At 36.8% G+C, this 288,358-nt stretch overlaps 15 protein-coding genes, 3 long non-coding RNA genes and 1 pseudogene across 50 annotated transcripts in view; 12 read left to right on the forward strand and 7 right to left on the reverse strand.

Moving 5' to 3' along the window:
* Positions 1-3,245, reverse strand: part of dpt (dermatopontin) — a 6,577-nt gene extending 3,332 nt beyond the window's left edge. Inside the window, exon 1 of the mRNA XM_043241276.1 lies at positions 2,813-3,245. Coding sequence (XP_043097211.1) covers positions 2,813-3,102 — 290 coding nt within the window. The 5' untranslated portion in view covers positions 3,103-3,245. The remainder of the gene's footprint in view (positions 1-2,812) is intronic.
* Positions 3,246-7,761: 4,516 nt separating this feature from the next.
* Positions 7,762-12,414, forward strand: LOC122346508. The gene is made up of 3 exons (XR_006251135.1): positions 7,762-8,086; positions 10,051-12,137; positions 12,254-12,414. It is a non-coding gene; the product is annotated as an uncharacterized LOC122346508 (long non-coding RNA).
* Positions 12,415-16,415: 4,001 nt separating this feature from the next.
* atp1b1a (ATPase Na+/K+ transporting subunit beta 1a) lies at positions 16,416-25,391 on the forward strand. The gene is made up of 6 exons (XM_043241553.1): positions 16,416-16,631; positions 20,684-20,812; positions 22,438-22,590; positions 22,866-23,056; positions 23,208-23,288; positions 23,949-25,391. The coding sequence occupies exons 1-6, from the start codon at positions 16,538-16,540 to the stop codon at positions 24,204-24,206; spliced, it is 906 nt and encodes a 301-aa protein (XP_043097488.1). The 5' UTR covers positions 16,416-16,537; the 3' UTR covers positions 24,207-25,391.
* Position 25,392: 1 nt separating this feature from the next.
* nme7 (NME/NM23 family member 7) lies at positions 25,393-56,822 on the reverse strand. Of its 2 annotated transcripts, XM_043241546.1 has the most exons (12): positions 56,557-56,820; positions 53,287-53,388; positions 53,035-53,201; positions 51,297-51,407; positions 48,120-48,170; positions 47,722-47,929; positions 47,494-47,599; positions 42,714-42,778; positions 41,597-41,665; positions 39,399-39,500; positions 27,041-27,148; positions 25,393-25,483 (listed from the first exon to the last, which is right to left on the reverse strand). In XM_043241546.1, exons 1-12 carry the CDS (start codon positions 56,557-56,559, stop codon positions 25,451-25,453), a joined length of 1,125 nt encoding a protein of 374 aa, XP_043097481.1. In that variant the 5' UTR covers positions 56,560-56,820; the 3' UTR covers positions 25,393-25,450. The 2 variants fall into 2 exon arrangements, with proteins under 2 accessions (XP_043097481.1, XP_043097480.1); XM_043241545.1 differs by lacking the exon at positions 25,393-25,483 and having other exon boundaries at positions 25,490-27,148; positions 56,557-56,822.
* A 48-nt stretch (positions 56,823-56,870) lies between these two features.
* On the forward strand, positions 56,871-62,150 carry zgc:172121 (uncharacterized protein LOC337599 homolog). 4 transcript variants are annotated; one of them, XM_043241551.1, is made up of 8 exons: positions 56,876-57,163; positions 57,238-57,305; positions 59,904-60,076; positions 60,183-60,286; positions 60,368-60,529; positions 60,649-60,854; positions 61,544-61,617; positions 61,719-62,150. In XM_043241551.1, exons 1-8 carry the CDS (start codon positions 57,092-57,094, stop codon positions 61,778-61,780), a joined length of 921 nt encoding a protein of 306 aa, XP_043097486.1. In that variant the 5' UTR covers positions 56,876-57,091; the 3' UTR covers positions 61,781-62,150. The 4 variants fall into 4 exon arrangements, with proteins under 4 accessions (XP_043097484.1, XP_043097486.1, XP_043097482.1 ...); XM_043241550.1 differs by having other exon boundaries at positions 56,888-57,163; positions 60,180-60,286; XM_043241549.1 differs by having other exon boundaries at positions 56,871-57,163; positions 61,544-62,150.
* On the reverse strand, positions 61,841-70,169 carry LOC122346710 (annotated as a pseudogene).
* A 103-nt stretch (positions 70,170-70,272) lies between these two features.
* On the forward strand, positions 70,273-73,033 carry si:ch211-201h21.5 (uncharacterized protein LOC555526 homolog). The gene is made up of 6 exons (XM_043241552.1): positions 70,273-70,397; positions 70,832-71,026; positions 71,128-71,307; positions 71,870-71,981; positions 72,170-72,306; positions 72,392-73,033. Exons 2-6 carry the CDS (start codon positions 70,844-70,846, stop codon positions 72,746-72,748), a joined length of 969 nt encoding a protein of 322 aa, XP_043097487.1. The 5' UTR covers positions 70,273-70,397; positions 70,832-70,843; the 3' UTR covers positions 72,749-73,033.
* Positions 73,034-73,136: 103 nt separating this feature from the next.
* On the reverse strand, positions 73,137-99,171 carry tmem131 (transmembrane protein 131). Of its 2 annotated transcripts, none has more exons than XM_043241544.1 (41): positions 99,014-99,171; positions 94,084-94,145; positions 92,619-92,659; positions 89,433-89,501; positions 88,135-88,255; positions 86,934-87,050; positions 86,720-86,842; positions 86,522-86,602; positions 86,273-86,423; positions 86,134-86,190; positions 85,958-86,019; positions 85,615-85,723; positions 85,165-85,273; positions 84,931-85,084; positions 84,650-84,820; positions 84,432-84,542; positions 84,113-84,247; positions 83,430-83,534; positions 83,086-83,172; positions 82,525-82,677; positions 82,267-82,342; positions 82,053-82,167; positions 81,824-81,962; positions 81,632-81,741; positions 81,263-81,335; positions 80,928-81,079; positions 80,700-80,842; positions 80,407-80,590; positions 79,789-79,974; positions 78,888-79,043; positions 78,316-78,770; positions 78,004-78,188; positions 77,755-77,891; positions 76,921-77,042; positions 76,675-76,824; positions 76,411-76,564; positions 76,143-76,258; positions 75,889-75,976; positions 75,701-75,804; positions 75,468-75,610; positions 73,137-74,178 (listed from the first exon to the last, which is right to left on the reverse strand). In XM_043241544.1, the coding sequence occupies exons 1-41, from the start codon at positions 99,132-99,134 to the stop codon at positions 73,918-73,920; spliced, it is 5,388 nt and encodes a 1,795-aa protein (XP_043097479.1). In that variant the 5' UTR covers positions 99,135-99,171; the 3' UTR covers positions 73,137-73,917. The 2 variants fall into 2 exon arrangements, with proteins under 2 accessions (XP_043097479.1, XP_043097478.1); XM_043241543.1 differs by having other exon boundaries at positions 76,411-76,567.
* Positions 74,069-75,643, forward strand: LOC122346715. Its single transcript, XR_006251162.1, has 2 exons — positions 74,069-74,202; positions 75,418-75,643. It is a non-coding gene; the product is annotated as an uncharacterized LOC122346715 (long non-coding RNA).
* A 3,134-nt stretch (positions 99,172-102,305) lies between the features above and the next one.
* On the forward strand, positions 102,306-108,827 carry actl6a (actin-like 6A). The gene is made up of 14 exons (XM_043242699.1): positions 102,306-102,487; positions 102,842-102,918; positions 103,006-103,180; positions 103,768-103,868; positions 103,976-104,073; positions 104,228-104,322; positions 104,535-104,641; positions 104,760-104,849; positions 104,947-105,008; positions 106,811-106,925; positions 107,020-107,100; positions 107,194-107,289; positions 107,375-107,461; positions 108,152-108,827. Exons 1-14 carry the CDS (start codon positions 102,463-102,465, stop codon positions 108,230-108,232), a joined length of 1,290 nt encoding a protein of 429 aa, XP_043098634.1. The 5' UTR covers positions 102,306-102,462; the 3' UTR covers positions 108,233-108,827.
* A 75-nt stretch (positions 108,828-108,902) lies between these two features.
* Positions 108,903-110,703, reverse strand: mrpl47 (mitochondrial ribosomal protein L47). The gene is made up of 7 exons (XM_043242700.1): positions 110,528-110,703; positions 110,263-110,393; positions 109,972-110,032; positions 109,792-109,888; positions 109,538-109,668; positions 109,362-109,457; positions 108,903-109,141 (listed from the first exon to the last, which is right to left on the reverse strand). Exons 1-7 carry the CDS (start codon positions 110,659-110,661, stop codon positions 109,033-109,035), a joined length of 759 nt encoding a protein of 252 aa, XP_043098635.1. The 5' UTR covers positions 110,662-110,703; the 3' UTR covers positions 108,903-109,032.
* A 550-nt stretch (positions 110,704-111,253) lies between these two features.
* Positions 111,254-114,666, forward strand: ndufb5 (NADH:ubiquinone oxidoreductase subunit B5). The gene is made up of 6 exons (XM_043241043.1): positions 111,254-111,411; positions 111,956-112,041; positions 112,155-112,221; positions 112,299-112,360; positions 112,465-112,571; positions 114,406-114,666. Exons 1-6 carry the CDS (start codon positions 111,294-111,296, stop codon positions 114,524-114,526), a joined length of 561 nt encoding a protein of 186 aa, XP_043096978.1. The 5' UTR covers positions 111,254-111,293; the 3' UTR covers positions 114,527-114,666.
* Positions 114,667-115,668: 1,002 nt separating this feature from the next.
* usp13 (ubiquitin specific peptidase 13) lies at positions 115,669-140,311 on the forward strand. Of its 4 annotated transcripts, none has more exons than XM_043241818.1 (21): positions 115,669-115,894; positions 117,318-117,443; positions 119,800-119,860; positions 120,761-120,882; positions 122,071-122,213; positions 123,167-123,351; positions 123,475-123,569; positions 123,690-123,880; positions 124,857-124,928; positions 125,151-125,244; positions 125,935-126,060; positions 128,400-128,553; positions 128,773-128,947; positions 129,480-129,568; positions 130,106-130,228; positions 130,722-130,748; positions 130,937-131,080; positions 135,058-135,224; positions 136,838-137,030; positions 137,136-137,220; positions 137,972-140,311. In XM_043241818.1, the coding sequence occupies exons 1-21, from the start codon at positions 115,784-115,786 to the stop codon at positions 138,066-138,068; spliced, it is 2,580 nt and encodes an 859-aa protein (XP_043097753.1). In that variant the 5' UTR covers positions 115,669-115,783; the 3' UTR covers positions 138,069-140,311. The 4 variants fall into 4 exon arrangements, with proteins under 4 accessions (XP_043097753.1, XP_043097754.1, XP_043097756.1 ...); XM_043241819.1 differs by having other exon boundaries at positions 125,938-126,060; XM_043241821.1 differs by having other exon boundaries at positions 125,151-125,223.
* Positions 140,186-203,780, reverse strand: pex5la (peroxisomal biogenesis factor 5-like a). 5 transcript variants are annotated; one of them, XM_043241824.1, is made up of 15 exons: positions 203,174-203,780; positions 171,268-171,372; positions 164,525-164,636; positions 159,717-159,911; positions 159,318-159,435; positions 159,119-159,212; positions 158,865-158,894; positions 156,255-156,350; positions 150,006-150,122; positions 149,721-149,864; positions 148,717-148,787; positions 146,374-146,580; positions 145,246-145,411; positions 144,485-144,642; positions 140,186-143,701 (listed from the first exon to the last, which is right to left on the reverse strand). In XM_043241824.1, the coding sequence occupies exons 1-15, from the start codon at positions 203,192-203,194 to the stop codon at positions 143,500-143,502; spliced, it is 1,836 nt and encodes a 611-aa protein (XP_043097759.1). In that variant the 5' UTR covers positions 203,195-203,780; the 3' UTR covers positions 140,186-143,499. The 5 variants fall into 5 exon arrangements, with proteins under 5 accessions (XP_043097759.1, XP_043097758.1, XP_043097761.1 ...); XM_043241823.1 differs by having other exon boundaries at positions 159,318-159,438; positions 203,174-203,778; XM_043241826.1 differs by lacking the exon at positions 171,268-171,372 and having other exon boundaries at positions 159,318-159,438; positions 203,174-203,778.
* Positions 203,781-231,792: 28,012 nt separating this feature from the next.
* On the forward strand, positions 231,793-237,796 carry pde6d (phosphodiesterase 6D, cGMP-specific, rod, delta). Its single transcript, XM_043242544.1, has 5 exons — positions 231,793-232,039; positions 235,632-235,720; positions 235,920-236,045; positions 236,908-237,013; positions 237,096-237,796. Exons 1-5 carry the CDS (start codon positions 231,990-231,992, stop codon positions 237,175-237,177), a joined length of 453 nt encoding a protein of 150 aa, XP_043098479.1. The 5' UTR covers positions 231,793-231,989; the 3' UTR covers positions 237,178-237,796.
* Positions 237,797-237,995: 199 nt separating this feature from the next.
* Positions 237,996-241,669, forward strand: phb2b (prohibitin 2b). The gene is made up of 10 exons (XM_043242542.1): positions 237,996-238,094; positions 238,855-238,984; positions 239,489-239,573; positions 239,717-239,796; positions 239,935-240,119; positions 240,197-240,326; positions 240,414-240,517; positions 240,755-240,832; positions 241,081-241,157; positions 241,283-241,669. The coding sequence occupies exons 1-10, from the start codon at positions 238,074-238,076 to the stop codon at positions 241,302-241,304; spliced, it is 912 nt and encodes a 303-aa protein (XP_043098477.1). The 5' UTR covers positions 237,996-238,073; the 3' UTR covers positions 241,305-241,669.
* LOC122347350 lies at positions 241,549-253,468 on the reverse strand. 3 transcript variants are annotated; one of them, XR_006251213.1, is made up of 6 exons: positions 252,867-253,468; positions 252,718-252,724; positions 249,478-249,564; positions 245,751-245,918; positions 245,561-245,678; positions 241,549-241,684 (listed from the first exon to the last, which is right to left on the reverse strand). It is a non-coding gene; the product is annotated as an uncharacterized LOC122347350 (long non-coding RNA). The 3 variants fall into 3 exon arrangements; XR_006251212.1 differs by lacking the exon at positions 245,751-245,918; XR_006251214.1 differs by having other exon boundaries at positions 245,561-245,918.
* Positions 253,469-272,118: 18,650 nt separating this feature from the next.
* On the forward strand, positions 272,119-275,777 carry ptmaa (prothymosin alpha a). The gene is made up of 5 exons (XM_043242643.1): positions 272,119-272,280; positions 274,617-274,685; positions 274,780-274,864; positions 274,949-275,022; positions 275,111-275,777. The coding sequence occupies exons 1-5, from the start codon at positions 272,236-272,238 to the stop codon at positions 275,147-275,149; spliced, it is 312 nt and encodes a 103-aa protein (XP_043098578.1). The 5' UTR covers positions 272,119-272,235; the 3' UTR covers positions 275,150-275,777.
* A 9,976-nt stretch (positions 275,778-285,753) lies between these two features.
* The window catches only part of dlg1a (discs large MAGUK scaffold protein 1a), a 104,027-nt gene continuing 101,422 nt past the window's right edge, over positions 285,754-288,358 (forward strand). For 11 of the 19 annotated variants that reach the window (XM_043242793.1, XM_043242794.1, XM_043242804.1 and 8 more), the window contains exons 1-2: positions 285,754-286,312; positions 286,482-286,613. In XM_043242793.1, coding sequence (XP_043098728.1) covers positions 286,294-286,312; positions 286,482-286,613 — 151 coding nt within the window. In that variant the 5' untranslated portion in view covers positions 285,754-286,293. The remainder of the gene's footprint in view (positions 286,313-286,481; positions 286,614-288,358) is intronic. The other 8 variants (XM_043242798.1, XM_043242806.1, XM_043242808.1 and 5 more) reach the window with 2 other exon arrangements.

The following is a 288,358-nucleotide window of genomic DNA, read 5'->3' on the forward strand; positions in this document are numbered from 1 at the left end:
TTTACAGCAAGGCCGCAGCAACTGATTATCGTAATATCCATTCATATAAGTATAGAATGAGCTTGTTATTCCAGGAAAAGTTTAATCCTGAATGTGTTCAAAACAACAAAGCTCATTCTGTTCAGCGCAGTTCAAGCAAGTCTCATAAGCCTTTAATTGGTCGGATTTCAGTCTGAGGAGTTAGTCCTCGGACTCTGTGTAAACCTGGCAAAAGCGAGAATAGTGCATGCAATCATTTCATTCATTTAGTTGCGATCGACAGACAGAGCTGGATGAGAGACGATGATGTCATTTTTGTGTTTTCAGTATCCGTAATATTATTGTAGTACAAATGTGAAAATAAGCTTTAATATGCAGTTCTGTTTAAACAACAGAATACTACGATCTTTGTTCATTATTGCAATAAATTTTAATAATGGCTGCATTCTGTGCACTGAGTAATTGAGTCTCCTTTGAGCTCACTATGAATTTAAATGGTACATTGCCATTGAATTTCACATTCAGATTCTTACACAATGTTTTTGTGTGTGTTTGGGAGTGCATATCCTTCACTCACAATAAGAGCATTGTAGACGCTATTCAACACAATAAATATACAAAGAGTTCAATTTTAACTCAAATTCCTTTTGCATTTTTTTTTGTTTTTATTTACTTGCTGTTATTGTTGTTTACATCAGTAAACCAAATCGGCCCTTGCACTTGTTGGGAGTCCTTCATAAAACTAATTTCTATACTTTTTAATCAAAAAACAATGGAGGTGCAGTTAGAAGATAACGGTAGTTCCGGAAGTAAATAAATAAACGTTTTGCAGAAAAATTATATACAATTATATTCAGTGTATACTAGACTTTATTGTGACTAGAAAGACAGCTTTAAAACTTTTAATAGCAGATAAAAAAAAAGCATCAGTTGTTATTTTTCACTGGAAAAGACTGGCTGGCGGCCATCGGAGGGTGGGCCGTTCCTGGTACTGAACACCATTCTTAAACTGAGGTGACTCATTATTGTTGGACAGATTTTTTGCACACTTGTGAAGTGATCTGTCTGTGTCTTTTTTTGAAATGCATTTTGAAATGTATTGAAGCGTTTATGCGCTTGGCCGTGACAAGTATCAGTGGGTGAGAAGCAGCAATGTCAAATGTTATCAATAACCCAATTTTTGTGTTTGCGTGTATGCCAAGGGTTTTTCTTGGTATTTTGAATGCAGAAATACATACATTGATTAGCTAATAACTATTATAACAACTACAGATAATCTCTAGATGATATAACAATAATAACAATATTTTGGCTATTTTAGCTGCACTGAGCGTGTATTCAGGATCACATGACAGTTCAATAGAGGAGAAGAAATAATAACACGTCAGAACGATGGGTTCAAGAGGTTCTGCTGCATGTGAAATGAACTTCAGACCTTCAACAAGAAACCTTTTAACAACGCCAAAGTACAGTCAGTAGAACAGTAGAACACAACTCCAATTTAAAATGTCATAGCGCTGTTCGTAATAGGATGTTACAGAACTACAGTGATTCACAAATGTGCAATCAAACATGTCTGAGGTACATTTGGCAGCTTGTTAAAGTTTCATTTTGGCAGTAAACAAGGCTCTTAAACTTAAGTGTTGCCATTATATCTATTGTGTGGCTTGTGGCATACAGGGAACAGCTGAGACCTGAGGCAAGGATTAAATGACACTACTGCCCAAACATCTGCTTGCGTTTCTCCAGTCCTATTTAAGAAACGTTCATTGTTTTCCTTCAGACAAATGATCGTGATGTTGTCAAAGCAAGCACTCAACTCTGAAAGCTAGCATTAGCTAGTGCTTTCAGTAAACGTTCACATCTGAGTCTAATCACACAGGAGAGCTCTCCATTTTAGTTAGTCTAAACCAAGCATTCAAACACCAAACACCAACGGTCAGCATAAAAAGAAATGCTGGCAACACAAGGGATGTCTGTGTAACATCAAAAAATGATCTCCAAATATTTGTAAAAAGCTGACATCCCTAAAGCGTGTCTTTCATTCATGTGTTCATTTGTAAACTGAAACTGAGCAGCAAAATTAGTTAATTAAACATTTTTTCTGTTAGTTTCCTTCTATGTACTGTGTGTATGTGTTAAACATACTTGTAAAAAAATAATATTGATTGATCAGGGTGTAATTTTATGGGTTTTTTTCTGCTACGCTGAATATTATCATTAAAAAAACACATTTTCTGCAATACAAGGGATATCAGTATCACGTATGTAAAGTTGTTTGCTGTATTAAACATTATTTCCAAGTTTTTTCTCTAAATTACTTTTTATAAAAAATATTAGGATTGATCATCCTTATAAAACTCACTTCATTATAATGTATACTAGACTTATTTGAGACTAAAAAAAACATTTTAAAACTTTGAATAGCAGATTCAGAGCATTAATAAACTATAAAATTGTGTATTAAACACTATTTCCAAATAACTGTCTAAAAAGGAGAAATTCCTTATCTTTCATTCATTTATGTGCATTCGCCAGACACTTGACACCTTAAACATTAATTATAAAAGCGTGAATTCTTGCAACGTTTGTCAAACATGAAAAACATCCAGTTTATTCCATCTGCTGTATATTTTCTGTGTAACACTTCTTTATAAAGCTCTGTTGACTGGAACATCAGGGTATGTGGGCATGTTATGGTCCTTTCTACTACCCGTGAATGTTATTATATTAAACACGCTCTCAAATCTGTTTTGCATTATAGCGAGACATACAAAAACTGCATATACCTCTGTGAACCTGCACACTGTTACCCGCACGCATACAGACATACCATTCCAGCCCGGCTCTGTTGATATCGTCCCACCAGCATTCGTTGGGCTCTCCCCAGTCATAAGGAGTCCTCTGGCATTCAAAGTTCCACAGGCGGTCCGAGCCTTCCTTTTCACTGAAGTAACTCCTGATCGCCACTAAGACTTCACCATGGGGACACTGAAAGTTGAAGCCTTGGCGCCAGGTATTCACCCACTCCTCACCGGTATCATACATGTAGCCGTTCTGAGCGTTGGCTGTGCAGAAAACCATCAGCAGGCACAGAGCCTGCAGAACATGTGCTGAGCTCATCCTGAAGTCAAACTCTGTGAAACTTCTCAATGCTTCCTTCGTCTTAAAGGCTTTCTGGGATGTGCTGTCCAGATGTTCTGTGTCCGGATCCAGGGGTGATAATTTTCACCATAACCAGATGGTTATGGTCAGGAATTGGGCTTTTTGTATTGTTAAGGAGGATGTTTCCAGCCTCCTCCCAAACTGTGCTGTAGACCCTGAGTTGGATTTTTTTAAAGAGAAATCTCACTTTTTAGGCCGGACATTTATGTTAACAGAATGGGTTTATTTTCAATCCATCATTCATTGTGTTAAACAACGTGATGGACTGAGGAGCTTTTACAAGAAATAACAATGAATTAATGAGTTATTTGTAATGAAACATTCTCCAAACATGGTGCTAAATAGCATTAAATGTGGTCTGAAACATTAGCATGTAATCATAGGGGAACCACTTTAACTGCTATTTAGACTCTATGTTTAAAGAAACTCTACAGCACCTTTATCAAATGGTGCAATGTAGAACCATAAAAGTAACCTTAGATATGTTACTCACCTCTCATACTTTTTCCATTAATGGGAATTTACTACAATGGAAAAAGATGTTTTGAAGAACCTTTAATTATTTGGGGGCAAAAAAGTTGAGAATCACATTATCTTTGAGGAAATACACTGTATTTTAATGTTGTTTTAATTCTTTCCCCAACTAAACTAAGAGACTAAAAGACAGTTAGAACCTGTAAGGAATTATATAATGGATAATATAATAAAATAATATTTGAGTGGTGCTATAGCTTCTAAACCACACCAAAGAACCGCTGAAGAACACTTTGTCTGTGTTTGTACATTTTAAAATATGGTTATGTGCTACCTTAAAATATATATATTTTTTTTTCATTTGTAGGTTACAGCCAAATTTATTTAGATTAACATGTACTCATGTCGCACAAGTTCACCTAAAAATTAAAAATTGCTCAAATATTTTCCGGCCATCCAAGATGCAGATGCTTTATTTCCTCACCAGGACAGATGTTGGAGGTGCTATATAGCACTGCTACCATAAAGAAACGTAAAAGTACTTCATGAAAAGAGTGAAAAAGCGTTTCTTCAGTGGTTCTTTGGGGTGGTTGAGATGCTATGTCTTTCTGTCTCGTGTGCTCCCCATGACCTAGTTTTCCCTGTGTATGCCCATATTTGTTTATGTTAGCGTTCCTGTCTTCGTCCTATCATTAGTTAATTCAGTTCCACCTGCGTTCGATTAATTACGTCATTTAGTGCCCTGTGTTTTCCATTGTCCAGCATCTGGTATTGTACATCGATGTTGTGCTTTTTGTGTGTCTCTGTTTTAAAAGATTCAACACTTGTTCCTCATTTTGCAACAGTTGGCATGAGGCTGAGACCTTGAAGGCAACAATTGCAATTTTTGGGTTCCCTATAAGAAAAGTACTTTAATATTAAATAACAATAACTATTCAGAAAGAGGAATACTTGTAGTGACTTCTGATTCACAAGTTAGTCAAGGTCACTAATGTCAAAGGAACTGTGTTATTCATGTGTCTCTACAGGTTATAGTATTTTCTTCTGCTTAATCAGCTGCTGGATCACCTTGTTTTATATAGTAACTGGTTCCATTTAATCCTTCCCCTTACTTTAAAATCCAAATGTATTACTACGAGATATTTAGTAACAATAAAAACGGATCATTTAGTATGTCAGGCCACATCAGATGCTGTAAGCCTTTGATCCTCTAACCTTATCTCTGAGATAAGTCTAGAGACAATCTTGTAAAATACAAACATTTATCTGTGGAGCGCAGATTACAATCAGTGTTTAGGACTTCTGCAGGGCTCTTAAAGTTATCATAGTGTTCTGTTTAAACATTAACTTGTCCTTATCAATGATTGGATGCAAAGCAAACTTTGTACCAGCATAGCGACTAACAGAGCAACAAAGCCATAATGTGGCAAGTTGAGTCATTAAATATTGAAGACCTAAGTCAAAGTCGTTTTATTTACATTGAACAGGAGCAAACTGAATGGAGCTTTTTCATATAAACCACTGTGCAAACATGTAAGACCTCACCTAAAACAGACATGTAACATAAAACAGTCCAGGAGAATGGCACGAGTTATTACAACAAATATTGACAGTATAAATGTACTGTTGCAATATTGCTTTTTAGAGCACAATATAAAGATGGTGGAAATGGGATGTTGTGCAGAGAACCGACTTTTATATTATGTAGTTTACATTTTGTAATTGTATAAACAACTTCATTTCAAACGTGCACACATTCGTATACAGCACATTGCTTTATATAGAGAGCTGCGCAATAAAAATAGTTTACATTTTACAACAATATAAAAAATCTATCTGGTTCAAGTTATTGCAATAAATATTGATAGTATAAATAGATGTGAAATGGGACATGGTGCAGAGAACCTATTTTATATTATATTGTTTTATTAATAAGGTTTTATGCTAATATTGCCCGAATCGCAAGATTTTTAAATTGCTTTAAATGTTCCACGTTTTGGCTATTTTCATATTTACGTCTCTACAGTCATTTTACATTGTATGTATACATCTTTGCATTGCTTTAACCATTCTCTGTAAATCCCGCACACCTTCTCATCCATTATGAATGCAATGAATGGTCAAACTACTTTTCAGTCCTCACTTTCAGCAAGTATGAAAACAATATAAAAAAAAAGCCAAAACCTGGACAATTTATAAATCCCAGCCAAGAAAAAGTGGTCACTCAAGTGTTGAGGAAAGCTTGTCACTCATATACTAAGGCAACTAACATGCAAAAGCATTTTTACATTTTGTTTCTTTTCAAATAATTGAAACTTTTTACAGTGATATGTGGAGACATCTTGTTTGCAAACATGAATATTAATAAGCATTTTGGACTAATACAGTTTGGACTAAGTTTTGCTTCAAATCTGCGTTGCAGAGATTAATTCTGTCTGTCCTCATCTGGCACGGTGACTTTGATCTGTTTGGAGAAGCGCCACTCTCATAGAGTGCAAAAATAAATAACTGCACATGTTCAGAAATAGTGTGTGGGTCGTATCTCGTAGAGTTTCTTATCAGGTTAAATGGAGCAGATCACAGTGATGTTTATTTTTAGATTGATCACTCCATAAAAAGCACTTTTATTTGGGACAGTGTGAACTTGTGAGTGTTCATCCATTGATTCTCTCCTGCTCTTCTTTCTTGTAGTTTTGATGTGCACTCGTCTCGTGTAACATTTACATACTTCAATGCAAACTGAAAGGTAAAAAAAGTAAAAACCAGAATCCAAAATCAGCAATAACAACACCAACCACAATTTTTCAGCTACACTAACGTAATGGAAAGGAAGCCAGACACTTCGCAGCTGCTTTTTATCTGGACATCACTTGTTGGACAGCAACATGGCTGTGAACTAGTTAGCCCTTGTTTATATATAGACACAAAAACCCCCAGAAAATTCTGAAGTCTATTAATTATTACAAAATTTAAATAAAGTGTATCCTTCCACCACCGTCTATAAACACAAGCTCTAGCAGATGGTTTGCACAAAATGCAGTTTAGAACTGATCTGGTTTTGTACAAACGTTTGATTTCATTTTGTATAAAATAGGAATTGTGTAATGAAGAAAAACTGATGAGTCAATATAGGCTGCACAATATAAAATACAAGTATATTGCAGGGTGGCAAAAAGGCCCTGAATTGGACATTCGACTAAAAATCTGCTAATGGTCCAAAGATTTAGTTTCCCTAATTACCCTCACAACTGAGTCATTTCATTTACAAACCAAAGGACCAAGGGATGCTCTACATTTTAGTGAATGATTTAGTGAGCAATAAGAGAATAATAAGAAAACAGGAGAAAGAAAGGGTCATCCTCAGTTACATTAAAACATTTGCAATCCTCCCTCTTTTATATCTTCTCGCTATTCTATAAATGAAATAAATAAAACTAAACATGTAATAAACCAAATCCTTTCAGTGTGGCAGTAATGAATTTGTTAAGAGCTTGCAGTGTGCAAAAAAAAACCCATTTCTTTTTGTTTTCATTTAAATATCATTATTTACTCACGGCAAACATGCATTGTCACTTTGAGATGCACAATCTGTGTCATAACAGAAATTAATAATTCCAATTGACAGCATTTGAAACCTGGCAGGTCAAATTTTAAGTCACAACATAGTTGTAAGTAGTGTGCAACATGTGGCGGCAGACAGCCATTTTGTACGAGTGTTTGTGGTTATCATACGTTACACGGCTGTCTCTTAAGTGGCACATTTTCAGGAAGAGAAAGTCTGTTTTCCCTCATGTGTGGTTGCACACAATCATCCCCACCCCTTTGCCCCAAATACAGCACCACACTTCTGCTTACATGCTGCCTCTCTCTCCCTCCCCCTCTCTCTACATCTTTGGTTGTGTGTGTTTATACATAAAAAATAAAAAAACTGATGAAATGTGACTTACAAAAAACAATATTAAATAAACACTGAACTTTATATTTACCAAAAAACAAAACAAAACAACACTACTGAAAAAAAAAAAAAAAAAAAAAAGCTGGTGCTCAGTTGGTCATCAGCTGGTTTAAAGTCCGCGTGAACCGGACGTTTGAAACCGACTTTACTTCCGTATTGTGACATACTTCAGAGAGAAACAGAATAGAGGTGTTACATCAAAGTACCGCGAGAGTGTATATACGAGCATATGGAACCATCAGCTGTCGAACGCTCTCGCGGTACTTTGATGTCACACACCGATCGGTCGCTGCAGCGCCGCTTCAAGTCGAACTTAATGTCGAGTAAACAATAGAGGGTGCGGTTAGTTTTTTCTACTGCAAACATATTGGATGTAGTAAAATACGCGTTTCATTCAGAAATGAACACTGGCAGTTTGAGGGGCGTGGTTAAGGAAGTCAAGCTCATGCTCAAACCGTCAAACTGATGTCATCAGAGAAGCGTCGTTGTTCTGGAGGGGAGGAGCATTTTCAGGTTTGGATTAAAGATTATGAAGATTTTTGCGGATTGACTAATTGTTCACCAGAAAAGTAGCAATGTGAGCTAACAAAATAAATAGTCAGTTCAGATTTACACAGACTTTAAACTGACCCTTAATTGGTCATGAGCTGGTCTTGAGCAATTAGTTGCTTAAGACCAGTTTAGGATCAGTACACGACCATCTTAAACCTACTCATAACCAGTTTATAACCAGCTCATGACCAACTAAGACCATCTTAAACCAGCTCATATAAGCTGTCTTGTATCAAAACATACAACCAGCAAAACTGTATATGAGCAGGGCAATAATAATGTTTCTTGAGGACCTAATCATCATATCTGGATCACGTGACACTGAAGACTGAAGTTGTGGCTGCCTTGTGGTGAGCATAAGAGACTCTTCCCATCTAGTTAAATTCAACAGGAATTTAATTTGTTTAGCACAAACTGAATTGTGACCTTATATAATGCTCCCACAATCCAGCTTCGTAAATCAAATACATAATCTGATATCTGCCTGGCACATTCAAGTTTTTTGGCCACTCCATAGTCTTGTGTTCCTGAATACTTAACTCCATTGCATAAGACAGGAAATGACATGTGAGTGTCATGTGATACAATGTCATGCCTCGGACATGCATTGAATAGCATGTGATGATGGTAAATGTTAGAAATGAAATCTTCAATGTGTTAATTTTAATCATTTTTAATGATTATACAATTATATATGTAATATGTAATGTTTATTTGTATCAAATCATATTTTAATTTAAGGATATTTCAGGTATAAAAAGTTTGTACAGTTAAAAAAAAAAAGTTTTCTAGAACAAGGGCTTGTTTTTCTTCAGGACCCGTCTTGATTAATGGAGCTTCACTGATGAATTTAAAGAGTCAAAAGGCCAATGTGCATTAACGGGTTCTTCAAAAAAGCACTTGCCTGACTCCAGGGCAGCCACCTCATTAGAGCAATGGATCATGGTTTCTTGGAAGAAGTGTCGAGAGCCTTTGTGAAGGCTGTGGGCATTTTAGTGTAAACTGCCTTGACAAGGGAATAATGGAAGAAAAGAGTATGATGGGTAAAAAAACTAATCATGCCTCAGAAGACTTTAAGAAGGCACTCACTGTTTTTGATGCTCTTACCCACATCCTTCTTTCATTAAAATAAAAACAATTTGCAAATCACGAGTCATCAACAACCTCATAAATCGGCAGAAGACATGCATCTTCCGAATAACATTTTAACTACTCAAAAACTGTGTAAAAACCAAGGTATTTACTGGAAAAAACGAATATTGGCTCTGTGAAAATTACTTTTTGAAGTTCCTCATTTGTAAACCGCTCTGGATAAACAGGTCTGCTAAATAAATAAATATAAATGTAGCTCACAGTTAACCCTGATTGTTTTAGTTTTTATAAGTGGTAGGCTGAATCTTGAATGGCATACTATTTTGGCAATATTATATGTTAGACATTCTACCTGTCAGAGTCTGATAACAGGGGTCTGAAAAAAGTATATGGACCCCATGGTATACATGTGTCCCCAACATGGCTGCCATCATGCAGCTACCCTATAGTAGTGTGGTTTATTTTAAATAATTGATTCAAACCTGAATTATATATTTTTTTCTGTTGAGCACAAAAAATACAATATTATTTTAAAGATGCTGGTAAATGAACGTCTCGGTTACGTATGTAACCCTTGTTCCCTGATGGAGGGAACAGAGACGTTATGTTAGGACTACAGGCTGGGGTCTTTCTTATAGCCCTTATTAGCTTTTATAAGAGAAAGCGCCAATAAAGTTTGGCAAGTGATCCTGAGCCCTTCCTCATCACGGGGGTATAAATAGGCTACAGGTGTAACCACTCATCAGATTGCTGGGGGGGTGGGTGACATGGGGAAACTAGTATGTACTGACCTCAGGATGGGGCAGTAAGCATACAACTTATCTCTGTGGCAGGTCCTATCCCAGGATGGTCAGGAACGACTGGCAGCAGAGACAGACAGAAGACTGTGTCAAGGGAAGACACGGGTTCACAAGAGGAAACCTACCGTGGAAGATACACTTATAGGATCTCCATGGAGAATCAGCTATATGGAGCACCTAAGACAGTACAGGGGATGACTGGAACCGGGAAAGCTTCAGCTTCTGGCTTCAGACTGCTCCACAAAGTCTGACTGCTGAGGGTGTCGGAGGAAGCCCCACCAGGGTTCACTGACCGGAGAACTTTACTGGAGGAGAAAAATAGTGCTTGTGTCCCCGGATGAGGGGGAATGGCGCAGCATGCGTGACACTGGCCAGTTCTTCACGGCAATTACCTGTTACCCAACACACGGGAAGCGACTGGCTCCAGGGGAAGACTGTAGTACCTTGTGAAGGTGTTCGGTGTCAGATCTGCAGATGTCTGCCAGTGAAGCACCGTGTGCCAATGCAAAGGAGGAGGCAACACTTACCCCTAGGGGGCACGGAGCACCTAGGGCCTGTTAAGCCAAGGTGATGGTATCCGCTATCCAGTGGGCCAACCTCTGCTTGGAGACAACCTTCCCTTTCTGCTGACCTTCGTGACAGACAAAAAGCTGCTCAGAGCTTCTGAAGCTCTGGGTGCCCTCCACATCTATGCATAGAGCTCTGACGGGACACATCAACGTATATTTAATACTGTTTTTTATTTGAAAACACAATAGTGTTATCACACTTTATAATTTTTTTCTATTATATCATTTGTAAATAATTAATTCATTCCTTTTTCATAGTTAATGCTCCTTTAAATGCTCCTGCGATTAATTATGTTTTTGAAACCTAACAGATTGTAGAATTAGTATGGTATGTACCAATCACCAACATTTAAGTTTAGTGCTGAAAGATATGACAGTGGTCTTTCAGATGCACTGTCATTCTCCATCGATTACTATGACCTTGTGATATCCTCTGTCTCGCTAACATTCAGCGAGCATGTCACTACTAGGGATCTCACATGGCTGGGTGGCTAGAGCTCTACATTAAAACAGCCACCATTCAAGGGCGGAGTCTATTGTGGTCTCCATCTATTGGTGGCTTACACCACAGAGGGGTGTGGGTTACCTCCACGTCAAGACCAATCGTTTTACTAGCTTTTTTGAAAGCACAATATTGACTTTTGTTTCTCTCACATGTCACTGTGGAGCAGCCTGTGAGCTTGTTAAGTTAAGTGAGCCTATCTGCCAAGGGAGAAGATTTTTTTGTTTAACTTTCAGTGTTTTATAGTGACATGGTTTGTGCTAATTTTCTGATTCAGTGTGACTAAATATGTGTAACCTGCTCACAAAATCTGCCCACCCTTAATGTGACATTAGCTGTGTGTCACTCTCCTCACTGACACAAAGTTTATCAGGCACTCTCAGGAATAAAGGTACAAAAGTTGTCACCGGGGTGGTACCTTTTTAACAGGTACATGCTTGTCTCTCCATTTTAGTAACTAAAAGGTACATATTAATACTTAAAGTGGACCTAATAGGTCAATATATACATTTATAATAATAAATAAAACATTTGAACCTAATAGGTTACCTTTTGAAAAGGTACCATCACAGTGTCCCAAAGTGCATGGTGGATAATCTTGCTTATCTCTGACAAGTGTGCTTATATGCTTTCAGTTTCTTATAACGTCATGCTCAGATACATAGATAACAACAAAAACAGGTTAATTTGCAACATTAGCCTTTGCACACTTTTACAGTATTTACCTCGCACAATGTATTCACATAGCATAAGGTTAATCGCATCAGCATAAATGCACACATTATTTTAAAAAAATATATATAGCATAGCTGAGTGCATACAGCAAATAGCGTGCCATTTTTGGAGCAGGAGGGTTATTGATTATGCAGCCAGTCTGGCCCACACTTCCCTCAGGCTGTGTCCCTCATTGGGAGCTAGGTTGACTGTCTCTTCATCACTTCCTAGATCTCTCCTCTAATTGTGTGTGTGGAGATGAGCTCAGGCACCCCGCTAACCTGCTGGCTCCAGGACGACCTGGCAGAAACATGAGGCGAGCGAGCAGAAGAAATGTACGTGACAGAAGCTACACCTAAACGCTTCCTGCTATGATCAGTTGTATTCGTTGTCACATCACAGTGAATATACTGATATTCATATATTTTAACATTTTGTCTTCATTAAATAGGATTGGAAGCCAGATATGGGAGGCTCTTTTCGCAGTTATGAGAAGAAAGTCAAGATTGCAAGATATATGGAAGTACAAGAGTTTATATGAGTTTACATTTTGCAATTCAGCTTTTTTTTTTTTTCACAGAAAAAAATTTCAAATTGTGAAATATAAAAAAGTAGTGCTGGGCAATGATTAATCCTTATTATGTGTGTGTATACTATATACATATACATATACATATATATATATATATATATATATATATATATATATATATATATATATATATATATATATATATATATATATATATTTCAATTATATATTATTTGAAAATAATTGCATGTATGTACATATATTTATATTCATAGAATTTATAGCACACATATATTATGTACATAAAACTGTTTATTTTGGAAAACTGTTTATTTTTCATCCCAATTAATTATTACCAGCACTAGAAAAAAGACAGTGTTACCTTTTTATATATTTTTTTTACTTTTTGATCCTGTATTGGAAACAAGCTTCCAGATTAAACTAGCATATTAATATACATTTATTTTTACATTTATAACCCATAAGGATTGTTTATTTATTTATATGAAATCCTAACAATACATTTTTTTTTCCATTTTGAATCCCAGTCTTTCAGATGGAAATCTCTGTATATGCAGTATCAACTTTGGTGCAGCCCGTGCATTAAGCAATTAGGCATAATTTGTTTTTAGAAGATTTAGTATACAGAGAGACTAGTAAGCGCACATTATAGGGTACTTCTCTCTATACGTCTCATTACAAAGGCCATCCTGACTGCAGGGCTGCACTCATACTGTGTCCTAATGTGGCTGCAGATGAAACACACAGCAGTAAACAAAGCAGCCCAGAATAAATTAGTTCTGAATAAATAAATAAATAAATGACTTTATTAGCCGGTGCTTTAAGACCTTTGACTGAATTCAAATATCAGGGATCAGAAAGAGTTTTTACAGTTAAATGTATACTTTTTTTTTTAGCAAGGATTAATTCAGTTAATCAAAAGTTACAATACAGTGTGTTCTGTCTATTCATCAAGTAATCCATGCTTCGTGAATATGATTGCTTTACTAAATAAGTGCATTTTTAACGTGCACAATACATGTTTTATATTTTTTTAGTCAATAATAAATAATTGTGAATAAAAAATCAGTTCAGAGATTATAACCAGCTTTATTCGTTCATCATGCGTACAGAAAATAATAATAAGATATAATATTCCCTTCGCTGTTTTACACTGGACAAAACCAGTTTCAGCTCACCTACATAAACCCTACTCATTGGTGAAGCACCTAGTGATTTAAATGTTCCAGATGTGCTAAATGTGGTCGTTTCATTATTCTCAATCATTAGAATATACAAAATGTTAACCTTTTGCAGTCTGGAGTTGCATTCCAGAGCAAAGGCTCTATGTAAATATGACATAGAGGTGGTACGACACATCTACAGCTCTACCAAAACACAATATTTTAGCTCTATAGTATATTTCAGAAGCATGCTACATTTAGAAATCCTTCTGAGTCATCTGAAAACTAATGGTGTGCTGTAAGCACAAATAACAACATCACAATGCTCTGTCACCTTCCATTTTGTCATTTACTGTAACTCTTACATCTATGCGACTGAATTTTGACACGGCTGTCAGCTGAGGCTGAGAGATATCCATCCCAGGCGCATTAGAGGCCAGGGGAAAAACCCTTATCATCCATACCCTCTACTGCCAATGTGAACCCGTGTCATTAAGATAAACGCTAAAGAGGCCACAAACTTCATGCTTTTTAAAACGTCAGGAGCTCCAGGCAGCCTATGAAACTATCAGGCTAGATATGTTTAATTGGATCACAACTAAGAAAACACTCCTGGTGCTCTATGATGCGCTGGCTTTGAGAGAAAGGGCACTGAAAAAAAGCTACTACTAAGAATAGGCATCAAAGGGCTCGGTGCACTATCTACACCTCAGCTTGTCAGCTTGTAAGAGTTGTTTTGAAGTTGAAAGTAATGGCAGAGTTTACTTAGTGTCAAAGGGACGGGGAACAGACGAGCACGTCTGCTTTCTGTTCAAGAAGCATGCCATCCTTCCATGCCGCTGCACAGGTATGACATTGTTGATGAACTGGGGTCTGGCAGTTCATGCGCATGCCACATTCAATCAGCAACCTATACTGGAATGCAGCACCTCCCAGAGGACTTGCCAATAGCCTGATCTATGTAAATACAGAGCCTTTCCCTTCTTACTAGCCGGAAGGCATCAACAGAACTTCAGAAATGTGGTTTTTAAGTCGAGTAAACTTTTGCATAATTTTTGCATCCAAAATAAAAATTTTTCTACGGAACACACACAAACTGGGTCTTTTTAGCCATGCAATGAAAGTTAGTGGGGTTCATTTTTGTTTTGGACACCACCCGTGTTATTTTAGTATAAGTGAAGTACTTAGCTTACATGTTATCATTTTTATTTATCATTTATTTATTTATTTTATCAATATACTTATTAAGTATTTTTTTATAACATTTTTATAACTGAAAAAAGCAGCTAAAATTAAAGTTTTTTATTATTTTACTTCAGTTAACGCATATTTATTATTTGATTGATTGTGTTTTTTTTTTTATTATTTATCTATAATAATCCTAGACCCCACTGACTATCGTGGACAAAACCAGTCGAAACATTCTTTAAATATCTTTCTTTATGTTCTGCAGAACTAAAAAAATCCATAAAATGTAGACATACCACTCAACTACCACTCTTTTAAAAATTACAAATGGAAATGTACGGGGATAAGGTTGTTATACTAACCTAACAATTAGTTTAGCTTATTCACAACTTTTACACAGTTTATAAGTTCACAACAGATAAGTTCAGTGACGGCGCACTTATTCTTTTCTCAATTAAAGTGCTTTGGGCTATGCTTCAAAAGGTACAATATACGGCAGTGAAAGGCATTATATGGATTACAGGAGGCCCGGCTGAAGCACCTGTGTGCACATATTTGAAGCTCCACACCCAAAACAACAATACAATGATCATTTATTAAAAATCTGCAATTTAAGCATACACTGTTTAAACATAACATTCTTGTATTATTTACACATCTGTATTTATTTGCCTCCGCCTAATTAATTCAATGTAATAGTAATGTATCCATGTTTTGTGGTTAAACATATCCTCACATCCGCAGAAAGAACATGGTAGCAGTGTGCAGAAATTAATACCTGACATTTGTTGGAGCTTGTCTATGATTTGTAAGAAAAATCAGTGCCATGACATATATTCTCAAACACCGTACTGAGAGACTGAAACTGTGGCTCAGTGCATGTGTGCCGGCTCTGCTTCTGTTGCCTCCCACAAATGCCCTTGAAAAGGGCACAGATCACATACTTAAACTTAAATCTTCCACAGGTCGCCAGGGAAAATGTTTCCTCCCCTTCACAACATACACGCACAGCGCGCACATTTATGCCCATACACTTTTGATCTCTATCACCGACTTAGTGAAGAAAAAAACTTACAAAGTGAAGAAAATGTGTTTTGTATCATAGCGCCATCTGTACTTTCATGAATGCTACATGAGAAAATGATATGATTTTATACAAGCACTTTTAAACTGTTTTATGATTTGGCCTTCAACAAAAAAACGTATCTCCTCACAGAAAGTATGTTGGAGGTACCGTGGTGCAGTGACGGTATCAGATAGCACTACCATAGTATTTTCATATGAAATTCATACATCGTGGTGTTTATATGCTGCTAAGGTACTTCCAAGAATAACACGGTACTGTGCCGTGGGACATGTTCAGAAACCCAACTTTAGTCTAGGCCTACAAGTCAACAATAAACAAACAAATAATCATTGTAGCACCTTTTCTACTTGTCCTTCAAGCAGTCAGATATACAGCTGGATTTACACATGGCACTGTTTTACGGCATAAAGTCAAGATAATGCGTGATTTTGAGGTAAAGAACACAGTTTGAAACACACAGCGCTGAACTGCTCAGGCGAGCATGAAGTCCACCCCCGTTTACGAGTCGTTACGCAAAAGCAAGACGGCCTGTGATTGGTCCGAATCTGCCCTCCTTCTTTTGAAGGTAACTTATTAAAAGAGCCGATGGGCGGAGCCAAGCCCGGACTATATATTGAGTGAGTACAAGCAAAGGTACCGGGTACGACTTTGTCCTTTTTTACAACATTTGGGAAGGGGACGACATCGCTGTGAAGTCCGTAAGGCCCGCTCAAACACCACCAAAAAGGGAACTAAATACCGAAAATGTCTGCAAATAAAGACGGCGACGGTGGATGGAAGAGCTTTATCTGGAATTCTGAGAAGAAGGAATTTTTAGGACGCTCCGGCTGCAGTTGGTGTAAGTGTTTTTAAGATTGCTTCATCAGCGCCCCTTCTCTTGGATTAAACTAGCCTTTCTCCTTTATTCGATGCTAATAATGTTACGTCTCAAATATGACTGGAGCGTGTTTCCCGACTTTGGAGAAAAAAAAAAGAAAAGCTCAACACCTGTTTGATCGGACCGAGTCGTGACTTTCGTTTTTGAAGAGAAAAAAAACGCCTCTCGGTGGCGGCTTGCTATTATAATCAGATTATCGTGTTAAGAGATTCTCGTAAAAAAAATAAAATAATAATAATAATAAGCAAAGGGATACGCGGGGTTCTGGTGCATAGAGTGTGCCGATAGAAATGAGTAATAGTCACGTAATAGATGAGCTGATACGCGAAATGAACCACAAGGTGGTGAGATGGAAGCTGAATGGAAAAAGCGTTAGGCTGTTTTTATATTTGATCGACTGTTCGGTTAAATGTTAAAGTTTGGTTCCGTGCTGGAGGTGTTTAGAAACGAAAAGGTCGTTCTGAAGGTCGTGATACGGATGTTATTTCTGTTTAGGAAAGAGACTGTCACTCATCTCAGACGCTCAGGGTAGCAGTGAGTTAGTCGAAGGACGACTCGATAATTTTTTCCAGCCTCTAAAGTAAAAATGTAAGTTTAGTGGCTGCTTGGCACGAATCTAAATTGCTTAAAAGTTACAGCATCCGGCGATCGTGGCTTTTCACGTCCGTCAATCAATAAAGTACATCGAGTTCTCGTTCATAATTATTCAGACATGGATGGAAACAGTATTTTTTTTACGGGGAAGTCGAGTTACATAAAAGCTGCAGATGTCAGCGTGTGAACGAATAAGTATTGACTGTCCTCAAGACGACTCGATGAAGTAATTCGGTCTGTTTTAGTTTATGGCCTACAGTTAGTGATAATGTAATAGTAATAATCGGTTTTACTCCTGCTTTGCTGCTTGTTTCGTAAATGTCCATTAGGCGAGTTAAATGGATGCTTTTGAAGCGGGAAAACCATCTGTAGCTGAGAGTTTTATCAGTTTTTAACGTTTGCGTTTATCGCCGCTCTCCTGACGCGAGATCGACTCGTGTTTACACTCACTCCACTCGCAAATGCCGGTCACTGAAAAGTTGTGTTATCCGGTAACCAACCGTACGTCACCATAAAACCAATGCACACTTATTAAGACTCGCTAAGTTGTTTAAAGCAGCGCGCGGCGAAACGGAGGGAAACATCAAGGTTGAGGTTTTGGTCGAGTGACATGTGGAGTTATCATGAGGGAGCCAGTCACATGTAGCCTAGCCAGCTAACTTTAGGCACCGCGCTCGGAGTTTCGCTTTGAAATGTACAGAAACGTCTGCGGCAAGCCTGGTGAAGTTTCGTTAAAATCGCAGATTTGACGTTTTGTGAGTATTAACAGCTCGTGTGGATCGGAAAACCCGGCGAACGCTATCCAAACAAAACTCATAAAGAGTCGAGAAAGCGGAGGCTAGCGATAGAGGAAGCGCTTTCGCTGACGCCTTTGATTCCATTAAAACTCTTTATTATTCTTTCAGAGAGGAGCTTTTAACTTCGTGGCATCTATTTCACATCTTTCTGTTGTCATATTGTTCGGGGAACGTGTTATTATGTCAAGGTGCAGCCCGCAAATACTTTGAATGAAAACTGCATGACTCACGTACATGAGGGTGATTTCCACTATCTTGTATATAATATATATAATTTAATAGTCATATATCAAAAAAAAAAATTTTTTTGTTGTTTTTTTAACAATTGTAACATATACAATTTGAATAACCAAGTGCTTGCCAAATTACTTCTTGTTTTACTTTTAATAAATGGTATCGTCAACTCTGTTACAGAACGAAACAACAATAAATCAAAAAGACCTTTTTTTTTTCTTTGGACAAAATGTCCTTACATTCCAACACATTGGAAACTGAGATAATATGTCATCTGTGCATATCTTTAAAAAAAACCGTCTTCACAGAACTGTCCACTTGGAGCAAGGGTTTTTAATCTGAAAATTTATTATATACAATATCCAGTAAAAAAAGAAATGTTGAAATATTTTAAAGGTTCAACAATATCTTAGTAATGATTATGATATTTGTCAGCATTGTTACTCTACCATAGTAGCAGAATTGACTTTTTTTATATTTCCTTTTTTTTTTGGTCAAAAACACTTGCTGACATAAATGCTAGGAGCACATTATGAAATAATGGAAGCATGATTAAAAGACCTCTAAATAGTGAGATATGTAATAAATTCTGTTTTCCTTTTGATATTGTGGTAACAGATTTGACATTCTACAAAATAACCCTTGGTATAAGACGTTTTTAGATTAAAGTGTTTTCTCACAAAGAGCACATATACTTTTCTGTGCTTCAGATCTTATTAATGAGTGAAAGTGACATCATTTCCTGTAACTTACACAGTTCTAAGAGATAATGGGAAAATATGGTTGATGCAAGATTAATGGACACAAAAATGTATTTTAAATAATTGAAGGGTGTAGAATTAAGTGACTATTTAGGGCTTTTATAAATGAAATGAATAAAATGCTGCCAAAAGAAAAGCTATATAAAATATTTTGATTGCACATTGGAAAAAATGGTACTCATTTTGACAAGAAGAAATCATAATTTTCAGGTATTTAAGTAGATTATTATATTGTTATAGGCTGCAACACCTTAGAATTTATTTAAAAATAACAGTTTGAATAAAAAGCTGAAAATTATGAATGTACCCGTAATTACAGAATCACCCATCTATTGTTTTTACTTATTTTAGTGAAACCGATGAGGAGACTGATGGCTTTTGTATTGTTATTGTTTGCTGTTGGCATCCTTACTCTCACTCTTCCATGATCAGGGATTAATGTGAATGTGCTTTTAAAGCGTCATAGGACTTTACAACACACGTATTATTAATACCTTCAGGGACAAGCTTCTTTCTCTGCCCACGCTGAGACTGCAACACGTGAAACCGTTGTGGGACTGTATTCAAACTTGAATGTGTTTCCTGTAGATTTAAGTGGCGGCAAAGGTTTTTATTGCCAGGACAGAAGGAAAGGAAGTATAACCCCGTCATGCACACACGCACAAACTGACCTTTGTGTTCAGCGGGGACTAGTTTGAAGTGGTCTTCGGGGGCCGCTTTCAATGAAGCCCACCGACTGGCACAGTAACTGACAGACAGGAATGTTATTCTGTAGGTCGCATGCTGTTGTTGCGTCACACAGGGACGTTTAGGGAGCTAGTGTTATGAGTAATCTGGGAGTTTGACCGAAGCTTTGGCTTGTTTCACAATTACTAGCAACTTTGCATGAAACAGCTGCGCTTTTTCATCTTAGAAAATCAAAGAGGGCCTAAGATGCATGTTGATCATGATCAATAAAATGATCAATAAGGCTGAATTAAAGACACGATCTGCGAGTATCAGAGAAATGATCTGCAAAAATAGAAGGAGTTATGAAAGCTTGTTTAATGGGAATTTGTCTAATGATGTTTTACTTTAGATTTTCATGAGTATCTGGAAAGACTCTTCATTCTTAGTAGTTTAGACTTTGTTCAGTCCGTGGTGCTCTTGTCAGTTTAAAGTCGCTGTGAAACTAAAGTAGCCAAAGATCTTTTCTTCTAAATGTACATCTGAAATGTATTATCGAATAAATACATTTAAAAAAATGGGGTTGAGAATTGGTTCTATCCATTTGCTGATTGGACAGAAGTAGTTGGTTGCAAGAAAAAAGAGGTGGAGTTTAACCACACCAATAACTAAGTTCTGCATTTCACTGGAAGATCATTTCGATTAAAATGATCAGATATTAAATTGTCTGTAGATTACTAAACCATCCAAGTGATGAAGGCGTCTTTTTATATTCCAGTTATGTTCGAAAAAAGCTTTTGGTAGGTATAAAAATTAAACTTAAGTTTTATTTCATGCAGTTTTTGCATCATTGTACATGCTCTTCAAAACAAGAGTGAATGTGGATACATTTAAGCGCCATTTGTTCACTCAGTGCTCTGAAACCACCCATTGATTTCATGCTGTATATTTTTCTTTCCAGTGAAAATCTTCATCTTCTACGTAATCTTCTATGGCTGCTTGGCTGGAATTTTCATTGGCACCATCCAGGCCATGCTCCTGACTCTCAGCAACTACAAGCCCAAATACCAGGACAGGGTTGCACCCCCAGGTAATGAACCAAACACACTGATGTCAAAGATAACACATGCCCAAAAGTGTTGGGTACTATTTGTACGCAAACGCTGTGAGTCAGCAGACTGAAGAGATACAGAATGAACTACATGTACTTTACAAGTTGTTTTGACTGGCAGGAGTTTTGATAAGTATGCGACAGTTGTTATGAGAGTGTTGATGTGTAGTTGATTATTTGGACTTACATGGAAGCCGTGGCAAACACAATATGAACAATGTTTTTGTGTCTTGTTCTGCATTATGCGGTAAACCTCCTTTTAAGGTGCGCTCGGAGATTTGTTTATTACCTGGTTGACAAGATCCGCAAGAGGCCTTGCTGCCACAGGACGACGATACGGAAAAAAAACCGGAAAGAACAAACTGTTTCGGGGACGTTATCGTTTACGAGCGCTCGAACTGTTCCGTAACGCTGGAAGTTAATTTTGTTTCTGCAAACCCTGTGACATTTCGGCAGCTCTAAAGGTCTGTCTGACCTCAGAGAGAGAGAGAGAGAGAGAGAGGGGTGGAGGTGGTAGGAGTGTGAGGGAGGAGAAGGAGAGACACAGAAAGCCATTTTGACCTTCACACTCCCGGCTACTCTGACACAGCTTCCCGTTTGGGTTCTTACAGCACAGTTGTTCTTCATCTGCACACGTCTCGTGCCTTTGAACCCGTACGCCTTGTAGTATTTCAGTCGGGGATGGTGGTATCACCACTCATACCTTTGAAGTAGTTTACAACAGGATCAGGGTTTACGGCTAAGCTTGTTTTGCACAAACAAGAATGTTTAGCAATTAAAAATCAGGGGTGGGGGGGGGGAGAAACAGTGGAGGGCATTGTACACTGCAGTTTCCATAATCCCTGTTAGGTTGCCCGTTGCTCCCCTGCCAGCCATTCGCCACACCAGCCATGCCAGTGAATGTTTGCACAGTGCACACTCCCGCCTTGGCATTACATTTATCTGTCTTCGAACATAAACGCCTCTGCCAAGAAGAACCGTTTCCCCTTTAAGAGAGGCGGCCCTTGAAGTCTAAAAAGAATGAACATGAGTAGGAATGAAGTGGAGATCACCATGGTGTGCAGCTATTCGCTGCAAAGAAGGCCGGACGTAGAAAAGACACGATGCCTGCGTTCAGGTCCCGCCTCCCTCTCGCAGAGGCTAAAAGTTTCCATTGTGTGACAGAAGCACGTGAGGTTGTGGAGAGGAGGAGGGGGAGCTGGGAGACTCTCACAGGCTCTAACCGGAATGCGTTAAACAATGTCCGCGTACGTTTCCCATGCTCCTCTTTTGGACCAGCCGCTGCAAACGCGCAGGAAGGCCGCTGCCAAATCCGTTGAAACATTAAACATTAAAATTGGCATTAAACTTAGGTCTTAGGTTTCCATTGGCTTGCTCTCCTCCGCTGGCTCTGCTCACACCACGCCCTGCTTTGGCCGTACGTTGGGAGCTGGTGGAAAATTACTGCCAAGCTGGGAATCTGAATAGCAAACTTCCATGACAATGAATAGACCAGGCACTCTCCACTCTCGTAGCCGGGGGGGGAAATGAACTCTTCTGAATGTTCGATTGTACGGTTGATGCTAGTTATTGGGCCACATTTGACTTTTGCGCTTTCCTTACAGGCTTATCACACACCCCGCGCCCGGAAAAGGCCGAGATCACCTACTCCATCACGGAAGGGAATTACCAGAAACATGTGGACGAGATCAAGGCCTTTCTGATGCAATACAACAATGAAAAACAGGGTGATAACAACAATTTCGAAGACTGCGGAGGTACAAGTTATAAGATTACGTTAATAAACCGAGGCTTTTTTTCTAGCTGTATTGTTAAGTAGGTCAGCTAAAAAGGGTACAGTTCGGCAAGCGATCTCCTACGTCACTCCACAGCTCCGCCATAAAACCTTCATTCATAAGCCACTGCTTAGGTAGACAGTTAGGGCTTTATTTGACTTATTTCGCTGTCTTGCATGCCTGCGCGCTGTTGTAGTAATGACAAGCAAATACTGTTGTATTAGTCAGTAATAAGGTTTAACTCGTTTCATGTTCAGACAAACCTAAAAACTATATGGACCGCGGAGAAGTGGAGAGCAATGACGGCGTGAGGAAGGCCTGCCGCTTCCACAGAACCTTGCTGAAGGAGTGCTCAGGATTAGAACCCAACAATGAGGATTTCGGCTTCAAAGAAGGCAAACCCTGCATTATCATTAAACTAAATAGGATCGTGAACTTCAGGCCACAGGTGAGCTATGCAGCATTCCACGATCACGCCGTCAATATTAACCTACTTATTTGCCATGAACGCCAGGCGCTTGTGAACAGTTTTTGTTAGCCCCGAGGCAAAAATCATCGTAATGTTTGGATTATAACTCATCGCCATTCCCTTTCCGCAGCCTCCAGCGAATGAGAGCATCCCTGAGTTGATCCGCCCTAACTTTCAAGACCATCTGATCCCAATCCACTGCACAAACAAGGTAAAATCCCGTGTACAGATATATTGGTTAGTCTCCTGTGTGTGTTTTTTTTTTATATACGCCATTTAATGTAATCCCATATGTTTGTGTACTGTGTATATTTAGAAAATATTCACATGTAAATATTTTAAATCATATCATTTATATGGTATAAAAAATTGTGCTGTCAAATGATTAATCGCATCCAAAATATATGTGTGCGTGTACTGTTTTTATGATGCATATATAAATACAAAACACGTCAGGCACGTATATATTTAAGTAAATGATATAATGTTTATATATTAAATATATTTATATATAAATGTATGTATATTTCCCAAATATATACGGTATGTGTGCGTATTTATATATACATAATAAATGTGCACGATACACATGCATATATTATGTAAACAAAAACTTTTATTTTGGATGATAAATCGTGATTAATCGTTTGACAGCAGTGATAAAAATAAATTTAATATGCCACGTTTTTCTTAAATATATACACATGTACATAATAAATATACATAGCACATATATTATGTAAACAAAAGCTTATTTTGGATTCGATTAAACGTTAGGACACCAATCAAAATGAATATCCATTTTTTCATACAATTTGGATTTATGCATGGGGCAGATGCTTACAATCAATCAATTTCTGGCTGTCAACAGAGAGAAGAGGACGCAGAACATCTTGGACCGATCGAGTACTTCGGGTTGGGGGCTGGCTTCCCCCTCCAGTATTACCCTTACTACGGAAAGCTGCTACAGCCCCAGTACCTCCAGCCTCTGGTGGCCGTCAAGTTCCACAACATCACTAAAGATTTCGAAATGCGCATCGAGTGTAAAGTATTCGGACAGAACATCGATTACAGCGAGAAGGACCGTTCTCAGGGACGTTTTGACATCAAAATCACCATCAACTCATGACCTTAGCTATGAAAATAGCACTTTTATTCTGCCCATTTCAAAACAGTAATTTCAGATGAATAAACAAAGACAAGTACAAATTCAATTGGAAAAACAACTACGACAACTAGTCTTGAACAAAGTTTCATAACATACGGGACCTACACTTAATCTGAACGCTTTACACTAGCTTTTCTCTGCATGTCTAGGGTTAGAATGTAAATTACAGGAAGAGTAGCAATAGAGAAGTATTTATTCTACTGTAAATGCGAATATTCCGTGAGCCATGGGACGTTCATTTATTACTGTAAATTAAAATTCCACTACTGATGTAGCGAGCAGTGTTTCTGTCCCCTAAGTATTTCTGCCTAGTGTGGTCTCTTTATATTTTATGGAGTGTGCAGTGCAGTAGTCACATATGATGGTCCTTTCCAAGCCATGTGGTTATTTCTGTTGTCTTATGTGAGAAAGCCTTAGCGGTCCAAGGTGTGTGTGTGTGTGTGTGTGTGAGAGAGAGAGAGTTTGAGTGTGAATGTGCATATTCGTCTACTTAAAAACTGAAAATACTGGCATGGTACGCTCTGAACTCCCCAGGTCTGTGTGTGTGTGTAAGTGACTGCACTCCGTTCAAATCTTCTTTCTTTCCTTTTCTTTCCATCTTTTCCATTGATTGCGGGGAATATGTTTTTACATCACCTTTTGACTTTTTATTTGATCGTCTTGCAATTTGGGAAACTGGGGCTAATGACAATTCTGTGTAAGGCTTTTATTTTCCTTTACTATTAAGTGTAGAACTGTGTGTCTAGTCTGGAGGACTGAAGTGGCCAGTGGTCACCATGGCAACTCAGTGCATTTCTTTTTTTCTTTTTTTTTGTTCTGGAGACATCACATGATGTGGTGTTACTTTCTAATGAATGTTTTAGCCATTTTCATGGTGGAAGAATTTTATATTTATGCAGTTGTACAATTTTTTTCAGCAGGAGAAAGTGTAATGTATGAATCCAAAAACCAAAGTCACTGGTCAAAGGTTAGAAACCTATCAGATGCAAAGCAGTACCCCATGTAATAGGATATTTTGTTTTGTTGTTTAAAGTTCTTAAAAGTCATTGTTGGACATCAGAACACTTGTCAAGAGTTGCATTTGCTCTTGTAATGTTATTTAAATCTGGGTAAGACCTAAGAAGAAATAAATGGACAGACAACTGAGTTATTGTCTTTCAAGTGGTCTTTATTTAAACAACTGCCCGATGTTTCTCACAGTTGCTTCACCCATCTAAAATCTTAAAGAAATACTGGACCTGAAACACAGAAATAGCCACAATTAATTCCAAGCTTCTATAATAACACTGACAAAAGGTCAATACATAGACAAAAATGCACACTATACATGCAGAATATATATACATCTGTTATCTAATCATCCAATATGTCTTATAAGGATGAAAAAACCACACAAAGTTTCGAACAGAATTTGATTTGTAATTTGTATAGACACTAGTTCTTAAAAGTCAGAGCTAGTCTGTCAAAATTGATAGATTTCAGACAAAATCCTGGTGTATAACGGACGATTTCAAAGCTTCACATTGTGATTCCCTCCAGTCGCATGATATTGAACATCATTTCTTATTTTGAACTTAGAAAACAGATCCAGAAACATAGTAAGGACATCGTGTATTACAAGTACTTCTGTAATTTTACAAAGCAACAAGAATCATTTTTGTGCGATAAGAAAAGAAAAACAAATTTATTTGACAATTATTTTCAAAATGTCCGTATTCCGCCATTATTGAGAGCACCGCGACACACAGCATGCGTCCCTCTGCTCTATACGAGACTCAGCCCATATATAACATTTGTTACATTGCGGTCTCGATAAAGGAACGAGAAGAAGGCTTGAATAAACTTGTTACTTTTGATTTCTGTGCGCGCAAGAAGTATTTACGTAGCTTTGTAAAATTACAGATGAACCACTGATGACACATGGACCATTTTGAGGATGTCTTTACTACCTTTTTGGACCTGAAAACGTTCAGAAGAGTAAGAAAGCTCTAAACGAGAAAAAACTAAACGTAATTTGTGTTCTTAAGACAAATGAGGGTTTGATGGGTTTGGAACGACACGAGGGTGAGTAATTAGTACAAATTTTATAAAAAGTACAAATTTTGTGGTGAACTAACATTATAAGCGAATTAAGTGTTTTTTCTGCTCACGCTATTTATACTAAAAAATGCCACAGTGCAGAAGTACGTCAACTGGGACATGCCTTATGAGAGCGTTTCAAAAATTTCAATTCCTTACATTAAAAAAAACAAACCTGTGTGTTAATCTGAGAAGCACTTTTAGCACTTCATCAGGCCTCAGCGTCAGCTCACCAGCTTGTTTTACTTTCAAACAATTGACTTTCCCTGAATTGTGCCTGTTACGGCAGCCGGCGTCTGTGCTGGGCCTCTGTGAGGCCTGAGCTCTTGGAATGTCATGGCTGAGTCGGTCAGCAGGCAAATGATTAACAAGGGGCCATTTGTGCTAGGAGGCCGGACAGATCAGGAGTTGTGCACAACAATGACGTCCACCGGGCCAAACCCACTCCTTGGCATAACAATGGCTTTTTTTTTTCCCCCTTCTACCAAACCGACTCTACCCGCCTGCTTTCCTTCCTGTGATCCGGGCTGTGGGTCTGCCTCGGCCCACTGCGGACAGTCATGAGACCTGGATGCCATTTTGTTCTGAGTTTCATAAACATTTGTGGGATCCAGAAATATTTCGAAGGCGAACGAACTTCCTCAAAAGGACACCGAATACAAAATGTGACTGTGTGGCTCTTGCGTAACATTTGAATGAGATTTGCTTGAGCTCACCTCCAGAATCCCATCTTCCGGTAGGTCCGTGCAGTGGACGGCATTCTGCACTTTGTTTTTCCCGTAGAGCGCTCGTAAAGAGGAGGGCCGAAGGTGGCGTGCAATTTCCTGTGTGGGAACAGAACACATAACACGGTGAAAGCTCTGTGATGGCTTATAGTAAGAACAATGGAGCATGTGCTATGGACAGGGTTTCCTGGGTAGAGCAATTGGATGAAAGCACGGGTGATGATGCATGTGCTGTGATGGTTACTCATGCTCAACGCTGCTGTGAGATCACATAACGTCACATTCTATCCAGGGAATTGGGTTACACCACACGTGCTCGTTCACATTACTGCACACATCAGCTTCCTAAACAGTCCTCTTTGGAGTCACAAAAATTGAAAAAGCTTAAACTCCAACTTAGGTATAACTGCAGCCAAAAATAAAAGTTTAGGTGTCATTCACTCACCTCCTTGTTAGTCCAAGCTATATGAGTTTCGTTACTATGTTGAACATAAGATATTTTGATGAATTCTGGTAGCCAAACAGCTCATGGTCCCCACTGACTTCCATTGTATTTCTTTCCCTACTACGGAAGTCAATGGGGTCCATCAAAATGTTTGGAAATATATTCTAAGTTCAACATAAGAAGGTTACACAGGTTTGGATAAACATCAAGGTGAGTAAACGACGTCAAAATTTCGAACTTTATCTTTAAATGGACAGTTTACCCCATAAGTTACAACTTTTATCACCTTTTGAATCCAAAATGTAATGTTTTTAAGAATGTTGGTAAGGGAACATCTCATGGTGACCACTGACTTCCACGGTTTGGAAAAAACTGGAAATCATTGGCTAGTGGCTACTGTCAGATGTACAGACATTGTAACTAAGTATTTTAAGAACAAACTCTAGTTTATAACAACAGGCTGACAATACAAAATTCCAACATCACAATGAAAGCAACAATTTTAGTTTGTAATATTTAAGGGGCGGTCTCATTCACAGTTTCTCAGCAAAATTTTAGAAGCAAAATCCAGTAATTCCAACAAGCGGGAAACCAAAACGTTTAAGTCAGCCACACAAATGTATTGCATTAACAGAAAGCTGCCAGAATTCAGAGCAACTTCTGTGTGAGATATTCCGTTTTCTTTCTTTTCTAGACAAGATACTGTAGAATATTTATTATTTATTGGTAAAATGCTTCTTTTTTTTCCCAGAGAGCGAGTGTATTTGTTGGACAGAATCGAAATCTAATGATGCCAAATAAAAGTAAATTCATTCAGAACTGATGAACAGACATTATTTGTGTGAAACCAAACCTTCTGTGTTATTTTCTCTGGTCAAACTCATCTCATCCAGACATTAACACCAGGCTGGCAGAGAACAGGCTGCTCAGCATTCTGGGCATGCTGTCATCTCGCAAAAAACAGTGAAACGGTAGCAGAGGAATACAAGACATGAAAGTCTCACGGTCAGGACTTCAGACGCAAGCAACTAACTGGACTGATGTAGCCGAGCGTTACGGTGTAAGCCATTTTAAAAATACATGATCATCTTTACAAAGGTGCACAAATGTTAAATAAATACTCCTCCCCTGCCACTACAGCGTGACAGAAGTTCAAGGGGTCTTGGCTGAGTTTACTTTGAGTTTATGTTTCACTGCCCTTTCAGCAGAATGTTGGACTAATACCAGGTCTTGACTTTAATTCGAGCTCACATGTGCTTCTCATTCAGAGCTCAGCTGGCCAGCTGGCGAACTCAAAAATGGAACGTGATGAAATGAAATGTTCCCGAGGACACAAGCCCCAGCGGCTCTACTGTCCTTTGCTAATCTCTACCAGTAGGAAATTTAATTCCCAATCACCGCCCATGAGGGACGGGTTATCTACATGTAAATAAATTGGGTTTCCTTAGCCACACCCATCTTGTCACCTCCATTTTGATCTCTGCATTTCCATTTCGGTGGACTGGAACTTGCTGAAGACCACACAGTTCAAACAAAGAGAGAGTATTAAGCGACCACACATAGTCATGAGAGAAAGTCTGAGGGAAAATTAGTGTTTTGGTTTCAATAAAGAGCACTGTGTGTAACCTATGATTTCCTTTCTTAAGCTCGGGCATATTTAGAGAATCTTGCTGGATAGTCATTATCTTGTTGACTTAGAAAAGTAACATTAAGACAATAAAGTCTTTGCCTTCTTTAGTTTTATTTATCTGCTGTTGATTACTTTAAAACAAGTCTGAACCTGATGTCATGAAGACAAGTATAAAGACATTGGAAAGCTCTGTTCGTTTCTTGGTAATGAGTCAGTTGAAAGAGATGATACAGGCACATCCTTATTGCATCTAACACATATGGCTTACACACATCTAAGGATTTTTGAAAATTATGAACAGTTTGTGCAGGCATTACTGCCAGAGACTAAATGACAAAAAAAAAGATTAAAAATGTTTTTGGAACAAAGGGCACTAGGATAGCAATAAGAAAAAAGGGTAACACTTTATTTAAATGTCTTTGTTACATGTTAAATTTAGTAATAAATTCTGCATAATCACATGCAATGACCCTACGCCAAACCCCAATCCTAACAATCTATAGTAATGTATTTCATTAATATTTCTCAGTACTTAAATGTAAGGACACCTTAAAATAAAGTGTAACCAAAAGGTGCTTCATAACATAATACTTAGTACTATAATAAATATCAAGGTACCATGCTATTGCCATATTGCCACCGCCATATTTTTTGTCTAAAAGCTTGATTTCAATATGATTTTTTTAATGTTGACTTCTCTTATGTATTTATTTGATCACAAATAAAATAAATCGGTAATATGATTTTATTTCCATATATTTTAAAATGTATTTTCATTATAAATGTCTTATTAAAATGCTAAATTTTCTGCAGTTTTAGGGTCACACGATTCTTCAGAAATAATTCTAATATGCAGATTTGATACGCAAAAATATTAACAGTCGCAATGCTTAATATTTTTGCGAAAATATATTAATTGATGAATCCAAATGTTTTCGAGTGAAATCATATGTAATATTATAAATGCATTTACTGACTTTAATCGGTGTGAAGCATCCTTGCTTTAAAAATAACTTACTGACCAAATCAAATTTGGAACTGTATATTTCATCCAAACATTTATCTTAACAAGGCTTAATCGGTCAACTAAACAGCTAAAGCATCTACTTTGTTTTAAATAGCCAAATATTTGTTTTAGCCAGACTGGAACCGGACTTTTAAAACACATGCAAACACACACACACACACACACACACACACTTGCCCACAGTGAGCTTGATTTTCAGCGCTGAGAGAATTCCTGGCAAAGCTGGCTCACTATAATAGCGTTAGCTACCTGTAAGTGACCTGCAGCCACTGAGCTTAATGTCACTGTAATGAGTCCCAAACACTGATGGTCACACACAAACTACAGACGACGGTGAGAAACAAAAAAACTAAGGGAGTTTATGTGGCCTCTCACTGCTTCTGTGTCTCATGGAACTCCTTTGAGAACGGTGCTTAAATCAACACGTTTATATGACTATGATATCCACACTGGAGATTGCTGTTTGACGTCAACATTCATAGTGTGTGTGTGTGTGTGTGTGTGTGTGTGTGTGTGTGTGTGTGTTCGTTTTCTAAACAGGGCTGTTGCCAAACACACTTCAAATGCACACTAAACCTCTCTCACTCCACCACACAGAACATAAAGTAAATGTCAATAGAGACTCACTGACGTAACACTACTGTCTATTTAGACTGAGGAAAAAACGGTTACCTCACAAACCCTCCTCTCGCTGCTCACTGATAAAACGGGACCCGTTTTCAGAGAGACACGTCCCAGGGGATATCTGTTCCCTCGCACTAAAAGGACTCTCAGTGCCATTTAAAAGTATTTGTCAATCATCACAAATTATTGAAAACTAAAATAACTGTAATTTAGAAAGACAAGTTTACACTAGATGGGTAAACTAGCCTTAATTGGTCAAATGGGTGAAAGACAATCTGGGTGTCAGATCAAGTTAGCGGAGTGTACTGTTCCAGACTTAAACTCCTCGTATTTAACCCTGTATCTGCCTGATCAGAATATTAGCTGGTCCCACTGCATCCGAATAGTTTCAGTTAAGGCATTAACAGCACATTTCTATTCTAAAAATAAAAAAAATATTCTTGAGCACCAAATCAGCACATCATTTCTGAAGAATCATGTAACACTGAAGACTGGAATAATGGCTACTAAAAATTCAGCTTTGTCACCACAGAAATTTAAAAAGGCTATATTTGTATACTTTTTTTTACTGACTGTACTTTTGATAAAAACAAATGCAGTCTTTGTTAACATAAAAATATTTCCCTCCAAAAACTGAACTGATGTGTAAATTAGACTGTAAATGTAAAATTTTTAGTATAGTCATTAAAAAGTTGGATCTGAAACAGTACGTCAATGCCTCCGCTTACCTGTAAAAACATCCATGTTTATTAAATGAGGCTGCAGTGTCTCCTTCACAGAAGGCACTCACTTCACGGCTATTAAAATAGTAAACGTGCTAATCTGCTTTGTGTATATGTTAATTAATGAGCAACAGATTCCTTTCATTTAAGAGTTCCTTTTGTACTCCTGACCATGCCAAGATGGGCCTTCCTAAACCAATCACCAACAGTTCAAACGGCCCCACTTTATATTAGGTGGCCTTAAGTACTGTGTGCTTACATTTAAATAAATCATTAGGTACAATGCTCTTATTGTGTAAACGTTTATACATTGTACTTATATTTTTAAAAGTACCTACCTATACCACCAAACCTGTCCCTAACATTACCCGTATCCCACCTCAGTAGCAGCAGTGTTTTGCAATACAACACTGTACACTGTACTCATTTTTGAAATCAAGTACATAGTACTTATGGCCGCAAAATATAAAGTGTGACCGTTCAAACATTTTAAACCAAGCCTTATCTCTTTACAGTCATTCAGCGCACAACACTGCCTAGTTTAAAATAACAAATTGCATAAAAATAGATTTGGTTTTGGCATATAAGTGGTTTTGGAGATATCAAGTTTCAGTTTAAGCGAAAAAATGATGGCAACCATTAGTCCCAAATAAGTGATGTAGAACCTTGAGAATTAATGGCGTCACAACTGTGGCTCCACCAAAGTATCCTCGAACAAATCACTTCTCCCCAGGTGGTGGCAAGTGAATTGTCTTTGTCATTAGAATACTTGAAGTCATTTGAATAGGAAAGCTTCAGGTAAATGGCAAAGAAAAAAGTCACCATTTGTTTAAAGGTGCAGTCACGTTTACTATTCATCTGGTGACGTCCTGGCATTTCAATAAGGAGCATGTAACTGGGCCACTCAAATTCTCCACACTGACCAATGAAAAGCCCCATGGTTTGTTAGTGACTTTTGTGTCAATAAACCTTTTTGCCCCTCGGAATTGTGAGAGCACTTTAAGGTGCAAAGCTAGAGTGAATGATATGTAAACAATTTTTTTCCAGTGATGGCATTTTAACAGGCAAAATGATCAACAACAAATCAAAACAGACTTTCCTAACGTTAGGAAATACAGGGAGGTAGCTGTGAGGTAATTTGGTAGCAGATGATGGGCAGACTGTGCAAGGCAGTTCCAGTTCAGTTCCAGTCACATGGCTCGCTCGCTCACTCCCTGTTCCGCTCTGATGTAAGAGGGCCTTAATTAAGCAGCAATCGATGCTGTGGGACGACACTGGAGCCTCCTAGGAGAGCACCGCCATGGTAACTACAGGTCTCCACGGTCCTGCCTTTATGACCACATGCTTACAGCACTGGCACATGCTAGCCTTCAGCGCCAACTGTCATCACAATTAAACCCTGACTGATTGAATAACTTAGTTTGCGGATCAACAATTTGGTTTACAACAGGAAACGCACATGGGCTGATGCTGTTTGAGAGCTATCTATTCTTCCATGCTTACAAATCAAGTCATCTGTTCAATATAGAGTTTGTGAAAGAAAATATCAAGCATATAATTGTTAAAATTACAATTGCTATTCCAATTAAAATATACATTACAACAGGAATACATTTGTAAACATTGGGTAGAACTTACTTTATATATTCTTTGGTCAATTTAAAACACTACTGTTCAAAAATGTGGAATAATATATATATATTTTTATTGAGCTAAGAAACATTAAAATGATAATATAAAAAAAAGAATAACATATATCAAGATTTCCACAAAAATATTAAGCAGCAAAACTATTTTCAACATTGATAATACAAATGTTTCTTGAGCACCAAATCTGCATCTTATAACAATTTCTAAAGGATCATGCAACACTGAAGACTAGTAATAACTGGTAAAAAATTATTTATTTTGCCTGAACATAAGAGAAACATCTACAGCACATTTGGTTATTTGTACTTGAGTGACTCCAATACCCTAATACAGGAAAACCTCATTGTTACTAACTGCCATTGCCCTTTATTCACAGGATTTAAAAAGTTGGCCTGTCAAATTTCTCACAGTCAGATCTAACAAGACTGTACAGAAGACGTGAGACAACAGTGCCAATTGTGCTTTGTTTCTCTTCGTAAAAGGCATCACAGGCCTTGACTGACAGAGCCGCGAACAAGCACACTAGACTAACATCCTACTAAACTCAGTTCAGGGCACTCAAATGATTCACAAACACGTTGTTACGCCTTAGTGCTGTATTAAAGACATGAATGGACACACAAATTGTTCTAGGAGCCCACGCTCTCATCTAAAGTAGCCGAACACTGTCCCCAAACATCTAATCCATTATTTTATAACCATTGTTTGTGACAAAACAGACACGGTTACATTCCCACTATATAGGTTTACCATGTTACAAGTAAGTTATCTTCGTTTCCAGGTGGAGGTTCTGTTACGGTATTTTGGCACCTGGAGCTGAAAGCCAGTCAGTCATTGACAGGCATTCAGTTGAACTTTGTCAGTTGATACGATCTGTCGGCACAATACATTATTCATGAAGTCCAACACCATATGAGACTTAAGCACAACTAAGAGAACAGGACCTTGGTGTGTTCTCACACAGAAAACAAATGGCTAATTTCTTCTGTACAACCTTGGACAAAAGTCAGCCTTGGAGCTTATCAAGTTCAAACAGACACATACAAAATGGAAATGAATGCATAAAGGCAGACAATAACAGCAGGTATTTACACAGGAACCAGTAAATTAAATCTTTTGTGAGGTTTGTCTGATCTAACACAATAGTAGAATACAATCTCACACATTTAGAAACAACCTTGTCAAGGAAGTTTTGTCTAGAAAAACACTGTTTCCTTGTGTACACAGACACATGAGATGGAGAGTCTGTTTAAACTGAACAATCATAACAAGCAGGAATAAGAAAGGTAAAAAGTCTTAACACTTGACTTGAGTGGAGATCTTAAAGCCGACAGGATCTACCATTATGAATTTTTCAATACTGTCACACATATCCTCTTCTTCACTTCCATCAACATGATAAAGCGATCTGTAACACTGGAGAGAAGCACAGTGTTCCACAGCTGATAGCATTCCTTAAAAATATTTTATATAAAAGAAGAAAGTGTTCAGAAAACACATCCTTGAAAAAAATTGGCAAAATACCTTAACATAGAAGCGAGGCTGCCCTCAAAACCAAATGGTGTCAATGAAAATGATGGAAACTAAAGGGGAAGGTCTGATTTAGGGCTAGTGTATACCCCATAGTGTGTACTATTGAGGAAAGGATGCCTCTTTAAAATTGTCTGATTTATCCAAATTATCTCATTAATTACATGGCCAATAAATGGCAACCGGCATTAACCTTAAAATAGTAACAACTTTATGTTTAAATAAATTAATGGCCAATAATACAATTCTACACTATTAGGAATATATAGGAAAAATAGATATCCACTTTGAGATTTGCCAAACATTACATTCAATAGTGTTGATAAATTAATTATTAGTAAATCTGAATGCTTTTCATAAACATTTTTGTTATACTGGTTGAAGATATCTTCATATCTTGATAGCAAATAGGTGAAGGGATATGGTGGCCTATCTGCCTGTCTACCATCTGGCATACCTCTAAACAAACCAAAAGGTTTGTATTTTATTATAGAAGTATAAGTGCAAGCCTGTGTATAATGTGTATTTGGCAAAAAGACTTGGAAAAAAGAGACAGACAGTGAGTTAAAACAAGGCTAAACATTGGTATAGTTTTTATAAGATTGAGGAAGTTTTTAATTGAGCCAATAAACATGCAGAGAACCTTATTGACAGGTAAGCCAAACTTAAAGTTAAAAAGCATTCCTAATGTGTTGGATCATTTATTAAACATAGCTTACTTTTACCATGCCTTCATTTTATAGATCCTTAAGAGATGTGTTTGTTATGTTTGAATTGGGAGTGTCCTACAAATAGTTGTTCAAAAATATTCATTATACTGCTAAGACACTAAGAATTGAGAAATTAACAATTACATATTAATGCCAATAAATTTAAATATCTCTACTATCGGCTGATAACCAATATGGTACCGATATGTTTTATATTACTACTATTCATTGTAGTTTTTAATGAGTTTTCATTTTGTTTTTGTTGAAAAAAGTAAAACACATTTATAATATTGTCCATTAATCAGTTATTGGCCATAACATTAAAATAATTATCAGTTGTGGTCATAATTTCATTATTAGTAATTTCATTATTATTTATTCATTTGTTTATTATTAAATAATGTCTAACTTACAGAGACTGGTGGTATACTGGAACAAAAAAACTCTGATCAATTCTGTAAATAAAGCATGTATCTTCAGGTATGAAGTTAATCTTCATTGTTGGTGGCATAATGGCACATGGGGCATCTTTTTTGAGCAATTTTGCTCTGGCAACTTTTTTGATGGTTACGGGGACTATGTCTCACCTGGTTTCCCAAAGTTGCCTAGCAACACTGTTCAAAAGGTTGCCTCGTGTATCATCAGCCTAAAGCTTTGCATGACATTAAAGTGTGTCCAGCAGTATAGAAACCCACTGGAGGTCACTAGGCAAAAGAGTGGTTAGTGAAGCATGCCGAATCTAGGCTGACTAACCACATTATTAAATTTAGACCTCGCCCCCCCCAATATCTATCATACACATCTTCCACCTTTGCAGAAGATGCCATAAACGCAGATGATGCTCTGTTAAGGTCTCACAAAACTTTACACATTCCAACCCGAATTAATGTAATCTTTGTGTTTGTACAAGATTTTGAAACTTTCGGCTGAAATGAAAGAAAAACACGCCTGCCTTCAGACTCAAACAGCGATGAAGAGTATTATCCTCTCTTTATGAAGCACAAATAATCCTTCACAAACAATGCTGAAAATATTTCTCCCTTTCTTTTGTTCACACAATCCTGCAGTCTCAAAGTGTTAATGGTTTATCCTAATATCCGTGTTGCCAATCATTTCTGACTTTTTGTATTTTAGTTCGGCCTTTAATCAATCCTGCAATATTATCTTAAGGACTGTTAACCCGATACATTTTTTCCGCTAGGCTTATTATAGACCGAAAGCATGACTGCAAACATGTCACTGTAGTCTAGGTGACAACAACAAACAAAACTGCACGCAACCTTTTCTTTAAAAAATGTAGTTGTGTCTGTCGACAATAGATGAATGAATCATACCAAGTTTGGTTCCATTAAAATTAATAGAGCTGTCTACCCTGGGAACCTGTGATAATGCACTTACAGTAGACAAACTTTCTATATCTACTCTGGCTACTTTATTTTTGACAACAATTTGAAATTAACTGGTCATCAAAAATACATGGCAAGACAATTTTTGTAGCAAAAATGTATTGCATTCACTGATTTAAGAATGAATGACTATTCAGATTGGGGCAGTTCAGTATAAAGCCTTGCAGTTACTGTGCTATCTCAAAAGTAGAACTGTATACACAGCTTGAGTCATAGCATGATGACACCTTTCTTCATTTCCTGCACCACTTTTAAAGCTAAAAATAAAATGGTTAAATGAAATTAAACAGACATTTTAAATCATTTTCTTTAATAGAAATAAGGCTGAAAAAACAAATTCTAGATGATAAACTTCAACAACAACAAAAAAACAAAAACAAAAATCTCCCATGACAAACAAAATAAGCTGAAGCTGCACTACGATTTAAGACAAACGACTGAATCCAGTCCAAACACTACTACAAAGTTCTTACAAGTTTATAAATGGATGTAAAAAAATGGCTCAGCACATATATGTTTAGTGTGATTTGGTGAATGGAAAGGAATGGATGGAAACCCCTCGTTTATACATAGCACCAATGAAATAGTGTTTACGGTACAATATACAGAGCAGGTTATCTCACCAAAACACACATAATAACTATGTTTTAAGCATCATACTGGCAGTGTTTATAAACCACAGACATGCAGCCACAGATCCAGCACAAAAGGAGGGGGGAAAGCAGAAGAACTTGTCAAAATTAAGAGCTTAAGTTAAAAGAACTTGTGAGGTATAATACTGTTGCTGTTGTGCCCAGACAATGTTGAAATACAGGCTGTCAGAGTGTTTAAAAAAACCAACCACACACTCTCACGCTCTCTCTCTCTCTTTCCCTCTGTGCCATGTGAGTGTTTGAGTGTGTAGAAGAGAGGGTGGGGAGGTCCCAGGGCGGGGTTTTCAATTCAGAAGCGTGGAGCTCTTTCCGGAACCCATGATTGAGCAATCCAGTTTGACCTTGTAAAGGTCAACACTGCAGCCATGCTTTGCATATCAAAGCCGTTTGTGTCAAAGAACACAAATATCTAGTGGGTGAGAATCAGCTTGTGTTAAGCATTTAGCATTTAGTCAATAGAAACATTTCACGTCATATCACGCATAGATCCATCTTTTGAATAATAAAGCGCTAACGGTGACAGTTTGCTACTGAATGTCCAAACCGATCTCAAAAGAAAACCACTATTTTACAAAGTGGCAAATTTGCATTGAATGTGTAGGATTTGTTCAAAAACATAACATTTACAACATAACATTTTACAACAGTGTAAACTCCTAAACTTCTGTAGACGTAAGACCATACACAAATCCACAAATAACGTCAAACGAATTAGCCACAAAGTTTGATATATCTTCAAATTGCCAAGAAAGTGTGTTGGGAGTTTTAAGTGGATGATTTCTCCCACTGACACGATTAAAAAAAAACCATCCATATATCACCCACTGGATTTTCTTCTATTATACCATGGTCTGTTGGAATAATTCTTACTGGTTGGAAGCCATTTAATGCACAGTTCCAATCAGTTTAATCATTGTTCCAAATGAATGCAATGCCTTTTGATAATTGATCATTTGATAAAGACAAAAACCATGATTTGCTTTCAATTGCTAATCAGAAGCAGCAATTCTCATTTAATCTGACAAAAATGTTAAAATACTCCTTTATTCTGGAAGATACATTTTTATTATTACTTGTATATTTTATTTGTATTACATATGCAATATGCATTATTATATTAATCAATTTGCAATTGAATGACAAAAGTGTTATTTTTATTATTAATAATAATAATAATAATGATACTTTGTTTAATTTTATATCTGCTAAAAAAATATTTTGGTAAATTTTAAACTTGATAGGCATATACGAAAATTCACAATACTCTAATTTGATTTAATTGGGTCCTTGACCAGATGATTAAACTCTAGAGCCCACATTTTTACCATCACAGGAAACAAACTGGACTATGAGCAAGCACCACAATGAAAATGACAAAGTCCACATTATTATCAAATCTTTTAGTACCGTGCATAAGGCTGATAAACCCCAGTCCAAGGACTTCAAGGAGCAAAGGATTGTAATTCTTATCTTATGGTACATCATGGCTGGTACCTGCAATTTACAAGCTATCTCTGGCAGTAGTAGAAAAAGGTTGGCAGACTGGTGGCCACCTAGAGCGGAAACAGTCGTCATGCAACATGAGTGGGCAGACTAATCTTCCATACAAGATGAAACCTTCATGATGGTGTACATTTCGACTGGCTGATGCAGACACAAAGCAGGTTTTTTAACCGGGGAGTACAGATGATATGCCTTCAGAGTGCTACAGATTACATGATACATAAAGTAAAAGAGGTCACTGAGTCCAAAAGACCGAAGGACCATTAAGTCTCTGTTATAACTTTCATAAGACTTGAGTTTAAAACAAGGTTATATGTTCCTATACTGTACATACAGTATATAAAAAGAAAGATGCAATGCTTGTGGGTAAACACATAATTTAAGATTTTGGGGGGGACCTAAGGAAATAAATACACATTACAGCAAGACTGAACCATCTTGTTACTCACAGGGTCTGCGGGTCCACAGAACTCCCGAAAGGTTCTGGGTGCGTCAGTAGCATGGATCTCAAGGGCCATGCAAGGTCCGGAACAAAGTTCATCCACCATATTCTGCAACACAAGCAGTCAAGAGTTAACGATTCCCCTCGGTCTACCTGCCTGTACCAATGAAAGAGCTTATTATCTGAATAGACCTTGGGAAGACATTGGAGCAGCTGGAGGACTCAAGTTACCAGCGTGCCTCTTAATAAATATATAAATTAAAGGATGTCAAAGCAAACAATTGTTGCTATTGTTCTTGGTACAGGTCATTTGCAACAAGACTAGTTCTCATTCTCTGTTAAGCTGGTTTGATGAGTTGGCCTCTGTATTTGGCGTGCATTATGGGGTGAATGTGAAGTGCCCAGACCAAATAAACAGCCTACGAGCCACAGTGGCAACTTTTTCATTTTAGATTTAAACAAATAAAAAAATAAGTTTTTTTTTTTTAATAGCAACTTTACCCATGTTAGATCTCAAATTCATTAAGCCTTTAAGATAAACAATATATGAGTTAATTCAAAATCTAATATTTAAAAAATTAAACATACACATATACAAAACCAAAATCTCAAATGCTATATACATTAAATTACCATTATAAACTATTAGTAGTCTGCCCAACTGGTAAAAACAGCAAAACCACGGAAGAAAAGAACAAAAGAACAAAATTTTCTTAGTGTGAAGATCATTGTAATAATCTAAAGAATCTCGTTCCACAAAAAAATGTGTGCAATAAAATGTTTTTTTACTGAAACCATAAATGCAAAGCTTTAAATTTAAGAGTTTATGTTATGGTTAAACAATGAATTTAAAGAGGAATTAAAGAGCTTCCCCATTTTACTCAAAATCTGCACTTCGCTATCAGTGTGCATGTAAACAAATAAGCAGTTACAATGACAAGATGCGTTATGTGAAAGCAACTCATTAAAAATGTTTCTGCTAATAGTGGCAATTATATTTTTGCTTATAAAATTATTACCAAATGCTTTGCCATATCTTACATAATAAGAGGAGGAGTCATTGATTGATGACATGGAAACATGTTGCAAAATACATCATACAATATTGGGAAGGTCACGGCGTTCACTATATTATAACTCCACGGAAACCTCACAAGTTTTAAAAGTCATCACTGAAGAGAGAAAAGGGAACTGGAGAAAGAAAAAAGGCCTGTGGAACTGTTCTTTGTACTGAGCTGTGCTAAAGTATCACGATAAGATCTGCTTGGCACTGGTGCACTTTGTTCCAGCAGCCAGAGTAAGACAATTAAATGACTTTACTAATGTATTTTAGCAGAACACTATTATCAGTTCCCACTTTCTTAATGCGTTAAGAAACCTTTTGCACTGTTAAAGTAGCGGCAAACTCTGAGCAAAATGTTTTGTGGGCACTTTGTACCTGCACTGTGCAGACTTGTGTTTTGGTGATTGTGAAGCAATCAATATGTTGATGAGACAGTTTTCATGGCAACAGACTCCAAAATAGCCTCTGGCTTCAATGACCCAGAACAGAAATTGGCTTATATTTGGTCTAAAATACTTGTGCAGACGTTATCAGAAGAAAAATTGCCATTCAGCTTAAATTCGAAAGACAAGAGCAATTTATTGATGCTTAATAGCCAACAGGATTGTGAAGGTTGTTCCTGTGAAACAAAACTTCATGTACTGTGACATAACACTGTGAGAACAGAACCCAGAACAGGGAATCTGCTATGAGGTAAGTACTCATATATTTTAAATAGGTTTGCAGGAGACAAGTGCACTCTCAATTACAACATGCTTTGGAGACTACGCCTTCTTTTAATGAATAATTAAACACAACTGAAATCACACGTGAGCTTCTTTTTATTTTCTTTTTATTGATTTTAGCATTATACTAGCTATAACAAATAAGGGGGTCATTAATGCTTCTGGATCATTTTATTTTATGCACTTACATTAAAAATATATCTTGTTAGGTACAATGTACTTACTGTATTCACTATGATAGGGTTAAGGTCAGGGACAGATTTAGTTGTACTATCAGCAAGTATCTAAGCGCACTGTATGAAAAGATTCATTTAAATGTTGGTGCATAGCACTAAAATGACACAGAATAATGTGTGTCCGTGTTTTCTTTTAATGGACCAATTCAAATCATAAAAGAGTGCTGCAACATATACTTACAGTGTACTCGGCTACAACACCTTTATAAACCTCCAAAAACTCCTCAGCATTTACTCTATCCATGTTGAACTGTAATAAAACCAAACCAATTTGATTACTAAACAAAAACAAATTGAACAGTTACAGGGACACTGTAAAAAAAGAGTGAATATAGCAAAAATCAAGATATATCATTATATATTACTATATAATATGTATACAATCATTCCATCATTCAGGATGAAAGAGCAACAGAATTATTTTCACAAATAAATGTATTAATCGACTGGAATATGACCCATTTGAGTGTGTTACCCAACACACTAGAGAAAATCTCTAAGCCAACTATTTGAAAGCACTATTATCACTGTCTGATATTCTTTTTATAGACCACCAACTCAGCCCTGGATATACATGCTTTCTAATAGTAACAAAACCTTCATTGATCCTCTCTAGCCCAGGGGCATCCTCTGTACACTATTTTCAGCAGGGTCAGGTGACAAAGTTGCAGTGCTGTTATTGGTCAGCAGAAGACTCATTCGGAGACGTGGGAGGCTACTGATCTGGTCACAGATTGCATGGTCGATGACGGGGTCAGGTTACACCAAAGAGGAACATAATTGTGTTTGCCCTTGGTTCACAGAGAGACTCTATTGTCGCTTCTCACAGTTTGGTCATTTGTTCTGCTAAAGAGAACTGGTCTAATATCTAAAAATATCAAATATGTTTTGTACAATTATGTCATCTTTATTATTTGAACATACTGTTTGTATAGTTAAAAAAAGTATTTTTATTATATCTAAGCTTCATTGATAACACTTTAGTATAGGGACCAATTTTCACTATTAGCTAGTTGCTTAGTAGCATGCATATTATTAACAGATTGGCTATTTATTAGTAAAGTACATATTCTGCGTGACAATATTCTACATCCCTAATCCTACCCAATACCTAAACTAAGCTGTTAATAAGCAGAAATAGGAATTTAGAGGACAAAGTTTCAGTTAATTGTTTGTTAAAGGTAAGCATTGGACCTTAAAGTAAAGTGTGACCACTCCATCTAATTGAATGTGTTTCTTTACTTGGTAAAATTATTGGCTAAAAATAGATAGGATTTAAATTGAACTAAAATACATACCATTTGTAGGGCAGATATCTCGAATCCATTTTCTATAATCGTCGTAAGGATCTTTCCCGTCAGTGCTGAAAAATAAAAATGTAAAAAATATATACAGAACTGTAAAGGGAAAAATGAACTACACAACAAGACAAGTATTTGAAACAATTCTTTACATATAAAACTGCATTCTCCACATATCACATATCAGTCTATTATAGAGAATATAAAATAAATAAATAATACAATTATTCATTAAATGTATGTAATAAACTAATTGTTTAATTTATAAATAATAAATCATTTAAATAATAATAAAAAAACATTACACGAAGACTGAATCTCAAATAAAAATAAATGTGATATAAATGTGATAGTTTAACACTAGTAAGTATTCATTTTAAGAATGCAAAAATTATGTTTTGACTCTAAGGACATTGTATATTTATGTTTTTGAAAATAACTTGCACTTCTAAGAGCAGACTAATCATTAGATAGGAGTCTAATGATTAAAGATTTGAGATGCTAACACAAAGGTTTCAAGTTCAATACCAAGTAGCAGTGACCTAGGAACTCACGTGATCCTGCTCTTGCTCTGACTGTCCCTGCAGTTAAACAACTATATGTAAGACTTATATGCAAGACTTTTGACCTTCCGTTTAACCGATATGATCATGCAAAGTTAAAGGCCAACAAACATGAAGGAGTGACTTCAAAGGACAGACTTTGATCTCAATAACACGAGAGTGAATTTCTAAGCCTGCTCCTTTGGAGTGCTGAGATTGTATTAATAAAGGGCAAGGTGCTAAATGCACTGAGTAACACTGAATTAGAGGTTTGTGGTTTCAATTTCAGCATGTAGTACAAAAAAAAAAAACTATAAATCACATTTACAAAGCACATATTTAATCAGATCATATTTCATTCAATTCAATTTGCAGCGTTTTTTCTCTCATATCTTTAAGAGAAAGGGCAAATACTACATAGCACAAAACGTGATTTCATTTATATTTCAATAGCTGGAAAGGGCAAGGACAGACAATCTGTTTAACATTTCCATATTTAAAAATTCACCTTTAACATTAAAAAATTTTTTTTTAAGAAAAATGTGATATGGTGTGAACGCCATATGACAGATAATTTCCCCATGCACCGTAATAACTGCTCTAGAGAATTTTCTTTTGTCACATAAATGACGTCTTCACACATCTCTAACCCTCCCTTGGCATCACCAGTGACCCTAAGGGTTCCAATTCTGACAGCAGCTTCCAGACACAATCTGCCCTGTTGCTAGGCAATGGTATCAGGACTGCCTGGCTACACATTTTTCTATTCCAGTCATGAGAGTTCAAAACAAAATAAACTGCTTTTCTATTAGCCAAGACGTTTCAATGAAAAAAAAGGATTCACTGCAGGACATTTATGCTTAAAACTTCAAATTGTTAAAGTGACTCTGGCCAGTAGTTTAAGGAATAAAAGAAAGTCAAATCTGCTTTGAATGTCTAATATCAGAAGGCTAGACTTGTACAGATACGTCCAGCTACAGCTAACTTTAGTGTTAGACTTTGAACCATATGGCGTGAATCTCAGAATACATTAATGAATGGTACTCAAAGTTTAAGCCATTTCACACTGACCTTGATGACAACATTAAACATCTAGAAGAAACTCACTTCACACCACATACTAGGTTAATCATTGCATTGCATTAAAAGAACAGAAAATGTGCCACAACTTAGTGATATGACCCTAACACTGGACAATAGGTTTGAGTAAATCATTATCCATTTATTATGGCATGCTGCTTGCTGGAGTATATATCAGGCGCAGACAATTCACAGAAATATGACCTTTAGCTTACCTAGAGCTACAGTATGCACAGTCACTATGCATGGAATATGATTAAAAAAACTAAGCCATGCGGTATATTATTTTCCACAGTATACACTGCAGTCCAAAAGTTTTTTTTCCCCTTTTTTGTGGGGGCCATGCTATCACTTCCAGTACTTCTTGTTCTTCTTTACCTTGAAGACAGTGTTTAATGACTTTGGCTGTATGTTTGGGGTCATTGTCCTGCTGCAGAACAAATTTGGGGCCAATCATACGCCTCCCTTATGGTATTGCATGGTGGATAAATATCTACCTGTATTCCTCAGCATTGAGAATACCATTAATCCTGACCAAATCTACAACTCCATTTGCAGAATTGTAGCCCCAAACGTTCAAGGAACCTCCACCATGCTTCACTGTTACCTGCAGAAACTCATTGTTGTACTGCTCTCCAGACCGTCGACGAACAAACTGCCTTCTGCTACAGCCAAATATTTCAAATTTTGACTCATCAGTCCAGAGCACTTGTTGCCATTTTTCTGCACCCCAGGTCCTATGTTTTCGTGCATACTTTAGTTGCTTGGTCCCACGTCGATGGTATGGCTTTTTGGCTGCAACTCTTCCATGAAGACCACTTCTGGCCAGTAGGTGTACTTGGGTCCCACTGGTTTCTGCAAGTTCTGAGCTGATGGCTCTGCTAGACATCTTCAGATTTCGAAGAGTAATAAGCTTGATGTGTCTTTAATCTGCTCCACTAAGGTTCCTTGGCAGACCACTGTGTCTAAGATCATCAAAGTTGCCCGTTTCTTGGTACTTCTTCAAAAGAGCTTGAAAGCACATCTTGAAACTCCAGTCTGTTTTGAAATCTTTGTCTGGGAGAGACCTTATTGATGCAGTATAACTACCTTGTGTCTTGTTGCTGTGCTCAATCTTGCCATGACATGAAGCTGTTTTTCACAACCTCACCTTGGTAGCAGAGCCTCCTACACAGCTGTTTCTGTTTCAGTTCCTGACTGGGTTTCAACCTACGTGTGACATTGATGATAATTAACACTTGTTTGATATAACTAGTTGATATATAATCCTACAAAATCCCCGACTTTGTGCAAGTGTACCTACAAGAATTGATGTTTAATATTTGAAGGCAAAAGGTAGTAATATTGATTTGATTTAGATTTTTCATTTATTCACCCACTTTGCATTTTGTAAATTGACAAAAATAAACAATCATTATTTATATTTCGGAAAGCATTCTTTGTTTACAGCATTTTTTCACACCTGCCTAAAACTTTTGCACTATACCACATATAAACCCCCAAAACATTATAGACCCCATATTTCTGAAATTTAAAGTAGACAAGAAAATGCACAATGCTAAAATTCTTAAGGTTTCAGAGCAAAATTAACATAGGTGATGACAGACTTGTGATCACTCTTACGCAATGTGACATTTCACAGAGTTTCAAGTGAAAATATAGTTGAGGGATGCGAACAACATGCTATTGTAGTCTATAATCCAAAAGTAATGTTACAACACAAGGTGAACCAAGCCACATGACTATCCAGAACAACTGAACAGAGCGGTTGCCAAATAATCAGTATTATATTACAATCATGTAGGCCCTCTAACAGCAGGGAATTTCATTATTGGCTATTTTTATTTACTCCTTTTGCAAAGCTGGTGGGCTCTAGACCTCCAATCAAAAGGTAATAAGAACTGCAATCCTCTTTAAATCACTGGTTGCCAGCACTTTTGATGGAGGCCTAGAGAGCAAACACAATGCAGGAGGTTGGTAGCCGAAATATGAGTGTGGGTGTGCGATTGAATGGAAAATGGGGTGCGTAATAGAGTGTAGATAAAAGTGTAGGCAAAATGATATTAGGTAGAAGCTAAAAGAGTGCCCATAAGACTTCAGTGTTCTTATTTCAACACAAACTTACATTTCTGAATATTCTTCAACTATTTTGATGAACATAATGTGTGTTTATGTTTAACATTCCCTCCAGGTTAATCAGCCCACAGCAATGTACAAAACCAACTTGGGGCCTGTTTAGTCAACGACCACTATGTGAAATATCTACCTCAGCCCTATCGAGAGGATTTGAGATTTCACAGGTCAGTGCTCTGGCGGCATGCTCCATGAACAGGGATCAGGAGACGGATTTGGACAAATCCGGAGCGAAGGCTTGGTTAAGAGTACACACTGGCTTTGGGGGTTTTATATTCGTCAACATATAACAAGCAAAACAGCACTAGGCCAGGAGGGAATGAAGACAGTTACATATGGAGAAGACAATCACAAAAGGACTAAATGACTCTGAAGTTGCACCTTCGCTAACTAAACTGCTCCTTTCATTCACAAGAACTGGGTTTCTACACTTCCAGTACTAGTGTTTGGCTTAAGGTTACCTTCATGTTATATACTTTATTGTTATAAATAGCAATTAAATGTAACAAGGACAGCTTAAAATCAAATTATTTAAAATATACATGCCAGAATATAGTACAAACATATTTTTGAGCCATAACCTGGGAATTGTATAATTATTTTAGAAATTTTCATGATTTTTTTTCAGGCCTGGTTTTAAATTTCTCTGATATTTCCAGAATATTGGAACCCTGGCACTTGCACCTTGACTTCTTCAATGTGTCAGATATGTGCTGCTTTCATGTAGAGATTGATATGATCCAATGGCACTCACACATACTGTGTGGAAAGGTTTTGAGTAACAATTGATGGGCTATGACATACTAGGAGTGTCATAGTCCTTCTAATGATAAAGCAAACTTATAAACTGTGATGGGTTAATAATACACTACTAACAGTACATTACAAATAGCAAATAATTAACTGTGTTATATCTCATCTATAATAGGTTATTTCAAAGACACCTGATTAGACATGACGATTATATCATCAGTGTATGTGTGTGTGTGTGTGTGTGTGTGTGTGTGTGTGTGTGGGTTTACCTTCTGAGATGGCATGAGGTTTAATGATACAGCAGGTGCAGTCTGAGTACTTGGCTGTGTTGGAGGGACCGTGTCCAGTAGTGGAAGGGAAGAAGAACTCAAGTTCCTATATAGTTATAATTGAAACACATAACCCGATCATGAGCATATTAGCATATTACTGAACAAATATGTCCAAAACATGATTCTGGGCTTGAATAATTCCTATTTTAGATGCTTTTTTGTTACCCGTGCAGCAGATGCCAATGAGTCTGACCCATGTCCTGCATTCTTAGTGCCATCAGTACCAAACTGGCCTCTGAGACTATTCGCTGCATCTTTTTGTGCCACGCCAGAATCAGTTGGGCCCAGAACTTTTCTCCAGGTTGACACCGCCTCATCCCCCATTAGCTCCATAGCAATCATAGGACCAGAGCTCACAAACTGCACCAAATTACTGTTGTTGAAGAAGACAACTGGCTTTAGCAACTTTTGCTGTAGTGTTTACGATTGAATTTGCGGTTAAAAACATGCAGTGTAATGCAAAGTCATGCCAAAGTCACTGTGACAATCTGGTTCAGGTGTCAGAGTCTCCTTCAAAAGCAGCCCTTAAATATAAGTCAATCATTGACTCAGGAAAGACTCACTTGAAAAAAGACTTTGACTGATGTTCCGTGTAAAAGTCCGCTGCCTGCTTCCTGTAAGAAAGCCATAAAAGAACACAGGGTTAATAAGTGATCTCCAAACCCCATCGTCACTCTTATAGTGAAAACGAATACAAAATTAAGGAACTAAATGTTTAATCTTCATACCATTTTGTTGTAATTCTCTAATCTATTAGTTTAATGACATCAATCAACTAGTCCAAGAAATGAGATAATATGGTTGATACAACTTCCACATCTTCTGACAAGGACTGTCTCTGTCAATGAACAGCTGCTTGCTACTTTGAGAAAAGGTTAAAGCAGCACAACCTGACCAGGCTAAAACAACAGTCTATCAGAGGAACTCTCCATGTCAGCATATTTCTAGAGGAAAAGGAAAGATTAACCCTCAGCATTTTCCATTCTCTAAAAAATGTGTCACTAAGCCACATGTATAGTGACATACAGAGAAAAACGTATACTTCGAATTCACTTCAGCCATTTTGGATCACATTTTCTGCCAAATGGTCACAATTTACATTACTTACTATATACTTGCATCCAAAAATAAGTACAATATATTTATTTTACAGCACTTTTACAGCTACTGAAGTGGAATACGGGTAAAGTTAGGGACAGGTTTGGTGGTATGGCTAGGTTAAATGTGGGTTAAGGTATAAGGGTTGGGTCAACATTGCAATTATTAATGTAATTACAGAAAATAATTACAGATGCAATTACATATAGGTATTTTTAAGTGATTGAAAAATAAAACAAGTAAAAATGTAGCATTATACAGATAATAATAAAATAACACTGTTATGGGCTTTCTTTTTCATATATTTGTTATGATGTTTATACAGCACATGCACTAAAATAGTCAAGAGTTTATTACTATTTTATAATTTCACCTTAGTTTGAAGAAATTTGTTGAAGAAACAAAAATACACTAAGCACTTTTTAGCCTTGTCGAAGTTAACTTTATATTGTATTTTAAAGTTCTCTTATCTGCTTGTCTCATCCTGAATGGCGCTTTTTATTACCCACATGTGTAGTTACAGACGTGGACAAAATTGTTGGTACCCTTTGGTCAATGAAAGAAAAACTCACAATGGTCACAGAAATAACTTTAATCTGACAAAAGTAATAATAAATAAAATTCTATAAATGTTAACCAATGAAAGTCAGACATTGTTTTTCAACCATGCTTCAACAGAATTATTAAAAAAATAAACTCATGAAACAGACCTGGACAAAAATGATGGTACCCTAACTTAATATTTTGTTGCGCAACCTTTTGAGGCAATCACTGCAATCAAACGCTTCCTGTAACTGTCAATGAGACTTCTGCACCTCTCAGCAGGTATTTTGGCCCACTCCTCATGAGCAAACTGCTCCAGTTGTGTCCGGTTTGAAGGGTGCCTTTTCCAGACTGCATGTTTCAGCTCCTTCCAAAGATGCTCAATAGGATTGAGGTCAGGGCTCATAGAAGGCCACTTTACAATAGTCCAATTTTTTTCCTCTTAGCCATTCTTGGGTGTTTTTAGCGGTGTGTTTTGGGTCATTGTCCTGTTGCAAGACCCATGACCTGCGACTGAGACCAAGCTTTCTGACACTGGCTAGTACATTTCTCTCTAGAATTCCTTGATAGTCTTGAGATTTCATTGTACCCTGCACAGATTCAAGACACCCTGTGCCAGACGCAGCAAAGCAGCCCCAGAACATAACAGAGCCTCCTCCATGTTTCACAGTAGGGACAGTGTTCTTTTCTTGATATGCTTCATTTTTTCGTCTGTGAACATACAGCTGATGTGCCTTGGCAAAAACTTCGATTTTTGTCTCATCTGTCCACAGGACATTCTCCCAGAAGCTTTGTGGCTTGTCAACATGTAGTTTGGCATATTCCAGTCTTGCTTTTTATGATTCGTTTTCAACAATGGTGTCCTCCTTGGTCGTCTCCCATGTAGTCCACTTTGGCTCAAACAACGACGGATGGTGCGATCTGACACTGATGTTCCTTGAGCATGAAGTTCACCTTGAATCTCTTTAGAAGTCTTTCTAGGCTCTTTTGTTACCATTCGGATTACCCGTCTCTTAGATTTGTCATCAATTTTCCTCCTGCGGCCACGTCCAGGAGGTTGGCTACAGTCCCATGGATCTTAAACTTCTGAATAATATGTGCAACTGTAGTCACAGGAACATCTAGTTGCTTGGAGATGGTCTTATAGCCTTTACCTTTAACATGCTTGTCTATAATTTTCTTTCTGATCTCTTGAGACAACTCTTTCCTTTGCTTCCTCTGGTCCATGTCGAGTGTGGTACACACCATATCACCAAACAACACAGTGATTACCTGGAGCCATATATATAGGCCCAATGGCTGATTACAAGGTTGTAGACACCTGTGATGCTAATTAGTGGACACACCTTGAATTAACATGTCCCTTTGGTCACATTATTTTCAGTGTTTTCTAGGGGTACCATCATTTTTGTCCATGCCTGTTTCGTGAGTTTATTTTTTTAAATAATTCTGTTGAAGCATGGTTGAAAAACAATGTCTGACTTTCATTGGTTAACATTTATAGAATTTTTATTTATTATTACTTTTGTCAGATAACAGTTATTTCTGTGACCATTGTGACTTTTTCTTTCATTGACCAAAGGGTACCAACAATTTTGTCCACGTCTGTATGAACACACAAGGTTACTAAGCCCTTTAAAGCCATTTCACTCTGAAATCACCTGAAAATGTCTTCAGATTTACTCCTAACATCTCCTGTAATCTCAAGGTCAACTCCATTGGTCTGATTTGCTGAAGGGCACGGTTTAACTTTGTGAAAATTGTGACTATCATAACTCTCCAGTTCTTGTTCCCTTCTTTCTGTGACTGAACACATAATCTTTGTGATAGATGATAGAGCTAGACTTTTAGTCTGCCAGCACCCATACTGACTCAATTTTTGCAAACCATATAGTGACCTTTACAAAACAGGCCAGCAACTTTAAACACAGCCTCTTTTCTCTAACACTCTCCCTTCTCACTACTTCAGTTAATAATTGCTGTGATATAGGTCTACGTTTTTTCTTGAAGAAGTGACTTTGTCAAATCCACAAGGTAAGACTGTAACTAGTGCTGAAGTACTGCAACAAATTATGTATATTAAAACATAAACGACTTACCATGTAAGTTTGGTCATTCTGGCTTTTGTGACTATAAGGTTGGCATCATAAATCATTTGAATAATGTTGCCAACTTTTGTGACAGCATCCGGCTTAATCATAGCCAAAGTCCTAAAGAAGACACAAGACAGGAGTTTAAAAATTGAATCAGAAAGTAATAAGGAATCCCAGACATAAACCAAAGCATCAACAAATTGGATATAAACTATATTGGATATAACTATAATCTATAATGGTATTTCTTCTGTAATTTTGTTTTAATGAGTGAACGAGTGTGTATGTGTGGATGCATTGGATTTTGAAACCCTAGATTTAATATTTTATAAGATTTTATAACATGTTTATAGATTTATTAGGAAGATTTTTTTAAAGATATATAGTATGCAAGATAAAGATGCCACAGAAACACATACAGACCTGTCTAAAGCAAAGACACCACATTCATAGCGCAGCTATTCAGCACCGTGAATACTTTATACTATACTTATTATTTACATTTTAGAGCTCAAAGGAAACACACAGCAAATGTCAATTACTTAATGCACAAATAAACAACTGTTGCTGTCAGACTTGAGAAAGGCTGGTTGATAAACATATAAGTCGCTAAAAATTTAGCAATAATTTAGTTATCATTTTAATCTGAAAGTCTAGTTACATTTTATAAAAAAGGAATACTTTGATCTTTGAAAATATATTTAAAATTTACCTTAAGCATTAGATAACATTGCTGTTACAGCAATACATATGATGCCCTGACTACACAACAGCAGTCATTTGAGTAGGCAGCTCAATTTACTTTGAAGAGTGCATATCGCCTTGAGTCTGTCCCTCTGTAATCTTTTCCAAATTTATATTCAAGGCACGCCACTAGGAATCTCAAAGGAGAGAAAGAGCAGTGGGAAACAGTGTGAATGTAATTAATATAAGAGATGAAAAGGAAGTGTTGACTCATTAAATCAGTAATCACTGATCAGTGGTTTTCATTAGTAGGGGAAACAGCAGCTCATCATCGCTTTATAAAAATTATATTAGCAGGTGTTTAAGGAGGAGGGACAACAGGGGAAAAAACTGAAAAAGGTTGCTAATGGCTTTTTCTTGTGATATACAATACGCTATTCATCACACTAAATGAAGATGATTAAACATTTCTACTGGTGTTCTGGAAATAGTTCATCCAAAAAGGTATGCTGTTTCAAACCTATATTATTTTCATTATTCATAATGAATTTGACTTATCTGCTTCATTTCAACTTAATTTTCAACACCATGGGTGCTGGCAACTGTTTAGTTAACAGCGGTTTTCAAAATAAGAACAACGTGAGGGTGAGTAAATGATGACATAATTTTCATTATTGGATGAAAATGACTTACTGGAAGGGAGGATTAACTGTAAATGATGACTTAATGTAGGTTTTCTGTTACACAAAACTATTGCATGGCTCGCATACAGTACCTACAGTAAGTCATATTGATGACTTTTACTATTTTACTTTAACGTCATTAAGTTTGTGTGTGTGTATACTTTATACTATTCAGTCATCATTTACTCCACCTCGTGATGATACAAACCTGTATGGCTTTCTTATAAGAGGATGTTTGGAGATATGCCTCACTTCTTGGGCCATTAAACAGAAATTCATTTTTCAAGTATCATTTTTATGTTCTGCAGAAGGGTTATACAGGTTTGGAAAGGCGAGTTTTGTCTCAGCAGTGGTATTCCTCAGCAGGAATCAAGTACCTCTCCTTCTTGCTGCCGAGTTTGTTGGCTGTGTACTGATCCCCGTAACCTGTGAGATTCAGTTGACGGGAAAAGATGTTTACTCGGTTGCCAACAAACAGATCTTCTGGATGAAGCTCATCAAACTTGGTCCTGCGCAGGAAGGTGCGCTGGTTCTTCACATCAAACTATATAAGTAAAGCGTACATGTGAATGGACAAATCTTAACCATAGCTAGAAGTCAGAGTCTGAAATCGGAGTATAGGAACGCACCATCTCAACGGAGCCATCTTTAGGGTAGTAGAGCAGCTGGTATCGTCGCAGGAGAGCAGCACTGGGGTCGTACCACTCAGCCAGAAAGGCAAAGCGCTCATCCTGTGCATAACACAACACACACAACAAAACACACAGTCAAGCCAGGCACGGCAGGGGAATGTCACTGATCTGACCCTCATGCTTGGACAGGGAGTCACAACAGCCGCACTCTGACCCTCAACACAGACGGGCAGCTGGGCCTGCTAACATGCTGAGTCAGAGGTTCAGAGCCTTTTGATCCTCTGGGGAGACTCTCTGCAAATGAGGAGCCATTATCCAGCTGCTGGAGCTACTTGTCTTGAAACTGTGCACTACACACTTGTGCAAACATTAGGGCTGCACAAATATAGAAACTACCAATAGATCAATAGACTAGAGATATTTTTTTATTAGAGCGGCAACCCAGAAATGTTGTGTGGGGCCCTGTGATGAGGATGGGCCTGGAAAATTTTTAGAATGGCCCTTTATGTTTACAAAAAAGAACTAAAACAAAACAAAAAAACATATTAATGTATTTTTTCCATGTCCAACCATGTTTACCAACAAAACAAAACAAGAAAACAAGAAAACCTTTTAATTGCACGTCATATTGTTTGCACCATTTATACTACAAAATGGCGCAGAATAGTATGCAAATTAGGAAAACAGCTACGGTGACTAAACCTATATTTACAACCTAATTTAATAATGTAGGATACTGTGTGGACAACTGCTTGCGTAGGAGCAGGAGCCTCAAGACATTACCATTTTCATGACAATGAGTTTTAGTCATAGCCAAGATTTCATGAAAACAAAGTATGCAGTAAGTTATTAAAATGACAGCATCTACATCTCTGTGAGTGTGAATGTTGTTTTACTATTAAGTGGCTGATTTCACCTTGACACCAACTCAGAAGGTGCCCTTGAACAAAACATGGAGAGCAAGCACTTTGGTGTGATCTTTGTTCCCCACAGAGCACCACCTTGTGGGTGAAATTCATAGCACAGACTGTGATTCAGGGCGACAGAGCTGAGGCCGTGATGAAATGATCTGTTAATCTACTGTTGAGCACTGGACATCAAAACTCAAGCAAATAACAGCGGGCCTACAACAGTGAAGATCCATTAATATTCATAATAACTGACATAATAACTGGCAGATAATCATCAGTGTATATCAGAATGGCAGTGCTTTAATGTTGCATTTCTAGGCACTATGCCATCCATCCTCCAGGCCACATGCTTGCTAATTCATAGCGGCAACGTGTCAACACTGAGCCCAAACACGGCAACACATTACCCTAACTAATTTAACAACAGATCATTAGTGTGTCTGCAACATAACGCGAATGCTTTCTCATTCATCAAACCATAGAGACTCAGAGAGATTCCCTTTAACGTAATTGAGCTATCTCGAATCTAACAGGGCCTCTTCCCCCAAACAAGAGCTATTTTTACCCCTCAGTCAGCTGGGACAGAGATAATATTGAACAGCCTTCTTTGTACAAATACGCTGAGGCACAGGTCTGAAAAGCCATAAATCACATCTGGAGGCTGTATTAGTGTCACATTAAGATTTTCACAGTGAGGTTTTGTGCCAAAGCTAAAAGTGCCGTAATGAAACTGATGCTTATTATCACCTCTCATATAAAGCCATATACCAGTCAGCAATATGTAAATGTTAGGACTGTTGAAATAATTCACATTAAATAATGTACATACTGAAAATATTGTGTTACATAAGATTTTTTTAATTAAAGATACATTTACATTTACTACATTTACTAATGTGACTTGACTTTTTCCAGTAATGATTGAATAAATATTAAAACTTGTTTTCTGAAAAAGTATCCAAACTAATGTTTAAAACTTTGTGAATAGAATATGACAGAAACAAGTTATATATTAAAACACTAACCTACATTTTCGAGATCAAGACGACTGCAGTGTTTGGTGACATTTTTCCAGTCTGAAAGAGTTTATTTCAGCAGGCAGTCACCCCCTACAGCACATAAGGGCTCTGTTTCCACATTCTGCCTGCGGCCAAAGTTACCTGAGGACATCTCTGAGCCTAAGACGAAATATCCTATGGAAAGCTTTTTCTCTGATATTAGTATAGCTGTTTTTGTTCTTAAGTGAAAGCGTAACGAAAAGCCTTTTTTTTTTTCCTGAATGGAACGAAAGCAGGAATCAAGGCATTTTGAGGGGGTGCACAGCACTTAATGAACATTCCAGCACAACAAAAATCACAGACTCCTGGTTAATGATCCTGGCCAGATCGAACTGGAAATAGCTAGGCTTATCTGCCACCTCTGAAACTCTGAAAAATAGGGCTTTCCTCTCAGAGCCCTTCTTGGAAGCTGAGACTTTCTCAGACACCTGCTGCTGCCCTATGCTATCACTGCAAACATTTCATGCTGTCTGCATGGAGATGGATCAATGTACACTACTTAAGGAGACAGAATGTGAATTGGAAAATAAACATAGCGTAGAAGCACAACAGAGCAAGTAGATGATGGTGAAAGTATCCTGTTACCTAAAGAATAACAAGGTTTAGATTTTTGAGCAAATGACACTAAAAAAGCATATCATTCCACTTAATGACATTAAAGCTTCTGACTGAACCGTATCTGTAATTTCAGTGGAAAATGGCATCCTCTATCTTCAGTGTGATGTTGTAGAGCCTCAGCTAAGACAGCTTGTTTTCAAATACAGTGGGGAAACAGTTAAGCAGCTTTACCAAAAACTACGTTCAGTAAGAGCTTTCTTTTGAAAACTTTTCTCGAAGAATCTCAAGGAGGCCAATCCTGACATCTAGTGGCAGATCAAATTAGAGCATTCAGTACGTCGAGAGCTTTTAGTTTACAAATGATGGCGTTGCAAAACTGTTTTGCTTTGTAAATGATTACGAATTATCTTCATTTAACTATGTTTAACTATTTAAATAGCCATGGTGCGTGTTTACCAGCATATTCACTTGCTATGACTTAACGCATAGCTTGCCTTTATTATGGTTTACATTAGACGTTTAAATGAGAATGTACTTATGGTATTTTATATTTAGTGCAGACAACACATTTAATCTCAGCGGTTCATGTGACTTGAGTTTCTTTCACTGGGGAAAAACTTAACATACTGTTAAAAAGCTAACGACTTCCGCCAAAACCACAACAAACATTCATGATCATATTGCGTCAAGTCCTTTATTACTCATATCTAAAGAATGAAAAAGTATACCCTTCCGCTTACCATGTCTTAATTCTTTAAAATGAGTGATATTTGTTGATTGTTGTTTAGCAGGCGGTTGATTGTCTTCCTTTAGCCTCGCTGTTCAGTCCCATCACCATAGCAACAACATCAAACGGCCTTCAGACAAATACAGCAATAAACCACACCTCCCGTGAACTCGTAACAATACCGCGTGGTGTTTTAATATTCAGCTAATTCAGATTTTAAAGTCAGGTGAATAATAGACGTTTAAGGGGTCAGTAATTTGCCTATACGAGTCTTAAAGTAACCCGGAAGTAGTAGTTCCAGACCTTAACCGCCAACTGCCGCTCGCACATGGGTTTGTTATGATGTGGACTTTGACAGTAGTTCGCTTCGTTATCATTCAGGGACTATTAAGCTACACTTTAACATCCTTTCCAGGTTTAGGTTTGGTTTAAAACGTTGCTAATCTTTGAAAGCGTAAGACAAAGGTCTTTTGCTGTGCTTCAAGCGGGATTTATTAGTTAGCTGAAGTTTAAAATTTAAAGGTTTTCCACGAACCACAGCAGTCAGAATGGATCCCAGTCCATTCATTTTAGATGGAGGTTTAGCAACAGAGCTTGAAGCAAGTGGATTTCAATTACAGGTGGGTAACTTAAGTATTACACAGACTTGCTGTCAACAATCACAGGTTTAATCTGGCATGTATTGTGTTTGCAGGGTGATCCACTATGGAGTGCAAGAATTTTGCATACAAATCCACAGGCAGTTAAGGACGTACATTACAGGTAATTACAGGCTTTATTATGTTCTGTACCAGAGTTGTCAACCAATGCAAAATAGTTTTGCCTTATATTAATTATACATACAGCAATTTAATTATATATCTCTCTATATATATATATATATATCATATATATAACTTGTTTTAAAATGTTCAAATATAAGTGTTATATTTATATTTTAACAGCATTTCACTATATTAGTGTTTTTACTTTATGTGTAATAAAATACATTAAATACATGCAGACTTGGTAAGAAACTAAATGCAAAAACATAATGACCCCAGACTTTGTTTTGAATACGCTTATATTTTTTCTTCACACGTGTATTTAAATTTAATCATTTCTAACCTAAAATCTCTCCACCGTATCATTCATTTGTATGCTTCTATTATTTGACAAGGACAGTTCAATATTCGATGAGCGATTGATTTATCTCGTTTTAATAGATATCTTCAAAGCGGTTCTGATGTTATAACAACAGCCACATATCAGGCCAGCGTCGAGGATTTGTGAAATATCTCGATCTGCGGCCTGAGGAAGCTCAGCGGACGATAATGTCAGGGGTTCAACTGGCAAAAGAGACGGTCCAGCGTTCATGTTCATCCTCACTCACCCGTATCAGGTGTGTGAAAGTCTACTTCTGCTAAATCATCAGTTCTGATTTCTGAAAAAAATGTAGAGACACCAGCTACGATTTAATCCAAAAATTAATAATTGCCACAGAAGACAGAAGAGAGCCGGTGGTTGCAGGTTCATTGGGTCCATATGGGTCGTTTTACATGACGGGTCAGAGTACACAGGAGCCTATGAGGACGAGATGACAGTGGAGGTAATGCAGGATGAAGCTCTCTGTCCACCCAAGCTGCCACCACGCAAGAATTTCAAGTGCATGGTTTCTCTTTTGTCCTAGGAGTTGAAAAACTGGCATCGTCCACAGATCCAGTGCTTAGTAAAAGCAGGCGCTGATCTTGTTGCCATGGAGACCATTCCAGGTCTCAAAGAGGCTGAGGCTTTGGTGGAAGTACTCAAAGAATTTCCAGAAGCTAAAGCCTGGCTTTCCTTTTCTTGTAAGGTGACTGATTCTTATATGTTATGTTATGAAATCGAATGATACATTTAATTCATAAAAAACTTGCATCTGTTTATGCTCACGAATTAGACATTGCTTTTAATGCAGTTTATGTGTTTCAGGACATTCATAGTATTGCAAGCGGCAGGAGATTTTCTGAGGCGGTTCAGGTGGCTTGTAGGTCCTCACAACTGGTGGCCATAGGGGTGAACTGTTGTCCCGCTTCTTTAGTGAAACCACTTCTAGAGTCAGCCAAGTCACACAAGAAAGCAGATTTGAGCTGGGTGGTCTATCCTAACAGTGGAGAAGAATGGGACTCCAAAACAGGGTAAGATTAATCAGTAAATAACAAAGGAAAGTTATAATTGCCATAGATTTTTGTCTCTATTTGAAAAAAATATAAAAATTTTAAAACGATAATTTCCATACTTGGGGAAAAAAACATGGAATATATATGTCTCATCTCAGAAATATTCCCTATCTTAAATGGTATTTTCTACATCTTTTATTTTATTTTATTTTTCATTTTAAGTAAATACAGTTTTAAATCAAGTTTGTTTCAATAAAGAAAAATAAAACATTTCAGAAAGCCCTAAAAATATATTTATTGATAAACCTTTAATACACTGCTGTTAAATTGTGTACATTTCAAAACCAAAAAAATTGTATAACCATTAAGACTTTTTCATGAAATGGGGAAAAAAAAAAAAATTTCAATGGGAAAAAAATAAACATTGATAAAAAATCTTTCTTGAGCACCAAATCAGCCTATTAAATTATTTCTGAAAGACAACTAACACTGGAATTCTGATTTCTAACGGTTGTTTTAAATTTGAATAATATTTTCATTTTTTAATATATATTTCCATAAATAAATTCAGCCCCAGCAAGCATAAGATCCTCAAAAATGTTAATATAAACCAATAATCACAAATATAAAAAAATATGAGAATCCTGAAGCTATTTACTGATTTGTCTCAGTAGTTTGATTGTGTGAGTGGCTGTTTTGTGGCTATTTCAGGTGGAAAGCTAAAAACAGACGTCATTTGCCAAACTAAGTCTCGACTGGAAAGAACAAGGGGCTTTGTGGATTGGTTGGTGTTTTCAGTACCGCAAATAAGATCTGGCTGTAAACTTATACGTGTGATTTTGTTCTTTCCATTCTGCGCTGCCTGCCTACCTGATATTCTTGTTTATTTCATGCTGCCGTGTTTAAAGCTGATGTTTGAGCTAATGTTCAAATAAAGTGTTATTTTATAATTTAATAGCATTTCACAATATTAGTGTTTTTACTATATGTGTAATAAAATACATTAAATACATGCAGACTTGGTAAGAAACTAAATGCAAAAACATAATGACCCCAGACTTTGTTTTGAATACGCGCTTATATTTTTTTCTTCACACGTGTATTTAAATTTTATCATTTCTAACCTAAAATCTCTCCACCGTATCATTCATTTGTATGCTTCTATTATTTGACAAGGACAGTTCAATATTCGATGAACGATTGATTTATCTCGTTTTAATAGATATCTTCAAAGCGGTTCTGATGTTATAACAACAGCCACATATCAGGCCAGCGTCGAGGGATTTGTGAAATATCTCGATCTGCGGCCTGAGGAAGCTCAGCGGACGATAATGTCAGGGGTTCAACTGGCAAAAGAGACGGTCCGCGAGTTCATGTCTCACTCACCCGTATCAGGTGTGTGAAAGTCTACTTCTGCTAAATCATCAGTTCTGATTTCTGAAAAAAAATGTAGAGACACCAGCTACGATTTAATCCAAAAAATTAATAATTGCCACAGAAGACAGAAGAGAGCCGGTGGTTGCAGGTTCATTGGGTCCATATGGGGCGTTTTTACATGACGGGTCAGAGTACACAGGAGCCTATGAGGACGAGATGACAGTGGAGGTAATGCAGGATGAAGCTCTCTGTCCACCCAAGCTGCCACCACGCAAGAATTTCAAGTGCATGGTTTCTCTTTTGTCCTAGGAGTTGAAAAACTGGCATCGTCCACAGATCCAGTGCTTAGTAAAAGCAGGCGCTGATCTTGTTGCCATGGAGACCATTCCAGGTCTCAAAGAGGCTGAGGCTTTGGTGGAAGTACTCAAAGAATTTCCAGAAGCTAAAGCCTGGCTTTCCTTTTCTTGTAAGGTGACTGATTCTTATATGTTATGTTATGAAATCGAATGATACATTTAATTCATAAAACACTTGCATCTGTTTATGCTCACGAATTAGACATTGCTTTTAATGCAGTTTATGTGTTTCAGGACATTCATAGTATTGCAAGCGGCAGGAGATTTTCTGAGGCGGTTCAGGTGGCTTGTAGGTCCTCACAACTGGTGGCCATAGGGGTGAACTGTTGTCCCGCTTCTTTAGTGAAACCACTTCTAGAGTCAGCCAAGTCACACAAGAAAGCAGATTTGAGCTGGGTGGTCTATCCTAACAGTGGAGAAGAATGGGACTCCAAAACAGGGTAAGATTAATCAGTAAATAACAAAGGAAAGTTATAATTGCCATAGATTTTTGTCTCTATTTGAAAAAAATATAAAAATTTTAAAACGATAATTTCCATACTTGGGGAAAAAAACATGGAATATATATGTCTCATCTCAGAAATATTCCCTATCTTAAATGGTATTTTCTACATCTTTTTATTTTATTTTATTTTTCATTTTTAAGTAAATACAGTTTTAAATCAAGTTTGTTTCAATAAAGAAAAATAAAACATTTCAGAAAGCCCTAAAAATATATTTATTGATAAACCTTTAATACACTGCTGTTAAATTGTGTACATTTCAAAACCAAAAAAAAATTGTATAACCATCAAGACTTTTTTCATGAAAAAAAAAATTTCAATGGGGAAAAAAAAATAAACATTGATAAAAAATCTTTCTTGAGCACCAAATCAGCCTATTAAATTATTTCTGAAAGACAACGAACACTGGAATTCTGATTTCTAACGGTTGTTTTAAATTTGAATAATATTTTCATTTTTTAATATATATTTCCATAAATAAATTCAGCCCCAGCAAGCATAAGATCCTCAAAAATGTTAATATAAACCAATAATCACAAATATAAAAAATATGAGAATCCTGAAGCTATTTACTGATTTGTCTCAGTAGTTTGATTGTGTGAGTGGCTGTTTTGTGGCTATTTCAGGTGGAAAGCTAAAAAACAGACGTCATTTGCCAAACTAAGTCTCGACTGGAAAGAACAAGGGGCTTTGTGGATTGGTTGGTATTATTTGTACCAGCAAATAAGCTTGGCTGTAAACTTATACTATGACTTGTTCTTTCCAGTTGCGCTGACTCAGAGAGCTGATTTCTGTCAACAGGTGGCTGCTGCCGTGTTGGTCCAGCTGATATAACTGAGCTGAAACAACATCTACATGTATAGCCGTGACTCACTAAACGCCATGACATCATTTGGTTTATTCTGAAATAATGCAGTGATGTGTAAGAAGGTGTATAAATATTTTATTTATAAATAAAAATAATACCAACACACTAAATTCACATGAGTATGAGCTTTGTGGTGACTAAAACATTATACATAATATGCGGCTGTGTTAAAAGAAAAACCAATCACAATTCACATGACATGAAAGCGATCATGCAATCTTAGCTCACAGCGTTTCACAAAGGCCGGAATTGTAATCCTTCAAGTTGCTATTTACAATAAGATGGCACCATCTTATTGGACTATGTCACAATCAGATCCATTGAAATATCAAATGGTCACATTATTAAACAGTCTGATGTCTTTATGATGACCTCGACTTAGTTTGTGTTTTTTAGACTTACATTAATAAAGCCATTTTTTGTTTATACAATAGTAGAACCAGTCTCCACACTGTCCTCCAATGATCAACAATCAGTAGCGTATAAATCCACCAAATAGTACACAACTGTAATGGAATGATGCTATTGATCAGAAAATCAAATATTCACTTCATGTTCTTGGTACATTTAAGGTGCGTTCAGAAATTCTGTGGGCAAAAATTGTCCACCGTGTATAGTGTAGCAATCTATGAAGCGTAGTCACTTTCAAACCAAGCGGTTTTTTTGTTGGCCAACGCGACGTGACCAACTTTAACCAACTGCAAAAACTAGGGAAATCTTTTTTCCCTGATGTGAAATTCCTGATTGTGAGGATTCCCGTTGAAATTGCTGGATTTCACCTGTGAAAATGTGCAAAATAATAAATGGCCGCACCTTTAGTGCAGTTAATTGCACATTTACTTAATGATTGGTTTATATCTTTAAAGAAAGCAGCATTTTGACTTACAGGACGTGACTCAGAGGGCCATTGTGAAGTATTTCTAATCTTAATTTAATGCCACATTACTGGAATTTGCTGTAAAATTGTGGCATACTGCATGAATGGCTTCTTCCTTATGGGCATCAAACCAGCATCCTTATAGTTACCAGAGCATTTGGCTTACAACCTCAACTATGATATGCAATTCTAACTTTCCACTGTTGCTAACAACCTGGGAAGGTAAATATTCTTGTTTAAATCTGTCGAAAACTCAATTGGCTCTTCGGGAGGAGGGTTGGACCCAGTTAGTCAGTTATGTCTTCATCCAGGTCACTGTCTGGAGAGCTTCTGTGCCTGTACTCTGCAGTGTTGGACATACGCTTCCAGGCATTCTCAGACTTGTTCCCCATGCTGAGGGATCTGCCCAAGTGTTTCACGGCTCGCTCCTCAGAACCATCCTCTGGCGCTGCTTGACCTCTGTGTTCTGGTGCCTGATGGTGGAGATCATGCCTCAGATTTTCCAGATTCAGTGCCCATGGTCCCAACTTTTGCCAGTTGACTCTCTGGAAGGCCATGATGCAATGCAGATTGCCTCCGACCTATGAAGAAATCAGGTTGCGGGACTTCTACACTTCGTGGCATACATTCAGACGCTTTCTTACATAATTCCTTTTAATATTCAGGTTACAGTAGAAGTACCACCACTATAGTCTTGACGTTCCTTACCTTTTTGGTTTTGCGATACTGAATGCCTCTCTCTATGTGGCGAATGTCTAAGTATTCTGGGTTTTGGGTGTTCAGATCCGTCACAATATCTGCCCATCTGATTATAAACAAAGTCAGAAATTAGGAATCATAATTTCATTATTTGACCAAGGAGTACAATGCCTTTAAATCAGGGGTGTCAAACTCAATTCCAGGAGGGCCGGAGCCCTGCAGAGTTTAGATTCAACCCTGCTAAAACACATATACTATGCATGTCTGAAGTACTCGATTAGCTGGATCAGGTGTGTTTAATTAGGGTTGCATCTAAACTCTGCAGGGCTCCGGCCCACCAGGAATTGAGTTTGACACCCCTGCTTTAAATGAACCATACTTTTTACAGTGGATTGCAGGGTGTTTCCTGCTTGGTTCACCAATGAGAATCCAATGCTCCATCTCATTAAGTGGCAGTGGCCCCCTGTAAAAATAAAGAAAAAGTTTCATTCTCGAATTCAAGTCGATGTAGTTTACATTTTCATGACTTTTTATAATATGATAATGGTGCTCCACAATAATAATGGCCATTTTGGGGATGATAAGACTTCTTGTGGAAAGGTTCCTAGGCTGCATTAATCTGATCAATTGTGAAAAATAATATAAATAATATATAATATTGTGAAAAAACAATTTAAATACATATATTTTTTATTTGAATACATTTGACAGTGTAATTTCCTGTAATTCAAAGTCTTTGTTTTTTCCTTCAGAAATAATTCTACCATGCTTTGAATATGAAAGCCCAATATATATTCAGGATTCTTTGATGAAGATATATAAGATGAAGACTTCCAAATAGAAACATTTTGCAACATTATAAATATATTTACTTTCATTTTTGATCAATTTAATGCATCCCTTCAAAAATATTTCTTTAAAAAGAAAAAGAAAAGCTAAAAAGAAAAATCTGTATGCGTGTTTGCCTGAAATATATTTTTCATTCTGTGATGTAAAAAGCTTTACATTTAATGACAATTTGTTTTTTTTATTAAAACACTATATACAGATTTTCTGGCACACAAAAAATTGCTTAAAATAAAATGTTTGGTAGTGCAAGTGAAGTCAATAACACATTTAAAATTTCTTACACTAAATAATTAAAATTCTTGCTGTATGTTATACCTGTATGCTTTGGCTGCTTTTAGTGGTGTGGCTTCATATCCCACAGGACAGAAGTAGTGATTCTGACAGTGGTAAATGTAGGCCATGGATTCGTCTTTCAGTCCCTGCGTCAGCTTTAACAGCGCCCCCTCAGCTACAATGAAGAAACACGCCGTTAAAATACTTCCTGATGATATGATATATAAACCACATCTGAAAGAAAGGAAGTAATTATAGTAAAAAAGTTCAATTTAAAATAAGTTTTTGTAGAACAGTATGCTGCTGTAGCCTCTGTTCTCATGAAAAATGTTTGAGGATTCACACACCCGTTTCTCCCGCTGTCTTGTGCTTCCCATGAGGTTTGTACAGAATGTAAGAGCATCCCCGGACGCGAAAATTATCGTTGATTTGTCTGAACCATCTACATGTAAACAAAGCAAACCTTTGGGGTCAGTACGTTTTTTGTTGTTGTTGTTTTTACTAAATATTTTATTCAGCAAGCATGCATTAAATTAGTCAAATGTGACACAATGAGTGACGTACTAATATTTCCCAGTATTTTTGGCAGATTTTTACTGTTTCACAATACATGATGAACATAAGAGACATTAAAGACCCTAAACCTTTTAGCAGTAATGTATTTATTAATGAATTTTAGCACATTTTGAGAAACGGTTGAAAAGCAGTAGGCTAAATACAGTAATCTTACCGCATTAAAGTGGCATTGCCAGTGAATGGTCCAAACTTGATATCTTCAAACGGAGGCTGGAAACCAAGTATGTGCAGGGCTTCTTCTTGAGAAATAGGTGGGAGACTGAAAAAAATCTTAAAGGTTACTCTTTGCAATGTCTACCAGACCAGATTAGAAACCTTAAAATACATCAAATGAATGTTCCGTTTTTTGCTCCTAAAAAACCCATTCCTTGGTATAATTTGAAAAAATTGAGCTTAATTAAATCAGAGCCCTATTTACGATTTCTAGAATTCACCATCTGAAGTATTTTCTCAAATGAAAAATGCCATACATCTCAGCTAAGTGCACACAGACCTGCCTGCTCCTAAAGTACTGTAGAGAAAGTTCCAGCAAGAGACAAGTGAGGAGATCCCACACGACGTCTTATATTGAGGGCGGCTGATGCAGTACCTACAACATCAGAGGCAACAAATGTTAATGCAAAAAATATTTCAACTTGCTTTTTTTGTTTTTTTTTTAATTGCATTTCTCTTTCCGACGAGTGCATCACCATCTACGGAGGTCCAAGACTTTTCTCTGTTTGATCTCCTCCAGAGAAGCTTGTGGTGGGAGATCCTGCAGGTTTCTGCTTGGCCTGTCCGATGATTTCATTTTCTTAGAGTTGAATTTCTTGAAATTACCTGAGAAACAACGCAGGCTTAATCTTTTAATTAACAATCTTAACTAATATGTTAGACTCACGCTGGTTGAAATCTGCGACCGCATTATCTGCTAGGATCAAGTACATTCTTAAAGCGCAATGAAGAATGGCTTAGCTGGAGTTTGGATAAAAGTAGGCTCAATGTTAAGCTTTATTAAACTTGTAAAGAGCCAAATTTTCCCTCTGCTCTTTGTCTCGGCAACGATTCCTCAGATCAGCGATCTTGGAGTTATCCCTAGACTTCTTTTGATCAAGTAAATGAGGGATGGCACACTTCCAATACATTCTGTCTATAAACTCTAAATCTGGGATTAATTACAATTTAATACATAGTCTGTTCCCCATGAGGTGAAAACCATGTGACACAGTCACTAGTGTCAGTGAGGCCATTTCTGGAGTTACATAAACCACAGCAGATGGTCAGTATGAGCTCATTTTCTTGGCATATTTCTATAACAGCTTGTAGATTGAAAATGACCCTGATATTTTCATAATTATTTTACTGAAAAGAAGATTATCGTCATAGTTTATAAGCCTCGATATATAAAGGGTGTTAAAAGGTGATATGAGGTCTACAGCAGGGGTTTTAGTATTTTTGATCACAAAGACCCCCAAAAAAGATGATGCTAATCCTGAAATACATACCTGACCAGTCAAAGGTTTATGAACAGTAGGATTTTTAATGCTTTTTAAAGAATACTCCTCTGCTCACCAAGCCTGCTTTATTTGATCTGAAACCCAGCAAAAGCAGTAATATTGTGAAATATTTTTAATATTTAAAACAACTGCTTGCTATTGGAATATATTTTAAAATGTTATTCATTCCTATGATTTCAGCATTATTATTAATAATTAGCATTATTACTTCGGTTACGTGATCTTTGATTTGCTGCAAAAAAAATTATTTTAATGTTGAAAACAGTAGAATTTGTTCAGGAATCTTTGGTGAATAGAAAGTTCAGAAGAACAGCATCTGAAAATGATCTGAAATAGAAATATGTGGCATTATAAATGCCTTTGTCATCATTCACTGTGGGCTATGAAGCTTAGGCTATCAATTTAATGCAGAAAATGCTGAAAAAAACCTGTTTTAAATATTAATAATCATAATAATAAAAAAATTTCTTGTTCAGCATAATAGAATGATTTCTGAAGGATCACTGAGGACTGGAGTAATGATACTAAAATTTAGCTTTGATCACATGATTAAATTTCATTTTAAAATATATTCAAATAGAAAGCAGTTATTTTAAGCAATAAAATATTTCACAAAATTACAACTTTTTGTTGTGTTTAGGATCTAATAAATGCAAAGTTGGTGAGTAGAACACAATTCATTAAACATTAAATATCTTACCGTTCAAAAACGTTTGACTGGTAGTGTAGGCAGCTATATATTTTCATGTTTTAAAATCCACTTATATTGTGTGAGAAAGATAGAAAGTGTAATATTAAATACAACAAAATTAAACCCTCCCAAAATTTTATTTTATGTTGTCAAATATAATATAATATAATATATATATATATATATATATATATATATATATATATAGACGTGGACAAAATTGTTGGTACCCTTTGGTCAATGAAAGAAAAACTCACAATGGTCACAGAAATAACTTTAATCTGACATATAATGATAGTCATACATACACCTGTATATATTAGTGTGTTTAATTGTAACTGTCACTTCTGCAGCTCTAAAAAAAAGTTGTGTCCGGTTTGAAGGGTGCCTTTTCCATATTTAACATTTTTGATTATTTATTATTTAACATTTTAAGTTTTTTTCTGACACTGGCTAGTACATTTCTCTCTAGAATTCCTTGAGTCTCAAATTCAGTTCCAGACTGTCCCAAAGATGCTCAATAGGATTGAGGTCAGGGCTCATAGAAGGCCACTCTTACAAATAGTCCAATTTTTTTCTCTCTTAGCCATTCTTGGGTGTTTTTAGCGGTGTGTTTTGGGTCATTGTCCTGTTGCAAGACCATGACCTGCGACTGAGACCAAGCTTTCTGACCCTCTCTGAATTCCTTGATAGTCTTGAGATTTCATTGTACCCTGCACAGATTCAAGACACCCTGTGCCAGGCGCAGCAAAGCAGCCCCAGAACATAACAGAGCCTCCTCCATGTTTCACAGTAGGGACAGTGTTCTTTTCTTGATATGCTCATTTTTTCGTCTGTTGATGTGCCTTGGCTGCAGTTTGAAACCTCAGCATGCAGATGTCTTTAATCTTTTTTTGGAAAGACACCTACTTGTTCTGGCTTTCCGTGTTAAAACGCATCAAAATCAGAGGTGTCGATCTCCCAGGCGAGCACAGGCTTGTTGCCGGATGACACAACCTCCATTTCACAGTTCCCATCTAAGGACACACTTTTCCCCCCCGAGTGACTCTGGGAGGGGGTGGCAGCGCTGCTCTTGACTAGTGTTGTGGTGTCTGGATTGGTCTGTTGAAGCGTTGAAAAACATCTTCAGAGGTGATGATTGGTCAGAGCTCAGTTATTTCTGTGAGCAGCGTGACTTTTCTTTCAGTCCGAGCAGACGGTGTAGAACTTCTCTCTGGAGTGTGTTACAGGGCAGGTCCATGGAAGCTGGAGCTCTGCGCTGGAGGCCCGTCGTACCCGCAGCGCATCACGCGTCATCGGACTCAGGAAGCTGCGCTCACGCTCATCCTCTCTGGTCGGGGCCCGTGCTGGGGCCTCCTGATCAGTACTAGCAGATACCTTGGCGCCTTCACTTTCCACAGTGTTAGGCATTGAACGGAGAACTGGGATGATGGTTACGAGAATAACGTACAGATGTTCTCCAGCTGTGACGTTCTTGATCCAAGAAGAGAGCTCAAGAAGGAATCTCATCCACGGACTACAATTAAGGACAAGACAGAAAGACAGATACTAAGAAGCTGTACATGATGGGAAAAAAATGCATAATATATAAAATGAATAAACAATAAATTAAAAAAACTTTTATATGAAAAAAAGCTTTTATATGAAATAGAAATCGTTTGTCTGTACTGTCATTTTTTATTGTTTTAACGTATCCTTGCTCAATAAGAGTGATTAAAAAAATGTACTGAACAAAAATGTTTACACTTTTTTTAAAATCCATTTATTTATTTGAATTTAAAGATATTTTAATTAATTTCTGAGACATGTGCATCAGTAATTTTCTTAGGATTATGCCAAGTGCAGAAATACACCTGTCACAGTCATGAAGGTTTCTGATTCATGGTTTTCATGGTTTGTTATGCAACACGGATCCCTAAATATGAATAATATTTTAAGGTTGCTTTGGATTTTAGCCTTTTTTTTTTAACCAGTTCTGGGTAGTAACCTGTAACATGTAATCTGGTCTATGTACTCAGATTCCAAAAATTCCAAAATATTTGCAAATAGAGTACATTACATTTTAAAATAATGTAAAATAATAATAATAATAATAATAATACATAATCTAGGTTATTCGTTTTAGCTCATGTTATTAACTACAGTTTTCACCATGTAATCTGTAATAGCAACAGACTACAATCTGAAGCTAATCTGTGCAGCTCTGAAAAAATAATAATAATGCAAGCAAAAACAAATACCTGCAATAATAAAAGTTTGCTGGAAGGTGTGGTGGTGTGACACTGGTAACCATCACCATGATTATTTATGATTATATAGTCCTAAACTAGGCCAGAGACTGCTATAGATGAATTCTGGGATAAAAAACAATGGGCCAGTCAGAAATGACACTGACAGCAGCTTTCAACTGTGTTTTATCGTTTAAACAGATGAAAGCGTCGTACCACATGGTTTATTTTCCACCTTCATCATCCCCATCATCGTCGTCGTCAACACTATCATTGTTTAGGTCATTCTTAATCGACGACGGTCGGCAAGGCAACAATACAATTCAGGACTAAGTTAGATTACAAGATAAAACCCCACAATATAAATTTAAACCGCCGAAGACACGTATAAATAATGCAGACATATGAATACAGTGATAGCGAAGCAGCATCAGTTAGCCATCAATAGGCTCTTCGAAAGAACGCCAAACGCCATTCGGGACGCTAATACGCATCCAGATTTACTTAACCATCTTTAAAATAATGCAAAAAGGGCAAATCCCCACCTACCTGGACAAATCTGCAGGAATATATTAATTACACTGCGCTGCTCGACCTCTCTGTTGGATCGCCTAGCCGTGTTTCTATGGGCTAAACCAATCTCAAACACAGGGGTGTCCGTGCACGTAAAGATTAGACATGTTTATTAACATCGGGTTGGAACGACCTAAATAACAGCCTAACATAACAACGTGGGCATCGTAAGAATGCCCGTGTAAAACATTTCATGATAGGATAGACAGTTTTGCGAATGCTGATAGTCTTCAGGGTAGTCCCACCTCCCTCGGTGAAATGTTTCGGAGGAAGTAGAGCGTGGTTGTCTTAAAAGTGGACTGAACTGCTCGTCAATGAACTGAACCGAAGCAGGTGCCAGACCGGGGAAGGTGAGCGCTACTAAACACGGTTACTAAAGTGTTAAAACTGAAGCTGAAATTATTTATTAAAAGTGTTTTCCCCTTACAAAGGCGTATGCGCTTTTGCAGTGTAAGATTTGTGACCCGATTAAAACTTCGTATAGTTTATTCTTGCAGCTGTAATAATAAAGAAAATATATATTAGGGAATAATTTCGGGGGCATTCATTTTTTTAACACATCACGCAAATCTCTTATTTTATCACTTCAGACTTCTTGTTAGCTTGGTTACACATAGCTTTAAATAAAACTTTGCTATATCCCACTTTAAGAACAAATGGTGCAACCAAGTACTGGGTTGGTTACAAATTAACTATTAGTTACTAATCTCTCCATAGTTAACCTCTCAACCCTGTATTCCTTCTTGTATGAGATTAAGTGTCCTTACCAGACTGATGTTTCCAGAATCTAAGCAGCATGGCTGAGAAGCTGCTGATAATCGACACAGACTGTGGCATAGATGATGCTCTGGCTATCGTAGTGGCTCTAGCAGCTCCTGGTGTAAAGGTGTTGGGCATCACCTGCTGCTTCGGGAACACTGATGTTGATCATGTGTGTCAGAATGTGACGCGGGTTCTCACAGTCTGTCAGCAAACCAAGGTGAGTGCACTTATAGCTGTACCAAGAACTTATATGCAGTTATACCTACTGTCAAGAACTAATATGGTATGAATTCATCGTATCGCATTGTTTGACCTCAGATTCCAGTTTTTAAAGGGTCTGCTGGTCCTCTACTCGGACCCGTGGCCGGATTTAAAGATCACTTTGGCACAGATGGACTTGGAGATGTTCTGGAGAGCTCTGAGACTTGGAAAGGGCAGATTCAGAAAGAGCACGCCGTTCATGCTTTGATAAGACTGGTGAATGAAAACCAGGGAGAGGTAAGCAATAACTAATTAATAATTCCGACTATATATCAAATATATATTTTTAATTTAGTAAAGAAGAAAATTGCATAAAGACATCCTAGGTCATCCTCATAGACTACAAGATGAAGCTGAAAACCGAACAACGGCTAAAAACGTCTATCAGCTGCTTTTATTGATTATTTTAATTCATTCCCTTAATAACTTCCATTTTTGTTTAAGAATTAGGGTTGTAAAATCTGATAGAAATGAATAAACTGAATGAAAAAACCCTGTAATCACAAACAAGTAGGACATATAGTCCAGTAATATGTTAGAAACCATTGAGAATGTTTCGTTTTTGAAACTTCTGGAATTCTGAAACATTTGAATATTATTGACACCCCTAGTTTAATTTAAAATAATAATAATAAAAAGGTTTAAATTAAGCAGCATTGACAATCCTGCAAAAGTGTGAGAAATATCTTAAAGGGCACTCAAATATTAGACAAGGGTGGGTTAGAGTGCTGTTTCTGGTTAATTTTGTGCTGCCATCTTCTGGTCCACAATGGAATGCACTTTGTTTACTTTCACGCAGGTATCTCTCATAGCTCTCGGTCCATTGACTAACTTGGCTTTGGCCGTGAGATTAGATCCCACCTTCCCTCAGAAACTCAAGGATCTGTACATTATGGGCGGTAACATGGAAGGTAAGAAAAGTAGCTGCAGTACAAAAACTGGCCACCTTAAACGGATGGCAACACATTGTACTTTTCATATCAGTGATTATGTCTTACATGAAAACCAAGGCAGTGGCAAAGAACAGCACTGGTCGGGACACATACCCCAATCAGGGTGCTTCCTACAGAGCTTCATCTGACCACTCTTCATTTTCTAGGCAAGGGAAATCTAACACCATCTGCAGAGTTTAATTTTAGTATGGACGCTGAATCAGCTTATGTAGTTTTGGAGGAATATACCTGCTCAACACACATCGCAACCTGGGAGTTCACTTGCAGAAACAAACTATCTTGGGTAAGATATGCGTATTGTGAGCAAAATCCAATTGAACCTGAATTTATTCTAAGCCTGATTAATTTATGCGCTTAATTTTTTCCAGGAGAGTTTTGATGAGCTGGTCAATCAGGATACATCAGCTGCTCGGTTCATGAAGAAGATAACCTCCAAGTGCTGGGCCTACTCCAAAGAACCTCGCACCATCAACAAGGATTTGCTCTTTGGGCACGGGTTTGTACCCTACGACGCCTTCGCTGTGGCAGCTTGCGTGGACAGCAGCGTGATCACAGAGAGCTTACAGTGTGCCGTACGTGTGGAGGTACAAGGTCAGCTGGGACGAGGCATGATGGTTGTGGACCCAGCCAATACGCTGAAGAAAGACCATCTCGCCTGTGTGATGAGGACATGTGATCTTAAAAAGTTCAGCTCGATGCTGAAAGCAGCTTTACAAATAGCATAGAAGTGCTTCTTTGCAATAGCTTTGTCTTACAAGACTTCCATTTTCAAATGTAGCGTCTTTTGCACTTTAATGGTGCAACTAAGCTGTTGTTTCTGGTATCAATAAAAACCTTAAGGGTTTGGACTTAATTTTCAAAACACAAAAGAAAAAAAAAAAAAACTAAACGTATAAATCCTTTTTATGGCGGTCCAGGAATGCATAACACGAAATCTCTACAACGGAAATTGTTTACAATATTTAAACTTTTGATTGCATTAATGGAAATATCCTTATTGATGTTTTTTATGTAAATCTGGGTTTAAAATGAGATGGGATGAGTGAATTAAAGTTTAATTTTTTTTTGGTGAACTATTCCCTTCAGTTTAGACAAAAAAAATAAAATGAGAAATTGAACATTCCAGCCTGATATGTTTATTTCAACCAATGTGACCAAAACATTCACTCTTGAAGTGACAAATGAATGATGCACAGAACACATTTCAAGTTATTTAAGCTCCCTCAAATTAAAAGCCAATTTCAGCAAATGAAGCTTTTCACTTTAAGCAGAGGGCAATTAAAATAAAAATAAAATCTGAATCCTGAATGCATTTACAATTTGGCTTCGACTCAGAGGGGTTCAAATCATTGCGGTAACTGTAGTCTTAGCAACCATTTGTATCTTTCAAAACGTTAAATCAAACAACAAATATGGCCAGAAAATGCTCTAAAATTAATGAAAACATCTTAAACCAAAATGACAGCATTGTAGGAGTGGGGTTTTACACAAAGTGCTTATTTTAAGGTTGAGTAACACTGCATCTTGCATTTTAATACCATAATACTGGAACATATACTTTAATTCCAATGCAGTATTACTCAAAACAGGGAGTCTCTAAAATCGTAAAAGAAAAACACCCTTACCAGGGCAATAGCATTAAGCCAATGTCTTCAATCTTTCTTTCGCTTTGTCAGCTAAAACTGAACTTAAGGCATTTTTATACCCCACTAAAATAAATAGGATTGTATTTTGAGGGGGGACTTGTAAATGCAACACTGGGTTTCCAGCGGACATTTGTACCATTGCAATTCAAGATTTCTTCCAATCATTAAAATGATCTTGGTGTAACAACATAATGTTCAACCAGGAAAAATAAAATAAGATTAGAAACCACTGCATTTTCTGTTGCTTCTCAGATGCCGTTGTTTTTGTCGGGGCTGTTAGGCCAGGGCTCCGAGTTCCAGCGATTGAGTGAGGGAGACCACCCCATGCTCCAGGGGTTGTAGGTGCGGCCTATGTCATTGGGGGCAGGTGTGGGCGGTGCAGTGTGGCTGACCAGGTCCGGGAGAGCGGAGGAGGTAGGAGGACTGAAGGAGTGCAGGGTGGAGTCAGTGCCAGTGGACCAGATGGACCTGCTGAAGGACCAAGGACTGCGCGCACTCCCCAAAATGGACTGAAGACAGGCAGAAATAGAAAGGTGATCATCTCATAACCGGCAGAGCTACTTTTACACACAGTCAGAGGTAATACTGAACGTGTTAAAAGGAACACTCCGCTATTTTTGAAAACTCCCCTACAGTTCAACAGTTGACTTTTACCGTCTTTGAATGTATTCAGCCGCTGTATTCAGAGTCTGGCGATAGCACTTTTAGCTTTAGCTTAGCGTAGATCACTGAATCAGATGAGTCCGGAAGCATCACGCTCAAAAATGACCATAGAGTTTAGATCATTTTTCTCTACTTAAAACTTGACTCTTTTGTAGTTACATTATATAGTAAGACCAACAGAAAATGCTAATAAACTATGATGGAAACACATTTACAGAATAAATTCCTCCATGCACACTGAAAAAGTCATGTGAACTTGAGCTATGAGATGGGATAACTTGAACAATATCGCTCACACAGTAACTATATGTTGTTATTTTCATTCTGAAATGGATGAGCAATTCTGTTGTCTAAGTGTTTCTGTATAGTAAATTTCTATGTTAACAAACAGCAGCATTCACCTTCAAAAGCACTGGCTGTATTTGTTGTGCTTCGTCTGCTTGCTCTGGGGTGCAGGTAGGCAAATTTGCCTATATCATATATGAAAATGTCCTTCCTTCTTATTGATATTTAGTGCCACACATAGTGACTCGTTGGATGGAAATGGTGCTTTATTCTCATTTGTTTTACGTAATATTCCAATTTTATTATGTTTAATTTGAACCTTTTGATGGAAACAGCTATTAATCTATGCTAAGCTACGGAAAAAAGCTTTATGACCAGACGCTAAATGGTAAAACTCAACTGTTAGGGGAGTTGGAAAAATATTACTTTAACAGAAAATTAGTAACAAAATAGTAATATTTTAAAGTAATATTTTTTGCAGTTTGCAAGCCAAACAGAAAGAGCAATACTGATGTGATGAATTTCCGTAAGTGTTTGTAGAGAAAGTAAAAAAAAGGAGCATTTATTTAGAATAGAAATAATTGTCTTTGCTGACACTTTTGATCAATTTGATGCATCCATGCTGAATAAGTACAGTAAAAAAAAAAACCTTGCTGATCCAAATACGTACAGTAGTGTTTAATGGTTCAAGATCTCAAAATAATACTAAAATAACCTTAATAGCAAAAAAGTGATACATAAATCACTGTTATTTTTGTGATACTCTATGATCTTAGTGTTTATGTTCTCTTTGGTTGCAGGTGTCCATCTGAGTGAGACATGAGAATGTGACAAGGAAACGATATCTTACAGTTGTTGGAGTTGCTGGAGATCCAGTGCTGGTAGCCCAGGAATTATTAGGCTCATTCTCCCAAATGGACGGGGACACTGGAGTGTAGTCTGGCCAACTCTGCTGGGGCTCAGAACTCTTGGGAACAGTCATGCCTCTGAAAACTAATACAGAGAATAAACTAAATATTGGATACACCGAATGCAATATTGATTTATTTTAAAATGTTGCATTTTACTTCACATTTTGCATACCTCCAGAAAGATTAAGTGGGTTGTTGGGTCCGAAAGCAGAAAAAGCGTTAACCGGTCCAAAACTGGGGCTGCTGGTGGTGTCTATCGGGCTCCACAGTCCAGAGCTAAAAAGATGTACAATTATAAATATACTTGCAAAACAGATGAGAAAGAAGGTTAAGTGAAGTTTCATTATGAAGCCACTGCACCTGTCAGATCCATCGCTCTCCACTGATGTCATGTGAGATAGTGTCACCTTCCCCAGACTGTCAGCTTTACTAGCTGAGCCACTGCCACCTGTAAAAACAACAGCACACCACTCGTATAACATTTACGTGTAAATCTGTGACGAGGGGCACTTTAAAAATAAATATCAATTTTAAAATAATTATGATCAGTAGTCCTGTTCACGCTCCACAGTTGATCCATGTTCATCATCTTTATATTTAAGATGCAAACTCACCAGGGCTTTTGTCGTAGCCAGCAGCTACAGCTGCAAAAGTTGGATTTCCATTTTGACCAGGCAGAGAGGCAGACTTGGTGAGCTTATTCCCTGGAGCCTTCTTCAAATTGGCCTCACTATAACGAACATAGGTAACACTTTAGGTGTTAACATCAATTAAGAAATAGACAAAAAAATACCACTAATATAATACTGAATTTTAAAGAACTTTGTGATACAACTACTACTACTTTATGTGCGCTTTAAAGCACATGCCCCTTAAGGTTACCTGCTGGTTTGCGGCGCACTGCCATAGGTTCCACGAGGCACCAAGCTAGGGGAGGTCGGGGGTGGGGAACAGGTTCTGGACATGACTGAACTGGGGCCTTTCAGAAAGGAGTCTGCATGCATAGTCTGCATAGATATCTGCTGAAGACTGTCCGCTGCTAATAAAATGTATGATACAAATATTTAGAAACTAAGATAAGAGTACATAAAGTAACAAACTGACTCATAATGGAGTCTGGGTTATGCTTCCAGAGTCATTGCTTACGGTTGACAGTTTTGAGAGGAACATCCCATTCTGGTGGGGGGGACTCTTTCTCTCCTTCTGATCCGCTGCTATGACCCAGTTCCTGCATGGAGCCATTGACCGCAAACTTCCCAAGCGGAGATGGCCGATCATCGCTCATCTTCCCACTGACTACTCGGGCAGACGCAATAAAAGTGGTTTCAAAATGGTTTCTAGAGTTAATGGACGTTTAAAGGTTGGGTGGAGAAGCTGAAATCTGACACTTACTTTTGCTCAGAGCTCGTGGTTTGGGGACATTGTGAATTCCTGTATTGGCGAGGGTTTTGGTGAAGGTCTTGCGCTGCTTATCCTGTTTTTCCAGGGGAGTGACGTAAGGGAGTTCTAGAGAGCTGTACAGCAAAAAAAATTTAGATATTCAAGAGTGAAAGTAATAATAGAGATGGTGAAGATCATCTACACATGTCTGATGCTAAGTGATGATTAATCACTCTAGAATGGTTCACTGAAAATGGATCACATTTCTGGGTCAATACCTCGGCTCGCTCACATAAAACTTGAAGAATGAACAGGTGTGAACAGTATGAACAGTGAACAGAACAGTTTTGAACAAAACCTGTCCAAAGTTCTTTTGGAGTCAAATTTGGCACAGCACAAGAAAGTGAATTTCACATCTCTTATTAACTGTTGAACTGTTGATATTAAAATGTATTCTTTACAGTAAAGATATGAATGCACTGGAAAGATGCTGTATAGTTAAAACTGTAGATGAATTGCGATATGGGCTTTTTTTGTACTGTATACTGTAAAGCAGTTTAAGCCATTTTTATTAAAGCACTATACAAGTAAACATATCCACATGCATATGACCAGATGCTTTACTAACTGCTATTTTCTCACTACTGTCATTATTGTGGTGTGTTTGTTGCAGCACTGAGAGGATTGCGTGCAGCACATTCAAATATTTAAAATATTAAACTAAGCACAGCTTTCAGCAGAATGGCACATGGGAATGCAGATATATCCCACCTCTTCAACGTCAGTATCAGGGCCTAGAGACACAGAAATCATACGCCACCTTCAGTGACAGAGCTTTGAACAAACCTGGATTTTTCCACTGGATTCTCCTTCTTTGTGGATGGTTGTTTCTTTGTTTTTGGTTTAGTTGGGGAGGGAGTAATTTCTTCTCTTTCTTTTCCAATGTCCACTGACACAGATTTTCCTTTCACCTTCACTGGCTCCTGGTAAAGAAGAAGAGTTTTAGTCAAAGAATGCATTTAGAATGTACACTTTAGAACAAGTTTGTTTTTCGCTGCTGTGCCTAAAGTTATTTCATATTTCATGTGTTTGTACCTCTTTTATATTGGCCTCCACGTCTGGGTTAGAGGTCTCTGTGGTAGTAGAAGAGCTGTCATCGTTGTCTGCGAGGGGCTCTTTTAAATCTTCTCCTTGAGTCTTTCCCTTTGTTTTCCTCTCTTTCTCCTCTTTCTTTTTGAGAGCTTTTGTTTTATTCTTCACTTTCCCTTTTGATTCAAGCACTGAAAAAGAGAAAAACAAGCAAATAAACTAATTATAATGTGCATTTCACAATTTACACTGACCTCTGGGACACCTGGCATGATAATTTAATCTATATTGTTATGCTTTTACATTGTTATATATTACCTTTGTTTTGTGAAGACTGTTGTGAATTGTGTTCTGAAGACGCATTAACGGCTGGGGACTCTGGCCTGTCGAGGTCTTTATCCATGGCTGCCAGGAGTCTGTTGAAATCTTGTTCCTCTGTACTGTTGGCCCTTGTTCTGTTGGACTGTGAAGGTCCTGAGCTCGGGAGGTCCTCCAGGAGGCCTGAGCCCTGCTGCTGCTGTTTGGAACTCCGGGCCTTTCGGTTAGTCAGCTGGCTGAGTCCTTGGCCACTATCTTTATTTAGCGGAAAGCTGGAGGAGGGTTGCATAGATCCAGAGCGGCCTGAACCAGATCTGGGCTTGCTGTCTGGCAGAACGCCGTTGCTGTTGGAACTGGAGTGCGGACCACCCTGCCGACCCCCAGCCCGGCCGCCACCGCTTGACCCGTACATTCCTCTTGTCGAGTTCTGGTTTGAGTCGGCAAAATCATTCAAGCTGCAACAGATCAAATGCATTTTGTAAAGCATCTTTAAAAAAAAATAAAATATTTAACCAAGAATTACTGTTTCTTTATAAATTCAGGGCATGACAAAAAATGATCACTTCACTTACTTAGCATCACTTTGAATTCGTACAATTTCCCTGAGATCAAATGGTTTTCCAGTCTCCACGGGAGAGTTGGATTCCACAGACAGCCGTCGCTTAAAAGGCTCCCATATTCCCTGGGCCTCGAGATAGGCAGTAGCGATGACAAGCAGAAACATGGAGCTAGACAAAAATCATACTGTTAATCATCACAGAAAGAAAGACATACTTTATTAATCTCATACATTTAAAACATAGCAATATTATACACTAAAAGTAGTTAGATTACTTATATAAATAAAATGTAAATTATGCATTTTTTATTTTTATTTTATAACATTTCTTTAAAGGGGTAATGAACTTTTAGACACGCACAGATTGCAATTTTCTTGGCTGATTGCGATACTGTTTTTTTCTCTAAGAACTATAATTAACAGCATATACAAAGAACTATGCAAAAAAAACTATGCTATAAATATTTACATAATAAAAGAAAATCTTAATCATTACAATTCCCCCAAGCTAGACCATATTACAGATGTTATCTCACTTAAACAACTCTCAAAATAAAGTAGTCTGGGACTGGAAAGAGGTAGAAATATTAATAAACTTATAACGGTTTATAACTGGTCCTTTGTTCCTCTAACCTTATTGAAGTTGTCGTCTTTCACATCAAATTCTTACATTGATTAAATTAAGTTAGAATAAGTCAGTTTATGACCCCTTTAACAAGACTTTTTTTAGTTTAGGTTTTTTTACAGAAAACTGTAAACTACAAAAAGTAATTTGGACAGTCAATTCTTAACATCAGTTTCAAAAAACACATCATTGTGTGCCATGTCAAAGGCATTTTAAGTTGTGTAATGTTTATAAGACAGGGTTTAGACTTTCTTAGCCATCAGATGTGTTCATAAATAAGAAATCAGACCTCATAATGAGGGAGACAATGATGTAGAGCTCAAGCTCCCAGTTGGGTCGGGGAAGGGTCTCAGCACACACTGCCAGCATGTGATATGGCAATGACGCATTCAGCACAAACGCAAACACTGAACCCCCCGCAGTCACCAACTTCAGCTCCCGGATCACTCTGGATGATGTGAAATCTGGTGTAAACCTGCATGAAAATGTTGATTTGGTGCTCAATAATTGCTAATAATTAAAGTTGAAAACAGCTTAATATTTTTTCTAAATAACAGCACTTAGTGATACCTTCAATCAACTTGAGGTATTATCACTGAATTATAGTATAAATATTATCCAAATGGTGCATGATTGAACATTCATAATAATCAAAATATTCCAAATAATCAATTACATGTTAAAATGTATTCAAATAAAAAAAACTGTATTAAGAAATCGTACTATTGTTGGCTTTATTAACTTTTTATTCTTTATTAATTTCAAATTAATGCATAACATAATTATTAAAATAATAATAGCTATTTCAAAGATTTGGCCAACAGAAATCAGAAAACCTCACAGTGCTTCACTGGTACTTTTATGAAAAGAGGAGAAAAAAAAAAATAGTAGCCATGAAATCACTTACAGTATGACGAGGTCTTTTGAAGTGTTTGGTTTGAGTGCAAATTCTTCACAGTTGAGAACTTTGAAGCCATAACCCTCACAAGCATTGCCACTGATCTCCATAGATCGAATGTGTATTGGAAGAAGCCCTGTGTTCTCCAACCTGAAAGTCCTTCGAAGAGTGAAGTTTGGTTCCTTGGCTTTAGCTTAAAAAAAATGAGTAAGCATTTGTAGTAAGCAAACAGAAGGAACTGAATCTCAAACTAGTTTAAAACAATAAAAGCATCTTAAATTTGATTTCTTTTTGACACTTACCTTCTGAACAGTCTTTGAGAAATGCCTCGGTGAGCTTAAACCTCAGAGAGCTGCCGAGACCTGGGGTTTTACCAGCCAGTCTCAGACTCTCTGTGGTGCCTTGACCATGAACCATGATCAAGTCTACCACCGTCAAGTTGTTCCTGCACAAACATAACAAGGGTAAACGTGCAACAGTACCCTCACACCATTCTATTTTCAACGTTCATTTTGGCAAACGTATCTCACCTGACGACTAGCAGAGAAGAGACACTATGATTGGTGATGGGTCTAAACCTCACGTTGAAGGACTTTACCTCCCCAGGCATAAGAAGCACGTTGTATACATAGGGCCGACTTAAACCTTCAACGAATCCTGTGGAACTCTTCATGACTGAAGACTGACAGATATACAGAAATTATTAGCAGCGCAACCACTGTACGGCAATTTTTAATTTTGTTGGATATCACGAAAAGAAATTTTGGAAAGTAGAAGAACGAAGTTACATGGATTCGACTAAACAACAAAATGTCACTACACTGTTACAAAACATGGTACCGTATTTTAAGTCCTTGCTACTCACGTGATTTTTATAAACCTGGAATTCTAGTGTATTCGTGTCAATGTTGATGTTAGACAACTTTCCTAAAGGAAACCTTTAAGAACAACAGCAAAAAGACATCAGATGAAATCGGTATTAGTGCTACACAATAATGCAAAAAAACCTGAGACTTTCTGTGATACACATTGTTGTGTGAAAAAAAACAGGATTTTCTCAAGATAGCTACATTTGTCTCAAATAAATTATCTAGCTATATTTTGTATTTATAATAATCACACTTGCTATTTCTCACAGACAATATAAATAGGTCTTCATACATGAAAACACATCACATCATTTACAGGGATCTATAACATCTAGAACATGTTTATTGCATAGGAAGTGTCTTACTTGTCAGCAAGTCTGCCTGTGAACACTGAGGGATTCGGGTAAAGCGCCACAGGAAGAACCTGAACGTAGACTGGGACGTCAGCCGAGTTTTCTAGAATAACTTCCTCTTCCTACAAAGATGCACGTTCAGGTCAATATATCTGACTTTAGACAAATGCTAAAATGTGTTAAAGTGAGCCTGTATACACTCACCGATGAGCTGTTGGTGTTTGTGAGAGGAAAATGAATCTGTTGTGATGAGTTGACCAGCAAGGGCCATGTGAGCTGCGCTAAGATCTTGGCCTGCACATTCTTCTGCAGATCTGTGTTCACTTCAAAGAAAGCTTCAACCCTAATCAAACAAGAGAATCACATCAAAGACACAATACATTCACTGTATGGTAATCTAAAATAGCTTTAAAGCAAGATGTATTGGACTTACTCGAGGCCTGATTGCTCTTTGAGCTCTCGCCATCTTTTAAGGAGCCGCTGATGTAGATCTACATCAGCATCCCATATGTCCTCCTGCATAACTAAACCATGGGGCCTGGATTCAGCTGCAGGGAAGACGCGCACAAAAGGAGTATTTAATAAAAACACTTGCATAAAAACCAAGCAAATTAAGAGAAAAAGACTTTGAGATACAGAAAGCATACATTTTAATACAAACGGTAATCCCACATAACAGTGATCACCACACTGCAAGCTGGCATCAAAATAAATGTTTGCTATCTGGAAAAGGAAGAAAAAAAAACAAACAAGTTAATAAATCGATTGTTTTAAATTTTCTAAATTAATTATTTTACATTGTAATACTGTTATAGCATCAAATAAACTAAGCAAACTGTGGGCAGATGCATTTAAGGGAGGGCAGATTTAGTATAGCATTATAGTGTTGTAATTGGGCCTGGCACCTTGGACTTTCGTCTGGGTTCCAACTCCACTTTGTTATTGCGAAGTCGCTTGAAGTAAAACCGGACGTCTTCTGTGAGAGAGCGAATTTGCTGAAGCCTTACTTTCTGTGAGAATGAACTCTGTATGCTGAATCCTTGGTGAACAATTTTTCCCTACATAAAAAGAAAGAAAAAAAGTTAAAAAAAAAAAAAAAAAAAAAAAAAAACCTAAAACAAAAAAAACCCTCTAAAATGGTCCTAAACCTAATGAATGGTCTGTTGTCGTTTAAAAATAACAGTGGTTTGCAAAACAGGTCATGTTAGCACATGGTACTGGACACAGGGAGTGGTGTTCAAACAGAGCCTGGGGGTAAAAGCAGGGATGAATCACACACGCTCACATTACATGTCTCTTCATCCCTTTGAAATCTCATCGAGCAGGTCATTTTCAATGATTATTTAATAAAAATAAATCAATCAAGAAAGAGAGAGAAAAGTAAGTACTTTTGAAAAGGACAATGAGAACTAAAAAAGAAAAAAAGTAAATAAAAAGAGAGACTGATTTTAGCTGATTTTACTTACCGGGAATGAAGGAGGAAGAATGATTTGTTTAGGTGAACAGCTTAATGTTCCTACTGCTATGAGAGCCTTTACAGGGATGGTCAGAATCTGAAAACAGACAGATAAACAGTTAAAAATATGAGACTTTCATACTTGTGTAAATGGGTCTGTGTGACAACTGATTTAAAAACGAAAACATTGATTATTTTACAAAAAAATAAATAAATAAATAAAAAACCATACACATTTATCCATTTATCAATGGTGTTGTAGATTTCCAATATTCCAGGTTCACAGATTCCTCTTTTCGACCACCACCACCACCACCACAAGAGGAAAAAGTGTTTTCTGGATGAAACACATACCTCATAGTCTGTTGTAATATGTACGGCTCCATCATAAATTCCCTCTAGAGCTTTTGCTACCAAGGTGACTTTAAATGCTGCATAGTAGCCTGAGGCTAAAATGACCTGCGAGGAAACAGACATGCAGTATGGAGTTATAAAAGCCTGTATGTTCTGTAGTTGCTTATCCTAAACAAATGCACATACAAACACCAGTGCAAGTTTATTGTTAAGTACACAAAAGACTAACTGGTCTGACTGAAACAATTCTATGTCAACTGGCCCACTCGGTTTACACTGCCTTACTATGGGTCTTTCAAAACTTAAAAATGTCTAAAATAATGTCTTTGCTTGCAATTACCCAAAACCACAAATCTTGCAATACTTCTGCAATTTTACCACAAGTACAGACATACAAAGATTCCACCGGAAGTCCAATGACTGCCTGCAGATATTACATTATATTTCGTACAATTTAAGAGAGCCATGTATGGGGTCATGTTTTCAATCTATAAAATCTGCAACAATTTTACATAAATAAAGGTTATAAAATGCAATGTGTAGTATAGATTTGTTTTTGGTTTTTTTTATTATCATTCTTAGTTAATGCATAAAGACAAGTTAATCACTGTGTAATGCTGTCCAAATGGCCCTGATATGCTAGATGTTTAGGTAGTAAGGAATAAAGGTAAAGATGCTCTTACGGTTTTGTATTGGGCGGCTGTTGTGTTCTGCAGCTCTTGTGTTCTGCTCAGTGCCGTACTTCTGTTCCCTCTTTCTGTATTAAGCAACTCCATTGACAGACTGTCTCCTGTCACCAACCACGATTTTATCTCCAACTGTTAGGACAGAGAAGACTCTATAAAATGTATATAATCTATATAATTCTCTTTCAATTGTTTATAGAGGGGAAAAAAACAAGCTAACGTCATTGTTCAGTAATGTTTCAAAAGCTTTAACAGAATTGTTATTATTTTCCAAATGACAAAATGTCACACTGTACTGAACATGATGACCTTGTACCTCAATTGGATTGCTGTTAACCACCACAAATACTAAACTGCTGGCATCTGTAGCACTAAGAACACCAAAGTCTAGGATGTGCTCTCGAAGACAGGGAGGAAGCACAACAGGCTGTTGAGTAAGAAAGCAAAGTCATGGTCACTAAATTATACAAATAAGAAATTCGTAATTGGGTTACATTAGTGACACACGTCTCATGTAGGCTGATTCTAGCATACCTCTAAGAAGCCTGTGTAGGCTCTTACTGGCAGGTGGAATTTAGAGGCATTAGTGATGAGGAGAATGTTGCTGTCGATGTGGATGGAGGGCCGCACTGGTCGAAATAGAAGGGAGAAAATATAGCGGGACTCATGGGGTGGGATAAGAACTGGTGTGCTGAAATTACGCACCTGTTAAAAAGCGAACAATATTTTAATTCAACAGTATAAAGAGGTTTTCTGCTGACAGAAAAGTAATTACCCGCATCAAGAGGCTAGAAAGAAAATAAAGAACTGCTTACATTGAACATAGTCTTTGCTTCTTCTGGAAGTGACACGTTGTGGATGCGTATGGCAAAGTTGAAAGTATTGGTGAGGTAGATGGGCCTGTCCACTGGATCTACGGGACTGTCTCGTATGTGAAACAGAGTGGCTGTGTGGTCGAGGCCCAGATACCTGGAAACAGTGAGCATAAATGCATTTTGTGCTGCTTACAAAACTGTATTTCGGTAACCTGGTGAAACTGGAAATCTTACCCTTCTAAAACCTCAGCTTGATAAGGGATTTCAAGTTTTGAGTAGCTTTTCTCTTTCGCCTTCACTGTTATTTTTCCAGAAAACTGGTCTGATCTTCTAGCTTTTGAAGCTGGAACATACAACAACAACAACAACATTTCTGTAGTTATATCTGTAAATAAACATTTCATTCCATGTAAAACAATAACTACTGGTGTCTTAAAATAAATCAAGAATCAAAGAGCTTTGACATCAAAGCAAGAATCGATTGCGTTGATGTCATCAGACCAAGTTATTACTAGGCCTACATTGAATATTGGCTTTGCACTAATCAACATGCACATGGTCATTACAAAAACTTTATGAACTTTTGACTTATTGATAAAAACCCGATTTACTAATTGTCAAATCACAACAGAGAGGTGTGTGATGGAATAATCTATATAAGAGTTCAAAGGTGACAGTACTTACCATCAAAACTAATACTTGCAACTTTGGTATATCGGCTCTCTCCAGCTTTTAGCGTAATTTGTTTGAACTCAACTGTGACCGCTTCATTTGACGGAGTTGGCCTAACACTCTATACAACACAAAACACAAAAAGCATTACAAGTGTTATTTTATTGCATGGTTAAATAAAAAACCATTAAAGTTTGAAAAAAGTTCAACATTTTTTGGGGGAAATAAAGTAATTTCACAATATTAATATTTATACTGTATTTTTCACATTTTAGCAAACACAGCCTCCATAATCAGAAAAAAAACCTTTGAATGATAGTGTATAAAGCAGCCATGTAAATAAAACATAAATTACCATGATCGACACATCTTTTGATCCTGAATTTAACAGATGCAAATTCAGTTGTTTTGGTCGATCTGTAAAGTTGAAAAGACACAGAGATTTGTTTTGCAGAGGATTAGCATCATGCAAACAATTTTATTGTTCCTACAAAACTACCATCAGATGAAGTGGGTGGAAAAAAAACACACCTTGCGATCGAAGCGTACCAAAGTCCAGCATCTCTGTGGAGGAGTATATACCAGGTGCTGGGAAAAAAAGAGAACAAATCATGAGTCGGTGCTACAGAATATTGATCAAATGTTATCAAGAAAGGTTATTTTAACTGACCTGTGGTGACTTCAACCTCTACAGGGAGGATGATAAACTCATCCTCATTGGATGCATTTGTTTTAATTCTGATGAACGCCGTGAGATTGTCCGCGTCTCGAGAAGAGAAGCTGGCTCTCATCACACCCTTCGTCTCAAATGGAGCGATCTCCTATGGAACACAGAAACGTGCAACATATGAGAATAATAAATTCTACCACGCCAGTGATTTACAATAACAACCACACTGAAGTGTGAATAAATGCTAACCCATAATTTTTTGGTGCCACCCTGCTGTCCAGTAGGCAGCTCTAAATGTAGATCTCCTCCACTGGTGTACATCTCTACAACCTAAAACCATAAAAACGTGTGAAGATAATGCAGACATATTGTAAAGATAATGCAGGCTACCAAAGTGGTTAAAAAAAACATGACACAGGTTCACTATTCTGAAGGAGTTTTGTGTACCTGCAGTGGTTCACTGTGAGGGTTGAAGATGCTTATGAGTGGAGAGAAGCTGCTATTTACTGGCACTCTGGCCCCTACAAAGGGCCGGAGTCTGTAGGGATTGGGGATGCCCACACCGAACACCTAAAAACCAAACAAGCATTTAAAAGCCTTTTAGGATCATTGCATTAATCGTTGTACACCAAACTAGGAACAACATTTGTATGAAATGTACCTGGTATGTAAACACTCCATGATGCGATGTGTTAATAAATAAGGTATTTTCTACGTTCCCTACTACTCGAGCTAGAAACACCACATCAAATGAGGTGTTGCCTCCAGGTGGAATTATCTGTAAATAAATGATGTTAGATTTATGTAATATTACATACAGTACTCCATACATATCACTCACTTTGTCACAAGGGCATAAACAATGTAAATATAATGTAAACATTTAGTGTATAAAAATAGGCACATCATTTTTTTGTTTATATACCTGTTATATGTATCTAAAATATAAACGAGATGTTTTTAGCTTGCCACAAATGCGTTTTTAACCAGCTGTGAATGTGGCTGATGCTAAAAAAATGCTTTGGACACAGTTTACGCTGTTTTTAACATCGTCGTGTTAAAATGGGTTGTAACCTTGGGTACCCAAGATTACACCAAGTTTACGATGGCTGATGTCGAGTCTGGTCTTAGCTGGGGCAGAGAGAAGCTGATTTATGCAGGTGTCAGGAACAGGTGGGATGCGTTTAATTTATAACTGCCTAGAGTGTGAGCACACACACACACTAAAAGCTTTAATTAGAAGTTTCAGTCAGGCCAACTTCCTGCTGTTTCACTGACGTGAATGTGTGCAAGGGTGATGGTCAGTGACTCCCTCCACACATCAAACACACACAAAGCAAGGAGGGGCCTTCACTGAGGTCTTCATTAGATGAGGTGAGCTCAGATAATTATTTACTTATTATCTCCCATGCCAAACAAGATGAAGTTTTACCACACACATCCAGCAGCTGGCACACAAGCTAAACGAACATTTCTTCTGTTCCTTTGTGTTAGGTTTAAACAGGAAGTCACAACAGGTTCAGTACTTCTAGGATTAAATGTTGAGTCTTTTCTGTGATGAACTACCATCGAAAGTTTGGGGTCAGGATATTTTTTAAATGTTTATGAAACTCTCTTATGCTCACCTTATTTGATCAAAAACACTGCGAAAATAATTCTGTGAAATATTAAATAATGTACAGCAGCCAGTCCTCCAATCTTCAGTGTTTTATTAAGCTTCATAAATCATTACAATATGCTAATTTAGTTACATCTCTCTCGTATATATATTTTTTTTAATTACATCTTGACTGCTAATTTACAAAATCTAAATGTACATAATAAATGTCAATTGTTTAGACACTTTTAAAAATCATACTTACCCTATTCTGAAAAAAGGATGCATGAAAATGTGATGTTGTTGCTGATATTGATATTAAACTTATTTCTTCTGAACTTGGATTGTGCAAGTAAACTTTTTCCATTTTTGGCATTCCAACTGGCCTATGGATAGAGACAAAGGAATATTTAGCAACCGGTAACATCAAGCTTGAGTCGAAAAAAAGTTTTGTCTGTTAAATTGAAACAGAATCAGGTTAACTAAAAATAAATTAAATTAATCTATTCAGCATCTAAGGAGGCTCATTCCCATTTAAATCACCCTATATGCAAATATAAATAAAAGCACATACGAGTATAATCAGAGCTTTTACGAAATCAATATTTGTTAAAACCTTAATTCTCTCTGAATCAAAAATATAGAAAACACTTGTGCTAAACAGTCAGAAACGTTTTACTGAACATGCTATCAGTACGAGATAAAAGTACAAGATATGAATGAGCTCATTTATCTGAGGTTCTACTGCTTGCTGCTAGTGAGAATGAGATTGGCCTGATCAAGGCTGAGCACAGACTCCATAGGAAGTTAAAGGAGACTGAATAAAGCGTTATCTGGTAGAAAAAAAAAAAATCTCATACGCCCATAGTTGAGAGGGCAATATAGAAAGCTTGTTTTACAACTCCACACACACTGACAGCGCACTCCAAAATGCATAAATGAAAATGACACATAGAAAGGAAAACAAATCTCTCAAATAACTTTTTCCAAACTCACAATGGATTCACCCTTGTTTATAGGTGACTGCCTTCATTTATATTTTAGACCAAAATCTTCAAGTAATTTAAACCACAAGCCTCGTTTTATTTGTAAATCGAACACTGCTATTATACAAACCCATTAGAAATTCCCAAGTGAACCCTTGTGTAAAAAAAAAAAGGCTAATTCTCGTCCAGACTACATATTAAAAGGCTTCACAGGAATGATCACTTGTGAAAGCAATGCTTATTAAGTCAGAAGCTGTTGAGATGACCTGACCTGCTTGCTGCACAGGGACTGAGCTAATACAACGACTGCATAGAATCAAGCAGGGGTGGGTGGTAGCATTCAGCTTCTTTACATTTTTTTTTATTGCATTATTTTTATTTATATTTGAATGCTTTGAAAGTGTTGTGACTAGTATTTTTAATTTCCGAATCACAGCTGATATACATAATAATTAGAAGAATTATGTAATAATTAGGTGCACACATAGTCTTTTAGATGTTTCAACTATATTTGAAACTGTGGGATGGTGCCATTACTGCTTTAAATGTCAAACCTACCCGGTGAGAGATGACTTACTGTTCATGAAAGTCCAGCATTGGAGGCTCAAAGCGTATGGGTCTGCTGTTCCCCCGCTGAGAGGACGCACTGCAAGAGAAAGAGGATACACTGTAAATGAAGGGGAGACAGTGAGAGACACTATTCCTTGAAAGCCAATGTGCTTTTTCTCTCTTCCCCCAAAAACCCACCACAACATGGCCTGTTGAGGATCAAATGATGCCTCTCTATTTTTCTTCAGGCAAAAAGAAAGATACACCCACACTTACACATACACCGTAACAAATAGGCTTTGTCTGGCAGGGAAGCATCAGGTTTACACCAAACATTAAAAGTGCAGGTGAAACATGCTTCCACTTTGATTTAGAGTTGGATCAAACACCAAACCACATTCACACATACATTTTCTGAGAGTTTGAAGTCTATAATACCAGTCCCCTCCCATTGTACCAGATTTCATTTAATGCTACTCTCCTCATATATTGGCAAGATTTTGGAGCTGGCAGACTAAATAATGAAATGAACCTATGATAAATGATATGGTCCCTCAGGTCAGATATCAGTGATTTTAGGGTGTAACCAACTAATGTGGCCTAAGGTATTGTCATTGTTTTGAACAGATAACAGGCATAAATTGCTGTTCTAGGAAATGTTTTTTTTTAATATGGAGTTAAAAACCAGCTCTAAAAATTGCTTAAGTATTAATTGTTGTTTATTTTGTCATTTCAAAGATCATAGCACAATAAAAAAATATACAAATTAAATAACACAGAGACACAGGGTTTTAGGATGTATTCCCACCTATGTTGTTTTGTTGAACTAAATCTAAAATAAGGTGTTTTAGGTCCTATGATTTTCAATGTGGATAATGCAGACAGAATCGTGGAATCCAGTCATAACTGAATTGTGTATAATGACTGCAGCATATAAAATAATGCCATCCATGGGTACATCCAAATATTACCACATACAAGACACTTCACATACATACTGCGTACAAACACAAACTTCAAGAGGTCTTCACAGAAACTCGTCATTTTAAAAGTTTGGTTTAACTTGAAAAAAGCATGACAGACTATTATTATCCTACTTAATGCAATAATAGTACTATATTACTACTAATGATACATTTTTTATTACATTTTTTTTATTGTTTTTAAAAAGAATATTTACTAGAAAAATTATTTACCATAATTTATTTAGCAAAAAAAATGTATATACCTAACACAGTGTTTCTGTTCTGATTGAGATATATATATATATATAAAACATTAAAATTAAATCAAGGAAATTCATGGAAAACATAATTTGGCAACAAAAAAACCAAACACTTAATAAAATGCTGTTTAATACTCTCCAAGTTTAATAATTTCAATTAATTAGACATGATTTAGACAAATTTTGATGATGAATATTATCACTTATATAATTATTGATTGAAACATTTTAAATAAATGGACAATTAAATAGTTAATGGATTGTATATTGTAATATACAACATTATAATACTACTATATTATTTGTTTTGACCAATGGAATCATTTATTCCACTTTCTCTACTGGCAGCATAAGTAATGTTTTTCATAGAAGGGTAACATTTTAAAACATTTTGACTCATATACATTGACCCAAACATCTGCACGAGGCGAAGATTATGTTAAACCACTAAAATGAAGTCATAACGGCTCTCAAACACTGAGAGTGTCAGAGTGACAGGCAAATTAGTCATGCCACTCGACTAAACGCATCGTCTCACAGGAGCAGGACTCGCGGCATATTTGTGGATTAACAAAGAAAGTGGCACATCAAGTTGCACAGCAATGTTTTCGAGGAAAAAAGAAAAAAAAAGAAAAACTTATGTACTAATGTGAATATTGTAAAGACTGATTCAAACAGTGTAAGCATTACCACTGGCTACACAGTTTAGCCAAAATGAACTTAAAAAGAGCTGTCAGTGTGTCATGCAATGTTTTTGTGGGGTGTGATCAGATATAGTTAATGCCATGTGATCAAAAGTGTCAAGGCATTAACTAGGCTAACTGGTCTGGTGGCACAAACCACAGAAAAGAAAGCTGCAAAAAGTACCTAACACAGCTAAAACAGTGTCAACCACTTCCCAACTGCAGTAAATGTGTGTGTGTGTGTGTGTGTGTGTGTGTGTGTGTGTGTGTGGAGGCTTGCCTTAAGAAAAAAAAAACTGAAGAGTTGCAATAAAAACACCACTATCAGTAGACAAAGTTCAATACTAAGTTTTAAAATCTGTCTATCCGTTAGAAAACGAGGAAATACTCAAAGTCTATTAGCCCTAGTTCGCAAAGCTATACATGTTCGTAATAAAAAAAATACTCTAAACGGTGGTTGCTTTGGTTCCTCATTTTCTCACAGGCCCTACACTTGAGGATGCACGCTCAACTGTATGCAGCATTCAGATGGTGTTGTCTAAAGGGTGTGTCCTCCTGCAGCTAACATGACGAGTCACAATGCAGGCATTCGGCCAATTAAATCCAGCCACCGCTAACATATACACATAAGTAGGCTGGCCAAACCTCGAGCTGGAGAGCTTTTGACTGGTTAAGCAAATGAACAGGCCACCTAGTACACAAAAAGATGATACCCTGGAAATAGTTCAAAACAAGTCTGATAAAACTTCTAACTTATAAAAAAAAAAATTTCTCTGGTCTCTTAAGAAAATAATAACTTTGCTGTGTCTGACTCATTGCTCTTTTGTATCAGTTCGTCGGTTTACAAACTCAAAAGACAGTGCTGTGTAACTTCATTAACTCCCTATGAAACGTGTTTATTAGGACGGAGGATAATTACCTAATTTACCTCTCATTCAAAGAGTAAAATCACTTCTGAAGTACTTAAAATACCACAGCAAAGACACACTGCTCATGCATTCATGCACTGATTCATTCATTCTATTCACTCCACTTTGCGTCAATTTACTGAATGCCAGTGACTGCCAGGAGTATCAGAGTCTGATTAAATCGTTTGAAATCCGAAATGACAAACTGTGACGCTCGTATTTTTTGCCCGTTTGTTGTTCCTCGAGCACAGAACGTCTCATAGGAATATTTAGTTCACATGTCTTGTTAAGTACTGAACAAATGTTTCTTGGACAATCTAATATAAACCACATGCTGACCCTGGCCAAGCACGTACAAAACAATGCATGCAGAAAATCTCTAAAAGTTTGAGCCTTACCTTTTTTGACGATATGAGCTAAGATCAATATCAGACTCTGTCTGTAAGAAGAAAAGAAATTAAATTTATTCTTTAAAAGTTAGTGGTAATAAGATGCAGAACATCTAAAGCAGAAAGAGCAGATTATAATGACAGATGGTTTAGGTCAAACACGTAACACCAAACTGTTAAAGTCTATCCTTTGGACAAGGATCTTGCCATTTCTATGGGCTTCTGTTTAAATACAGAAAAGTATTTAAAAGACGGTCTTAAGAGATGTTCTCACTGAGGTTCACTTCTGTAAGGCTAAAATAAGATGGAAACAGCCGGATGGGGAGTACGGTCTAGTCTATTTATAAAGCTCTACATTTCCACAAAAGTCCAAACTGACATGTACACGAAACCACTAAGATCATAGAGTTCATAGTCCCATTTAAGGGACTATTACAGCTATGCTTTAAAATGGTTTAGATATTTTCTATTATTTGAGAATATTTTATTGGCCAATTAAATGCACTGATAACCTCATTTAGGCTGCCACACCCTTTAAAGCCTAATAAACCATGAAGAGTACGGCAGAGAATAACACGTGAAGTACTAGGGGAAAAAATAAATAAATAAAAAGGAGCCATTGCAGAGACTCAAATATATAAAATGGAAATTCTAAAAAACGGAAGAACAAAAGTTACGCCTTTAAAATACCTGCCTATACTCAAAATTATACTATTATAATAACTAGTTTATTTTTAAAAGATAAATTATACTGATTATGCTGAATTTTCAGATCAGTAAGCTACCCAGGTGCTTAACCAATAACTGCTCAGCAGATTTAACAAGGTCGTTTAAAGGGATACCCAGGTGTTAAGACATTCATAGCTTAATATAATGGAAATTATTTCTCTTGTTGAAACTTGTAATAAACACTCATGAAACATGACGGTAAATGGTTGCACTCGGTGGGCTATTAGCGCTTTTTACCTCAACAATTACAATGTTACGTCTTTAGAATAATGGCAGTTTTTTTAATAACATAAATCATTCATGGGTTTTCTACATAAGAGACATAATTTACGCTATATTAAGCCATACAAGTTTTAATATCCAGGGTTCCATTTAAGATCTCCCTTAAGATCATCAGATATCTACATATCCAGATGAAGCAAAAAGAGGACCTGCTGCTCTCATCAGCATCTCATCAAACTCTCAATTTCGTTAGCAGTGCATGTACTATATAAATCAGGGTAATTAACAGTAATATTACTATAAATATGCTTTTGAATAAATAATACCATACGTATGTTTTTAAGATTTAACTTTTTTTTTCTGTGGATTGTCTCAATATTTCATTATTTTTTGACAACATCTTTGTGGCATTCGGTGTAGTCACAGCTCAACCAAAAATTGTGTTTGAGGAATTTCCAATGGCCTTAACACTGCACAATGCAATCTTCATTCTATCAGCCATCAGAGTCACAAAAAAACATACCTGCAAGAGGCCTCCTTCCCCAAAGTGTAGTACCTCCAGGATGTTGTCTGACTGTATGAAAGCTGTAGACAGAAACAGAAAATTCCCATGAGGTTTGGATATCATCAAACAATGCCATGCAGGTTGATGATTTGAGTTCCCAGTGTGTGCAAGAGGCTCTCTGGGAGTGTATCAGATTTGGACACAATTACTCATCAGACAACACAAAGGACTGAAGAGACAGGGAATCATTACAGTCATTTTACGATCATTCACTGTCTGGATTTGTCTCGAGTGAGCTCTTAATTGAGGACTTTGAAGAACTGTATAGTTTCACTGTCTGATGCATTACTGTGTAAGAGAAGCTACAGTTGCCACAGCTTACTGGAGGCTGCTTTTGAGGCCAGGAAACAGCAAAAAAGCAGGCAAAACAGCAATAGAAATGACAAAAATGGATGCAATGAACATGAAGTTTACCTCAATCTGATTTCAAATGTTTTATGTTAGTAGCTTCATCGCGTAATCAATGTAATATCAATATCAGGAAACCACTGATGACACCAATGCACGAGTATGGGCACAAAATATAGAAAAGTTAACTATAAAAGCGTGAAGAGACATCCATACTGTGAGCTAATCAATTTTGTCTTGCACCTATACTAAAACATAACATCAGAGGCCCTTTGAGTAGAAGCAGATTTTTTACAGATTAACAGATGGCTAATAGCAAGTCCTCCCAGAGCTGCTGAGTTCTCATATTCGGCTTCATGTCAGTATACTTGCAGTGCTATTATTAGTCTGCAGATCTGTAACTCTAGTGAAGTTTATAGTGATAGAGGCCAGTCACGCTCCCTCGTATACACTTTCAGAGGTACACAAAACAAGCATTACTTTCCACACCACATCATGTTACATCATATAATTAACGGAGAGGTGAAGAGTCCATTTCATCAACAAACATTAATTAAATCTTGAGTTGAGTGTCAACTGGACCGATTCCAATCATTTTCATATTTGGGCAAGAAGGAATCAACCAATAACCATGGCCTGCATAATAGCACTACCCCTGTTTTGAGTTTTGAGACATATCGCCATTACGATAACTATATATTGCTGGAACAGTGTTTTATCAGTAAAACGTTCACGTTTGTGGCCAAGTACAGGTCTCTGCAAACCAAAGAGAGACAATTTCCAACTTTTTTGGCGTTTTCAAACTGGTATAAGCGTTCTTTAACTATACAGCCAAAAAAAGTACATAAATCCTAAGAGGACATGAATTATTTCCTTTATTCCTTTCTTGCTTTTCTCATGACTGCAACTGTCTTGTTCTGTCTAGATCACAGAACAATTGGTTGTACCAAGATCACAAGGGGAAAAAAAATAATGCTGCAAGATTTGAATTTGAAGCCCAATCTGACCTCAAATCAGCACTACCTAATGTTGCGATTGTTAGCTTGCCTGTGTGGGAGTTTTTTGTAGTTTGTTAAAAGATAAGGTGTTATGCACCCAATTCTGCAATTTAACGGGATATTATATTTGAGCACTTTTGCAAAGTCATGGTCACAAACTCTCTCTTGAATACTTGAATTTTGAACGTGAACCAAAAAATAAAAAAAATAAAATCACATTATTTTTCAACATTTCTAATCGAAACAATAATATTGTTTTTAATAGTATGTTTTTGTATTGTGTCTGGACGTGTATTATTTCTGAAAACCATTGCTGTGCAGTTTTCAGTCAAATTTGTGGCACAATATTGCTATAGCAAGAGGATCTTAAAAAGCCACAGATACAAGCTGATTCATTTAAAGTAAAACACAAAACCACCTGCAAAGAGGTTCAAGATTTGACCAACGGGGCGTCTATATTACAAATCCCTACACTTGAAGAGGTTGTAGAGTGGAATTTCATGGAAGTTCTTAAACTTACACCTAGTCAAACAATACCAATAGAATATTAAACAAAGGCAGCAAATCGTCGTGTTGCTTTCAACAAAGGCGGTTTCTACAAACACGTTTTTAATGCCACGAAAAAAGACAATAATGGACGTTGTATTGTGAGCAATGCATTTCAGACCCTTCAATGGCTTGTAGAGAACCAGTGGGAGGGAGCCATATGCTGCTGAGTAAAAACAATGCGTTACTCTGGAAACTAACTCTTACTCATGTACACACACCTTGATGGATTCCTTTAAGCCAAACACACACATACCACTAGTCAGCTGTAGTTGAGGCACAGAATACTGATCACAGAAGCACTGGAATGAAACCATTTGTACGTTTAAACATAATGCTCGACTATAGACTTTAACGCTGAGTGAGATCAAGGCCTTGAAAAATTAGAACACTGTGTGCTCTTGCACACATGAACAGAATTATGCAACAGCAATTGAGCATCTCTCGATCAAGCACCAGCCAGTTCCATTCTCATCTCCGAGGCATCTGTTGAGCAGACAGACCTTAGAAAAGAGAAATACATATCTTGCATTTTGAATTTCAACACGTGCTGACCTCTGAACACAAAGTCTGCTACTACAACTGCTGTAAATGCAGAACCGCGTGTCACAATAACATATAAACACAACCAAAAAGGAAAAATGAGTAACTACTGAGTAAGAAAAAATGGAAAAAAATGAAAACTCTTTTTTTTTTTACATAGTCAATAATTTGAAGTTGAAAGTTTTCAATCAGCAAGGTTGTATTTAATTGATTAAACTGGTGGGGGAAAAAAATTATTGGGCCCCAAACTAGTATATTAGAATTATTTCTTACATAAAAACTAAATTATTGCTACTGTTGAACTTTTGGGCAGTAGTGTAAAAGTATAAACATATATTGTAATATAATACTACATAATATAATATTGCGTCTACATGTATACTTTATATTATTAATATTTTTACATAATGCTATAGAATGCATTTGGGATATTCATTGTAGCAATCACAGCAACTTAACTTCTAAAACACACAACACACGCTTGTCATTTCAAACTTTCCAGTAAGTGCTTGACTGGCACATATCAAGCGTGACGTCATTGATAACTGAGAACCGAGGAGCTAAAAACATTCCTGCTTGACTTGAAAGAAGGAAAAAAAATAAAAAATACTCACTCCATGTGCTCAGGGAGTCCCTCCAGTCAATAACTGGGTTGACACCGTTAATGAAATAGTGGTGCATTCATTTTGAGGGAGTAGTGAGAACACTTAACATCTCACATGTGCTTCCCAAAGAGCACTAAACCATCTGCTCAAGCCTCTGTGTGGTCTCTGTAGCTATTAGCTCTATTTAGTACTTTCTGAGAAAAAGAAGTGAAGACAGAATTCATACAGAACTGCATGAGGAAATGCATCATTTAACTGACAACAAACATTACTATGTGGCAAACACAGATCTAAGCCCTAAAAGCACCATTGGATTGCCCCACTCTCCAGGCGAAGGAGAAGAGTAATCCAGGGATTATGGAAAAGAGAAACATGCTGTCCCTGAAGAGCAAAGATCACACACCTTCACTTCTCCACAGCTCCCCAGCATTTAAAGCTCGGTGTGACTAACTACACATGACACAAGCAGTGATAAAACATCATCTTCAGGCTTGATTGATTGTTGCCTCCTTGTGATTCATCCCAGTTTTACAAAACCTCGTCAATAGATAAATCTTCCTTATGAAGCTCATGTTACCCTGCATACCTTTTTTTTTCTGGAAAGGTCTTGATATATTTTTCCCTAATATAATCTAATTTAACGGTCACCGATATCCTTCAAAATATCTTCTTTTCTGTTCCACAGAAAACCGACTGAAAGAGGTCTACAGACAACACGAGGGCGAGTAAATGATGACAGCTATTCATTTTTGGGTGAAGTAGCCCTGTTGTCTGTTGACGTTCACAGTCATTTCAATACAGGCAAAAAAAAAAAAAAAAAAAGAGTCAGGAAATAGTGAAAAATAAACAAGCGCCGTTATTAGGTCATCTGCCCTGTCAAGCGGTTGATATCTGGATGATGCCAGAGCGCCCTGACTATTTCATTTGCAAACACAACCAAGCGCTCTGCACTTTGATAAGACTTTTACAGTGTCATGTGTGAGAACCTCTAAATCTCATTCAATAAGCCAAACCCCTCAAATGCACTCACACTGACAGATTTCTATGCAACACACTGCTAAGAGCTTAACAACGAATTACTCCCAGCGACATACAACACCGCGGTATTTAACTATGCTTGAGCAACATGAAGAAATATAGTTAAAAAACTTGCATGAACTTGCAGTATGCAGTCACCACCTCCTTCTCCTTCCTCTGCAACTTGACATGTCACTGACAGACTGGGCCTCAGAAACAAAACTCTCACATTGACACTTTACTTTCTACCTTCCGCTCTTTTACCCACTTGACATTGCTTTAATATGATGTGTTGACGTCCGAAACGTTATGAACGTTATTTTATAGGGTGAAACTCGGTGCTAAACCGGCATTTATTAGCCAAAACAATCCTAAGACATAAACTAGCCACCGGTGGAGAGTGAACGTAATCATTAAAGGAGGTAAAAAAAAAACATCCTGAACGGGTTTGAGCTTCGTTACATATCATTCATTGTTTAGTTTTTGACAGCAAAACTAACTTAGTCAGGTTTAAGGTGTTCGCCGATGTAATATGACTAAGCCTGTTAGCTTCGATACTCAAAGCTAAACTAATGTCTCTGAGCAATATTAGCCGGCAGCTTAACGTCAAGAAAATAAAAACAGCAAGAACGGCCAGTCACATGCCATCTAACCTAACTAGACATGCGATTTCAGCATTATGGATAAGGCTTGACTAAATATTTATTTAGTTCTGACGCGCTAGGGCTCGAAGCTAACAGTCATTAGCTTGCAGTGAAGCCGCGGTGTGTGTACAGCCGCACAGACTCGCGAAACCCAGATAAAACGCACAACACGCCAAAAGGGGCTTACCTTGTTTGTTCGCCTGTGCCACGTGAATAAATGCAATAAATAAAAGGCGCAGAAGTCCAACGCATGATGATTTTGTTCGCGTTGGATGTGGGGAACTCTGTGTTGTGTCCTTGCTCGCCATCCTGCCGCTGCTGTTTCTCTTAACGCTAGCAGCGCGAGCTCATATAAACAGCGCTCGAGAGTCACCGAGGAGAGACACACAGCGGATTTGACTGACACTGCAATTCATTACACTAAAATAAAGGCACTTCTGACAAGAATCCCATAATCACGCACGCTTACATGAAATAAAGACTTCTTTTACACGCAGAGCTAATAATAACAATAAGCGTTTTAACTGCAATTTATTTCAACCTAAATTATTATTACGATTAGGTCTATTATTATTAAAAGCACCATTTATTTAATGCTTTCAATTATTGTTGTTGCAATACTCCCATAAAAACTGTATTTTACCAACAATAATATGCATACCTTATAGTTAAATAAATGAAATGTATAGCCTACGTTACACATATAAATACACCATTGTTAATTTTCATTTTATTGATGTGATTTTGTTATGGTTTGTGCTAATGTATGGCTATTTGGTTGTGAGTATTTGCTGCACGTTTTTTAATTGTTTGTGTGTAATGAATTGCAGCTTGTTTTGTGTTTGGTTGTGCTGTATTTGTATTCTGTTTTTGACAATGATGGAGATGTTTTCTTAATTTGCTGGTTCTGTTTCTGTTCGCATGTGCTTTCTGAAATTGCAATGCATTGAACTCTACCATAATTAATATTATTATTAAGAAATAAGAACAAGCATTAAAGGTCCAAAGCAACAGTAGAAATATACGCACCAATATTACAGATACAGGGCAACAACAGAGCCAGCGTTAACAACATCTACTGTAATGATAAATACTGTATGACTCTAACTATTTAATGGTGTGTGGATGAGGTGTTGTTAATGTACATTTCAGCATCCTCCGTTTAGGTATTATTTTAAAGAGCTTTCACTTTTTAACTGGACTTTAGCAAACCAAGAGATCTGAAATGATCACAGTCAAGAATTGTCTTTCCACTTTTATACCTTGGCTGCGTACACAGCCTCCTGGATCGTCATGCAAATAAGGCACGAATGAGAGCGCAATGCATGCAAACAAGCAGACACAAACCAGGTGCACCTCTTCAGTTCTTTTCCAAACACGATTACATATCAAGCATTCATCTACTGGTGTTGCAATAAACTGCATTCAAATATCAAAAACACTCTTAGAAACGCAGTGTCAACTTTTACGCAAGGACAGGAAACTGCAAGTTAGCTACTTGTACTTGTGAAATAGTCCTATATGTGCAGCCTGCTTGCGGCTAGTCGTCAAGCCCGTGTGAAATCAGGACACCAGCTTGAAAATGTGATAGCAATTGGTTTATTGAAACGTCTTCTACGTTTGATTACGTTCAATACAGCATTAGTTTCCTGCCTAAAATGTAAAAAAAATCTAAAATGACCACTATTTCCTCCTCCTACAAGTGTGAGAAAGTTTTCATGTAGCCACTGAGTTTGCATTGACGGAAGAATTATGTGAGCCCTAGACTTATTTATGCAGATCGTTATTTTTCCCTGTTTAAATAATTATTGTTGGCTTAAGACGTTTTCTCCACACACTGATGCTGCCCATGTGATTGAGGACACAGGCATCTCAGTTCGTGATAGGCCCGTGTGCAGGGTTGTAAAAAACAAAGGATAAATGTAGCACATGCATTCAGAGAGCTGTTTTTGTGGCCTGCCCTGTTTATTAACTTATTAAATATAGATACCATTTACTTTTCATTCAGCATTTAGAGTGGCTTTAACTGTATAATGCAATGCAATAAAGGTTCATGTACAAAGGTTCAATACAATCTTTAGGTGCTGTATGCAAAATGTTTTTATTATTCTACAGTTAAACGTCATCGAATTTCTCTATAAACTGATGACGCAGAAAAACAAAAAAATATTTGCAGAATTGAGCTCTTGCAAGTCATGCAAATGAATACTTCTCTAAACTATTTCCTTAAAGCATTTAGTCTAACAGATTCATTTAGTGATTTTCTGTACACTTGTAACGCCTTTTTTATGTATGCGGTGGAAAGATAATTAACAAATAGTGAAACTGTAAATAATAACAGCCCCGCAAAACTAGGAACGGAGGGGAAAGAAAGCTGAGTCTTAAGATCTGCCTCACTGAGATCTGAATCTGGGAGCAGAACGAAGCCTGGAAAACATGACTAACAAGCTTTATTTTGCTCGTAAATCAATAACAGCTGTTCTGCAAATCCATTTAAAATGTCCACTTTCACAGGGTGGAAATTTGTAACTTTGTGTTCATTTTTCCTAAAAATTATATGAATTATTGTCTTGAGTACAAATATTTGAAATGACAATAGGCCAGCAATATGAAGCTTGAGAAATGTTTATTATTCATTACCCATCAACCACAAGGATTCTAGACATACTAGTCGGTCGACATGTATGTCTACATTTTTTGGACCGAAATAGGCGATGAACAATAGTGGCATGATGAATGGGAGTGGTTCTTAGAATTTCAACAATGAAGGAACATTAAAGGTTTTTTCCCCCATATGTATATGGAAGTTAACACTTCCTGTTACTATACAATAAATGAAATAAAAGGTGTATTGGTAGATACAATTAAGTATATATATATGTTAAAGCAAAGTTTTTGATTTATTAACTATAGAATAACTATAGAGTGCTTATATTCCAAGGAACTAGACTATATAAACAACTGAAAAAAACAACAACTGAACAATTACAAAGAACTAAAATAAGCAACCATGCAAACAAACAATAAATAAATATATAAGTAATATTTTTGATTGTTTTGTACTTTACCCCACTAAAACAATATCATATTTCTGGTAAAACTCATTTTTAATCGATGTAGTTTCATTGAACAGTTTGATAAGCTCAGGTAAGCTAGCAAAAGAGAAAATATTTATTATGATGATGAACAGTTAATAATGTTTCAGGATGAAATTTGCCAATGACATCAATTTCAGTTTAATCTGTATTTGGTCAGTCTTCATTCTTCTACAGAGAATTTTCTTAAGCGACCACAACTCAGTAATGCATTTTAATTTGTTCTTTGCTGAATAAACTTAATTCAAGACAACGCATGGCATAATAGACTATAAGCACAAAGCTTAACAATTTCAGGCAGCCGAATACAAACCATTACGTTTTACGCCTACTCGTTCATTTCGTCCTCCATGCCGCCGGGTGGCGCTGCTGAAAGCACTTCCACCAAAAACCACCATAATCCCCTCAAGACAAAGATGTCTGATTCGTTTCCTTTGTTGTGATAGTGAAAATACAAATCGTACGGTTCTTATTTTGTATGCTCCCTTTTAAGATAAGAAATCGAACAGTTTTCTTCTGTCAGTATTGACCAGCCGCAAAAATGAGTGGCGGAGTGTATGGCGGAGGTAAGTGCTATTTTGGAGGGAGAATCAAATGAATGAGTGCGCCACGTTTATGAGCTCGCTAGCCATCAAACTAGCACGACGTGATTATGTCTACTTTAGTGAGAATTGACTCAAAGTCCGGGCGAAAGATGCTTTGTAGAATGCAGCACACAGCGGAATATTGAACCCGCGGTTAATAAAAATGAATATATAGTGCGTAGTTATTTTAGATTGCTGAACGATTTGCGTATTTTAACGGACTCATGTTTTTTTAACCATAAGCTAATAGTGTGTGTGTGTGTGTGTGTGTGTGTGTGTGTGTGTGTGTGTTTTAGTTGTGTCCTCACCTGTTTCTTTAAAATTTTTGCTTTACAGATGAAGTTGGAGCTCTCGTCTTTGACATGGGCTCATATTCAGTGAGAGCTGGATATGCAGGAGAGGACTGCCCCAAGGTGTGGACTGTTATATCAATCCATATTTTGGTGATTAAGCTAAGAAAAAAAAAACTTTTAAGCATAAAGTTGTTTTGTGGATTCTAGGCTGACTTTCCTACTGTGATTGGTGTAACTCTGGACCGGGAGGATGGCAGTACGCCGATGGAGACAGATGGAGAGAAGGGAAAGCAGAGCGGCACCACCTACTACATCGACACCAACCAGCTCAGGGTCCCTAGAGAAAGCATGGAGGTCATGTCACCTCTCAAAAATGGAATGAGTAAGTTATTTCAAACGGGTCGAATGCAGTCTTCAAGCATCAAAACATTAGAATGTGTCCTGTTTCATTTCACTTGATTTATTTCAGCTAAAATGACTATCGTAGATTTTTTACCATGCTTTGCAGAAGATGCCCACTAAAATGTCATTCAGTGCAACTGAAGCTCATCTAGTAAAACCAGAGATATTATTGTCAGTAAAAATCTTAACCAATCTTTGCCACTATCCTTCAAACTACTAGGTTTTTGTCAGCAAGATGTTTTGAATAAGTAAAAATATAATATTTAGAATTATGATTACTTTTTCTATAATTTACTAATAAACTAAATGTATCAGAGTATATTGGCTTATTTTTACATAAATATTTGTTATGCTCTGTAGAGTGAAACATTATTTCACCCATTGTGACATTTCATTTTTTTAAACATTAAAGTAGACACTTGTTAACATAATTATGTACACTGTTTTCTGTGTGTATTAAATCACTTTTGTAAGTATAATTTCATGCAGACTTCAAAATGGTAGTCATCTCTGTGTGTGTGTGTGTGTGAGATTAACACACATTTTCCTGCTTCTTTCCTGCTGAAGTTGAGGACTGGGACAGTTTCCAAGCCATTTTAGATCACACCTACAAAATGCACTTCAAATCAGAGCCCAGTCTGCATCCAGTCCTGATGTCAGAGGCCTCGGTGTGTGGTTTTTAGACATTGATCCAATCTGCAGATTGAATAATACACTTCCGTCTGCCGGGATGCTTCAGCTGACTCCATGTGATCTTGTTTTCTTTATCTTGCAGTGGAACACACGAGCAAAGCGAGAGAAGCTGACTGAACTAATGTTCGAGCATTACAACATTCCTGCTTTCTTCTTGTGTAAATCAGCCGTCCTGTCTGCGTATCCTTTATTTTAATTGACTGCCTGAAGATTTGAAAATCCACATGGGGACACAGGAAAAAATCTAAATCTATAACAGGATTTATTGGCGGGTCGCATATGTATATTATTTAAAAAATAAATGAAATGTTAAATCCTTAACTCAGCGTTTCAGGTTTGCCAATGGACGGTCCACTGGTTTAGTGTTAGATAGCGGATCCACACACACCACGGCTATTCCTGTGCATGATGGTTATGTCCTACAACAAGGTAATTCAAAACACTTTTTTTATTTTATGTGTGTCAAATATATAACTGAATGATGTTATATACTAAGTTGAATTGGCCACATTTAATAAAATACATTAACCTTAATGTGCTTTATGTATATTTAGGTATTTATTTTATCTATAATTGATGAAGGTCATTTCAAATATATACATTTTTGATATTTCTATAACGTATGTTTTGTGGTCTTCCAGGCATCGTAAAGTCTCCTCTCGCTGGTGACTTCATGAGTATGCAATGTAGAGAGCTGTTTCAGGAGTTAGGTGTTGAAATAGTGCCTCCGTATATGATTGCATCCAAGGTGAGAAGTCATATTATCATCTGTGTTTGGAGGTCGGGCTGCTCGCTATGTTCTTGAGGTGGTGGGGAGGAGATGAAATGTTCAATGAAAAATTAACGTCAGAGTTTTATCTCAAAAGGATTCAGTTCGTGAAGGCTCTCCAGCCAGTTGGAAGAAGAAAGAGAAACTACCTCAAGTTACCCGTTCATGGCATAACTATATGTGTAATGTAAGTGATCAAAATAGAAATAGAAATCGTAGAGTAACTGACCATACAGAATACTTATCCTGTGTTATGTTTTGAATGTTACTCCCTGTGTTTTCAGACCGTCATACAGGATTTCCAGGCCTCTGTGCTGCAGGTGTCAGATTCGCCCTATGATGAACAGTAAGTTCAATTATTTTCATACAGTACCCTTCAAACGTTTTGGGTCAGTGAGATTTTAAATAAATTAAATCAACAATTAGCAAACACAGTAAATTAATCAAAAGTTACAGTGAAAGAAATTTTTTCAACATGGGGTAAACATTTAAATTGCAAATTTTGTGTGTGTCATACATTCATGTTTACCATAAACATGAGATTAGTATTCATTAGCACAAACAAAAAATAGGTAGTTACTTACACATAATAAACATTAGTTTGAGAAAGTAAAGTCAATCCTTTGGGGTGGTAAATAGTTAACCATTTTTAATGTGACTTGTTTAGGGATGTACCAGTTGGCAAATGGCTGTTTTTTTTTTTTTTTTTTTCCTGTGTGCACAATACGTTTGTAATCATTTCACGAACATGTCATTTGTGCATAACAAACATAGCAAAACAGATAACAAGAAGCAAACAGCGGTTGATTTACTGGCGCATAAATACAGGCCACTTTCTCGCACTTGCTGAAGTTGCACGAGCGTATCTGTCCGGGCCCTACACAGGCACAGCGTAGACTTTAAACAGTTGTGTAGCACAGCTTATCACATGTTGAATGAGAAATGAAACAGTCTAGCCTGACAGAGCTGAAATGCTTCATTTTTTTTCAAGAACTTGCATGCACTTTTGAAAAGCCAGAAGTAAACATTAGATCTGTACAGGATGATTTTTATTTTACCTTACAATTACAAATTGACTTCATTTGGTTTAAAAAAAAAAAAAAAAACACCTGCTGTAGCATTTTTTTTTTTTAACTCATTTTTTTTTTAACTGCAATAAATCATTATTTTATTTAACATTTTGGAATTTCATTATAACATACTTTGTTTTTATTTAGTTTTACTGTTTTTTTTCTATACACCAAATTTAAAAACTAAAACTAATGCTGGTTAACTAATATCTTTGTTTGCACTTGAATGTGTGGATTTTAACTATGCAGTTGTTGCCTTTTAATTTCACAAGGTTACAGTTAAGATTTTAATTTAAGGCCATTTTATGTAGTTTCAATCCAAATGCTGATATCAGTACCATTCATGTCTTTTTTGAATGTACTTTCTGCACAGTTGCTGCTGTTAATTTCAAATGGTTAGTTATTGTTTTCAATCCTCAAAAGCCAGTTTGTTCTGTTCAATATCATATAAACCTTCTTTATGTATACTATTTATAAAAGTCTGTTGTAATTTCCTTCCTTATATTTATAGTTGGAACTTTCCTAAACCATTTCCTGGTGAGAGTTTTTTAAGTAGCCACCAACAGTATATAAAAATATAACAGTATATTTATCTATCACAGCTCAGTCTTGAGCCTCTTTTTTTCCAGCATGTTCATCACTATTGCTTGAATTTATTTTCTTTGCTTTATTTAGGCTCCAATGTTATGTAAATAGTTTAATTGACCATGTGCCATGATTTACTCAAAAACATAAAGCAGCATAACTGTTTTTGAGAACCATATCCATGTATTAGATGCACGTTTTTTAAAACATGTATTAGGACAGAAAAAACATCATTCTGAATTTTAACAGTATTTCACAATATTACTGGTTTTACTGTATTTTTGGTAAAATAAATGAAGGCTTAGTGAGAAGAAGAGACTTCTCTGAAGACCATCAAAGTTGTACTGACCCTGAACGTTTGAACGTTAGTTATATAACATTTTAAGTTTAAATATCATAATTATCTTTATCCATTGAGCTTTTAGGTACGTGCATTGCATATGATCTCAGTGGAAAAGAAAACTGCCACATTGTCATAATTTGTCTCACACAGAGTAGCTGCCCAGATGCCCACTGTTCATTATGAGCTGCCTAATGGTTACAACTGCGATTTCGGAGCTGAAAGACTTAAGATCCCAGAGGGGCTTTTTGACCCTTCAAATGCTAAGGCAAGGAACGCCCATTCGTTTGTTAACTTATTTTTCCCTTTAGTGTTAGATATTTGTTTTATTTTTTTCTTACGGCATCTTAACATTTTGACAGGGCCTGTCAGGGAACACCATGCTTGGAGTCGGCCATGTTGTGACCACCAGCGTTGGCATGTGTGACATAGACATTCGACCAGTAAGATTTTAAAACTCTGCCCTACATGTCCTGTATCTTTGATGCCAAAACAGGTGACGAAATGCTTCCCATATGTATATTTCTTTTAAACAGGGTCTGTATGGTAGTGTGGTAGTTACAGGAGGAAACACTCTCATCCAAGGCTTTACAGACAGACTTAACAGAGAACTCTCGCAGAAGACACCACCAGTAAGTGGCACATTTTTGTTTATTATTATTTTTTTAATTATTACTATTTTTTTTTATAATATATTGTTTTGTGTTTTTTGTGCAGAGCATGCGTTTGAAATTGATAGCCAACAACACAACTGTGGAGCGCAGGTTTAGCGCCTGGATTGGAGGCTCCATCCTCGCGTCGCTGGTGAGTAGTGTTTACTAGGGCTCTCACGGAGTCAGATATTATATTAGTAACCTTTAGTATCAGTATTTAAGTTTTTAAAATCACTGTCAATATGTTCACCTCTTGATTTAAAGGGTTACTCCACCCCCAAACTGAACATTTTCTCATTAATCACCCCCATGTCGTTCCAAAGCTGTAAAAGCTATGTTTGTCTTCGGAACACATTTTAAGACGTTTGGAGGAAAACCAGGAGGCTTCTGACTATTCCATTGATTGCCATGTGACGTGTGCCAATGAACACCGTCAAGGTCCAGAAAAGTATGAAAGACATCATCAGAATAGTCCATCTTCCACCAGTGGTTCCAATGTAACACTATAAAGCTACGGGAATACTTTTGCGTACACTAAGAAAATAAATATAAAAACATTTATTCAACAAATTGGATGAATTGAGTAAATCTTTATTTTCTTCCCATACAAAAAGTATTCTCATTAATGTTACGGTTCAATCACTGACGGCAGATGGGCTTTCATACTTTTGACTTTATTTACTTGGCAGTGAATGGGACAGTCTAAATCCAAAATATCTTAAATTCTGATGACGAACAAAGCTTTTTCGGGTTTGGAACGACCAAGGGAGTAAGTGATCAATGACTAAATGAAGTCTAACTACACTGTGTATTAATTACGACTCTGTTGTGTTGCTTTTAGGGAACTTTCCAGCAGATGTGGATTTCAAAGCAGGAGTATGAGGAAGGTGGTAAACAGTGTGTTGACAGGAAGTGCCCTTAACCAGTTCCATCAACACCTGGTTGCCTTCAGAGGGAGACGAAGAAGAAGAAAAAAAAGACAACACCCCACCATCTAGTAGAAAAAGCCTTCTTAGTGGACTCAGGAACTAACAAGGACAGTTACTGTTATTTTTAGTGCAAACAGACCATATTTTAAACAGTTTGACATGGTTGCACTCTTTTCTACTCTTCAACACAATATTTTCATAGATCCAGTTTGACCACCTGAATAATTTTAAATACCAGTGACAAGGTTGTCTTTTGGAACACTGGAGTTATATCCCTCAATTGTATCAGTGCTTAGAACACTTCAAAGTGTTCTTTTCTTTTCTTTTTTACACCACTTTGCCACTTGCTAGAAAACGCACCCAGGAAACCAAATGTTTATGCTTTTAACAATTGATCGGCTGTTTTGGGAATAAATTTTTTTTTTGTTTTGTTTTGTTAAACTGGTCTAAATTTCTCTCATATTACATAAAGACATAGAATCATCAGTGTAGTGATTGTGCACATTTGTATTTAAGCGTTTGTTCTAATAATTAGTACATTTCAGCTTGTCTATTCGGACAGTTATTAAAGTTATTCAAAAGAGAGAATGATTTGCAGGCCTAATAATTTTACACACACAATGAAAGATGTAAAAAAAAAAAAAAAAAAAAACTGAAACTGTCTCAGTTACAGGTTTGAATTTATTATTTGACTGTACATTTTTATTGAATCTCTAAAACTTCTAGAGAACTGAAAAAAAAAAATGACATGATGAAAAGACAATATTAAACGTAAAAAGTCTTGTCAGTGGTTTCATGCAAGTGCAGTCTTTTTTGGAAACATTTCTGCAAGCCTTTTTTGGTTTTTCTTCTCTCTTTTTTCTTTCCGTATCTTAGTCCTCAGGTATTTTTCAAGGCTCAACCTAAAATACAGAACAGCAGAGTTAAACATTATTGCGTATCAATACATAATTCACATAATGTATACATTTATTAGTGTCAATAAGGAAACGCATGATTGGGGGAAATCAAAGCTTAAATTTTCACGTGAGAATTCCACCCGAAACTTTGCATTTCAAATAAATTTCCATAAGAGACACTTTTTAAGTCACATTTGTTGTTCCTCTGATGGGGAAAACTTGCCTTGTGTAAGGGGCCACATGTGATGGCTCATAGAATCGGCGTCTTTTGTATCTAGTATTTAGGTACCAGGGGATTGGATGTTCCTTGAAACGGTACCTGATGAAAAAAAACAAGCTTGTAATAAGTTACATAAATAGATGCGATCCGCAAAATATTTACTTGTTTTATGTGCTCACCAGATGTTTTTGCCAAAGACATTTCTGCGCCACTCGCCCGGTCTGCCCCTCTCTTGTCCCGTCTGCAGTAAGCGCAGAGCACTCTCACGTTCTGTCACGATTGTGTCCAGGCGCAACATTGACCTTTCAACCTATTGAAAGAATTCAGAGGGGAATATTTGTTCATCCATGAACTTGACAAAGATTCAGCCTGTGTTTAAACATCAGGACTCAAAGCACAGGATCTTTATAGTACCGTAGTAATTGTTTGCTACCTTTCTGAGGCGCTCTGGGCTAGGCATCGGAAGCCGCTGTCGTTTCGCCTCCTGTTCTAAAGTAAGTAACATGTTTTTTTCCTTCAAAAGAACATACCTGCAAAATAAAAAGTTTTTTTTTTTAATATGTATTGCTGTTTTTATTTGGAAGACTTTAAACTGTAAAAACTACCGAATTACCAAAGTTTGTGTAAGTCTTCATTACTTTTCACTCTAAGTTGTTTGGCTGTCCATGGAGCACCTTTGAGGTTACAAAAAAATAAATAAAAACATTAACACATCAAGTAATGAGATGGTGGATTAATATGACTGTATCCCAAAACCTAGTAGGCTTCTTATCTTGACAGAATATTTAGGCACTGAAATGCTGTCCAGAGAGGGAGCTCACTTGTTTGAGTCCAAGACTACAGCTTATAGTAAACGAAAAAAACAAACAAGCAAGCAAGCAGATTACAGGATAAATGCTGGCACCTGATTTAACGGTTTCTTCACCCCAGTTCTCTGGCAGGTCAAAAAACTCTTCCAGTCCGTTTCTGACACAGGATGTGTGGAGAGCTCGGTTATTCGTGGAGCTTCTGAACCACCACGAGCCGTGCGGTTGACTAAATTCAGACAGATATGAAACAAGTTCATGTTAATTGGTGATATATTAAAGCATGCATCGTTCATTCTTGTTAAGACACTATCGTGCTGCGCTGATATTTAAGCCCGACATATAATCAGCAAGAAAAAATACCTTCGTTGACAGAAAGGAAGTTTGGAGAATGCTTGAGTCGCATATTGAGGCTGTGTGTGTGAAGAGACTGTAACAACACGCTGAAATTGTCTGCAGACAGCGGCAGTCAGGCGGCTCGCTACGGCCGCAGCCATCTTGACAATGTCAAACCAAACGATGAACGGAAGCGTGCAGCGCCACCTGCCGGACAGAACTATATATTTACTAACACTTTCCTTCATGTTAAAAGTTTTTTTTTTTGTCCATGGTCAACGTACACAAAATATAAATAAACGATAAAACATTATCCTACGAAATAGGTTATTTAAATAGCATTAAATTATATTTGTAGCTCTGCCAATTTTTTAATAATTAACATTTCTAGAGCAAGGTATAAAACATAAGACTAGTTCGGCAAGCTGAAGTGTAAATTACTCATTGTGAATAATATACTGCCAAAATCCTCTGTTTTTCTTTTAATATATTTTCTCAATTTAAATAGTCTATTTTCTTATATTGTCTTCTATTATAATCTATTCTATAAATTATATTGCTTTCTGTTCAATTTGTTGAGAAAACAGTTCCACTTATTTAACATATTTTTTATTTAATGTCCAAAATCAACAGCTGTTATTATAATTGTAACGTAATTATTTATTTTATTTTATAGGGCCATCTTTGAAGACCGTCTACGAACCTTTATTTTGCCCTAAGCGTGAATGGAGAACGCGTCTTTGCTGTGAGCCAATCAGTGAAGGCTTTTGCTCACGCGCTTCCCACAACAGTCATGGCCGGCATGAGCCTTCTGCGGACGGCGGCTGCTCTTACAGCCCGATTAAACCCGCTGAAACGATCGTGCCAGTCCGCCAATCTGCTCTCCAGGACCGTTGCACGTTCAGGACAAGGTAAATAAAATGCGTTGTCAGTAAGCGCAACGACGCGACCGTTTATAATGATTATTTTAAGCAGTGACCTTGCTTTGCTTGGTTAGCATGTCAAGTGTAAACTGGCCTCTGCAATAATCCTCTCTGTAACCTTCCTATAGCGATCACGTACAGCTCTTAAGTTATGTATATATAAGTAAATATACTGTTTGTACATAGTCATATAGTTAACAGAGTCTGATTTCAAACCGTTGCTTGTAAGCGTTGATGTGCAATCGGTTCATTTAACGTTACCAAGTTAGTCAAACACAGTATTTTGGCCCTCATTGTGTATGCTACAGTTTTACTTGCACATCAGATTATGAGTTGGATTTGCAGCTGTAACTGTTTTATTTTTTTATTTTTTGCTTCAGATTAGTTTTGTATTATGTTCGACTTCCTGTTGAATAAAAACAGTGTTTTGCAGAAAGCAGTGCTTTTACTTGCTGACCTTGTTTTTGATATTTTAAAGAAACCCTATATTAACCATGTCGGTTTATTTATTTATTTATTGTTGTTTTTACAGTTGTTGTCCGTCATGGGAGCCATGGGAAAAGGATGTTTATCATCAGGTCCACTGACTTCTATGACAAAAGATTTCTTTCCTTGCTGGTAAAACATGTTACAAATGTACCAAAAACCAGTTGCATTTTTTTTTTTTTTTTATCATTTCGCATTCTTATATGTTTCCAATCTTTCTCTCCTCTCTCGCTTGGTTACCCCAGAGATTTTACGTTCTTCTCACAGCCATCCCCGTGGCGGCTCTTGTGACGTTTGTTAATATTTTCATAGGTAATGTTTTTACATTTCTAAAATTTCCTGCCATAATAAGTTAAATAATGTCAGTAACTCAGCAATTCACCAAACAGGAGAATGTGAGCTGACCGAGATTCCCGAAGGATACGAACCAGAGCATTGGGAGTACTACAAGGTATGTTAAAAAATTAAGCAAATAAACCTTATATGCCGGTAAAAAGTTGTATTTCTTATTGTGTGAATGCTTTTCTTTCATTGGTTGTCTTCATTAAATCTTAGCATCCCATCACCCGTTGGATTGCTCGTACCTTATATGACAGCCCAGTAAAGGACTATGAGAAAATGATGGCACTTATCCAAATAGAGACTGAGAAATCTGAAATGAGGTAAACTGTCTTTATATGATTCAGCTAATTCATTTAACATGAACTATTTACAGTATAGAATGTTTCCAAAATAATTGCTGGAAATGTCCAAGATGTACACGTGTTTCTTCATCGTAACGCATTTGGAAACATTTAGCATTACGGGCCTCAATGGTGGATCCTCTAAAGTGAATGGGTGCCGTCACAATGAGAGTCCAAACAGCTGCTAAAAAACATCTAAATAATCTACAAGTAATTACCATGACTTAATAAATGTTTTGAGGTGTGAAAAATCAATCAGATGTTATTTTTTTCTTATTTACTTTTGTAAAAACAAAATAAAAACCATAATATTGCTTTCTCTACTAAAAATGTAATTTGATCTCAATCGTATGAGATGTATGCACAGGTTAAGTTTTAAAACCGTTCTAAAACGTGCTGGTGGATGCTGACTTGAGAGGCTTTTTCTCTGTAGGAAACATTATGGAACATGGACTGAAGTAACAGGTTATAGTAAAATTGCATTAATGTTGGAGTTGTTTATTACAAATACACAGTTTTCCACTTCACAAGATATTAATTGACAGACTGTAGTTATGTTAATTACTTGTAGATTATTGGCGTTTATCAGTTTTTATCAGCTGTCTTATAGGTGAACTATTCTTTTAACAACATTAACATGAAATACTTTAATAATTGGTTATTTCATTTATTAAAATCAAATGTTGCATCTGTTAATACGACAATGAATGTTTTTTTTACTGTACCTAAGGGTAATAGTGTGTAACAAATGTATTTGCCATTGTTAGTGAACTTTATTGAATGCGTTAAGAATTGTTAAAGGGAACATTTGTTAATTTCCCCTAAACCTGTATGAATTTTGCTGCTGAACATATTGAAGAATATTGGTAAACAAGGTTTTGATGGAACCCACTGACTTCCGTATTATAAAAAATATGAAAACGGTTTAGATACACAAAAGTTTATTTTGTTTTCAGAAGAAGAAAGAAATTCATACAGGTTTGGAACAACTTTTATTTAATGTAAATTTCTTTTATTTTATGTTAAGTAAAACATACAAACTTAATTTTGGAACTGTCCCTTTAACTAATGGATCTTATTTATTACCAAATATTTTACTTAGTAAAATAAGAATTGGGGTAACTCATATGTGTCCTTAATTTTTTAGCTTTTATTGCTGACTGCTAACAGTGTTTTTGGCAGATCAAGTGCAAATCAATACCTGGCACTTATCACAATGACACTTGGCATAATGGCTCATAACGCTCATAATGGCTCAGTCACTACCTCTTCTTGAGCACATTGCAGGTTCTGCTATTGAAGAGTTTGAAAAGTATAAGTATTGTCTTAAGTGGAAATTTTGTTAGCCTTTGAGACAAAAAGGATGAGAACCACAGTGTTTTTTTATTTTTTATTTTTATTGTGTAAGACAAAACAGTTGCAATTATATTGCAAGATTTACTATTTAATGAAAGGAGAAAGTCTCAAAGCTTTTTCATGGATTATGAATTTAATTTAATGCTAGAACAAGATTTAAGCTATTTTGATTAGGCTAGAATCGAAGTATGATGTTCTAGAGATTTAGATGATCTTGTTCAGTAGTCTTTATCATGCCTTCAAGTAAAGAAATGTCACAATGTCATTAATAAACTATGACCTAAAAGATTAGAAGAAACGAGAGAAAAAAACAAAAAAAACATCTGTAGGGTAAAAATAATGAAGGAATCGTCAAACCTGCAAACTTTGTTGTGTAGACTGCCCACAGATATGCATCTTGTTTTGATGTAGCCTGATTGATTTATCGCTCATTTATTATGCTCTATTTTTCTTGTAGACAACTAGAAAATGAAGTCCGCCGACAAATGAGAACAAAAGGAGATGGACCCTGGTTCCATATTAAGACACCTGATAGCCGTCTTATCAACAACGGCATCAAGGCAACCCCTGATAACTAGGAGTGGTCATGCGTACCTGTCCAAAATATTCAGTCATTATACAATGTATAATGTATAATGTATTGTTATAAATTAAAAAAAAACATGTTTCTTTTTCTTTTTTTTGCCTCTCGCACCAATAAACTAAGGATTATAACTAGGTTGCAGCTCTTGTGTATTTAATTAAGCGTTGCTGCAAGAATTTAACCGTCATTTATTGAGCTCACATTGTTCATTGCACAAATATATCTTGTATGGCTTTGGAACATTTGGAATATAGCACATATTGACATGTTGCCTTTATGTTTCTAGAAGCTTACAACTTCCTGTCTCCCTTCTTTATATTTTCATATAAAAAAAAAAAAAGCTCTAAAAAATTATTTAGAATTTCCAATTTTGTGTTCCATAAGAGTAGGAAATCCATCCAGGCTTTCAGGTTAACAAATGCCAAAAAATAACTATTGGAATCAATACCTAAATATTACAAAAATATTGTTTTTGCAGTCACGCTAAAAACTGAATTTTCCAGTAAACCTAAAGTTGAATAAAATTAAATTTCAGTTTGTAAATTTTTCTCAGAGCAAACAACCCCGACTACTATTGCGTTCTGTGTAATATATCATTGTAAAACTATAAAAAGATTTATTTTTGAATTTATCAAAAGAGCAAAGTTAGTCTAGGTTATATATCACACTGCATGTTAGGTTTTATTTGCTGTTATCTTTGAGTTTATAACACCAATAATAACAACAACAATAATAATAACACCAGTAACAAATACATTTTTTAGTCTACAGCACATTTTAAGCACCAAGCACATGAAAACATAACAATACTGTATTTATAATGATATTAAAAGAGGATAAAATGAGTAGGCCTACACATAGAATACTTACTAATAAATTAAAACGTAATAAACATAATATTTGACCAATCGCTTGCTAAAAGGTAAAAAAGACAAGTTATTCAGTATGAAGTACGCTAAGCCGCATACTGTAGTCCCACTGCCGTTATAAACACAGCGTCGATCTGAAAACGCCACCACTTGGCGTCAGGGAGAATAATGTGAAATATTGCCCGTTTCTCCACAGGGACACCCATTGTTTCCCACCCCTAACCCCCCCTCCATCCCTCTATTTCCCAATGTTTTCGTCGTCACATCCCTCGGTCCACGAGGAATGTCGGGTCCGTGTGATTTAAAAATAGCCCGATCTGATCTTCAGCCTGACACGCTGCTCCGGCGAGGCTCATAGTGGTGCGAGCAGCAGGAATGTGAAGATGGCCACAGATCTGGGAGAGCTACTGGTCCCGTACATGCCCACCATTAGAGTGCCGAGGACGGGAGACAGGGTTTTCAAGAGCGAATGCGCGTTTTCCTACGACTCTCCCGTGAGTATTGTGTCAAATACCTCGTTGCATGACCGTTAAGCAGCGACTGGCGTCCCCTGGACACGTGAAAGGCTGCGTGTGGCGCGTGAGAGAGATGGGAGCTCCTCGGCCACCATTCTCCAGCTCAACTTGTGTGACAGCCTTCACAAATAAATAAATAAATAACACATGGGTGTTTACGTCTTACAACGGGACCGGGTTTCCCTGCTTTAAATGGCGCTACGCGGACTACAGATGCTTAATGGTAGCATAAATAACACTGAGTCTGTATTACAGAGAATTTCTGTCCTCTGTTTTTAAAGGCGTGTCAAAGCAATAATAATATCTTCCCGTTCTTATGCATTCTACATGCTCCCACCAAACACTGGCAATTTAGTAGTATCATACTTGTTGAAATCAGACTGTGTTGCCTGCTTGACACCAGTAGACACTTTTGTCTAGCTTGATAACTGTGATAACTGTGATTTCCTAAATGTACACTAATAAGCAGCAAGCAGCCGCGACCTATAAAAAGAATCCAGGTCAACCTGGGCCGTTATACATGTTCAAGCGTGCAAGCTCTGACCACAGATAATATATGATAACCCTATATTTTGGAGAGCGGTGATGAGAACTTTTACAGAAATGTGGGTAAAGTGCACAGCTAGCTCCCAGCTGTAAAGTTTTAAAGGTGACTCAGCTGTTTGGAGTTCGTCATGTCAGACTAAAAGACAGGTTATTTTTACACACTATCTGTTCAAGCTCGTGTGTCACCAGAAGCTAGTGACAGGTTTTTCAGTCTGGTGGGCCCACAACACCCTAAACAACACCCTAACTTATTGTTTTATAGGAATTTTTCCAAAGTGAAAAAAAAAGCCACCACTGAAAACAACATGAACTGACATAAACAAGGATTATGACAAAAGCGAAAAAACAAAAGTGCATGTACCATGTCACAGTGATGATATCAGACTGTTTACGTCAATATGTATCATGTCGCATGTCTAAAAAGTCATGTTATTGCAGTATGTGCTTGTAAACATTTTATTTACATGTGCAGCAAAAGAAATAAGTAATTTTAGTAGTAATTTTAAGTAAAAGGCACTGTCTTATCTTTATGTATAATTCTACTCTTATGTTTGAGACTATTATTTCTAATAATAAAGAGCAGATACTCTGCATTAAAATGTGAAGCTGTAGATTGTAAAAAGAATTCGGTTGTTTTGGATTATATCCAGTTATGTTAAAATGTTTTATCTTTTCAAGAAGATGTTTGTATTTTAATGATGTTCATGATTTAAGCGGTTTAAACTCTAACAGTAGTTTTGTTCACATTCATATTCGAAATGTAGATGTGTACAGTTGGTTTTAATTATTTATGTTTAATATATAAAATAATTTGGCCACATTTGACTCAGCTTAAATGACGTTTCATCATTTTTAGGAATCGGAGGGAGGTCTGTATGTGTGTATGAACTCATTCCTGGGTTTCGGAAGAGAACATGTGGAGAGACATTACCGTAAGACTGGACAGAGTGTGTACATGCACTTAAAACGACATGTGAAAGAGGTGAGAAGAGCGACAAGACTTATTTCAAGCTTTTTCATTGTTGGATTCTTTGCAAACTTCACAGAGAATTTAAACATGTTTCAGTCTATACAAAAAGAACCTGTGCATAACATGTTAAACGTACTGAGCTGTACCCGACGACACAAAGAAAGCTGTTCATTTGTGTAACGTAGTGCAGCACTTGTTTAAGATGCTCGATTGTCATGCAGTTGTTGTCTGCTCACTGGAAATGGCCTAATTTGCAATTGACACTGTTAATGTTTTTTTTGTACAGATTTTGTGCATCCAGTAACATAAGACAAGCATTGCTATAAACTTAAGATACCTGTGAATAATATCATTAATGAGTAAACTTTTCCAAGGCCAGTATTTTATTAGGTCAAGTTAGAATTAGATTTTAAGAGGAAATCTGTGTAGTATATTTAAATATAAGTCGCGCTAGATGAGGCCAACGATACTAAACATGTATTGTAAAGCGTTTTCAAATGTGTAGCTGTAGATTGTGTGAGGATGTGTGGATCGTGAATGGCGTGTGTTGAGATTCTGCAGAAACGGTCACTCGTTTTACACGTGGAATTTAATTTTAGTATATGTTATCTTGTCATAGTGAACAGACGCAATTCAGATTAGTCACTAATCAAATTAGTTGTCAATTATTATTATAATTATAATCATTTTATAATTAAGTTGTTGCAGAGTATGTGCAGCTTGTGGAGGTCGCTTTCTTTTGAGTTCTCGTTTAGTCTTGCTTTACTTTATTATCAGTTAGTTTCCAAAAATGTGGAAAAATTCAATTTAGCAGAAAATGATGACCGTTGGATTTAGAAAGCAGCTAAGAGTACTAAGACGATTGCTGAAGTAATCTCCTGCGAGAGATATTTTTTACTCTGCATTGTGAGTTCGGTTTCTTGCAGATGGATTTGCCCGCCTCTTCTTCGGATTTTAGAGACCTGCTGTAATCATATACCTACATTTACACAGTTCAAGAATACAGCATAGTAAGGAGGTCTGTTTGTATTTAGAAAATGTGTGTCCGTGTTCAGAACTACACGGGGCGTTTTCATCATGTGGCGGTTCTTCAGCACAGATTTAGAAAGAAACAGGCAGTTCAGAGGGTGGTTTTGACATTTTGTCTTGATGATCCCAGCATGGGTCCGCTGTGCTAACCCTCTTGGGAAATGTCAGCAAGAAAAAGCACAGTAACAGAACATTTGGATATTTATAATAAGTACAGTAAACTCTGAGCTTTTTCACAAACTGAGAGAATTGTTATCTGTGATAACTAGACAGCATATAACTAGACCATGGCGGTCTTTCCTTATAACAGATCTATTGAAATCCATGCTGCTCCTATACACTGGCCCAATGATGACTGATTTGTTGGTCATTTAGGAACAGGAACCTAATTATGTAATGGTTTCTCGTTCTTTCCAAGTGACTGTGGATATGCTGGTTAAACGCTGCTATTTTCATGTCTGGATCTGTCCAGAAACAGCTGGCCCTGTTCCTGTAGCTTTTGTGTTTTCTGTTTGTACTTGGGATTACATGAGAAGCCTATCAGCATTACCCATTCAGTCGGTACTCTGCAATCTCTTTACTCTACAATCGATTTTACCATTATGTGCTTTGTACAAAACAACCATTACACAACTGTCAAGCTTTCATATGCATATCAAGTGGATTTTATGCCGTTGTTCAGAATTTGTTGGTCAGTACAGACACATGTGGCATTATTACCCATGTTGTTTCCTTTTATGGATTTCTTTTATTAATTGGAACTAAAATAAACCACAGCAAACATACAAACATGGAAGAGATAGTGAGCGCTGCTTATAAATATGGAGAATATACACAACACATCGTACGTGGCTCTGGAACACAAAAACAATCAAATCAGTCGTATTTGTAGCAATAACCAAACACACACTGTGTGGGTCAAAATGATTGATTTTTCTTTTACGGCAAAAATCATGTTAAATAAAGATCATGCAACACGTATTTTGCGCCATGCTCCAAATATTTTGTACATTTTCTACCATAAATATATCATAGCTTAAATTTTGATTAGTCATACGCATTGCTAAGAACTTCATTTGGACAACTTCAAAGGCGATTTTGTGAATATGTAAATTTTTTGGCATTCTCAGATTCTGAATATTCGAATAGTTGTATGCCAGACAAATATTGTCCCATCCTAACAAGTCAATGGAAAAATGGAAAGTCAATAAAACAATTTATTTATTCGGCTTTCAGATGATGCACAAATCTAAAAAAAAAACCCCTTTTTTCCTTTTCCTTTGAGTTCAAAGCACTTTATAGTTTTATGAGCCATGTTGTTTTCTGATGTTAATTACAGAAAGCCACAGGTGCTGCCGGGGGTGCCATACCAAGAAGAAGGAATGGAAAAGTCTTTTTAGGTAAGTCTTTTTTAAAGTGAAAAAAAAATATCATACACTAAAACTTCTACCTCAAACCCTTTTTAATAAGCCATGTATTTTTAGTTTAGCAGTCTCAGTCATTACTGGCTGGGGCTAAATTTAGCTAATTTATTTGTATATGCAGTTAGTAACCGTTCTAAATCTAAAGTGCCACATGCTTGCCCTGGCCTAATCTTCTGCTATGGAGGGTTGGTTTACAGTGGCCGGCTATGCCTGTCAGCTGCTGTGCCCTGTCATTCCCCCAGGCTGACACACTTCTGCCATTGGAGGTGTGACGTAGCAGGTGGGGGACCGGCGGCCGCTTTCTCTCAGGCATCCAATCAATAGAAAACGCCTCCTTCTCTGGTTGAGGACGATACGTCAGAAAGGATGCTAGTCATTTTGTAAACCCACAATGCTTTACCAAATATGTCATTTAGACAACTCACACTGGATAAGGCTAATTGCTTGGAGCACAAACATATGCGATCATATTTCCTCGAGTCCGTCCGTTTTCATAGCCATGTTGTCATGCAGAAAAGAAATGGAAATGTGGCAATACTCAAACTAATTAAGTTGGTGCATTTTTCTTCTGTAGTGATCAAACTTGCAATTTTTATGGCATAATTTTAGGCGAAAGACTTAAATTTGCATTGCAGGATAATTTAAGTGTAAAAAAAAGCCAAAATACGACTTACTTCCCTTAAAATGTACCCTTTTTTTTCCCAACATTGATATACATTCTGCTCTCAGATTTGGATGTTTGTGGTTTAATTAAGAGAGCTCAAGAAAGCGTGTTTATTAATTGTTTTTGGGGGGACATTTTAAGCACTTCTTTTGAGTGCAGTCATCTCATCAGCTCTCGGTTCAAAATCTCTCTCTTTGCTTCCTTTCCTAAAGATTTAGAGCTTAACCGTGATTTTAACGGAGATGATTATGAGTATGAAGATGAAGCCAAGCTTGTCATATTTCCAGACCACTTTGAGATCCCTTTACCAAATATTGAGGAGTTGCCCGCACTGGTTAGTGAGAGTGTGTGCTCTTGCTCTGTGTGTCCTGCATGCCAAAGGCCTGATCTGCCTTTCAGTTTCAGTGCTTGCTTGTCACATTTTATTCTGCCTGCAGATGACCTTATTCTTTATAAACTCACTGTTCATGCTTCTCATTGTGTGCGGTGATGTCATGTGGTGTAGTGGTAATATGAGTTTTGATTTTGTACTCATATTTAGTTTTCATATTTAGTTTTTGTTTTTTATTAGATATGAATTCTTATCATTATTTTTTGCGTTAAAGCGCAGTTATTAGTCATTGCCGCCTGAATGCACAGCATGTCTTATATTTTTTAAGATATTTTAAAATATATTTAGATATTACTCAAAATATATTAAATAAACAATATGTATTTTCCAGAGTGCTGAATCTCTCGAAATACACACTACTGTTTTTTTCAGAAGAAATTTTTTTTTTTCAGCAAGAATGCATTCGGCTAACAATACTTTTAAATTGTTTATAAATTCAAATTTTATTTCAAATAAATTCTCTTCTTTTAAAATTCTTAAATTTCCCTACAATTTTAAGCAGCACAACACTGATAATAATAATAAAAAATGAGTTTCTTGATGAGCAAACCAGCGCATTAAAGCGACAGTAAAGACTATAAAAATTACTGTTGAATATTCAGCTTTGCCATCCAGAAATAAATTATATCTGAAAATGTTTTTAAAGAAAAATGGTTATTTTTCGGTATTCAAATTGGTACAATATTTCTCTTTTTACTAGGTAAGCATAAGAAACCTTTATTTAAATGCCCATTCTTTTTAACAATAGTCTACAAGCAGAGATATTTAAAAAATGTGAGATATTACCTGTCGATATATTGTTCTTTTAGCACACATGATGCAAAAATATGACTAATTTGTTACAGTGTACGTTGGATTTCTGTTGCATTTATACAACACATATAGCATCACATAATCAAAAACACATATTTGTGTACATAACAACTGCATGGTGTGCTTACTGCTGTTGCGCTTATATTTATTACCTAGAAAATAGTTGCGTACTCTAACCGATTTGCCCAGGAGTTTCAAGGCTAGTAGTCATAATCAGCATCACTTTCCAGCTTGCTGAGGTTTTTTAAGAGCTCATTAGGAGCATTATAAAGCAGTGTAAAAACTATAACATAATGTTCATACGTCTCTAACTTTCAGGTGACAATAGCCTGTGATGCCGTCCTCAATGCTTTATCTCCATACAAAAAGCAGGAGTCTGACTCGTGGGAAGAGGAGATTCAAGTATCTAGACATGCCAGAAGTCTCAGACAGCAGGAGAATGGGGTTCGAATTCCTCCCAGGTTGGTCACACGGCAGCCCACAATCATATGGACTAGCATTCTAGAGACTGTCGATGCTAGCTTCAGGTCACCCGTGTATCTGATATGTCTGCTTTCTCTGCCAATTGGAATAATATCAAAACAAGCTATTATGTTTGATGTAGGGCTTATGTTTAGGATAACTTGCACTCTGTAGAATGTCTTGACATCTGCGAGGCAACACATATTAAGCAATGCGGCCGTTATCTTGATGCAAAATATTCCTAAAACTGCATGAGGTGCATGGCATTTTCAACCTAAAGAGCCAGAGGGATTCTATTTGAATTCAAATTAAATCCCAGCAGATAAACTGGAATCTATTTGGGATTGGTATTGTGTAATCATTTACATCAATTATGATTCATGTTACTGAACTTATAAAGGTAGCTTTTAGGCAATTAAAAATGGGTGCAACACTTTTTACTATATTTACTTTAAAATGATCTCTCTCTCTTACGAACTTTGAAAAGGATGATTTACATTTTCCTTTAATAAGGTTGTTGCTAGATTTAATAACAGACACAGTAGAAATCAGTGTTATTTTTACAGTTTTGATGTACTATTATTATATTTTCTATTTTCCGTTTTCTTCTAAATTTCAGTTGTATTGTTTTTATTTGTATTTTTATTGTAGTTTTGGTCATTTTAGTGCTTTAACTTAATTTTATTTCAAATTAATTTCTTTTTATTTACATATTTGTATGTTTGTTTTTTATCAAGCATTTATATTTTATTATATCTCTGGTTTATTTAAAAATTTTATTTTGTTGGAAATGTCCTCTGTCTTGGTCTGCAAAATAAGATTACAGCATACAGTCAGTTTATTATAGTAGCATAGCCTCCTCTCTTTTAAGACACCTGTATTACCTGAACTGAAATATGAGGACTTCCTCTCCTGCTTGTTTGTGTCTTCAATATGGTTTATGTCCTATTAGTGGCTGGAAGTGCACCAAGTGTGAAATGCGAGAGAACCTGTGGCTAAACCTGACGGATGGCTCTGTCCTCTGTGGGAAGTGGTTCTTTGATGGGAGCGGAGGGAACGGACATGCCCTTGAGCACTACAAAGAAACCAACTTCCCTCTGGCAGTTAAACTCGACACAATCACCCCAGATGGAGCAGGTAAGGACTTTCAGGGAATATGTTGGCAAACTTGTATAACACACACCGCTCAAGCATAACTTTGACACAAAACTGATTATGGGAGGTTTTACAGATGTTTCAGCTTCTGTCTTTCTTTTGCAGACGTTTACTCTTTTGATGAAGAAGAAGCAGTGCTTGATCCTCACATATCAGAACATTTGTTACACTTTGGAATAGATATGTTGCAAATGCAAAGGGTATGTTTTTCTGAACACATATTGAAAATCCCCGTTTTAAACAACTTGTTAAATACTTGCAAAAACAAGCAACACCGCCTGTTTCCAACCTTATCAAATGTGTATGTCCATCCCTCACAGACAGAGAATGGCCATCATACAGACAACCACGTCCAGCCACGTGTGAGTGACTGGGAAGTGATTCAGGAGGCGGGTCTAAAACTAAAGCCTGTCTATGGCTCAGGATATACAGGCATTAAAAACTTGGGCAACAGCTGCTACCTGAGCACCACTATGCAAGTGCTTTTTAGTATTCCAGAGTTCCAGAGAGCGTAAGTACCTTTAAGCCCTTAATGGTCCGATACATGGTGCATACTTGTCCACATTCTTCTACCATTGTTTTTGAGTCTGTTCACAAAGTAAAAAGCTGGGTTTGAATGCTGTCAAGCTGAAGAAGTGTCCTTTTTGGCCATCCAAGATGAGTTTGTTTCTTCATCGCAATAAATTTTGCATTACATTATTTGCTCACTAATAGATCTTTTGCAGTAAATGAGTGCTATCAAAATGAGTACAAACTGCTAATAAAACATTGCAATAATCCACAAGTAGTCCACACGACTAAAGTCCATCAAGTAACGTCTTGGGAAGTGAAAGTCTTGTTTGTAATAAACATGAATTTTAACATCAAACCGACTGCTTTCAGCTGAAATATGAGTCTCTGTAATATTAGATATTATGAAATTGGTTTCAGTAATATTACTTTTTTCATTGAAAAAGTCATCTTGTCTAAATCAGGCGATAAAATTTTGCACAGATAAAACACAATTTACAAGCAAAAGCAGTCCAAAGCTGCTCTAAACGAATATCTTATTTAAGGATAAAACGTCTTAATGTTAGATTTGTTTTTTTTTAATAGCGTGTAGCTTTTCACTTCACAAGATGTAAATTGAATGACTGGAGTCGTGTTTTTATCAGCTGTTTGGACTCCCATTTACTGTAGAGGAAAAAGGGGTGAGCAAATGATGTAATGCTAAATTTCTCCAAGCCTATTCCAATACAGAAATAAAATATTCAACATCTTGGATGGCCTGAGAGTGAAATACATTTTCAGATTTACGTTTTCAATTTTGGTATAACTAATCCTTTAATCTGTGCCTTCTACCGGTCTGATTGCTTTTTTGTGTATGTTAATGATTTTATTTCAGTGTGAGATATAAAGCGTCTAGCCAGGGTCTTTGCACAATGAAGTCAATATGCAGGAGCGACAGTGAGAAATGATTGCTTTTCTTTCCGATATTTATAATGCAGGTATGTTGGGAACTTACAGAGAATATTTGACTACTCGCCCCTTGATCCAACTCAGGATTTCAACACACAGATGTAGGTGATTTTGTCACATTTATATTACGTTTATCTTCTTTTTATTTCTGAAATGCAAGTTACATCTAATTCTTGTATAATATATTTTCATTGCAGTGCTGTACCAGTTGTATGAGTTTCACACGAGTTTACACCGATTGATAACTAATGGAAAGTTTAAAATCGAAGCACTTACACGCGTTCCTAAATTGAATCTTTTCGTCTGTTTTCCTACCTTTTAAGAGCGAAACTCGGTCATGGACTTCTCTCAGGCCAGTACTCAAAACCTCCAATGAAATCAGAACTTATTGAACAGGTGATGAAAGAAGAATACAAGGTATTTGACTTGGTCTGTCTTGTTGATATTTGGCTCGATTAGGTCCACATAACGCTGTTTATACCTTTAAAAGATGCTTGTCAGACCAACACCCATTGTGCCTCATTACTTTTTTGAGACTTATTTGAAACAACCTTAAGGTACATTCACATTGACAGTTTTTTGTGATAACGGGAGGTCATTTATCTGCAAACTGATATAACAGTAGAGTTTAATTTAATGCAAACGAAGGAGGAACACAATACCAATGGGATCGCAGACATGAATGTACCTCTGGTGTGCTCGTTCGGTTTGTATAATTGTTTGTTTGAGAGGAGCCACAATATCAGATATTAACTGATCTGTTGTTTTCTGAAACGTATCTAATATTCTTAAGCTAAATTCATGTTTTAGTTGTCCTGCATTGTGTTGTGTTTGACTAAAATATAGCCATTTGGAAGTCCACTAAATTTCTACAAGATTGTTAACTTGCTTCCATAATAATATAAATAATTTCTTGTTCTAAGAATGCATGTGGGTAATTTTATGCATATTTTATGAAACAAAAAACGCTGCTTGTCATTTTCCTAAAGTTCACGTTTGTGCCCTTTTAAGAGTGTTTAAGAATGTCAACTGCAATCCAACTTTCTTAATAGGTTTTCTGAAGGCATTTTAAAGTGCATTTGGTGACCCTGTTGTTTTCTTCTGCAGCAGCAGCAAAGAGGGATTTCACCTAAGATGTTCAAAGCTCTGGTCAGTAAAGGACATCTAGAGTTCTCCTCGAACCGGCAACAAGATGCTCACGAATTCTTGCTGCACTTAATTAACCTGGTAGAGGTATGAACGTGTTTTTCTATCGTGTGCTTCTTTTTTCAGAAATCGTTTACACAAAAATGAAAATCCTAAATGATCGCCATCATGTTACTTAAAACCTATGTGACTACTCTTTAGCTGAAAGCTGGTTATAAATTACTTTAATTTTACGGAAATAGATCAGCTTGGCATTAGACATTTTTCTTGATTGCTCCTTTTGTGCCTTTGGGTTTGATACAGGGTGAACATATCCTCTCAGAGTTTAGATTTTTAGGTAAACTAGCCCATTTGCAATCCTCTTTTATTTAAAAAAACGATTTCAGAGAACCAAGGGTTTCTAGGGTTTGGCTGGAATTTCCCCAGACGTGTTTGTAGACTTTGAGTCTTGTCAGCAGGCTCTGGTTTCAGGAGACGCATTCGACTGCACTCTCTACCCCTCTGCTGGCAGACACACACTTCAAGTGACTTTCTCAACTGAGTTAAAATTAGATACCCCTATCGGTTACACAGGGCAGATAATGCTTCCTGTTACCCTCCCCACTTGGTCTATGTCCAGAATGAAAGCCGTTGCCTTCCCTCACACTTTTCCGTGACTTAAAAACAAACAACAGTATGAGCCGCGCTGTTAGAGACATTTCAACTAGATACACTATGTCAACGAGAAATAGAATTCACTGGCTGTTTTAGTACTACTTTTCTTCTACAATGTGACATCATTTTGAATAGACTGGATCGTGAAAAATGGCTTCTACGTGACAGGTGGCTGGAGGGAGGGTTTGGAAAATATAAGTGTTTGGTGACATCAGCTGAAAAGAAAAACAAGATCAGAGGTCATCAAGGAGCATTCGCACTGATGATAGTAATTAGCTTTTTGTATTAGACTTGCCAGTTTCCTGTGACGTAGGCAACATTGAACATTGGTGATGTGATGAAGTGGAGCGGAATTTAACTTTATGTAAGGTTTTTAAAGAAGTCTCTTTATATATTATGTCTTTTTATATTGTTGAATGTTTGCAGGTTAAAAGAACTGTTATGTCATTTTATAAAATGTAATTCATTTTTGTGATGCAAAGCTGAATTTCTGGCTGCGTCACATTTGGAAGTCATTATAATATGCTAATTTGCTTCTCAATAAACATTTCTTATTATTATCAATGCTGAAAACAGTTGAGCTGCTTGATATTTTGGTGGTAACTAACTTTTTTTAAGTAGACAAAGCATTTGTTTGAAATGCTTACTGTCCATTACAATTGTTTTTACTGTAATATCTGATCATTTTAATGCAGTGGTATTGGTTAGAAACCATAGTATTGGTTTCTTAAAAATATCTTACACCAAATATTTGAATGAGACAGTAAGTAGTGATGAAGAAGCTACCAGTGGGAGTGCAAGCAATGATTGCCCACCTAATATAGTTAGATGTAGAGGTCAAGTAGAACCGCCTACGTTGTAGTGACCAAGAGTACAGAGGCTTTAAACCTGCATTCACAGGTGAATCATTCACAATACAACAAATCGTTTTCAGTAGCATCATCTGTTCACAAAAGCATTCACAATAGAGATAGAATTCTGAAGTGAACTTATCAAGACCGAATCTTTGCTGACATTTGCTTGTTCCCGACAGTGAGCATAAACCAAGCCTCATAAAACCAAGACAGAGCTATAGTCTCTTGAAATGTTTAGTACTCAGAAATGTTGACTGGTTTATTTGTAGCTGCCCTCAGCTGTGCCTTGTGTGAAATAGCAAGGCCTGTGAACAGTGAGGGGACCTTGCGGTGCGTTTCTACATCCTCAGCAGGTTTGTTCTCTGCTCAGTGGTCTTTGGTATTTCAGACTTGATAGAGGACGGCTGGTATATTTCTGTATGGCCTCAGAATAGCGTAACTGCCATAGGACGACCTCGTTGATTTTAATTATAGACTAATTTTGAACTCTCCCTAAAGATGCCTAAATTTAAATCAAAAGTTGATTTGTTTGCCATTTGTTTCGTAGAACTATGAATTATGCATATATGTAAGATATTTTGAAGTATGTTCATAAGAAAACAGTTTCAATTCCTAATTAATTCCATTATATAAACAAATGGCATGTAACTGGCAACCAGAACTGTTTAGTTGCCATCATTCTTCAAAATGTCTTTTTTTGTTCTGCTGAAGATAATAGGCTGCTGCATATAGGGTGAATAAATTGCGGTATAATTGTAATTAAGGTTCTTAGTGCTGTAACAAAACATTTGAAAGGTTTTTGCCGAAAGTTAAGGGGAAAAGGCAAATGGGTTCCCACTGTTTTTCCACTGCCCACTGTGCCATGGCTTCAACAGAAAAGAACTTTCTGTAGGTAATATTGTGTTTTGTCATTTCCAGAGGAACAGTTCAGGCTCAGAGAACCCCAGCGATGTGTTCCGCTTCTTAGTTGAGGAACGAGTGCAGTGCTGTCAGACACAGAAGGTGCGCTACACACAGCGGGTGGACTACCTTATGCAGCTTCCTGTACCTTTAGAGGCAGCCAGCAACAGAGGTAATACCTTCTACAACTCAGTTAAACGTCTCCTGCACTACAAGAATGTGCAGTTATTGCATTTAAAAAGCTATTTCCACCCGATCTGACTCTTAAACATTGATTAAAGTTCATTTAGTCGGGTGATATTTATTTGTATTTTAAGAGTTTTCAATGGATCTAATGTGCAGGTTGACCTAATTGTATTTAAAAGTGCTTATGGTTTTGTCATTTGTACAGAGGAGTTAATAGCATATGAGAGTAAGCGGAAGGAAGCTGAGGAGAACTTGCGGCCCGCTCCAGAGCCGGTGAGAGCCCGAATCCCCTTCACTGCCTGTCTGCAAGCCTTCACTGAGCCTGACAATGTTCCAGACTTCTGGAGCTCTGCGCTGCAAGCCAAGTCAGCCGGGGTGAAGTAAGCAAGGTTTTGGTTTTAGACCTTCAAAGGAATTTAGAAGGGTATCATCAACAAAAACATTTATGTACATTTAATTATAAAACATATATTTTTTATTGTATTTTTGTCATTTTTAGATTATTTTGTCAATATACATATATTAACGCATATATTTGGGTTATATAAGATTAGTTTCTTATACAAAATCAAACATTTTTATTGGATCAAAAATACAGAAACAAATGGTCACACTTTATTTTAAGGGGTAATTCTCACTATTAACAAACAGGCATGCTAATAAGCAACTAGCTAATAATGAAAATTAATCTCTATGCTAAAGTGTTACTAAAAATAACAACAACCAAGTAATATTGTGAATTATTCATGCAATCTATAAAAAAATCTATATTGTAATGTACTTCAAAATATTATTTATTTCTGTCATGCAAAGCAGAATTTTCATCAGCTGTTACTCCAGTCTTCAGTGTGTATATAAACCCTAATATATGTATTAATGCAGGCTCCAAAAGATATCTTTCTCTCTCCGCAGGACTTCTCGTTTCGCATCCTTCCCAGAGTACATGGTCGTACAAATAAAGAAGTTCACATTTGGGGTCGATTGGGTGCCCAAAAAGTTAGGTGTGTAATTTAAAATTACACATTGCTCGCAAAAAAATTGTAGTGCATGTACAAAATGTTGGATCATGTCATTTTTACTATGTGCTATTGAAAGTAGTTTTGATTTTCTGTGCCTCAAGGTCCGGACCTGTCAAAACAGATTTATTAATATGTCATGTTCTTGTTTGTCATCTGTGTCTGCCTATCACATGCTCTCTTGTGCAATTCAGACCATCACATGTCACGCATGTTGAGCAATGCATCACGATTGCTTGCCTCAAAAGACTATCGGTTTGCAAGGTGTTATGTTTGCTCAGCAGAGATTTCCCTTTGTCCAGCAGAGGGTACTCTAGCACCGCGTTCTTACTTTAGACATTTTTGGAATCTGAGACCGAGAGGGTTCTGTGGTCAGCAAAATATTGGCAAAGTTTTTCTTTTTGGAAAGCAATAATGCCCAGAATCTGTTCTGAGAGTCTTTTCTGAATGTATCAATGTACAGTACATTTCTTTTTGTAATATATAAAATCGCATTTAAAGTCTTTTTTTTATATGCTACAGATGTTTCTGTAGATGTACCTGATTTCCTGGACTTGAATCGCCTCCGGGCCACAGGGCTACAGGCTGGAGAAGAGGAGTTGCCTGACCTTACACCTCCCATTGTCATTCCTGAAGACACCAGAGGTGAGAACCTTTAGACTACCAGTTTAGAGACAGCAAGATTTTAATTTTAGTTATTTTTCTTTGATAAAAATTAATTTATTCAGGAAGGATTAATTCAATGGATCACTGGATTTAAATAAATTTCTTTTCTATTAATTAATCTTCAAAATCCTGAAAAAGTGCATCATGCTTTTTATAAAAATAAGCAGCACAATGATTTTCAATGTACGTAACACCAAAATATGGTTCTGATGTTTCATATTAGAATGCCGAAGACTGAAAAGCTTTTCCATGACAAGAATTTACATTCTAAATGTATAGAAAAAATATAAAAACTTTTTAAATAATAATTCCTAATTTAAAAATAAAACACACAAATTTTATAGTCAGTGCTGTTTGATTTCACAATTGATTAAAATGATTGAAAGCTACATATAATGTCAATATAAGTGGCTTATTTAGTATTACGCCTTGCTTTGTACTGACTTATTTCTTATCTTATTTTTGTATACAGACAGTACAACAAACAACTCTTTGGAATGTAAGTACCACGTTGATTGTAATTGTACAAAATGTCAGACTGCATTTAAAATGGTTCGCATGCACTAGAAAAGTAGGTCTTGTGAAACGGTCAGTTATTTTTTCTTGTAGATTTGAGATGGTCTGTGTATTTATTGCTAGTTAAGGGCTGCTGATTTGATGCCACTGTTCTCTTCACCTGCTCTTCAGCTCCAGAAATAGATGAATCATCCGTGATGCAGCTGGCAGAGATGGGTTTCCCTCTGGAAGCCTGTCGGAAAGCAGTGTACTACACTGGGAATATGGGAGCAGAGATGGCCTTTAACTGGATAATAGCACACATGGAAGAGCCAGGTAGGGCCTCGTATCTTGACTGAACTGACACGTTTTGAACAAAGGCATATCCCCTGTGTCCTTCGCTTATTCTGTATAAAAGCATTATTTAAAATAGTAATAATAGTAGTGATGGTTATATGTAATATTTAACAATATTTTATTTGTGACTATAAAATGTTTCATACACAAGTAGCAAGTATTGTATACATTTGCTATGGCCTAAAGAGTGCAGCTAAGATGGTATTAAAAGTCTTATTTGTTCTAATGGCTCTGGTCACAGTCTAGTAATCAATGGGAAGACACTCAAGTGTCTGCCATTTTAGCTCCATTGGCTAAAAGGTTGTAGCCATTTTGTGTGAGGGAAAGTCTAATTGAGCAGAAGACACTGTCACCTAATTACATGCTTCCTCGAAAGGAACACTTTCATTGTAGACACTTTAGACATTTAACTCAGATGAACTTACTGTCATTTGCATATTAGCCATCCAGCTGACATTCTTTCAAAAACTCAAGCACGGTTTCACAGCAGTATTTACTAAGGTGCTTCTTAGCTGGTCCGCTTCAGGACTTAAATGGAAATCAAAACAATATCATGAAACAAAAGTTCTTAAATTCAAATATTGAATATTAAAAAAATATTTATAGTACTATACGAAGTGTAAAGTCAGTATTCAAAATTGCCATTGTTTGGTGAGATTCACACGGTACTATTTTATGATATTTTATTACAGTCTCATGGGTAATGTTATTTTTCAATACGATTTCCGCTTTTAAGCTTAATTTGAAATAATGCTGACAACCTAACAACCTCAAAGCAGGTCTAAAATTAAAATTAATATAATTAAAAATGTATTTCTCTCTGGAGAATTTGTGTTATGAAACAAATACTGGAACAAATATTGTATCTCGAATATGTTGATTTTCAGTGTTTCATGCTGTGGGAAATATTTAGCAAAACAAACAATGTATTTTCTCACTGTATTTACTCTCACCTGTATTTTATGTAATCTAGGTCATATCCATATCCATATGAAGCGTCTGCCTAATCAGTAATGCTTCCTACAAGAAGAGGTTTTTTTTTCAGAACAGACCCATGACCTATGCTAATATACATACCGTTTGCTAAAAGCAAACATATATTTTAGCTGTCATTTATGCTGCATTCAGGATGAATAAGCCACAGAAATCTAGTGTGCTTCGTGAGGCTCATTATCTGGGTTTTCGCCACAGGGGAATTTTTTATGTTTTGAGCGTGTCACTTAGCTAGGCTATAAGATAAATTTGTATGACGTAAAGAGCTGCGTATGTTCAATGATGGGGAAAGATTCATGCCAAAGTAATTAATCCAGATGCAATCTGGATCTAAGGCTGCGTTTAACATTAACCTGTTAAACCTGTATCCGGATGTTGTCCACAGACTCATTGAAAAGACAAGTGTAACGCGTTTGCGGTCGAAACGTTGTCCGATCTGTGTGTCCTGGTCGTCGAAGGATGTAAACGCAACCCAGCCATAGTATCGGCATCACACCGCACAAAACGCATTTATATATTGTGGCAGTATTTGTATGTTCCTTGTTCTCACTTTACGAGATATGTAATATTTGTATTATTTTATGTAAAAAATGACATTCCTTTTAAAAAGAAAAAAACACTTTAGGTCAACTTTGTTTTCCACTTTATGTCCACAAGTTTTTAACGGTAGCTTAAAGTATACATATGTGTATATATGTACAGTAATTTGTTTTTGTAGAGCATTTTTTGTATTTGCGTATTATGATACATCCAAATAAACCAGCTAGATTTGCACACTTCAGCTTCTAAAGTTTAGTTAGCGTTTTAAACAGTTGTTATTTATTGCTCACTTGCACTTGCTTTGTAAGGTTTTACTGGTTTGACCATGGATTAGCATGGTAGCCTATATGTTGTTGGCATTACTGAGTTCATAAGCTTTGTGTGTTAGTGACATAAAAACATCATGTGCCAAAAAAATGTAGACAACAAAATATCACAAAGATCGCATGTTAATGCCTAAGTATTACCGGACTCTAGTTGTATTTCAAGTCCGTTGCTAGTCATCCTTGTTTATCATTGTGCTTCTTGCTAATAAACACTGTCCTCACACTTGAGCATCACCCGTGAGCTGGGAATTCTGTTCTCCACACTTTCCTGCCCCAGTTAAGCAGCCACCTGAGATCACGAACAGACTCAGACTTACACACATGCAGAGTCTCAAGTGGTCCAAACCCCATTAGCTTCGCATCTCCTAGACGCTACAGCTGGGCCTGTTCCTATATAGATGCAGCTGACGGGGGTTATTAATATAGTGTGCAACATACAGATATTTTTTTAGTCTTACCTTAATTCTTCAGTACTGTGTGCTGTGAGATGATGTATTGATAGTCTTAAGGAAAGCAGAAATCACAACTTTTTATATTAAAAAATACAAATGTTTCTGCTTTTTCAATCTCCATAATTGTTTTCTGTAATTAAGGAAATTCATATTTATTTATTTATTAGTTTGCTTGTTTATTTTTTGCAACAAAGTAAAATCGCTACTGTCACATTTAATTAATTTAATGCATGGTAGCCAAATAAAATTAAAAAAAAAATGACTAGTTGAAAACTATAGGCAAAATATAATTATATATAAATATATACATACATGTTATACATATTTATATATTTATATTAATTTATATTAATAATATATATTTCAATACAGCTTCAGGTCTGCATCTTTACATAACTCAAAGTCAAATTCTGTCTATATATTTTATTGCTACATTGTTGTTATTAGTATTTTATTTAGTGCTGTTAAATGATTAATCACAATTAATGGCATCCAATATTATTTGTTTACATTATATATATATATGTATGTGTGTGGGTGTGTGTGTGTGTGTGTACTGTAGTGGTGAATAGACAGGACTGTGTTCATCTTGCAGAATAACATCATAGCCGGAGCTACTTCTCTCTGTTTATGTGTATGGCAAATCATGCAGGTGCTGGTCTACTCCGCAGCCGTACCTACCCGAAACAATATAAATAGTCTGAATATAAACACTTATTATAGGTGTACCGTAGTGATTCAGGACAAGCCAAAAACACAGTTTGGGAAATGGATTCATGGTGTACTCGATTGTTTCGCTTTAATTTAATTAATATTTAGTCATATGACACAACCTTGCAAGTATTTATGTATTGGCTAAAATATTGAGGATTTGCCTGTTTGCACTGTGCAGATTTATTGTGGTATCACATTAGTGATCCCTCTCGGAGTACTTTGGTGTTATACAATGATCTATCTGCACAGTGACACTTCAAGTCGAACGAATGAACAGACTAACACACCTGATGTGTTCATATTTGCACAATTTTGATCATTCTCTGTAGATTCAATTTTCTCATGGTCGATTATGTATGATGCATGAATTGATAGTCAAACTACTTGGATGTATTAGGCAATAAAAATCCTGGCCAGGACATGTCCCAAATTAATTGCACATATGGCCATGCTATAGTAGCGATATTTAAGGTAAGGAACATCACGTTGTTATCAGTGGTGCACCGGTGGGCCTTAACTGGAATGTTTGTTCATGTAGGACTGAGGCTGGTCAGTTTATACTGCCAGCGGTCAAACGTGGTGGTGTCATACAGTGTGTGTGTGTGTGTGTGTGACACAGCATTTGATCTTGAACATTAAAGGATTAGCTACAGACTACAGGGAATGGATTACATGGCTCGTGTTCATTTGAATTTCCGGTTTATCTGTGTAATCTCAATAGAGCAGCGAGTGTGATATTTTCATTCTCTGCACATTTGGTGAATAAATCCACACACCAGGCCGAATCTGTTGTTCTCCGGGAGATAGTTTGGGTGTATAGCACCACATAATGTACTTCCATGTACTATCACAGTTGTTGTGATATTTTAAATGTAATAACACTATATATGTGTGACAGAAAACTTGACTCTTATATGTCTGTCAACTGTAGATTTTGCAGAGCCTCTGGCAGTTCCCTCTTACATGGAAGCAGACCTGCCCAGCCCCAGCCTCCCTACAACCAGTGCACTGGACAGCCAGCCTCCAGAAGAGAGCATCTCCATCCTCACCTCCATGGGCTTCCCCAGACATCACACAATCCAGGCTCTCAAAGCCTCGGTAAGTGTGCTGCCTCGTCTGCTTCATGTACAGTGGCCCGAAAAAAAGAATTTGGACAGCTAAAAATATATGAATGTGATACACCTGTGATTACTCTCCTAGAACACCTGCATACACTTCAGTGGATCTGGCTCTATACATCCAATGAAAGATTGCCTTGAGACTAAAAGTTCAGGCGTTATTTGTTTGCAGATGACACATGTGTTTCATACAGTTTCCAAAAGTGTCTGGATACTTTTTAGGGCCACTGTATGTAGGATGTTCATGTTTTGATCTGTCATTTCTTGCTGTAAATTGTTTGATTTCATTCTTAGGCAGGAGTATAATTATCATACTGTCACGTTACACGGACGCAGAAACATGTTCTGGCATGTTAGGATTAATTTTGTCACTTGTTGCTCATCAACCAAGCATGTGAGAACGGAGAAGCCATCTCTTCTGTTGAAGCACTTGGCTAACCTTCACATTCTCTTAATGGATATTTTAAAGGAAATGTGATTTGTGTTGGTTTTAAGTGATTTGCAAATCATGCTGTTATTCGGGTCAAAATTTACTTGGATATGAAATGTTTGCTGAAAATACATTTTCGGGGTTTATTGTTTGGTTTTAGTGTTTTGTGTGTGTGAGTCTTTTCATTTAAAAGACATTAATACTTTTATTCAACAAGGGCACTTTAAATTGATTAAAAGTTTATAATGTTACTTAACATTACTATTTGAAATAAATGACATTCTTTTCAACTTTCTATTAATCAGAGAATCCTGAAAATGTGTCTGACCGGAAGAATAGCTGCTGAAAATTTTGCATTGCCATCACAGGAATAAATCAAATTTTAAAATATGTTAAAGTTATTTAAAAAAAAAAAAAAAAAAAAAAAAAACTTTTTTCACATAAAGCATCTTTCAAAAAAAGTATGTTTCACCTGTTGTGTATGAGTTGCTGAATAATTCCCACATTAATATTTAGACTTTTTAGTTTTCAGTTCAATTTGAATGATCTGTATAACTCCTACTTTTTTTTCTCCTCTCAGATCGTCTTGTCAAGTGTTTAAACGTTATTCCTTCATAGTAGGATCTGCTTCTTCTTGTAAATTTCTTTCTTCGTTTTAGACATTGTGATGTTGTTTTTGAAGTCTGTGCATATGTGTATGCGTGTGCAAAAATAGCCTCTCAGGCAGCCAATAATAGCTCAGTAACAAGTGGACGTCTTCAACCTACGTCGTTCACATTTGTCCAGGAAAGGATGAGGGCGTCAGGCCACATTTGCTTTCAGTGCTGGCATTTGCAGTGAATCACGGCGCTATTTCAGATTAGTGCCTGTGCCTAAATGAGTCTTTTGACCACGCTAGAATGACCTCAGTTAAATCAAGGACTTTCGACTGGTCTGTGCAATTTAAAAATGGCTCTTTGCCTGAGGATATAATTTTGGCGTTCTGTGTTTTCTTGTGAAATTAAAGCTTTTTTTTTTTTTTTTTTTTAATCCAGTTAGGTTGTTAGTTACCTACACAAATTGGCCTGGGTATTTAAAGCTCATGTTCTCGAGTGATGAGAGTATTTTGTCTGATCTACATGAGGTCACGTTTTGTCTGTGTTCTGCTTCTTGTCTGACTACAGAACAACAACTTGGAGCGCGCGTTTGACTGGATATTCACACACCCAGACTGTGAGGATGAGAGCGAGGCTATGTCAGACACGGCAGACACAGAACCGAATGATAACATCTTCTCAAACGCCAATGCCCACAGCGACTCCTCACTGTCTCCAGATCAGGACCTGTCCAGCCCCCGTGTCAGAGACGGACCCGGACGTAAGCGCTTACTGACAGCATATACTGAGGATTACACTGTCTGCAGACATTGCTGGTTTGATATTTCATAACTGATGTCTGATGTTTTTTTTTTTTTTTTCAAAGGTTACGAACTGTTTGCCTTCATCAGTCACATGGGAGCATCCACAATGTCTGGTCATTATGTGTGTCATATCAAAAAAGAGGGCAGGTATGCTGATTGAAACGCGTGTCATTTATTTGCACATTTTCATTTTGTGAATGTTACAGTCAGACTGATTGTGGATGGACTGATTGCAGAGAGAGTAGATTGTTGTTGACCAGCACAAAACAATGGTTCTTTAGATAATGTATATCAGGAACAAAATATGAAAAATGTAATTCTTAGAAAGTGAATGAGTGTAAGTTTATAAATGTTAAATGGATAGCAAAATGAAATTTGTTTAAAAATGAAAAAAAAAAAAAATTAAATAAAATTAAAGACACATTTTAAATAAAAAAGTGTAACTATTTCAGACACAAACATATGCATAAAATGTTTCATTATTATGTATAGCAGTATGTATTTACAGTACATTTATTCATTATATTTTCTTATTTTATACATTTTATAAATTGCAAAGATTACATTCGTAAATAAAAAAGTAGAAATATTTAGAATTACAAAATTAAATTGCACAAATTAATTACATTTTAAAATTTTAAATGTAACATACAAATTATACATTTTATTATTAGACAAATATATGATCATTTATTTGTACACTTTTATAAATTTATAAATGTTAATCATAAAAATAGAATTATTACAAAAAAGATTTTGACATTTTAGAATTGCATTTGTTATTATTTTTATATGAAAATGTTATTATTAAGGGGAAAAATGTAATGAATAACTATAATATGTTTAAATATAGTATGTATATGTAACTCAAACTCAGATGTCTTTTTTACTTCCCTAGATGGCTGATTTACAACGACCACAAAGTATGTTTGTCAGAGAGGCCCCCTAAAGACTTGGGCTACATGTACTTTTACCGGCGCCTGTCAAGCTGCTAGATCTGGACCTTCATAACATTATGCACAGCCGTTAGGCCAGAGAGGTGTGTGGGGCACCACTGACACTGCTGGAAACTAGGGAAGCATTTACATCTGTGAGACCGAGAGAGGACCTCTCAGTCCCTGCCAAGACCCGCACAGACGCTCAGCAGGGAAACCAACGTGTGGCATCCGAGTTTTGTTTATTTGTTTGTCTCGTGTCCGCTTTAAAGGTACAGTGGGGTGCGTGCAATTTTAGGTATGCAGATTATTTTCCTAATATATTCTCAAATGATTTGTTATATTTCTGTTTGAATAGTTTAAGCTCCCGTGCCAGTATTTTCCAGATGTACTTCTTTTGAAAATATAATGTTGTGCCTGCATTTACAAATGCTTATACTGCCATCTCAGCAGAATGTACTCGCTGCAGTTCATTTGGTATCCTTTGGGTTTTATCTCAAAAATCTATCAGAATGGATTTCAAATACAGATCATGTTAATTGGAGTTTGTGGGGGCTGCAGTCAATACAAAACATAATGTGATTGTTTCATTTTTTTAATCACGCCCATACAAGAAAAAAAGTGTTAGAAGGCATGTTTATTGAAGTATTGGACTACGCTTTCTGTTATTTCTGATATTTATTCTAGCATTCAGACTGATCCATGTATGTGGCACCATCAAATTGTTCTTTATCCCAAAAAGGGATAGGAAAATTTCATGAAAATTGATGTCCAAAATGTTGTTTCATTGCATCATTTGATCACCAAGGGAACAGTCTGAAGGGAATGGGTGCCATCAGAATGAAAAAAAAAAACATTGCAATAATCCAAAAGTAATCCACACAACTCCAGTACATCGATTAACATTTTGGGAAATGAAAAGATGCATGTTTGTAAGAAACACACACTTTGCCAAATGTTAACTGTTGGGCTCTAGATATTCTGACGGCACCCATTCACTGCAGAGGATCCATTGTTTAGAAAGTGATGCAATGCTAAATTTCTCCAAATCCGTTTCAACGAAAAAACTAATTCATCTACATTGTAGATAGCCTGAGGATAAGTACATTTTCATTTTTTAGTGTACTTTTCCTTTAATGAAGGTTTATTCTACCCAGCAGCACATTTGTTCACTTTCCAAACCTTTAGGCAGAAGTGAGCTTGTACTTTAATGATTTTTGTTTAAATTTAAGAACACTGAGCCTCATTTATCGGCATGCCTTGAAGAATATTTCATTTGTACAATATCATCGCATTCAACTTTATGATAGCTTTCAGTCAGTCTGTGATAGCTGAGCAGAAAATGCAGCAATATCACATATTCATGCAATGTTCAAGTGCTTTACTTTGATCATATCTGAAGCCGTTTAAAGACCGGGGTGCATTTGAAATCGTTCCGTTTCACTGACTTCCAGTCTCAAAGAATGTAAAACTATTTTTATCCCGTACCTAAGCAATATGTGATGACATACTGCATATAAAGCTGAATTACATGCAGTGTCATACATGAACTATCTCAGATACATGTACGTATTGGTGCTCAGTGTTACCAAATCTCAAGCTTTCAAAAGCTTTACAGCATATCTGACAAACTTGGCTCCGCCTACATCACCATTTACCAATTTCAAACCTTTTTCATTTATTTGCTGAAAATGGGCTGAATTAAAACGTAAAATGTATTGTTTTATGACATAATCTCACTCAGGCTGAGGTGGGGCCTGTTCATCTCGATTTATTTCAACTACACGGTTGTAGATTGTACGCTGTCATGTTTATTTCCGTTGTGCGCTACCTTTTATGTTGGGAGTTCAGCGTCTTTGTTCCTTCACCTCGTGTTGTGCATGTGTCTTATCCATCCGAGGTTCTCTCGCTCTTTCTCTCCTTCTCTTTCTTACTTTGAATGAATATTCATACCCATTTCCTTCTGCTTCTGTCTCTTATATTGATGCTTTCTTTTAGGGTGTGAAAGTGGATGCTTTTACCCCACCTTTTTCAAACATGCCTTGATTTATTTTTTTCAGTATGTGCACTAAAAACCAGAGGTTAGTCAGTTGACATTTTGCAATATATTATTGATCTTTACCGGGTTCTGTTTTTCATGGAACTGAAGGTCAAGTGGTATGTTTTTATTGTTTATCTATCTTTTTTTTTTTTTTTTTGCAAAAAAGTGTGCCAATTCTGTAGTTACTTTACAAACTTGCCCACTTGTTTGTTATAATTTTTTTTTTTTTAATGGATTTTCTGATCCATACATTGTTTAGAAACACAAACATGGCAAATGTGGGAATCCTCATTCGAAACCTGTTCAAACATACTTGTGACTCATAATGTTTGGATTGTTCAATAAAATCCACAATTGTTGCTCGGTGCCATTTTCGTGTTTGGTGATGCCAGATCGTAAACGGGAGATTTCAACCGTGGAACCATTTGTTTTTTGAGCCCCTAAAAAAATAATGCGCTCGTGGCAACAGAAACACTTAGGCAAACTCTATTCCAATATTTTATTTTAAAAGATAACTTTTGTATACGCATCTATCTTTTAAATATTGGGCCAGAGTTAATAAAGCCATGGCAAACATTCAGAAAGTTTGCATGTACAAATTCAGAAACGCAGCTCTGAATGATGCATAACATATATTTGAGTCTCTAACTCTAAAGGCTTTAGTAAATCTGGCTATTGCAATAGTAATATAAGTGACTATAAAGGTGGTCTTGTTGAGATTACTCACTGCATTGCAAAAACTGCTTGTTTGTAGATATTTTACAGTTAATATGCTATATTCTTCAGATCTATATATATATATATTTGAAATGCAAAATATTGTGATTACAGTGATATATAAGTCATAGAAATGAAGGGTATTGATTAAAATAGGCATGTCAAGGTCATGCATATAAATAAATCTACAGCATTCAAAAATAAGTATATTCAGCATGCGATCATACATCAGGAGTACTTCTGGAGCATGAGTTCATCTAGACAATCACACCTGAGATTGTACAAAGTTCTAGAAAAGGGGAGGTTTGGCCTCAGGCGTGAGAGAATCTACAGTATCTATTGTAACATTCAGCTACAAAGCACGAGCCTGTTCTAACTGTATCGATGAGCATATACAGAACTTTCCAAATAGATTCGGATACAGAATAATAAAACAAATACATAGAGCAGTAATTAAATAAATATAGTAACGGTTAATAAATTGATAACACTTTATAATGGGTGCTTGAATGGCTTTGCATGCTTTTTCATTGATACAAGTTTTGAAATAAATTCTTGCACTAGGTGGAAATAATAAAAATATATGACACTACGAATAAAAGCTCAGCTGGATTAGGGAGGCTTTTTGAATAAGAATCAGTGCTATGTCTAAATTAATCCAGACACATTAGAAAATGGCTTTTTGTTAACACACTCAGAATTTTCCAACAGTCACCTCCTCAGTAAAAGGTCGAAAAAAAGTGATAGTTCACCCCAGTGTTGCCATGCCTGCAGGTTGATGCAACCCCAATAATGTGGTATTTAGCCCCTGGGGTGTGACTTTCATTAGGGGAACCCTGTCAAAAACGTGTATTTTACACCACCGCTACATGATTTTTACTGGGAATCCCCTGAAAAGTGATAGTTTTGAGTAGCAATCAAATGGTTCAACTCTGTAAGCAAATGGTTGATGGAAGCCAATGGCTTATGTAGTATGGGAAAAAAATACTGTGGAAGTCAATGGCTACCGGCAGCTGTTTGGTTACAAACATTCTTTAAAATATCGAAGAATGAACAAAAGATTGTGTTCAACAGAACAAAGAAGCTCAGACAGGTTTGGGACAACATTAGGGTGAGGAAATTTTAGGAGAACTGTCAATTTTTTTAACCATCTTAATGTGCATGCGTGACTGAGCTGATGTGTTTCAGCTCACTGAGATGAATCCGAGAGACCACATAAAAAGTTCTCACGCTATTCCTCTGGCACAATATTTTTTTTTAGCAAAATATCCCACGACTTACTGGTGTGTGCAGGTCTCACTCAGTTACTATTCCATGTATGGTGTCACAACTGTCCTTGTGATTTGATTCCCTAGTACATCTTTGTCATCTTTGCAGAAAGTAACATTTATCTTTAAAGTGCAGGTTAATAGTACATAGTTGGTATATGTTGGTATTACTAATATAGCTACAATGTGTCACATGACTAAAAATGCTTCAAATATCATTTCTGAATGAACATTTCACATGGCCATTTGAAAATGTCTTGTTCCACAAATTTATGTCATGTTCAAATGTATCGACTGTCAACAGAATCTTCTAAAAATTATTTCACAGTACAAAAACAGCACATCAGTGGGGACAGAAGGCCAAACATGTTGAAAAAAATATGTATTTTCAGATGTATCTGGATTAATGTAGACATAGCCTTAAAATGCCATTTTTATCAGATCTTCTACCTACCAGTTTAAAACACAAGTGACAAAGCAAATACAGCTTTGTGGTGCTTTATACGTTTCTTCTGATTCCGGCAGCATAAAGAAATCTATAGGTTTTGCATAGCATTTTAAAAGGTGGGACTTTTCTTGAAGCGCATAAGCGACGTGAAGCGCTTGCGTGTTCACACTGATGAGCAAAATAAAACATCATGCAAGCTGGAGATGAACCATAACAAGCAATATGAGAAACAACATTAGGGTATAAAACTGTGAAGCTCACAAAATAGTTTGGCTTATATTTTGGGCAGTTTCTTGTTTTCCTGTCGATCCCAGTCTGGCAAAAGGGGCAGTATATCTAATTCCCTGCATCAAATTTTGTGAAATAATCAGCGTAACATTTCAAAGATGTGGTATGTTTCACAAAAAGACCTTGATGGAACATAGACTTCTGCATCAAGAGGTCAAAGTATGGCAAGGAATGGCTTTTTATCTGATATCATACCGATAACATCTCAATTATTTATTTGACATGCAAGATAAGTAAGGCTTTTTAATCTGGTCTGCAAGCTCCAGGAAATAAAGGGGGTGATGCAGCAGAGATCAGGTGAGGAGTGTCCAGGGTTGAACTAAGTGCCACCAAAATCTATAATAACCCCACCATCTCAACTAAAGAGTGCAATCGAACCAATACAGGAAGTCTACGCAGTACAGTACATGTCTAATCAAGTCATTCATGTGAAACCAATGCACATTTATAGTCTATGTTCCTCTCATCAGTTGTGGTTTCCTCCGGTTCCCACTGTTACATTGCAGGTCTAGCTGATATTTTCTCTAAGGCATACTTGTACAATCTTCACCCGGCATTGTGCTCTTTAGGGTAATCGTAAACCGATGTGCAAATCTAGTAAAATAGTATCGTTCAGCACTCAGTTCTCAGGAATGTAAAGGTGCTCTGCGAAAACAAAGGTTGCTTTTCTGACAAAGTTCTTCTCATAAAGGACTTTGGATATTTGCCATGGTTAAAGGGTATCCACTCTCACATATCCAGGTTAAAAGCTCTCATGAGTAAGTCCAGGTCTCCTATGTTAGCAGCTTGAAAGAGCTCCGGCTGATCCATCATGGATAGGGCTATCCGCAGGGCAGCCCAGATGTTTCCAGACATGACCTGGTGCGAAAGCTGCCGACTCCTGCTCTTTCTCTGCAGGCCAAGAGCCGTAAGGAAATTACTGGCTGCCTCCCTGCGATAAATAAATAATGGAATAAATTAAAAAGGGTGTCTCTACAAATATGGGCAGTTTTGGCCCTGTGGACATAGAGAAAATATTTTCCGACCACATTTTTTACTGGTTTATTTACTTTGTCCTTAACAATCTACAACAGTGAAATATGAACACTACATAAAAACCTTTTTTAAATTAGGTGTTGTTAATGAGATGAAAACTTCCACCAGCTTTTTTTTTTTTTTTATTATACATTGTTTAATAGCATTCTGTGGTGAAAAATAACGTTGAACATATACATATATATCTATCTATCTATCTATCTATCTATCTATCTATCTATCTATCTATCTATCTATCTATCTATCTATCTATCTATCTATCATAAGGCTTGTTCAAAACTATAACTTTAAAACCTCAGGCTCATTGACTATTTTGGTAATTAAATCATAATCAATAATACTTTTATAATGGACTTTCTTATTTCAAATATTAAAAAGCTGAGTGTGGGCCAAGAGTAAAATAATAAAATATGCATAAATGCATTCGAAAAGCAGCTCAAATAAATTTTGAAGGCATTTAATGTGACCCTCATAACAAACAAACAAAAAAACTAAAAAAACAACCCCTGGGACGCAAAAGTACCAGCAAATAAAAAAACACCCATAAATCAAGGAATAAATGTTTCCTCATTATGCTGCATTTATTCCAATAGAACCTCAGGATCAAAGTATTTAAACAAAAAGTTGGGGGATGTATTTTCCATAATTTTCAGGTCAAGCCCAACTCTCTGTCACAAACCTGTGAGCTCCCATGTTAATGCAGCTGATGCCGAGGTTGTAACGCGAGCGGATGAAGCCGGGCTGCAGCTCCAGGGCTCTGGTATAGGCCTCCACAGCCTCCTCGCTGCGATCTCCATTAGCCAGCGTCGCCCCCAGCCGATTCCACAGCAGGTAGTCCTGTACACACCAACGGCAAAAAGAATCCCCTCCGGCTCAGTGTCACGGATCAAAATAATTATCGCTCTGCGCATCAAAGATTATGCCGTTACATGCGACTGATTTTTAATACCATTAAGATATGATCTGCTCTCTTTCTTTTAGGGATAAAATATGACCTTTAAGTACAGTGACACAGCATAAAACAGAGGTCTCAAGAAGTTGCCTAGCTCCTAATGTCACAAGGCGCCTGCTATCAGAGTTTCGCTTCCACATTGCCATTATCTTTCATCGTATTCACGCTCTGAGCCCCCCAGCAGGCAAGCAGACATTACCAAGTCAAGCAGATGGGGAGGATTTTCGATTGAGTGTAAATGCAGTCTACACAGGGGGACAGAATTTGGCTTAGCAAGCATCAATCGACGACAAGGTGACCCACAGGGTTCTGGAGTCAGCGCTCATGAATGGTAAAGCTCCCCTCAAGTTTCAAATGAACTGTTTCAAAGATTTCGGAGACACTTTGTAAGCCCCGGTGACTTTTTCTCCCTCTCTCCTTCTGCCCTCTGCCTTTAAGGAGCGTTTCTGTATGATTTAGCCCCAGTTTGTCACCGAGGAGGGACTTACCTCCGGCCGCACAGACAGCGCTGCGTTGAAGGCTTCAACTGCTTTGTTGAACTCGGAGCTGAGGTTATACAGCACTCCCAACCCTGTCTGCAGGTCTGGGTCGATCGTGTCCGAGTTGTGCTGAGCAGCTTCCAGGAACAGCTCCTTCACCTCGGGCAGCAGGGGGCTGGAGATAAAGAGAGAGAGAGAGCAGAGACTCAGAGGCATTGTCCTTCAGGGACGTCCCTACCAGCAACATCATCAAAATGTGTCATTTAATAGCTAAGAAAAAGGGAAAGGGGCTCTCTAGAGAGAGGTTTAAGTTGTTGGTAGCAAAAAATATTCCATTTAGGAGGGATTAAAGTGCTATATGCAGGAGAAAGTAGGGATTTTTGCAACACAAGGAGAGCAGTTGTAAACCTGTCACTTTAGCAGGGTGACCAGACGTGCCACTTCCTGGGGACTCGTTCTGCACAGGATTTCTAAATTGGCTGAAATAACCAGGTGTTGAAACCACGAGAGCGATTCGAAAGCATGGAGCCGTCTGCTCTGCTCTTTACAGCTCTCGTGCTACTTTGATGTCGTACAACGATTGATTGGTCCAGCACAAAGAACCAACACTTGAAATAATGTGCAGAATGTGTCCTTGGGAAGTGGCACGTAACTAAAAAATTAAGCTGAGAAACCCGTTACCATCATCCTCTTGATGTGACAGTAAAGGTCTTTATGTACAATTCTAAAAGTTTGATAGTAAAAAAAGTTTCTTTGATTGATGTTCTAGAATAAAGTAATTATCTATCTATCTATCTATCTATCTATCTATCTATCTATCTATCTATCTATCTATCTATCTATCTATCTATCTATCTATCTATCTATCTATCTATCTATCTATCTATCTATCTATCTATCTGACACATGTTTGAATACGTGGGGGACTGACATATACATCCACAAAAAAAAATGATAAAAATACTTTTTTGGGTTAAATGCAACCTCAAAAATGGTCCAAAATTGTTAGCATAATTTGTTTTCAAGCTACTTGTTTGTTCATATTTTGGTTTTACAGTAATGAAATGTATACATATGAAATTTTAGGGGGGCTGCTCTATACACTGCACTGGATTTATTTGTAATATCATACCATACCATCCCATGGCGGAAGGGTAGGAGGGTCTCCTTGAACCAGGTGAGGCCTGCAGGTGTGTGCGGCTCTTCAGAAGTTGCTTATATTTGGGGTTGTGCCTTATCCAGCTCAGCAGCGCCTCACACGCTTCCTGCCTCATGCCCGTGTTGGTCAGGCTCACTGCCAGGGCCATGAGGGCCTGGAGGTTGTTGGGGTGGAGCTCCAGACACCTGCACACACACACAACAGGGAAGCATCTAAAGAACCGCTGCTTTTGATGGACACTAATTAGCTGTCTGCCATTATAATGAGAGGCAGATGCTTCCTGATTAGTGCTGGTTTTAATTCATGGGTGAATACTTGTGTCATCTTGTGTGACTGCATGGAGACCATCTAAACATGTTTCATAAAACCAAAATAAATCATTTGCTCAGTTTATGATGGAAGTCGAGTTCCCTGTTTTACAAGCTTGAGAAAAAACATTGCATGGCTGACATCTGGATATTGTTTGGTACCACACACTGGCTATACGGGTGCTTCAAAGAATAAAGATAGAAATGTAAATAAATGTAGCTAAATAAAACCCTTTTACTAGTTTTCTTTATGACAGGCAGTAAAACATTTATCCTGTTGTCCATTAGAACAAAAGCAGTGCACACTGTTAATGATTTATCTGCTACATCCATCAGAAATTCATTCTAATCTGATCTAATTAGATTTAGGTAAAAGTATAGTCACCCCCTCCCTACCAACCCTCCAGCAAAAAAAAAAGATACCGGCTTTGTCCCAATTTATATCCTGACACTATGTAATAAAATATCACTTCAATACTTCTGGGTGAGTTTTATGGAAAATCTGAATTTTTGGAGATCTGCAGGTCAAAAGGAAGTAATTAGACCATTTATGATCAAATCAACCTTAGGTTAATGTATTTAAACAAACTTCAGTTTGTTTAAAAGGATTTAAAAAGTAAATTTAACAAAACTTCACAGCAACCTTACTAACTATTAATAAGCAGCAAATGTATTGAGGGAAAAGACATATTTAAAAGTGAATAAGTGTCCCCTATTCTAAATAACATTTTCAACTGCGAGGATATTATTAGAATAATATATTAAATAAATGATTAATATCGGATCATTTCAATGCTTATTGGGCATAATTTTACATTTACATTCCTTCTCACAGATAAGGTCAGAAAATACATTTATAGTTTTGCGTCCTAAATTTGATGTGGAATAGTTTTATTGAAATCCAAATAAAATATAAAATAATAAATATAAAATAATATTTCTTCTCTACTAGGTCTTATCTTGCATTCTATTTAGAACTACAGCAACTGTGTGGTCCAACCACACATGATGCACCATTTTAAAATGATCTTGAATTACATTGGATAATATCATAGAGGCAGACATTATAAAAGCACTCTATTCAAAAGTGTTACGAATACATGGTACCAAAACAGAGCTTTGAGTGTCATTGGTGATTAACACACATAGATTGGAGTTTTCACCCCGGTCGCTCAGAGGAACATTGTATGAGATTATGGCTGGCTGTTCTATCCAAAATGAATGTAATCTCCCAAAGGCCTGTGTGCTTATGAAATGCAGTTTTAATTGGATCACCGGGTTATTACAGTAGCTCTTTATCTCAAGCTGAAGAGGGCACAGCAGAGAGCTTTGTCTCAATTGGTGTCACAGATAACCACATGGAGGTGTCCGACTCAAGGCCTTCTTCAGGTTGAAGGGTCTGTTTATATTGCTTATACCATTTCTGTCCTGAATGGGGAGTAAAGGATAATTTTTTGATTTGCAATAGACAAATCATCATGACTGTTGCTTACTCTATCCATAATATCGATTTCTCCAGTGAAAAAGTCATGAAAGTTAATCAGGAGAGAAATATGATAAAACATGGTTTATAAGCAAAACTGTTCTAAACCAATATGTTAGTGGATTTGAATGTGACAAGACAACAGGGGGTGGACTTGGAAGAATCACTATTATGTGAAGATTTAAGTTAATACAACTTAATGTGTAGTTTGTCACAAATACATTTTTTCACTTTACAAGACATTAACTGAAGTACAAGAGTTGTGTGGATTACTTGGACTCTGATTCTGATGGCACCCATTCACTGCAGAGGATCCATTGGTGAACAAGTGACTGACTTGACATTGATGGTACAATTTTTTTACCATACATCCAGTACTACTAAGGCAGTCCATTCTAATTCTGCTTTGGCTTTTTTTGCCATAAACACTCACAAATAACATCTTAAGTGTGATGACTCAAACTTCATGAGCCAATCAGTTCTGTGTAAACCGTCATTTGCATATGATTCATGCAGGGATACTTCCTTACCTCTGGAGGGAGACAATTGCTGCCTGCTCATTCTCGTTCTCTGCTTGCGTGGTTCCCAGCACCAGCCAAGCCTGAAAAGAAAACAGGTATTGAACAATGAGCGTTGGGGTTATCACCTTGACTCCGGCGAGGAGCTTCTATTGTGGACGAGCTACAGTGCTAAACTGGGGGAAATGATTCATTTTCAAAGACCTGTGGTTCAGACATTGTTCACACAATGTTAGTTAGGAACTGAATGGATTTGTGTTGCCATTTCCTGAAGATGATGAATCACTGGACATACTAATATGTTGCTTGTTTAGATGTAGATTTAAATATCATTAATTATGTGATTGAATATTTAAGCTACGATTCGACAATGAATAATTTGTGGGCTTAAGGCAAATTATTAGAAGATAAGCTTGTTAACTTTGTGTAGGAGGATGCATTTCAAAACCCTTGTGACAAGGCCACAGTTTGTAAATACAATGAAAAATGAGCCTTATTAACAGAATAACTTAAAATGGTTGGCTGAATCTGCGCTCTTAACTTACAATGTACAATATAGTGTGCTTATGAAATGCCACTCGCTTTGTAATATTATCTGTTAACGTTCAGCTTTTTTGGAGACACAATCATTTAGAGGTGGGGTAATTCCAGGAGAAGACGGATAATCCTCTTTGGGATGTAACTGAACTGTTACATCATTAAATCGTCTGTAAAAAAGGGAACCCTACTCAGTTACAGGACTGTTAATGGTTTGCCATCAGTCACTGTCAAGTACAATGTGTAATACAGAGCTCTGACTGAAAATTAGTGAGAACATGGAACCCCCTGCCTTGGCTAATCATGCCATGATCTGTAAAATGTTCAGTGTGGGCAAAAATGTACCTACTGTTTATCACTGTATGTAGGAAAGGTATGACGGTAGTTTGATTGGCAGAACATGGTTTCAAACTGTGCAGACGTTGATTTGATGAAAGTACCTGGCTGAATGTTGTTGTTTTATAAGCCCACTCACTCACCTCTGAATCCTGAGGGTCCTGCAGCACAGCTGCTTCCAGAAGAAGCACAGCGTTAGGCAGGTCTCCATCTCTGGACTTGCGTAATCCCTCCTCAAATGCATTTGGCCAGTCTTTGAAGGGGTTATCTGTGTGGAAGTAGTATCCCTGAGGAAGAAATAATGGACGTAGTGTAAAATTTGTGAAGATTTTGTCCAGTGGTAAATTTAAATAATAAAATAAATAGCGAATGTTTCGAATATTGAATAATAATAATAATTATTATTATTACAATTGTTTCTCCTTTACCTTTTCATAAGGAGACACATTAGAGGGAATCTGCGGTCGCTCATTCTCTGTTAGCCAGTTCCTGCGAGCGAGCTCTTCCCACTCTGCCTGCATCTTATCCCAGAACTCTGTGTCTGACTGAAAGGGATTTGATAAATGAGACAGAAAAATAATTGCTTATCAAAAAACTAACATTATCTTGCACCACCACCAGTCCTAAGTTTATTCAACATGACAAATATGCAGTCATGGTTACTAAAGTTCTGTCATCTTATAATGCTAAATTGTAAAAAGAAAATGCTATAAAAAATTACTATAACAATTTATTTGCCATGGTGTAATATATTGAATTTCATAGGTGTCTCACATTGTCCCACAGAAACATAAAAATAGTGTAGTTTAGTGTACAATGTTTTAATAATAATAATAATTTATTCTATGTAGTGTCCAATTCACTCATTTAACATATTTAATATTGGGGACATCCAAGTTACTTTCCCTGAAAATTAGTTACTTTTATGTATACACTCAGTTAGTATTTGTGAGAAGTAGCTAGTAGTTAAAGTAGCTTATAGTTTTGTTGATTTTGTCCCTTTTTTAAAGTGTCCAAAAGAGCACTTCATGGCGAAAATGTGTTTTCTGCCTCCACAACATCAAGCTCTGGGTAAATCTTAGTCTTTAGTCAAGTCTCTGCAGGTGTGCCACTCTTATGAATGCCTCAAATCTGTATCAACATGCCTCTGAACTCTCTGTGCTCTGCAATCTGAATAATGAATCACTGTGCATGAATATTGATGGCAAGAGGAGACTTACACAGCCACGCAAGCAATCATTCAGCTCTCAGCCTTCTAGGACATTTGGAAATCTCATTTAAGGGTTTGATTAATCCAAAAAAATTACTTGCTCATAGCATTAGTCAGCGAACTGAGTGAACCGAAACACTTTTGATTTGATGCAGACAGACAAAATGCTTTACAATTATTTAGAAATGTTATTTTGAAGCACTAATTGTCTTTACTTGAAAGCCTGTTGCTCAAAACCTCACACGTCAGTGTCATGTGTTCGAAAATCAGAAATGGCAGGAGCATTTGTTGAAGTCACCTACCAATCGATACAGGTCACGAGTCCCAGTATCCCTTCATTACGGCTCATATTCACTTGAAAAGCACTGCCATAAGAGAGCTATCTGCTTTTCAAAAGCCTTTGTGGTAGGATTCCCTCAGAGATTGTATTTATGATGAGGGGTTTCAAAGAATGTTGTGCGACTGAAAGTTGATGAGATGTTATTTTGTTCAATGACACATCTTTTGTTGAAGAGATAAATGGCCCTCCGTGTTTTATGACGGGCAACAGCTTCACTAAGTGGCCAATTACTGTAATTGGATGACCCACCCCCTCTTTCCCCCCCAACCGCTCAGCACAGAGAGAGTCCAACTAGGCAAAGGTCAAAGTTGAAAACTCATTATCTCTCATCCAGGGAAAGACTACTTGACTGAACTTTTTAATACCCAGAACATTTGCGCTAAGGAGGTACTTCACAGCACACATCTTCACTGAACATCAAAGATATATATATTTTCTAAATCCAATATGTTTTTCGCAGTTGTTCTGTATTCTCTAAATTATAGAGCCCTCTTTTGTTAACTTTAGCAACATTACATTTGTTTAAAAAAGACATATGCTCACTCTCAAGTCGTAGAACGCAAAAGATGAATTTTTCAAGAATATCCAAGTCACTTTTTTCAGCATATTGAAAATAAATGAGGACTAGGGCTATCAAACTCCAAAATGACAACAGTGCACCATTAAAACAAAAAGCTATTACTATTTAAAATGTTTTTGGTTGTTTGTTATTGAAATGAAGCTGAAATAAATAGTAAATATTAAATAAACAATTTAGATAAAGTAATAAATACATTTATAGGGGCCATATGGTGATGCTAAAAATAATATTTTGTGCTGTATATTTGGTTTAAAATAAAACAACACAATTTTCCACTGTTCATTATTGTTGTTTCTCTCTGCCCCGCCTTTCTGAATCAATTATTGATTTTTATGATTTGTACTCATCTTTCTGAAAAGCGTAGTTCGCTCTGATTGGCTAGCTATCCAGTGCACTGTGATTGGCTAAATAAGGTGTGACAGAAACGTTACGTCCTTACCATATTTGGAAACACACAGCGTATCCATGACATGCCGGCAACAACAAAACTACAGCTAAAATAAAACTTACACCTTCTTTCTATGTGTAGGCCCTAACTTTTATAAAAAATATAAAGTTCAAAGCGTTCTCGTTTGTCTAATCTGCCAAAACAACAGGTTTGTGGATTGTGCCATTTTATAACGTAATAGTGTGGCTAAACACTGCCTTCATAGAAGATCAGCTACTGCTTCTAAATCACTACCTGCTTAGCCACGCCCATTAATTCTTCACCGCTGCCTGTTTAGCCCTGCCCATCGATTCTACATCAATTCCTGTGTAGCCCCGCCCACCAATTTGTTTAAGTAGGCAAATAACAAAAAACGGCAAATGCAATTCTACACAGAAACACTTCATGAAACTTTTAACATAGTGGCTATGTTTATGCAACCGGTCCTAGTTCTTGACCAATCTTGAAAGAATTTTTAAAAGATTCAGTCACTATTCAATGTGACTGAGTGAATTCTCTTTTTGTGTTTCACAGAGGAAAAAAAATGTTGTGGAGTTACGGAGCGAACAATTCCAACTTTGGTCACTTATTTTGTGCAAAGCACCTGGTCTATTTCTAAAAATACCTGCTTCATTGAAATATATGTTGCAAACACTGAAAAAGATCCATGAAAAATAACAAGTGTTGTGTTATGACAAGCCCTGAAGCTGTTACTGTCTAAGGGGCTCAGAAAAAAAAAAGCATTCCTAAACACCCCTGACATTAAGTGTCATTCAAGACCGGCATCTTTCCTTTTACCTCGACTGCATTGTTCGTCCCTTGAGAGATTGTGAGATACAGCTCTATAAGCGTAATAAAGGCTGAATGTTGTAGGAAGCTCAGCAGGCCATGGCAGGGGCCTTAACGGGACTGACTGAGGGCTCCAAAGGGCTCAGTGCTCAGTCTTCCTCGTTTTCAAAAAGAGACACACGATCAAGGCCATGCTGTTTCGACGGGGTGAGAAAGTCTTTTCTAATTGGTCTTTGTTTCTGAAATAGAATGACCTTCGGTTCACAAGTCAGAGACCTTTATATCTATTTGGATGGTACACAAAAGCCTAGTAGCTAAACTCTATTGGGACGTGCTTTATCCTTGAAAAATTAATTTGTATTTTTGTGTTATTTTCCAGTGCAAAAATGTACATTTAGAAGCAAAACTACATAAGATATTGCTTTTTTAGAACATAATATATATTTAATATCTTTAATTAAGTTTCTTTTTTAAAATAAACTTATTTCTTTTTCTCTACATACGTCTAATAGGTTGCGAATTAGTGCTTATCAAATAGCTTGATTCGAAAAATATAATTTTAAACATTCATACAGAACAGTATATAAAAAGAAAGTTGACTGTTTAATAGAGAAGCAAGTGAATATATTCATCTCATAATTACTAACTAAAAGAGACCAAGGGTCAGCTCATAATTAGAATAATAAAAACCCCTAAGACATACGTGACAAACAATTAATAAGCTTGAGCGTGACAGTCATACATACAAGTCTGCATAGGTTTCTACTAATCTTTTAAACAAAAACTTCAGACAGTTTAGAATCTATCACATTTAGTCAATAAATCTGATGTAGATCACGTGTAAATCAATGCAATTCATATTTACGAATTAATATGCATCATATTTACTTAACTAAATCATTTTCACAAAACAGAAAGGATCGGCTAATTTCATTACTGTACTGCTCCTTTAGTAGTTTTTCTCCCAAAAGCATGAACTTTCTTTCCGGGAGTTTGATTTGTTGAGCATAAAAAAAAGAAAAAGAAAAAAAAAAAACCTGAAAATTGACAAGCTGTCAAGTCCTGCTGTTAAAACCGATCCCTGTCATTTTGCATCATCTAAACATTTCCTACATGTTAGGAGATGGAAAGAATCAGAAGATGGATTTTTAATATGTGTTACAATAAATCTAAAGCCTACGGTTAATCATATATTAATTCTTAACACTGTAAAACAAATTCTCTTATTGGTTTGAAGTGAGACGTCTTAAATCATTATGAAATATGCTGTTATTTACAGCATAACTAATACATTTAACACACCTTTGTGTTATATTTGTCCCTGACCAGCACAGAGTCACCCAAAAGCCTGCGTTCACCTCTCGCTGTCTGCCTGTTTCTAAATAGAGCAGCATAATTTCAGATGTATTCTGTTTCCTGCATCCCAGCATCCTCCCCTAAGACTGCGGGGCGGAAAATGTATTTTCCATCTATCCTGCATCTTTATTCACTGCTCGGTAAGCAGCCCAGCCCGACGATTCCCCATTTCAATTCATTTTAGGCTCCAAGGTATTACTTCATTCGGGACATCAACAAATGAAAATGATTGGAAACTGGCCTCACTGGCCCAGAAAGTAGCTTTCTGGATAATTCAAGACTCCGTTCAGCTTATAATCATATTAAATATATGCAGTTACTTATAGGGGGCCTGGAGGCAGAAGGGCAGCTCTCAGCGTGCAGGCCAATGTTCCCGTAATGATCGAAACTCAAGGATGGTGCAATCGATCAACCCTCCATTTGTTTCCATTGCAGCCTTGAGAATCCCTACTTACTGTACACAAAGTCCCGCCCCTCTACAGCTGTAATGGCCGCTGTTTTCAGAGTTGCAAATAGGCAGTATAACCAGTGATTTTGTTCACAGTACAAATTCTGCATTGAGTGGTTCATCGTACTGTAAGCACTGCTCTCACTTTTAGATGTGCCCTTCCTCTTTCTCCTCCATTATTCATCTGTTCTTACAGATCCCCCATGTTTTTGCCCTTAGCACTCTACCTCTGTAACACATGTAATACAATAGCTAGCATCTTACAAGTGCAACAGCAGACTCCCATCAGAACAACATAAACTATTAAGCAGTGAGACCTCTTAACACAGTACCAAGTACATTGTAATGAATGTTAGTATGTTGTGCATTTAATACTGAAAATTAAAAGTAATAATAATAAATAAAATAAATGCATTTTCAAATACTGTTATGTAAGCAAAATGCTAAAAACAATTTTTAGGTGTTGAGAAAAATTGGTTTTGGTTGAATGAAAGATGTTTTTTCCCCCCCCTGAGTGACAGGCCTTAGAGGAATTTCTTCCAATGCATCACCGGCTGTGATCAGTGAAGCACAGGAACTGATGTTGGATAGCAGGGTCTCTAGCTGAATTAGCCCATATCTAGTTTCTGTAAGCACAATACCCCTTCTGCTCTGCCACCTGATGCTGCACGACTGGCCTATTTTCTTCTCTCACTGAGCAATGGAAAGTTATTATATGGTTCAACTTATTCCATGAGCAACGGTGATGACATTATAATCAATCAATTATTGAGGGTGGCTAATTAGCATCACATTGTACTCGTGACAGCAGGCAGTTTCCAACTCGTCCAGCGCTACAAAGGAGAGGCCTTATTAAAATATGAACTTTAACAAAGGGCGCACCTAAATAAGTTTCTTCAAGTAATTTTTTTAAACTATAAGATATTTTTTTCCATGGGTATAGTTCACCCACAATAAAAAATGTCATCATTTACTCTCCCTCATGTTGTTCCAAACAATTATATGAGCTTCTTTCTTTTGTGGAACACAGAAGAAGACATATTGAGTAATGTTGGTAACCAAACCGTTTTGGTAACCATTGACTTTAATTGTCAGTAAAAATAGCATCTTAGCCAAACGTGCTATTTACAATAAGTGCAAAATAGTTAATAAATGCTTTTCTGATTTGATTTGAAATTTGACAAGCAAGACAAAATTTCTATTCGAAAGGATGCATCATGAAATCTGCTATTTAAATATAAATTAAACTAATATGTCATGTATACTAAAGCAAAAACATCTGAGTAATGATCAACCTGGTCTCATAAAAATATATACCTCTGTGCACTTTTTTGTGCAACACTGTCTTTACAGCGGCTGTTCAGAATTGAAATATTTGTGTACTGTTACTAAAAGTTAATGAGCTACCTTGTTTGAAATATGCCAAAAATGCTTTTTGTGCAAATACACTGCTTATTAATGGCCGTTAACTACGCCCATTACGTTTTTGGTGCTTACGGGTATTTTTAAAGGAGACTTTAGGCTTACCTCCACTGCTGCCTTAGCCCTCTCAAACTCTTCCTCCAGAGACTGGTTTCTGGACAGGAGTGTGCTACCCCACCTTTGGTCTTTGCTCAAACGGCCCTGTCAGACACACGCACACAAAGCAGGAGTCAGAGAAAACGTGCTCAGCCATCTCTCAGTCACTCTGACAGGAGAAAAGGCCCTGCCCTTGCCAACCCCTGATGCCAGAGGCAAGGAGAAATGCCAGCATTAGCAGCACAGGGTCTTCTCGTTTTCTTTCCTTCTCTCTCTCTCTTTCTCACTTTCTCTCTTTTTTGAGGTCCTGCTGTCCACACCTAATGTTCTCACAGTCGAAACGGCTCAGGACTGGCTTGTCATGCACAGCGCGCTGCCCTCACACGTTTTTCTCAGTATGCAAATCTGAAAATAGCATGGCAGGAGACCTTTGCTCAGCGTGAATCGTCAAATATGCACCAGTTTTAACACCGTACACCTGAAGACATGCTTCACATGCGGCAAAGCCATTCATTTTGACTGCACTGCTGTGTGTGTAAACAACACAGCCACAGAAAACAAGCTTACTGCAAAATAAAACACAACAGTAAGATCTCAAGGGTTTTATTTTTTTTCAGAGCCGTAAAGGCGTCGCCTGGATGGGTTTCAAATTTAGAGGGTGACATATGGGCATAACAAACAATATGGGCCTTTTGTTTACATTTGCTGATGGCTAAAGATGCCATTAACTACCACACTATTTTTTGTTAAAGAACAGATCGTCCAAAAATGTACATTTGCTAAAAATGTACTCACACTCCAGCCATCCAAGATGAAGCAAGTGAAACAAGTGAAAAACCCAAAAAGTAAAAAAATAGGTAAATGGATTTTAATAGTGCAACTCTCTTTCTGACGGCAGCCATTCACTGCAGAGTGAGCAAGTGATGCAATGCTAAATTTCTACAAATATGTTTAGGTGAAGAAACAAACATCTGCATCCTGGATGGCCTAAGGGTGAGTAAATTCTCAGAAAGTCTTCATTTTTGGATGACCTATTCCTTCAACTAGGTAGGGCTGTCAAATGATTAAAATGCTTTATCAAACTATAACATGATATGCCAATTAATTCATTGTGTTTAATATTTTAGTATATTTTAAATTGTTTTAGTATATCTTCAACGGTAGAAAAAAATCTTTTTGCAAAATTGATGTACTGGTAAGGGGGTGTAATTAATTGTGCTAATTATTAATTTCATTTATTTTTAAAAATCACACCAAATGAAAATAGCTGTTACATTTTCAGTGATAATAATGTTATGTTTTTGGTGCTCCTTAAACTCTAAAGTTGCTTGTCATTTTAATGAATAATGTAATCATAGAGTTACCCTTTAAAATTCACCCTCTGTATTTAGCTTTCTATCTTGTTCTTGGGTCATTCTAAATGTCAAGTGCTGAGCTATCAATGGAAAACTTCCATTTCCCCAATTCAATTCTGAGCATAACAAAGCCTTCCAGGCAGACTGAATCAAAGGAATAGGATGAAGTATTTGCCACCTGCCTCATTGGATATTAATCAATTACCAAGGTTACCAAGTTAAACGGATTTCATACAGGAGGCTATAATGGAGGCCTCAAAAAGGACAATTGGTCTTGCTTCATTGTGCTGGTGCAGCTCTGTATAATTACATTTAATGTGCCCTGTCAGACCCCGTGTCAGTGCAACAATTACCTTTAACATTACACATTCCATTTCCACTGCCACTCATGGCCCGAAGACAATTTGAGCTTGATGTTTTCAGAACCATGCAGTTCACATAATACTGATTGCTCCATCATGACTAGTCTTAACAAATGTAAGACAAATAAATATGTTCTTCATATTTTTAAACATAAGGGTCAAAATAAGAGTTTAAAGAAACATTAATAATCAGTTTTGAAGTTTTAAAATAAAGTTTGGGGTCAGTAAGATTAATTAATTTATTATTTTTTTTAATTTTTATTTAATTCAGCAAGGATAGAGGCAGGAGTAATATCTGATATATATATATATCAGTTATAAAATGTGATAAAAAAAAATGAATAAATGAATAAAATTTATCAATATAATTATTTGACTGTATTTTTGATCAAATAAATGTAGCTGGAGTGAATAACATTTTAAAAATCCTACCAACTCCAAACGTCTAAACAGTAGGGTACTGATACATTTTTAAGGGAGTCACAAAACATCACATTTTACAACCTGACTATGAACGTGATTAGCAAATCACAAGGCACCATATATCTAGTGTAATTTCATTTATGCTTTTCCAATTGCAAACATGAGCAATTATACAACCTCCAGTGTTCATATTGACTAGTAGCTGGTCAATAGCTAATTGAATAATTATCTAATCATGATAGATAGCAATACAACAGACCTGCATGCTTCACTGAGGGGAGAAGCGTGTAACATTTGTACCCTGTAGCACCACAAGAAATTTTTTAATCTTTGCAAACAGTGACCTTCTTTAGATGCCATGTAGTTTTGCCAAAATGATTTGGTCTTTTTTGTATTGAATTTGGTAGTGATGCTGTTGCCATGGTGCAAATGCATAGACCATTCAGCGATTCATACAAAGAGTGCACAGAAAGGCTTACATGTCTTCCACTAACATATTGCCTGTTGAGCTGAAAATAAAGAATTCTAGATGTTAGCACAGAATGTTCCACAATGTACTGAGCGGCTGTAAAACAAACCATTCACAGGTTCAAGAGTATGGCCTTACAGTAATATGATAACACTACAACGAGTGGGACATGTGGGAAATAACACGTGAAAGTCACTGACACATGTGCACAGATGATCATGACTCATAAAAACAGTGATAAGTGTTGCTCGGTGTCGCACTTACTTGAGTTACTGGCACGGCTTCCGCCTCTACTTTATTATTGACCTCCAGGGAGTTCCTAGGGGCACTGTCTAGCTGAGTCTTGCAATCCATAGACCTGAGGTTGTATCATAAGAAATTGATGTGAAAAAAAGGTATTCATATCTTTTAGATATCCAAAAATGTGTGTTTTCTTATTCAATTTTTTAGAGCAGCGACTTACCAGACAAATTCGCCAGAATTTTTTGATGAACGCCTTCTCTCGAGTTTCCACTTTCTGCTACCATTTCGCTCCGGGTGTGGGTTGAGTTCTTCCCATTTGTCCAAAGAAGATGGAACTGCTACTGTAAACAAAATGAGGCCATGTTGTTTGACAGAGATATATTATCATACTGTAACCCAAGTAAAACACAAGTTCAAGAATTTGCAGTATGCACATATTAAAGGGGGACACGACCATATGCAAACCTGTAACATTCTTTTTACTGAAAAAGTACTTCCTGTCACAGAACTTGTTCTGTTAATGTAACGAAAAGCACAGTTTCCTTTGTGTGAACAACTGATATGCAAGAGCGCTTCTTAGCATAACAACCTTTCACCTTGGCTGTCTGACACTTAATACCTGAGTCCAATGAAATCTTTTCAGGTGTGCGGGAACAGGGTATACTCTGTTCAATATCCACTTGGATCAGCTCTGTTTCATCGGGCTTCTTCCTGTATGGTGTGCCCTTAGAAGAAAGAGGGCTCTTCCTGTCTTTGCTGTGTCTTCTCTCACCAGGCTCACTCAGATCCAGCAGGTCCAGAGAGGAGGAGAGTACTGGACAAAGTAAGCAAAAAGAAAATAAATATCATCTACTTTTATTTGTCGTCCTTCTCCAGAAGTGTGGGATGTATCCCCTGGCAATCCCAAGTTTTGAGTAAGTTACATTAGTAAACTACTAGAGCAAAAAAATCTCAAATTGAGCGAAGGTTGGCAGCCCATTTCACCAGAGAGGAACAGAGAGGGTGAAGATTCTGTAAATCAATATTATTTGCCTCATTTTCAAGGAACTTCCATGTGATGTTTGTTCACTGTAATAGTTAATTACGCTGATTACTGATTGTGCTCCTCAAGTGTTAATTAGGATAATTATCTGAACGTGCTCCTCCTGAACTTTGTTAATAAAACATCATTAGATGCTCAAAGGGAGAGTTCACCCAGAAATGAAAATTATTTCATTAATTACTCACCCTCATGTCGTTCCAAACCTGTATGACCTTTGTCCATCTTTGGAACACGGATTAAGATATTTTTGATGAAATTGTGAGAACAAACATTTGCTTACAGGTCTCTTCTTGGTTAATATCCTAATATCCTCGCCAACATTTTTCTTTACAAGTCCTCGTTTTGTACTTTGAATTCGAGACTGGTGTTTTGTTTTGCGCTCTCCTTTGCACTTCCATGTTCACCACTTCTCACTGGAGGTTACAGAATGTGCGTTCAACAGCTAGCGGAAGTTAGACATTACTGTTTATAATATTTTAAATATGAATATTTTTCTTACAAAGCTGCACTGATTCACTTTAGTAGGCCTTTATTGTAACCCTGGAGTCTTCTGAGGCTCTTTTTTTTACTATGGATAGTACTTTATTGGACCGTTGGAAAAAAAACACCCACTCACTGCCATTATAAATCTTGAAAGAGACAATTTTCAGTATACCTCTGTTTGGATTCATCTGAAAAAAAAAAAAATCATACACCTTGGATGCTAATTTTTATTTTTTGGTGAACTAAACCTTTCATTTTATGAAGCTACAAGAATACTTTTTCTTCATGTTCTTATGTAGAACCTGGATGTGCTGTGCTTTGTTTGCAAGCAGAGGAATGCACATGCAAGTGTAGTGGTACTCTTATAAATGCACATTGAAGACTGCCGTAAAAGAGAAGAAATACTTAATAAAGTCATTATTGGACTACTTTGAAATCCTTACTACATTTCTGGGCCTTGAACGCTGTAGTTGTGTTGCAGTCTATGCTTTCAGTGAATAGGTTATGGTTGTCAGGAAAGTAAAAAACAAAGAAAAACGTTTTGACCAATTCAAATGTCGTCAATAGCTTGATTTTCGTAATTTAGTATGACTACATTTACATCAGGATCAAACTGTACCAGAGTTTGCGTGAATCATACTCAGACCTTGTGTACGGTTCACAGGCGTACACCTGAGTTCACAAAACAATGCTAAAAGAAGTGAACTCTGACATTAAACAAACCTGGGTGTGCACCAACAATACCAGTGTGAAACCATCCTATCCATCTTTTGTGTCTTCAACGGATTAAAAACATTAACATTTGGGAGCTACTGTCATGAACTGATGTGAGAAAGCAAGTTTTTGCTTAGTTTTGAATTAGCACATCAGCCAGAGTTTAAAGGAAAGAAAAAAACACAAATCCTACCTTACTTATTGCTCTAGGCATTTATCTACCTGCATGGTCACAGCAATAAAAGACAGCAGGCAGTTCCGACAGCTCAGGGGCCGATGTCAAATAATCTTTGATGTTGCATGTTCCTTTCCAAGAGAACAAAGAGCGTTTGATATAGTGTGTGTGTGTGTATATATATATATATATACACTTGATCAAGAACACTACAGAACACTATGTTCTTCTGCAGAGGATGACGGTTTGAGAAGAATGTGTTCATTCAATATTCAGAGGGAATGCAGGCAGCTTTCTGATTAGGTGAGATTAAAGCATAAAACTTTTAGATGGTTGAACCTCCCTTATACATGAACTTTAGGAACAGATGCTCTGGACATATTCTACAGCTTCTACCACCTTCCTGTTATCCTTCTGGCATCGTAAACCAGGCGGTAGACAAAATATCCATGCAGGTCAGTACTGCAGATGCCAACATTAAAAATGCTTGATCCAAGCCTTGAGGGCTTGACAGCAAATTTCCTGAAATGTAGCACAAGCAACAGAGCTGCCTTTTTCTCTGCTTTGCTTTTGTCTCTGCTGACCACACAAGGAGCAGCCTGGACGTCAGATTACCTCTCAAATTACCTCCCTTAGATATTCTAAGGTCCTTTACTTTAAAACCAGGTTTACAGTGCAATAAACTCAGACGTTAATTGATAACTGGGTCAATGATATATAAGTGTGTGTACAATAAAGAAAAGCAAGAAAAAAAGTTCTAGGAAGTTCTCAGAAAGGCAATCCTTGCACTGATGTTTGTTTTGACATGGTTTTGAAAAACATTTATATATTAAATAATATTTTTTTTCTTTCATCTTGAAGATCTGTTTTTTTTGTAATGTTGACTCATCTATCAAAAATCTCGTCATGAAAATATCAAAAATGTATTATTTAAAATTCAAAAGCTCATTATAAAAACTTGACAAATACGTTAACATGACATCTTGAAATCGTCCCATTTTCCTCTGGTTTTGATGTCAAAATGATAAAGCAAATAAACATTTGCACATAGAATAAGCCTCTGCTAAATGTGATACTGAAACTGTTATAATGAGTAAAAAATATTATTATTATTTAATTCAATGTCTTGCACTTTATTTGTAGACGCTTAAGATGTAACACAGAAATGAAAGTTTTGTGGTTTAATGTACGTCTTGCTTTCAATCTCATATAGGAGTCCTGACGCCTTGATAATACGATAGTCTGAAGATACTGAAACCAAAGCAAGTCGTGATTTTTTTTATTACTAAAATGAAAAATGAATCAAAAGCTCACTCTGGGAATCTGCCAGAGAATGATAATTGAATTCAGAGGCGTTCCTTCTAAAGATTACAGCAGTTCCCATTAAAGACCTGAATATAAATTTCTATAATCAGCTCCATTCCTTTCACAGACAGACACTGCTTAAAAAAGCCTGGTGTTCCTCTAATCATTCAAATTCTTCTTACATTTTTAGTTTAAGAATTTAGTTTAATTAAGCATATAAGTTTACATCCATGTGAATAAACATTAAGGAAAAAAATATTTCGAGTGAAACGAACAAGAAACTATGACTTCAATGCAGTGTTTACTTGGCAGCTGACTCTGGCTTCACATTTCATGTCAGGCATACTCAACTGCACGAAAGATCAATAACTGACGCTTTTACTATTTGTTTGACAGACTGAAAATCATTCATACTGTGAAGTAAGTATTTTGTGACATTTTGATTGCAGAAAGTTCTGCCTGGTAATTTCTGAACCTCGATTCACGTTATGTTCAAAGGCACAGTAATTAACAGACTGCTGCTTTATTACAAGCAATCGAAAGATCCTCCAAACATAATCTGTTGGTAAATAGAATATGCTGTTTTCCACAATCAGAAACAAGAAACTCTATAGGGAGTAGGAGTGGTTGTCTTAATTGCTTTGTGGTGAAGGCAAGTGAGGGTGCGAGTCAAATAAATACAGTTTTAGACGCTCAGCCTCTCAGTGTGAATTTCACGTAATACAGCTGTCATGCAGTAAGAGGCCACTTACGTTCTCGTTTAGTAATGTGTCTGTCTGCTCTGCTAATCAGTGTTGAAGATGTATATTACGCAGATGAGATTTGTGAGGAATTGGGTGAGCAATAATTGGTGTAACCGTTGATATTTGCCATATTACTGTATGTGCGACTCAAAAATATTACGGATTTCTCTTTAATCCTGAATCTTGGTTGGTTTGTTAAAGCAACAGTTTGCATGCCTTTTGTTGCGTTAATTTACTTAATTATGTGAAGTAAATGTAGTATTTTAGTTTAAATCATGCACAAAAACAGTATTTTCTATTAAGATTCTATTAAGTGTTACAGTCTGCTAAATGTATGACTGATTTCTATTGTAGGCCTACACTATCATTCAAAGGCTTGGGTTGGTTGATTTCTAAAACATTTTTGAAAGTCTATCATGCAAAGTCTATAATATAACACTTATTTGATGAGTAATACAGTAAAAAAGCATTTTTAAATGATAAAAAAATACATTTTTTAATTTAATATATTATTACATTTGTGTCACTTCAAAGCTGAATTTTTGATCCTTCATGAATCATTGGAAAATTCTAGCTCAAAAAAAAAACTTTATTATGATAACACAGTTAATAATGGTGGCATGCTTTAATATTTTTTATATTAAAACAGTGGTACAACTATTTCAGGATTCTTTGATGAAAAGAACTGCACTTGTTAAAAAAATACTGCATTTATTGAGCATTTATTATTTATTATAAATCTTTACTATACGTTTTGACAAATTAAATCAATAGTTACAGAATAAAAGCATTAATTTAAATAAACTAAATCTTGTGTGTGTGTGTGTGTGTGTGTGTGTGTGTGTGTGTGTATAATAGTAATTGAAAAGATGTTGAAACATCAGAATTCTAGTATAATAGTACAGTGTAGTGAAGCATAGTACAGAATTGTTGAGGAAGTATGGGAAGGTCAGTATCTGTGGTACCTGCTGTGTTGGAGGTTACTGGGCGGGCAGCTCCATCGCACTTGGTCTCGCAGAGGAAATCATCGATGGAAGGGCTCAGCAAGGGACGGCTCTCTTGTTGCTCACTCACCAGCTGAAAAAAATCAAGTGGAAGAGTGTGATGAGCTCTACATTAATGCACTTGGCCTCCTGTTCTCCTACTGTTTTAGTTGCAGCCAGCCTCCATTGCGTCATGACATCTCTGCATGTGACTGGTAGTCTGGTAGTCACCACCCTTTCAGCTGCTGCCTATTTACAGGACTGAGATGACATTTCTCACCTTGGCCCCCTCTTTGCAAACGTCCCTAGCCTGAGGATGTTTCTCCCTCCTTTTCTCACTTAAACAGAGGGAAAGCCGCCCAGTAAAATCGCAAATAGTATGTGTTGTGCTTGTTTTTCCATTTCAGAGGATGTAATTGTGTACGAAAGTAATTATGACGAGGCGTGAGGCTGTCTTTATAAAGCCCCTCATCGGTGTACTACGTGTACCATGTGACAGAATGTGTGTATGTTCTCTTGAGAGACTGGCATAAAGGTGGCCCTGTGTCTAACAGAATGGAAAAAACACATCAATCATCATCTGGTTGTTCTCATAGTGCTCATTCAAGCATGTCACAGTCTCATCGGGGGAGAGCACTTTTGTGGGCAGTGCATGGCTGTACAGCAAATCTGCATTTTCAGACATAAGTGTCTTTTTAAAATGTAATCCGGAAAAGATTAAAGTGATGCTTGATGCTTAATCTCTGAATAAATTAAATAATTTGTTACTACATTTCACACATATTAATATAAAGAGTAGTGTATTTGTCCATAAGTCCATACAAGACTTTCACTAGAACCTTCTGGACTGAGTTCTAGTTAATTTTGTCTAACAATCTGCTGTATTGTCTAAAAAGGGACCATAGTGACTCAAGAAACCGGCTAATCAATTAACTGTATTTGATGATCTCCATTGTTTCCATCATTTAAGACATAAAAACAGATCACACCAGCTGACATTTTTTAACTGCATATATCTTCAACCCCTTTTATTCGGCTTTGCATACGCGACTAGAAGCATCTAGCTACCAAGCTAACGCTTGCTAATGTGTGAATAAGCAGCTAATTAGAATTGATGCATGTGGACATATTATTTTGCTCAGTTCTTATATCTGATACCTGGGTTTCTGTCTGTAAAAGTGTTTTCAAAAGTTGGAAGGTTATGGTCATATCCACTAGTAACAACAAGCTTGTGGTAAATGTTTGTATTGAGTGCTTTGAAGGTCAATGAAAGTGTCTGTAACCCAAAGTTGCATTGACTCTACACAAATGTACTCAAGAAAACAAATACGCTGCTCTGAAAGTCACCTGAATTTAATACTTTAAAGCTGTTTTTGCGAACAATTTCCCCTGGGTGAGAATCCCCTCTGTGACCCAGTATGGATGAAAGGCTAGAACACCCCCTGGTTTGCATGTTGCTGACATTCGTTTCCTGCAAATAGTGCAAAGATACTTATTACAGGGCTGTGTCATCAGAAAGCTGCTGGTTGTAAAACAGCACACATGCAATCTCCCGTCACGTTCACATATCCTCTATACGAGCTTAACAACAACAGACGTTTCAAGCAACGCTGCTTAAATTAATGGACTGTTGCATGTTTATCATTTAAAGCAAATTGATTAAAAAACTCCGACCTTATCAAGACTAGCTTAATTGAGGGCTGCTGCATTTCCCCTCGAATGTCTTTTTAATTTGTCCGGGGCTTAAATAAGACCACAGAGACAAACGTCCGGCAGGAATTAATTTAGAGATGGGAAAAAAAAACGAATTAATGATAATGAAAAAATGAATTATACTTCTCTAAGCAAAAACTAGCTGTGCTTGACTATTTTCTGGCATGCGTGTTCTACCTTCAAACTGTACTAAGGGTTGCGATCTCCTCGTACAGTAGCTTGACAGAAGCTTTGAAATAAATACTGAATATTCATGAAAACACGAGCAGAGTATGTTGGCCAGAGCGCTTGGGAGAACGTTCCTGTTGTGAGAGTCTGTGCCAGAACGCTGACCCAGCAGTCTTAATTGGGTTGCACAGACATCTCTGGCTCTGCTCGTGTCAGGGAGGAGATTTATTCCTTTGCTGGCTGGAATGTCTGATCTTACCCAGGCTGAACTCCTGCTGTTACAACACCTTGTGCATTTTTGATGGAAGTCAAGAAATGATGGCACTCCGTCTTCAAGCTGTGGTCTTTGCCTAGCATCTTTCTTTCGCAATTGATAGAGAAAAAACCTACGCAGAAACACAAGATTTGCTGATCGGCAATCATTTGAAGTGTCAGGCTGGGTGATGTAATAGCATCTTCCGTCCGGATGTTATATTATACGGGCACATTAGATTTGGGGCTCACTTTTAATTTGCCCCTCTCAGTCTTGTTAGAAAAGCTTAACTTCCTCCCTCATGAACGCCAGCAGAACAAGGGCCATAATGAGATAGGGAGACTTATTTTGGAAATATTTTGGGCTCTTCTGTTTAATTAGATTCCCCGGTATTCAGTTTAAAAGAGTTTTTCACTTTAGGCGCAAATGGGTTGCTGACATTAATAGGAATTATTAAGGGGACAAAACTCATTCTTGTAATTAGAGCAGATAACTGCAGTCACGTTGCAGAAAAGTTGGACTTTTTTATTAAGATTTCAATGAAAGGCAGGTTTTACCTGGCCGTTCTGTCTGAGGTAAAAATTGGTCTGTTTTCTGTTGAAGGTGCGTTTAGTAGTTCGGTGCTAATTGAAAACGTTATACACATTAGAAAATAAATTGTTTCTGTGAAAAAGTTATCTGAAGTCTGTACTCATTAAAGTTTTCTATAAAAATAGTTTTAATTATGTACAAACACTGGCTTGCCAGTGACTCATTGGCTGCCTCCTCTGAAGATACGCCAGTAGCGTAATGTTGTTTATTAAATCGAAAAGCTAAAATTAGACAGTTATTGTTACATTTTATTGTGTATATAACAATTTTAACTGTACTGATTATATGAGCTATAGATTAAATAAAGGTATCAAGCCAGAAGACAGAAAGACCAACAAAGACACAAATGAGAGGAAACATCGTAACAGCAAAACAAGATGGAAAGATTTGATGCTGAAGAAAATAAATAGTGATGCTAAAGTTGCTCATTTTTGTCGGAAATTAAAAATAATTAATTATTGTTTAAACTGCCCTCTAAACTTTACTGGTATGGAGTTCTTAGAAGTAGTGTTCTAGTGTTTTGAACAAATTGGTTGAATGGATGATTCAATGGCTCTGAAAGACTGTCACCACCTACTGGTGTAACGAAAATCTGCAGAAATAAAGTTTAACATTGCTGCATAGGGTTTACTTAACTCCAATAAAACATTTTTTAAATGAATCTTTTAAGAGTATTCTCTGTTCACGAAGATCTTTAGTCATGTTTTTGCTTTTTTTGGGAATGCCCCTCTCTCTCACCTTTTTGAACAGGACCTATCATATTTTTGGGTACTGAGATATGTTTGACGCCTTTTTCATGAATGACTTTTGGGATCTCACCTTGTCAGTCCAACAAAGATGCTTGCTGTTAGCTGTTCTCACAGCAGAAAAAAAAATGCTTGTCAACCACTGGAATCCTCCTCAAACAATGGACAGTTATTGTATTGTTTTATTTATTTATTAAAGTCTGCCAGGGGTGGGACTGGTTTGGGGGTGGCTTCTAAATTTGCACAGTTGCATTTGTATGATATTACTGTTATAAAAGAAGAAATTCAATAAAAAGTAAAAAAAAAAAAAAAAGAAATAGTAACTGAATAGTAATAATAACCAATAGAAGAATGATGCCTCTGCCTCCTTTTGTTGTTTTTTATTTAATTTAAACCCTCCTGCTGTATTGAAAACATTTTAATATTTCTGTGCACATTTTGAACTCATATTCCCATTAAAAATGAGTATGCGTATTTCTCTGTAATCTGTTCCTCTTAATTTGAAGGAATCCATGCATTAACAATTGTCCCTCAGAAGATACAACATAAAAGCATTGTTAAGTAAAAGAATACACTGAGTCACGCGGCTCATAACTATAAATTATATTACATTATATTCAGCCAAGACTTGAACATCAAGGTCACATAGTTTGGTTTTAATTAGGATTTGATTATTCATGTAGTGCATAATGTACTATTCTGAGATTCACTGTGCTTCTGATGTCCCATCCTCTTTAGGCATTTATAGTAGCTACATTTAGCCCTGTGAATGCTGATTACCCTTTCAAGACACTGCAAATTGTACAGTAATTGTATAGCAGAATAAACTTACTGATTGAATATGTGCGAACAAATAATGGTGATGGACTTCTCAGGGATTCTTTTATCTATAAGAAAAGGAATGTTCTTCAGTTGTTCTCAGCTAAGCTTTATCGCAACACAAGCATTTTGTACCTCCTCACTTTTGTCTTTGTGCTTGAGCCCGAGGGCAAATCCTGAATTATGTCATGGAAAACTTCAACTAATTGTGTCATATGGGTTTAGCTCCTGGTGACAACTCCAAGATATTGTTGTCAAGGGAACCTGGAACCAGTTTAGCTAGCGGGAGTCTTAAGGGGGAGAGTTAGGGAGAGAGGTATAAGCTCATGTGAGGCAATTATTAGTGTTATAAATAACAGCACGAACATACACTGCATTATGTATGAAGAAATGAGTTTCAGAGGTAGAGTAGTTTGCAGGAAAAGCCAGATACCTTGTTGATGACCACTATTTTATCCTGAGTGCTAAATCGTGTGTGTGAGGTGTCGGTACAATTAACTGCATAATTGATATGATATCTGAACCAGTGTTTACGCAACACAGGCAAGTTAAATATTGAAAAAACAATCAGAAGTGCAAATAAGAACACCTGGTTCTCGCAATGACTAAGTGTTTTCAGTCATGTTACAAAAGCTGCTTCTTATATGTCATTCATGCAGTGTCTCTGGCTAATTATACAATCCTTTTCTTCACATAAAAAGTTTATCCGTTAAGTCCTGCAATTCACTTGAAGTGACAGCAGGTGTTTAAATATCCACAATTTTAAATTGTTCAGGGACACAGAGACTAAAGTAATTTCTCTACTGAACGTTATTCAGACTTTCTATAAATATCCTTATATATATATATATATATATATATATATATATATATATATATATATATATATATATATATATATAATATAATCTACCCTAATTGAATGACAACTAAAGTTTATCAGTGAATCAGCTTATCATTTGGATCGTTAGTTGTTTTACAAGACAGATTCCACATTGTGGTAAACAGGGCCGTATTGATCTGATAACACTTTAGCATCAGTATTGACGAGACCTTACACAGGAGGAATGGTGCTGTGCTTCACATACCATGTTCGATCTCACCTGATTTGAAAATGAAATAACCTTCACGCTATTATGGACAAAGCGAAGGAGTGCAGTCGGCTTCAGGTCACTGGTCTATTGATTGTCAACTGATTACAAAACTAACCACTAAATGCTTTGCAAAAGCATATTTGAATCATCTGTCATTTAGTGACAGGTGGAGGAAAAGTGGAGCGCTACAAAAGCTTAGTGTAATGCAATTACTATTGAATGGCATCAATGCAACTCACAGACTTGAACTACGCAGACTATAGATTTTCACGTACACACAACTATAAGGATTTAAACACAGAATGAGCCACAGACCACACACGCAACAACAAGATGAGCTAAAAAACTGTGTCAGCAGCTTTGTAAAAGCAAGGAAATAACATCAAATAAATTAGTTTTTGCTCTCATATCATGTAGTTTGATGCAACACCATTCAAATATTTAAAATAATTTTAACTGGCAATTCCAAATTCATTTGTGTAATAAATTACGAATAAAAATAGACACACAAAAACATAATTTAGATTATTTTGATGATTGTGATGTGTCTGTAACATTATAAATAAAATATGAAAAATGAATTTTTTGACATTTATGTTGGTGATTTAATTAAATAATTAAATAATTTATTTCTAAATAAATATATACATTTTAAATTGTTAAAATTACCAAAATAACTAAAACTAACATACATGTTATTTATACTAAAACTAAAGTAATAATCGTAATTACAAAACCTTAAAATCCAAACAGAAAAAAATAACAATTCAACATATGAATAAAAAAATGATATCTTATTTGTCCTAAGATAACCTAGCTGATAACCTTAAATGATATACTACTGATATATTGTACATTGCTGCATAAAATATGTGTAAATCTGTGTTAAATATATATAATTTCTGAAGTTTATTACAATTTAGAAGCATGATGTGAAGTGTTTCCACGGCTTGCAATCTATATTCTGGCTATGGCAAAAAAAAATCCTAGACCCTGATTAAACCTAAAGCTAAGATTTAACCGTGTGTCTCATGTGTGCATCTGAAATGCTCGTTTCTATTGTCCCCGTTCTATTTCCTGTGACAAGCCTTGCCTGATGTGAAAAGCTCAATTTTATACCCCACAGAGCTGCTCTGAATGAAATAAAAAGCCTGTGTTAGCTGTTGTGCTGTCAGTTAGAAACGATGATGAGAGAGACACAGTGTGATTTTTAGTTTCGACAGGCTAAAAAGTGGAGGTTAGACATGTGATGGTCAAAGCCTTGCCATTGGTTATCATTCCCATGCAGCGAGAACGGATGTGCTGTTCGACTCTGGCGGTAGCTGCAGTAGTTCTGCCCACCTTGTTTGTCACCGTGAGGAGGGGCTTGCCTTCTGAGGACGCCTTATTGGGTATCTCCTTCAGGACCATGGCAACGGTCTTATCTGCAGCCCTAGAGTCTTTCCCCTACAACAGTGAAATCAACAATGACTTGTGTCAGGACAGAATATTTAGGTATTCCAAGTATTATTCGTCCTATACGGTGCTTAAAGGCTCAATGATTTATATGCTATAAGATTAGTATGATCACACTGAGCGTCAACAACACACAGCAAAAATGAAACACTGCCCGAAGCCACACATGGAAACAGCTGTATGGAGTATCAACATATTCTTTCATATCACCCTCGGTTTTACTTTGCGTGATGAAGTGCCGTATCACAAAGAGGCCACCGCAGTCATGCGAGCGATAGGGCGGCTGTCGTCAACTGCTTTTATCTGTGCTACAGAGACAGAGATGTATGGCTAGTCTGAACAGTCTGTCATCTGAGGATTCAACCCCTTGGGAAGACAGCATCCTATTGCTCCGAGACCAAGTTATATAACGGGTTAATTTAAATTGGCAGGCTCTATCTAGTCAGCTTGGCTCAACACTCGGTGAATGCAGTGTTCTGAGAAATTACACTTATATTAAATTCTCTGATATACTAAAAAGAAAACTAAAAGCGTGGTTAAAGTATCTGCTGTTTCTGTCCTTAAGGCCTAAAACTAGTTTTGACAAACCAACGGTCAAAGTTTGTGTTGACAAATTTAGCTTTTAGTTTATTAAAAAATTACAAATCTTAATGTAATTGTAGTAATAAAAAAAACAGTATCAGTTACAAAATGTATTGAACATTTTTATTTGTATACTTTTATGTTGTGTGCACTCGTAAAAACATAATTATCAGCCAAACATCCTTTGCTTAAGTCAGATTCATTCAGTTTGTCTCGACAAATGTAACTTTTTCTATTTAATTAAAAAATTGCAAATACAAATTCTAATTAAAAATACAGTAAAAATGACTCATTTTAAAATATATTTTTAATTATGCTTATTTACATTCAAATTTCAATTCACAAATATAGTGTGCCATAGTGAAAATATAATGATCTACATAACATCCATTACTTTTTTTTTTTTTTATCTTTGACAGTTTTGCCTTTAATCTGATTGGACAGTAATGACATCCATCAACCCATCCATCAATTATCCTGAAAAAATGACAGATTATATTTACGTTACTTATTTACATTAAATTGAAATTGTAGATACTGACTGCCTCAATAAAAACTAAAATAATGCCAAAACATATGCATATATGTATATTTTTCTATTACTTTGTCTATCTATTTTTTTACCATCCAGTCATTCTTTTTGTAAGGCATTGAGGGTTTTTGAACTTTCCCCCAAAAAACTTTCAGATCTGTAAAGCTAACGTTTAAAGTTTAATCAATGAATTGTCCTTCAACTGCTTTACATTCAGTTTTATACTTCAGATACGGACTGCCTTCATAAAAACTTAATCAGTGGTGAAACATCTATTGCTAAAGTCTTGTGCATGGCTGAGAAATAAAATTCTGATCTGGCCATATTTATCTAGCAGTTTGAACAGTCAATCTTGACCAAAGCACCATCCACTTCTGTATTTCAAATTCTAGTTCAGTGTGGTGACTCCAGCATTAGATTGCATACAGATAAAATAATGCATCTTTGCAAAATCTTGTTGAAAAAAACCCCACACAATTTACACCTTAAAACTTTCCAGCCATCTCTTTTCGATAAAATGTATTCCCTGACGGTCTAATCTAGCATGGCTCTGCCATTAGAGATAAGAAAAGTAATCTCTCTCTCTGAATCACACTGTCGTCATCCTTAAAACGAGAAGTGCTCAATTCATTCACTCTACCCTGTGATTGTGTCTTAGTGGTCTAGTGCCATTGTGTGTACGTGACCTGAGAGACATCTCTCCAGAGAACTTAATGCTATTAATGGAGACCAAGAACAGCGTCTGCAGACCAACTCCTCCATCTTAGTAGACTGATATAAAGTGCAAGTGTTTTTTAATTAAAAATGCAAGCAGTCCTTACAAGCGCAAGAGTCTTCTCTACATCATACTTTCTCTTCTTCATCTGGCTTTGTCTTGTTGCCCACAATAAATGTTCTGTTTGCGGTCTAAGAGACCCCAAAGCTCAAAAAAAATGTTTAATAGATCAAAAGCTTAACATTGCATCAGACAGATACTAAAATATCTTCTTATTCTGAGAAGTGATTATAGGCACTATTATTTATTTCAATAATACACTTCAATAGTCCTCTATAAAAAAAAAAAAATATTACATTAATTAAGTCTGGGGTCTCGGGGCTCATTATTTGTGAAACAAGTATGCAAATAAGCTGTAGAAGTAAACTGGTAGGGAGTGAAAAGCTTCTACTATCTCATTTTGTGATGTAAATAATCTCACAAGTGCCTGGTATCAGCTGGTATCAGTGGTGCTGAACTAATAGATTCTGGGATGAGTACAAATACATCTTATACTGCTACATTGTAACACTTTCTTTAAAAAAAAAAAAAAAGGATATTAATTAATTAATTACAATCTTTAACTGTAATAATCTCACGTTTTTAGGCCAATATCTAAATTAAAATCTCCTATACACATTTCCAAATTGTTTCACAAATTTCTCAATCATTTGTGCTTATCTTACAGTGCTTGTGTTCACTTAATATATATGAATATAAAGTTAAAAAATATGTATTTAGGAATTTTTTTGTTGTTGTGTGATGTGTTGCAAGAATTTCAGCAGTTTAAATCGATAAGTTGGAATTTAAAAGTTGAAATCAGACGAGGACTTTATGGAACTGCAGTTCAAAGAAACGCAATACAGTTGCACAGCAGGAGGAATTTCATTAGTCCAAAACAAGTTTTGCAACAAAAAAAATAATGTTTAATAAGGTTTCCATGTTGTAAGCCGCTTAATGTTGTTTGGCTCCATTTTGAAGATTTAGGGATATTAGAGCATTCAGGGAAATTAAGTGTTCATCCATGGTGGTCTAGAAAATAAATATAAATTCTGCATCATTTTAAAACCTGGAACTAAATTTAAAAGGCATCCTTGTGTAAAATCTAAATCTTAGACGAGCCAGTGAACTGCTGGAGAACTGGAGCCTGCACCCTGCATAGTCTTTTGATTATGTAAGAGTAGCGTGGATAATGCATGGCTGTTTGATGCATCTTTAGTTGGGCTCCTGGCAGGGCTCTGTCCATTTGCTGGATCTGCCCCCAGATTCAAAGAGAACAGTCATGTCGAATAGCTTTGACTGCCCACAAATTAAGAATCATCTGGACTCAGGTCCAATAGCCATTATGTGTGAACAAAACACAGTGCTAACTCTAATAGGTCATGTCTGTAACAAAAATAAACTCTCTTCATGAAATAAGGATGGTGGGAGACATCCTGAGGGACCCGCTAATGTGGATACCATTGAATATATATATGCATATGAAATGAATAAATCTAATAAATCTAGAGACAGATCAATAAATCATAAAATCTATAAATAAGCCTTAGGATTAGTAAATGGTACAACATGTCTTACTCGTTATCATGATCCCGATGGATTCATTGATTGTAATATAACAAAAAAAGGTTCCTCATTTCAGAGTTTGATATTTAGTTATCATGCTTAAAGGAACACTCCACGGTTTTTTTTTTTTTGGAAATAGCCTCATTCTCCAACTCCCCCAAAGTTAAAAAGTTGAGTTTTACTGTTTTACTGTGGAATCTATTCGGCCTGATCTTATATGTATTTAAAAAGGGAAAAAAATGTGAAACTCTTTGGTAATTTTTGAACACGATGCTACCGGTCTAATTGGATTCAATGATCTATGCTAAGCTATGCTAAAAGTGCTATCACCAGACACAGAGATAATAGATTCCCAGCTTAATAGATTCCAAAATGGTAAATTTCAACTTATTAACTAATGGGGTATGTTGGAGAATGAGCTTCCAAAATACGTGGACTGTTCCTTTAATGGTTGTTTAATTTAATTGTAATATTTTGGACATTTTACATGATTTAATTATGATATTTTGAAATTGTACATGATGGAACACTTTGAAAACAAAACTACTACAACTTTCCACATAATTTATCAAATCAGATTACATGGTAAAAAGAAATTCAAAGCTTCAAATAAATAAAGATGGATGTTTTATAATATAATTTTAGCCTTTAACTTTTTAACAGTTTCATGTGTAATTCAATGTCTTACATGCTGTTTCTATTAATAATAAACTATTTCTGAAATACAGCAGTGATTTCTTAGTGAAAACTGTTGCAATGTTTTTTTCCCCATTGTACTTAAAATTGTACTCCATAAATGATGCCACCTGCTAGAGGATTAAAATGATTAGAAGAAAATAATTAATTACCATTTTAAAAAATGTACAACTGACTTTTGCTTATCAGTATGGAAATTGAAATCAAAACATGTTTGTGTGGTACTTTTCAATTACATAAAGTGGAAAAATATAGTGTAAAATAAATGCAAACATCTTTAAAATATTGAATTAAAAAAAATCTAAAGGTATATTTTAAATCTTGTTTAAATATTATGTGCACTTAATTGAGATATTGTGACACAAGAAAACAAATGTGATTTTCTTATAAATATTCAGAGTTATATCTGTAGTAGGGAGATTATTAGTTAAGAAATGCAGAGGTGAACCTTGCATGACCAAACCACCACTGTGGAAAACCATGTCCTCAGGGCAGCTCAACATCGCTGAATCTGATTCATAGCCTGCCTGCCACTTTTAAATGTTTATGACTGATGTCTCAGCAGAGGTCTCAATCTCTCAGAGCTAGAACTGCCTTGACAGTATCCGAGGTGCTTCTCGTGTATTTATATTACCCACTACGTCCTAATACAAACCGCTGCCCCCAACATGCCTTCAGTGCTCTGAAGTCACAGCTGGCTCTAACAAAGGGTATTAAAGTGAAGTGCTGTGAGAGATTGCATGTCATGTTTTATAAATATAAACAATTCTTCAATGTGGTCATTTATGCCAATTTGCAGCTGCAGCAGTACGTCATGCTGCACATAGAATTATGCCCTAAATATGCGGCGGACTCCCGCTCATTTAATGATTTTAATTTTCTCCCTGTGCTGGGAGCACTTTGGGCTGCTGATCTAATTACAGCGTTTCGGGGACTAAACAGAGATGGAATACATTCTTCTGCTAATCTGGGATAATTTCTGCCCAATTTACGCAGAGATATAGATTACTACACCTGGAAAGTTTCAGATATGGAAGGTTGAAAAGCATCACTGATTACGTTAATTTTGATACTAATCAATCTAAGCAAAGGCTCATTTCATTAGTATGTTAAAATTATTATCATTATTCTGTTCTTTTTTTCATCATATATAACTCTATGATTCTCGACAGAAAGCTGTGGTTGGAAATCATTGTTCTTTAGCCTATTGTCAGCACTATGGACCTGTCTGTGTGTGTTTTGCTCCCTGTGGCCCAGTTTCTTCCTAATGTTGATTGTTAATTTGATTCCAGGTGTGTCTCCTTAGTTCCCTCTTTTTCTTGCCTTTATAAGCCCCTGTCCTTTCAGTTCTAGTTTGTCTGGTCTACATGTCGTCTGCACGTGCTCTCTCCCTATTGTAAATTTTCCCATGTTTCCTGGATTATAGTCTGTTGTTTGCACTGCATGAAGTCTGACAGAAGTCTCTTTTTCTGTATAGTAGGGAAAATGGCATACTTGGACAATAGGAGTAAATGTACAATTCCTTCAATTTTAAATCAGCATTTTTTAACAAATCGGTTAAATAAATGAATCGATTCACTCACAGACAGTTACTTGATGGCGCCGACTGGGGTAACGGAAAATCTGTAGAAATGCTTTTCAGATTAACAGCAGATCAGAACAAATCTATTTGATTTAAGGCAAACATGCAGAACAAATTTTGTTGTCAGACATCCCCAACAATCAACTGATATGCAACGTCCAAGATCTGACCATCAGACATTCCAGCTCACACTGAGTTTCCTTGCTGAAGGAAGAAACAGAGTTCCCTGCAATCAGCGGGCATCTAGATGTCCTTGCACTGACGCTGGTTGTGGTCGGTAAAGTGTTTTTTCAACTGGCTTTGCTGCCTCAAGCCATCCTCACGTATCTGACTCACCGAATCCTTGTTATGTGGCATCATTGTCCATTCCATGAGTCCCTTTGGACTTTATTTTATTGTACAGCACAAATAATCTTGATAATGAGCTATTCGCTACTGCAGCGGAGACACCATTGCCACTCACATAACCAAGGAAGAACAATTTAAAGGTCAGGTTTTGTGTAAAAGCTTTCTTCCTCATTTTCTTTTGTTCTTCTGCGACATGTTAAATGCTAATGCTAAACTCTAAGAGCCCCTGCAGAGCTCTTTAAGGTGCACAAAAGGACCTTCAACATCTGAAGGTGGAGTTAAGAAGAATACAGTCAGCCAATTAAAGTCTTGTTAACTGGAAGTAGAAATTCTAATTATTTTTCCCTTCAGCACATTATATGAAATCAGCAACTTAGATTTTAAATGGCATACATAATGTCAATTTTTGTTCCCAAGTAAAATTTTAAATGATCATCATCATCGTCCTAAACAAATTGGGCATCTTACCCCATCCTCATCTACGTTGGTCAGTTTTTGACGTCATTGCAGAGAAGGCTCTGTATTACTTTTAGCGACGTCACTGATGCCCTTGAGACTCGTTATGGCTGTAGGATTTTAATAATTGCTGGGTGATGTGAATATGAAGTAATTTAGTTTCATCTCTGTGCTTTGATTTGTGTATGGAGATATATAAGACTGCGTTTTTTTTAATTACCCATGTTGATAGCTCTAGAGCGAATTCATGTGCCATCTTATCAAGAAATGAAATGAGAGCATTGAAAATATTACATGGAGGAATAATTATGGTGACACAAACAAATTTACCAACACAGAATGATAAACAACGTGCAGAAGGGAACCAATCTATTTATGTGAAATAATTGGTTCATGCCTCAGCATGCAAAAACGACGGCAAGGCGAGAAAGAGAGAAAGGTAAAGGGAGATTGCATTGCGTTGCATTGCCGCTTGCCTGAGGTGGGGATGCATGTTTGTATATGTTACACGAAACCGCAAGGACGTTCAATTCAGCAAGAGTGCAAATGTTCAGATAAAATGCACTACAGCTGATGGTAAAGGAGAATATACATTACTGAAAATCAGTAACTGACCCCTAAAAAGAAATACTATACAAAGCTATCAAAACCACACACTTCCTATCTAAATGTATCGGTATAAATCAAAGGGACCACTTATTTCAGGGTGACCTGATCATCTTTTTATGATTTGTTGTTGGCTGTTTAATGAGAATATAATGACTGGGCGGAAAGCTGGTAATGAGCCGACACCCTATACATGCATGACCAATTTTTGGTCATCAGAACCCTTAAGAATGTATTTTGGGACTTTGAGAATGCCCTGCTCAGTCTGTTGTTTCCAAATCCCTTGTTCTGTAGCAGCAAAGCCTATTATCGCCATTATTTAGCCAGCCCAAGTCTTAAGGTCTCCAATTAATGGGTGTCCTAACTTTCTCCTCTGGCTTTTGGGGGGCTGCGTCACTGGGATTGTCTTAAGACAAATCTTCTTTGGTCTCTAAGGAAAAGAGCTCTTCTGGATAGGACAGCTTTCCCTATATATGCGACCCGAGGTCAGAATGTTTCACGTATATACTGTGTCCCACGAGACCAATTTTTTGCTGGATCGCAAAGGTGTGAAGCTATAGGATTATGAAATGGCCATGGGATGAGACTGAGGATCTCATAGATTTTTGGATGCTCTTGATCGTCTAAATTCAAAAAAAATTCTTGAACAGACCAGACAATCCTAACAATTTTCACCTTACATCAGGGATATGAACAAAAATTCCACATCCAAAAGATTGTTTCTATTTGAATATATAGTTTCAGAGTTTAGGGCAGATGAGGTGCAAAATTGTTCTGCAATCATTTAGAATTGATATTACTTTTTTGTCCACACTTAATAGCAAAATGTTAGGTCAAAGTCGGAGGCATTAAGACGCATATTCTTTTTAACACTGCTTGTTTTGTCAAGTAACATACATTTTAAGTGGATATTTGTGTGTATGTGTGTTTATAGGTCAGTTTTGTTTATGGAGACCAAGTGTCCCCATAAGGACAGTAAAGCACGAAATCACCTTTGGTAATTCCAGCCAATGGCCCCCATGAGGAAATTGGCTTAATTAAACGTAATAAACATCTTAATGAAACCTAAAAGTGCAGAAAGGTTAGGATTAGGGACATGTCCTAAAAGTTTAAGTTAGGATAGAAAACATATCATTAGTCAATGGAAAGTCCCCAACATGATAGTAAATCAATATATGTGTGTGTGTGTGTGTGTGTGTGTGTGTGTGTGCACCTTAGGTTGTCCAGGAGGACTGCCACTACCATGAATCACTAAGAATAGCATCTGCTAAATGAAAACTTTCTATTTATGATCACTCTGTTTTTACGTACTGTATAGAGATGGAAACTAGCAAAATTGCTATTCCCCTTCTTTATAAAAGTGGTAACCCGCAAATGGTGCCATATAAGAATTATTTTATTTTAAAGAAAAAAAATAAATAATGTAGGTTCATTTAATCACATCAAATATAAAGGTTGACTTTATAAAATATTACCACATTTTTATGTTAATGATTTTACTGTCTATAAACTAGGATTAAACAAACATATTGACCTTTTTTCTCCCTCTTGCGCACATTTTCTACATTTTTCCTCTTTTTTTACTTTACACATAAATCCAACAATTGCGCACACAAAGTATAAAATGACTCATATCTCTTTAAAAATGAAGCACTCAAAATATCACAAACACATCTCAAAAGCAAATATTTACAAACACATTTGCCATAATATTAATTCCTGTTAGATTTTCATGTATTACACATAGAATTGTGTGCTGTCCTTTGAAAAAAGTGTTTTATGAAATTTAAAAACTGAGTCAACGGCCAAGAATGGTTTTGAAGATTTGGTATATGGTGTGTGTGTGTGTGTGTGTGTGCTTCTGTGTACTGTTTGGAGGAACATAAAGCCAAAAGCTTCTGAGCTACTAGTAATCTAGTCTCTGGATTTGACAACTGATGTTGGCTGGCACTGCCATGTGTCTGTTCTGAGCGGGAACAGCTTACACAAATGTTTTCTTGCTGCTGACAACACTTAAATAACTGGGATGGGATTCTGTTATTAGAAATGGGATTTTGCGGTGTAATCATTTCCAGCGGTTAGGGAGACCTCTATCAATTACATTCAGCATTAGATTTTTACATTTACATTTTACACTTTGTGCTTTCTCCAGTGATTTTTGTAAGCTGTTAATATCAGAGTTTTTCTCTCTTTTTTTTGCAACAATAAATCCCAAGCAACTGTTTTCATTAAGCATTAAATGTGCTTTTTATTCACAGAGCCCCCATATTTTCAATGCAATTACAACAAAAGGAACTAGGCAAAGGTTGTGAGGGACGTTTAAATTCAAATACAAACCAAGCTTTAGTGAAAAGAAAATTGTATATATGAACCACAGGTCTAACAATGTAAGAATATGTATAAAGAATGTGTCCCTGAGCGACATGATTCATGCTTCCTCATCCACATTTCCATTCACGGATCTTCATGTATAGCTTGTCATTCTGAGTCAGTCTTTATCCTTTATCCATCTGTTTAGGCCTCCATCCTGTCTCCGCTTTTTTATGTGTGTGCTCTTCAGAAAAAGCAAGTTAGGGCATTCTAGGGTGCGGTGGCACCAAATTACCTTACGAGTGTTATGTTTCCTTTCCGGCAACGTAGAGATCAATGAATCATTCCAATTTTGATCTTGCTTCTCATGTATCACTGCAAGACAACAAAACAGTCTTCCGAGTCTTTCTGATGATGTTCATGAATCATCTTTTTCATGAGAAACCTACAGCTGCTTGACAGCTGAAGTGTTAAATTTTTTGATGTTAAAATACTCTTCGTATTCTTGCTTAATATGTAGAGAACTATAAATAATCCTTTTGTAGTACGATTTCCCTTAAAAATATCTCTGTGCTGTGGTGCTAACAAAATGCATTGATTTTCAAGTGATCTCAATAGAAATTTCTCACAAGAAAGAATGAAAGCGTGTCTTAAACCATTTAATCAGGAACCATTTAACCATCCCTTGAGTTACCTGGCAATGAAATTGACCACGTGTTCAGAATCTCAAGCGTCCTTCTATGTCGCACACTGATTTGAAAGTGGTCTATTGATAGGCAGGTTGGGTGAGACATATCAAAGCAAAAAATACAAAAATATTTTTATATATTTTAAAATTCAACTTATTACTTTGATGGCAAAGCAGAATTTCAGCAGGCATTATTCCAGTATCACATGATCCTTGAAAAATAATTCTAATATGTCAATTTGGTGCTCAGCATACATTTCTTTACCAGTGTTGTCTTTATTGTCATCTTTGATCCATGTAATGCACAAATGCTGAGTAAAAGTATTCATTATTTTTATTTTATTTTATACAAGTACTGTCATGAAACTCGGTGGTGCAGAATGGGTTTTTAATGCACAATCATAGTATTCACAGCATTAAACTACTTGGCACAAGCTTATTGGTTCATGTTGTGTATGCAACAAATAAACTTGCTGCTTTCACTTTAAATTGTTGGTCAGCTTTCAATAAAGCATTTTGGAGCTCACTTTCAGATTTTTTATGAAATCCTCAATTTTCCCCAGCTCCACCTACTGTATATAGATCTGCTATAGGTTTTTATACATGCTATTTGTGCAGCATCAGTATGTGTCAAATACTCCCAGCAGTGTATCAGTGCTATGTGTTGCCCGGCCCAGTTTCATGAAAAGGCATATAAATAGAATAAATATAATTTAAAAAAGGAACTCATGGTACTCATGGTACTGATGTGCAAAAATGGATATTGGCATATGTTTGGCATACATGTACATATGTTTTCACGTACGTATGACTCATCCACCCCACAACCCTAATCCTACTCACCGTGTAGCATATACACCCCAAAGTGCTTTTTCGCATATCAATACCACAATTTTTTTTTAATTGACTAAATACATTAACACTGTCATATGCATTACCATGCTAAAATATTCCAGGAGTTGTCATGATAGAGCACTTGTTTGGGGTTGCACACTTTGGGGTTTCTATATGATATATATATCTATTCAATAGAAGATGGAGAAGTATTTAGGAAACCTGTTTGAAAACAATCCTTGCTATTTTGTTTGGTGATGCTAGTCACATACTTCACCTCACATTCACAGTCTAACCTACATTTCTCTGCTTTGCTCAGCTTATTAGAGAATGCTCGACTCCCAATGTCATGACAGAAGCGTCCTCCAGTTTACAACAAAGAGAAACTGGGCCTCACCGTCCCATGGTTAGCAGTGTTAGCGTCAGCACTGTGCCAGCCACTGCTTTGCTCTCATTGGGTGCGGGACAGAAGAAACATTGTGCCATTAAACCACAATCTCGTCTCTGGGGGCCGTCAGCCAGGCAGGTGTGCTGTTGAAAATAAAATTCACCAAAGGGGCATGGCATTATTCTTTCTAACTCTGGTGCGGGAGGGGTTGAGGTCGTTGCATTCACTTGCACATTAGCAAGACAGATGAGCAAAGCCTTTCTGCAAGCTTACAGTCTTTGACTTTCACAGATGGCCAGTGTATTTATGGGATCTCCCTGAATTTAACAAAGGCAGAGTAGTAAAGGAGTGCACAGTCACCAAAAAAGTTGCAGAGCTGCTCATTGTCAAACTTTTCTGGGCTCGACAGCCCTCATTGAGAGTCTTATTATCACAATGATCTCATGCTGAGAAACTCTGACATTCTTCTGAACAGAAACCGAGCTTTGTAGAATTACATCATGCATATCTCTCTACCTGAATATGGCTACAAGGCTAACTGTGAAAAATATGGCAACATATTTAGATAAAACCAAGGGGTCAAAAGGTTAGTCCTCATTATACCCTACTGGTAGATGTTTTACACGTTCTGGTTCTAAACATTACATGTATTAAATGTTCTAACTATGGTGTGGGAGGGGTTGAAGTCATTTTATGGCACTTCAGACAATTGGTACCATACCAAAAATCTTACTTTTTGTAAGGTGTGAACAAATATGGGCTGTTAATTGTTTAACTGTTTAACAAAAGAGAATGTTTTGAATCTAATGCATTTGTCATTAGTCTAAACAGCATTCTTTTATGTCTATTTTCAATATCAACGGTCCTATTCTATTAAAAACTGTAAAAGCATTCAGTGGAATAGGACACAGCTAATTTATATAATTACCGCAAAGTATAAGACATTTTATAAGATCTCCACAGTGTCTATTTTTCAGGGCATTTAGCACACTTCCAGGCAGACAGATTAGTCATAGCCTAGGAAAATGTACTGTGCAGCACACACACAAATTCTTAGACACACAATTTGTTCGGTTCCAAAATCTAGTGAGGCACCTATGGAGACAGGATTTCAAGGATATTCCAAATATTTGACAGCTTAATTTTGCTGCCTAGTAAGAATTTAGAAAATTGTTAAAGCGGTAAGACATTTATCCTTCACAGAGAAAGTGGGAAATTCAGTATGCCAGAGAAAGTATGAAAATTGCTCATTAAAAATACTTAAAAGCAACTTAATACAGTGAGGTATAAAAAGATAACAATATTTGCATAACCTTAAGATATACTACCTATATTTAAAGAATTAAACAGGAATAGTTGGCATAGAAATTCAGAAATCCGACTTTGCCTTTTCTGACCAATGCATAAAACACAGCAGACAGGTTGAATGAAAGTGTAAACACACTCTCACACAGTCAGGTGGCATTTTACACAAAAGACAAAGTACAAAAGACAGCAGCCAAGGCAATAGTCTGCTTGGCAGCTTAATAGGTTTCGCTAATGTCTAAATTTAGCACATTCCTACCTTAGAATCATATCTGATTAAGGTGATTATGTTGTTCTGTTATTGGGCTTGAGTGGACAATACTTTAGCCTACTGGAGTTTTACTGTAGCGTGTGTCGCTTTCTGAATCTCATGGCTCTTGATCTTGCACTAGATCTAGCCTGATTATCCTGACTTAGAAAAAGCAGGAATGCCAATTCATCCTCACAAGAGATCTCCTCCGGCTGATGTCCTAGATCTACAATGTTATACCAAGTGTCTCTTATGTCACGACCATACCTGCTCTGTGATTTTGTCAAAGCTTCTTCATCCATGCATCACATTCTTTCCCTGCCTAATCTGCATCTACCTTAATTTAAGAGGAAAATGCAGTTTCCATTTTAAAAAAACACTAGTGGCACCAATATACTTGCACAATACCATGTTTTGACCTGAACACACTTTTACCATAATGCACATTTTGTACACTTATGTAGTTGGAAACTTGCTCTACATAACCAGCTCCATATGTTTGGCTTATAGTAAACTTGTTTGGTACCTGGTACCTAAAAACTATCAGTTAGCTTTAGGTTAGTGTTTATAGGTATGTAGTTTTTTATGCATCAAAGCATTAACCTCTCAATGAACAATTAATTTCTTATGACAACTGAAACAAACATTGGCCAACATGTTAATCCAGTTTTTCTTTCCTTGGTGGTGTAGATGCTTTTATTTGCTGTGCAACATCATTTGAATGGTGGATGAGGTGAAGGGTGTTTCATATTTCAGGGTAGCAGGTGATAAGGTCATGACCCCTCCTGTACAGTTCTTTGCGTGTAAGAGAAGGCATGTTTGGGCATGTTCACACGTGTGTCTGTGTATTGTGGAGGTGAACAAGCAAGTATCACGAGAGCTATTGTGTCCTTGGACACCATGTGATTAATTTCAAAGTTAAAACAGTAAAAAGATCAGCGGGGAATTGCGAGAGAACATGTAAATGTGTAGGACAAATCACTGACAGACAGGCAGTATGAGGCAGCATAGATATACTATGGATTCATGACAGAGGAACTTTAATGAAGAAAAAACACAGTGTGGCACGGTTGGCAGAAACGCAAGAGAATGTAGCACAGGGCGCCACGATGGTGCTGAGGTCATCACTGCAACCCAACACACTATAATAGATGACTGCTAAACAAAATAGTTCAGCACTGTGCTGCATTGTCTGGGTTACCTATGTGATGAGGAAAATATCTTCATTTGTAGAGTAAAACATCTTTGTTTATAGCTACAGAGGTTAGCTGAAGAGTGCAGGATAAGTCAATATTTTGGTCTGTTTTTGTAAATCATAATCCACTTTATTTAATAACTACACACTATGAATCAATAGTTAAGCATTAGTAAATACTCAATTCCTACTTTAAAATCATTGTTCCAGTTGCATTAGTAAGCTGCTTACACGTGCATTTATAAATGCCTTGTTCTTGATCACATATATAGTGTTTAATAATTTTATATTTTTTGCATCTTGAAATAAATAGTTCTGTATCCCTCTGTGCTGTGTTTGTTTATTTTTTTCTGTTAGGAAGATAACTGAGCCTTTAAATCTCCCTTTGTAATAGATATGCTTATAAATCAAAACACAGATTCAATTGTAAATTGACTGTTAGTGCATAATAATGTTGGAACAATGGTGAATTGACTTTTTTGATGAATTGACTTTTTACTAATGCTTAACTGTGGTCATTATAAAGTATTACAAATAATTCCTTAATATTTAAAATGTACTAAATGTTTCTCAAATCTACACACAGATGTGTTTATCTGATGCTTATCCTTGCGTTTGTATTCTTGACCCCAATAATTTCTATGATTTGTTACCAGCTAAACGTATAGTGCTCACAGCTCCATCTAAAAGAACCCTGTTATCTCACTTTCAAATACATGGTAGAGAACAACATATGTTTCATTAATAGCTTTTAAGAAAAAAACATTTGACTTTCCTGCAATTGCCAACTGGTACTGTATACAAAAAATCTCAAAACATTTCCCTTGACTCAAGAATGATGAATTACATGACAAAAACCTTATCACACTATACAGCATGTATCATGTTTGAATAGAGCTGTAATTATCTGTGAAATGCTGTGTGAATAATGACATATCTGCTGTAGACGCTAACGGATGTGACAAAACAGGCCATATACTGGCATTAAATAATACTGATTACCCTTTTAGCTGCAGCTTATTGTAATTAGCCAATGTGCTTGATTTTCAGAAGTTCAGTGCTATTCTAGAGTAAGTGGCACATTTTTCATAGCATAAAGCACATAATTCAATGGCACAGGAAGCAATGGTTTAAATGTAAATGAACAAAATAACTGTCAAAATTTTATATGTGTGTGTGTGCATGTGTGTGTGTGTGTGTGTGTGTGTGGTATTTTATGTCACTTTTGCCTCTCTTCCGTTTTCTCATTGCGGTCCTAAAGCATTGAGTTAGTCTAAGAGGGTGTAATACAGTCAAAATCATGTGAAAGGAGTCACTGCCTTCGGGATACTATGATTGGTTGCTTACCCTGTAATCATCACCTATCATGTGCAAATCAGTTTAAATGGGTTAAACCTGGAGGTTTTGGTTTGTTAGCTCTCTGCATTTTGCCCCTGCTGGTAGATTACACTATTATGCAGGCAAAATGTTTCTCCATTGAGGGCCATTTAAAAGTAGCTGTGAAATTATACTGAATCAAAATTCCCTATAAGTAACATATAAATTACAAAAATGTCATTATGGCATGGTTGTTATTTCAAAAGTGTCCAACATTAGGATGGTTCTTAACAGCGTGAAATGGATTATTCACTGCAGCATATTTTTTCCTGCTGCAGTGAAGTCTAATATAGTGTAATCACTCATGGTTTTCATAGTGATTGGCTTAAAAAAATCACTTTAAAACATTATCCCTTAAAAACACCCATCAGAAAATAGTAGAATCCAAAAAAAAGAGAGATTGTTTCATGTTTTATTTATATAATATATAAAATGAAATAATGACCTTTAAAAGAAGACGTTAAAATAAATCAACAAACAATCGAATAAATATTCTACCTCCCCCAGCTCCACCTTTTTAGGTCTGTTATTCCATATTTGCTCTGCAGCACAAATTATTAAGAGAGTTCTATAGAATATTGAGAAAGTGACAACACATTTTTACATTAAAGTGTGAAAATCAACATGGTGCGTGGCAGCAGTGCATGTATAACCACCTAAAAGACAACGTTTTGGGATCTGTAAATTAATTCCTTGCTGCTGGCATTATGAGGAAAAACTGAGAACATTGATCTGTTCACATTTTACAAAGGATGTTTTGTGTGTTTCTCTCTCGCTCTCTGTGTGTGTGGAACAAGTTTTACTGTATTTACTGATTATACATAAGGACATTACAAGCTGAAATCACCACTGTGGGAGACTATTATGCATTGTGCCAGCGGTATATACACACATAGCTAAATAAACTGCATCTGAACCTGAAAGCTTTCTATGAAGGTATGGAAACGTATCATTAGCTCAATATAAAAACAGCCGTTTCAAGTCAAAATCCAACATATGTGTCCATGTTCACTGATCTTTCAGGTCCTACAGTAGCTTGTTTGAGCTGTTGTATGAGCACATATTGCCTGTTAAATGTGAAATATGGTCAGGATTAGAAGCCATATAGCAAAGTTTCTACATGCTATCACAAACACGTTGGCCTCAATCCCATCATAATCCCGTCTGACATCTGTAACAAAGTGGCCAGAGCCCTTCCACATTTCTAATGGGTGGACTGCTTTGATTGGGTGTTATGCCTTGCCTGAGACACAGGCATTAACCAGCTGGGTGCTTTCTAGTCACAACCCCTGCTGAATCGCTTGGCCTCGGCTGGCAGCAGGGAAGCTTTGTCAGGAAGCTTGATGTCCTGATATGGCAGCTCTAAGCCACACATCTGGAAAGCAGATTAGGAGAACAGAAACCATTCACACGTAATGCTGAGAGGGGCCAGATACCGGTGCTGGCTTTATCGCCTCTGTTTTCATGGGCACCACGTCAGATTGCTTTGAAATCACTTGGTTGTATTCACAGCTGCACATGACGCAGTCAGAGGTGCTCTCCGCCAGCAGAGTGCCACCAGACAGACTCATTAAACCCATTTCACATGTTCGCCAATGCACCAGGAGCACGGTGCAATCAGGATTCTTGACCTGGGTGTTTTTTTGGGGTTTTTTTTACTGAAAGAACACCAAATGGTCATTTATTGCCCTGATTTCCTAATTCTAAATAACTTTTATCAACTATTGTCGGTAGCACAATAAAAAATACTTTTCAGAACAATGGGGTTCAAACAACCTTTAACCACATAAACTTGCTTTGTTTAAATAAATGAATAAATAAATTTTTCTTTTTTGTGCAACAGAATAAATAAAGTCATATAGGCTTAAAATGATATGAGGATGAGTACATAATTTTGAATTAAAATTTTTGGTGATATACACATTTTGTCTTAATAGAATAGAATAGAATAGAATAAATTATAATTTCAACATTTTCAAAATGATTTTATTAGGTTATTAGAATGTTTTTTATCATCCTTGAGGGTTATGTTTCTTAGAACAGTGTTGTTTTTGGTCAGTTGCCATGAATTTCATCAGACAAAAGTGTAGCATGCTTTCAGTGACTGTGAGAAATGATTGCTGGTTCTGACAGTACATCAACATTTATGCATAGAAGTGCATTCAAAATATGCCAGAAGTTGTCCTACTTGGGTCTGTCTATCCATCTATCTATCTATCTATCTTTTTTTGTACTACTTATTGTAATATATTATATACTGCAACAGAAACTAATATAAATAATTTCAATTAGATTTTAATTCATTTTAATTTGCTTTGCAGTTTCATCAATAACCTCAATTTAAAACTGAGAAACTGAACTGACGCTCTTAAATTCGTCGAACAGCGCACAACTCTGATGGATGGTGTGGAAAGTTGAAACAGTTCAGTCCCATTCTACCTCTCCTTTGCATCACAAACCTATCTATGAAATGGTAAAAGGGCAAAAACAGAAAACCATGGCTTTAGTTTATCTGTGGGGGTTATCATCTCGGGGGAGTGAAGCTTATTAATGAAATGCACAGACTTAGAGAGCAAGTGTAAATCTACTGATATCTCAGCTCGTCGACACGTTTTACTGTAAATACTTGAACAGTTTTAATTACATCTATTACAAACCCATGCAGGACTGTCGTTGACGGAAGCATGCACGGGCCAAATGAGGCCTGCTATAGGGACCACGCTATTACTAAATATAGCACAGTGATTGGAAGCAAGAGCTCTTGTGCGCCAGGAAGCTGTGAAAGTGTTTAGTTTAGTGCGTAAGCCCAACAGCTCGGATCAATATGTGGTACTCAGGGATTGTGTTCCAGGGGCATCTCAGTAATGTGATATTTGTACTTACTGAAGGCACTGGAAGCCCACGGCGTCCCCCCTCAACATCTGGGACAGACTTAGACCGGCCGTTGGCCTCCTTCCACCTATTGATCTCAAGGTATGGAGTTACAAACCTTCTTTCAGGTGTGCATAACAAACTCAAAGATGAAAAAGAACTTCATCATCATCTTCTTTTCTTTCTTGTTCCTTCTTCATCACTCCAAATGAAAGATGTGCTCTGCATGATTTGAGCTGTTCATCAGCAATATTCTTCCAAGTGAGAGAAAAAACATGAAGTGCTGGTGGCAATCAGTCACAGGAGGTTGGGAAGAGGGGCATGCATTTTGGGGCTGACAAATGATAGAGGCTAGAGCTACGAGGCTGTGTTTTCACTCGAACGCTTTTTTGATAGAGAGCGCAAGAAGCGAGCTCTCCCACGGCCACATAAACGTCAATCTGCATAAGCTAATCACTGGAACTCTGCTGAGGACTTCATTGCGGAGGGCCATTTTGTTAGACGTGTCTTCGTGGCTGCAATGGAGTGCAAGGGCTCCATGTGAGATTAGACAAGTACCACGGACTTGATTGCACCAGCCACGGAGTGATCCGGGTAATCATGCTATCCATCCTCATTTCCTAAAACAACGCGGCGGGTCACAAATGTGACGCAAGGCAATTCAGAACTACAGTGAATGAAGTTGGGAAATGATTGAGCATAAGCTTATTTCTCCTCAAGTAGCAATTACCGGGTGAGTTTGTCACCAGCTGTTTTATTTATTATCAATACAATATATGGCGTACAGCTTTAGATTGCAGTTTAAAGGAGCAATATGTTTATGCAACTAAAGGGTTGCCTAAGCCACTGCGAACAATGTTCTCATTTCTAAACTGACATTAGTTTATTGTTTTTAATCCTTTTTTTTAAGTCGAACAGCTTTGTTGTTAAGCTCTCTGGGTTTGCAGTTGGCACTATTTTTTCCAGCCTCAAATTAGTCAACTATTGCAATGTAATGGGGAAAATGGCACAGATGTTACAGACAACAGCAAAACAGTTTAGATAATTAAGATAAATGAAAGGGTTAGTTCATCCAAAATAATTAATTATTCAACCTCACCTTGAAAATCGAAACACCTTTGGATCTTCGAAACACAAATTTCAAAACTTACTAAAAACTTATTTAAACTAAAATATTGAAATAAATATCTTAATTTGATACCTCTGTATGAACTGAATATGTACCCTCCATAGACAACAAAGCAACTACCATGTTCAAGGCCCACAAAGGTAGTAAAGACATTGATATAGAATAGTTCATGTGGCATCAGTGGTTCAACCTTAATTTTATGAAGCTATGAGAATTATTTTTGTGAAAAAAACAACAAAATAATGACTTTATTCAACAATTTCTTCTCTTCTGTGTCAGACTTCTACACACTTTCACGAGAGAGCCACAACAATGCTTTGATCGTGGTAGTTCTGCTGTCTAGGAGGATACGATTTAATCAAAAATATCTTAATTTGTGTTTTGAAGATGAATGAACACCTTAAAGCAACAAGAGGGTGAGTAATAGTGACAGAATTTTCATTTTTGGGTGAACTAACACTTTAAGAAAACAAGAAGATACCAAAAAAAATGCAAAGACTAAATCGAATAAATGACTTAGGACACAGCTGTTTTTCTATGCTTTCAGCTTTTTCGTGGCAGGGCCCGGGTCACGACTGACCTTTGCCTTGGCAGACTACACTGGATAGGATCTGTGCCTGAGGATGGAATATAATTGACATGGTCCACTGCTTGAGGGTTTGTTAGTTGGACTGGTATACCATGACAGGCAGAGATCATTTGGGTTAAAAATATAAACAGTCTGTTCAGCCTGCAAGGGACGTGTCTGACATTAAAATGTATATGACATCAGAATTCATGAGGCCGATTTATGAATGTAGATCACTGTCATCATACAAAGTCTTTAATGGAATTCACATTTTGTCATTGATGCTGAGTGATTTTGTGTTCGTTGTTGCATTGGCTACACAGCGTGACAGTGAACTACGATTAAATGTAGTCTGGATGTTGGAGATTTTGGAGGGTACAGGAAACGTAAAACTTTTTTGCATAGTGCAAGCATTCATAAATTTAACAAATAATCTAAAAAAAAATATGTACCTCTGTGCGCTTTTTGAGCAACACTATTTTTAAGTGCCTTGCTGCACATTTGCCGCAGTATTAAAGAGAAATATCAACTGAGTGGCGAAAACCCATCCATATACTTTGACGAAAACCCATCCTGATATGAAGCATTAATGAAGTGAATTATGAAGTATTAATATTGTTTCGAAGTCTCATGATGTTCGTCAACTAATTAGACTTCATCAGTCAAAATTCTGTCAATTTGTCTGAGTTTTACTGCCTCTAGTGTTCATTTCTTTTAAAAACCACAGTGATATGTACTTATTGGTACGTATTTCATCTTGCTTAAAAAGTGCACCCAGGTATGTTTATGTCATGAGACCAGGTAGAATTTGTACACGTGATGCAAAGCTGAATTTTCAGCAGCCATTACTTCAGTCTTCGGTGTTACACGATTCTTCGGAAATCATTCTAATATTCTGTCTTGGTGTTTCTTGAAGTTCAAAAAGTTCAAAAGAGCAGCATTCATTGGAAAATTGTAACATTATAATGTCTTTACTGTCACGTCAGTAAAAGGATTAATTTAAACAGTGGCACATTGCGGATTAACAGATATAAATACATTATGTATCATTGTAAAATATTGTAAATAATAGAATAATTTAAAATACATGTTACTAAAAACTCATTGTATTATCACTGGGTGCAAATAACATCTGTCTCACTTTATGACTTTGAGTAAATAGCCTCTGTCTTAATTATTTTAGATAAAGTTTATTCAGACATTTTCCGATTGGATTGTAAGTGATTTTCTTTTTATTTGTTACCACTCAATTTGTTCCACTAAGCAAACAATAATGTACTGGTTCCTCACTGGCGGCAAGAATCCACTTTACTCTATTTGCTGACAAACAGCCCCCTGCCACCAAAGGAATTATCTGCCATGCTCAACTGCTCTCTGTATAAGGAGCTATTTCTATAGACGCACTCACATCATCCAATTTAGTAGGATGTCTGCAGAGTAATGCAAACTGGTTGTGACACTAAAACATGACCTTTTAAATTGATTGTAAGATTATAATTGTTTTCGGCTTCTTTTTGTAGCCCTTTAGCATTGCCCGGAAATGTTTATGAGCAGCTTGTCATAAATGCTGACAAAGCAAAGTATTGGGTAACTAAGCAATTATGATAGTAAATATGTTCAAGTCTAGAACACTGGGTCATTGTTTTAATTATGCTGTCAAATGATAAATTAAGTTTTAGTTTAGTTTTGCATATTTGTTATGTATATAAAACACACATGCACACATGCATATTGTTATATAAATATGTTCTGATATATAAAAATGTATTTATAATATAAATTATGTGAATATAAATATAGACATATAAATATTTTCAAATACTGTGCATTTATATATGCATAATAAAAACACATACATTAAGCAAACAAAATTGTTTAATCATTTGAAAGCACTACTTTTAATTAATATTAGGTAATAAAGAGGAATGCATATTTAATTCAAGTTTATTTGATAATATTACATCATTTTTTACTAATTATTATTATTTTTAATAATACAAAAACAGTCCTATATATTACATTATAATATAAAAATATGCAATTGATAAAAATAGGCTAAATATCAACCTCCCCAGCTAAATATAATGGAGGGAAATGAGTGCTATGGCATCAGGGGTTAGATTTATTGTGGTGTGCACTTGGGTTAATGCGCTGGAAGTACGTGCTTCAGAAAGAAGTGAGTTTGGCTGGAAAAACAAGCTGTTTCAGCAGAAGGAATTCCACAGAGAAAGTCCTCACACACTACACAGCCACTATGAGAGAGCCATCTGTGTCTTGACTAGACGAGCCCCGTGACAGTAGAGCCAGACTGTATGGTTAGGGGTCAGTCCACACAAACACAATCACACTCACACACTGTATCCCTGAACACCTGGTGGAATTGTGCATGTAGGCCAATGTCTTGTGTCCGTGTTTGTAATACAACGGCTCTTATTCTCTCTCATACAGGAGTGCAGTCACTCAGTGATCTGTTTGTCCTAGATTACAAGTGATTGGTGCAAACACAGCTAGCTGCCTGCTTGGACTTCAAGTATTTGAGGAACATGAGTGATTTAAGAGGATCAGCTCATCAGAGGTGACCAAAAGATGAGCTGTTTTATCAGACCAAAATAGAAACACGTGCTGCTATTTGCAGAGCCCTAAGTCATGTCAGCCATGCTGTCAACAGTCCTCATAGTCCCTATATATATTTAATTTGTTAACCCTCCCTTTGAATACTTTTTGGAGGGAATTATGTGGATTATCTTTTTTTTTTTGTTAAACTTGTTATTAATTCTCCCAGATTAAGGCATTGCAAATGGCTTTTTTTGTCCTTGAAAAACAATCAGAATGAATTTCAAAACAACATTTGGGTAAATTATTTTGTGAACATACAAACACACGCACACACACACACACACACACACAAAACAACACAGAATATTGGACAAAAGTATAAAGAAATATTTGATAAAGTCGTCTTTTCATTACACATATGTGTTGAATACAGAAATATGTGTTGATACTTTTCAGTATTTAATTAAATATTAATTATATGCTTGAGAAATAAAATGTTCTCAAGCATCTAATCAGCATATTAGAAGGATTTCTGAAAGATTACTTGAGAGTAAACCTACTGTAAAGTAATGAAAAAAAAATTGCCTTTTCTCAATTAAATTTTAAAATGTATTAAACTAGAAAATTCTAATAATATTTGATGCATCACTATTTGACCAAATAAATATGAAGTTAAGGGATTGATATCAAACACATTACAATCTTAATGACCTCAGACGTATAAACGATCAAATCATTTCTGAGCGTGTCATAATGCATCATGGGATTGGCTTCTCCATAAAGGTTACGTGCAATGCGTCAGAATTTGGCCAAAGCAAAGCATCTTAGGAAACAGAGTAATTAAGATGCCTACCTTTTGGAACAGATTTAGCGTCAGGAGGGCGCATATGACGCCTAAAATGCTACATCCGTAGGCAGTTCACTAGGTTTTGGAAGAGAGCTTCGGTTTCAACACTTCAGCCCAGTGTGCTGTGCCATGTAATGTTGTTTTCCTGTTTTGCAATCTCGTCAATCTACTAAATCATACACCTACGCCAAATCTCTCCTATCCCTATCTATGTCCTTCCTGTTTGCATTACGCTCCTGTCAAAGTTCTCTTCTTCCATTTTTCATCAAGAAATCTGGATAGGATGTTGCCCTTTGACCTTCTCTACGGCATGCAGCATGATCTGCTCTGTTTCTGAGTGGGGAATTCATCATGCCAGCACCACTTGACCTCAGCACATGTGAGCTTGTGTGGAACAGATGGGACCAGGCAAGGGTTTGGGTCACAGCTGTGCTGGAGGCACTGCCCCCTGCTGATGTATCCTTGAGTCTCTTTAAAAAGCCCTCTACTGAGGTAAACCCCAAACTGCCTGCCAGTGTTTTTGTTGCTTTCTGCACTGTGCCCCCTGTAATGGCAGTGCAACATTGTTTTGGTTGGCATATTAGGGTTAATATGCATATTTACAGAGGTCTGATTCCTTGTACCCTGCTCTATTTAACAGGAAGTGCCAGCTTACAGCGCATATACTAAAACAGTGTGTCCAAAAATTTCATACTCTTGAGGATGCCAATAGTACACAGTAGTAACAGCACACAGCACACACACACACGCACACACACACACACACACACACATATATATATATATATATATATATATATATATATATATATATATATCCATACAATATATATATTTTCCATACAATAAAATAGAATTGTGACTATGGCAGATTATTTTCGATTAATAACTTAAAGTTTAGTTTGATTCTTCAAACAGAGCTATGTCTTAGGAAGACTTGAAATTTATGGTGTTTTTGTTTTCCTTCTTGAAGCTTGCAGCTTTTGGTCTCAATCCAGTTCTACTGTATGGAAGAAAGCGGCTTAACATCTGCTGAGCATCTCCTTTTGTGCCCCAAGAAAAAATGAAAGTCAAGCAGGTTTAGAGTGAGTGAGTGAGTGAGTGAGTGAGTGAGTGAGTGTGATGATGTTTCATCATTTTTGGGTGCACTATCCCTTTAATGTCTTCTGTGTAACAAATCGTGCCTTTTAAGCTGCTATGTACTAGCCTCAGCAACAAAGGTTTAAGTATCTGGAATCTAGTCAGGGTTTTGATTCAATTACAGCTGAAGACTGCCTGCTGTGTGATGAATAAAATTCACATCTCTACCATAAATCTTCGAACATCAAAAAGAAGAAATCTGACTACATCCACACCCTCAGTTATGCCGGTCTCACTTCATGCAATTAAGCGCACCTTCTTCTACAGCAATTATCTTGATTTATCAAGATTCTCTCAGATGCTGTTGCTTCCGCCAAATGTTATGTAATAGTTTTGAGACAATTTTGTGTCACATAAAGCCTTAAACATTAATTTGAAAAAATCAGAGCAGTCTCTGTTTGTTTTTCCCTCTGATCTCTGTGGACTAGTTTTTGGAATGGTTTGGTTCAGCTAATTAGCAATAGAGAGAGAGAGAGAGGGAGAAAGAGAGAGAGTGAGCATGCAAAAAGAGTGGCTAAATGAAGATAAGATGTTCATAATGAATATAAGATATATATATATATATATATATATATATATATATATATATATATATATATATATATATATATATATATATAAATGTAAAAGAGATAAAGGAAAAGATAACGGAAAGTGCAATAGTTATGTGCAATTGCATGTTAAAATTGCTTTCTCTTTTCTTTAGGATGGGTTGCTATAGCGATATTAGAAACTAAAGAAAGAATAACTCTAGGGTTTATTAGTTTATTATTAGTATTATGACTGGAGAAATATTTTCCAAACTAACGGTGCGAGCAAAAGGTAAATGTGGCCATTTTATGAAGACCTCTGTCTAAATGTACATTCCAAAAAGAAAAAAAAAAACATAGAATAAACAAAATCAAACAGAACATGAAATACAAAACAAAACATGATACAGGAAAACTAAATGAAAAACATGAAACAAAAAAAACCCCACACAAGACAGAACAAAGTGGTCATGTTCGCCCAGTTACTATGACTGCTACACCCCTGCAAGCACTGGTGCCACTTCAAAGAGATTAGATGTGGGTCCAAATTTTCCAGTGCCAAAGCACATCCTGCCTTCCCTGATGACTAGCCTCATATAACGCCTATAGCTGATGAGTCCACCGTGGACCCTGATGAAGGCAGAGGGATTGTATCTATAGGCTGCACTCAGAGATGGATGAGGCCCCTACGCAGGAATGGTGGTAACTGCCCTACTTCTCCCAATGAGTGTATTTGAAGCTCAGAGGAATTGTTCCTAACCGACCTGCTCATTTCACTATGACCTCATTTGGCTCCAGTTCATACTGCATACCATCACATTTAAATTCATGATCATTAAAAAATAACACTGTAATCTGATGCTGTCTTTGAATCCTCAGGAAAAAAACATACACACAACACTGCACTTCGGTTCACGCTTTTCCAATATTTGCAAAGCTTTCACTACACACTGAGCGCATGAGAAGCATCTTCTTAATGATGAAAGTCTTTCACTGGCCTTGCAACTTTCCCTCCACCCATAAAATTTTAACACTTCTAATTTATTATATATTAATTATCCTCTATTTATGCATTACGTAACAGCTTACGCGAACGTCTCTCATGTAAGACCCTCATCATTTATTTACTGCCTTTACAGAAGTGACAGATTCAGACAGACCATCGCACTCCAAAATAAGATAAAGATTCGACAAAAGCTGCTCGCATATTCTCCGGGGGTAAAACGAACGCTATCACTTATTCCGCCTGCTCCGGTCTGATTCTCCTGACTCTCTTTTTCCTCTAAGTATCTCCTGCTGATTGTTTTCCCTGCCGGCCTTGAGTTTTGTCCTCTCAGATAAGTGTCCATGAGAGACGTGACACACTCAGCCTAATCAGCTCTAACAGGTAAAGGACAAAATAGTCCCTTGTCTGTTTTTTTCTTCAGGAATTTAGGTTTCAGAGTTGAGCCGGAGATGCAAAACTCAAATCAAACGCTAGCGGTGAGATCCTCCTCATCGGTGATGTAAAAATACCCCCTGTCAAGAAGCACACCTTGAGTGAGACAGATGGTCTATTGATTTTATTTGAAAGGCTGCCGCATGTCCCTCTCTATTACACTGTCCTCCTTCCGGACTTTATCAACAAGATTTTAGTATTATTGTGACGGCTACTGAAAGACATACGCACTCTCAACAGCTAGACAAACTGATTGTGTAGGCTAAAATACTGCATTAAAGCATTATGGTAGTCACAACATACAAGGGGGCTCACAACCAAAATGACTTACACAGCTTTCAAGCTCCACTTTTTTTTTTTTTTAGCAGTATGCATGTTCAGTGGGAAGTGAACCCATAACCTTGGCATTGTATGAACCATGCTGAACCAGCTGAGCTGTGTAAACACGTTTCAATAACGTTGATATATGAGTCTTTGTGTAATAAAGGTACCCATCAGCTTGCCTGACACTCTAGTTTATTAAAACGCAGTGTACAAAGCAATGAATGAAAGATGTTTTCCTCGCAAATTAATCAAAAGTTGATTCTAAAAGATCAGCCACAACCTTTCATTTAAAGTACTAGATTATTCAAAAACGAAAAATTGTTATGATTTGCTCACCCTCGTGTCATTTCAGACTCATCTACATTCATTTCTCCTGCGCATTATAAGAGAATATATTTTGAAAACTGCTTTAGCTGTGTGTATTTTTGGAGCTTCAGCATTTTTGCGCCCGATGACTTCCATAGCAGACAAAAAGTGAGTGTGAAAAAGAGTCCACACAACTGCTATATTGCTATTCATATACCCTTTTTATAAAATCAAACCAAAACATTGATCAAAGCACACAAACACAGGTTAAATTAAATACGGTGACACAAATATGATTGACTATAAACAGCTGAAAAGACCTCAAAATATATTCTTTTATGTTATGTGGAATAAAATAAGCCCTATTGGCCTGGTGAGTAAACAAGATAAGTTTTCATTTTGGGGTGAACTGGTTTCAGATCTTCTCAAATGTCTTTAGAGTTTTAGACTACAATTAAATATTTGTCCTTGTGTCATTTCAAACCTGTTTAACTTTCTGCAGAACATAAAAAAAAAATATTTTGAAGATTGTTTGGATTCCAAACTGTTGTAATTACCATTGACTTCCGTTGTATGGACAAAAACACAGATATTTCTCAAAATATTTTCTCTTATGTCTCACAGACAAAAGGGTTGGAATAAACGAGTGGGTGAATAAATGATGGCAGTTTTGGTTCCTATTAACTTCTACTGTATTTCTATTCATAAAACAGAAGTTAAAAGCAACCAAAACTGTTTGTTTATCAACATTCTTCATTTTTTTACACTTATGTTCCACAAGAGAAAGAAATGCATACAAGCTTAGAGTAATATAAGGGATAAGCGATTGAACCTGCCATCTTTTGATTTCGTAAAAGCCTAAACCTCAGAGAAATGTTTGAGTAGAGCTGAAATTTGCATGAATTGATATTTGTCCACAATTCACCAAAAAATACAGTTAACTAAGAGCTGTTCTATTTCTTTCAATCGTGCTGTTTCCAGTTATTATAATTTGCTTGTAATTTCATCACGTGTTTAGCAGCACTGCTTGTAACACCATTTATCTAACCTTCATTATCCCACGAAGGATTAATCTATGCTTATTACATAAATATTCAGAGGATAGAGACTCTCTAAATCTATCTGCCTTTTTCTGTCCCAGTCGTTTCTATTGGGAAAAGCCCTGAAAGATCTTATTGAGACCCTCTCACGTAAATCAATAATTGTCACAATTGTAGGGTCTCCGAGAGCCTTCCTCGCCTCAGCATGCTGTAGTCTGGGTAGCCTGCATATTTCACACTCGCAGAAGTGTCACGCAAGCACGTCTCGATCTCTTTTTCTGAGCCCGAGATGAACTGCTGCTCACCTTGGCAAAACCACTATTGCTGTCATAGCCGGGCATGCAACGTGAAAAAGCCAACGAACCACATGACTGTCCGCCTATCAGAGCCGCATGGTAGGAAAAACATCTGACAGGACTGTATCTGCACACCTGTGGGAAATCAGAGAGACTCCATTCACAAGGCAGAGGCACACCAAGGGATTATAAACAACACAGCAGCTCTATGAGATACCCATTAGGCAGGCAATTTAGAAAATGGGAAGATAACGCTGCATTTATATATGATTTTATATTTAAAAAGAGGCTGATAGAGCACAGTGAATGCTGTACAGAGGCTCTGTTGAGGGTAATGGCCAATTGTTAGTCAGTGGTACAAATGACTTTAAGTGAAGTACTGTATCTCACTTTGCCTTTCTTTGATGCTTATGAATTGAACTGTGTGTATGTGTGTGTGTATATATATATATATATATATATATATATAGAACACAGAATAACAGCTATTTTTCAGAAATCAGTATGGCCTTGAACTGAGTATGGTTGGAAGCATGGCATTGTACGGTGTCCTTTTTAAAAGTTATATAACCAATCCAAGAATGCGTAGCATACATTTTACACACAGTTTGGCCAATTATAGTCTAATTTTGCTCCACTTGCAAAATAATTATAAACAAAGCGAAAGCAGGATGTGTACTGACAATGTGGAACATCTCAAACCTCGATAAACAGAGTAATACAAACACCGAAGTGTCTCAGCGCCTCCTATAAATAATAATACACATAATTAAATTGATTTATGGTTAATTTCAGGGCCGTTTGGTTGTACACTGGCATTTGTGAAAACATTAAATTGATTTACAGACATAAGAGATACGCTAATAGAATATTGAACTGTGACACCAAAGATTCTTAATTGGATTCTATAACAGTGGTTTCATCCTGTAGGGAATCGGACGCTAACTAAGCTTTTCTGAAAATGAGATGAAAAAAGACACGTCAGGTTTTTGGAGCAAAAATGGCAAATAAAGCGGTATGGAGACGATACATTAATCCTGAATATTCTAAAGGCGCTTCCACTAATTAAAGTAACATAAAAGTTAAAAGGCACTGGAGATTTTTGCCAGCGTTCCATAAGGTGCTTTATCTTGGCCAGACAGCGTGGTGCATTTCAGTGATAGCGGGAGTGAGATAGACACATTACGCACGCAGATAGCTGCACTTGGACTTTTTGTGATGCCCATGTTTGATAGAGAACGCAACATACTGCGTTGCAAATTAATCTCAAACAGCCGTATGGCTGTAAAGGGCAGGAATCACCCAAGCAACTGGAGTTATTTATAGCAATTATAACACGTGTTGTTACATCTGAGGTGTAAGCTGATATATTTGGTTTAAATGGGTCAAATAACCCTTAAAATAACTACTTTGATATTTGTCTGCAGGTACTATCAATGCGCAGGTTGTCAGTGAGGGGATATAAGACAGAACAAACCCTCTGCATTTTTGTGAGGGAAATATCATGAGATGTCATGCCTTTTTAATTCCTAATTCAGTTTCTTTTCTTTTTTTCCATATATTATTATCAAATCGCATTGCGTTGTTGAAAATGAAATGGCAGAACTTACAGGCTACCCCTAAAAAAGAAGTCTGGTCTATGAAAATGATCAGAGTGAAATATTGATTTTCAATGCCCCCTAGTGTGGTAAGATGCTGACGTTTAATACAGCAAAGCTACTCACAAACTTTAAAATCCAAGTTTTCTTTTTTAACAGCGAAAACCAGCAAAGTGTATACATCTGTTAAAGGCCGATGTGATAATTTTGAACAACACTGACTCTCTTGTGCAGGTATCAGTGTGTTATTGCTTTCGAAATTTGATTTGAACTCTTCACGGCGATGCAGTTATGTATATTTATACGTAATGTGCAAATGCAAGCTGTTTGCCTGTAATACAAATTGCAGCGCTAGTGCAGAAAAGCAATACTCATTTTTTTTCACCGACGATGGAGCGAAACAGTAAACAGCATATACTCTGAGATGGCTTCAAGGGAGAATGAGCCGTCACTGTCAAGATAAGTGTGTCTGTTTAGGGGGGAGGAGCCGCAAAGAGCCCAGTGAAGGACAGATAAAACATCTGCTTTGCACAGAGAGAACATTTCCTCTTAAATTACCTCCCTACCTGACAGAGAAAATGTGATATCTTACTCTCCCTAACTCCCCAAAGCCTGAAATAAAAGCCTCTAACATGATGAGAACAGTTATGAATAGGACCATATGAGACTCTTATCAAGTGTCCGATTACCTTTGTACTGAAAACACATCCATTTTCGGTCTCCTGGAACGTTAATAAGACAACGGAACAATTACATTGTTGCATATGGCACATCATTTTACATACATGTGTATGCACTAGGTGCAAGGATAAGTCGGTGTCTAAGTATGAGACTGGAATCAGTCTATAGAATGAGGGTAAATATAATAAATATAATGAAGCCGATCACTATCTAAGTGATATGAAGGTAACTGAAGCCACATCTGTCGTAGACAAAGGGTATTAAAAACCTACTCTGGTTTCCCAAGAAGCTGTAAAAGAAGTCATAAAATATTCAGCTGGTAAATTACTTGGAAGTTTAAGACTTGGTAAACAAAGCTCTGCCTGCTTTAATTTAGCAGTTACGTAATTAAGATCTTCATAAAATGGTAACAATCAAACCCTATTGTTGCAGCAGGTTCCGAAGACCCCGGTGTGTCTCATTTTGCACAAAACGTGATTTATGGATTGCTTCTACGAGTTCAACTCTGTAGGCCTGTTTTTTATTACCCAGGTGATACAAAAGTGCTACTGAGTGATTTTCTTTTTTAGCAGACAAGCAATCCCAGTGTTTTGTATCTACACGGAAACTTGCTTGTCTTTCTGTTTTGGAGACTGTTTATTGTACTTTTTCAATTCTCTATAATATATACAGTATATTATAAAAACTCGAGCGCAAACTGGCATTTTCTTCATGGGTAAGTATAGCAAAGCTCACCATTTCATACCCTCTCTGCCATTTATACCATGGAATAAAATTAATGAGCATAGCAAACATCAACAGCAAGCAATAATCTTCAGGAGCGGGACAAAACCCAACTTAACTCATAAAGCATATGATTTTTTAATGCGCTGATCACTTAAACATTGCACCTGACATGCTTCCAGTGCAATCCAGTGATTTCAGCGCGACTGAAAACAGTACAAATAACAGTCATCGTAAATGTAAAGAACTGTACGTCTTACGTGAGCGGAGTCTTACCTGCAAATGCCCCTGGTACATATTTAGTGAAGGTCCCAGACTATGGATAGCAGTTAGATGAAACCAAGAAACAGGATGACTCTTCTAACGTGCATGCGCGTGCCGGAGTGCTCTAAAAAGTGCCGAAAGAACTGTTCTTGAAATTGAGTCCAGTTAGGGAAGCCGACGCGCCGGAGCTGTCTCGCGCACCAAGTGCTGAATTTACGCGCACGCGACAGCTTTCGTCACCGATGCACTTTATAAGGCGAAGAGGCTCCCGAGCTTCACGCGCACCGGCGGGTCTCTTCACCAAGTTGCCGAGGAGCGCGACGGATGCGCTGGACGCTCGAGGGTCGCGCCTACGTCATAATCTCAGCCCCGGTGCGGCTCTGTGGGGTTTTATCGTAGTTGGTCTGATTCTTCGGCAATTCCTCCCTCCTTTATCAGACGCTCCCTCTCTCTCTCTCTCTCTCTCTCTCTCTCTCTCTCTCTCTCTCTCTCTCTCTCTTTGTCGAGCGTTCGTCCCCTCCTCTCCTCAGACCGGAGGATTTAGGCGGAGCCGGTTCCGTCATTCACAGATGCTCGGTCCAGGTGTTCTCATCGTTTTCATGTTGTTCAGCTAGCAACTAACTTACTGAATCAAGTGAACGTCTCGGTCCTCCTCTTAGAGAGCTGTTCTTCTTAGCTTCGGAGCAAGGAGGCGCCACTTGAATTTGTTTTGTTACATAATACAGTATTCAGTCGCCAGAGGTGTGATTAGGTGTGAACACCGCAGAATTAACAACGTGCGAAATAAAAACGTATTGCTACATTTGTTTTTATAAAGGTGAAATGTATTTGTGACTTCTTCACTAAGGAAAGGCATGTTAGTTATATGAAATCAGGCCTATATAAAACAAAATAAATTGCACACAAAATATGGAAAAAATTATATTTTTTGTTTTAATAATACAATTTGTTTTAATAATAAATATTATTTTGGTTAGTATTTTTCCAGAATTTATTTATAAAAAAAAAATTAAATTGGTGAATATAAAATTAATCGAAAAATTATCACTCTATTATAAAAATAGTAGCTGTATTTTTCAAAATATTTTATCGATTATGATTAAACTTGAAAGTTATGACTGATAGAGGTCATATTCAAACATTATATGTTGTAAAATATATGGTTTTAACCTTTTCAGTCTTATTCACCAGTTTAAAAAAAATACATTTAAAAGGCTAAAAACAACAAGAAGAAAACTAACTCAACATACTGACATATTTAAAAAAATTATACCAGAGATGCATGTTTTAAGCAAATTAAGATTAACACGAGGATTCATCTTGACTTCTAAAAACACTTGCCTTAAAGGAAGTGCAGGGTTTGGAGGATACTTATCAGAAGTCAATTCTGTTCAAAGGGAATCTCTTCAAGAGAATGGAACAGTTCTTAAAATGTAATATTTTATTATCAATGAAAAATATGCCCTCTATTCAGTTCATGAAGAATGGTGATTAGATTAATGAAATATTTATAAGAGAGGGCAAGAATAGATATCTTCATTTATTCAAATAATGTGTCTGCAGTAAGATTTTTTACAATACTCCGAGTATGATAAATATGACTGTTATTTAAAAAATGTAAGACTCAGGCCTATTTTTGTCCGTTCCATTCCACATCACCTTTACGTGAACTGACATATTGACAAGTAACTGAACCTATAGGAAATTTGCATGGGCTGGGTTAGTGTTCTGCTCCCCGATAAGGTATTCATCGCTTTCTGTCAACATAACAGCGTCATCATTTATCCTGCATGAGAGTCAGAGGCCTACCTGTGTTTGTGTGGTTATAAGGACACGTGAGGTCACTGACAGATCTGTGGTGCATGGCTGTTAGGGGTTTAGCTCCAAGTAAGCGTTCCCAGGCCTGGATGGGAATACTGATGTCACTCGGCTTGCAAACAGACCAGGACCAATGGAAAAAGTGACTGTATCCAGTGACATCACTAGGTCTGGGTGAGCTGGGAAAAAAACAAAAACAGAATACACAGATCGTTTTTGATCACCCTTGAAAAAGGTACAAGGTGGTACGCTATAGAGTACAAAAACCAGTAGGTACATCTTTGTACCTCTTTTATAGGCTCATATTTTTGCTACATTTTTGCTAAAAGGATGCAAAGTTTTAACGATCTTAGCAGTCTTATTCAGAGGTGTTTGTAATCTCTTTCTAAAACATGATTTGTTGTGTTTTTTGTCATAAATGTGAGGTGAAAAGATTTTTGATGAACAGTTGCTCCCTTTATCTGACTGCTACAATGCAGACCGATGTAATATAAAGCTAATAAATGCGAAAATGTTTCCCACAAATGCATTCTGTTGCTTCAGGAGCAAAATTTCAATGGCATTCAGTTCTCTCGTAAATGTCACCAATATGCCACTGAAGATAATTTTAAAACAATAGCTCTCTGGAAATGGATAAACTGATTAGGAGACTGCAGTAATTGTCAGTGGTGTTGTAACTCAGTACGCTGGAGGGATTTCTTAGACGTCCTGTACTCATTAAAAAGGAGGGCATGATTTATTATCGTCTATAATTGCAATACTGAATCTTAAACGATTGTTGCTTGTGCATGTTAAATTTGAGTGATCTTTTGTCCTGTTTCCAGTCATGTAGTACTGTAACGTAAGACTGATGATCCTGCTAGATTATTGATTGTAAAAAACAAACAGAGAAAGCATCAAACCGATACAAATAGTCCCCGAGTCGAAATTTAGGTAACTAAGTGAAAAAGAGGAAGAGAGATGCTTGGACTATCTATCATTGTAATGGATACTGTCTGCCTACCAGACCAAAGTTTGAAAGCTAATTTCATTCACCATTGATGCTTTAAATGAATAGTTATGACAAGTGCAACCGCAGGTCTTGCTTTTACAGCTTGTTATTGCTTTATGTATTGTGTGGGATCTTGTGAAATCCCTCCGCCGGTTTTTAACAGTATTTAAACATTAAGACAGCAGCTGGAGCCATTAATATCACTTTATTACATGAATCTTAAGCTGCAAATGTTGAAGAGATAATTCCGCCAAAAAAGAAAGTTTTGTCAATATTTTCACACGTTGCAAGAACTATAAATACTAACCATTATAGGTTTTATATAAATAATATAATAAGATGATATATGATGTATATAATATAATGCAAATATTCTAAAATCTGTTTGCATCTTTAGAATATGGTAGCTATACCACCATAAAACCATAATGAAAAATCCACATGATAAATTCAATAATTATATAGTGTATGTATGCACTTTCTGTCATTGCAGTTTCATCATGTTGCAGTTGTAGAGTAAATCCGTCTTCCTAACTCGTAAACACAAACTTCCCAAGAAGTTTTGAATACACTATAATATACTAAGAAAACATAATTTAACAAGCTAATTAATGTTTTGGGTTTTTTTACTATTCAAATAAAATATATTCTTTTTCACTTCCAAAAACTATTTAGAAATATCTTATTTTAAAATGGAAGCAAATGTCTGCTTATGATGAAGAAATCAATAAAGCAATATACCGATTTTTTTGGACAACAGAGATGGACAAAAATTCTTCAAATATTCCACGCGTTTATATGCGGATGAAAGGGAGTTATAAAGGTTTGAAACAACATGACAAGTAATACATTTTGGGGTGAAGCCTTCATTTAAATAGAGACCAGGAAACTCCATAAAACAGAGGATCTATGTATAGTCTATATATGAGACAGAATGAGCTTCTTCTGCTGTCAATCAGAATTGGCCCTGTGACCTCCCCACCAGCACCCTGACTGAGCCATAATTAGCTGTCTGCTGTCTGTAATACCTCACACCTCAGTACACTCAGATGGCATGTACACATAAAAAGAGTTAAGTGTATCCCCGCCATCATGTGCTTGAAGTCTCCACATCTGACAAAACAATGTTAACAATGTCACTGTTTTAAATTACATTTTTATCATCTCCCTGCTCCATTTAATGCATTTGAAGTATTTTTGTATTTCTCTGGGGGTAAATGACAGCTTTGCTTCATTTGAAAGCAATGATAGTACGACAAAAATGAAAGTTGGACTGGGAGGGAACTGTGGATCTTGAGGGATTTGGAGCCCATGATCTCATTTCCTAGTGTATTTTTAAAGCCCAGATGATCCATCTTGGGTCCATAAATCTCTCTTGCATTGGAGAGAACCATGAAGCACCTTGCAAAAGCTTGACGTGAGGAGTGCAGCGCTGCTAATGAACTTTGAAATGGGAGTGAGCGGCAAGGGCTATCAATTATAATAACAGCCTCCCCCTCTTTCAGACAGAGCAGCATCCGTCCCCATTATGGTCCAACACCTCCACCATGTTTAGCCTCATTAAGCAACTCTCTTCAATAAAAACGAGGGCCAAAGGCCTCATCACATTGTTACACTGCTTGAAGTTGATAGATTCACATTTTGGCAAAGTCACATATTTATATACCCTGGCATATTTTAATATCATTATGACAAATGTCATCAAAACTCCTGTAATGTCAGTCAAAACGCACATGGTATTCCTACAGATTTGAAGTCAAAGTAGCAAGGAACAAGATGACCACTTAAAATATTAGTTTTCAAACTTAAACCTGTTGTTTAAAAAGTGTCATGTTGATTTCATCAAAGAAAAGTGCCTGAAAAGGGTATTTTAATAACTCTACAAATATCGTGTGCTGTATCAAACAAGTAAAAAGTAATATCTTATTTTCCTTGCACTTTAAATATATTATGGTAACATGCGTCGACACATAATATAAAGCACATATTCTAAATGACCGTGTCTGACATCCCTAACTCTACACAATAACTAATAACTATTATTAATCAGCAAATTAGTATTGAGGTAAAAGTAGTAGTTAATGGTTTGTTAAAAGTGAAAATTGGACCTTAAAACAAAGTATTTTTTACAAATAAATAAATAAATAAGTATTTTCAGGGGATTTTTGTCACAAATATCATAATAAATCATTAATTCATAAATATTTGAAATATGTTACACTGCATTATTTTGTTTTTCGATTTATCATATTAATCATATTTAATTTTGAAAGTAAATGTGTTTCTATTAATTAATAAGCAATGAAGCATTTTTTTTCAACACTCATAATAGAAATTGAAGATGTTTTATGAGTTGCAATTTTAGTGTATTTTGGTAATACTTATTCCCTTTTAACTATGACTTTCCCCTTAATAAATTCTTAAGTTGCTGCTTATTAAAAGTTAGAAAAGTTTTTACACATCCTACACTCTCAGATAAAAAGGTACAAAAGCTGTCACTGGGATGGTTCCTTTTCAAAAAGTACACTTTTGTACCTATTAGGTTCAAATATGTACTCTTTAAGTATTAATATGTACCTTTAAGGTATGAACCATTTAGGTATGTAGTAAGGTCGTGCAGAATAAGCCATTAATATGTGCTTAATAATTACTAATAAATGGCTAACAATCTGGTAACATGCATGCTAGTTAAGAGACCCTAAAATAAAGTATTACCCTTTATTTTCTAATAAATCAATAGATATGACAAGAAGAAGACATATCATAGACTCTACATATTTCAGCAACCGATGTAAAGCTGATGTGTCCCATCTTTGCTCTATTCTGATAACCGAAGGCTTCTTTGTCGGCCCTGAGGACTGAGACAAGCTTGTACATGTTGCTGTGATAGAGAGACAAAATTGGACAGGCAATTAGTCATGATTAGTCCTTAGCAACCAGCAATTAATTATCGGGTGACACATTCGTAGGCCTGCTTCGAGAGGTAAGAAAACTTTTTAAGTCCAGAGCAAGCAACGTTTGACACCGCATTGAGAGCATGGATACCCACATACCGCGAAACATAGATACATTAAACACGGCCAGAGGAATACACTGCACATGGAGCGTAATCTACATGATAAATGATTGTGTCGAGACGACATTCTTTATTACAGCCACTGAGGAACAAAAGCCCACCGTTGAGGTGAAAGGGATCTGAAAGTAAGATATTACACTAGACGCATTACATAAAACATGTCACAAAATAATGTAAGATGATGTATGTGGCTAGTTTATTAAATTAAAAGTGAAGTGGGTTGCCAACTACGGGATTAATTTCGGAACATTTGCAGACTGTTCCAGTGACTACAAAGCAATGGCGAGGCCTCAAGGGACAAAGCTTTTCGCGTAGCCGATGGTTCAGCACATTTGTTACCGGTTCATTTTAAAGTCCTGTCAAAAGTTGCTTCCCTGAAATGGCTTGTGTGGTTTTTGCCTCTGATGAGGTGTTTGTTTCCGAAGACAGAGGTTATGTCAACATAAGCAGAGCTGTTTTTAGGGGAGGCAGACGAACGGGCCCATGGGAACCTGGTGACAAAAAATAGCCGTTCTCTGGGGCCACACTTAGACTGAAGTGACAGGACACGATCTCCTGGTTTTCAAAATATGAGATCAGCTGCTTTCTTGAGCCAAATCTTTATCTCCACCATCTGCCGGTGCGATTCAGCTAATCCAAAATAAATGAGTGATGTAAAAGATTCAATTTGCAAGAAGAGGCATCTTTTGCTTTTTGGGCTTGGGTTATTGTTTTTCCTTGAGCTTACATAAATAAGGATCAAGCTTTACAACAGTATTAGAAAGCATTTCTTAGCTTGGCTGCGTGACCAATGAAGTAAATGAAAGTAAATGAAAAAAAAGTGAGATGTTTTTGCTTTTTGTCTGGCACAATTTATAATTGTGTGCTCATTCTTGCTTAAATTAACAGTTCAAGTAAGGTAAAAAAAAAAAAAAAGAATAAAAAAGCTCTATTTGCTCTTTTACATAAAATTGGGGTAATCAAGCTCATGACAAAAAGGAAAAAAGCAAAATAAATATATTGTGTGTGTTGTGTCCAAAGTCCTCTGAAACCATAGAAAAGAATCAAGCTATATCATATCATAATTCACTAAAAATCTTTTTTCCTGAAGGTGATGATGATTTTTAACAAAACAGCTGATTCCATTCACAAAGCCTCTTTGTTTCATTCACAGATTGATTTCTGGGTGAACTGTTCCTTTAAGGCATTTCCATCAAACAAATAAGGAATGGAAGCAATGCGATTCCATATCACTACGACCTCCTGTCAAGAGATGTAAAATCAGGACATGTTAAATTAACACACACTAAGCTGTCCTGAACAGCTGTATGCTGTCCATGTAAATTAAGACAAGATTTGTTCAAGTGTTACTCCATCAGCTTTAATTTTAGTGCTTGAATGCAGATGTACGTTACACAACCACACCATAGACTTGAGGCAGAAAATAATAAGGGAATGTTCCCATTAGCGAAGAGGTAGAGAAGGCCAGAAGGTGGCTCAATTATAATACCTACAATTGACACGAAAGTGAGAGACAGTATCGTTATACACTTGAACTGTGCAAAGCTTTTGGGTCTGACTGCCTCTTAATCTTGGGCTGTTTTTTGTGACGGTGCCTTACCCTTCATTTTCATAGCTTTGGCATTCCCAAAAGTATTGCATCTTTCTCACTGTGATGCAGTGTATTAATGAAGAATCTCTGGCCCAGGGAACTGACCAGTTATCTAAATAAACATCCAGTAATGCTGATAAAATAATCCTAAAACGTTCTAATATGGAATAATGTTATTTCAAATGATTCCGCTGTAGTTATCCTTCTTTGGCTATAGCTTCGTACAGCTGTGATATGTATAAATGAATTAAGAAATAATAATAAATATGCAGTGAGATGTTATGTACACTCGGTTAATGAAAAATACATTATTTTCTTCCTACAGTGGGTGGACACGGCAGCAAAAACAAAAGACGTTAGCTAAAGCACGAGATGAATTATTTATATCTACCATGTCAATATACTGAGAATGTGGCACAGTTTTATTGTTTCATAACTAGTCTTTTAATATTTAAAAGACATCTGCAAGTATTCACCTCCGAAATTAACAATAGTAAGCTAATAAAGCTGCAAAAGCTTTCAGGCGATTGCAAAGCACAACATTTTCGAGTCACACGAGAATGTAAATAATATATGAGTAAATAATGAGAAAATTTTCATTTTGCAATGAGCTAGCGCTTTCATGCGGTTTAAGGCTTTTCATATCTTTTCAGTAAGAAAGGATACCAGGTCATTTTGCATTACTGAAGGGTTCTGCACTGCCAACTACAATAGTTAACCCACTTAACCTCTTCAAATTGAATAAGCAGTGAATTACTGAAGTCTTCCTTCACACGTTCCCCTGTCATGTGCATTATCTCATGTACTGCCTGCATTACTGTACTCTGTGTGAGTGGACGGTTTCTCATTCTTCTCCTTCAGTGACTCAGCATCACAAGCGTAATTGGAATTATTGCACAACCAGTTGATCCTTTATTGCACAATCCATAAATTAGAACGCTGCACTGGGGTGAATGAGCATCCGCTTAATGCTAATTATGGTCAAGTTATGCCCCGGCAACTCTCTAGTGCTTATCAGTCATTCCAGGTGACCTCACTGAACCCTTCATTGGGAGCGCTTGGATCAAGCAGAGGGTTTTATTTGGTGTTGCAGAATAACACGGAGATTAAACTGATTGCAATTTGATTGCCTTTACTTGGTTTCCCAATTAGATTGAGCAGGTTCAGATGGTTTGGGTCAATAAATGCAGAAGCCCTGCTTCTTTTGCAATGCGAAGTGTGAATCATAAAATCAAAAAACAAGAAAAAGCTATACATAGATATTTCATGTATATGAATATATATTATGGCTTTAGTTTTTGTCATTTATTTCAACTTGTCTTTTGTTTTTATCTTACTACAGCATAAGCACAAGCTACAAAGGTCAAAGTGTGCATTCTTTATTAACAAAAACTGTCATTGTTATTACAATAAATCATCTAAGCTCTGTTCTAGATGAGAAGAGAAAGTAAAATCTTTGGTAACAATATACAGTGCATGACTGTTCAAAAGTTTGGGGTCATTGCTTAAGAAGTCAATCCTTTTATTTAGCAAAGATATATTAAATCGCTTAAAAAGTGTTAGTAAAGACTTATGTTGTTACCAAAAGATTCTACTTCGAATAAATGCTGTTATTTTTAACTTTTTATTAATCAAAGAATGATGTTAAAATCCAAAAAAATAATGAATTTTAAGTAAAAAAGTAAGCATATTAGACTGATATCTGAAAGATCACGTGACACTGGAGTAATGAAAATTCGGCTTTGCCACAACTAATTAATTTTTAAAAGTATATTAAATAAAAATCATAGTCATTAATAGTCATTATTTTAAACTATAATAATATTTTACAATACTACTTACTGATCTTACTTAATTATAAAGCTCTGTTTTCGAAATACTTCCCTCCTCTGACCTCACAGCAATTCATGTGAGATGTCAACTCAAGTATCAGCCTGCCTCCATCAAGCCCAGGTTCAAGTTTTTGCAGTGCCACTATGCAGTTAGGACAGACAAATGCCCACTAACACGGCACTGAAATGGAAAGCTGAAATAACTGGGAGCGGATCTATAGTTCTTTTCATGGTTTCCCCTCAACATTAACCAAAAGATGTCCCTGTCTTGTAGAAAGTGCCTTTACTGTATTAACTAATATGGACTAAAGGGATCTTGGAATGATACAATATATGCATAGAAATGTGTTATACAGAAAAGAAGGCACAGCAATTTTGCTCCCTTCTACAGAGCTACCAAGTCCATTTGAGGATGTGTTTTATGGAAGAGTCTCCATTTTAACTGAATGCAGGTTAAATAATTTAATCATTGTCTCTCTAGATTTTCAGCTTACAGTTTATTCACAAATAATCTTCAGGCTGTTGTGTCTGTGATTTCTTTACATTTCTCAAAAGGCAAGAAGTATTAGATTCTCTCTGCTGCTGAAGAGCATCGGTCTGAGGTGCATGTCATACGATGCTCCTTCAAATCTAATTGCACGCATTCAGCTCTCTCTAAAGGAGTCTAAAGTGCCAGGAAGCATTTATGCACACAGGAATGGTCTATTATGAATTTCCGAATGAAATTCTAGAGGTTTTGAAATACTAATTCTTAAGGCATCTGATGTAAGCATAGAAAAAGACTCCCTTAGCTCGAGCACATACTGTCTTTCATTTCTGCCCCTTGTGAAGCTGATGTTCTAGTTATGATACAAATGTATACACAACAAAACTAGGATTGAATCGAGCTTGCACAAGTGTACATAAAAGGCTTAATGTGCACTAAATGCCTCATGAATTTTTAATTTAGTAAAAATTATTTAATTTTAGGTTGCATCCAAATGCTTTTGCGGATGGTTCTGTTCTCTGAGTCTGTACTTTATGTGAACTTTTAGTGTTGTAATTCATCAAAAAGCAATAAGCCATAATATGAAAATAGAAAGAGTTGGTTATAAACCCTTTAAAGACTTACACTTATATTGGGAGAAGCAGGCTCGTGATTATTGTGCATAATAAAATTCAATTCAATCGGGAGATCAAATTATGTATACAAAACAATAATCACATCAATATGCGCAGCATTTCATTGCCATAAAATGTCATAATAGAACCCATAAATCTGAACTAATCGTATTGGCAACTATGTTGTGTGTCATTTATTTCCACATGTAATGGGATTGAGTAATTGTTTTCCATCTTTACCGGTCTCTAAGTTGAAGCATCCCATTTACATTTATATTGCCACTTACAGTAATACTGCTCTGTGGGGTCAACCCTGAGTTTATAATGTGTCGTGGTGATTGCTTCATGGCTTTTTTTTGTCAATACGCCTCTCAGCCCTCGTCCGCTCACCTCGGTTAAAGCTCATGGTCTTTGGATTAAGCTCATGGCCTAAGGTAAAATCAGTTACCTCGGAACAGATTGAACAGCTGTACATTTCTAAAAGTGTGTGATTAAAGGGATAGTCACCCAAAACATTTCAATCTGCCATTAAGTACTTAACCTCGTGTTGTTCCAGAAGACATTTGTTTGTCTTAGGAACACAAATGAAGATATTTTTGATCTAATCTGAGGAAAATGTATTCAACAATTTTATTTGCATACGAAGGATGACAGGTGAAAGAAGAAATTGTGTTCCACAATGTTTAAATTAACAGATCTTTCTGACAGTGACCTTTCAGTTATCTATCTATCTATCTATCTATCTATCTATCTATCTATCTATCTATCTATCTATCTATCTATCTATCTATCTATCTATCTATCTATCTATCTATCTATCTTTAATTTTTATTATTGGTTGGGCATATACTGTGTAGACATTTCATTAGAACCTGACTGTATCATCTTCATTGCATCTATTTTGTCAAATTATATATTTTCTATGAATTTATTCATGATGTGTCATTTTTTACTTATTAATGTATTTAGCTAATAACTGTTGTCAGAGTAAATATAAATGAAGTCCAGTTATTCGCAATGTAAGAGAAACTAGAAACACTGTGCAACAAAATCTTAACATATCACTGGATATCAAGGTCCCATTTTATTTATTATCATTATTTTATTTTACTTATTTATTTTTTGCTGTATTGGGAACTATTTATTGAAATTATATTAATTTTCATGTCTAGGCATACTTATATGTTTGGCTTGTCTCAAAATGTCCATTTCTGTGGGTGCTTTTGTGCTGCTGATTTACAAATTTACTTATTGGCACTAAAACAATTCAGACAGCGTGGGGGAAATAAATAACAGGGCACTGTTAATTCTTCTGGGATTCCGTCTTTGATCTTTTAAGCAAAATTTCTTTAAGTGGTTAAAATTGATTCATGTGGATGCGTGAAAAAAGCTACCCAACTTGCTTTCATGCAAGGCTGCAATGAATTGTAACTCTTTAAGCATCAAATACTTTATTGATTATAACCTTACTTCAGAAACCTGTGGTTTTCAGCTTCATCATCATTTCAGAATTTTCACTCCGACATGTCTTTTGAATCAAGATGTTCTGTGAAAAACAGCCATAACAGCGTGCTGCACGCACATTACCACAACTGTGGGTAGATGCTTTCTTAAAAAATCCCGCCGAACCTTTCAAGGTCTCATGAATTGCATAAACAGTGGTCTGTAGCGCCTTCCAATTCCTGAAGAGAGCTTTTCAGTTTAGTTCACTTTGAATTGATGAGCAGTTTAGAACGCAAATATTTACTGTAGTGTGCAGTTAAAATGGAACGGGAACCATTTTCAAGTAGGACTAACAACATTGAAATGTTAAGTAAATAAGAGGCTTAATCTACATTTGAAACTGGCCTCTTTACTTTTTCATCACACTACCTAAAAATTCTCTATCAGCTGCAAAAAAGCACAAATGCCGTAAAACGTGTGAACTGCAAAACCTGGCATGTCAGCGAGAAATGAAAGTAGGAGTAAAATAAATACATTTGCACAGGTGGGCTGTCACAGCACTGTGTGTCGCTTTAGTGGCGTAAAAAGAATGACCTCCTTCACTCAACCCAAAATATTTCATCTCAGAGTGCAGCAAGGACGTACACGGATTATTATATCTGACAACACTGAGCTTAAAATAGCATAGGACAGAACACAAACAAAAGGGGCCTTCACGGGAAATTGTCTAATAGTTTGATTGAAAACAATGCTTTAGTAGGTGCTAGTGTTTGTTTGTTTTATTTTGTCCATTTTTCTTAGGATATTGCACAAGAATAAAGACCAGAGCTACAAGAGGAATTCTAAAAACTGAAGCAAAGAAAAAAAAAATCTGTTTTAATCATAAATTTAAAAAAAAAATGTATTGTGAAGAAACAGTATTTGTGATCTTACAATATTATAAATACTTTAATTTCTCTTAACTTACTTTTTGCAATTATGACATCATATTTCACACCTGTGATTTTATATCTATTTTTGTGTGTTTTTTAATTAATTATATTCATATAGATGGATCACATGCCATCTTGATTTCAGTTTTTGTTAAACCTGACTTGACAGATAGTCGATATTCACCTTTGATTTAAAAAAAAAATATATCAGTGAATGTACCAACTGTGTGGTTAGTGCACTCGTAGTAAAATCCTTTTCATAATACATTTAGGATAGCACCTGCCATTACTTTGCTGAGCTCTGGTATGTTTTTATCACGGCCGAGGTAAAGCAATGAATAGTTCAGCTCAGCCAAGAACGGTCTGGTGTGGTCATGCAGAACAGCATATTCAGATTGTGAAGAATTGCCTGGGGGTCAGACAGGGTCGCACACCCATTTCCTTTAACTGAGGTGGATATGTGCGCAAAGACTGTAATGTCGCCGCTTCATCTTAAGTGCCGTTCGAAATAAATGAATGGCAGGAAAAACAAAATATGAGCATGATAAATGTCTCAACCGGTTAAAGATTAATAATATATAACTAAATCACTTGCAGGCTGATTAAAACAGTTTCAGTTTTGTAACTTAAATTGCCAAGTTAATAATAATAATCATCTGAAAGTAACGCTGAATCATTTTTATTGCTGTTTTTTTTTTTTTTATGCTGACACATTTGCATGTGTGAATCAATCATCCATGTACTTTATATTCCTGCCACAGGTGAAAAAATAGCATCAGTAGCATCACATTCAAACGTTCATCTTCATATACAAGACTAGAAACGTTTGTCTGAGGATGTCTTAAGGCAGTCAAAAGAGAAGAAACATAATAACAGATCCAGCTGTATTTAAGTATAGCAAATGTTTTCAAAGCACATAATTATATTTTATAATATATAGAATGATTATTCATGAGTACATCTGAACTTTGAATGAATCTCCCATGGTTGATTATCTTTTATTTGGTGAAGTATTTCTTTAATATGTTTGCTGCCACTGTTTTCTATATAATATTGTAATTATAGTATATTATATAATTACAAAAAAATGCTTTTCACTTATTTTACAAACTGGCTATAAATACAAGCAACACTTACTGGATGTTAATTAGCCTTCAAAATAGTGAATATGCTCCGACAGAGGTAAAAGCTTATATAATAAGTGTCTAGTGGGTCTTGCATAGATCCTCAAACTCTGGATCCCTGTAACCTCAAATTTAAATAATGTAAAAGTACATATAAATGAGCATAAAATATCCAACAGCCCAAACCATCCTTATGAGCAAAACAGAAAAAAAGCAGTCTCAGCAAACCAGCTTTAACCAGATGTTGACCCCTAAGTACAAAATTCATTAGGGATGAGACTTTTGCCAAACTACAGGCTCTTTTTAATCTTGCATGAGTTCTGTACCTGCTGAAGAGTGGCGAGACATTGCAAGCTGCATTGCATAAACTGTTGTGTAATGCTTTGAGAGGCTGAACCCTGCATGTCTTCTTGTGATCCCTTTTTAAGGGCAAAAAGCCCTTTTTCCTACAGGTTTATAACTGCCTTTGTGCTTCCTCTAAAGCACATCCTATGTTCCTAAGTGTCCATTAAATAACCTGCAGACTTTTGGCAAAAAGTGCTGAGTAATGGGCTTTCAAACTGCTTTCAAAATTGTATATTGTACATGTGTAAATGATGGATTTATAGGAGTCCAGCTGAAAAACCCCTGATAAAACCAGGTGTGGAACATCCGTTACATGCTATAGATATTTCAAGTATCGTCAGCACTTGACCGCTTAACAATAAAACACAAAGACCGGCAAAAGTACAGCAATTACTATATTTCACCCGAGTCTTTGTGTTTTGTACTCTACCCATCTCAAATGTAAATTAAAATGACTTAAAGCCAATTTCACTCCACTGGTGGAGTTCTTCTTTCAGCGTTCACTGTTTCAGCTGGCTTTATAGAGGCCGCTTGCAAGGGCTTGCTATAAAAAAGGACAATTTCAGGACAATTTCAACAAAACCAAATCAGCAGAGGATGTTCAGGAAGATCTCTCAGCTCCCACAAACAAGGGATTTGCACCTGTTGCATTTGTCTCCATGGATACATTTAATGCACCCTCAGCAGGCACTGAATGTGTGCAGACAGAGAAACACTAATGCCAGAAATTATTCACATCTGCACCTAATCATTTGCCTCTGTAGTACCATGGAAACATAGCGTTGGGGAAATGCAACCGAATTGCAAGAAAGCAGAGCACAGCCATGAAATTTAGCATATCTTGTGTAATTGAGTATGGCTTAACCTGTCAGATCACAGCGAGGGAGTGAGATTATTCTGTCATTTAAAACACGGTCCAGGTCCAGTGCATGTGTTTTAGCTTTTATCAGGCAGACAGGGTTTGAATAAACAATATAACATATAGGCTAGTATTATAGCTTCGGGTAGACAGAAAAAAAAATGCAATAGATACATCAGAAAATTATGACATGCACTGCAGTTATTTTATTTTTTTCATCCTAATAGGCTATATAAATGTGATCCAAGTAAACACTTAGATTAAGATTAAAATTTTTTTTTTTTTATTCCGTTACTAATATGCTAGTGTTACCACACTTTGTTAAAACAAATAAAGTAGCCAATTTATGTAGGATGTATATATGTAGGATTATAGTCAGGTGTTAAATTTTAGCATTTTGAAAAATAAGAAAGCACTATACTTTGTGGTGATGTCCGTGGGCACAGAACCATCTTTGTTGTCCCTAGAACAACATTGTGATTAGCCAAACAGATTTAAAGAACCATTTTATAGTTTTTGTTTAATTTAGGCTTAAAATGAATGTATGAATCTAATTTATCTATCATTTAGCCTAATTTTAGGCATTACTCATGGGTATGGTGAGTTAAGTTTAGGTGTAGAGATATGGTCAAGACTAAATTTTTGGATTAAAATGTTGTTCCAGGGTCAACAAAATATGTAATATATAATTCAGCAAAGTCAAGAAGTACGTCAGTGGGCCCAGAGCCGTTGAGAATCTCTCATAAGCTCTCAATAGTTATTTTTTTTTCTCAATAGTTGTAACATTGCTACATTCTGGTATGGCTATTTAATCAATATAGTTAATCTACATATATTTCGCTCTACTCTAAGTTGTGTGAGTTTTGTGTGTGTTTTGCTTTATATAAGACATTATCAAACACTTAATGTTAATTTTTTTTTTTTATTTAAATTTTGAATTTAAAAAGATTAATTAGTACTCCCATACCAGTAGCTATTATTTTATGATATTCATGTATAAGTGAATCATTAAAAAGGCCAGCAAATACGGAATTTAACTCAATACAAATTAAAATTACTTAAAAAAATTGCAAAGACACCAACTGCATTTAGGCAAACTCTTTCTTGTATTCCTTTAATGGGCAGTCTTCGTTGAAACTCATTAACCTTCCTATAAGGAGAGAAAGATCACAGAAGACTAAAAACAAAAATGACAACTAGCTTAAGGTTTCGATTGTTACTGAGGTTTCTCATGCTATCTAACTGCAAATTTTAAATAAATGACTATTATCTAAAAATAAACATTAACTATAATGGGTTTCATTGAATACAACTACTGGTCAGATTTCTGAGACCTAAACTAATGTGTTAAAATGCCAAATGCTCATAACAGCCCTCCTCACAGGGCAGTGGTGGGCAATAATAGAGGTTGAAGACCTTTTACGCTTCATATCTAAAAAGGGTGAGTGTGAGCGTCTCCCTTCGGACCCCTGGTAGGGAGTAGTGAGGAAAACACCTGTGCCCACTGCATTCCACGAGAGGGCACCTGCTCTGGCCATATCCCCTGAGGGAGCCCCTGTGTTCACTGCATCCCCAGAGGTAGCACTTACTCTAGCCAGGACCTCTGAGGGAGCACCTGTGCTCAGTGCACCCCCTTGGGAAACACCTGTTTTGGCCAGGACCCGTGAGGGAGCACCTGATCTGGTCAGGACCTCTGAGGGAGCGCCTGTTTCAGCTGCATCCTCCGAGGAAGCAGCCAGGGCTGCTCTGAGGAGAAAATTAACGATCCCAACAAGAGATTTTTAATTTTAACACCTTTACCCTTAAAGCCTCCAAAGTGACCACCTCCACCAGCCCGGCCCCAAAAGGAGTATCTGTTCCCTCCGCTTCCCCATTGTGTCCCTTCAGAAAGCAACTGCTCCAGTTGTGTCCCCCGAAGGAGCACCTGTTTGTTACTCATTCTCTGAAGAAACACCCACACCCAAGCACCTGTACCTGCTGCCTGCTGTGAGGAAGCTCTCGCTCCAGCCAATCCCCTGAAGGAGAACCTGTGCCCACTGCTTCTCCCAAGGAAGCACCTGCTCCAGCCAGGTTCCCTAAAGGAGTAGTTGAGCCCAACAAGTCCCCTTGCGATGCAGCTGTGCCCATTAGGTCCTTTAAGAGAGCACCCAAATCCACTGCACCCCAACAGGGAGTGCCTTGGAAAAGGCTTTGCCCATGTAGCACTGGGGCTTTGGTAAGTCCTTTCTATATCGAATATTTGCTTCTCAGATGTATTCATAAAATGTTCTTTGTTTTAAATTTTGGTAGAAGTGATACGTTTCTACATTTGGTCTAAGAGGCACCCTTTAAAACTGCTTGTGCATTAAATGATGTCTGTTATTTCAACAGGACAGTGTTGATGTGGTTCAGCCACATTTGCACAAAAAACAATGTGTGAGAAAAGACCCCAAAGCCTCTGCAAGTTCCCATCCCATTTTGAGCAGAGGCAGTGCATGATCAAAGGTTTGCCCCTCCTGTTCTCAGTTTTACTTTTAGATTTATATAAAAAATTAAAGACTGTCTTCAACTAAGGTTGAGTACACTCCACAGGATAATTGGTCTGATTTTGACTCGATTTCTTCCCTTCCGACAATCCTGGGTAATGTCCCTATTATCTTGGTGGTTTTAAAGATAATCTTGTTAGATATTCCTGTGGTGTGATGTGTGTTAAGAGTGACTGAATCTGGTCGAAGAACATTATCACTTATAACTAAACAATATCCATTTAGAAAGTGAGCTGACAGGAGTCCGAAGCATAATAACAAACGGTTAACAAATGGTGCAGGTGCAGCACGAAAAGATTGGGACAGCAGAGGTTCAGAATCAGCTTGTCGATTTGTGGCAACAGCCTTTATACTGCGTGTCCTGGAAAACATATTTATTCTCAAGTCTTGAGAGAATTGGCGAGATTTTCCATGCTCGTTTAAAATTCAGTACTTAGGCCTACTTTAATCTGTGTTGACAATCATACTCTTTTCAGTTCATAGATCTTCGTGCTTAAACAACAGAAGTATTATGTCTTCTCCCTCTTCCAACTCATTAAATCTGATTTTGTCTGTTTCCTTAACAGGATAATCAATGTACATCTATGTCAACGATGTCCAAGTAAAAGTAGAGAATGCCTAAAGAATTTAATCAGTTACTCCAACAGTCTCCATGTGATCAGCCAATAGCAAGTTTAAACTATCATGAGAAATGAGAAACATTAAATGTTCATCTTATGTTAATTGATAATTGTAAGAATAAATAAAATTAAATTAAATTAATTGGTATCTTAATTTTGCAAATGACAAGATGAGTCTTCCATTAAGGTGGCAAAGAAATAACAAGAGTGTCTTCTACATACTGGAAGGAAAAAAAACTGTTGGTTAAATAAATGGGCAATTTGTTTTCCATCATTGTGTGGTTCAGTGTAGATGATATAGACCATTGGTTTTCTGATATACTCAATGCCCTCTTTATCAAATTCCCAAAATTAATTTTACGCACCACTTGCAAATTGAAAGTAATTACATTATGGCATATTTCACCCAACAGTATTGAGTTAGTGCATAAAAAAAAAAAGATATAACATGCAAACATTTTAAAAAACACATTTAATCCAAAGGTGGCCACCAATCAGCTCCTGCACTCTTTCCCGTTGTCAAGCTCATGGTTCATATAACCTGTCTAGTTTAGGTCTATAACTAGCTGATTCATTCTTTTAGAACTCAGTACACTATTAGAGTTCTGTCTCATTGGGTCTTTTATTAACATGCAATTCCCGCAGTTTTTACCTCAGCAGGAGTGAGTCATTCCTCCCCGCTCCTGTTCTTATCTCTCTCAAGACTGATTTCACAGCGTCAACAATTCTACATTTCAACTTTTGGGAGGTTATTAAAGACTAAAATTGATACATGTTTCACTACATGAGCCGAGAAGAATCAACATGATTGTTTTCTCAAATCAAATTAGCATTTTTGCTGCGGTCACATTTTGGATGGGGATTACGCAGTATTGTATCAGGAATGTGGAGCTGATTTGTTATCTTCGGTTCTCATTTGCTTCATCTGGATCACAGCATGTGCTCTTGCCACTCAAAAGACAGGTGGATGTACTTAAGGCTCAAGCAATTCTCCAAAGTGACTCTTTGTAACTGTAATTATTCCTCTTGCTGTCATGACAGGAATAGATCATCACTCTAACAAATTACACAGAAAAATAAACTGCAAGTTCACTGCAATATGTTCAGTATTAAGTGGAAATTAATTTGACAGTGAATTAATAATTATACGTGTTTTTAATATTCTACAAACTTGATATGATATATAAGATGATGATTTTATGATCATAAAATTTAAAATCCACTTATGTTCAATTATAAAATAATTATGTGAAGCGTCACAGAAAAGTGTTGTAAGTTGCTGTGTTTAAATATTCATTGTATGAGAGTGCATGTTGTAGTAATATTTCATATGAGAAGCTCTATGCATACAAATAATATGCAAAAGAGAGTCAACCTGAATAACTTACTAACCTCCCATAAAGTGTGCATGATCTCAGTTAACATTATGAAAGGTAATGATAACTGGCTCTTTGAAGTGAATGAGCACTTCTTCCATTATTGTTCCATTACAGGAAATTATACATACTTCAAGTGGATTGCACCTTTATCAAACTAAGCGTGGCTGGCTGGGGCAAAGATGAATGAGAATGTAACATAATTTAGTAAATGACTCTTAAAGCGAGCTGTTGCACTGAGAGATGTGCAAAAGCTCTCATGGTTAGGATTTCTTCCACATTAAGGCCAAGGCCTTTTAGTTTTAATATAAAAACATGCCAGCAACTCACAAAATATTAACAGATTAAAAGAAACTGCACATTTCGCTCTGCATATTTGACGTGTTCCTTCTTGAGAGAATGTTTGGCTGAAACACTGTGCACTGTATAACAATCAGATTTCCATTTACCTCTGCATTTTGAATGTATCTGTGAGAACTGATCTCCATATATATGTAGTGCATGTAAAATATTCCGATTGCATTATCCCATTCAGACTTGCGCTGAGAAGATTTGTTGCCTTCCAGTGTGGTTCTACATGCTTGCATGATTTCATGCTATTGCTTTGGCGATAATGACAGAGGTTGCTGTGTCGTGATTAATTTCAGCATGACCCTATCAAAAGGATTCAATGAAACAGCGGCCATGTGAATTAAGGGATAGTTGTTCCAAAAATTAGATCTCTCATTAACATAAATAACCAAATGTCTAGTGTTGACCACAAATTGAATATATATTTTTAGTATGGTAATTACTGCGAACAGTTTTGTTTCTGGATCTGGCCAGATCCTGTGACAAAGCCGGGCTCGTGTTTGTCGGGAGAACTTCGGATCTCAGACCGCCATCAGCCATGTGTCTGACTCTATAACCTGCTCGACAAAGCACAGCTCTGAGAACACATTTTAATGTCCAATGTAATTAACGTTAGATGTTCTAAAAAAGCATTACAACACACTACGATGAAATAAAAATAAATTAAATACGACCAACGTATAGCCTGTATTTCACATAATAAATGAACAAATACTCTCTCCTGAAGAGAAAGAAAAAAGCCCACGCTTTCTAACGCGACCATTGGGTAAAGGTCGAGGGGTGGGGGAAGGGTGTACTGACTCTACTGTAAAAAAACTAATAATCACTGAAAGAATATATAGCCCAGCTTTTTTATTGCAATGTAACAATTCAGTAAACCCAATAAAATTTGATTTGTCCAATTAATTTCATGCCGCTAGCTAGCTGTCAGCAATGCACATTAAATATGCTAACTTTGTTAACTATAAGCACCACGGTGTTTGCAACAGACACTTTCATCGCTTTTATCCATGTTACCTCTGTGACTTTGGCCTGCACTATTTTCCTAATCTGTTTTTGTCGTACTTGGAAAGTCTCAAAGTGACCTACTGTAATCTGGTGACTGTCAGCAGTAGTCAACATCTGTCAGTGCAGTGTGGACTGGCTTTTATAAATCCCAATTTAACAAAACATTACACACTAAAACTTTTCTTCTGTTTTATATTTTCTTAAAGTACCGAATGCCCATTTTCCACGAATTGATATGATTCTTTAGGGTCTTAATTAAAAGCCTATAACATACTTTGGTTAAAATCAGCGTTGTTTTCGTCAAGCCATTCTCGTCCATGTTGCTTTAAATGCTAATGAGCTTTGCTGACCCTGCTCCTCCCTTCTGTTCTCTTCCGGCCTGTTCACACCAAGCACGATTACTAAAAAGATAAAGATAGTCTAAAAATTGTATTAAAGAATAGCAGAGTCCACACCACAACTATAACGATAAAGGCACAGATAAATTATATCGCTGGAATCATTTTCAAAACGTTTCCAGCTGATGACTGACACAAACATTTACGGCCAATCAGAATTCATCCTGCTGTAATGAGCTGTGTTGAGCTACAACATTAGCTCTGGTCTTATCATAGTGAAAATATAGTACCCATTATGTTTGTTTGTTTATTTTGGGCAGATTTCTGCACTACTGTTCTAATTTTTGTGATCAAGATTATGATTTTGAAAAAAAATTATTTAGTAAGGATGCATTAAATTGATCAAAAGTGACAGTAAAAGTGATACTGAATCGTTTTTTTGCTCAAACAATCCTGAAAAAAGGTTGTGTGTGTGATATATGTATATATACATATATATACATATATATATATATATATATATATATATATATATATAATTTTTTTCATAAGGACAATGAAATGAAACTGTGGCCAAATGTTTTACGTTACATGAAGTCATTTTAATTACGTAAAACTGAGCAAGAAGCAAAAACGGTTTTGCGTGTATGTGACTGTGATGTGCGAACAATCATTAAATCCCACCAACTTCCTCTTCATTCTTTGCCCATTATAGACAGATACTCATTTTCACAAAGGCTTTTCAGTGACCTTTATCAAAGCTACTGCTGAGAGTCTGAAGACATATGTTAAATACAGCAGTTCTCAAAGCTCAGTGCTGACTCTGCTGACCTTTTAATAAGAATGTGTTTGAAAACCCTCCAGCACTCATTTCTAAATGGCCTGTTCACCCATATTTGACAATAGCTTTGACTAGGAAATACTGCCCTTGTTCGTATGTATGATTAGGTCCTTAAAATAACCTCATATTAACCCAGATGTGAGGTTGTCTGGCAAACAGCGCTCTGTGTTCCTAGGCTGTCAAAGTAATGTTCAGAGCCATACCTCTCATTCACTGCTGATAAATTACCATGCCTGCGTTTGAAGTATAAAGGCATCAAAAGCAATCTGGGTGATTAAATTGCAAAGCTTAGAGGATGCGAAACACACACTAACAAAAACGTCTGAATGCTGATGATGTGATCCAGAGCTATATCTGTAATTCACACCAGCGCCATGCATCTGTTTCTGTTATTTCCCTCCAGGATCGGATACAGAGCAGGCAGCTGGCTGGAATTTGAACGTAAAACAAACATTAGGTGGATTTTTGCTGATAATGCAGATTTTCGGATTCAACTTTTTCTCATTCAACTCTTCTGGGGAAATTGTAGGTATACACACAGCCATTAAGAATGCTGTTTGCATTAGTGGTTTCCTTATGGAAAAAACCCTACATTATGATAAAACTATAAATGTTGCCACATTTTCATTGTACAGCAATGAAATGTGTTTGCATTAGTTATTTATACTCTAGTCGTATTCTTTTATACAGAAATGTGTTTCCATTTTGACAACTTCCTGGAGGCCTACTGAGACTCCTCTCTCCTGCAAGAGCTAACATTAGAAGCGGATGCTAAATGTGGATGACTGGGTTCTTTGGGTTTTTAAAGCCCTCCCCTTTGTGTAATGAAACATAGAGACCAAATACAATCGCAACATAATGATATTAAAGCTTATAATTTTCAGACTAAAAATTCTAACACTAGCTCAACCTGGAGCATTCAAGAATTCAAACTTTTATTTTTTTTAAATGGTCTGCATAACAATTGTAAACAAATACTCTTGGATGCTGTAGATTTTCTTAGAAAATTTCTACAGTCTACATCTACAGTCTATTTTAAATGCTTTTAAAACACACTGCTATGGGTGCACAGGTATTAATAATTTGACTGATATGTAGAAGCACCTTTTTTTTCCAATGAATTGCTTATATTGCAGTTTTCTTAATTGCTTTAGTTTTTTTTTTTGTTTTGTTTTTTTCAAAGTATACAATTTTTTCACGATTCAATACCTATAGTTAATTATTGTGTCAGTACATTTGCCAATGACGTCGACATTTTTTTTTTAACCATGGCAACGAAATATTTGTTGTATCATTTCTGTTTTGAAATAATCAGTTACATATAAACAAAACATTCCATGTCACAGATATTAATGGAATATACATGTATACAGATTTTGCATGGGATGGCTCACACAATTATATAATGTTTAGACACTGAGAATCAAATCATCAGTTTGATCAGTACACATTTAAAAAAAATAATAATAATTGTCACTGCAATGCTCACTGAACACTGAACTAAGAATTTCTTTCCACTGGCAGAATCAGGAGTAATATGCTAATGCTAATAGGCTAATGCTGTCTGAACAACTGGAAGCAAGACAATAATTATAACTGTAACACTGGATGGGACTTGCATGGGGAAAGAGGACAAAAATAGTTCTGATGAAAAATCAATGTGCCTGTTTTGAAGAAAAAGCTTTCTGTTCTGATTAGCAACAGTTAGCTGCCTGACAAATGAGGGTTTTATCAACTTTACTGTTATCACAGTGGACAGATCTAAATGTAAATCAGCAAATAACATTTCAGGGTTTCAGAGATCAGATGGGATGCTCCATACTGGCATAGTCATTGTCTCGAAGAAGAAAAAATACGCAATGCTGAATGTTTATGTATTTCTAAAAGCTTAAATAGTTTCTCTGTTTCACAAAAGTCTCTGTGGACACTAATATATCTTCTGCTTTAGACTATAGCTGCATGCAATATGATTGGTCTTTGCTGCTCGATAACTCCAGGTAACGAGCTGTCTAATAGAGAAGTCACAGTCTGCTTATCTTCCAGCTGCAACACTCTCTTTTAATGAGCTTTACCTAATTTCCTGCCTTTTTTATGCGCTCTCCCATTTAGCCACTGCAAGCCCTTTTCACACACTCTATTTCCTGTTCAGCTCCATTTCCAGTCAACATTAGAGCTAATTCTAGCATCATTTCTCCCTGGAAGAGAAGTTTAAATGATAATGGTTTAATTTGGTCATTTTGTCGGTGATAACTAATCCAAATTGACATACGTTATGTAGTAAAGATACATATAGGAAAAAACTTTGACACCCGGACCTTCTGCTAAGAATTCTGGGAGTCACAATGGACGCACACTGGCCGTGCGAGAGCTGTTATTCGGCTTGCATTCCCTCAAACAGTATATGAATAGTCTTTATTCTCCATTCGCTCAAAAAGAAAATTATTTCATGGGGTGAACTGCAAAAAGGCACACGTGTGGCCAGAAAGCACTGAGTGCAATCGACTGGCTGATTTCTCATTAAAATCTCCATATTTCTTTAGTGTTTATCTGAAAGCCAGCCATGGCAGTCAAAGAGCTGAACAGTTATGTTTAGCTAGATTAGCTTGGGGCTTCGGGTGATTGCTAGGTCGTTGCTATGGTGTTTTATGTGAGGACATTGCTAGACAGTTGCTAAGGTTTTCTGAGTGGCTACAAGGATGTGTATTAGGCTGCTCTGGGTGCTTGCTTGTGTTGCCAGGGTTGTCTCTGTGATTGTGAGGTCACAACCGTTTGGTGCGGTGTTCTGGGTGGTTGCTAAGTCATAGCCATCTGGTGGTGTGTTCTGGGTGGTTGCTAAGTGGTTGTTAGGGTGTTCTGTGTTGCTGTGAGGTTATAATCATTTGGTAGTATGTTCTGGGTGGTTGCTAAGTGGTTGTTAGGGTGTTCTGTGTTGCTGTGAGGTTATAATCATTTGGTAGTATGTTCTGGGTGGTTGCTAAGTTGTTGTTAGGGTGTTCTTAGTGGTTGTGAAGTCATAGCCATTTGGTGGGGTGTTTTGTGTGTTTTTTTGTGGGTGTAACCATTTGATGGAGTGTTCTGGGTGGTTGTTAGGTTGTTAGGGTGTTCTTTGTGGTTTTGTGGAAGTAGTCATTTGGCGAGGTGTTTTGTGTGGTTACTAAGTCATTTTTTGGGTGTTTGAGGTTGTGAGGTCACAGCCATAATCTGGGTGGTTGCTAAGTGGTTGTTAGGGTGATCTGTGTGATTTTGAGGCCATAGCCTTTGGTAGGGTGTTCTCGGTGGTTGCTAAGTGGTTGTTAGGGTGTTCTATGTTGCTGTGAGGTCATGGTCATTTGGTAATATGTTCTATGTGGTTGCTAAGTTGTTGTTAGGGGGTTCCATGTTAATTCACAAGGTCATAGTGATTTGGCGGGGGATTCTGGGTGGTTGCTTGGGTGTTCCATGTGGCTGTCAATGCTGTTGTTATGTATTATGTATTATTGCTAGACAGTTGTTATGATGCAGCTACTAAGGTGTTTCTATGTGTTCTGGGTAGTTACTTGGGTTTATTCTAGAATCTATGTCACATGGATAGATTCTGGGTGTTTTGGAGGTTGCTACGGTGTTGCCATGCTGTTGTTAAGGTATTCTGTCAGGTTGCTTGGCGGTTGCTGGGGTATTGCTTTGTACTTGTTCTGGGCAGTTGCCTGGCAGTTGATAAGAGTGTTCTGGGTGGTTGCTATGGTGTTCTGAATGGTAGCTAGGTTGTTGCTAGGGTGTCCTGGGTGCTTGCAAGTACTTGCACAAAGAGTGATATTCTCTTTAATCTTGCATGTTTTAAAATATCCCAAAAGCAATTACATTTTTGATGCGATATGATTTTAAAGAGATTACCACACTAAACAACAGGGTGCAAAATGTTGCAGTTTCCTGGGAACTGGTAATGCGATTTTTTTTGTCTACTTTTATGTTGTTTTTCTAAGAAATTATTTGAACAGCTGCAGCTCTGACATCATAAAACAGCATTACATGTGTGAGGCTGGATTCAGCACTGTCTTTTATGTAATGGCCTCACTGCTCTGAACTGTCACGATAACAACCACAAAAGCAACTCTCAGTTCAAAGAACTGGAATAACATAAAACTTTACATGAAACGGATTTATTGAAAACAACAGATGATGAAATTTACTGAATGCAATTCTAAAAAAAAGCATTGCTTAAAAATAGACCAGTTTATTTATGCTTATTGAATAAAAAGTGTATAGAGGTGAAAAGAGGGCTTAAGAAAATAGAGAGGTACTATGGGGTTTTAGTTTTTGTGCGCATTCTAATCATACCACCTTTGATACGAGACCTAATCATGCATTAAAGATGAGGTGAAAGGTGTAATTATTAATTGAACAGCTCAAGTCTAAGTTTGTCTCCTCTCTGAAAGAGTAATTTGAAGTGATGAGTTTGTGGCGTAGAGGATCTTTGCTCGTGTCTTTCATATGACATCATTCTCCATCACTGAGTCAACTGACGCTGACCAGAACAACATTTGACACTTGACAGAATTTGAGTAGAATAGAAATGTGAAAGTGTTTCTTCTGGCTCGTTGGAACACATTTCCTGTTTTTCAGGAACTTTATAGTGTTTGTGTAATATTTATGCAAGTCTAAGAACATGCATAGATCTCCTGATTTAAATGCAGTGTACAATGCTGTCTGTGTCTGAGCAGCCTGACTGAAAGATGAAATATGAAATTGAGTATTTGCAGGGGAAAAAATGAAATCCTTGCAAAAATATATTTCAAGTTGTTGGGTGACGCATAGACAGCAATTTATGTAATAGATTGCATGCGATTTTGCAGACCACTGCAGAGACATAAGATTTACTGTTAATATAAGGAATTTCTCCTCCCAGTTTCGCATCCTTTCACTCTTGGCTGTGATATCTCTGAAATAGCGAAGCTGTGTTTGATGAAGGATCATATATCCAATGTAATATAGGTTGCAATGTGTGTATGTGTGTGTATATATATATATATATATATATATATATATATATATATATATATATATATATATATATATATACTCACACACATATATATATATATATATATATATATATATATATATATATATATATATATATATATATATATATATATATATATATGTGTGTATATATATATATATATATATATATATATATATATGTGTATATATATATATATATATATGTATATATGTATATGTATATATATATATATATATATATATATATATATATATATATATATATATATATATATATATATATATATATATATATATCTTGTTAATAAAGTATTCATGATCTTTACTTCCATGTTTTTTATTAATTACTTAATTATTTTTTTTCTTTTTAGTGCAAACTATTGCTATGTGTAAGCTAAAATCATTTATTAATTTCAAATACATGCAATGAGTGGAATGAGTAGGTGTAATTAATTAATGTCTTGAAAAGCTAGAGTTCAAGGCTCTGCAAGAAGTGCTTATTTTCTATGCCTGTATTATTGCACCATCCCCTGGTCACACTCCGCCATTACAGGTCCTCTCTGCATGAAATTACAAAATAAAATAAAAACTGTTATTGTTTATAATAAAAACGATTAATATAGGCTAAATTTAGTTACTGTAGCATAGTGGTAACTACAATTTAGACATGTGGAGAACATGTGGTTTTTACATGACCTCTCTTCAGACACAAGAAGAGCATTTTGAGGCTAGATCATGTTTAGCTGTAGGGCTTCTTTTAAGCATATAATTAGCAGGCACAGGGCTTTCACAATACAGTACACTGCTAAATTGCTTTTATAGACTACATGAGAGAAATTATATACACATATATGTACACACGCATGATTTATTTTTTATTTTGCTGATGGAAAAGTATTCATGAATTTAGGACATTATTAAAGATTATTATAATACATATTACTGATGTGTTAAAATGAAAAAAATATATATGTTGCTTTAAAATCTGTCTTAAAGTATAAAACTGAATACATGCACAAATGGTTAACTCACTGATATGCTCGTTAGCTTCATATGCTCCAGCATGTTTTTGTCTGAACTACTTGGCATGTTTGCAAACGACAATTCTTTATCAAAATATTTTATATAAAGAGTACAATCTGTACGTACACTGGCCTCAAATAAAGCCCACTGTACATAAATGGATCGTTATTCATCTGAATTGTATTTATATGTGTTACTCCCTGCAGCTGATATTTATTCCAAATAATTATTATAATAATTATAACTTTTTGTCTCACACGCGCTTCCGTTCTGCTGCGTTCGAAGGACGTTTGAGGGGTTGCCATCGGTGACGCGTCCCTACGCAACCAAACCCCGCCCTCGTTCTTGCATCGGCGCTATGATTGGCGCATTTAATCCAGGCCTTCGAAAACTCGCAGGATTATTGGTCGAACCAACTATCATTCTCCCACAAAAATCTATTTACAGTAGGTTGAGAGCGGATCAAGTGTATCCGTTCAGATTAAAGCTGGATCTCACTGTAACTAAAAGCTTTTTCGAGGTGGATTCTATGTAATTAACAAATTATTTTGTCCGATATTTATTAGTTATTCCTTGGCGGAACGTTTTAATTCGTCTCGTTTCATCTGCTGAAGCTGAAGATCCAGGAAAAAGATGTCTTCGGATGAAGACAGAGCGAAGGAGATTCTGAAGGGGTTTAAACTGTATCCTTAAGTGATGATGGGACAGATTAGCCGGTTAGCTACAAACCTCAAACTCGCACAACTTTGCATTATAGCTAGCTATGTTTTTTCAGATGTAAATCTGGATTAGGTGATTCATTTATCGCTTATGAAACCGGGACTCGAGTATTATTGATGCTGTAAGAGATGCTGGTTACAGTTATAGCAGGACAAACTGGGAGGTGAAGTATTTTCATATTATGCTACGCTTTCTTAGTTATTACGTTCAGCATTACATTTCAGTCTCAACGCTATCCATCTATAAATGGAAGTGCTTTTTTATTTCCACAAGCTGACCGAGGCTATATTTACGTCTGTTTTGTCAGGCTGATTTCGGATGTTTTAACACTTTTAAACGTCCAGTTGAGTTTTTAAACGTTTTCTGAAGTGTAGTATTTCACCCTTTTAAGTTTATAGGCGATATACGAGCAGTTTACTTGTTATGTAGTATGTGAGTGAATATATGGTGTTTGTTATTCTATAAACTGTATAGTTTTTGTTCATTTGCATACCTAGTTGCTGGTATATGAATTTAATTTTACTAGTGCAGTGTAGTGTCGTTAATCATATTGAAAAGGAAATTTCAAAACAGCCTGGTAGTGCTTATAAGATTATAGGTACTTCCAGGTATAATTCCTGCTGAGTTTGAGATTTATTTGAGCATATCTGCATCAGTAACTAACTGTGGGCTGTTGTTCTTTCCTTCAGATGAAAGTTTGGTTAATGTTCACACGGGCTTCAGGATACTATGAGACTGACAGGCACCTGATTCTTGGGATCAGGTGCATTAGACAGGTGAAATCTCCTCACACAGTTTGTGCCTGCCATCGCAATTACATAACATTGGCTAGTGTTTCTATAATAGGCTCCGTAAATCTGATGAGAATAATCACACAGCACCAGAACCTTCTGATAGGGTGAAAGTGGCCATGTCTGAAACATTTAGACTGCCTTGTCAGTCCTGTACACTATTTTCCAAACATTTCTTCAAGTCGGCATGGGTCTACCCTGTGTGACCTTCTCTGGGAAAGCAAGGGTTTGTCTTACAGGCTGGTAATTCTTAAATCCTTGATTTGAAAGGACAGGGATTTGCTGCCTTATGCTCCTCACATCCAACTCTATGCTGCTTTGTAGAGAAGCTGTGGAAAATGATTAAAACGTATGCAAATGTTCATCTTTCAGTGAAAGGTTTGTGGATGATAGTGTTGATTTGTGTTCTGGATTGACCCTATTGTGCTAAAGTTTGGGGTCATTAAGTTTTTTTGATTTCTTTTTTATTTTTTAGAAATGTACGCTTCTATTCAGCAAAGCTACAAATTACAGACATTTTATATACAGATTGCAAAGCAAACTTCTCAAAAGTATGACGTTATGAATGTTACAAGATAACTTTTGAACTATTTATCAAGAAAGAAGTCCTGAAAAATGGGTTTCCGCAGAAATATTAAGCTGCACAAGCATTTTCAACATTGATAATAATATTAATTGTTTGAAATCAGCATATTAGGATGATTTCTGAAGGATCATGTGACATTGAAGCCTGGAATAATAGCTGAAAAAACTTGTATATAGAATATTGAAACTTTATGCTGTAGTTGTTTGTAGTAACCTGGAGAATGGGCTGGTATGCCATAGATGTCGCTACCTATATAGAAATATATTTTAATGCATTATGCCTATTATTGCATTGGCCCTGAGCATAATTTCAGAGCACAGCTTCTTCTTCTTCTTCTTCTTCTTCTTCTTCTTTTTTTTTTTTTTTTACCAAATATGTGTCATCTTAGTATAGCACAGCTCTTTATAGCAGCGTGAATCTGGTACAATGTAGTTACGCAGCACAGACCAATTTTCAAAGGCTATTTTATGCAATTTTATTTCCATGCTTCATCATATTTGCCCTGTGTACTTTTTTTACCCCAGTGTGCACCAGAGGTGACTACTGTGTGCGAAGCACCATCCCCTTGAGTGGCTACAAAAAAACACTGCGTTAAATAATGAAAAAACAGATATTGTATTATGTGCCAAATTATGTATTTAGAGATCCTGAAGGTGTGTGGATTTTATGTGCTTTCAAAGCAAGTTCTGTGTTCCTCTTCCAGGAACACAGTACTGTGTGTATTTTTAGTAATCTTCAGAACTAACGTAGCCTCCTCTGCCATAATATTTAATAAGGCAAAATGTGTTTGATGTACTGATTTATTTAGTTTTTTTAACTATGCACAGTTACTTTAGCTCTTTCGCACCGGTAACAACAGACTGGAAATGGCAGCAATATGCAACAGTGGATGACTTTATAAAAACGAATGTGGCTTCCATGAAAGCATTGGTGCCGAAGGGACTAATTACCTCGACAGTGACAGTGTTTGTGAGTAAAAGGGTCTCTCCCCTGCGACTCTCTCTGTGTGCTCAGCAGGTGAGATCCCACAGACATCTGTCACCAATAATCTCAAATGCAGTTGCCTGGTTCATCAGATACAGAGGGAGTAGCTATTCGTTTTTAGTGACTTCAGCATCTAAATTGGGGGTGAAATATATCACAGGATATCTCGCATAAATAAATCTATATATAATACATAGATATATGAATATTATTATTATTATTATGGCTGCAGTGTTGGTAATATTTACTTTTTAATGAATGATTTTTACAATGACGCCTATTTATTCCTACAGGAACAACTTAGGGATTTGCATTTGTTAAGAAGCATTTATGTGCCGCTATTAATGCTTGAGAGATAGATTAGGATTAGTGATACATGTAGCACACTTATGCAGCCCTGACTGAGGTCTCACGGGGTTGTTAACTGAGGCCTGCACTATGCACCTGTAATGACACATGCAGCCTCGTGTGAGTGCTTTACTAGCCTGAAAGGCTCATACAGGTGGTCTGAAGAGGAAGAGGTCAGATGTCATTGACACAGAGTAAAGGGCATTGTCACAATCCATTGTTTAGCTGACAGATCAGGCTGTTTTTGGACTTAAAGTGTGGTTTGTTTCAGTTAGCCCTGCTGGGCTTGTTTGCCTTAGAGATTGATGACTAATTGATGCTAAACGCATGATTAGATGTTCTTGAATTTAGACATAATTTCAGGGAACTTTTTTTTTTACTCAACATGCCTTTTGAGAATTTCTCCCTTTTCTCTGTGGAACACAAAAAAACGAGCAAGATAATAAAGTGTGTTCCTCACACAAATGTGTTATGTGGCTTCAGAAGAGTTGGAATGCATTGCGTTATGTTTTATGGACCGCTTTTATAGTGATTTTTTTTTTCTTTTCTTTTTGGAGTTACTGCAGCTACTGATCATTCTACCAAGCATCTCCTTTGATGAAAGAAAGTCATACAAGTTTAAAATGACTTCATGTAAAAGATGACACGATCGTCATGTTTATGTGAACTGTTAGTTGGCGCACGATGAACCTGCCACAAAACTCAAGTCATCGGTTGAGGTTTTATCTGCCGTTGACGTTGTGCAAATTTATCTTCGTGTCAAATGCCATTTTCTGGAAAGTTGGCTCTGACATCAGGAGTCGGTCTCATTGTCAGTCTGTTCAGCGTACCTTAACTTGTCTTCAGAAACTGGATGAATCTTAGAGATGCAGAGACAGGGAAGGTTCTCTGGCAGGGAACTGAAGACCTTTCTCTTCCTGGGGTAGAACATGAAGGTTTGTGGTTCTCAGCATTACCTTGCATTAAAGATTTAAACTATTGACTCGATTGAGCTATGCCAATTCTTCTCTTATGTCCACTGCTTCGCTGCTTTTTTTAGTGATGTCAGTGAGAGGTCAAGATCAGTTTTCAGTTCTGAATTGGGGACAAAACGTGCTGCATCTGGTAACTAACTGATTTGATTTTGTTTTCCAGCTCGGGTTCCTAAGAAAATCCTGAAATGTAAAGCTGTGTCCAGAGAGCTGAATTTCTCTTCAGTAGAAAAACTGGAAAAATTCCGACTGGAGCAAAAAGTTTTCTTTAAAGGCCAGTGCCTAGAAGGTTGTTCTAATTCTTTCTTGCACTGTAGTGATAAGGAATAGCAGTGATGATATTAGCGTAAAATTAAAACTCTCTTTTGAAAAGTGGCTGATTCTAAAATTATTTAAAACAGAGACGTCTTCTCAAGCAAGGAGCTCCATGACTATACCCATTGTCCATTGATAAAAAAGGACATAATCAATTTGAACAGTGTCTCCACTGAACTCTGTAAAGTAAAAAAAAGGGTTAATGCACCGCTTTTATTTGCTTTACTAAATTTGGATGAAGAAATAATGAATACCGACCATGCATTCTCATCTTTGCTGCTATGCTAAAATTTGTCATATATATAAACTGTTAAAAAATGATGACAGTACTGCATTCATGTGACCATTCGTTGTCATAGTCTAGTTAGATTTAGTGCAGTCTAAATCACAGTAGACAGGTAACTTGAAATATTTAAACAATTAGGCATATATATATATATATATATATATGTATGTATGTATGTATGTATATGTATGTATGTATGTATGTATGTATGTATGTATGTATGTATAGTATTTCTAATATTCTTGAATAACCTGGATTATAGTAACAGTATAGTTTAGATTTCTTTAGTTACAGTTTTAGATTTCTTTCAATAAATCATTTACCTATTCACCACCCTATTAAACATTGTAACAGTCAGCCATTTAAATTCATGGAATTAGACAGATATTATATTAAATATGAATTTCCAGGCATGGGTGTTTGCCAGGTTGCTTTATCTGTGTAATTTAAAAACCCCTTGTATTTTAGTGTTAACAGTTGAATTGAACTGATTTTGAAAGCCTGATTGTGAAAACAAAGCACTTACACACGTACCTTGTCTTTTTTTCAGAGTGGTTTTTTGAGTTTGGCTTTGTGATTCCTAATTCTACAAACACATGGCAGTCTTTGATAGAAGCTGCACCAGAGTCACAGATGATGCCTGCAAATGTCTTAACGTAAGAGTTTTCTTGAGGAAAAAAAATCAGATATTCTGAATAGAAGTTTCTCATGGATTAATGCAAATTTCTTCTCTTGCAGCGGTAATGTTGTTATAGAGACCAAGTTTTATGATGACGATCTTCATGTCAGCACATCTCGGGTACGACTCTTCTACGTCTGAGACATGGAACCATTAAATTTTCCTTTTTTTTTTTTTTTTTCTTTTTTTTTTTTTACTGTCACTCCAGAGGATGGACCCATCACTACAAGCTTGAATAGCCAGAGGAGACACTCTACATACTGAGTATTTCTTCTGAGATTCTGTGACAACAGCACGAAAGTGAACATTTCAGTAAAACCCAGTTTCAAGACAAATGGTCACACCAGTTTTATGGCAGATAAGGACTTGTACATAAGAGCTATCATGCTCATGACAACCTGGTTGTGTAAATTACCTGTTTGTATATTTTTCTTCTTCTCCTTCTATAATTCAAACCTGCAATGTACACTGCTTCCTCATCAGCCGTTTTTAAAAGGTTTGCTCCCAGTTTGTGTGGTTATTCATGGTCTCATTGTTTTATTGTTCGTTTGTTTTTGTTTTTTTTTTTCTTTGTTTTTTTTTTTAGTTAAACTGTAAGATAGGCTGTGTTTTAAAATAAATGATATAATTATGGATTAAAATATTCATATTAATATGTTCTCTCTGGCATTTCTCCCATAATGAGTTATCTTACAAATGTATTGTGTCGTTGCATGTGCATGAATATAAAATAAGTGGAAAATAAGAACAAACCGTTTTTAAGAAGTTTGTGCTTTTTGATTTTTACATTAGTTACAAATCTTAATCTATTTAAAATATCTTAATGGCTATCGTTTGGGTGGAGTTAAATCAAATTTGTTTTAAATTGGACCTATAGTCTTGGATATAACTTAGCATATAATTGCATTGTAAAGAATATCCGTTCTCTATGTAGTAATGTCCAAAACGTGTATGTAACCAGGAGTACTACATTACCCACAATTCCTTCCGGTTTAAGCGGAAGTTGTTTGTGACGACCTTGGGTAGCTCTTGCAAGCATGGCGAATAAAGAGCCTAACGTGAGTATAGCATCTTATTTCTAAAGAAATTGTATTAAAAACATGTAAATTTATAAATGCTTAACAATAAAAGTGGCAACTGAGACACTGTCTCATTCACCTTGGCAGCAGAAATCGGAAGCGAAAGAGTTCCATATAACGTTACAGTACATGATCAGTAACCCTGATCTGCTCATTTAATGAAGCGCATTCTAAGATTAAACGTGCTGTCAGCGATATAAATTAAAATTAGAGTTATTCATATGCACTTGTATGTTAATAGTTTCTGAATAACATGTTTTGACTTTGAATGTCTGCACTGGAGTCCTAATTCCAGATACTGGCTGCTTCAAAAGCCTCTTTGGCCTTTGACGTTTAATATTAAGTGTAACAACTAGATAACGTTAACTATTATATACTAGACATTAACTGGCTTTCTAGGTAGTCGGTGTAGACTTACAATTGACTTTAATATGTTCGTGCAAGGTTTCCTAATTTGTTTATCACAGTACTGTACTGAACTTCCATGATCTGAATCTCAGTCTGAATGTCAGCTAATAATGTCTTTTCTCAGATAATGGCTATTAATATAAACTCTTTAATAGTACAACATTAAATAGAAAATTCTGTACGTGATCAATTACACCCATTAAATGTCAAATGATGGCGCTGTCGTAGCGTTTAACCCTTTTGGCAAGACCGCGTCTGTGAAGATTTTACTATTAATAGAACAGTAATATTTTCAGAGGAATTTTTATTTTCTCGTTTTGTAATCCCACAGAGGTTGCTCCAGAACCTAAAGGACCTCGCCGGACGTATGTCCTCTGGATCAAAGGGTGCCGGACTTGGCCTGAAGTTATTAATTGGAGCAGGTGCGCTTGCTTATGGAGTCAAAGAGGCCACCTATACAGGTAATTCAGTATTATAGTGTAAAGTATTGCATAAAAGGGTATTAGAAATAGAGCTCAGGTGTCTAGTGCGGTGTATTTATGCACTACTATTTTAATGTTTGTGATCAAGATTGTGATTTTGATAGAAGTTAATTTAGTAAGGATGGATTAAATTGATCAAAATTGACACTAAAAGTGACACTGGACTTTCTATTGTTCAAACAACCATGAAAAAAGTTATATGTATGCGATATATATTAGTTTGCAAAACTTTTTTTTTTAAATAATAAATTGCCATATAATGATAATAATAATAATAATAATAATAATTTCAATTTCTGTGACACTGAAGACTGGTGTAAGGGCTGCTAAAATAATCTTTGCTTTCCCAGGAATTAATAAAAAGTCTTTTGAAATAGAAAACATTCTAAATTGTAAAACTGTGTACGGGACAAAAACGTTTTGAATGTTATAAATTTGATGGAGTTGTAATGCCATACCTCACACGAATCATCTTGATTTCAGTGGAGGGTGGTCAGCGTGCCATTATCTTTAGTAGAATTGGAGGGATGCAAATGGACACAGTCCTCTCTGAGGGTCTCCACTTCAGGTAATGTTTTAATGACTTATTGAACAGACCTCTATACATGTTATACAGCTTTTTATATACCACAATAAAAAAAGGAAAGCTGTAGCTTTAAAAAAAATTGTCATAAAAGCAATATAAATAAATAACAAATGCTTTTTTTATAGGATACCATGGTTTCAATATCCAATTATATATGATATCAGAGCCAGGCCAAGAAAAATATCATCTTTAACAGGAAGCAAAGGTAACTTTTAGAATTGTACTTCATTGTCATAATTATGCCTTTCATTCGTAATTTGTTTGCCTATTATTTAAATGTGGCTACAATATCTGTAAGCTGTATTTCTTACATTAATGTGTGATGTTACTGTAATGTGCTCAGACCTGCAGATGGTGAACATTGCATTGCGTGTGCTGTCACGACCTGTGGCCTCCAACCTTCCTGTCATGTACCAGCAGCTGGGGAAGGACTACGACGAGCGCGTGCTGCCGTCCATTGTAAATGAAGTTCTGAAGAGCGTGGTCGCCAAATTCAACGCATCCCAACTAATTACACAAAGAGCCCAAGTTAGTATTTTCTCCCAATCCGCTGCTCGGAATTCCCCATACTCTAGATACGACCCGTCTTAAACTCTCTTCCGCAGGTCTCTCTGCTCATCCGACGGGAGCTCTTCGAACGCGCTAAGGACTTCAACATTATTCTCGATGACGTGGCCATCACGGAGTTGAGCTTCAGCAAGGAGTACACAGCGGCTGTGGAGGCCAAACAAGTCGGTAGGTAAAATTAGGCTCCGGTGTGCTTTAGTATAATATATGTGGGCATAATTACTGTATTAAAAAAAAGTGTTTATGGTCTTCCAGCCCAGCAGGAGGCGCAAAGAGCTCAGTTCTTTGTGGAGAAAGCCAAACAAGAACAGAAGCAGAAGATCATCCAAGCTGAAGGAGAGGCTCAGGCAGCCAAAATGGTTAGAGCTTCTTACTTAAATATAAAATAAAATAAAAAAATTCTTTGCTAAACACTTACAAGTCTAAATGTCATGTTTAATTTACCATTTTTAATTTTATTCTATTATTAGTATTTGCTGTTGTTATAATTATAATTGTTGTATTTGAATAGAATTGATTACTCGTGTTTAAGTAAAAGATAAGATAATTGTTTGTCTATAAATATGAAAAGTTGAGTTTGATCTGAAATAATTCAGTTAGGGGAGGCCGTCACAAAGAACCCTGGATACCTCAAACTAAGAAGAATCAGAGCAGCGCAGAACATCGCCAAAACGGTACGATTTTATTATTTACCTCATTTTATTTATTCATCATTTTTTTTACTGATGCAAACGGTACACTTTGGAAAAAGGTGTGTTTTTCGCCCATGTAAATATTTGACGTTCACTAGCGGTTCTGCCAAAGTTCAGCTGGTCTTGGTTGGCTTTTTTTGGCTTAACATTTGTTTAGAACCTTTTCAGAAAAAGCTGAATGTTTTGATGGCCTTTCTCAAAGCCTTGACCAGATGAAGGTTGTCTTTCAGGTGGCGGCTTCACAGAACAAGGTTTACCTGAACGCAGATAGTTTGGTTCTGAATCTACAGGATGACTCTTTTAACAAGTAAGAACTGTGTGCCTCCTCACAAAGAAAAAGTGCATTTGATATCGGGATATCTTTATTTATTGCGTTGGGTAAAAATGACGTTTAAAAAAAGGTGACGTCGGCAAAATCTTTTTGTATTGCAGATTGTCTCTCGGAAAGAAGTAACCCATTCAGAAGCCGATCTCATTCCAGTTGTCAGAGGTTATATTACGAGTAACCGTATATGTGTCCTTTGAGATGGCATTTTAAGATTGAGTCACAAATGAATATGTCCGTCTGGGGAAGACTCATTCAATTTCTAATGGTGTAGTCCTGGTTCGTCGATCAAATTTGACTCCACAGTTTGCTGGTTATCAAATACAGCTTTGTGTTTATCTTCAGCCCAATGAATGAAGGAAACGGTGTACTGTACCAGACCATGTAATGCTTTTCGACGGTGATTGTCATAACAGGAAACATGTCTTTAAATCATACATTAGATGAGCTCAAGGTTGGTTGAGAAAAAATAAATCCATCCATTTTCCTAGGAATGATTTATGTCTTTCCTGAAAAATAACACAAACAGTTGGCGTTCACAAAGGCTGCTCTTTTGACAAGTGTCTTGTCATTTTAGAGATTAAACCTGGAATATGCATCCATTGAATCTTCAATATTCCTTCCCCTTAAAAGCGTCACTTCACCACCTGGTTCTGGTTACTTTAGCGGTCTAATCCTGCTCACATCTCTACTTAACCTTTGAACTGCCCCTTTCCTCCCCCAAAACTCAGTGAAGTAGAGGGGGGCCTTTTTGGTTCTCCTATTGGCTCCCGTGTGTTTGCATTCTTTGAAAGGCACCAGTGAACAGATGCTGAGCCTTTATCCGACTGCGCAGCCAAAAACATGTCGCTCTCTTAATAAGAAGTTGTTACATCTTAAATTCTTGCTTAATATCTTTAGTTTATTGGCCAGGCAGCCAATTGCATAAAGTTTGGCTCTCGTCATTGACTATTAACAGCCGTCTTGGCTGTTTACTTTAGTCCACTTCTCTCATTTCAGTTCCAAAACGTACAAATAATCTTGTCAAATGAAAAGGCTCACTTATTCAAAATATTTAAAATGTGTTCATTTAACTTCATCATGATGTTTAACGCCGTGTGTGCAGCAGTTTAATGCCACCTTACTCGTGTCGCGTATAAACTCGAGTTTTTTTAAATGTCATTTTTGTTCCTTTTAAAAATTGCTACATCAAAAACGGCCAAAATATGCAAGTCTTTTCTAAGTAGATCATCCTAATCACTGTTCAAACTCCTCAACTTTAAATTCAAACATATATAGAGCTACAAATGCATAAATTACACACACAGTACACACGCGTACGATAAAGCTAAGATTAATATTTTCAATATGCTTTAAAAGAACATGCAGAATTTGATAAGCTTAGCGTAGACACAGTTTTCAATATGTAATATTAGAAGGGAATGAAGTCAAAAATAACATATAGGCAGTCATGCAGTGGTCAGAAGGGGCTGGTCTCTACAATGTGTCATACGGTGGGTATGAGGAATATTATATTACATAAAGTACCTAAAAGTAAGGTTCCTGTGTGATTTCTCCAGAAGTGGTGCGTTTGGTAAATATACATACAAGTGCGTAACATTTGTAGGCTAAGGCTGTCCACAAAATCCAAGACAATGGGACACGTTTGAGTTTTTAATTGTCGGTAGATGCAAGTGCTATGAGTTTGAGCCCTGAGATGTAGTTTTATTGTAGCTGTTGATTTAATTAATAATTCCAAAATAACCTGGACCAAAAAGCTGAAACATCATGAAATTAAAGATCTGCAGCCTTTACGTGCCCATTATTCATATTTTTGTTAGGATCTGGTTTCTGAAATATTTTGTTAAATGTAATCAATTCATTATAAAGAAATAAAGGTATTTGTTTATCTTTTTCATTCTAGCGCACCGTTCAACCTAACCTCGGGGGAAGATTTTTGCAGGTAAACATGATAAGCAGATGAGAACTGAGAGGTCGCTGACTGCCTGCATGTTTCAGTGGATAATCAGGGGTTGTGTTAAAGCTCTTACATGACTCTCTGCTGTCTCAGTATAATTAGATCATATTAAGCCCTTTGCGTACGTGTGTGGATGCAACTGCAGCCCATCAGTATTAGATGTCCTAAAGGGCCCCACTAGGTGGCACCCAACACCCAGTACTACCCTACATGGTCTCGCATTACGTTCAGCTGCTGAGATTGTCTGCTAAATAAAACTACAAACGATCGAGCTCGGGGCTCAAGTCAAGTCTGTTCCTGTAGTTCTCATAACACACAGCTGGGTCGAGCGTGACGCCACACGCGTGTCGCTTCAGGCTTTAAAGCTCGTATCCATCTTTAATGAGTCCCTACACAATGTCCCTCTATAGCGAAAGGCTCTGTTGAAGGAGAAGGGGGGGTTTTGCGCCACATGCTTATTCATGAAGGTGGGCTGTAGGTCAGGCGTCTGAGAGAGAAACACAAACACGGCCCTCCCCTAAGCCTCAGTCCTCAAAACCCAACAACAGCCATGTTTGTAGACCAAGACTTCTAGGTTCTGAGTGGAAATTATCCGACTAAACATTTAAGCACAGTTTGCAGGGGTCGTAAAACCTTTCTTTGTTTGTTTTTTCACTGTTCTCTGAGGTGCACACATAATGGAAGATTTTTTTTTTTACATAAAAAGGCAATTCAGAAATAATTGGCAATTTTCGGGCCCATGCTATTTAAGTAGGTGTGGCAGATTGCAAGCAAAAGCCCACTGCTGTAATTGGCTAATAGTTTTATGTTGTATGTTTGACAGCCTACATACTTCATAGATGATTTAGGTTAAAACTGCCTAAATACTCTGCGGGTCTGAAACGGTCAAAACAATAGTGACCGCGTAATAATGTTTTTATAATAAATATTTACCCTACTACAAATTTTGATTAAGGGTATTCTAGTCTTGAATTACATGCTCGAATCGGTGGATGAGACTAAGCAGGCAATGATGTAGAACCGGTGGGCGGGGCTAAACAGGCAATAATGTAGAATCGGTGGGTGGGGCTAAACCAGCAGCTGTGTAGAATCAGTGGGCGGGGCTAAACAGGCAACCATGTACAAGCAAGCGCTGATCTTCTGCGGGGAGGCTGTTTAGCAACACTATCATGTCATAAAGTGGAACATTCGACAGTCTGACTTTTTGGCAGATTGGCTTCGGTATAAGCTGTTTTTAGCCTAATGAGAAAGTTTTGAATTCTATTACTTTACATTTTGCACGTCAAAAGTTAGTTTTGGGAGTTTTGATTTCTCAGTTCACGACACCTTAAAGAGGTTCAAACTGTTTGGAAGGATGAATTTATATGTAAATACTAACATTTTGTTTCTTCGTCGAGAGTTTATGACTGATTCACTCCACTGGGCAAGAACAGTGAAACACCTGCATGAATAAGCTGAATGTTAATTGGGGGAATGTGCTGGCTGCGGCGGTGCATTTTTTAACATGGCTTGTTTGCACCCTCCCTCCCTTCACACACACACACACTGCTAAAAAGACGACAGGCCCATTGCTCAGTTGGTGTGTCTCCATAGCAACACTGACCTCATGCTGTGACAGGCAATCTGGGCCGGTTGCTATGGTGAGTCGCTGTGACATCAAACCTGAGCCCCAGTTGCCATGGCACCACACCTACTGGCTCAGCAGCTATTTCTGTGTGATGTCTGGAGCCAACAGGCAACGGAGTTACAATGTCCCATTTCCATTCGTGATGCTTATTCCTTTGTTCTGCTGCTGTTTCATGCAATTGTATACAAGTCCGCCGTCAAGTACTGTACGTTCATTGTAAACACTTGATAGATTTTCTTCACTATCGCAGTCTTACCTCAGTCTATCATAAAAATCCTTCTGATGAAAACATTTATTGATGATGTCTTCAAGTGAGCCATGGCTTTCAAGGGCAAATGAAGAATTATGAATGACATATTTAATCTAGAGATGGCGCTCTGGGTCAACTAATCTCCATCTCCTGCAGCGCATCTGAATAAAGGCTTTGACCCAATTTGCATTCTTCTTACTAATAATTGCACTTGCATCATACCACAAATTGAATTATGATCATTTTTTGGGAATTTAACGGCATACCCCGCTGGTGTACGTGTGTTTGGACAGATCGTGGGTGCCGCCCATGCTTGTTCGGCGTCTCGAGACTCATTAAAGGTGTGTGTAGGGTCTTTCGTGGCAGAGGTGTTGGGTACCGTGAAGGCCCCTCACCCATCTTCATTATGGGTGATATATGTGAACAAGGGCCCCCATAACAGCTCCGCCCAGTTTCCTTCTCCCCACCCTACTCTTTTTTTTTCTCTCTTTCCACCCTTCCCCCTTCATTCTCACTTTGTTCCTCTCGCCTTTTTGATTGTGTGTACTCACCAATAAGCCTTGTTTTCTGATACGGTTGAGATTTATTTGTATTTAGAGTTCCAGTTACTCTTCGTCGGCCTTCCTCCTGATGTACTGACCCGCCGTTAGAATTCAGCAGAAACCACATCTGTAAGGTGAGCCGTGGAGTCAAGAGTCAGGAGCGATTCATGACAATATTTCACAGAGCAGACGCACTAACCTTCCCCCTCTCCTTCTCTGTAGTCTTTAAAGTGCTAAGTGACATTGGGGAATTGTGTCCTAGTTTGACATGCATCATGTGTAAGACAGTCTGCACACATCATCTGATGCCCTTCAGTTTGATAATGAAGCTGATAATGAACACCACTGGGTCCAACCTAGACCGGTGCTGGAAAGAAATCACAACTTAAAGAGCAGAAAGAAAAATGACCCTCGTACTGCACTCATTTGTTGGTATTTGTTTCCATGTATGTAATGTTGACCAAATTGCTGCAGACAGTGGTCTCTTTGACACTTTTGTAGGAAAAATGACTAAGTGGTAAAGGCCTGTTTTCTGTTTTGCAGTAAAATGTCCTTCTTTCCTTCCTTCTAGTAAATGAATGCAGGATATTTTTTTTACATGCATAAGGCTACAAACACATCTGAAGAGACGCAGATGCACATCTAACACATGTTTGCATGCATAGAAGAGTTTAGCACTGTGTAAATATTATACATGCGACTTTGGCCGATACGCTGCATTTTTAAGATGTTAGAAGTTAAGAACTAAGAAGTTTCACTTTTAGCATCACTAAACAAATCCAGTTTCACAACAGCTTTTTTATTAGCTTTCATATTAGCAAAAAAGGTTTATTTCCCATTAAAAATAGGGTAGCGACACAACGAGGTCTTTTCTTAACAAAGGAGCTTTATATTTGTCGACATGCCAAACTTGCATGTTAAAGTTGAACAAAACTGAAGCAAAATCTTTGAGGGGAATGTTCAACTGCAGAATTCAATTTTGAATTTTGCGCTGCTTTTCCCTTCATTTCGCACTAATGTGTTTGACAGTGGCTTTTTTAAAAAGTGTTTTCTCGCTTTCTAAAAATACAACTTTTCAGCTTGCGAGAAATGTGCCTCTAGACCACTACACTGACTTTCAAATTTATTATCGCTTAAAACCCTCTGTACACAGAAAGTCCTTCATCTGCCTTGAGTTTGCCGCAGCTTTTTTTAGGACTTCACCTATGCACAGTAGCTCTTTGATGTGAGAGTTTCCTGTTTTTATGTGCTCGGGGTGGGGGTGAGGAAGTACACCTCAGGTGACCTGCTGCAAAGCCAGTATATGTTTACCGTCACTTCATTTCCAACTCTTTTCTCCATTTCCCCTTATGACCCCTTCATTGTCCCCAAGGGAGGACTTTGTTTACAACACCACATTAAAAGACGATAATAATGCCTCCTAACATCAACTCTCGCTTACAATAATTCATCTAAGTGAAATGTTTACATCTGTATGTACATACATGTAACATGAATACTATGTATACTAGATAAATCCCTAAAAAAATAGCTATTACATAATTACGTTAAGATTGCATAACTACCCATTCATAGCAAGCAGATATTCTTTATAGACGTTTGCACGTATTGCATGCGAGTGGAGTGAGGCTTTCCAGTGATGTTCTTCAGTTTGTGGAAACCGCTCAGCATGAGTTGTGGTGTCTGTGAGAATTTCTCCCACGAGGACTGGTTTGGTTTAGGCTTCTTCGTCATATTCAGAGGTTCACATCAGTGTGTTCATTAATCATGCTGTCTGTAGGAGGTGCCGCTCTCCTTTTGCATCTGCCCTAACGTGCCCACAGTTATCAGCAGAACTCACTCATTCAGTCTTTCCTGCTCTCCTCACAACTGGCTTTTCTCAGCCTTTCTATTCTTATGCAGGAGGCCTTTGCATGCAATATGTATTTTAAACAGCATTTTAATGGTTAGTGAAATACACTATAAAAGCAGTCCTGCAATTTCTAATCAGGCACTGAATAGAGTACCCATAAAGACGCTTTGCTCATAACTTTGTATGACTGCTTTTGTGTCATACACAGTGATGTTTATCTAGACTGTTTGAGAAAGGATCGCATTTGAAGAACTTCTCAAATGACGTAGAACGTTCTATAAAATATACATGTATGTAGTATGAATATAATCTGGCATTGTCATTGTGTCTAATAATAAGGCCATTAAAATGTGTTTTTAGCAATTGAAATGAAGCTAAAGTAAAATAAAATATAAATATTAGATGTAAAACTTTTAAAAAACAATTTAGAAATGTTGCATTGTCAGCTAAAATATAGTTGAAAGCTACAAAAATTCCTAAAATGAAATAAAAATATATTTTATTTAAAGGTTTTCTATTATTTGTAATATAGATCATATATTTTATAATCATATAAAATTAAGTAAACTCAAATTAAAACCCAAATGTTAAAAAGTATTTATTTTGGCATTTTAATTTTTAAAAATCAAACATTAATCAATATTATAATACTATATAAATAATAATTTTCCCATTTCTGTCTGTCTGACTGTTTTATTGCTCAGACTTTACTCATTTGACTTTTTTGGCTTCTTTTTTAATGCAGAAGTAGGCATATGACGGAAGCAAGGAGTGTGTTTTAATATATGATACATTCAAATATTCAGTTATAGTGGGAAAATATGTAATTCTCTAAAAGTACATAATTTTGAAGGGAAAAAACAATTACATTTTTAGTTTTATTTATATTGCTTTAAAAGAAAAGGAAACCGTTGTTTTCTTCGCAACTGAGTAATGCGTGGTTTCAAAGGGAAATGAAAAAATTTAAATATTTGATGGCAAAGAATTCAAGAACATGTGAATTCAATTCTTAGAAGCTTTGTAGTTGTTTTCGATCATTTGTAATCAGTGTGAAAGAATGTGTACAGCATCAGCAGGAACGTTCCCTGCGTGTTTGTAAATCTCACATTGCTGTTGACAGAAGAATGAGAACGTCTGCCTCAAAACGGGACCAAATCAGTCTTATTGTCACAAAACCGTTCGACACAGTGCTGAATCTGTGTGGAAAATGCCACAAGGACACTGATTGATTTTAAAAAGCCCTATCAGCACTTCATGCAGGGTTTCGATGTTCTAATATCTCTCACTCGGTGAGGACAAAAACTCAAGTTCTTCTGCCAAGCAACTCATGCACAACAGCAGCAGATGTGGTTCAGTTTTCAGCCTCTGGTTCTGCTGACTTTGTACCCTACAATCTGTATCTTCAAAAGCCCCAGAAACACGTCAGAGCACTAAAACCTCTTTGTATCTAACAGACTGGAAGGAAACGTTATTTAAGAGTCGCTCGTTTGTGACACGTCTGAACAAACAATAACGGGCTGTTTTTCAGAGGACCTCCTGATCAGTGGAATCATTCTTCAGATTTGTAAATGCTCTCATTCCTCCCCCTCTCAGTTCGGCATTGGTATCTCCCACTCACATTGCAAAAGGCTGGAAATTTTGCACACTGCAACCTTTCTGTCGGTGAACATGAATATTTATTCATTGTTTGCATTTGCCCTCTCTGCCTCCCCCTCTCTGCGCCCTCCCTCTCTCTCCCCTCTCTGTCTGTCAAACTTCCCATTTTCTGCCATTTCTCTTTCATCTTCCTCGCCATTGTTATCTCGCCTTCTCATTTGTCATGGTTTGTATCTGTACCTACCACCAACTCGTACTGTACAGAACGGGCAGGTATGATATCAGGCCCTCTGTCAAAACGCAGATCTTCAGCTCGTTTGTTTCTGGATGAGAGAGACTAAACTGCTAAATGTTTTCGATCAAAGTTGAGGCTTGTTGGTCATTATCCACATACAAGTTCTAAAGTCCACCTTAACCGGTTCTCGCGCATTTTTCTTTCTTTAAAGGGGACGTTCTCTCAGTTTTAGGTTTTACGTACCTGTCAGTGGATTTCTGGAGGGGAATTTCCACACGTTCCATGCTTCACCTCTGTTGCCTGAGAAAGTGTGGCAGCTCAGACAGACATCTGTAGCCATAACAAAGTCTTAGTCAGAACAAAAGAATTTTAATGGGGTAATGTGAGGTTGGACGGGCCTGTGTTATATATTATAGATTGTTCGCGGAGGTAGAAGTGCACTACAAGCTCTATTTTTACAAGGATCTTATCACCGGCCACTGTGTGACAAGGAAACCTGATCATTTTTGGCACACTACACTACACTCTGTACAGTGCTGGCGCCTCCAGGCAAACTGTACGCTTAAAACAAAGGTTTTCCAGCTAATATGGCTTCTGATGAATTGCCGTTGTAATAAAAGAAGCATGGATTTCAATGCTATTTTGTAATGTCTTGACACCTTAAATGATACACGTATTTCACAACGGATGTTATTTTGAAATTTCAAGTCTTCCATCTTATTGACTGGAAATTAGATTTTAGGTTATACGTTTTTTTTTCCCCTTTAAGAGCTGGCTGAGTTGCTCTCTTTCTGCTCTTCAGCATTATCTCTCTGATTCCTTTCACCAGCTGTATGTAGCTTCATCTTGCTGCATGCACAGGCCACAATCATTCGGTTTTTTGAATTATCACTTGACTAGATTATTGCTACTCATTTCTCATTGGTCTGCTGTCATTACCCCTTGAGTGCATCCATAATGGCGTGGCCCAATTTTGGCTCATATCGGATTCAAAATGCCGTTGATGGGCTGCAAGGACATGAACAGCTTTGGCCACTATATATTTCACGACCCAGCTTCACACAAAACAAACAAACAAACAGATTCTTCCAGTGCCATTTTGTCCGTCCAATGAAAGCGAACCAGGGGCTGTTAAGCTCTATAAATGACAAGAACTAGTAACTGTATGGACCACTTATATGGTGCAATAACCCACGTCTTTTAAAGTTACTAGCCGAGGAACTGCCAAAAATGTATTTCTTTTTTTCACAATGAAGGCGTTATTCTATGCCACCCAAGTGATCTACCAACTTGTAAAAAATACAGATCCACGACACGTTTGTAAAATCTTTTCTTGAATAAACTGTTGACAAAGCTAAGAAAAGGACTACTACGCCTATCTGGCCACACCTTACTAACCAAACCTAACCATATCCTATTCTAAATACATACTCTGTATTATTATAGATGTCATGTTCGCACTGGCACCTCTTGACTTAAGTTTGGTGTCATTTATTGTTGTTTTTCATGGTCATGCACAATTGTCATATCTACCTTTTGCAGTAAAGCATGTATAGTTAATATTTTCACATTTTCTTTGTGAAGAAACATAAAACCAAAAACTAGCTTTGCTGATTAGACAGCAAGTTACGGCGCTTTCACCTTTAAAAAATGAGTTGACTTCAGCTGCCCTGTTGAATTATTACCTCATTCTGCAATGCAAACAATAAAATGATAAATGCAGCATGCGAGCACACAAACACCCCCTTGCATTTTTTGGCCGTTAACTAGCCAGCGCAGTTACAGACATGCAGAATTAATTTGATTACGGGTATTAAAAACATACTGAGTGATATTTTTCTATTTGTGCATAAACATTTAGAAATAACAATGTTGAGGTTTGTCATATTATGGCATACAGAAAAAAGAGATATAGCAATGACTGAATAAGACTGTCTTATTTTTGGCAAGAGAAAAAATATTTAATCTTCATTACTGTTGTTGTCAGTCAGATCTGTTGTGTTTTATAACGGGAGGTGCATGCGGTGTTACTGTGACAGTCTTTTGTCTCCTTTACTATCTGCTCTCTCACAGAAAGTGTTAATGTTTTTCAGAGCATGAGTAATGTCAAGAACGAGGAGGGTGTTTTACTTGTAGGATGCTACTGTATAGTGAAATCTCGTCTTTTGATCATCATTAATGGAGTAGCTTACTCAAAAAAGTCTCAGCATTTACTCACATTCATGCTGTTGGTTTACTCTGTGGAAGTGAGTAGTGACTAGGGACTGTCAAGCTGTAAAAATGACTGATTTAAATACATTTGACTATAACTTCATTGTTCTTTTTGAAAGCCCCTGATCATCATTCACTTCTTGGAAAAGAGTAGCTTTGACATTATTTTTGTATTCGATAGAGGTAAAAACTTGCTGAGTTTAAAGTGAGTGAATGATCAAAGAATTTTCATTTTGAGAACTTGACTGAGAAAATCCACAAGGAATAGCTGGGGAAATAAAAAGAGAGAAAAGGGCAGCGAGAGCCAGAAAAGCAGGAAGTGGGTTGATAAGAATCATTTTATCAGTAGCTATATTTGTGGTTGTTCTTTGGGTTGACCATCCATTTATCCGTTCATCAGTTTACATTATTTATAAGGCATTTAAGGCGTAACACATGTACACAGTTAGGGATTTGATTCTCAAAGTTGAAATGTTGGTGATTTTTTTTCCCCCCTGAATTATTTTTCCAAAAAACTATTTTTTAAATACATTTCAAATAAACATATAATTAACAGTATATTTTAATTTCTTTAAATAATGCGTGTTTTCACACTTTTTAAAATAATATATATTTTTTAACTAATGATCTGTTGTGAGTATTTGGCGTAATTTAATTTCAATATCAACGGACAAAACTGAAACTTGCAGACGTTTAAATTCCTATTTTGTACACTGCTTTAGGAACGTGAAAGCAGAAATATGTTCCACTTCTGCCACACGCTACATTAACCACTAAAATGATCGTACGCTATAAAAACCCCCCATAATAATAATAAATTCAAAAAACTATTTCATAGCGAAAGATAAAACGAAAAACGGATAGGGACCCTAAACACTTTTGCACAAGAACCATGGTTCACGGCTCTCGTGTTATTAAAAAAAAACCTTCCTGTTTCAATAAGAAATAGATGAACGCAGGTCACTGCTGTGCTCATAAAGAGTCTTTATAAGTCAGGAGTGTTAAATTACATTCTGTGTGTCATAAAATCTGCGTATGCAAGGAAGGAAGGCTGTCTCTCACTACATTAGAATAACATAAGAGGAATTATGTCGTCATATCCCCCCTATCACCCAGTATTTGATGAACAGGTTTGTACTTGTGTGAACCAGCATGCATCGCGATTCTGAAAACAGACTAAATTCTGTTATTGCTGATAAACCCCCGTAATTCACGTAAATGCTGTAGTCTCACCTTAAATTTGGGCTATGAAGCTCATAATGCATGACTCACCTGGTACCTGTAAAAGAAAGAGTGTTTCAGCATCCACACCCAGAAACACCTATTTGTGTCTTTTACTAAAAGGCAGTTCAAGTCATTACAAGCTGAGTGAAACATACAGGTTAGGGAAAGTTTCTGTTTCGCTGCTTTTAGTTCCTCACCTATTTTTAGCTCTACACTATTACAGTGTAAATTTCTGCGGTGGGGGAGTAACATGGCCAGCGCTACCGAGTCCTCCCTTTCACACACAGGCTTGTATGAGTGGCAGATCACTTCTTCCTAGCTCTCTTGGCCTGCCGCTTTCTTCAACTAAGACCATGTATGGTCAGGGACCAGTTCAAGAGTGGATGGGAGGAGGGACAGCTGGGAACAGTCGAGGCCCCAGTGGTAAAATTAACTTGAGAACAAGTATTTATTTTGAGGACCAGCATAATCAGAGCTGGAGAAGAATGAAAAACAGCGAGGGCAGAGTAATATTTAAGACTTATAGACTTCCACGCTGAACAAATAGGTCAGCCAGACTATATTGTTAATAGCAACCTTGCGAAGATGTCCAAAAACGTATTCAGTATTCAGATGATAAAACACTGACATTCTGAATAGATAGAACTGGTAACACAGAAGTTGTCACTGATGATTAAATTGTCTTTAACAACCGCAAAAAACACAAGTTAAAGGAAAATGGCAACATGGGCTATATGCGTCTGAATATACGTCTGAATATAACTAAATAACATACTTGGTAGCCTAAGTTCTTGATCAAATCCAGTAGGCCTACATAAAGTATTTATATTCGGATACATCTTCAGAGACTTTTTTTCTGCAGAGGAACTAAATGCACTTAACAGGACATGAATGATGGCGATGCAATCCTTTTTTAGTCAAAACCGGCTAAAGCAGATAAGTCCAAGTAGATTCTCCTGATCTGGTACTGAGTTGTGTAAGGTGACACGTTTCCATAATTAGGCTTTTTATGAAATTCAGCATTTTTACACAAGGCTATATATATATATATATATATATATATATATATATATATATATATATATATATATATATATATATATATATATATATATATATATTTTTACTGTCGTATTTTATTTTATTATTATAAAGTGATATATTATATAATGATATATATGATATATTATTATATAAGTAATAAGCAAAGTATCTACAAGGCTACAGTGTCTGAGGAGGTTCACTAAATGAAGTTGTCATCAATATGAGCCTTGCTGTCTCTGAGTGTTTGTCTTGAGCTGCAGGTATGTTCCTCGATGATAATGGAGTGTTCTGGTAGTTCTGGTCTCTCTCTCTCAGCGTGGAGGACTCACGCCGGTGTACAGAGTCCGCTCCGTGTTTTCTCTTTCACTCGCAGTGCCGCTGTACTGTATCATGTTTCGTCCTCGCCTCCTCCTCCCGCCGCCATTTCGCATAATCGAGATTTTGGCTTACCGTGTCATGGTGGAGCTGAGTCCTTCTTCAATAATGAGAGTATACGGGCTGCTAATGCTAGTCTATTATTGTGTCGACGTTGCGCCTGCTGCTACATTGCTTGCCGGGTTTTTTCTCTTTAGTATTAGATATATGTTAGGCTGTATCATTTATTTATATGAATATCTTTATTATAATATTATTATCTTTAAATATAATATAAATATCTTGTGTGTTTTATTATTTTTGTTTTGTTTGTTAGTTTTTATTTTATCAGTAGTTATGCTAACCCCGGCGGATTAAGCTAAATTGTTGCATAAAATCACTGTATTTCTTTAAACTGGCATGTAGTGTCTGCTAAATCATCAGCATATTAATCATTCACACAAACTGTTCAGCACCACCATCAGCAAACAGAGGAGGCAACAAAATGGATAAATATTATAAAAGTTATTCATTACACTATTTGAAGGTTAAATATGATGGCTATTTAGCAGTAACGGTTTACCATGATTGATGTAAAAGTGTGCTAAGCTGTGGTAGCTAAGGTTTGTAAGGGATTGAAGTGGCAAGTGATCATAGCATCACTACAAGCTAGTTTTTCCCCCTTTAAGTATTTATATAGCTAAAAATAATTGTCACTGTAGAGTACAAATTGCTGCAAAATGCAAAACGTTTTTTAGGTATGCTATCAAACTAAGTTTCCACTCATAAACATTGGATGCTGGTTCAGAAGGACTGAAACGCTGAAAGTATCATGATTGCAGGACTCACTAGCTATATTTTGTGGGCTAGTAGGCTACAACAACAGCTGTCAGAGGAAACCCAGGCTATTTAGTATTTTAGTATTTAGTCCCTCTAGAGGCCATGAAGGCACCTGCAAACTTTCCAGGCCTTTTTTAATGAGTGCTCATCTACATGAAATATATTTGGCATGTATTGGGCATTTACAGATAGGACCTAAAGCACATTTGGGTGAGAATCACGGTTCATGGCCCTTCATGTCAAAGCATCCTGTTTCGGAAAAGAAATAGCTGCATGAACACAGGTGTCTGCTGTACTTTTTGTTTGTTTCTTTTTTTTAAGTAATGCTGATCAACATAGAACATATTTGGCGTGTACAGTTCCACTAAAAATAGTATCTGGACGATATTCAGTACTTCTGAGCAGTGTTACAAAACAGTGAGGTAAGCTTAGGAAACAATTTCTAGGCGGATGATACAGTAAAGCATGCTGGTTACAGTATTTTCCTAGTTCTGCTGCAGTATTAGAAGCATTTTATGCATGAACACTTTGTATTGAATCAGATATTTTTTAAATATTTCCAAAAAATATGTAAAATAAAAACTGAATATATTATAAATCATGTTTTCACAAATGATACTCCAAAACAATGATAACGACTGGTAACATTTTCTTTTGATGCGTGGCATTTGACTTCTGCTTCAATGGTTTGTGAATCAATAGTTTTTGATTATTTGTTATATTATTTTGATATTATTATCATAAAATGTTGTTTTGTCTTCTATTTACAATCACACAATTGCTGTCTCCTAATGAGGGACAGAGCACTTCATGGATTTTGGGAAGTAATTGTCATTTCAAGTCTTCATAAAATACACAGTGCAGTTTGTAAAAGTGTCCACTAGATAGCAGCAAGTATCTTTGGTTTCTTCCAACTCTTCCTTTGCATTATATAAGTACCCCCGAGCAAGGTACTTGTTATGATAAAAAAAAGTATATTAGCAATGGCACTTAAAATGGAGACTGAATTTACTCCCCTTATATCTGTAATGACACGTGGAGTTTTTTTATGCTGTAGAACTACAAACCTTTAGTCAGTTTTGAAATCGGTCAATTCATAGTTTTTTTTCTGTTTGTTTGTTTACTGCCTTTTGCACATCAGCACAATCCATCACATTCTGTTGAGCAATTTAAAGTGTCTCTGACCAGCTGTGTGTTTTATGCAGAGGTATTCTGTTATGTACAGTGTTAACATGTATCAGTTACACAGAATGTAAATTTTGCATGACATTTTATAGAAGTGAATGAATAGTTAAAGCAAACCTTTCAGTATTTATGTCAGATTATGAGAATGGCACAGCTGTGGACACCATGTGGCGTATGAATTATTAATTTACTTCTGATGTTTCATGCATTTTTAGAGACTTCCCCCACACGTTATATGTTCTCTGGGAACAAAGATGACATTGAGTTTGAGAATGACAGGATTCTTAAGTTCCAGAGGTAAAATTAATTTGATATAAAATTCTTAAATTTGGAATTTGGTCAAATAAATGCACACACACACACACACACACACACACACACATTTATGTATATCAGGTGACAGTGAAAATATGATACTATAGTATTATATTATATCTTCATTGTCGCCTGATCCTTCAGAAATATGATGATTTGGTGCTCAATAAACATTGCTTATTATTATCGTTGTTGAAAATGGTTGTGCTGCTTATTATTTAAAATGTCAAGAAACATTTGTTTTTATATATATTGCAAACATTTGCACTATTTTTAATGAATAGAAAGTAAAAAAAATAGCATTTATTTAAAAAAATACCCACCCACATATATACAGTATTTAACTCAAATAATAATAATAAAAAATTGTACTATCTTTCTTTCTTTCTTTCTTTCTTTCTTTCTTTCTTTCTGCATTCAGGAAAGCCCATAAAAAAAGATTATTGCACTTCTTGGCCAATTTTGAGATTCTGCTTTAGTGGTCACACCACAAAGGTAATAACTTAAGCAAGACAGACAATTAGTGAGAGAAAGGTGCACTAGTCAGCAGAGTAAACTCATTCAGCTGAACTCCCTTATGTTAACCAGAGCAGAAAAGCGCTGGGGTTGTGCTTAGAAGAGCAACTTCCAGGTCGAGTGGTGCTTTGGGGAGGGGGGTTACATTGAGGTTAATGGATTTAAATGGCCTTTTCCACATCTCACTCACTCTTGTATCAGATTTCATAGTTTTCATAGTTCAGTGGCATCACAGAACATATGGCAGAACGAGGAATATTACAGACCTCACCACTAGGTGTTGCCAGATGACTTTAAATAGAAAAGCTGCCCTGGTTACTGTGTGCTTCTGTCCCGGTGTGTCCTGCTACCGTCGACATCATGTGTTTTAGAGACAGCCAGTCTTACCACAGACAGGTCACCCTTCCCTTATCCCCATGCATAAGTTTAGCAGACATCAAATACAGGAGCACCGTACAGCCTCAGCAGCACCTGAAGCTCGGACAGTCTGGCTTTATTTGTCCATGGTTCAAGTAAAGGTCATTAAGCAATGCAGGCCTTTGATACTTCAGTGGATGTAATTTCTGGTTTGTATGAGGTGAGGTCAGTCAGTCCTGTAGATGAATTAATGTTACCAGTCATTTTGGGAAGGTGGGCAGGGTTTTATCTGACCCGATCACTACGGAAATTGCAGCACCGCATGGTTCTATCTCCGTGAAAGCTTTGTAATTGGACTATGTGGAAAAATGGCAATTGTTTTTTTTACATTTGAGTCAGCCTCCATAGGCTGCTGTGATGTTTAAAGCTAGTGAGGAGGAGTCTTTCATCGAGACTGTTGAGTCCACATAAAGGCACCATCGACAACTCAGTCCCCGAGGAGCTCTTGTGTGTTGACGTGTCTTAACTCCTTTCATGTGCGGAGATACTTGTTAAGACAAGGCCCGCACTGGTTTGCAGCATTCCTGAAGCATAAGCATGATATGTAGTACATTGCTTTAAAGTCAAAAGGGCATGTTTCTGCAGCTCTTGACAAGTCTTTAAAACCGATCGAGGTAAGTAGATGTAAAGAATTTGTCGTTAAAAGGTATATCTTTGGAGGCTTGCTTGTTTTTCATTTTAATAAACAAATTAAATGCTGAGGTACATGCAAATAATTGAATAAAAGTGTGTATTGCAAATTTTGGGTCGTTGAATTATTGTTGTTATTATTATTATTAGGTGCCAAGCAGCGCAGGTATCCATTAGGGTTCCTATTATTATTATTATTTGAAAGATAATATGACATATATAATGATACATGAAGAGCACGTCAGACGTTTTCCTTTAAAATGAGCATTTCTTTCTGTCTACTTGTATAGGTTTGGCTGTACTGCTTATTTTTAAGAAAATGTAATGTAATCTAATCAAAAAGGTAATCATTCTGTACTTTTCTGTTTTGTTCATATATACAGATATATATATATAATATATATATTTATATATATATATATATATATATATATATATGTGTGTGTGTGTGTGTGTGTGTGTGTGTGTGTGTGTGTGTGTGTATATATATATATATGCCTGATTTTTTAAAGATGTAATATTAGATGTATAAATGTTATGTAATAAATACTGTGCAAAAATTCTACCATGCTGTATATTTTGGAAAGGCAATATTTGAAGCAGCAATTGCGTCTGCTGATCATTCAAATTTGATGCTCAAGAACACTTATTATCAATACCGAAAATAGTCATGTTGCTTTTTTCATATTTTCATCAAAATTCTGTGAATCAAAAAACTGAAAGATTGAAATGCCATTTATTTGAAATCGTTATAAATGTCTTTATAATGCCAGTAACAATGTCACTTTGATTTTGTCCAAATAATAATAATTTATTAATTTATTAATGGTATTTATATATATATATATATATATATATATATATATATATATATATATATATATATGTTTTTATTAGTATATGTAATTAATGAGCATCATGCCTATAAGTCAGCGATCCAAATGACCCCAAATACCCTAAAAACGTAATTAGAGGTTCTGCATCAGTGTCAGTCTGACCCGGTGTGCATGATCTAGTCACTTTAACTAGGGCTTACCAGTACGCTGCTGGGTCAGCCGGCCTCTGCTCCACTGTTTGTTTGTCTTTAGGGAAGTGAGTTGTTTTTGTAAGTCCTCTCTGGGACTGGGTTACCTTTAGAGGTTTGCTCAGCAGAGGATTGTGTAAACCATGAAAGTCACAGGCATGTGGAGAAATCAACACATTTGGTCTACTGCTAATTCATGACATTTTTATACTGAAGTCAAAGGATGCTTATGTTGTGCTAAAACACAGGTTTCCCTCACCTTCGCTTTTAGAAACTGCGTTTTGCCTCACTAAAATGATCCATGTCCTGCGTTTCTCTGGCTTGGAAAAGATCACTGCATTTTCCACTTATTGGCGAGACGCACATAACCTTTCTGTGATGTCTGCTTGGCCAGTGTTGCACACTTGTTGTACCTACTAGTCAGGGTACCACATAAAAGTTTAGAGTTGTTAAATGCTCCATTATGATTCATTAGCTGGATGTTGTTTTTCAGAAGATATCATCAGCTCATTTGTAAACTCCAATCTTCCCGTGTCTTCCCATAAAGTATGGGACTTAATGGACCCACGTGAGTCCCAGTACAGCATTTACTGTGACTCTATATCGTCAAAATCAGCTCAGAAAGCTCTTCTGGTGATTGCTGTTACTCATCTAAGTATATCAAAGCATTTGGTTGAGTGATATAAGTCTGTGGGGAAACTGGTCTAGCTTGAAACATTGTATTGACCAGGGTTTTTTTTTTTTTCAAATGTTTTTAATCTTGTAAAAGGATCTTATTTTTATATCTAGCAGTATGCAACATGTAAAATAGTGATTTTTTTTTTTTTACAGTACCTTTTTTTCCAAATCACGTATGCAAAATACTTTGTATTTGTACGATACTTATATTAGTATGCTTGTCCATAAAATGACATGGGAGGAGTTTTTTTATTATTTTTTTTTACATAGATACATTTGCATTCTGCATACATAAAGCTCTAAAGTTTGTATATACAGTATAACACAAACAATCATTTATACAGCTAAAGATTATTTTTTAATTTGTGATTAGTTTAAGCTGTTAACAGAAAAACAACACAGCTTTTTGAGCTATTTGTCTAATCTTATTTCTTTTAATATCTTTTAACTTTTAGAAAATTTCTCATGCCCATCAATGCTGCATTCACTTTAACAAATAAAAAAATAAAAAAAATACATCATTCTATTAGCTTATTTGAAAAATTCTTAGCTAAATACAAAAATAATAATACAAATTATTTGACATTTACAGTGCCTTTACAGTTACTTTCAAATGTGTCCTTGCTGAAGAAAAGTGTTAATGTAGAAAAAACTTTGAAATTATTGTTGGTCTATTAAACCGTGTATCGTTTGACCACATGTTACTGCAGTGTTATACGTGTTTTATTCAGCCATTTTGCAGTATGACATCTATTTTGTCTCAAATGTATTAGTTTATGATAGGTGTTTATCCTTGTTTCTTAGTAAATATACTTTTTCCTCTCTTGAATGTGTCTGTTAGGTCAGATCCACAAAGGGCAACTCAGTTTCCCTTCAAATGAGCAAATACTATAACATAGGAACAATGTTCTAGTCATGTACTAGAGAGGAGGAAGTGAAGAAAACAAAGCACCTTTATCTGGTCCAAATGAGCTGCCCTCCCACTGAAACTGGCTCTGAGCTCACTGCACTGCCTTACATCATCTGTGCCCGTGATGTCACACTGGACCCATGACCTCAGGCTGAAATGAATGACCTTTAACGGAGTTTCAATATTCACAGAATAATCCATATGTGTTGGATCACATCTAGCTGAATCCACTTAAATAAAATAAATATAAGAAGTCAAAAACATTAAACATGTTTCAGACAGGTTTATTTGTATATGCCTTTTACAGTCAGTTTTAGCAGCTTTACAGAAAATACTTGTTTCAGTGCAACAATTAAAAAATATTGTCATTAGCCAGGGATGAGTGTGTGGAAATGTGTATAAAACATTAATGTACACTTAGGAAAATACATATTATGCGGTTAGTTAGCATTATGTGTTCACTGAGATTACAGCTTGATCTTATATTGATTGTAATATAAGGACAACATGACAGTATGTCAATCCAAAGCTGACGTCATCTGAAATAGCAGTTATTTGCTGTTAAGTACACTGTAAAAAAATTACTGATTTAAAAAAAAAAAGTAAACTGAAGTTCATAGAATTCCCTGCATTGCATTTAAAATATTGTTAGAATTTAATGTTTTTTTTGGAATCACTGTTTCTTCTTAGTTATGTTTCTTAGGATTGCATGTTATATCTAATGTTGTTAGATTAATGTTTATTGCATTTAATTGCGATTAACGACACCATGATGGTGTTTAGTGCTTGTGTGAATGACACAGAGCACCTCCTATATATATATGTTACTATTTAAAAGCTGCTTGTGACGGGTTTTGGTTCATCATGTGACTTTCTCATCAACACCTGCTTTTGGTGATTATCAGTGTATTTCAAATGTACAAAACAGATTTCAGTACTTTAATAGGTTGTATTATATTCAACCTAATATTATCATTATATCGTTAATGATGTTACGGTATTTAACTGTAAATTTATGTTAAAACATAAAACGTTGTTACTGCATTTTTTATGCTAGAATACCGGTTTTGTAGAGTAAATTTTACTGATTTTTTTGCAATGTATATATTGACATTACATTCCAATGCTTCTAGTTTTAGTATTGCAGCTTTGACCTGAAATGCCCTCATTCACTGCACTAAGAATAAAAGCACACAGTGAGGTCTGAGCCCAGCGCGTGTGTGTGTGTGTGTGTGTGTGTGTGTGTGTGTGTGTGTGTGTGTGTGTGTGTGTGTGTGTGTGATTTAGGGGCATTGCATGGGTTAGTCACAACCTGTCAGTGTGGTTGTGATCACACTGATTTAGAGAAGCTCCGTTGTCAGGCTGGAAATAAACTCTGACCCTCTTGTTGTGTGGCTGGGTAGCGCTTCTGCACAGCATGTTTTACCTCTTCTGTTGGTGGTGTTAGACAGTCGATGTGCTGGTGCGTCAGGTAATGTGTTGAGGGAAAGAGGATTATGGCACCGGATATTCCTCTGCCATTCCACTTTTCCAGTCAGGAGTGTCCTTGGTGAATTCTGGTTTGCTTGAAATACGCCCAGGGGCCCACGGGCTTTGTTAGGATGCTACAGCTGCTGATATGGATAAGCTGTAATCCAATTCTCAGGCCTTATAGCACTCATACAGGGTCAGATGGGACCCCCCAACGCCGCAGAGAATCATGGGCAGAGAACTGCCCTATTATAATAGCACTGATGAGGTAATTGAAGATAAATTTAGAGCTGAAGGATTTGGTGGGTGGGAGAGGAAGAGAGGAGAGAGAGAAAAGAGAGAGAGTGATATTTAGAAACATTTGGAAAAGACAATGTGTCTTTTGTCATGCCAAAGATGGTAGGATAACCTGAATAACACTACTTACACTGCATGTTTGCTTGTACCTCACAGTTTCAGTTACTTATTTTTAGGATGACATGTGTTGAGGTGAAATCTTACACCTTTTATTAATAATATTTTTGTGGTAATTGTGATAAATGTTATTTCTGATATGGAACTGTTGCTAATAGAACACTATCTATCTATGTCTAGACAGACAGACAGACAGACAGACAGACAGATAGATAGATAGATAGATAGATAGATAGATAGACAGACAGACAGACAGACAGACAGATAGATAGACAGACAGATAGATAGATAGATAGATAGATCTGATAGATTGCACTAGATAGATCATTTAGATACATTTTTAAATTTGACAGATATACATATAGATGATAGATATATATATATATATATATATATATATATATATATATATATATATATATATATATATATATATATATACATGATAGACTCCATTATGGATCAGTGCACTTTCAAATTTTCTGTTAAATTTCTCCTTTCACACCAATTAAAATTCCATTTCAGCTTCCTGTGGGGCATAATCAAAACATTTCAAGTCCTGTCTAATGAACTGAAAGGGAGCCAATTCCATAATTCTGAATTTTGTCCAGTCTCAGTCACCATGGCTGCATCCTCAAACAAACACCAACTTCTGTTTACAAACATCCATTTTATGCTCGGAGCCTGACTCTAATCTAAATTCTATGGTTGCTAAATTTTTAAAATGTTTGTTAAATATATCTGATCCCATCTTGTGCCTGAAGAGTCTGTTGTTCTAGACGGTATTGTGATGAGGCTGTTGGCGCTGGTTACTGTGGCAGCAGTCAGCATCATTTCCCTACTGAACACTAGCCGTGCGTACTATCCTCCTCCTGGGCTTTATTATACCGTCATTAGTTCTGAAAATTGAAAAGTATGATGCAATATAGGCTAATAGTCACAAAACCAATCTTGTCGAGCCCTTCAAAATACAATTCGCTGGAGTGCACAGGCAGATGAGGGATGAACTGGATTTCAATTCATATTAAAACCTGACACACTTCCAGTCCCCGTGCTTTTAACATCGACAAACGCTGTCAATCAATCAGAGTTGCATCCAGCTATTTGACCTTAAAGAGACAGTTCGCCAAAATGTTTGAGGTCTGTCATCATTTAATTATTTCCGTTGAACACAAGATATTATGAAGAATGCTGGTAACCAGTAGATAGTAGCCATTGATATTTTCCCCTACAATGGAAATTTTAACTGATGAGTAAATGGTGAATTATCAAACCCTTCTTGTATCTCATGATTCCGTTTACGAATGGCGATGAATTATGTAAGAACATGCCTTCATAAACTGTTTCCGCGCTCAAGTTGTTCTTTTTTTCTGGCTGACTAGCCGCATGCCGTTAGGTTAAGTGCAATCTGCTGTTTGTTCACGCGCCTTTCTGGGTCAGGAGAGCAAGCCCTGTGAGGATCGCTCCATGTAACTGCTCAGACACACCATCACACATGTAGCCGAGTGCAAACATGTGCTTTTTCTCCTCCAGAGAGAACGCCCGCTCAGCGAGCAAGTGAGTACAAGTGCTTGTGTGCACAGGACTGATTTTCTAGCACCTTGCACCCAGAGTTACCAAGGAGACAAGGAGCTAGTGTTCGCAGACATCCAGATCATGCTGCCATATCATCACCCACACATATCAACTGTTTACTTGTCATTGATACTCATGTTTGTCTGCACGTAATCCATAATCATGTGACCTAAGCAATCTGAGCTTGATTATACAAGCGTATAAGAGCAGTAACCGTGTTGGGAAGGTTACTTCGGAAATGTAATAGGTTACAGATTACAAGTTACCTTGTAAATGTAATAAGTAGTTCAATTCAATCAATTACTTTATTAACGTAATGTGACTGATTACATTTGACTACTTTCCGATTACTATCTGACTATCAAACCAAGCAGGGTTAAAGTGTCAAAATTCTTCATTCTTTATTATTAAGATAATATACAATTATATAGATAATTATACTTTAATTTTAAAGCACAACCACTGCAAAGGTTACAATTATAACAAAAACGTTAATAATATTAATGTTAATGTAAATAATGATTACAAAGACGGTTACATCTGAATACTTATTTTATTAATATTTACTATTTATTGTTATGATTGCAAGTCTGTCTATAACATTTGTAGTGGCTGTGCTTTAAAAATGAATTACTGTTTTCTGACTTCATTTAAACTTTTCTGTTGTTTTATCATTATTGTTAGTTATTTGTTGTGCTTTGATGTAAAGAGACGATCTTTTCAACACCATTCTTGAGGTTAGTGTGTCTAGGTTTGAGGCCTAGACTATGTTCAACTACTTTTATCCTTTCTCTGAATATCTTAAGTTGTCTTACAAACAAAAACAATATTGTCTACTTAGACTAACCTATCCATTGAAGTTGGGTTGAGTGAGCAATTTGGCCCAAAGTTGATTAAACTCAGAATCGGTGTAGCGAGTAGCCTTGAAATTTTAAGGTAAGCCAACTTTTCATTTTTTAAAGTGTGGTTTAACCCTGAACAATTGATTTCATTATTGTGTGTATAGGCTGATTCAGTCTTATGAAGCAATACTTGATTCAAAACTTTATGCATTTTTATCCAAATTTTGTCCAAATTTATTAATACATGCATTTTGATAGAGTATCAGATTTCAACGTACACCAGCTTTTTAAAAGATTATTATATAACTTTTTTTCATTATTTACTTTGCCAGTGCTGACTTTCACTGATAGAAGCATTAAAGTTGCTTTTATTACAGGAGTCACTGTGTGTGTGTGTGTGTGTGTGTGTGTGTGTGTGTGTGTGTGTGTGTGTGTGTGTGCTGATCGCTCTGGCCTATTGCCAGCTCTCTCAGCTGAGCACATGTCTATTATAACGCGAGCAAAAGGCTTGGAAATAAATAAAGAGGTAAGTGTGATGAAGCTAAGCAGCATGTCCTCCCCCCCCCATTATCCACTGCTGTTTCTTGGATCTGTGTAAACTGATGTAGACTGAGGCTCTGTGTGTCTGAAGACAGCAGGGTCAGCTATGTGTTCCAGCTATAGTGTGTTTTGGAATTATGAAATATGAAGCAAAAACAGCTTATTATTTTTATTATATTATATATGTAGTCTATTTTATATTATATCTTATTAAATGTATTAAATAAAGTTAATTATTTTTACATTTAAACATTATATATTAATCTCAAGAAAAATATAGCATACTAATAATACACATTTTCTTAAATTATGTGGAATTAGTATAAGCAGTAATACTGAACCTGTTTTATGCTGATAATCTGACTGCTAAAAGTTGATGTGATAATACTGTTAGATAAGCCCTTCACATTCATTTAGAAGGTAAGTTTGAGTTTATTGCTCACATAATGCCTCACATTGCATGGAGAAATATGAAAAGTAAATATCTGCAACGATTGCTGTTGAAATAAGCTTTGCTAGATGATCTACCTTTGCTATGGAGAGGTAAAGGCATATTTCAAATAGACATTCATTTTAGTATTTCATCATCACAAATTATATTAAGCTTCAAATGACAGTTTCAGTCTTTTTCATTCACATTTCACAGTAATGTAGTATTTTTACAGGAAGTACACGGATTCAAATATGTTTTTTTGCAACCAGCAATTTTCTTAAGTAAAAAGTGCTATATTGACAAATTCGAACCACACCCTTTAAACAAGCTCTGTCTAACAGTAGGTTTAGTCTTTAGGTTAGATTCATGACACTGACCTTTCATAGAAAAACCAGAGGTATGTGACATGTTACGCAGGTTACGAGAGGTTTCATCTGTTGCAGTCATATGCATCTAATGCGTCTTGTGATTATTAAGTCAACAGAAGGAACATTAAAAACAGATATGCACTGTCAGTAGTGCACCGTTACATTAGGAGAATGGCTGCTGTGAAAGCTCACTTACCACGAGCAAGTAGCTGGGAATGATGAAGTGGGGTTCCATTCCATAACTTGTATAATGGAGCTTCTTCCTGTAAAGCCAGAATGTGAAAATTCATCTGTGAGCTCTGCAGCTTTATAGGTCTTGACTGCACATCAGTGCCACCTAGGCTTTAACACAAGTAGATCTGGTTGGTTCTTGCTGTGTAGGAGGGGCTCCTGTAACATAACTCAAATATCGCATCTAAATGAAACAATAAGCATGTATAAAAAATGTTATGCTTATTTCGTACGGTTATCAATTAAAATGCATTCAAATTTGAAACGCTGTGCGCTAGGCTTTGATGAAAGAGCATATAAATATCATTTATGGGGGTGTCGGAAGAGCAACATCAGCACAAAAGCTGAAGAAATTAGTGGGTTTCAAAGAACTGCTGGCCCAAATATTCTGCACAAGAGTCAGATGACAGACTCTAATAAAACAAACCAAATGCTTCAAGTAAATCCAGCACAGAAGGTGCAAGCTCTTCGCCAATCAGATTGCCAGACTCCAGCGCTCGCATTAGGAAAGTGTGCCAGCAAATGACAGGCCTACTGTTGCTGTTTTGCAGTCATGCAAAGCATCAGAAAGGAAGGAAGTGAGGCTCACATTTACCAACGCTCAGCCAATGAAAATTCATCTCATAGCTACCATCAGATTGCAAGCGAAAACCACTGAGTGATGTTACTGACCTCATTACCTGCTTAGCAGTGATAATAGACATACTTTTGGCTTAAAAAACATCTTAAGTAAAGCGTTTATTAAAATTAATCATTTATGACAATGATAAGCTTAAAAATCCAGCTTGTCATAACAGGCATTAAAGGAATAGCTTACTTAAAAATTAATATTTGCTCAGTTGCTGTGCAGTGAATGGGTGCCGTCAAAATGAGTGTTTCAACAACTGATTAAATGAATCACAACATGACTTCAATCAATTGATGTCTTGTGAAAAATATGCATATTTGTAACAAGCGTGTATTAAAATGTTGCTTCCCTCCTCTATTGAAAATGCCTTAATGATGTTTTTTAAAAAGCAGCTTTTCACTTGAGAGTATATTCATTTGATGGACTGGAGTTAGGTGGATTACTTGTGGATTATTGTGATTATATTTGAATCAACTGTTTAAACTCTTATTCTGACGGCACCCATTCACTACAAAGGATCTGCAGATGAGCAGGTGATGTAATGCTAGAATTCTCCAAATTCCATTCCGATAAAACAAACCCATTTACACCTTGGATGGCCTGAATACATTTCCGCAAAATTCCGAAAATCCAGCATATAATAAACTGCTGGAACAAGCCTTTAACATGCTCAATTACACATAAAACACACGGCACGCCGCAGAGCTCAGGGTCACGGGGTCGCGTGCCGCATGCATCAGCTGCATCGATTTCTGCCTCATCGACTGCAGTCTCCTGGACAGAATTCCTAATTTGTGCTTTCGTGACACTGAGCACCCAGAGACGAGAAGTAGCATGGAGTCGTGCCGCCTCCATTTTGGTCTCCCTTCCTAATGATTTAAAAAAAGGTTGATATTAGATCTGCAAGGGCTGGTTTCCAAAAGGAGAAAGAAAGAAAAAAAAAGGGAGCGTTAAGCGTAAGAACACCTATAGCATGTGGCTGCTCTGAAATAAAGCACCGGCCTCGTGCTTCATCCCAGCTGTGGGAAAACCATGGAACCAGCTGCTGCAGGACGAGTGAAGGCTATATTTAAATAAAAATGAAAAATGAGAGAGGGGAACCGCTGCAGGCTGTGCGTCTGCAGTCCTGTCCCTACATCAGGACGAGAAACGAGGAAGGATCCCAGATCAAATGAACTCTTCCCTTCGAAAGCTCTTTGCTGCTCACAAGGATTTGACGAGGCTTTGTCTATATATTCAATGATCACATTTTACTAAATGTCATTTTTGGAACATATGGAAATGTTTGGGAAAGCTACAGTAACATTTATGTTGTATATTATCGTGTTAATAACTATAGTTACGCTAATAACTATAGTAACACGTTTTTTGCAGAAGTGAAATGTGTAGCAGTAAATGAACAGACAGACACAAATCTTAACTTTAAGTGCGGTTGAGTTATGATTATATGACAGACTGACTTTTAGTTTAATAAAATTACATTAGCAGCTGGTACAATGTAAAAAAAAATTAAATGTTGCAAAAAGTTGTTTCAACTTAAAATAATGTGTTACCTTGCTGACTTAAAATGTTTTGTTCAGTCTTGAAATGTCTGATGATAATTTAGATGACAACTGGAATATTTTAGCTGACTAAACTAAACATTTTAAGTCAGCGGGGTAACACTTTATTTAAAATTGAAGCAACTTTTTTTTACACTATAATAGTAACTGTACATATTATTTATGTTCTTTGATGATCAAAACAATATGCATCAAGTGAAACATTGTAAAACCTAAAGGAACAGTTCACTCAAATATGAAAATCCAACTTCAGTAACAAGAACTATTCACTATGATTTTTTTCCCTCAATAAATTAAAGATAGTTGTTAAGTTTAGGTATTGGGTAGAATTACAGATGTAGAATGAGGTAATGCATAAATATGTGCTTAATTAGCACTAATAAATAGTTAATATTCTAGTAATATGCATGCTAATAAGCAACTAATAGGTGTAACTGTAAAATAAAGTGTCACCGAAAATTCTATCTTTTACTAACTTTTTGTTTCAAACATGCACGAGTCATTTTTTCACAGTAGACTAAATATTTTATAATAAAAAATAACATCTATGGTATAATACTGAAATAATCCAATTACTCTCCCACATAGTTTGTGCTATTAGATGACCAATATTACAATAAACAGCGAGTGTCCATGTTTCAGTCTCAAGGCCATTTGTGAATTCTTAACAGCAATAAGATTGTGTAAGTAAACAGGACCATCCAAGAGACCAGGGCAAGTAGGGCTCCGGGCCCCTGGGACTGTCTAAGAGCACGTGACCAGCCATACCAGACGGCAGCAAAGCAGGGGGATTTCCAGATTGGTTATTATTGTTGCAGACAGGAAAAGACTCCATTTAGATGCCAGAGATCACTGAGAAGCCCTCTCACTGTTTGTGGAGAAGCAGCTTTATAGCAGAGGTAATGGAGAATGATCTGCTAGAGAGAGAGAGAGAGAGAGAAAGAGAGAGAACGAGGAGAGGATGTGAGAAGAGGAGACGGAGTGGAAGATCATTTCACTGCTCCAGGGGGCGGTCACAAACATTTCCACCGTCTTCATGTTGATGAGACTTTTGACTTATGCAAAATGTGCTGGATTTCATTAGTAGTGAACAGTTTGTGTGTTTGAGTGTCTAACTGAACAATAGACACATAACAAAACATTTCTCTACTTAGGTGTTTTAAATAAAAAACAATAGATAACATTTACTGCAGATGTTTAATGACATATCTATGTATTTATTTCTATCTCTCTCTCTCTCTCTCTCTCTATATATATATATATATATATATATATATATATATATATATATATATATATATATATATATATAGTAGTCAAGTTAATATCAAAGTTGATGAAAGGTTTTGATCTACTTCAAATGTTGACTACTGTACATATACTGTATATAGTATATATAGTAGTATCTATAGTCATTTTTCATGGTTGCAAAAATATTTGATATTAAAATTGTTCAAAATAAATGTAAATGTAAAGAAGAGGAGACGTGTCCCTGCTGTGAGCCACACTCCCTGGACGATAAACTAGTGCAGCAGCATCCTAGATTACATATAATCGATTGATGGATGTAATCTGACACCATCAAACATTCATTTATCCATTCAATCAGTCTCTAAAGGAGCAGACGATATCTAACATTTGTGTTTTCTGTAACGACGTATTATAAATGCATGAGTTATTTGGTGCTGTTCTGATGGTTAAACATGTGGGCTCCTAACACAAAGGTTGCAGGTTTAATTCCAAGCAGCAGTGACCCAGGAGCCGGTGTTACCGAGATCACAGCCTGCTCTATCATCACTTTGCCCTTGAGCGAGGTACTTAACTTCGGTTTGGTCCATATACGTAGGCTATGCAATTACTGCAGTTAATGCAAATGGATGAAAAGTGCCTGCTAAAAAACAGATGTGCATTATACTGATAAGAATGCTGAGATGACAGTTATAAATAAGGCCTGAAATTGCATTTGCAAAATTATTATTAAATAATTACCATGGCAAATATATAAATAAATAAGATTCAAAAGATTATACTTTCTATAAATAAACTTTATATTTATTTTCTGATGAATAAATTTTGTTACCCTATGGCTTGTGATGTTTCTTATTTGCAAGTGGATTTACAGAACAGCGTCTGCTAAATAATCACAAGTGTGACAACGAATAACCCATTTGTAATTACCCCGTATAAAACCTTGTGCAATCCAATCCTGAACGTGTATTTGCTAACACCTTTTATGTGTCCTTGACACAGAATGGGGGAAATAAAAAGGATAAGACGGTCAAATCCAGTTCCATGTTTTTTTAGCGCCTTAAACGAGGCCCTTCAATTGATTGACGTTGGCGACATCCAATCAGAGCTCGCAAAGCGTCAAGCCTGCGTTCGTTCGGCCCAATCAGCCAATAAGAAGACTTTAAGACGCCATACGGTATTTCGATCGGCCATATTTGTGAGGTAAAGAGGTACATCATTATATTTTCCCCGCATCGTGCAGATTTTAGGTCGCATAAAATATCAAAACATCATTGGTAACGTTTATAAAACACTTAATTTGATGAGTATATCCGTCATCCTTCACTACCCCGCCCAATCACCCGTGTTTGCAAATGAGAAAAATCTCTTTTTAACGTTAGCGTCTTAAAAAAAATCGCGACTGTATTTTTTTGTATTACTCTAATCCTGAAACTGACTGCATGCTGCGTTTTTTGCTCTTCCTTCCTATATTATGTCTAAAAGACGGTCTGGATAAATCACTCGGGGTGGTATTTTTACATTACCCAGTGGAAATATCGGTAAAGGGGCGGGGTTTGAAGACTGTCAATCAAACGTTGAGCAGGTTTCACCAGTGGGGCGTCCACTAACTGCCGCAATATTATATTCATTGAGCGTGACCTTTCTTTCAAATAGAGCAGAAGTTTACACGCCACCTAAAAAGCGGCATTGTAAATCTCAACGCTCGTCTATTAATCAAGCACCCTTATGACTTCTGGATAGCTTACACGATACACCTTTTAAGAGAAAGTAACAACATATTGTTTATTGATAAGGGGATGACACGAGTAACAACGTGGTCAGTGTGTCACCACAACATGGAAAAACATACATATGGAGAACAATTATAAAAACTCCATGCTTGTTTGGCTTTCTGTAAGTACAATTAAACGCACGCGATTGTCTGCACCGTTATATATTTGCTCTTACGTCTTAGGTACGTTTTTTTTTTCTTTTAAGGAAAGGATGATGAGCCCATCTAGGCCATCCATCAAGGGGAGGTTGACCAGGATAGTATGGATCGACAGTTATTCCACACATAAATGAGTCAGAGGTTGGTTTGGGGGCGGAGTCCGACTTTGTAGAAATACTGTCCATTGTTCCACCTTGACCAATCAGGGGAGCGGAGTTTTTGCAACAGTGACCAATCACTGAAAACCGCCTGCCTCAAAGCTCCGCCCAGTCTTCTATATTAACCGCTCTGCCGCCGCGCGAGCTCGCTACAGACGCTTAATAGTCTTTTTTTTAATTATACACATCTCGTGTTTCTCTTTATATTATTTTGTTCCGAGACCCCATTATATTCTTAACACTTAGGAAAAATGGCTGACACAAAAGTCGATACCAGCTCGGAAGTCTCCGCCAAGGTAATCCAACTTCGGTTATACACTGATTCGCAGAGATGCTGCGTTTTTATTAATTCGCATAAACGAACTATACGGGATTTTGTCGTGGAAATAGGTGTACAGCCTCACCGGAGCGCTGTTTGCGATTTTTTTTTGTCGGTGTTTTGACCTCTCGCTGTCACTTTGAAGACTTTTTGCGGATGGTGAGATGCCAGGTGTGCTGAAGTTGGGCTTCTTTTCAGAGACATTTGTAACTAAAAGGCTTTTTTTGTTCGGATTCTGCGCGGGTTCTTTGTTTATGCGAGCGCTTTTTCGGTTCCTCTTTAAAAAGTATAGCGAGAGAGACGGACGCAGATGATCGTAAACATCATCTCTGCTCCGCTTATACGGTTTGTTGCACGAGTTTCTTTATTACTACTTATAGGCTCGATTATTGAAGGCGCCTCGTTGAGTCCGCGAGACGCGGTGATCCGTCAGCCCGCAGCCCGATCTGTCACAAGTTACTGCAGCCCTCACGATTCAGGATAAAGCACGTTTCCCCGGTCTGTTACTGTGGCTGTTTCGTATTTGACCGATATTCCAAGTGCAATGAAAACAAAATGCAATCTTAGAAATAGCTCGTGAACACAAGAACCGACCTGCCTCGGATTTAAGGCTTCGCCGGAGCGTTAGGTCGCGTTGGCTTTTTAAGTTAAGTCAAGTTCAGGTTACACTTCACTTTTTCTGCGTGAAAATGAGAGTTCGCCATACATTATTGATTCGGCTACTTGGCGCGAGCTTTATTGAGCTGCGGTCCGGCTCCGTCGCAGCGGCTGGCGGTTTCTTAAACGAAAGAAAAGTGTGATTTCTTCTTGCACTTTGCGTCAGCGGGCATCGAAATGCGAAATCGTTTCCACCTCTGATGCCCGCGCGTAAACTTCTCCCGCGAAGCCCCGCCGCGGATGCAGCAGTCTGGCTGACTGAATGAGTTCCTATTGTAGCGCGCGCTGTCTGCTCGCGAGGTGAGCGCGAACGCCGAAGTTAACCTCCGCGCGAGATGCTTTCGCGCGTCCAGCTGTTTCATTCGTGATTCGCGTAGCTGCCCGTTCTGGTCCGACGTCTTCGAGCGCCGCGGCGCGTCTCGCGGTTATGCGTTCGCTTCGCGATGTTTTCAGACGCAGCGGCTCCGTTTAACTTTTAAAAACGCGTTTCTGGGTCCGTTCCGTTCCGCTGCGCTCCGTCTAGCTGCTTGTGAGCGCACTGTGTGAACGGCCCCGTACAGTCTATCAACGTAAGCGATCGTTTCCCACCGGACTTATCAAGCGTGTGGCGCTCAATCTCTGCTTATGCCACATAAAGATCACCGGACTCGCCTACCAGTTGTGGGCACAACATTTCTGACCCGTTTGTCCTTTGTTAAGCTTTTTTTTTAATGCAGCGTCCCGGTATTGATGAGCCTAATGTTACTTCTCTTACGTGTGCATACGAAACACGGAGGTGATTTCCGCTTCGGGCTAAAAGGCTGTTGCCCGCGCTGCTCGTTTGATCACTATATGGGTCAGTATTATCCCGCAGATAGTGGCATACGTTCATTATTCGTGTACGGCTCGCTGACGCTGGTGGTGGTAAAAGAGCGGCATGTACATGGTGACGGTGTGAGAAGGCGTTGCAGGCGTGAGGTAGACGCTAACCGGCTTAAAAGCTGAGGATTATGACCTAAATTTATTAATGCGAGCGAGCTGCTGAATGGAAGCACATCCTGTGGTATTCAGAGCGACGAAAGTCTGATTTTCAAGCCACGAAGATGCGGCGTGTTAAATAGTGTGACAAATAAAACGGCTTCTCTTGAGAACGATGGCCATTCGCGAAGGAACAGCGTAGCGTTTGAAAAACGAATCGTTAAAGGCCCAATAGCACAACGCTATTGTTCCCCCTTCTGTCTCTTTCTCTCTCGCTCCCTCTCTTTCTCCGGGGTTTGTCGGTCCTGCCTCTCTTCGGTCGAGTTCGCGCTCTTATTGGCCGAGTTAAAATATTCACTAATTGTGGTCTGGGAGTTGTAGTTTTTTAGCGGGCGTGTCTTTATCAAGCGCAATGATGTGGGTTCTAAACTAAACTACAACGCGCGTTGGCGCTAACGCCGTGGACGTATCAAATTACAACACCTCAATATGGTCTTTAAACCAGGCGGGGATGGAAGAGACAGACATCCAATGAATAAAGAGTGTGGAAGTGTCGCGTTTCAAATGTGAAATGAAAGCACGTTCCGCGAATAAGAGAGGATGTGTATTCAGCCTCGGTCTAGTTTAATTTCCTACATCAGATAAGTAACTGAAGCAATTAAAGACCCATGTTTTTTTTTTTTTTTTTTCATCATTTAGGACCTCAAAGAAAAGAAGCAGGTTGAGGAGGCAGAAAACGGAAAGGATGCCCCTGCTAATGGAAACGCGGTAAGTTTCCACAACTTTTATCTTTTCGTTGCCAAGTACTGCCCGCAATAGTTTCCAAATGACCTCAGGTGTTACCATAACGTTTTATTTTTAGGAAAACGAAGAGAATGGCGATCAGGAAAATGAAGTAGATGAGGAAGATGACGATGTGGCTGAAGAAGATGAGGAAGATGATGAAGGCAAGGCTGTAGCTCCGCCTGTGTGTTGACAACCGAGACATATAAACTAAGATGCAACGCTAAGAATAAATAACTTCATTACAGGTGATGATGACGATGACGAAGATGACGAGGCTGAGGGCGGCGCGGGAAAAAGAGCGGCTGAGGATGACGATGAGGTAGTTTTCAGTTGAAATCCTCAGATAAGTGCGCCAGTCTGACCTTACAAACTGCAGTGTTTTAACTACGTTTGGTCGCTGTTTGCAGGATGACGTCGAACCCAAGAAGCAAAAGACTGATGTGTAAGAAGCTGCTCTGCTGGAAATCTTCTCATCCCTCCTTTCCTTAACTCGTCCACCGGGGGAGGAAAAACATGGTCATCATCAAGTAGAGTCCAGCATCCGTGTACACACACACACCTAACTGCAGATTTTGTAGAAACAACCAAGACTTCAAAGCTCTACCTTCTTACAAAATACTTTAAAAGGAAAAATTTGTTTGTATTTTTATTTACATTTTATATTTTTGTACATATTGTTAGGAGGTCAGCCATTTTTGACAGTGATCTCTGGTTACCAAACGGTGCTTTGAAGTTGATGCTTCTCTATGAAATAGATCTTACTTGTGGTTCGACCATGTCATGTTATCTCAAAAGAAACTTGTAAAAAAAAAAACCGAGCAAAAAAAAAAAAAAAGAAATGGAAAATTGCAGAAAACCATGAACAAAAAAAAAACATTAATTCAAAGCATTCCAGTAACTTTGTGTATGTACATCAGTTGTATCATACGTAGTTGGATTGTATGAGAGGGCAAGGCCAAGAGAAAAGAATTTTCTTCTTTTCTTTCTTGTCTATTAAATTGCTATCTATTTGTGGCCTGTTTGATGTATGTGTGAAATTTGTTGTGCGACAATAAACCGAAATTTATTTTGTGAGTTCTTAAATTTTTTTTTTTTTTTTTTTTCCCTTTTATTACTTCTCATGAGTTTTTAATGTTGGAGCTGTATGGGCAAGAATAATTGAACCAGCACCGTCTTCAGATGCAGTTCATGTTTTTCATCAGCCTGTCGAAAGCAAATGTACATCATTGTAAATTATTCAGGCCTTTAAGACTCCAAGATCTGGTATAAATTATATTGCGTTAAATAAAATTGACTGTGTGAATTCTTTCATTTATATTCACATTTTTTAGGCCACATTGCTCACATTTACATATATATATTATGTGTGTGCATAAAAATGATAATTCCTGTACATTGCATTATCGCTAATTTCTTTTGTAACAAAAAAAATCAACTGTGTTAGCGTTCAATAGTGCATTTATGATAAGAGTTCTGTAAAACATCAAAATCACAAAGTCCTCTTAGAGATAAAATGACACGCTCCAGTGATACTGAACTTTGAAGTTTGAATACCGAAAGCTATTTTTAGCCACAGTCATTTTAACAGACCATTTCAAAAAGCGACCTGATTGCGTGATAAAAGATGATTCATTTTCAGGTAAAATACAGGCATTTTTTAGACTGCAAAAATATGCAATGAGCTGAATTTGTGCACCTTGACAGAAATCTCACAGCGTGCACGAAACAAAAAAAGAGTTCCAGAACTCGAAATAGTGAAAGCGTTTCGGTTTTGGTGGTTTTATAAACTCTCAGAAAGGAGCGCTCGGGACGAGTGGATACTGCGCAGTCGCTCTCAGGTCTATGACTGGTGGTAAAACTGACGATCCTAAACACCAGAAACGAACTCTAAAGAAGAACTGAAATGTGGCAAAATGCCTTACTGACCTTTCGAGCGCTAATCTGCGTGCGCGTTCACGTGACCGTATGCATTTTATACGTAAGGAAACCCCCTTTAGCCTGTTTCCCTAAGACACGGGCGTGTGCTGAATTGCTTCCAAACAAGCTGGTTGTAATGAGAGGGCGGCAAATCTAAAATCTTGTGGGAAGTAGGGAGTGGAAGTATCAGTAGGTGGACACAACAGACGGACATCACGCTTTCAACAAGCACACGTGAAGAAACTAGAAGGCCGAGTGAGGGAGCATCCACGGTAGATCCTGGAGATATAACCTGGATCAGTTCCTGATTGTTTTTTTTTCTGCTGTGGTCTATGAACGACAAGCAATAACCTGCACGAAGGTGGACCCTCTTTATAAAACGCCGTGACCACATTTTAGCAGCACGCAAGATGACACATGCCTAATCAACTGCTGAAAATGCTTGTCGACAGCACTTGTTGAAAACGGCTTCTTTGAAAAGAACGGAAGAGAACAAATAGACACTGTTGATCTCGTTCATTAAACTTACCGCACGCTTAGGTAATTATCATGCTTGAACTGTCTGGTTTAGCTAGAGGTGACTAAATACTTCACTACGAAGGGCCGAAAAGCAAGTCTGACTGCGTGCTTCTAAACGCTTCGTTATAAGCGGCCAGGTTTATTGTGGGTTTAATGAGGTCAGGCCGTGAGGGTGTCGCTCAAAGAATGATCTAAAGCTAACTGAACTCAGCTTGATGAAGTCTTAATAAATAGCGGTTCTGCGCATTAGATGTCAGCGTTACCTAAACTGTGAGTATCAGACCACGTCTAAACCAAAAATAGCGCATGAGCACACATTTGATTTGCAAGCAAGTCATTGCTGACTGTTCAGTCGGGTTTAGAGATCAATATGGGTTCAGAAAGTCTAAATGACACGCAATACGTGTCCACAAGCAGATAGGAAGGGCCCGTGAAAGACAGCAACCGAATAAAGCGTTAATAGCGTTTTAAAGAGCGCCGCTTAAAAACAGTTGCGGGTTCTTTAGCGTGATGGCATAATAAAAGCACGACTACAGTCAGAGCGCTCAACAGCACTGCAGCTAACACATCTCTGCTTTAAATCCACTTATCGTCAGATGTTTCGCTCTCGGAATTGTCTGTGATCTTGTTAGGAAGATTTTATCACTGTTCTTTCTGCCCTTTCATTCTGCAAGCATAGCTGTCAGTGGACTATAGACATATAGACATATAGACATGTGTGTGTTTGACAGAAAGCGAGGGTCACTCACTGTGCTGGTCATTCTTGGTTTGAGTCTGACTGGATTTTTTTTTTGGGGCTTCCTGTTTGTTCCAAATTCACATTTCAACCCCAAACAAAAACGACAATATTTATTATAATCAGTAATATATACAATAAATGGAATTATGCTCATACAAAATGTAGTAAATGCATAAAATTGAATTTATTAAGCATTCGTATTTGACTAAAATGAATTGGAAAAAACGTCTTTTGATGAAATGTACAGTTTGTTTATCAAATCGATTACGTTTGCAACTTTCTGACATGACTCACGTATCTTCTCAGCAAGACATTCAGAGTGCGTCTGTTTCTTGGGGATTTGAGAGTCCAGACGTCTCTAGACCAGCAGGATCCACGTCGAACTGAACTGCTTCCGTTCAGGTGTTGCTCTCAATCTTTGTTGCCTTCCTATGACTCCGTTCATGCAGTGCATCTTCTCAAGGCCAAGCTTAAGCGTCCCGGGAATTCATAACATTGGCATGGTTCAGATTTGTACGGGTTAGTCGTCTCTCTGTTGATGTCTCTGTTTTAGCGATCCATTGGAAGAAAAGCAGTGAGAGTGAGTGTGCCTGCTCGGGGTCTTTCTCGGTCCAGTTAGTGATCTGGCCGCTCCTGGATACAGAGAGCAAGTCTTACAGGATCTGTGGGTGGGAACTGCTCTAAAGTCTCTCATGCCACCTTGTGGAGCTTTCAATAACCTGTTTCATATTTTTTGCAGTCACAAATGAGAGTTTATATACAGCAGTTTATAGCACTAGCTGTTATCTGAGAACTTTATTCAAAAATCACATTTAAGCCAAAATTAAAGACTAGATTCATTCATTCAGATTAAAATGTATTTATAATAATTTAGCACACATGTATGAGGGTATAACACATGTATTAAGTATGTGGTATATATTATTTACATATTTATGCACGCCAGCATTTTTGATAAAAGTGCAAAAAGAAAACTTGTTATGCAAACAATAAATGATAGCTGAATATATGGACTTTAAAAATAGATGAGATGACTTTTACTCTTGTTCTTACCTGGTATTTCTCAGGAATAAGACTGGCTGAACATGCTGACATTTTCTACACATTATAAGACACACTGAACATTGCGTGATAATGTCACTTTTCACAAAGGGAAAAATGCTTTTTAATATTAGTAATAATATTTAACAGTATACCTGTACTTAATGATATTAATAATTTAAAATATATACAATAATTTTGCTTTAAGAAACAATTTAGATGCTTAGTGTTTGCGCTTCTTACAATCAAAGGCTATTATCTCCATCTAGTGGACAATAATTGTTGCTACACAACAAAAAAATCAGTGTAATCTGAAAAGGTGTATTTATTAGCACATAAGGGGTACAGTCCCACATGTGTGTAATGGCTGTATAATATATTGTAAGCAAAATGTATTAGGAGTGCAAAAAATTATGTAAAGTAAAATGAAATAAACTGTCAACATTTATTCATATGCAACTTCAATCCTTATCCAATAGCTTCTTACATGAGAGATTTGAGTGGGAAAACAATCCATGTGGAATTTGTGAGAAAGATATTGAAATAGTAGAACATATTTTCTTTCAGTGTTTTTTTATACGAATTTTGGTTTATTATTAAAATGATGTTTTTTCTTGGTGTTTTTTCTTCTTTCTAATAATTTTAATAAAGTTGTTTCAATTCTGGTAACCAAACTGTTTTTTGACGCCTGTTGACTTCCATAGTATTTATATATATATATATATATATATATATATATATATATATATATAAAGTATATCTATATGAAGAGTTTATTTGCAAAAACCAGAAAACTCAGAAATCATGATGTTCATGATCATGATGTGTATATATATATATATGACAGTGTATATATATATGCATATATATATATATATATATATATATATATATATATACAGATAATATATATGCAGTATATATGATATGTATATATATATATATATATATATATATATATATATATATATATATATATATATATATATATATATATATATATATATATATATATATATATATATATATATATATATATATATATATATATATATATATATATATATATATATATATATATATATATATATATATATATATACATATATATATATATATATATATATATATATATATATATATATATATATATATATATATATATACATATATATATATATATTTTTTAAAGCCCACTTTAATCATGAAAAATGTGTACAAATTGAAAACCGACTGAATACTGTGGAAATATTTCTCAGACAGTATTCAGTTGGCTTTAATTTAGTACACATTTTTTATGATTTAAGCTTATAGCTCATGCAAGTCAATAATCCAATATTTAAAATCATTAGAATATTTACATTTGAGATTCATTAAATGATCAATATAGTATAAATGGCAGGTCTCTCTTGTTCTTTGAAACCTCAATAACGGGGAAGACTGCTGACTTGGCAATGGTCTAGAAGACAATCATCAACACCCCCCACAAGGAGGATACATCACAGAAGGTCATTACTCAGTGGGGTGGCTGTTCACACAGTGCTGTTTCAAAACACAGTAAACGCAAAGTTGACCGAAAGGAAGAAATTGGGTAGGAAAAGGTGTTCAAGCAACAGGGATGACCATGAGTCTGAGAAAGCTTGGGAGAGCTTCACAAGGAAAGGAACGAAGCGAGTCACCCTCTCAGAGGGCTACCAAGAAGAGACATCAGAAACATCTTACTTGGGCTAAAGAAAACAGAACTCAGCGCTCCAAAGTCCTCTTTTCAGATAAAAGTAAATTTTGCATTTCATTTGGAAATCAAGGTCTGGAGTCTGGAGGAAGACTGGAGAGGCACAGAATCCAAGCTGCTTGAAGTCTAGTGTAAAGTTTCTGATGGTGTTTCCTGATCATGTTATCATGGCCAGTCAGCATGTGTGACCTGAGCCCCTCGTGGAACCTATGGGTTATTTTAAAAGAAAGACGAGAAACAGTTCAACAATACAGATCATCTGAAGGCTCAGTAATGTCTCACAGAGCCAACGGGAAATATTTTAGAAAAGATTTTTGAGATATTGGATTTTTGACTTTCACAAGCTGGAAGTCATAATTATCAAAATTAAAACAACAAAAAAAAATTAAATAATGTTTTGAATGCATTAAAGTTTAACCTTTTGAAATTAGTTAAGAACTTTATCACAATATTATTTTTTTTAGATGAACCCGTGTGTATATTTAAAATTCACCCTATTTCTCAAATTTTTTTTTCTTTTAGTAGTTTGGGATAGGTCACCAAAAAAATAAACATTCTGTCATTATTTACTTACTCAATTTGTTCCAAACATTTAGGATTGATTATTTTTTTAAAAGAATTTTTAACAAAATTCATACAGCTTTGGAAAACTAATGTTTAAGTATTAAATTTCATAACGATTGACTTCTGACCAGCTTATCCACAAACTGTTTAAGCTTTTAGGACAAATCCTACCTTCGTCGTACCATAAACGCCAAACAAGGAAGCGCTTTTTCTCCCATGTTTGACACTTCCTCCATATCTCCTCAAGGTGTCAGTATACACACACTGTTTTCTTCCGGGCTCCAGCCAAGCAAGCGGTTAGGAAAACGGCTGGATGAATGGAGACTGAATCTGTATTGTACTGTATTGTACGCTGTTACAATATAGAGTATTTATAGAAATGGAATGCAACATTTTAATACATGGTCCTATATCCAATATGAATTGTTATATGTCTTACTTTTCATGATCCAGCCGAGCGCCTGTCTCATGTTAGGCCGCTCTATACTTCAGTTTCAAACCTATTCACAAAGTTGTTATGAAAACCAAACGACCTTCGTTCAGTGTCATTCATTTCTATTAATGAAAACCCGTAACAGGTGCAGACATTTTATGTGCTTTCATGAGACAGTTTGTCAGTGCTGCTGATCTGCAGCTTAACCGCTGGATCTCTGCTCTCTCGCTAATGAGACCTGCTCTGAGCGATGCAATACCGCTGCTTAAGAAAATGAAACACCATTTTTATACATATTACTTGATTACTATTATCATTATTATTATTCCTGGCCAGGTTTGAAGGCTTTATCGCTGCATACGCGCCACAACCGGCGATGCAAACGCCTACAGCTCTTATAACTTAACTCGAAACGGTCATCCTTCCTGCAATTCTGTCTAAATTTCGTCCCGTATGAAAAGAAGTAAGCAAAAAAGATATCAGGAAAAGGAAAAGGTGCTGTTACGAGTAATCATGTTTGACATGATCATTTTTATTCATGTTCTTTATAAATGTCTAAACGTGGCATTAACAGACACCATGAAGATGAAAGTCCATAAATGAATATAAAGTGAACTATTGATCCGATGAAGCAAATCATACATTTATTATTATTATGTGAACCCCATATAAAATGTACCTTGTAATAATCATGGTTTGTTGAAATCACATCAGATATTTTCAAAGAGCAGAAAGTCTGAAAGTGCCTCTAATGGAAACTGATTATAGGGCATTACTGGCTTTGACTGCGCATATTAGACACTATTGTAGCTGTTAACAATTTGCCAGTGCAAGGTGAGGTGAGAAATGAGATGACAATAATCTCTTGGCATTCTTTGACAGGGATCATTAGTGTTGTGTGATTAATTGCTTCCAGGATGCCTAGAATCATTTTAGCCTGCCTACAATTCAATGATACAGTCACAAACGATAATTGCTGTTTACTTTATAAGAGCGCTTCTCAATCAGGGGTTCAGGGCGCAAAAAGCAAACTGAGGGGACCACAAGACAGCTTAAAATGATTGAAATTATATTCAAATAATGCAGCTTAATTAATATGCTTTAAATAGCACACACACGTTGGCATTTGTGGTTTATGAGGGCTCTCCATAGGCGTAATGGCTTTTGTACTGTAAAAACCGTATGTGCTATTATCTACACAAACCCTACACCTAAACCTACCCCTTACAGGAAACTTTATGCAGTTTTAGATTTTCAAAAGAAAGAAAAAACTCTATTTAGTATGTTTTAAGCCTTTTGAATAGGGACCTTCTAATTGTAATATCTCTGTCATGCCCATGTCATTAAACAAATGTGTGTCCCCATAAACCACAGACACCAGCACACTCGCACACACACACACACTCGCACACACAGACACACACAATCATGGCATAAACAGAAAATATTTCATTTCTATTAGGCTTTTCATTTTCCACCTCAATAGCTATTGTTTTTTTTAAAGAACACACAGTTCTTGAAACACCTGGAATCACAAAAATAATTGCGATCAGGAAATACATTTACCTCTGGTTTCACAGACATGGCTTAGACTCAAATGTAAATCTGAGCTGTCTCAACCGAAGCAAACTTGCACTGAGTTTCTCTTAAACGCGCGTAACGCACACCAGTAACGCCTTTTTATAAGGCAGGCTTATAAAAAATTACTTAAATGTCCTAATTGAGCTATGGCCTAATCCTGGCTTAGACTGATCCTTGTCTATGAAACCAGGCCTTAGTTTCTGTCAGTAAACACAAGTAGAACATACTGGAAGAAACATTATAGCTGATATGAGGGTGTATGAATTGAATCGGACAATCCGAGATCTAGTGCTTTATAGCACTGTTATGTCTCACACTCCCCTTGTTGATGTATTTACATACAAAATTAATGCTTAAAAGCATGCTTACGTTAACAGCTTCTACAGTAATCTCATGAGGCCAGACTTTTGACAAAAGCATCATATTCTGGTCTAGAACCCCTTTCAGAAATAGTTTGTCTGACCGGCATGAAAAGCAACCAATCACAGGAACGGATTCATCTTATGTCACGCCATAAAATATCAGACTGGTGTTCGGCATTGTGGGTCCAGCTGTACACAAATCCACAGTCTAATAAAAGTAGAGAAACTTTCGTCATTTGGATTCAGCATTTTTGTCTAAATATAACAAATCCAGATGATTTCACACGCATACCCCAAAACAAATACAACCTGATCTGTTATATATTCTTTACTTGTAAGTAACACAAAGCTCAGAATACCCAATCCAGAAATGAGTTATCTTTCTAAGTAGTTTATCACCAGATTAAATCTTTCCATATTAGCCATCTCCAGTCATTTTTGTTTGCAATATGCATCTGGAGATCGGTGAACAGACAGCGGGCGCTCTTTAACCTGAAATATATTTTCTGCATCTATAATTACGACACACCCTCGATATCCCAATAGCGTTTTAAAATGATTTTTATTATTAGACAATCCGTGTGACATGCTATATAAAACCCACCGCTTCAATATAAAGTGCTAGAAGGGGCTCAGGTCCGGTTACGGCCATGCATGCCATGTCAAGGCTCTTCTCTTACATGCCTCCAAAGAAAGCGTAGGGTGTGTGCAGCTGTAATTATACATAGTCAGCGAAGGATGAAAGCTTTATTTATTTAAAGCGACAGAAAATCAAGAAGCAACTTTCCACAAACCATTGAGAAAGTCGAAAGGAGATTCTGCATGCATATTAAAGGTGAACTATTATGAACTTAAATCGGTAGCATACCAGAAGCGCTACGTGGGAATCGGGTTATACGGCACAGTAAAATATATTTAAGTATGCATTCACTAGGCATAACCAGACACTACAACAAGTCAAGACCAGCCTTGTCAAACTGTGTGGGCGGCAGAAGTATCTGTCACAACTGTGGAAACACTCCTCAGACGTGGCCTTCAGTCGGCTTTCAATTTGTACACGTTTTTCATCAATGGATCATTGTACATGAGCTCGGACAGTCGGTCTCAGCATAGCTTCTTTGTGTCCGGAATGCTCTGGAAAATAACCTCTGACTCTAATGGGTGTTTAAAAAAGACACCACTGTTTTTTTTTTTTTTTTTTTTTAATGCGTGGCAGCCTTCACCCCACCCAAGCTGTGGCAGTGTGACAGCACCCTGTGACTCCGCATCCACCCTTCACGGGATTCAAATGACAAAAAGCCATTTCAGACATCAAAACAACCAACAAAAGCCGATCTTAGCCGCGCTTTGTCTTCGCTGGTGACAGTGTTCCTTTGATAGGATGCCACAATGCACTCGTCTGAAACAAACTTACAAAACTACAGCGAATAGTCGTGAATGAATGAATGAATGAATGCACGTGATGCCTGCAGCTTTTCCCACTGGAGCAAATGCCTCCGTGAACGTATTATCCAGATAGGCTATATTAGTCTGACGAATGATATCAAACGGCTTTAAAATTGCTGAGCTCGTCCCATCAATCTTGAAACGCCACTCGAATCATAGAAACGGAAGGAAGTGAGGTGTAACAAAATGACTAAGAATTATTTCATTTTTTATACTTCTGGGTGCCAGCGCTGAAGGCAATCAGTAAGTAAAGCGGGATTTTGATAATTCCAGCTGGCCATTCAAGAGACTATAAACCTCAATCGCAGCCATTTCATCAGCAGAAACAGGCCGATGGATTATGAGTCTTGATCAGATGTCACGAGATAGACGAACGAATGAAGGCAAAGTCTACAAAAACTAGTACATCTACAGAGAGATGAATGAATAAAGACATAGTCTCCAAAAACGCTGTTGGTTTAAAAAAGTTTCAAACAAAATATATAGGGCTATATTCTGCTGCTAAGCTCACATACTTTGAACAAGACTGGGGTTCTGCGGGTCTTATATAATTTACCCAGATTTCATTACTTAAAGTGAGGATAAACTTAATAAAGAGCTCTTTCCCGCAGCAGCTGAGTGGAGAAACCTGAGCGCCGGTTCCTTTGAGCGCAGAGGGAAGGCAGTAGATCAGTGGATCATGTGATCTGTTTGCATATCAAGGTCGCCATTTTGCTGGAAAGTTTGGGAATTTCGGGAACACTAGAAGAAAGAGGAAGTGTTGCGCCGAAGAAGTTTCGAGTACGGACGCGTGCGGATCTAAGACTCCGGTCCGGAGGGAACGGGAGACATGTGTGAACGGGAACTTCACGCGCGCTTCGGCAGGGATTATTAGCATTTCTGCCCTTTTCTATTACTTCCATTGCAGCAGATCGGAAGCAGTTTCCCCCCCCCGAATGTTTGTAATGCACTTTTCGATTCGCTGATACTCCGTGCACCCGTCTGAGAAAAGTTCAGCAAAGTTGGGAGTTGCATGAAAAGTGTCGTGCCGCATCTGACCGGGTTATGAGCGAAGCGGTCGCTTACGCTTTTTATCGCATCGGAGGACTATCGATATTGAGCTTTCACATGTCAGCCTGACCCGGTCGGCGATCGCCGCTCATCTACGAAATCAAAGCGAAGCGACTGAAAGTGAAAGCGATCGGTCATTCATTCCAATGCTTTTCAGCGGTCGCCCTTCAGCAGTTGTGAGACTTTGAATCTTTTGAGTCTTGATCATGCCGGTGAGAAAGAAAGGTAAGGTTTCGAGCGTGTATAGCCTTAACTGAAATGCCGTGTGACCAATATTTTGGTAGCCGTTTAACCTGCACGTGACGAGAAGAAAAAGTCTAAATGTGTTTTGAGCGTCTTCCTTTGTTGTGCTATGCCAGTGTGTCTCAGCGGAGTTTTTCTACCGTGTTTTTAGATGCTCAGAGAGCCCTGCTGCTTCTGGACGAGTACCGAACTAAACTCAGTCAGACCGGAGACCCTCATCTCAGGCATTCGATCGAGAGAGTCATCAGTATTTTTCAGAGTCAGCTCTTCCAGGCTCTTATAGGTACGTTGCTGCTAGAACGAGCAGTATTCCCCTCAAGTTTCTTAAGGCTTGTCTTGTTGTGCTAAGATGGTGGAACCGGTTTGACTTCGCCATTATTTGACATGTTTGACATTTTCAATGATGTGTTGCAGCGACGTTGTTTCTTTCTTATTTAACTTCAAATACGGGTGTTTGCGTGTAGCACATATTTAAATATGTTGTTTTGCTCCTAAGAGACACTTGGAGAAACTTGTAAGGTTCCCATTCTCCTAGAAAGCATTATAAAGACCTTTATGAATGGAAACTTAAGGTTGTTTCAATATTTCAACTCTTTGTAAAATATTAAACCTATATAATTTTTTTTTTATCTGTTCCATCTATTTGTGTAGGCATAGTCACTATAGAATGATAGAATTAAGACCTTATTTAGTAATCCCAGTGAAATGCATCATTGCTTTGTTCAGTTTCCAGTAATGCATTGTAATGGGTTGGCATTTTTCAGACAGTGTTGTTTGCTGTGAGTGTAGTCGAAACATTTTGTGTGCAGTAATTGCAAGCCAATTTTTGTCAATTTAAGAACATCCATCGAGTGTGCCGTTTAAGTTGGCTCTTTTGGGAGTTTATGCAAGATTAAATGGAAGAGGAAATTGTTGCTGATAAGCATTTCCCTATTGAAAAAGTCTAACAGAACATGTCCAGAAATAGCTATAAAGACAACTTGGAATACTTCTGAATGTTTGTTTTATTCTGGCTTCTGTTTGCCCGTTAGAGGATATTTACAAAAGTTGTTATGGTGAGATATTTATGGCGATGTACCATTTTACAGTACACTCTTAAACAAGTAATTTTCTACAAAAACATTATCCATTAATTTGACAGACATTTCAGTTAACTCTAAAACACAATGCAAATCAAAATACAGAATTAAAAAAATATCATTTTCATACATTGTGCAGTATTTTACATTTTATTGTAATGTAGAACATATTTATGTCTCCCATTGGACAAATCAAAACACAGTGGAGCACACTTACTGTAGAGTCTTTCAATATTTAATTAAGAGGCGTTTGAAATGCATCACTGCTTTGTTCAGTTTCCAGTAATGCTGCGCTCAGACGGTTACAACACGGTTCATCCCTGCTATTATGTTTCCATGATTTGAACTCCCCTCGTTTAGTTTGGCCTGGACTCTGCATGAATCCTGGGAAGTGCTGTTTATAACCATAAAGAGTATCCATGTTTCATGGTGTTACTATTTGTCCAGTGTTTCAGACTCAAAACATTTATGGAAACTCCGGTATTCCTGAAAAGCCAAGAGAACGCGATTGTTTTTAAACGTGATTATCTGAATCTCAGTCTACTGCACACAGAAGTCCTCAGTATGTTTTATATATGTATATGTATGTGTTGGCTGCTGTGTGTGGATAAACATGGCATGCATTACAACCTACTTAAAAATGTAAAGCTTTTTCAAATAAATGTTGCACTGCCATATCGAAGGAAGCGTAGCCATTGGTCGATAGATGGCCCCTTCTTGAATGAATGGTCAGCTGCACCAACCAGCAATCATCTGGTTACCATCACTGAACTTTTACAGATTAAGCGGCTAGACTTTTGTGACTTTTTGTCCCATTAAAAAAAAAATATACATCTATAATTCAGAAACAAAAAACATGCTCATTAGAGAAAACTTGCAAGTCATCATTTGTATGGTTTAGGGCTGGATGATATATTGCATACGCGTCTTGTCAGTAAAACCGTTCTTT

The sequence above is a fragment of the Puntigrus tetrazona genome, chromosome 6, assembly GCF_018831695.1.
Source record: "Puntigrus tetrazona isolate hp1 chromosome 6, ASM1883169v1, whole genome shotgun sequence".
NCBI classification, from domain to species: Eukaryota; Metazoa; Chordata; class Actinopteri; order Cypriniformes; family Cyprinidae; genus Puntigrus; species Puntigrus tetrazona.

Excerpts from the sequence above, each read along its gene's own strand:
- atp1b1a (XM_043241553.1), top strand. The coding sequence starts at position 16,538 with ATGTCTGCAAATAAAGACGGCGACGGTGGATGGAAGAGCTTTATCTGG. Across the intron at positions 16,632-20,683 it reads ACGCTCCGGCTGCAGTTGGT|TGAAAATCTTCATCTTCTAC; the intron begins GTAAGTGTTTTT and ends TTTTCTTTCCAG. Across the intron at positions 23,289-23,948 it reads CAATCCACTGCACAAACAAG|AGAGAAGAGGACGCAGAACA; the intron begins GTAAAATCCCGT and ends GGCTGTCAACAG.
- nme7 (XM_043241545.1), bottom strand. Across the intron at positions 48,171-51,296 it reads AGAATGACCAAACTTACATG|GAAGCAGGCAGCGGACTTTT; the intron begins GTAAGTCGTTTA and ends GCTTTCTTACAG. Across the intron at positions 39,501-41,596 it reads GTGTTGTAGCCGAGTACACT|AATATGGTGGATGAACTTTG; the intron begins GTAAGTATATGT and ends CTTGTGTTGCAG.
- zgc:172121 (XM_043241547.1), top strand. The coding sequence starts at position 57,092 with ATGGATCCCAGTCCATTCATTTTAGATGGAGGTTTAGCAACAGAGCTT. Across the intron at positions 60,530-60,648 it reads GGCTTTCCTTTTCTTGTAAG|GACATTCATAGTATTGCAAG; the intron begins GTGACTGATTCT and ends TATGTGTTTCAG. Across the intron at positions 60,855-61,543 it reads GAATGGGACTCCAAAACAGG|GTGGAAAGCTAAAAAACAGA; the intron begins GTAAGATTAATC and ends TGGCTATTTCAG.
- si:ch211-201h21.5 (XM_043241552.1), top strand. The coding sequence starts at position 70,844 with ATGGCTGAGAAGCTGCTGATAATCGACACAGACTGTGGCATAGATGAT. Across the intron at positions 71,308-71,869 it reads TGAATGAAAACCAGGGAGAG|GTATCTCTCATAGCTCTCGG; the intron begins GTAAGCAATAAC and ends ACTTTCACGCAG. Across the intron at positions 71,982-72,169 it reads TATGGGCGGTAACATGGAAG|GCAAGGGAAATCTAACACCA; the intron begins GTAAGAAAAGTA and ends TTCATTTTCTAG.
- tmem131 (XM_043241543.1), bottom strand. The coding sequence starts at position 99,134 with ATGGCGAGCAAGGACACAACACAGAGTTCCCCACATCCAACGCGAACA. Across the intron at positions 82,678-83,085 it reads TTCTTCCTCCTTCATTCCCG|GGAAAAATTGTTCACCAAGG; the intron begins GTAAGTAAAATC and ends CTTTTTATGTAG. Across the intron at positions 78,189-78,315 it reads ACAGTCTTCACAAAACAAAG|TGCTTGAATCAAAAGGGAAA; the intron begins GTAATATATAAC and ends TCTCTTTTTCAG.
- actl6a (XM_043242699.1), top strand. The coding sequence starts at position 102,463 with ATGAGTGGCGGAGTGTATGGCGGAG. Across the intron at positions 104,074-104,227 it reads AAATCAGCCGTCCTGTCTGC|GTTTGCCAATGGACGGTCCA; the intron begins GTATCCTTTATT and ends TCAGCGTTTCAG. Across the intron at positions 104,323-104,534 it reads TGGTTATGTCCTACAACAAG|GCATCGTAAAGTCTCCTCTC; the intron begins GTAATTCAAAAC and ends GTGGTCTTCCAG.
- mrpl47 (XM_043242700.1), bottom strand. The coding sequence starts at position 110,661 with ATGGCTGCGGCCGTAGCGAGCCGCCTGACTGCCGCTGTCTGCAGACAA. Across the intron at positions 110,394-110,527 it reads CTTCCTTTCTGTCAACGAAG|TCAACCGCACGGCTCGTGGT; the intron begins GTATTTTTTCTT and ends GTCTGAATTTAG. Across the intron at positions 109,889-109,971 it reads GAAGACTTACACAAACTTTG|GTATGTTCTTTTGAAGGAAA; the intron begins GTAATTCGGTAG and ends TTTATTTTGCAG.
- ndufb5 (XM_043241043.1), top strand. The coding sequence starts at position 111,294 with ATGGCCGGCATGAGCCTTCTGCGGACGGCGGCTGCTCTTACAGCCCGA. Across the intron at positions 112,361-112,464 it reads AGCATTGGGAGTACTACAAG|CATCCCATCACCCGTTGGAT; the intron begins GTATGTTAAAAA and ends ATTAAATCTTAG. Across the intron at positions 112,572-114,405 it reads ACTGAGAAATCTGAAATGAG|ACAACTAGAAAATGAAGTCC; the intron begins GTAAACTGTCTT and ends TTTTTCTTGTAG.
- usp13 (XM_043241818.1), top strand. The coding sequence starts at position 115,784 with ATGGCCACAGATCTGGGAGAGCTACTGGTCCCGTACATGCCCACCATT. Across the intron at positions 115,895-117,317 it reads CGTTTTCCTACGACTCTCCC|GAATCGGAGGGAGGTCTGTA; the intron begins GTGAGTATTGTG and ends CATCATTTTTAG. Across the intron at positions 129,569-130,105 it reads TTGGGTGCCCAAAAAGTTAG|ATGTTTCTGTAGATGTACCT; the intron begins GTGTGTAATTTA and ends TATATGCTACAG.
- pex5la (XM_043241823.1), bottom strand. The coding sequence starts at position 203,194 with ATGTACCAGGGGCATTTGCAG. Across the intron at positions 159,912-164,524 it reads AGTAACCTCCAACACAGCAG|TACTCTCCTCCTCTCTGGAC; the intron begins GTACCACAGATA and ends TACTTTGTCCAG. Across the intron at positions 146,581-148,716 it reads GCAATTGTCTCCCTCCAGAG|GTGTCTGGAGCTCCACCCCA; the intron begins GTAAGGAAGTAT and ends GTGTGTGTGCAG.
- pde6d (XM_043242544.1), top strand. The coding sequence starts at position 231,990 with ATGTCTTCGGATGAAGACAGAGCGAAGGAGATTCTGAAGGGGTTTAAA. Across the intron at positions 235,721-235,919 it reads TCCTGGGGTAGAACATGAAG|CTCGGGTTCCTAAGAAAATC; the intron begins GTTTGTGGTTCT and ends TTTGTTTTCCAG. Across the intron at positions 236,046-236,907 it reads TAAAGGCCAGTGCCTAGAAG|AGTGGTTTTTTGAGTTTGGC; the intron begins GTTGTTCTAATT and ends TCTTTTTTTCAG.
- phb2b (XM_043242542.1), top strand. The coding sequence starts at position 238,074 with ATGGCGAATAAAGAGCCTAAC. Across the intron at positions 239,797-239,934 it reads ATCTTTAACAGGAAGCAAAG|ACCTGCAGATGGTGAACATT; the intron begins GTAACTTTTAGA and ends TAATGTGCTCAG. Across the intron at positions 240,327-240,413 it reads TGTGGAGGCCAAACAAGTCG|CCCAGCAGGAGGCGCAAAGA; the intron begins GTAGGTAAAATT and ends ATGGTCTTCCAG.
- ptmaa (XM_043242643.1), top strand. The coding sequence starts at position 272,236 with ATGGCTGACACAAAAGTCGATACCAGCTCGGAAGTCTCCGCCAAG. Across the intron at positions 272,281-274,616 it reads GCTCGGAAGTCTCCGCCAAG|GACCTCAAAGAAAAGAAGCA; the intron begins GTAATCCAACTT and ends TTCATCATTTAG. Across the intron at positions 275,023-275,110 it reads CGGCTGAGGATGACGATGAG|GATGACGTCGAACCCAAGAA; the intron begins GTAGTTTTCAGT and ends CGCTGTTTGCAG.